At 44.8% G+C, this 230,762-nt stretch overlaps 8 protein-coding genes across 12 annotated transcripts; 5 read left to right on the forward strand and 3 right to left on the reverse strand.

Annotated features, from left to right (window-relative positions):
• Window positions 1-4,329: 4,329 nt before the first annotated feature.
• On the reverse strand, window positions 4,330-11,408 carry LOC309335223 (vomeronasal type-2 receptor 26-like; the record flags this gene model as incomplete). Its single annotated transcript, XM_081850097.1, has 4 exons — window positions 4,330-5,228; window positions 9,085-9,211; window positions 9,813-10,040; window positions 10,662-11,408. 4 exons carry the CDS (start codon window positions 11,406-11,408, stop codon window positions 4,330-4,332), a joined length of 2,001 nt encoding a protein of 666 aa, XP_081706223.1.
• Window positions 11,409-26,073: 14,665 nt separating this feature from the next.
• LOC309335224 (vomeronasal type-2 receptor 26-like) lies at window positions 26,074-208,568 on the forward strand (the record flags this gene model as incomplete). The annotated part of the gene is made up of 5 exons (XM_081850098.1): window positions 26,074-26,364; window positions 27,448-27,741; window positions 28,908-29,135; window positions 29,741-29,867; window positions 207,640-208,568. The coding sequence occupies 5 exons, from the start codon at window positions 26,074-26,076 to the stop codon at window positions 208,539-208,541; spliced, it is 1,842 nt and encodes a 613-aa protein (XP_081706224.1). The 3' UTR covers window positions 208,542-208,568.
• Window positions 45,459-52,191, forward strand: LOC309336557 (uncharacterized protein; the record flags this gene model as incomplete). The annotated part of the gene is made up of 6 exons (XM_081852499.1): window positions 45,459-47,063; window positions 47,848-47,974; window positions 48,094-48,194; window positions 48,291-48,417; window positions 49,673-49,762; window positions 50,639-52,191. The coding sequence occupies 6 exons, from the start codon at window positions 45,459-45,461 to the stop codon at window positions 51,211-51,213; spliced, it is 2,625 nt and encodes an 874-aa protein (XP_081708625.1). The 3' UTR covers window positions 51,214-52,191.
• LOC309336492 (alpha-2-macroglobulin-like) lies at window positions 72,291-137,385 on the forward strand. The gene is made up of 36 exons (XM_081852286.1): window positions 72,291-72,448; window positions 73,679-73,862; window positions 75,228-75,393; window positions 78,017-78,069; window positions 79,649-79,669; window positions 82,372-82,540; window positions 83,041-83,125; window positions 84,420-84,567; window positions 87,264-87,378; window positions 89,126-89,235; window positions 89,537-89,698; window positions 90,584-90,808; window positions 93,221-93,284; window positions 94,777-94,919; window positions 95,478-95,627; window positions 96,730-96,903; window positions 98,063-98,132; window positions 99,214-99,379; window positions 101,317-101,602; window positions 104,638-104,761; window positions 107,722-107,831; window positions 114,303-114,354; window positions 115,138-115,224; window positions 116,722-116,898; window positions 118,483-118,567; window positions 122,558-122,714; window positions 124,121-124,195; window positions 126,575-126,740; window positions 127,169-127,401; window positions 128,333-128,551; window positions 129,940-130,067; window positions 130,789-130,879; window positions 134,940-135,008; window positions 135,158-135,260; window positions 136,622-136,663; window positions 137,088-137,385. Exons 1-36 carry the CDS (start codon window positions 72,357-72,359, stop codon window positions 137,111-137,113), a joined length of 4,527 nt encoding a protein of 1,508 aa, XP_081708412.1. The 5' UTR covers window positions 72,291-72,356; the 3' UTR covers window positions 137,114-137,385.
• On the reverse strand, window positions 150,421-155,482 carry LOC309336916 (uncharacterized protein). The gene is made up of 3 exons (XM_081853424.1): window positions 155,466-155,482; window positions 153,751-153,914; window positions 150,421-151,992 (listed from the first exon to the last, which is right to left on the reverse strand). The coding sequence occupies exons 2-3, from the start codon at window positions 153,881-153,883 to the stop codon at window positions 150,656-150,658; spliced, it is 1,470 nt and encodes a 489-aa protein (XP_081709550.1). The 5' UTR covers window positions 153,884-153,914; window positions 155,466-155,482; the 3' UTR covers window positions 150,421-150,655.
• LOC309337024 (uncharacterized protein) lies at window positions 159,512-166,387 on the forward strand. 5 transcript variants are annotated; one of them, XM_081853655.1, is made up of 3 exons: window positions 159,512-159,628; window positions 162,455-162,575; window positions 164,026-166,387. In XM_081853655.1, exon 3 carries the CDS (start codon window positions 164,262-164,264, stop codon window positions 165,492-165,494), a length of 1,233 nt encoding a protein of 410 aa, XP_081709781.1. In that variant the 5' UTR covers window positions 159,512-159,628; window positions 162,455-162,575; window positions 164,026-164,261; the 3' UTR covers window positions 165,495-166,387. The 5 variants fall into 5 exon arrangements, with proteins under 5 accessions (XP_081709781.1, XP_081709785.1, XP_081709783.1 ...); XM_081853657.1 differs by having other exon boundaries at window positions 159,562-159,628; window positions 162,494-162,575; XM_081853656.1 differs by lacking the exon at window positions 159,512-159,628 and adding an exon at window positions 160,492-160,646.
• LOC309337015 (uncharacterized protein) lies at window positions 174,440-184,325 on the forward strand. The gene is made up of 4 exons (XM_081853636.1): window positions 174,440-174,522; window positions 176,658-176,821; window positions 178,764-178,826; window positions 181,840-184,325. The coding sequence occupies exons 2-4, from the start codon at window positions 176,722-176,724 to the stop codon at window positions 183,390-183,392; spliced, it is 1,716 nt and encodes a 571-aa protein (XP_081709762.1). The 5' UTR covers window positions 174,440-174,522; window positions 176,658-176,721; the 3' UTR covers window positions 183,393-184,325.
• A 5,761-nt stretch (window positions 208,569-214,329) lies between the features above and the next one.
• Window positions 214,330-228,540, reverse strand: LOC309336696 (uncharacterized protein). Its single transcript, XM_081852877.1, has 6 exons — window positions 228,494-228,540; window positions 223,303-223,885; window positions 220,828-220,933; window positions 220,245-220,327; window positions 219,318-219,444; window positions 214,330-216,010 (listed from the first exon to the last, which is right to left on the reverse strand). Exons 2-6 carry the CDS (start codon window positions 223,690-223,692, stop codon window positions 214,743-214,745), a joined length of 1,974 nt encoding a protein of 657 aa, XP_081709003.1. The 5' UTR covers window positions 223,693-223,885; window positions 228,494-228,540; the 3' UTR covers window positions 214,330-214,742.
• Between the last annotated feature and the right edge of the window lie 2,222 nt (window positions 228,541-230,762).

Below are 230,762 nucleotides of genomic sequence, written 5' to 3' on the forward strand. Positions count from 1 at the left end.
ATCGGAAGGTCGGAAAAGGTGCTCCCGACACCCAGCTCATACAGGCGCTGAAGACGTGGGCTGTACATGGGTGTAGGAAAGCTTCCTCCCTGAGTTGGGTTAGTTGTGAGGCTACAGACACCTGTATTTCCACATAATTTTCCTTGACCATTTGGCTACATGACATAAGTGCATACAGTCAGGATGGGGGGGGGGGCGCAAGATTTGACCAAAGAAAGCAAGCTTGTTTTACATGCTCCATCATACCCAAAGCTGAAGTTAAACATTCTGAATCTTGGAGAGTGTTTCTTGACCTAAGATCAGAGGCAAAAGGAGGATGCTGAGCAGCAACGTTCAAGTTTAGACGGCTAGAGATACTCCTGGTCCCTCAGAAGGAGAGGAAGGGATTTCACATCTTTCGGACACCAGGATGTATAGCATAGAACATAACCATGCACTGGTATGTGATTCAGTCACCGCCTGACCAGAGCAATATGGCCATCACCACACCTTCCTCCTCCTACTGTGGATGGTGGGGTGGGGTGGGCAAGTTGGGAGGCTTTAGACACCCAACTTGTCACTTCTTTCTAAGAAGGAGGATGTTGCAGGGACCTATGCTTGGCTGGAGAACCACATTGCAAATCTCAGATAAGGTTGAATTTTGAAAGATGGTGCATTTTGGTTCATGCATTACTTCTGAAAGACCATGTGATGATGATGATGATGATGACTAAGCTAAGTCTAGGTATTATTGCTACTGTATAAATCCAATGGACAAGTCAGCTGGTTGGGTTGTATCATAAACCTGAACTTCTACTAGCACATGTGAGTATCCTATGGCTTATCTCTGTGTTAGAGACTTTGAACAGAGGGGGCTCCTAAACAAGCAACAATCTATATATCCCAGGACTCTTTGGAGGGAGTTATGAATATTAAAGTGGTATACATTTATGGGACGCAGGTGGCGCTGTGGGTTAAAGCCTCAGCGCCTAGGACTTGCCGATCGAAAGGTCGGCGGTTCGAATCCCTGCGGCGGGGTGCGCTCCCGCTGCTCGGTCCCAGTGCCTGCCAACCTAGCAGTTCGAAAGCACCTCCGGGTGCAAGTAAATAAATAGGGACCGCTTACCAGCGGGAAGGTAAACGGCGTTTCCGTGTGTGGCTCTGGCTCACCAGAGCAGCGATGTCACACTGGCCACGTGACCCGGAAGTGTCTCCGGACAGCGCTGGCCCCTGGCCTCTTAAGTGAGATGGGTGCACAACCCCAGAGTCTGTCAAGACTGGCCCATACGGGCAGGGGTATCTTTACCTTTACCTTTATACATTTATGGAGTGGAGATGACCCCAGAAGATTGCTCCTTCCCTGGAAGAATTTCCATCATACAGAATTGGGCAGAGGAAGACAATTATTATATATGTTATTCATAGGGTCAAGTATATCAAGATTCATTAAACATTTAAGAAGAGTGTGTGCAACTGCAGCTGTTTGTGGACTTTGAAGCAAATTCTTGAAAATGCAGGACCTTCTGAAGGGACCCTCATTTCTTGCAAATGAGGTTTTAGCTGCTGAGGTTCTATTGCTCTTTGAACCACATTAAGCACTGAAAGACACACCAGTCCATGTCAGTGAAATGGAGATCTTCATTAACAAGTCCATCAAATTATAAGAGAGATATGGCTGTGTAGGGCTTCTCTGAAAGGCTATTCCAGCACCTTTATGCATTCACTTTCATCATTTATCAATACTTGCTTTTACAATTTTATCTTTTATTTATACTTATTTGATTCCATGCATTGTTATGGAATGCACAAGGTCTGAGCCCAAATTGAGATGGAACGTACAATGCGACGGTGCATCTGCGCGTGCGTGGGTCACGTTTTGCCACTTCTGCGCATGTGTGTGACATCATTTTGAGCGTCTGCGCATGCGCGAGCGGCAAAACCTGGAAGTAATACGCTCCGTTACTTCCGGGATGCCATGGAGCTCAACCTGAAAGCACTCAACCTGAAGAACATTCAACTCAAGGTATGACTGTATTAGGATGCTAAGTGAGAAGGCAGCACAAATTGTGTTTCTGGTTAGCAGAGGCCTAAAGGTCCTCATGAACCTCTCTCCATTGTTGATATCTGGAGCAACGAGGCCAATCCACGTCCAACTGAAATGCAGGAGCAGTTGGACTATCCCCAGATACTGATGTTTTTCTTTGGGGACCATTCGGTAGACAAAAGGGAACTGAGTTTTATCCTTAAAAGCATCAGAAACAAAACCATAACCGACCTACTAAAGAACAGAAGAGATTAGTGCCATTTCCCCCAACAAAATCCCAAATGCAAAACTTTGTACTTTCTTGAATGACAACTTTTCTGTTATATGGGAGAGAATAAATGGCCGTTTGATGAAGCTAGGCATCCTCACTCTACTGAGCTTAGCTGAATCTCAGTTAGCTGTTTGGTCGCAGTAACCTGTTTGTCGTGGGTTGTTTTTGTTTTGGGCTATGTAGTGTTGGCAATTTTGATTTTTCTGTTATACTGTGTTCTCATTGAAGTAGTTGTACTACTAGGTACATTACTTATATTATTATTTCCCCAGCCCCCAGCCCCATGGGACTATTTATTTATTTATTTATTTATAAAAGTTTTACTCCAGTTACAAAAGTACACTCATCGTTTTTCTTCATATCATACATTCCTTTCTATAGATCAGTTATATTTGATGAAGGTTTTAATGCTGTATATTGTATAAGGTTGGGGGAGAAGAGAGGTAGGGAGAGAGAGAAGGGAGGAGAGAAGTGGGGTAGTAAACTTTCATTCTTCTACATAGTGCATGTCTGAGGTTTGGTATCAGCATCACATGGGTACTACACAACACAGACCTTAACACCACCATATACTTACAACTGAGCTTTGCAAGGACATCTGCAATATTCAAGCAACTGGGCCTCACGTGTAGACACATCTGTGGCTGAGAGACCCTACTGTCCACTTCAGGCTAAATTATCCAGTTATTTTTCACGAAACGAATGATCTTTTGAATATTTATATAGCAAATAAGGATACATTAGGCATGTAAACCTCAAGTCTTGCCTTTACTGTAAATTTCACATACTCTTTTCTCTTGTTTCTTTATCCTGAGCTCCCAGAGTTTGTTTCAAAGCTTATGTCACTTCACTGCTCTATCATGTACCCTTTTAATTTCACCACTATAGTCTTTCATATTTACATTATATCTCATGTGGCACTAGCTTTTATCACTTCATTATTTGTAATTTCTGTTTGCATTCTCCTACATGAATGTTGACAAGTTCCTCAAAGACCCTTCTCCATGATCCACGCCATTTATACCTGTGGGATCTTGTAGAATTAGCTAAAGCTCATCCACACTTCTCCTTGTCTCACTGCTTTCCACTGGGGAACACCACAAATTGCTGTTTTTCCGATATAGAAGGAGAGAGAGAACAGGTTTTCTGTGGGAAAGGAGTAGGGCATGGGGGAAATGGTTCAGATCTGTGCCTTAAAAAGGTGGATCAAGTGAGAAACAGCTCCGACTCATGGACAAGCCCAGAATCTCCTGAATCAACTTTGTTAAGAGAAGGTTGAGGGCAAATGCTCGTTCTGTCTTAGAGGCAGGAATGACATTTTCACATCTCTCCAAAAGAAACTGCAAGAATATTCAGGATTTTTCCTTCCCTCCCGACATTCATACCTCTGGGGTTTTGTAGATGCTTGACATGGTTGAAATATCTTTGGTTTATTTCCAAATAATCTGGCAAAGCAAAATAAGGACTAGACAAATTGATTTGAAAGGTCAAATCTATTTTAATAACTTGCTAATATCTCCTTGCATATTTTGAAATTATCCAGTATATTTTGGGCATGACTCATGCCTATTGTATGTCAACTACTTTAAAAATATTTTGCACCTTGCATCACATGAAGAACACCCCTGGCACCAATAATCAATGTGACTCTCTTGATATGCACAACAGGAAATAAAGAGATACCAATGGAATGTGTTTGTTTCATGTTGAAAAAAAATGCAGAAGTAATTTATTTGTAATATTATCTAAGAATTTTTTATTTTCTTAATTAACAGATTCATTGTTATTGAATTGCGATAAGGATTTCTTATTAGGAAAAATATAAAACAGTCTTCAGAAAAGAATTCATCAATAAGGTTTAGCAGGAGAAAAATGAACAGTGGTAAGGCTGGAATATGATTCAAATGATAATTTTGTGTTCTGATTCCAAAAACAATAGCTTTTAAGGAGCTACATTCCCAACTCATGTGTCCTGCCTTTATGCTGGCTATCAATTGCAAAAACCAAAAACATATTTTAGGAATCAGGTGCCATATTAAGCCTTTGTAGTCAGGTGCTCCTTTGTATTCAGACTAGGCCTGAGTACAATAATGTAACATTTGGGAAGGAAGATGCAGCCCAGAAGCCCAGCACTGGAGGCCAACATAGAGAAGATCTGCACGGCTACCATGTACTTCCCCTTGGTGCTCAGGTAGGTGGGCACAAAGGACACCCAAACACTGCAGAAGACCAGCATGCTGAAGGTGATCAGCTTGGCTTCATTGAAGGCCCCAGGCAGCTTCCTGGCTAGGAAAGCCACCGTGAAGCAGATGGCAGCCAGGAAGCCCATGTAGCCAAGGACAGTGTAAAACATGGCAACAGATCCTTCGTTGCATCGCAGGATGATCTCTCCAGCCTGGGAGCGCATGTCAGAGTCTGGGAATGGGGGAGAGATGCCCAGCCAGATGACACAGATGAGAATTTGGATACTGGAACAGGACATGACAATGGAGTTGGCCAGACTCTTTCCCAGCCATCTCCTCACCCTGTTTCCTGGCTTAGTGGCCAGGAAGGCCAGCACAACGGTAATAGTTTTTGCCAACAAAGAAGAGACAGCAACTGAGAAGATGATGCCAAAGGCCGTCTGCCTTAGAAGGCAGGTCACTTTCCTTGGCCGGCCTATAAACAGAAAGGAGGACAAAAAGGAAAGGAGGAGGAAGACAAGGAGGATGTAGGAAAGGTCCCTGTTGTTGGCTTTGACTATGGGAGTGTCAAGATATTTAATGAATATTCCTAAAACAAGGCCTGTGATGAAGGCCAAAAACAGGGCAGTGGAAGCCAAGAGGGTCCCCAGATATTCATCATAGGACAGGAAGGTGATAATTTTGGGGATGCATTGATCTCTGTCCTTGTTAGGGTGTTGATCTTCTGGACATTTGGTGCAGTGGTCTGCATCTGGAAAAAGAAGAGTGTCTGCTTGAACATTTTCCTGTAGACTAGCAAAAAAAGCAGGTCAGTTTTGAATCCAGCCAACCCCCTTCAAACAGAAACAGTGATAGGGCTTGATGTTTCTGCTAATCAACACAGAGAGTTGGCCCTTTCCATGTAGGTCCCTAGTGCAGATACCCCCTTATTCATCTCCCAAGGAGGAGCTTGGAGTGTTCTAGAAGCTCCAAGTTCTTAATTGCAGCTACATCTGATCTCACCCCAACACCAGGTGTTGTCAGATGGGTGTAATTTACAAAAATAAATGTTCCTTGGAGGAGCATGGACTGGAACTCTGGTCTTCCCCGTACAAACCAAATACCCAGCTACTTTGCCACACTGACTGGTCAAGGGAGCCTATCAGATGCAGAGATCAGGAAATTATTAAGAAGGCCCCAAAATTATGAGAGACTATTTTGAGATAAATTTGAAGACTTCTGTGGAAAAAAGAGTAATTTGGGACGCTAGCAAAGCCGTAATGAGAGGATTCTTGATCCAGCAAAATGCAATAAAAAAGAGACCTCAAGAGGAGAAAAAAATATATATTTGGGGGAAAATAAGAGAAGGAGAGAGGAAACTTAGATCCAAACCGAAGTCACAAGAGATCCTAAGAGAAATTAAGTACAATATATGAAAATGATAAACCAAGAGATAGAATGGAAAATTAAACAGATGAGACAAAAGACTTTTGATTCAGCGAATAAATGTGGAAAGTTGCTAGCGTGGCAGTTGAAGAAGAGACAAAAATTAAACACTGTTACTAATCTTGAAGTTGATGGAAAGAGTATACAGAATCCACAGGAGATAAGAAATTGTTTTCAGAGATATTTTAAACAACTTTATACACAAGGGCCACAGAATGAGACTGAAATTGATCAATTTTTGAAAGTTAATGGACTGCAAAAAATCTCTCAAGAAAATAAATTGCTTTTGAATTACAAAATAACAGAACAAGAGTTTGAAGCTGCCATTCAAAATATGCAATTGGGCAAATCTCCAGGGCCTGATGGACTAACCTCCAAATATTATAGAACTTTGAAAGACTATTTAATTCAACCACTAAGGGAGGTTTGTAACGAAATTATGGAGGGGGGAAAAGCGCCAGAGTCGTGGCAAGAAGCATACATCACACTTATACCAAAAAATGAGACTGAGAAGACGCAACTTAAGAACTACCGTCCCATATCCCTTTTAAATGTGGATTATAAAATTTTTGCAGATATTTTGGCCAAGAGATTGAAAAAAGTATTAGCTGAAATGATACATAAAGATCAGGCTGGCTTTCTCCCTGGTAGACACTTATCTGATAATATGAGGAATATAATCAATATTCTAGAAAAGCTACAAGTGAATATCAATACAGAAGCAGTTTTGATATTTGTAGATGCGGAGAAAGCCTTTGACAACATCTCTTGGAGTTTTATGAAGAAAAATCTTCAGGGGATGGGGGTAGGACAAAACTTTGAAAATGGTATAGGTGCGATTTATTCTGAGCAAAAGGCTAAACTGATAGTTAATAATGTGGTGACAGAAGAGTTTAGGATTGAGAAAGGGACACGACAAGGCTGCCCAATTTCCCCATTACTTTTTATTTCAGTCCTGGAAGTTTTGCTTAACATGATAAGAAGGGACCGCTTGATACAGGGTATTCAGGTCGGAGTGAAACATTACAAACTTAAAGCTTTTGCAGATGACCTCGTTTTGACATTACAAGAGCCAATAGCTAGTACTAAGAGGGCATTAGAACTAATCCAGGATTTTGGTCAAGTGGCAGGATTTAAGTTAAACAAGACAAAAACTAAGGTTTTGGGGGGAAAATTGACCCCGATTGAAAGAGAAAGGTTTTAGAAGGAGACAGATTTAACATTGGTAAAAAAGGTAAAATACCTGGGGGTGAACATGACTTCTAAGAATGTGAATTTATTTAAAGATAATTATGAAAAATGCTGGTCAGAAGTGAAAAAAGATTTGGAAATTTGGACAAATTTGAAGCTTTCCTTGCTAGGCCGAATTGCTGTTATTAAGATGAATGTATTGCCGAGAATGTTGTTTTTGTTTCAATCGTTGCAAATCATTGATAAGATTGATTGTTTCAAGAGGTGGCAAAGAGACATTTCTAGATTCGTCTGGCAGGGCAAAAAGCCCAGAATAAAATTTAAGATACTTACGGATACTAAAGATAGAGGGGGATTTGCCCTGCCAGATTTGAAACTTTACTATGAATCAGCAGCCTTTTGCTGGTTGAAGGAATGGCTACTTCTTGAAAAACACAGACATCTTAGACCTTGAAGGTTATGATAATGCATTTGGATGGCATGCATATTTGTGGTATGGCAAGGTTAAAGTACATAAGGCTTTTAAAAACCATATTGTCAGGAAAGCATTGTTTAATGTATGGTCGAGATACAAAGATTTTTTGGAAAGTAAAACCCCAAGGTGGCTCTCACCTATGGAAGCGAAAGCGTTGAAAAAACTCAACATGGAGACTAAATGGCCAAAGTATTGGGAAATTTTGGAAGAGGAAGGTGACAAATTGAAATTGCAGAGTTATGAGAAACTTAAAGATAAGGTGCGAGACTGGCTACATTATTTTCAAATAAGAGAGGTTTATAACCAAGATAAGAAAGTGGGCTTCCAGGTGGAAAAATCAAAGTTAGAGACAGAATTGTTAGAACCCAATGCTAAGATATTGTCAAGAATGTATAATTTGCTGTTGAAATGGAACACTGAGGAAGAAATGGTAAAATCCGCTATGATAAAATGGGCACAAGATGTAGGATATAACATTATGTTTGCAGACTGGGAGAAGTTGTGGACCACCGGGATTAAATTTACGGCATGTAATGCCTTAAGAGAGAATATTATGAAAATGATGTATAGGTGGTACATGACCCCAGTCAAGCTTGCAAAAATCTATCATTTGCCCGATAATAAATGTTGGAAATGTAAAGAAACTGAAGGTACATTCTTTCACCTTTGGTGGACGTGCCCAAGGATTAAGGCTTTCTGGGAGATGATATATAATGAACTAAAAAAGGTACTTAAGTACACTTTCCCTAAGAAACCAGAGGCTTTTCTCCTGGGCATAGTCGGCCAATTGGTGCCAAAGAAGGATAGAACTTTTTTTATGTATGCTACAGCAGCAGCAAGAATTCTCATTGCAAAGCATTGGAAGACACAAGATCTACCCACTCTGGAAGACTGGCAGATGCAACTAATGGAGTACATGGAGATGGCGGAAATGACTGGCAGAATCCGAGACCAGGGAGAAGAGTTGGTGGAAGAAGATTGGAAGAAATTTAAAATTTATTTACAGAAACACTGCAAAATTTTCGAATGTGAATGACGTTGGAATGAAACGAAGTGGTTCTAGCAATATGATTAGAAGTTATAATATGTGAGGATAAATAATTAAGGGCAAAATAAGAGGGTATGAATTTGCTGAACAAATTTGTAAATGGAATACAAAAAAGGGAGATGTGAGGAAGTCATGAAAATAAGTTAATGAATGGTACGATATTTGAAAGAGTGATTTTTAATTTTTCTTTTTAAATTTTGGTTGTTTTTTTTTGTCTGTGTGTTTTTGTTTTGTAAACTTCTTTTTGTAAAAACTTAATAAATATTATTTAAAAAAAACAACAGATGCAGCAACACTGCCTAATTCTTACATACTCAAGGCTGTCTCAGTGGTACCTGGAAAGCTTTATTAAGACTGAGTAAATCACTGTTGAAACTTTATTAAATTCAAAATAAGATTGTACCGTAACTTCAACCAAGGACATATATTATTGTTCTTTTTGCTGCACATTCCTCTGAAGTCTCCTACCTTCCTGTGTGGAGATCATTCCTTCTGCACATGGAGCACAAGCATGGCAGCAAATGGGTTCCCCTTCCTGAACCTTTTTGGCATATCCAGGGCGACAGCTTTTGGTACACCTGGACTGAGGAAGGGTCTGACCAAAAAGAGAAAAAAGCATCAATGAAAGACTGTTAGCAAGTAACTTCTGGGCCAGTGTACAATCAGTCTATGTGGAATAAACACGGCTTTGTTGTGGGTGTTATTTTTGATCCATGGGACAAAACAGAGGGTCATAGTCCTTGGGACACAGTTGGGGCAGAAAGAGATAATCAAGAAGAAAGAATTACATGGAGACTGTATTGCCCTTAGATTTAGGAGTCAGAGCTGTCTGCCATCATTACAAAGGTCTAGTAAACACAGTACAAATCTGCAATGATGGAAACTGTTTACAAATATCAAAATCCAGAGAAAGAAACAAGCTGAAACAGAAAGGTATTGGGAGCAGCCGTGTTGTGCTCAATTCTGAAGTCTGGCATGCTTCCTGACTACTGCAAAAGTCATGCCCCAGTCATATTCTAACCTGCTTTTCCTTTTTCATGTTTCTTATTTTGACTTTCCTCCATTCATCTCCACCACTGTATAGTTTTAGCCCATTACTTGGATAGGTATAAGGTATATTATTGTTTCTCCCAACAGTTTCAGAGCTCAACATATCTCTAAAAGGGAATACAACTCAATGAATGGGTTTTCCAAACCTGGTTGAACAGTCTGGACCACACAAGAGCGTCTTGGTCAATGGTGAATTTTGGGCCTGAGGATCCCTGACTGCTTATGCTTCCAAATTTCACGGCACCAAAGGACTTGTTGGGAAATGGCACCCAGTTCACTACGTCAGATTCGACTGTCAATTGCCCCTTCTCATCCAAATAGACTCCTTCCATGGAAGTATTGTAAAACTGGGAACTTCCCAGGAAAGGGTGAAGCTAGAACAGGAAAGAAATCATGCACATTTAGAAAAGAATAAAATTATCTAGATAACATAGCCTAACTGCTGAAGATCTTTGTACAGACTGACACTGTGTGTGTGTTTGGGCAATGGATCTTTAGCCCATTGTTTCTGCTTCAGCCTTTTGGGACAGACTAAAGCCGTAAGATACATAAGCTTTACTCTGCACCCTTGGAAGAATTCTGCAAGGATTAGTTTCATTGGCTAGTAATAGCATGAAGCCTTGCTAAGGAATCAGGTGGTAAAGGGGAGGCAGATTGTCTTCTCAGCAGCAAATTAAAATGTGGGTACGGTGGTACCTCGGGTTACAGACACTTCAGGTTACAGACTCCGCTAACCCAGAAATAGTACCTCGGGTTAAGACCTTTTCTTCAGGATGAGAACAGAAATCGTGCGGTGGTAGCACGGCAGCAGCTGGAGGCCCCATTAGCTAAAGTGGTACGTCAGGTTAAGAGCAGTTTCAGGTGAAGAACGGACCTCCAAAATGAATTACGTTATTAACCAGAGATACCACTGTAAATGGAGGCAAAGTAAAGTCGAGCCTGAATGGAATTCACAGCACCGATGCCTGTTTAGCCTGTGAGGAAAACAGCAATACCTGCCAAGACTGTATCCTTTGATATTTCAGCCTCTTTTTACCCTTCGCCATCATCTGAATGGATTTGGAGGAAAGGGCAGCCCTTATGGCCTGTGCCAGAGCAAGGACAAGATTGTAAATACTGTAACTATCCAGAGACAGGATTTTCTCAATCACTTTGTCAGGCAGGGACTCCAGAGTGTCATCTTCCCTGCACCTTTTCCTTCCTTTTACAGATAACATGTGCTTTGAATATGAACACTTAAATGATTTATCCCCAAAGTTCCACATAGCATCGTAAAATGTTCGATAATCGTCATCATTTAACCTTCTTTTAATATGACTTAAGAAAGAGAAAAACCCATGGATGTGCAGGGGAGAAAGCAGATCATAAGACAAATTCAAGGTGAGATCCCACAAAGCTGTTGTGATCCAGACTTTTCCCACAATGGGACTTGAAAGTATTTCAACCATATTTTGCAAAAAATGTATTATACTAAAGAAGTAACGATTCTCCCCATAGTAGACTAATACATTGACTTCGTTCCACATGAAAAATGTTTCGAGAGGCACTCTTGCTCTCTTCTGTACTGAGGTACTAAGTGAGAAGGCAGCACAAATTGTGTTCCTGGTTAGCAGGGGCTTCAAGGTCCTCATGAACCTCTCTCCATTGTTGGTGTCTGGAGCAACGAGGCCAATCCAAGTCCAGTTGAAGTGCAGGAGCAGTTGGACTATCCCCAGATATTGATGTTCTTCTTTGGGGACCATTCGGTAGATAAAAGGGAACTGAGTTTTGTCATTAAGAGTGTCAGAAACAAAACCATAACTGACCTAGTAAAGAAGAGAAGAGATTAGTGTTGTCACTCCCAATAAAATCCCAAATGTAGTACTTTGTACTTGCCTAGATTATAACTTTTCTCTGACATGGAAAACAGAGAAAAGACACAGTTTCATGGGGGCCAAGGAGCTTTACCCCAGGGAGCTTAACAACACCCCATATTTTGTTGTTTGCTTTCAAAAAATGGTGACAGTCTTTGGAATGGTTTGCTTTTGCTTTATGTTATGGCCTGACTGCATTTTTTTACCCCTTTTAGAACATGTATTTTGTAGCAGTATTATTTAATTGTATATGATTTCATCCTTATTTATTCATTAAAGTGTCACATTTAAGAAAAAAGTACAGATTTTGTTATAAAGGAAAAAGCTCACACAAAATTACAATGAACATTTTTAGCTCACATTGGACTAATAATAATAAGAATAATTTATGATGGACTATTTGGACTATAACATGATCTTGATGGGAGATATGAATGGAGTGGTGTCCACTAATATGGATAAGGCCCAGAGACAGGTGGTTACAAAAGATGGCAGATTACCAAAGACGTTTTTTGACATGGCTGACAATATGGATCTTGCTGACATTTGGAGAACTAAGAATCCCTTGGGAAGAGAAGGAACTTTCTTCTCTGAAGCCAAAATGACATGGACAAGAATTCACCAAATTTGGGTAACTAGGGGGTTGGCCCCGAAGATTAAAAAAGTGGAAATTTGCCCCAAATCTTGCTCTGACCATAATGTGGTGAAGATGGAAATGAAACTAACACCAATTGGTTCCTTTAGATGGAGGATGAATGACACCTTGTTTAGGAATGAAGGAGTGATTAAAAAGGCCCAAAAAACCTTGAGAGACTATTTTGAGATAAACATGAATACCACCGTTGAAAAAAGAGTAATATGGGACACAAGTAAAGTAGTTATGAGAGATGAATGTATTGCCAAGGATGTTGTATTTGTTTCAAACATTGCAAATTTTTGACAAGATGGACTGTTTCAAGAAGTGGCAGAGAGACATTTCTAGATTTGTCTGGCAGGGCAAGAAGCCTCAAATAAAATTTAAGATTTTAACTGACGCTAAAGAAAGAGGGGGATTTGCCCTGCCAGACCTGAAACTTTATTATGAATCAGCCGCTTTTTGCTGGCTGAGAGAATGGCTGCTTCTTGAAAACACGGACATTTTGGATTTGGAAGGTTTTAACAATGTATTTGGGTGGCATGCATATCTGTGGTATGATAAGGTCAAAGCACATAAAGCATTTAAAAACCATATTGTCAGGAAAGCACTCTTTAATGTTTGGATAAGATATAAGGACTTGCTTGAAAATAAAACTCCAAGGTGGTTGTCACCAATGGAAGCTAAGGCTCAGAAAAAACTTAATATGGAGGTAAATTGGCCAAAATTTTGGAAAATTTTGGAACAAGAAGGAGACAGATTAAAACTGTAGTGTTTTGACAAATTAAAAAACAAAGTACGAGACTGGCTACATTATTACCAAATAAGGGAGGTTTATAATTTGGATTAAAAAAATGGCTTCCAGGTGGAAAAATCAAAACTGGAAACAGAATTGTTAGATCCTAAAACTAAGAATTTGTCAAGAATGTATAACTTGCTGTTGAAATGGAATACACAGGATGAAACGGTTAAGTCTGTTATGATTAAATGGGCACAAGATGTTGGACATAACATTATGATGGCTGACTGGGAACAGTTATGGACCACAGGTATGAAATTTACGGGATGTAATGCCTTAAGAGAGAATATAATGAAAATGATTTATAGGTGGTACATGACACCAGTCAAGCTTGCAAAAATTTACCACCTGCCCGATAATAAATGTTGGAAATGTAAAGGTACATTCTTTCACCTTTGGTGGACATGCCAAATTGAAGGACGAAACAACTAAAGAAGTAATGATAACGTGGGCAAAGGATTTTTGTCATACAATCCAATTGGAAAACTGGGAAAGGTTGTGGAAGGCTGATATCAATTTCACAACCTGTTATACAATAAAAGAGAACAGGATGAAAATGCTGTACCTCTGGTACCTCACTCCGGAAGAATTGGCAAAGATTTACAAAAAGTAGTCAAACCTATGCTGGAGATATTAGAAGGAGGTGGGAACCTTTTATCACTCATGGTGGGGATGTAAAATTGTAAGAAAATTTTAGAACGAGGTATATGAGGTGCTGAAAAAATCAATCAAGATTTTGTTTGCCAAAAAGCCAAAGGCATTTTTGTTAGGCCTAATATTAAACAACATTCCCAGAGATAAGCAAAATGTATTCCTTTACGCAACAGCAGCAGCTGCCAGAATACTGATCGCAAAGAACTGGAAGGGGAGAAAATACCATCATTATTAGAATGGCAAAGTAAACCCTGTGAGTTTTTGGAAATGGCAAAATTGACGGCAATTATTAGAGGCCATTCAAATCAGAGAATAATTAAAGAGTGGGAGGGAGTGAAGGCATATATGAAAAAATATGGTTCCAGAACTGGAATATTAATAGATAACGGGTAAAACGTGCAGGGGTAAGCAAGGAAATAGTAAAAGAATAAGCTGAACAATGATTAAATTACAACAATACAACAAGATGGAAGAAGTAAAATAAATAAATAAATTGAGATCACACATGGGTGAAGGGGAACGGGGAGTATAGGGGGTATAGGGGAATTTGAAATATTATTTATAATATAAAAGTTTTAATATAATATTACCAACTTTGTTGTATTTGTATATAGCAAAGAGAAGTTTAGAGTACCGTATTTTTCGCTCTATAAGACGCACCAGACCACAAGACGCACCTAATTTTTGGAGGAGGAAAACAAGAAAAAAAAGTATTCTGAATCTCAGAAGCCAGAACAGCAAGAGGGATCGCTGCGCAGCGAAAGCAGAGATCCCTCTTGCAGTTCTGGCTTCTGGGATAGCTGCGCAGCCTGCATTCGTTCCATAAGACGTACACACATTTCCCCTTACTTTTTAGGAGGGGAAAAGTGAGTCTTATAGAGCAAAAAATATGGTAATTAGGTATATCTTAATTTAGTTAATTATGTAATCGGTTTATGTTTAAAATGAATATGGATGTTGAATTTGATGTTTGTCATTTTTCCTTTTTTGGTTTTGGAATCTATCTATCATCTATCTATCTATCTATCTAACATTTTAAGCTCAGATGACTAATAATAATAATAATAATAATAATAATAATTTATTTATACCCCGCCCATTTGGCTGGGTTTCTCCAGCCACTCTGGGTGGCTAATAATAGCCATCAGTTCTTCTATATAAAATTAAATCCTAAAATTATTTGCTATAAACACTACATGGGTATCTATCTAAATGGGTATATATACTAGATTGCTGAGGTATTTGTAGTAGAAGAAAATTTCCTGTTGCTTGTCCATGAAAAAAGATATGCTTTGTGGCATAAACTCATATCTGGAAGATGAAATCCTCCTCTTGATACCATCAGCTCAATTTTCTTAAGATTTATCCCAAATAAATGTACAAAGTGTACTACTAATCTTTGGAGAATAAATACAGTTTGACAACAACACATTTCATTTTGGGTTTACAATGGCACAATGCAAAATCATAACCTTTTCCTGCCTTATTTATATGTTTCATTTTTAAATATTAGAATTCATTTGGGTTCTCATCCCAGTTGTTTCTCCTCTAGATGACACTGCATTGGGCTCCTGTGCAGGTAGACAACTCCTTCCTCCATTCTCTATCAAGAACTGATTACTGTGCTTTGAATATGAACATTTAAATGCTTTCCACAGAACCACGAAAGTGTGGTTCTGCATTTTTACACTGTATTTCCCCTGTATTTCATCAACACTAGATACACTACTAGTGAATCACAGAATCGTCAAATTGGAAGGGACCAGAAGGGCCCCATGCAGGAATCTTATGTGGCTAGAGTTCAGATTACGACTGAAAGCATGTAACAAGAATATATCATTTCAGGGTGTTTGTGGCCAGACAGAAAAGCTTAGAACAAAGCTCCCACTCCTGGATGCCAAAATTTGTGAAGATGTTTAAGAATTGCTCTCCTTCCTGTATTGCTCAAAACCTCATCTTCAGAAATGATTTTTTTAAAAAAGAAAATAAAAAAATCTAAGCACAACACAGATACTAGCTGTGAAAGAAGCACAAGCAAAACATAAGGAAGGGGATATTATAAAAGTCAGTTCATATGGGGGAGAAGCCACCTTTTTAAAAGATTTTTTTCTTACTTTTTAAATTCTATTTTTTATTGAAAATATTTCAGTTAAACCAAGAAAAACGAGGAAAGAAAGGTTCAAAAAAACAAAAAAACAAGGGGGAAACTATTATTCTATACATACCTATATAGTACAATGGCATATAAATGATGATTCTGATTTATATACAATTGTTTATAACATACTATATTATTTATGAATGCTTTCCAAACATCTTAATATATGTCCATAAACAGTCGAAGTCTATAAGCTATCTGTTCATATGTTGCATAGCGTCTAGATCAAGGGAAGTAATAGTCCCACTCTATTCTGCCTTGGTCAGACCACACCAGGAATACTGTGTCCAGTTCTGGGCACCACAGTTTAAGAAGCATTTTGATAAGCTGGAATGTGGGCAGAAGAGGTTCAACTAGGATGATCAAGGGTCTAGGAGCCAAGCCTTATGAGGAATGGTTGAAGGAGCTGGGTGTGTTTAGCCTGGAAAAGAGGAGACTGAGAGGAGATATGATAGCTACATTCAAATATCTTAAGGGCTGTCACATAGAAGAGGGAACATGTTTGTTTTCTCCTGCTCTGGAGGGTAGGACTCAAACCAATGGCTTCAAGTTGAAGGAAGGGAGAGTCCAATAAAACATACGCAAAATCTTTTTGACTGTAAGTGCTGTTTGACAGTGGAATGGTCTCTCTTGGAGGACTCTCCTTCCTTGGAGGATTTTAGGCAGAGGTTGGCTGGCCATCTGTCATGGATGCATTAGCTGAAATTCCTGCATTGCAGGGGGTTGGACTAGATGACCCTTGGTCGTCCCCCCCAACTCTAATATTCTATCATTCTGTGATTCTAAGAGTTGCCATGTCTTCTATACTTTGATTACAGGGGACCATAGAGAGGGGTCATAAAGGGGGCATAGAGAGACCCTACGATACCATTAAAGCTACGGTAAGTGATCTTGTTATTTTTCATGAACCTAATGATCTTTCATGAGTAACACATATAAATATGTAAATAATAAGCAGGACCACATTAGGAATGTAAATCTCAAGTCTTTCCTTTACTGTAAATTGTGCTTACCTTTACAGGTATATCTAAGGTTTGCTTAGCCTGAGCTCACAGAAATTGTTTCAAAGAATGACATTCCATTTTTTTGTATTTTGCCTCTTGTTTCTTTAATGTTTCCTTTTTGCATATTTCTTCTTTTATATCTCACATGGCACTAGCTTTCATTACCTATTCCATTCTTTTGCCTTAATTTTGACAATTTCCTCAAGGATCAATTGCCATAAAACACAGGGCTTTCCCTGGGAAAGGAGTAGGGTAAGGGAGAAATGGCTTGGACCCATGCCTACAAAGCACATGGGAAATGGAACGGTGCTCAGACCCCTGCTTTCTAGCCATGGGATGAGAGGAAGTATGGATGAGTCCAGAATCTCTTGAGTCATCTTTGCGAAGAGGGGTTTGAGGCCAAATGCTCCTTCTGCCTTAGAATCATGAACGACATTTTCACATCTTTCCAAAGAAATTGCAATAACTTTCTGGGATTTTTTCCTTCCTTCCTGACATTCATACCTGTGGGGTTTTGTAGATGCTTGACATGGTGGAAATATCTTTGGACGTGTCGGAGTCAGTCCCTTCAATAACGGCCAATGCTTTATTCCATGGTCCACAGTAATAGTTTGGGATGTTTGCCTGCCCAGGACAGAGCAGGTCCACCATGGCATCACAAGTCACTCTGGCATCGTAAAAGTTGTCATAGATGTCATAGCCCAGGGTGAGGTTGGGGAACAGTCTGTGGTTCCGGTTGACCTCCCGAACGGCAAACAAGAAGGAAAGGAAATGCCAGTATGTCAGGAATGCCATCCTGGGGAAAAACTGTATGTCAAATTGACATCCTTTTTCTTTCCACACAGAGACAATATTGTGTCGTCCTTACCTGTGATGGGGGGGGGCAGAAATCATGAAATGAATCTGCGCACCTGAGATCCATAGACCCCTTCCTTTCCAAATATTAGAAGAATGGGGTATTTATTCTAATGCAAACGTCATAATAGTGTGGGTGAAAGCACACAGTTTGCAGTAGATGAGTATCTAACATTCAGAATGAATCTGAACATTTTCCTCCAAAGAGAAGAAAATAGAAGACATGATTTACCAAACAAAAGTACCAGCAATGAGGAGACGTGTCTGGTAGCATGCCCTAGCCAAGGGGGGACAGGAAGGGTAGCTGCCCCCCCCCATCAATAAAAATAATTAACTATCTGAGCCTCAAACAAAAATCCTGGCTACGCTCATGCCTGGTAGACAAGGACTTTGGTCTCCATGAGGTCACATTCAGTTTGCATAAAGCTTTTACAGTAGTAGGCACATAAGGACTTACCCATGAACTCTGGTAAAGGGAGACTCATTGAAGATGTTTAGTTTCAATACAGGAGATGCTGCGGATATGACCCCACTAATATGGTAGTCTCCTCGCTTGTACCAATTCAAGGGTGCATTGGGATCCCTTATCAAAGTCAATGGACATTTTGAGCTCAGCATCTCTGGTGTTGCTTCAGGTAGTAGCAATAGCAACAGCAGAAGGTGAGTTATGATGCACTTGCCTTTAACCCCCACCTCCTTCTTGAGTGCTATCAGCAGCACAGCCAGCAGATTACCAGCAGCTAAAATCTGCTTGGAAGACCCAGGCTGCAGGAACTTAATCACAGAGAACATGCCTGGCGTACATGGCTTGAGAGCCAAAGAGGATTCAATCCAGCCCCACGTAGGCAGCATAGCCCCACCCCACCCTCAGTGGCACAGTGGAGAAGTATTTATGTACCAGTCTCTTCTGGCTGAGTCTGATGAAGTTGCATCATGTTGTTGTTCACTGTTGAACTCAAATATGATTGTATTCCTCTTGAGCTTTGGCAAGATGATGACAAAGAAATCACCACTGTTTTTAATAATTACATTTCCCTCACACCTTGCTGCCTTCATGGCTCCAGGTGTAGAGCTGAAGATAAGCATAATAGAGCCATAGAATCGTAGAACTGGAAGGCACCTCAAGCGTCAGCTAGTCTAACCCCCAGCAATTCAGGAATCTCAAGCATCCATGACTGGAAGCCATCCAACCTCTGCTTAAATACCTCCAAGAACGGAGAGTCCACAACATCCTGAGGGAATTCATTCCACTGTTGAACAGTTCTTACCATCAGAAAGTTCTTCCCAGTGTTTAGTCTGAATCATCTTTCCTGTATCTTGAATCCATTGTTTCAGGACGTACCCTCCACAAAGCTTTCTCCATCTTTAGATAGTTGAAGAATTCGCCACTGCAATGTGCTTCTACATTGTGGCATGGGTCAGAGAGAGGAAGGGGAGGTTGCCTTGACCTTACTAGCACTGCTCCCAACTTTTCCAGCTACAATCTAAGGTCACTGAATGTCCTTGTAGATGCTGACCTGAAGCAGACACCTTCTGGTTTTCAGAGCACCTACATACAACATCATCTTGGCCATATAGAATCATAGAATTGTAGAGTTGTTGGAAACCTCCAGGGTCATCTAGTCAAACTCCCTGCCATGTAGACATCTCAACTACAGTATCCCTGACAGATGGCCACCCAAGCTCTGCTTAAAACCCTCCAAGAAAGGACAGTCCACAGTCTCCTGAGGGAAATGGTTCCATTGTCGAACACCTCTTACTGCCAAAGTTTCCCCCGATGCTTAGTCAGAATCTCCTTTCTTGTACCTTGAAGTCATTGGTTCAAGTCCCAAGCTCTAGAGCAGGAGAAAACTAATTTGTTCCCTCTTCCATGTGAGAGCTCTTAAGATATTTGAAGATGACTATCGTATCTTCTCTCAGTCTCCTCTTTTCCTGGTTAAAGATACTCAACTCTCTCCACCATTCTTCATAAGGCTTGGTTTCCAGACCCATGATCACCTTGGTTGCCCTCCATTCCACAGGTTCCAACTTGTCAACATGCTTCTTAAATTGTGATGCTCAGAACTGGACACAGTATTCCAGGTGTGGTCTGACCAACGCAGCATAGAGTAGTACCTTTACTTCCCTTAATCTGGGCACTATACATCTGTTGATGCAGCCTACAATAGCATTAGCTTTTTCTTGCTGTTGCATCACACTGTTGACTCATGTTAAGCTTGTGGCCCACTAAGATCCCTAAATCCTTTTCACATGTACTGCTAGTAAGCCAGGTGTCCCCCATCCTATATTTGTGCATCTGGCCCTTCCTGCCGAAGTGCAGAACATTTCAGCACCTAAGTGCAGGTTCTCTAACACCCACCCTTGTCTACACACACACACACAAACAAACAAACAAACAAACACGGCGCTTCTAGTCTGCTTTTAACACACATACCCTTGTGTGTGCAAATTTTTTTGGTTGAAAGGGAATCTCAGTGTTGTAAAAATTCACCTCTACACCCCCTTGTTTGTTACCCAGGTGAGGAACAACCACCTTTTGAATAAAACACAGAACCAAGGAAACTATTTCCGAGTCCAGCATCTGGATTTGGGAACCCAGCGTTTATTATGGCTATTGCAATAGGACAGAGCTCACTCAACTCAACGTGCCAGTTGAGAACGTCTGCTTCTAGGCACTTCAGAAGAAAAGCTCTTATAGTAGTTCAAACATAGAAAATAATCATTAAAAAATCTTCACATATGTCAGGAAAGGTTACAGGTAATGAGAAGTAAAGCACACATGGCTCCATCCTGGTATCTTCACCCCCACATCACCTTGAAGTGGTCCTCATGTGCCCAGGCCATTGGACCATTTTATGTCTTGGGTGTCTGGCATTATCCTGGCAACCTAGCCTTCAGTGAGGAAAGAGCATGATAAAATCCTCTTCCTAGGTCTCAGATAGCTTCAGGGATAGCTGAGTTACACTCTGGTGCTAAAACATCCTGCCATTTGTACCACTTTCAGAGGTAGATCAGGAGAGAGGAGAGAGCAGAAGAGGAGGGAGACTCACAAGTGCAGAACACACAAAAATCAAGTCGAATACATTCTAAAAGGTTCCAAAATACATTCTGAAACTTTAGATGCAATTAAAGTGAAACATTGAAACATGATTAAAATAAGGTCGTAATGGGGTCTCTAATTTTTATAACATCAGGGAGATAGAGGGAGAGGAAGTGAGGGAAAGCAGGATGGAGAGTTTTGAAATTGCCCAGAGGGAAAGGAGAAGGAGATACACTGGCGGAGAAACGGGAGGGTGGGGGGGGGAGCGCACCACCCCCGGCACTATCGGGGAGGGGGGTACCATCACGCCTGCCCCCGGACACGTGCTGCGCATCCGCCACCGCAACGGGTGCCACGCCCCCGCGGGTGCTGCACAATGCCCCCAGGATGCACGCCATGCCCTGCGGCTGGTGCGCCATGTCCCCGGGATACATGCTGTGTTCCCCGGGATGCATGTAGTGGTTAGACTGTTGGACTAGGACCTGGTAGTAAAGGTAAAGGTACCCCTGCCCGTACGGGCCAGTCGTGACCGACTCTAGGGTTGTGCGCTCATCTCGCTCTAGAGGCCGGGAGCCGGCGCCGTCCGAAGACACTTCCGGGTCACGTGGCCAGTGTGACGAAGCTGCAGCTGGCGAGCCAGCACCAGCGCCACACACGGAAACGCCGTTTACCTTCCCGCTATAAAGCGGTACCTATTTATCTACTTGCACTTAGGGGTGCTTTCGAACTGCTAGGTGGGCAGGAGCTGGGACCAAACGACGGGAGCTCACCCCGCCACGGGGATTCGAACCGCCGACCTTACGATCAGCAAGTCCTAGGCACTGAGGTTTTACCCACAGCGCCACCCGCGTCCCCCAGGACCTGGTAGACCAGGGTTCAAATCCTGGCTTGGCCATGAAGCTAACTGAGTATCCTTGGGTGGTCACTGCCTCTCAGTGTAACAGGGTTGCCATGAAGCTGAACTGGGGAGGAGAAGAATCATGTCTGATTGAACCTGGGACCTTATCCATAAAAAAACCCTCTACCACTGACCTTTCCTAGATGTGTAAATGTTCAAGTGTACAGGTGTAACAAATCCATATTTTGTGACTGTTAATCCGAGTCCGACCCTCCCTAATATCAAAGTTGGTGATCTTAGGTTTACTGGTAGGGCAGAGAAGGTGGGGTCACCTACAAAAAAAGAAGAGGAGGATGGACAGCCCCCATCTGGTCATCCATGGTGTGCAGATATATTCAAATATATTCATTAATAAATGATATATCTATTGATCCTCTAAAAACTGTTTCTTTAGCAAGTTTTGTCAAATGTCAGGCTATGGGACACAGTGGTGATTTCTCACAAACATGTTTCCCCCCAGTTCTGCACCTGCTCCTTGATCAATCCAGGAGAATACAGGAGGAGATGTTTAATTATGTACCTAATTATGTAATTATAGTCTTCTCGCCAAATCTCCAGGGATTTCTCTGCAAAGATTGCCTTTGCAACCAATAATGTAAAGTCAGAAGCAAGGCCTAAATGAAAAAGTAACTTCTCAAGAACTCATCAGAGGTGCTCTGCTTCAAGGCCAAAGGCCAACGTGGTCCAGCATCCCATTTTCCACAGTGGCCAAATGGATAAAGCAAATTTATCTAGACCAGGCATGGGGCACCTGTGGCCCTCCACCTGGTTGCTGCACTACGGTTCCCATCATCCCCAGGCCATTGCTCATGCTTGCTGGGGATGATGGGAGTTGTAGTTCAGCAACACCTGAACATAAGAAGAGCCTGCTGGAGCCCATCAAGAACAGCATCCTGTTCTCACAGTGGCCAACCAGAAGCCTACGGGAAACGCACAAGCAGGGCTCAAGCACAAGGGGCCTCTCAACCTCCTGTGGTTTCCAGCAACTGGTATTCAGAGGCATTGCTGCCTCAACTGTGGAGACAGAGAAAGCCCACCAGCAGCCACCAACAGCTTCTTGCTGCTCCATGAAATTGTCTAATCTTCTTTTGAAGCCATCTTGGTCTGATGGCCATCACTGCCTCCTGTGGGAGCGGGTTCTATGGTTTAGCTAAGCAATGCCCGGATAAATATTTTCTCTTATCTATTCTGAATCTCCCAACATTCAGTTAGACTGGGAGTTCAAAGGTTCCCCATTCCCAGTCTGGACCCATTGCAGTCTGGCTTTAGGCCTGGATAGCAGATTGGGAAAAACCTGGTCACTTTGATTACCATTTTCTGGAGAGGGTTCTGCCCTGTTCATTCTCCAGGACCTATTGGTAGTTAATCATATGAAGGCTGTGTGGGTTGGGAGAAGAAGACACTGTGTTGCAATGGTCCTGTTAACTTTGTTGTTGTTGTTTAGTCGTTTAGTCGTGTCCGACTCTTCGTGACCCCCTGGACCAGAGAACGCCAGGCACTTCTGTCTTCCACAGCCTCCCGCAGTTTGGTCAAACTCATGCTGGTAGCTTTGAGAACACTATCCAACCATCTCATCCTCTGTCGTCCCCTTCTCCTTATGCCCTCCATTTTTCTGTTAACTATAGGGCTGCTATTGGCCTCCACAGTCACTTACGGACTCATTGTTAAAACTGTGTTTATGGAAGACAATCTTACTCGGCTACGAGGGATCGCCAAAGAAGAAGACCAGAGAGCTGTGCATACTATTATTATTATTATTATTATTATTATTATTATTATTATTATTACTATTCACTTTTCTCAGAGTTTTCCACAGAGTTAACCAAAGCAATTTACAGCTTAAAAACACAGCTATCCAATTAGAAGGTGGGAGTGAGAAATCCTGCCCAATAAAAGATGGCGCAGTACTGCCTTTCAAATCAAAGGCCAAAAGCCCAGGTAAAAAAATAGTCTTTTCCTGGTGCCTAAAGATAAATAAAGATGGCACCAGGTGAGACTCCCTGAGGAGAGCATTCCACAGCGCCAAAGGGAAAACTTGAAGAAGACCCTCTGGTGATGATCCGGGGCCTGGGTCTATTCAAGTGGGGAGAGGTAGTTCTTGAGGTGGTGGACTCCTGACCCTCATAAGGCTTTTAAAGTCAAAACTAGCACTTTGAATAGAGCCCGTCAACTAATCGGTAGCCATTGCAGTCATGACAGAATTGGTGTTACATGCCCAGATCACCCTGCCCTGGTCATCAGTCTGGCCAATGGATTCTGAAACAGCTGGTGGAGCTGTGGTCTAAACCACTGAGCCTCTTGGGCTTGTCGATCAGAACACTGGCAGTTCGAATCCACACGATGGGCTGAGCTCCCGTCGCCAGTGACAAAAAAGAATTCCTAAAATGCTCAACCCAAGAGCACAGTAATAATAATAAGAAATCCTGCCTCATCCCGTTAAAAGTTCAGCACCACGGTCAAGGCCGGCTTATTTACCAAAGGCATGTTTAGATGGAAGTGTCTTAACCTGCCACCTAAAATGGAGAATGATGGCAGCAAGAACATTTGGGGAGGGGGACCATTCCACAGCTTAGCTCCAGAAACAGTCGTCCTTCCTGACTTTCATGTAGGAGCCAAATCAAAGGGCTGAAACTTAATGAGGTCATAAAATGGCAGGTCTGCCGGAAGAGCCAGGGACAAAACTGTGGCAGATGAAGGCAGAGTCAAACAGCAATTAATGACTCAGGGACTAGTATTGTGACTCAGCCTCCCCAAGTTAAGCAGAATCTTTGCATTCAAAAGCACTAAGCGGAAAAGGCTTTTTATTTCATATCACCCAGCACTCCTCACATTTTACTTGTCTACTCTTGTTTTGTCTTCCCATTTCTTTTCACAGCTTGTATCATATTCCTCCAAAAACTGTCATCTTTCTTCCCTGCTCATTTTATATTCTTTTTCCTCCTTTCCCCCTCTCTTATTCCTTTACCCTCTTTTCCAAAATTGTAATTTTAGATATTAACCCTTTATCACTCATTCTAATTTCCCACAACACATTCTTTCGCCCTTTTTCCTCAGAGAAGAGAGATCTTCTTTCCTTCTTTAAACCCTTGCCCTCCTTCAGCCTCTCTGTCTCCTGGACATCTTATGCCCCTTTAAACTGTCAGTAATGCCCTTGGTCCAAACAAAGAGCTATGTGTGGCCCAGGGGCAGGACGGGTGAATTAGGAGGCACTGGGTGGGCTGTGGCACTGATGCCCACTGCGGGACCATGGTCCAGTCTTTCAGAAGTGCTAGGAAAGGTCATGCCAGCCTCTCGTGCCCCTCTCTGGCCCATGTCACAAGTAGAACCACAATGCAGTGGGAAGTTCTTCAAATATCTGAAGAATCGTCACATGAAAGATGAAGCAAGGTTGTTTTCTTCTGCTCTGGAGGGTGGGACCTGAAACAGTGGATCAAGTGACAAGAAAAGAGATTCAGACTAAACTTTAGGAAGAACTTTCTGACAGCTGCTCAACAATGTAGATCTCCTTCAGGGTCCTTTCTCATTCTGCAATTCTATAGCTTGATGGAACATGTATTCCTTCAGGTCTACACCTGGCGCTATAAAGGGAGTTCAACATGGTGCGAGGGCAAATGTAATTATTAAAAATAATGGTGATTTCTTTGTCATCGTCTTGCCAAAGCTCAAGAGGAATAAAATCATATTTGCGTTCAACATTGAACAAAATGATGTAACTTCATCAGACTCAGCCAGAAGAGACTGGTACATAAATACTTCTGTATTGTGCCACTGAGGGTGGGGTGGGGTTATGCTGCCCACATGGGGCTGAATTGAATCCTCTTTGGCTCTCAAGCCATGTACGCCAGGCATGTTCCCTGTGATTAAGTCAATACAGCCTGGGTCTTCCAAGCAGATTTTAGCTGCTGGTAATCTGCTGGCTGTGCTGCTGGTAGCACTCAAGAAGGAGATTGGAGTAAATGGCAGGTACATCATAACTCACCTTCTACTGTTGCTATTGCTACTACCTGAAGCAACACCAGAGATGCTGAACTCAAAATGCCCATTGACTTTGATAAGGGATCCCAATCAACCCTTGAATTGGTACAGGCGAGGAGACTACCATATTAGTGGCATCATATCCGCTACACCTGTTGTGTTCAATCCAAGCGTCTTCACTGAGCCTCCCTTTACCAGAGTTTCTGGGTAAGTCCTTATGTGCCTACTGTTGTAAAAGCTTTGTGCAAACTGAATGTGACCTCATGGAGACCAAATGTTGTTGTCTGCTATCCACATTTCTGGTACTTTTGCTTGGTCAATCATGTCTTCTATTTTCGTCCCTTTGGAGGGAAATGGTCGGATTTATTCTGAATGTCAGAAAGTCATCTACTGCAAACTGTGTGCTTTCACCCACACTAGTGAGACATGCTGCAGACGCATCTCATGATTTTTGCCCCCCGTCCATCACAGGTAAGGATGACACAATCTGGTCTTTGTGTGGAAAGAATGTCAAGGTAACACAAACTTTTTTCCAGGATGGGATTCCTGCCACCCTGGTATACCCTGTCCTTCTTGTTTGCTGTTCGGGAAGTCAACCGGAATCACATGCTTTTCCCCAACCTCACCCTGGGCTATGACGTCTATGACAACTTTTACGATGCCAGAATGACTTCTGGTGCCATGGTGGACCTGCTCTGCCCTGGGCAGGCAAACATCCCAAACTATTATTGTGGACCATGGAATAAAGCATTGGCCGTTATTGAAGGGGCTGATTCTGACAAATCGAAAGATATTTCCACCATGTCAAGCATCTACAAAACCCCACAGGTATGAAAATCAGGAGGGAAGGAAAAAATCCCAGAAAGTTATTGCAATTTCTTTGGAAAGATGTGAAAATGTCGTTCATGATTCTAAGGCAGAAGGAGAATTTGGCCTCAACCACCTCTTAGCAAAGATGACTAAGGGGATTCTGGGTTTGTCCACACTTCCTCCCATCCCATGGCTAGAAACATGGGTCTGAGTGGCTTTCCATTTCCCTTGTGCTATGTAGGCATGGACCCAGGCCATTTCTCCCTCACCCTACTCCTTTCCCACAGAAAACCCACTCTAAATTGGAAAAGCAACGGGATAAGGGAAGTGTCAATAAGCCCTTAGCTAAATCTACAAGATCCCACAGGTGCAAATGCTGTGTTTTATGGAGAAGGATATTTGAGGAAATTGTCAAAATTAAGGCAGAAGAATGGAATAAGTAATGAAAGCTAGTGCTGTGTGAGATACAAATGAACAAATATGCAAAAGGAAACATTAAAGAAACAAGAGGCAAAATACAAGAAAAAAGTGCATGACAAGGCAATGGAATGTCATCCTTTGAAACAAACTCTGTGAGCTCTGGCTAAGCAAACTCTAGACAAACCTGTAAAAGTAAGAGAAATTTACAGTAAAGGAAAAGCTTGAGACTTACATTCCTGATGTGGTCCTGCTTATTATTTACTTATTTATTTGCTACCTAGACTCATGAAAGAAAATTAGTTTCATGGAAAATAACTGGATCACTTAGCTTTAATGGCTTCTCTATGCTTCCCCTCTATGGCCCTCTTTAATCAAACACAGAAGACATGGCAACTCTTAGAATCACAGAATGATAGAATAAAAGTGGTTAAAAAAATGCAATCAGGGCATAACCTAAAGCAAACACAACCCATTCCAAAGACTCTGTCACTGTTTTTTTGAAAGCAAACAACGAAATATGGGGTGTTGTTAAGCTCCCTGGAGTAAAGCTTCTTAGCCCCGTGAAACTGTCTTTTCTCTGTTTCCCATGTCAGAGAAACGTTATAATTCAGGCAAGTACAAAGTACTAGATTTGGGATTTTGTTGGGGGTTACAACACTAATCTCTTCTGTTCTTTACTAGGTGAGTTATGGTTTTGTTTCTGATGCTCTTAATGATAAAACTCAGTTCCCTTTTGTTTACCGAATGGTCCCCAAAGAAGAACATCAGTATCTGGGGATAATCCAACTTCTCCTGCACTTCAAGTGGACTTGGATTGGCCTCGTTGCTCCAGACACCAACAATGGAGAGAGGTTCATGAGGATCTTGAAGCCCCTGCTAACCAGGAACACAATTTGTGCTGCCTTCTCACTAAGCATCCCAGTACAGAATATGGAAATACCGTCACCTTCCAAAACATTTTTCATGTGGAACAAAGTCAATGTATTAGTCTACTATGGAGAGATGCGCTACTTCTTTAGTATAATACGTGTTTTGCAAAAATTGGTTGAAAAGCATATAAGACCCATTGTGGGGAAAGTCTGGATCACAACAGCTTTGTGGGATCTCACCTTGACCTTGTCTTATGATATTCTTTCTTCCCTGCACATTCATGGCTTTTTTTCTTTCTTAACTCATATTAAAAGGCCAAACTATGACGATTTTGAAACATTTATAAATCCTACATTACGCTTTGGGGAGGAATCATTTAAATGTTCATATTCAAAGCACAGGTTGTCTATAAAAGGAAGGAAAAGGTGCAGGGAAGATGACACTCTGGAGTTCCCACCTGACAAAGTGATTGAGAAAACCCTGTCTCTGGATAGTTACAGTATTTACAATCTTGTCCTTGCTCTGGCACAGGCCATAAGGGCTGCACTTTCCTCCAAATCCATTCAGATGGTGGCGAAGGGTAAAAAGAGGCTGAAATATCAAAGGATACAGTCTTGGCAGGTATTGCTGTTTTCCTCACAGGCTGAACAGGCATCGGTGCTGTGAATTCCATTCAGGCTCGACTTTACTTTGCCTCCATTTATAGTGGTATCTCTGGTTAATAACTTAATTCATTTTGGAGGTCCGTTCTTCACCTGAAACTGCTCTTAACCTGACGTACCACTTTAGCTAATGGGGCCTCCAGCTGCTGCCGTGCTACCACCGCACGATTTCTGTTCTCATCCTGAAGAAAAGGTCTTAACACGAGCTACTATTTCTGGGTTAGCGGAGTCTGTAACCTGAAGCGTCTGTAACCCGAGGTACCACTGTACTGTACTGTTACCCATATCTTAATTTTGCTGCTGAGAAGATAATCTGCCTCCCCTTTACTACCTGATTCCTTAGCAAGGCTTCATGCTTCTTACTAGCCAATGAAACTAATCCTTGCAGAATTCTGCCAAGTGCTTATGTATCTTACGACTTTAGTCTGTCCCAAAAGGCTGAAGCAGAAACAATGGGCTAAAGATCCCAATGTCAGTCTGTACAAAGATCTCCAGCAATTAGGCTATGTTATCTAGATTCTTTTCTATTATTTTATTCTATTATTTCTTTTCTATTGTTTTCTTTTATCTATTCTTTTCTAAATGTGCATGCTTTCTTTCCTGTTCTAGCTTCACCCTTTCCTGGGAAGTTCCAAGTTTTACAATACTTCCATGGTAGGAGTCTATTTGGATGAGAATGGGCAGTTGACAGTTGAATCTGACGTTGTGAACTGGGTGCCTTTTCCCAACAAGTCCTTTCGTGCCGTGAAATTTGGGAGCATAAGCAAACAGGGATCCTCAGGCCCAAAATTCACCATTGACGAAAAGGCTCTTGTGTGGTCCAGACTGTTCAACCAGGTTTGGAAAACCCATTCATTGCATTGTATTCCCTTTTAGAGATATGTTGAGCTCTGATACTCTGTTGGGAGAAACAATAATATACCTTATACTTATCCAAGTAATGGGCTAAAACTATACAGCGGTGGAGATGAATGGAGGAAAGTCAAAATAAGAAACATGAAAAAGGAAAAGCAGGTTAGAATGTGACTGGGGCATGACTTTTGCAGTAGTCAGAAAGCATGCCAGACTTCAGAATTGAACACAACATGGCTGCTCCAAATACCTTTCTGTTTCTGGTTGTTTGTTTCTCTGGATTTTGATATTTTTAAACAGTTTCCATGATTGCAGATTTGTACTGTGTTTACTAGACCTTCGTAATAATGGCAGACAGCTCTGACTCCTAAATCCAAGGGCAATACAATCTCCATGTAATTCTTTCTTCTTGATTATCTCTTTCTGCCCCAACTGCGACCCAAGGTCTATGACCCTCTGTTTTGCCCCATGGATCAAAAAAAGCATCTACAACAAAGCCATGTCTATTCCACATAGACCGAGACTGTACACTGGCCCGGAAGTTACTTGCTAACAGTCTTTCATTGGTGCTTTTTTCTCTTTTTGGTCAGACCCTTCCTCAGTCCAGGTGTACCAAAAGCTGTCACCCTGGATATGCCAAAAAGGTTCAGGAAGGGGAACCCATTTGCTGCCATACTTGTGCTCCATGTGCAGAAGGGATGATCTCCACTCAGGAAGGTAGGAGACTTCAGAGGAATGTGCAGCAAAAAGTACAATAATTCATGTCTTTTGTTGATGAATATTCAAGTACAGTCTTATGGTTGAATTTAATAAATTTCAACAGTGATTTACTCAGTCTTAATAAAGCTTTTCAGGTACCATTGAGACAGACTTATGTAAGAATTAGGCACTGTTGCTGCATCTGGTAGGCTCCCTTGAACCAGTCAGTGTGGCAAAGTAGCTGGGTATTTGGTTTGTACGGGGAAGACCAGAGTTCCAGTCCATGCTCCTCCAAGGAACATTTTTTTTGTAAATTACACCCATCTGACAACACCTGGTGTTGGGGTGAGATCAGATGTAGCTGCAATTAAGAACTTGGAGCTTCTAGAACACTCCAAGCGCCTCCTTGGGAGATGAATAAGGGGGTATCTGCACTAGGGACCTACATGGAAAGGGACAACTCTCTGTGTAGATTAGCAGAAACATCAAGCCCTATCACTGTTTCCATTTGTGGGAGTTGGCTGGATTCAAAATTGACTTGCTTTTTTTGCTAGTCTGCAGGAAAATGTTCATGCAGACACTCTTCTTTTTCCAGATGCAGACCACTGCACCAAATGTCCAGAAGATCAATACTCCAACAAGGACAGAGATCAATGCATCCCCAAAATTATCACCTTCCTGTCCTATGATGAATATCTGGGGACCCTCTTGGCTTCCACTGCCCTGTTTTTGGCCTTCATCACAGGCCTTGTTTTAGGAATATTCATTAAATATCTTGACACTCCCATAGTCAAAGCCAACAACAGGGACCTTTCCTACATCCTCCTTGTCTCCCTCCTCCTTTCCTTTTTGTCCTCCTTTCTGTTTATAGGCCGGCCAAGGAAAGTGACCTGCCTTCTCAGGCAGACGGCCTTTGGCATCATCTTCTCAGTTGCTGTCTCTTCTTTGTTGGCAAAAACTATTACCGTTGTGCTGGCCTTCCTGGCCACTAAGCCAGGAAACAGGGTGAGGAGATGGCTGGGAAAGAGTCTGGCTAACTCCATTGTCATTTCCTGTTCCAGTATCCAAATTCTCATCTGTGTCATCTGGCTGGGTACCTCTCCTCCATTCTCAGACTCTGACATGCACTCCCAGGCTGGGGAGATCATGCTACAATGCAATGAAGGATCTGTTGCCATGTTTTACACTGTCCTTGGCTACATGGGCTTCCTGGCTGCCATCTGCTTCACGGTGGCTTTCCTAGCCAGGAAGCTACCTGGGGCCTTCAATGAGGCCAAGCTGATCACCTTCAGCATGCTGGTCTTCTGCAGTGTTTGGGTGTCCTTTGTGCCCACCTACCTGAGCACCAAGGGGAAATACATGGTAGCCGTGCAGATCTTCTCTATGTTGGCCTCCAGTGCTGGGCTTCTGGGCTGCATCTTCCTTCCCAAGTGCTACATTATTGTACTCAGGCCTAGTCTGAATACAAAGGAGCACCTGACTACAAAGGCTTAACATGACACCTCATTCCTTAACTATCTTTTTTTTGTGATAGCTAGCATGGTAGCAATAAAGCCAGGATACATGACTCTGGAAAGTAGTTCTTTAAAAACTATTGTTTTGGAAATTAGAACACCAAATTATAATTTAAAATATCTGCCATCCTTACCACTGTTCATTTTTCACCTGCTAAACCTTATTTATGAATCCTTTTGTGAGGACTAATAGGAAATCCTTATCACAATTCAATAATAATGAATTCTATTTAATAAAGAAAATAAAAATTTCTTAGTATTGCCAATTACTTACCCTTTGTTTTTTTCAAAAAAGAAAAAAAATCCCATTGGTATATTGGTTATTTCCTGATATGTTTATCAAGAGAATCAATTTGCATATTGATGCCACGGGTACTCTTTACATGGTACAAGGTGAAAAACATTGATATAGCAATTGATGGACAAGAGGTGCACAAGTCATGTCCTCAATTATTCTGGAAAATTTTACGCCTAAATTAATTCTCTTTTCCCCTCCTATAAAAACTATAAGAACTACGCAGGACACTCTCTGTTTAAAGTTTAAAGAACATTAAGTTTTAACCTGGAGAAGGACATATTATATAATAATCAAAAGACACTTTCAAAAATTTACAAACTATTTTAGAATTGGCAAAGAAAGGAGGAGGATATAAAAGAAATTACAGTAAAATGGGAGAGGGACCTGGGACATACGATCAAACCCATTATTTGAAATGAATTATGGACTATAAATGTAAAATTCATGGCTTGCTTCCTTATAAGGGAAAATCTTATGAAAATGTACTATAGATGGTACTGTAAAACTAGCAAAAATAAATAAATCATATAATAACAAGTGCTGGAGATGTAAGGAACAGATGGGAATATTACCATATGTGGTGGTCCTGTCTAGAAATACAAAGATTTTGGAATATGATTTCTGAAGAGATAAAGAAATTGATAAAAATTATATTTAGCAAGAAATCGGGAGAATTTTTTACTAGGAATTGTTTAAGATAATATTCCCCAAAACAAAACCAGGTTATTTATTTATGCAACATCAGCAGCAAGGGTTACAGAGGCAAAACACTGGAAAGATAAAAATGCACCCACTAAAGATGAATGGGTAGTCAAATTGTGCAAGTACTTGGAGCTCAATAAAGCTGATAGATGCAATAAGAGATAAACCTAAAAAGATGGTGAAAGAAGAATGGGAATATTTAAATAATTATCTAGGAGATAAGGGTTCATCAATAAAGACCTGGTTATGTTTAAAATGATACCGCCTAATGTTCCCTGATACCAAGGATGAGGGATTCTATGGAATGCAGATAGAGAGAATTGATAAGAATAATGACCTGTTGTGACCTTGACGGAAGCGTAAAATAGAGGAGCCTTCTTGTGTTTTGCCTCATTCCCCCCTTTCCCCCACCTCCCCACCTTTTTTCTTCTTCTTTCTTCTTTCTCCCTCTTCTTCCCTTTTTCTTTCCCATAATGGCTTATATTCTATGCCACATACTTTGATATTTTTAGTAGTTTTTTAGCCTTTTCCATTATTATTATTATTATGATTATTAAGGATTTTTTGTAATTTTGGTTGTTTATATTTATCTGTATTTGTTTAAAGCAAAATAAATGATTTGTATTTTGCTTTAAACAAATACAGATAAATATAAGCAACCAAAATTTTTAAAAAAGTTTTAACCTAGGTGGAATCTACACACATATAAAAACCAATCTGAAAATGCTTTTTAAAAAGCGTTCTTAAAAATACATTGAATTTTCCATAAGGCTCACCATCACCACCTAGTGTCACATTGTATATTGCATTTAAAACATTTTATTTGCAGCTGTATAGCTGAGTCCCTAATGTACTTGCAAATGCAGATTAAATATACAATATATATATATATCACGTTATTCAATTTTGCAAAGAAGTGGTGTAACATGAGGCCATTTCTTTGGACCATTAACACATAGAGGATTAAAGTGAGAGAAAATGATGACTTTGTGCACTCCCAGTCACCAGTCTAGCTGCCGCATACTGGATTAGTTGAAGTTTCTGGGTCACCTTGAAATGTAGCCCCACATAGAGCGCATTGCAGTAGTCCAAGCGGGAGATAACCAGAGCATGCACCACTCTGGCGAGACGGTCCACAATTAAAAAATTACCTTGTGGGGTATAAAGTATTGTTGTTGTTGTTGTTGTTGTTGTTGTTGTTGTTGTTGTTGTTGTTGTTGTTGTTATTACCTCACCCAACTGACTGGACCCACTCTGGACCCTCCCAACAGAATTAAAAGCACAATAAACCATCAAACATTAAAAACTTCCCTAAGCAGGGCTGCTTTCAGATGTCTTCTAAAAGTCAGATAGTTTTTTACTTCCTTGACATCTGATGGAAAGGCGTTCCACAGGGTGGGTGCCACTACCGAGAAGGCCCTCTGCCTGGTTTCCTGTGACCTCACTTCTTGCAGGGAGGGAACCACCAGAAGGCCCTCGGAGCTGGACCTCAGTGTCCGGGCAGAACAATGGAGGTGGAGATGCTTCTTCAGGTATACAGGACCGAGGCCATTTAGGGCTTTAAAGGTCAGCACCGACACTTTGAGTTGTGCTTGGAAATGTACTGGGAGCCAATGTAGGTCTTTCGGGACTGGTGTTATATGATCTTGGCAGCCACTCCCAGTCACCAGTCTAGTTGCCGCATTCTGGATTAATTGCAGTTTCTGGGTCACCTTCAAAGGTAGCCCTACGTACAGCGCATTGCAGTAGTCCAAGCAGGAGATAACCAGAGCATGTACCACTCTGGCGAGACGCTCCACAGGCTAGATTCTCTTGCAACACATTCTCTTGCCCTTCAGAAGAGAAGGACATTCCTTCCTTCTGTATCCCTTCCCCTTTGAGCTTCCTTATCTCCTGGAAACCTTGCCGTTGGTCTTCAGGATTCCCTCTTACCAACACTCCTACAACTCCAGTTGCTGGATCAAAACCATTTTAAATGTAATCACTCTGTTTTGGGGTTGTTGTTATTATATTTACTGCATTTGTCAGTCACTTTTTCTCAGTGGAAAAAAAGAGTCTCAAAGCAACCGAAGAAGATAAACTAAAACAGATAAAACCAGATAATTAAAAACACCTAAAATGCTCATCCATCAGCACCCATGCTTTCGTCTTGTATTTATAGTTTGCTTTTATTTTTATTTTATCCCAGAATTACCCTGTAATCTTTTGATGGGGGATGGCATATAAAACTAATTTAAAAATATAAAATATAAAAAAATATAAAAATATCAGCATCCATGCTTTTGTCTTGTATTTATAGTTTGCTTTTATTTTTATTTTATGCCAGAATTACCCTGTAATCTTTTGATGAGGGATGGCATATAAAACTAATTTAAAAATATAAAATATAAAAAATATAAAAATATAAAAATATAAAAATATCAGCATCCATGCTTTTGTCTTGTATTTATAGTTTGCTTTCATTTTTATTTTATCCCAGAATTACCCTGTAATCTTTTGATGAGGGATGGCATATAAAACTAATTTAAAAATATAAAATATAAAAATAGTTTAAAAAAAAAATCCTACCCCACCTGATTAAAAGATGAGCGACACCATAGAAGGCACTGGCTTGGGGGGGGGACTCATTTGGTGCCTAAAATACTTTCATCACATGATGAAAGGTTAGCTACTAGAGATAAAGCAATCAGTTAATCAGGGATTTAGAGGAAGAGAGGCCCTGGGCTGCTCCACTTGTGAGGCCCCTCCCCACCCTCACAACTAAAAGAAAATGCAAGAGTGTTATAAACAGAACTGAGTGAAGACAAGGATGCTGAAGGGTATTTAAAATTCTGCAATTCTCAAATTCTCCTCTAAAGGACATAAGAAGTTATTGTTAAACACCATGGTGATTTTTTAAAAAATGCACAAAATTAACACTGAAGAACTTTTGCAGTAACTGATCTTCGTAAACCTTTTGTGGAAGAAGCATTATTTTTTAGGAAAATGAAGTTGTAATGTTATTCTTAAAAAACAAACAAAAAACACCTTGAGTTTACAAATTATATTGCCTGGGAAGTGTAAATAATATGATCATGATTACCTGACAGTGTGGCACTTTTAGAATTTACTTTATGTTGTCATTAAAAAGTCAGTTTTAAAATACATATTAAGCAGTAAACTGCAACCATCAAATACAGTAAGGCTAAAATGTTTTCCTCTCCAAGCCTTCCTCATAGGAAAAACTTCATCAAAATTTGTTTGTCTAAGTTTGTCACTTTCAGTGTGCAGAATGCTCAGTGCGGACAACCTCTCTTGACACATTGTGGCCATTAATTCATTTTTAATTCTTTTGAGCCTTGAAAAAATCCTCTCTCTTGAGCAGTTAGTGACCATAGGGCTAGGAAATAGCTGCAAGATTACTTCCACATTAGGAAAGGATATCTGGTGTTTTCCCTTGTATATAATTTGATAAAGACGAGACAGAGACTGCTCTGCTGTTTACAATCCAGCGGTATATAAGATTTGTGAAATAAAGTTTCCTGCAATGCAGGAATCAGAACGCGACCCTTTGCAGCCCTTTCAACTCTGCAGTTCTATAATTCTGTGCGATAAATATATATATATATATATATATATATATATATATATATATATATAGGCATTGCATATATAAATGGCAATTTCAGCTGAATTTGGGGGAACCACTTGAAGCATCCCTTGTGGTGTTTTTTTTAAAAAATAATATTTATTAAAATTTCAATAAGAAAAAGGTTACAAAAATGATAAAAACAAAAAACAAAGAAATACAAATTACAGAAAAGATAAAAACAGTTAAAAAATAAATCCCTCTTTCTATATCTTAGAATTCATTTACTTATTTTCATGACTTCCTCACACCTCCCTTTTTCGTATTCCAGTTCAAATAGTTAATTCAGCAAATCCTTACCCTCTTTGTTTTATCTTAGTTCTTTGTCTTCACATATTATAACTTTATATTTTCATCTAATATCAATCCATTTTTACATATTCCTTTTAACCTTATTACTAAAACCGCTTCATTTCACTCCAACATCATTTTAACATTCATTAATTTTACAGTGTTTCTGTAAATAATCTATTCCGAATGGCATCTTCCACCTCCTGTTCTGTTATTTTATAGTTCAGCATTAACTTGTTTTCTTGAGAGATTTTTTGTAATCCATTAGTTTTCAAAAATTGGTCTATATCAATCTCTTTCTGTGGCCCTTGTGTATATAGTTGTTTAAAGTATCTCTGGAAACGCTTTCTGATCACCTGTGGATTCAGAAGCATCCCTTGTGTTGAGCCATTTCCATTGCATTTGTTTATTTGCTGAAAGTCTGTAAATGTTGATAATCAACTTGATTTTCAGTGGGTGGTTGAATAATTTCAATTGCTACTGTAGATACACGCATATAGATTGCATAGGTTTTGCCAGCCTTGGCTTCTTTCCTTTCCCCACCCCACGCCATTTACATTTGCAAATGAAGCCCATCAAGCCAGGTAATTGCCCAGGGCATTCCCCATTGTTAAGCAGATTAAAGTGAGGCTGGTGACCTACTTTTCTGCCCTCAAGACTTGTTGCCACCCAGACCCCCAGGGGTCAAGTTAGTGATTAATTGGATTAGTTCAGTTTCACAGCTACACCCTCGTAGCTTTTGACAACCTGGGATGTCCTTTTAAGTTTAATCAGGAGTGTGTCTGGATATAACTGAAGATTCTTTCTACCCTCTGCAAGGGAGGGTATGTTTGAAGTTTCAACACTCCAGGTGTTATTGGGCTACAGGTCATAAGAATATTATTTTATTCTTCTTGTAAAACACTCTGTGAGGTTTGTGTGTCAAACAAGCGGTATATAAATTTTGAGAAATGAATCATTTTGCCATTTCTGGGGCTTATAGACTCCCTTTCATACATCAGTGTAGAGGTATACGAATTAAAAATGAAATGAAATATTTCCTATTGGGAAATGATATATAATGAACTGATGAAAATATTGAAAATAACTTTTATTAACCCCCCCCCCCGAAGCTTTCTTACTAGGTATTTTTGGCCAAAACTTAGCAAAAGAAAAGAGGACTTTTTTATGTATGTTACTACAGTAGCAAGAATGTTGATTGCACAAAATTGGAAGACTGGAGAAATACCAACTAAAGAACAATGGCAAGAGAAGTTGATGAACTATGCAGAACTGGCAAAAATGACAGATAGATTAAGAGAAAAAGACAACAGAGACTTTGAAAAAGAATGGGAACCATTTATATTATACTTGCAGAAACAAAGAAAGATATAGACTTGATGGCAGGATTTAAATAAACATTCGCACTATTACTGTTAGAAAATGTTCAGAAGATAGAGAAATATTACGGTGTATTTACTTTTACTTTTATGTTTTTAGGTTTGATGTTATGTTATTAATAACTTTTTCTGTAAGGAGGGAGCAAAGTGGGTGAAAGGAGAAACAAACAAGAAACGGAAGTTGGGGGAAGCCCTGGAAGGGAGGGAGGGAGGAATACATAGTAAATGTAAAGAATTTGAGATGTATGTAATGAATGAAAAAGAAAAATGAACAAAAAAATTATATGAAAAAAAAGACGTTTCAACATTCCAGGTGTTATTGGGCTACAGGTCATAAGAACATTATTTTATTCTTCTTGTAAACCACTCTGTGAGGTTTTTGTGTCAAACAAGCGGTATATAAGTTTTGAGAAATGAATCAGTTTGCCATTTCTGGGGCTTACAGACTGCCTTTTATACATCAGTCTAGAGGTATACAAATTAAAAATGAAATGAAATATTTCCTTTTAAATTTGTAAAGGAACGTTAACAGAGAATATTTATTCAACACACACATTAAATAAACAATGGCATTTTTCACTGACCTGGCTGCATTTGGAAATATTTAATATAGAGGTCCATTTCATGTAGGTGCATATTTGGGCGCAGTGTTTCCCAACCTTTGGTCTCCAGCTGTTTTTGGACTACAATTCCCATCATCCCTGACCACTGGTCTTGCTAGCTAGGGATGATGGGAGTTGTAGTCCAAAAACAGCTGGAGACCAAAGGTTTGGAAACACTAGATTAGAGGGCTTGTATTTATGCTTACTGTATCCATAATGTGAACTGATGGTGACATTCCATTATTCATGTATTATTATTATTATTATTATTATTATTATTATTATTATTATTATTATTTCTTTGTGGAATTGGCAATTATTTATTTTTCATGCAAATAAATCACCTTCCTGAGAAATGTATGTATGAACAGAGGCAATAAATATACAAACAAACATCAGAAGCACAAACACACATAAGAAGGTAAGAAGAACCATAGAATTGTAGAGTTGGAAGAGACCCCAGAGGGTCATCTAGTCCAACCCCCTGCAATGCGGGAATGCCTGCTGGATCAGGCCAGTGGCTCATCTAGTTTTCACGGTGGAAGCCCACAACCAGGAACTAAGTTTGTCATTGGCATCCGTCTAACTCGAAAGACAATGGAGTGTGCTTGCAGGGGTGAAGTCAAACTGCTGCAATAGCAGCACGGAAGTTACCTCCCAAAGCAGCATCTGTGCACATGCGGGTTGATTTCGGTGCTTCTGTGCATGTGCAAAGTGCAATTTAGCACTTCTGCACATGTACAACAGCCGAAACCCGGAAGTAACCCATTCCGGTACTTCCAGGTTTCGGTGGTCTGCACCCCGAGAAAACGCAACTTGAAGCAGCTGTAACCCGAGGTTTGACTATAATAACAATATGATTCTGTGATTCTAAGGTTTGTCCACTGTGTGAGCTATTTTATGCTTAGTGACAGAGTCACTGTGCCTGAAGCTTCTGACTTAAACTTCAGCTTAGTTGGTAGAGCTTCAGGCGTCAGCAAACTTTTTCAGCAGGGGGCTGGTCCACTGTCCCTCAGACCTTGTGGGGGGGTCGGACTATATTTTGGAAAAAAAATATGAACATATTCCTATGCCCCACAAATAACCCAGAGATGCATTTTAAATAAAAGCACACATTCTACTCATGATTCCCAGGCCGGATTTAGAAGGCGATGGGGCCTGATCCAGCCCCCGGGCCTTAGTTAGCCTACCCATGCTCTAGACTCTTAATCTCAGGGTTTGGGGTTCAAGCTCCATCTTGGGCAAAAGATTCCTGCATTGCAGCGGGGTTGGACTAGATGACCCTCATGGTCCCTTCCAACTCTGCAATTCTTAGTAAGAGCAGTTCAACAGTGGAATACCTTGGAAGGTTGTGGATTGCTTCCATGGAGGTTTACAAGCAGAGGCTGGATGGCCCTCTGTTATGGATGCTTCAGCTGTAAAGGTAAAAGGTAAAGGGACCCCTGACCATTAGGTCCAGTCGTGACCGACTCTGGGGTTGTGGCGCTCATTTCGGTTTATTGGCCGAGGGAGCCAGCGTACAGCTTCCAGGTCATGTGGCCAGCATGACCAAGCCGCTTCTGGCGAACCAGAACGGCGCACGGAAACGCCGTTTACCTTCCCGGCAGAGCGGTACCGATTTATCTACTTGCACTTTGACGTGCTTTCGAACTGCTAGGTTGGCAGGAGCATGGACCGAGCAACGGGAGCTCACCCCGTCGCGGGGATTCGAACCGCCAACCTTCTGATCGGCAAGCCTTGGCCTCAGTGGTTTTTAGACCACAGCTGAGATTCCTACATTGCAGTGGGTTGGACTAGATGACCCTTGGTGACCCCTTAGAACTCTATGATTCTATGATTGAAAGAGCCAGGGGCTAGTGCAGGACCTGGGTTCAAATTCTCACTCTCAGCCCTACCTACTTCACAGGGTTGTTGTTGGAGGTTAAATGAGAAAAGCCAAAGAAGGACAGAACTTTTTTTATGTATGCCACAACAGCAGCAAGAATACTTATTGCAAAATACTGGAAGACACAAGATCTACCCACTCTGGAAGAATGGCAGATGAAGATGATGGACTATATGGGACTGGCAGAAATGACCGGCAGAATCCGAGACCAGGGAAAAAAGTCGGCGGAAGAAGACTGGAAGAAATTTAAAGACTACTTACAGAAATATTGTAAAATTAATGAATGTTAGAATGATGTTGGACAGAAATTAAGTGGTTTCCAGCTGTAATGCTTAAGAGATATGAAAAAAAGGTTTAGAAATAAGTAAAAACTAATGGTGAGGATTTGCTGAACTAACAATTTGAATTGGAATACAAGTAAGGGAGGTATGAGGAGGTCTGGAAAATAAGTTAAAAGAAAATAAGTAATGGAAATTCTATGTGTTTTTAGTTGTTTTTATTTTTGTATTTTTGTTGTTTTTTCTTTTTGTTCTACATTGTATTATTTTTGAAAACTTTTAATAAATATTCTATAATAAATATAATAAATATTCTATAAAAAAATAAATAAATGAGAAAAGCCCTGCATGCCAGCTCTTTTGCTTCTTGGAGGAAAAGGCAGGAAATACATACAATAAATAAATAAATAAATAAATAAATAAATAAATAAATAAACAAACAAACAAATAAAGACTCCCCCCCCCCCCCAGTGCGGTCTGCAAATGTTACCTGAGCCCAACCCCCCTCACCCCATCTGCAATTCCTGGCAACTGATATTCACAGAATCATCGGATTGCAGCGTTGGAACCAAAGGCTCATCTAATTCACCCCCCCCCTACAAGAAGCTCCTTGGATGGGAAAAAAAGGAGAAGTGAATTAGATAAATGCAATAAACAAACAGTACCCCTATTTTTCAAAAAGCATGCTTAGGATCTGAAAACCAGCCTGGGGCGTTACACGCTCTCAATTATCCTGCTTTGATCTGAACAAGGTCAAAGCTCTCCATTCTGTGGTTGGGTGGGGGTAGGAGAGGGGACGACGACTTGGGAGGTCGCCACGCCTCGTGCCCTGCACGACCCCACCCTTCTTTTCTGCAGCCGTGACTATTTATACCCTTAGTTTGCAAAGCTTTCTCACACGCGTTTGCAGGGTCGAGGAGAGATCGCTGTCTTTGCTTCTCTGCGGGACGATTACTGTACTGGAAATCAACTTTCGTCCAGCTTCCAGCAGCGCCCCTTTGGCTACAGAGAGTAGGATCGTCTGCCCAAAACACTGAGGTTGGTTCCTTTTTACAATTGCTATGAAGTCTTTTTTTTTTCCAAATCGCCCACGCAGCCAAATTTAGCTTAAACCTCTGGGTTGTGCTGGGTTTAAGCTAAACTCGGCTGCAGCGGCGATTTGAGAAACACAATTGCGCATTGTAAACACGTTAACGCATCGGCAGCATTTTAAGAACACTTGTAATTTTAGTAATAACAAATTTAGTTGGTCTCTAAGGTGCTACTACTGGAAGTAATTTTTTTTTATTTTGTTTCGACTGCTGTACACCAACACGGCTAAATACCTGCAACTTAAAAAAATTCCTTCCAGTAGCACCTTAAAGACCAACTAAGTTAGTTCTAGGTATGAGCTTTCGTGTGCATGCACACTTCTTCAGATACTTCTTCCTACTGGAAGGAATTTTTTTATTTTGTTTTGACTATGGCAGACCAACACGGCTACCTATCTGTACCTGCAACTTGTAATTTTAGGGACACTATAGAAAAAACGTAGGAAAAATAAGTTTGGAGTAAGATATGCAGTAGAAAAAAATATGGTAAAGGAACCAGGAGAGAGGGTGGAGGAAAGTCACGGGATTCGGGGAATGGGGGGGGCGGCGGTTTAATATTGCTTTAGTATTTTTTTGTATTTTTCATTTTTGTTACTGTGTGTTTTTATTCTTGTTATATTTGTTTAAAACCTAGTAAACTATTATATATTTTCGCATTACGAAAGGTGGTCCAAAACATCCAGAGGGCAAGCCGATGCACTTATTTGAAATTATGTTTTGCAAATAACTGCATCGGCTTGCCCTTTCGATGATTTGCGACTGCCTTTCGTAATGCGAAACCTGCAGAGGTCTAGCAACTTGGTGTGCGCTCCCGTGGAAGCAGGGATTTGCTCCAGGGAAAAGCGGAGTGTGTGTGGCTCTGTGCCAATTGATAGATCCGATCTTTAAAAATCAAATAGAGATGGGAGTAGCGGCATGGAGGGGGTGGGGGTCCAGAGCGGGCTTGGACAGAGAGGGGAGTTTTCTGAAAACTTTTGCCGGCAACCAGAAACCTCTTCTCTCTCTCTCCCGACACCGCCGTCTCCAAAAAGGGATTTTTTGCACGTTGGAGAATTAGGGGCGGACTGCATTGCAAGAAGGGTCAGTGGCGCAGCATATGCCGTCGCTGCCCAGGGCAGGCGTGTTCCTAAGGGGCGCGGAGAGTGCCCTCCCAGGCGTGGGATAGCCGCGCGCGGGGGCGCGCGCACCCACCGATCCGGCTTCCTTCTCGCTCGCCTGCCTCCTCCAGCCCTGAGCGCGGGGCAATTGCGCACCGCGCGCCCTGACTCCTGCGCCTACCACCAGCCGTCGGGGGAAGGGGAGAGCTGCCACTGCGCGCTCCCGGCTGGAGAAGGCAGGCGAGCAAGCAGGGGAAAGGACGGGAAGGAGACAGGCGTGTGGGAAGGGGAGAGGAAGGAACTGGCACAGAGGCACAGCAGCTGTAAAAATGTGTGTTTGGAAAGTAGGGAGGTTTTGTGCGTGCCTGCACGCACACAAATGCGAAAGCCCGGGGGGGGGGAAATTGCATGCAGTCATGAGCGTAGTCAGGATTTTTGTTTGCTGTGCATTTTTATTGTTTGGGTTCGGGCAGCTGCCGGCTGCGCCCATGCATGCAAATGCAACAGATTGTGAGGTTGAATAGGAAATGCTTCAGGGAAACCTCTGCGTAATGACAGTCCTTCGGTCCCCCTCGCTCATGCACGCGACCTATCTAGGCTCTGTTTCTCGCTCTTTGAAACCTTAAGCTGTTCTGCCCTTGAACACTGAGAAACCCCTTTTGCATCCCCTTGGGCAGCTTTCAATTAGTCGCAGGGAAAATCTCTGTTCCCCCCGCCCCCCTTTAGAGCTATTTCATAGTCGACTCCCCCTCTAAGTGGATCAAAGCCATGATCCCTTCTCATGATATTGTATATTCCTATCCTGACTTTTAAACGTGCTAGTGTCCATTTTTATTACTCCAGTTTGTATCCAACTAAGAACAAGCAGTTCATAGGTTTCTTAATTTCAGCAGGTCTCCTCGAAGTAAACCTGCTGAAATTAAGAAACCTATGAACTTCTGTGGGGCCTACTCTGAGTAGGACTAGCATTGGGAACAACATATTTTTATGCTAGTCGCAAATTGCTTTGGCACTATTATCATTTATTGTGTAATGGGAGGTTATATATATATGCACACACACACACACACACACACACACACACATATATATATGTGTGTGTGTGTGTGTGTGTGTGTGTATAAACACAACTTTTTTACACAGCTCAAGTGTGTAAAACAAACAAACCTATAAGTGGCTTACAAAATTTATGAAATAAAACGTTAAAATGGCTGAATAAAAAATACAGTGGTAGCTTGGTTTACAACCATAATCAGTTCCTGAGGTTCGTTTGTAAACCAAAACAGGTTGTGACCAAACGTGCACTTTTGCCAATGAGGCCTCCAAAACCATTTTTGTTCGTAATCCCCCCCAAAAAGGGTTGTAATCCAAAAAAAGGTTGCAAACCAGGACACACACTTCCGGGTTTGACGTGTTTATAATCCAAAACGTATGCAAACCAGACTGTTTGCAAACCCAGGTACCACTGTAGTTAGAAGCAAATATTTGAAAACATTCAGAAGATTAAAATCCAGGGCAGTTAGTAAGAAAGGAAACACTTTTACATGTCAATATTACATGGTGTGTTACAGAAGTAAATGGAAAATTTCTAAAAAATTGTTGGAGTTTTTTTCTGCTGAATACATTACACACAAAGTTAAGGGTGAAAAAAAGATGTTCAACAAATGGTTTTCCTCTGAGGTAAAGTTAAAGTAGATCTAGAAAAGTACTGCAAAAAAAACCCAGTCATTTTTATCTTTCTTTTCTTAAAAAAATAAATGTCTGGATAGGCTTGCCTAAACAAAAATGTTTTAAGTGGGTGCTGAAAATAATACAGCAAGGATGCCTGCGTGATGTCAGTGGGCAGGCAGTTCCAAAGTTTAGGTGCTACCACATGCAGCATCAATTTAGCACCTCTTTTTGCTCACCTGTATTTAAATTGTTCTATGTATATTTTTGGGAGGGGCCATTGGTCAGTTGCAGGGGGTGAGTGGGTGGTAGACCCATTACGTTTTGGGGAGCAGGGTCCCTAAGACAGCATCCTAGGAACCCCAGCTCCCCAAAAGTGACTTCTGCCTCACCACTGCAAAGTGCTGGTGCTATTTGCCCTCTTAGTAGCTAAATAGGTGCTTATACGCAGCCTCAGGCAGTTTTGCAATGATCATCGGTGAGGGAAGTGCAAAACATGCTCTGGAGCTCCATTAACTACAAACCCTGAAGTTTGGGGGGCCCTCCAAACTGGCGCCAAAGTTTTGCAGTCCTGTTGCCCTGCCCCTGAACCATGTAACTGACTTGGCCCTGTGTCACAGAAACACATCAAACTGGGATCCCTAGAACAGGAAAATCGGCCCTCCAGATGTTTTGGGACAACAGTTCCCATCATCCCTGACCACTGGTCCTGCGAGCTAGGGATCACGGGAGTTGTAGGCCAAAAACTTCTGGAGGGCCTATGCCTGCCCTAGAATTTGCAATTGAATAGTTTCAGATATGTTATAGGACTCCAGTTAGCAACAACAACAACTCATAAAATGATTGTTTATAAATGTCAGTTGCGAAACCAGCTTTTCAAACTATAATGTATTTATATATTCACACAGACATATAAATATGAAGCAGGCTCTGGCTGACTAATAATAATAATAATAATAATAATAATAATAATAATTTATTTATACCCTGCCCATCTGGCTGAGTTTCCACAGCCACTCTGGGCAGCTCCCAGCAGAATATTAAAATTATAATTAAACAGGTGCTTCTATTGAAAAGCAGTGATTGATTGATTTTCTCTCTCTTTCTCCTCCCCCTCACCCCCCCCCCCCAAACTAGACTCGGCTGGATTCCTTCACAGTGACTGCCTCTTACGCAATGGGCAACCTGCAGAATAAGATGGAGAGGACAAACGAAAGGAACTGGTTGGGACCACAGTTCAGCATACAAGGGGCATGGAGCAGTCCCCAAAACCCCACCGAAGAATCTCCACTGCAGCCTTCCCAAGAGCTGGAGGATGAGAATTTCGTTCTGGCACTGGAAAGCAGTATGGAGGAAGAGAAGGAACTGTCCAGTTCTGACACGCTGAACTTGCCACTTCCGGCGCAAGCACACTGTGGCCAGGTTCCCCTGAAGAGCACCCCAGGCGAGGTCCCAAAGCTGCGTAGAAGCAGGCGTCTCCTAAGGCAGTCCTCCTCCACATCCCTTGAGCCAGAGGACGCCACCGCTATGGAGCCACCAGCAAAAAGGCAGAGGATATCTTTCGTGTGGAGATACTTCACGACAACAAGCAAATTTGTGGTCCAGTGCCGTGTCTGCCATAGGGCCGTTCGCCTTGGGAGGCCTGATGGTTGCCAACTGGTGGGAACCACTGCAATGCACAGTCACATGATGAGAAAGCACAGAGACATCCTTGACAAGGAGTCGGAAAGCGGCAAGACTGCATCTTCCAGGCCTCGAACCCGGTCTGCCTCAGGCACTTTTGGATCTCACTCCGCTCTTAACAAGCCAGCAGGAAGTGGCCAGATGACACCCTCCAGGCCTCATACTCGGTCCATGTCAGGCGCTTCTAGATTGCAATCCACTCCGCTGACCTGTGTGGCATGCCAGCCAATGGAATTCACTTTGCTAGAGGGCAACAGCAGCCAAGATTTTGAGTCCAGGGATGGCAATGCTGTGCCGGTACAGCAGGACTATGCAAAGGAAAGGGCACTACCAGCACTCAAGGAAGGAGGAGCCTCTGGCTTCAAAAGGCCCCAAAAGAACCAACTTCAAAAGGTTGCAGCCAACATGGAACCATCAGCCCATCGTGGGAAAACGTCTTTTGTGTGGAAACTCTTCGCCAAGGATGCCAATAGCAAATTTGCGGTCCGTTGCAGTCAAACTGTTAGTCTTGGGAAGCCCAGCGGCTGCCAGCAGGTGGGAACCACCACAATGCACAGTCACCTCATGAAATGGCACAGAGATGTGGCTGACAAGGCCAAAAGGAGCAGCAATACAACACGCTCCTTCCCTCCTAGGCAGAAAGAAAAGGCAAATGACCGGGTCTGTGGAGGAAAGATGGAAGAGCTAGACTCTGTGGCAACTGACGCAGGGAAAAGAGCAGGGGTAGCTCCTCACACCGTCCATGCGAGGGGCAGTGTGACTGCCTCAAAGAGAACCGCACAGGAGATCCTGGGTGAGGAGGATGCCCTCAGCTCAGACGCTCGGCGCCAACGTTTCAGGCATTTCCGCTACCAGGAGGCCGAGGGACCCCGAGAGGTTTGCAGCCAATTCCACCGCCTTTGCCAACAGTGGCTGAAGCCGAAGAGACGCACCAAGGCTCAGATGCTGGACCTGGTGGTCCTGGAGCAGTACCTGGCTGCCCTCCCCCCGGAGATGCAGAGCTGGGTCAAAGATTGTGGGCCGGAGACCAGCGCCGAGGCAGTGGCCCTGGCTGAAGGTTTTCTCATGAGCCAAGCGGAAGACCAGAAGGAGGCTGAGGTGAGAGACTGTTTTGCTTTGGTAATTCCAAGGCCCCAATCCTTGGTTGTATTTGGATTCACTGCCTCAGGCAGTGCTGATCAATCTTCTAGCTGATAAATTAGACCCTCTCAGGTGCTGAGATCAGCAGATGGGGCCCTCTTGGTAGTTCCTGCACCCTCAGAGGTTTGGTGGGTGGCAGAAGGCCTTCTCTGTGGTGGCCCCTAAGCTGTGGCACTCCTTCCCCACAGAGGTACATCTGGTACCTACATTATACAGCTTCCAGCGAATGCTGATGACGCTCATTTTTACCCTGGCTTTTAGGACTCGCCTTACTTCTATGAATCCAAGTTTTGAATTGTTTTTAGTATTGTGTTTTAATGCTGCAACCTGCCCTGGGACCCTAGAGTGAAAGGGAGGGTACATAATAATTATTAATAATGATGATGATTATACCATATTGGCGCAAATATAAGCCGCTCCCTTCCTGGCCTTTGGGGAGAGGATGGGGGACTATGCATGGGACAGGCACCACTTTGCAATGCTCCTGGTGCTGTTTGCCCCGCGCTCCTGGCTGCATACTGGATAATTTTTGTAAGGTCGTGAATATAAGCTGCACTTTTCATGGTCGGAATTTTTTTTTTGGGCGGGGGGTGCGGCTTATATACGGGCCAATACGGTAATAATAACTTAATACTTGAACATTTATTCATCTTACGTTATTTAATGGCACCCCTGGCCTTTTCCTGACTTGTTTCCTGTCTCTCCCCCCCCCCCCATTTCCTTGCATGGGCTCCTATCTCAGGTGCAGGAGATGTCATCCAAAACAACCTCACGTTTCATGGAGGCAGAGGACCACCTGTTGGATGCCACCGAGAGGCCACTGTTCAGGGAGATCAAGCAGGAGGCTGGCATGGGCACCACCTGTCTGGGTAAGGACCATAATGGAGCAGGCTTCAACATGGTCTCTCCTTCTCTTGAATATGCCTGGATCCTGTGGTTAAATTACGGAGCCTAAAATGCCTCCCCGTTTTCTTTGTCTTCTCCGTAGGACGTCGAACAACGTTTGGAGACAGCAGGATGGCTCCAGAGGTTCCTTCTAGGCCTCCTCTTTGTGGTGGACTGGAAATGGCTTCTGCTCAGTTGGAACAGGTACGGGGTGGGTGGAATTGTTGGGGAGATGGGCAGGGGACCACCCAGGACCCTTTTTCAAGAGGTGCGGGATTTGATGGGACATCCTTCTTTCAGGCTCCCGTGTCCCTTGAGGAGGTGGCGGTGCATTTCAAAGAGGACGAATGGGCTCTGCTGGATCCGGACCAGAGAGCGCTGCACAAAGAAGTCATGGAGGAGAATTATGCGAGTCTGGTGTTTCTAGGTAAGGCTCCTCCTTGGTTTTGGCCGATAGATCCTGAAAGCAAGAATAGGTGCTGCTCTTTGTATGCAGCAGTGCATTGTGGGAAACTCCACAGCATGTGACAATGGCTGACAGGGCCTCCAGCCTGCGGAACTCCCTGCCTTCTTTCAGACATCTGCATAGCTGTCAACTTTTCCCTTTTCTTGCGAGGAATCCTATTCAGAATAAGGGAATTTCCCTTTAAAAAAGGGAAATGTTGACAGCTATGCGTCTCTAAAAACTTTACTTTTTAGTCACATCTTTACAATATGTATTTCCCCTCCCCTTCAGCCAGCTAGTATCTGTTGCTGTTTTACTGATGTTTGCAAACACGTTTTACAGATATTTATTTATATTATTTTAAAGTTTATTTATACTTTTCAAATCCATACATTTCATTAATTTCACAATCATTTTAACATTTCAAAGTCTGGCTTCCTCCGCCCCCCCCCTTTCTGCTGTTCCTTAAATTTATTTTTTAATATCTTCTGCATATCCAAACTCATTTAATTATCTCATTTAATTATCTACTTTAAATATAAACTTGAATGAAACTGCAGGTTATTGCAGTAATCCTGCCCATGTTTTTATCTGTTTGCAATTTATCTGTAAATATTCACTAAGCCATTCCCATTCTTTTATAAAAAGTTTATCTTGATTTCTTATTCTTCCGGTAAATTTCGCCATTTCTGCATATTCCATAAGTTTTTGCATCCTTGCTATTGTAGTCGCATACATATACATTTCTATACAATTTAGGTAGTTCTGTCGCTAAATTCCGAAAAGAGAAGCTTCTGGTTTTTTTTTTTTTTTACAAAGTTTATTTTGAACATCCTCTTCAATTCATTATATATCATTTCCCAGTAAGCTTACTGGCTTACCATTTTACAGATATTTATTGACTGATTTAATTGAATTTATGCCACGAGCTGCCTTGATATATGCTATGAAAGTGCAAATCAAAAAAATTCAAATAAATAAATATTCAGTTAAATAAGCTCTGGCCCCATCGAAGCTATACATTTAAGGCAGCATTATATACCCAGGCCTATGGGTATTAATTAATCTATGACCTGTAAAAGTGTGGGGACTATTATTATAATTAGGTTGTCTGTCAGTATGCTCTTTACTATGTTTTTGTCATTGATGCTGTGTAATGTGTTTTAACGTTGTACGGCGCCCTAATAAAGGGCAGTATAAAAATTTAATAAATAATATCTTCTTTCTCTGAAAAAAGGACTACCAGTTTCCAGATCTGACATCGCTTTGCAGAAAGAATGGGAAAATGCATTCCTTGAGGGCTCTGAAGAAGAAGAGACATTAGCAGGTAGGTGCTTAATTGACAGGGGACTCCTGCATTTTTGGCCTAGCAAGCTATGCAGACACCTGGCAGACATTTTGATTTCTGCGTGGCCAGACTCCCATGCCCTCCGTAATTAAACTCTGCACCAGAAGGAGGCAGGGCCTTTTTAGTAGTGTCTCCTGCGCTCTGGAATTCACTTCTGAAAGATATACAATGGGGGCTCCCCTCAGTTTAAGAAAGTCTTTATAAAAACTCACCTCTTTTTCCTTACCTGTAACCGAATGCTGGAGAGGTAGCTCTCTACCCTGGCCTTGAGACACGTTTTGAGAGCCTCCCCCTTTCCCAGGACTGCAATATTTTTATCCTTTTTAAAATTACGGATTATAGATTGTTGTAAACCACCCCAGGGCCCGTTGGCAGAGGGTGGGTAATAGATTTACTTTATGCTACTTATTTTACAAAAACATTATTTAGCGCTTGATGATAGAAAAACCTCAAAGCAAGGCACAAAGCAACTACAGCTATTCCCCTGCAGAAATCAAGGGCCAATTCAAATAATTTAAAATAGTAATAAACTACAAACACATCAGTATTCTAGGTATCTGGGTAGACTTGTCGGAGCAAAAACGTTTTTAGCAGGTGCCAAAAAGAGTAGAGTGAAGGCACTTATCTCATATCAGTATGCAGGGAGTTCAAAAGTATAGAGACTGCCATACTAAAATACCAATTTCCTACAAATGCGGAACACATGTGGCATGTGTAACAGTATCAGTTATTATATCCTTTTCACCATCAGAGTCTGTTTGATGGAATTGAAAGGAATCTGCCTCCCCACTTAATATTTTCTGCTTCCTTCCTGATTTGAGGACCTGTTCCTGATTTCTCTCTCGATTCTTTCAGGTGATGGGAGTGATAGTGATGAAGAAAACAGTCCTCAAAGAACGAAAACTGAACAAAAGCAGAAGTGCTTGACTTCTGTAGGGGCTGGCTTCCGCGAAGTTCCAGTACTGGCAGAACGTCATGCAGGAAACAAAAGGAATGTTGAGAATGGAGAGAGACTGTTGATGTGCTCCGAGTGTGGAAAGGGTTTCATTGGCTGGATGAACCTTACTAAGCATCAGAGAATCCACATGGGAGAAAAACCACATGAATATTCAGAGAAGAGGAAGCCATTCTCTCACAGCTCAGACCAGAGGTTCCATGTTGGCACAAAGCCCTACAAATGCTCAGAGTGTGGAAAGAGCTTTGTTCAGAGCACGTACCTGAGAGTGCATAAAAGAATTCACACAGGGGAAAAGCCCTACAAATGCTTCGAGTGCGGAAAGAGCTTCGGCTGGAGTGGAAACCTGAACAGGCACCACAGAATCCACACAGGGGAGAAGCCGTATCAATGTTCCCAGTGTCAGAAGAGTTTCCGTCACAGATCAAGCCTTAAACTTCACCAGAGAATTCACGGAGGTGAACGCACTTTATAAACATCAAGGTTTTTGTGGAATACATACGTTAATTCGCATTACAAAACTTGCACTTGGGAGAAACTCAACGGCTAAGAGCAGGCATAGGCAAACTCGGCCCTCCAGCTGTTTTGGGACTACACTTCCCATCATCCCTGACCACTGGTCCTGTTAACTAGGGATGATGGGAGTTGTAGTTCCAAAATACCTGGGGGGCCAAGTTTGCCTATGCCTGGATAGTGGAGCGTGGATATTCTCGTATCCCTTCAGGGGAAAGCACATGAATAATTACAGCAACCTTCACAATCTGGTGCCCTCCAAATGTTTTGGACTACAATTCTCATCACAGCCACTGGGTTCCCCCAAAGAACATGGGTGGTGTTTTGTATTTTGTAGCAAAAATCCACCTTCCCACCAAAATACAGAACAACCACATAGGATTTGCACCAGCCTGGAGCTACGATACTTTTGAATATTCATTTATCACTGTCCCGTTGTGTTTGAAAGGAACTATTGGACAGCACTTTGATTGACTTGTTTATTTCTAGAGTCACGTTTTCCCCTAATTATGACTTACTGGCATTGCATTGCAATAGGATGTGAGGTTTTTCATCGTTTCTGCGGCTCCTGGGCTGCCTCATGTGTAGCAGTGCAGAAGGGCGAGCCTACTAAACCACAAATGCAATGCAATGAGCTATTTCTGCTTAGTTTTGTACACAGCACACACATTTTGATAAATAACGACCTTTTGCATTGCCTTGGCGACATTTGAAAATAGGTCTTGGAGATGCCAGTTTTGTGTGGATGCCCTTTGGATATCTAGACTGGATTTGAACACATCAAAGAAGAGTTTCAGTTAAACGTGTTGTAAATTTAAACAGGGGAATCCGGGAGGGAAAGATGGGACTCCACAGCGCCATCTGGTGGCACAGTGTTATATTGCATACACAACACTTTATCAGCCTAGCAGAGTCCTTAATGTGAAGAGCACTATGTATATAATGTGTTGTGTGTATTCTTATTTTGTTACTATTTGTATTCGTTATATAAGGTTATTTTTTATCTGTTGAATTTGCAAATAAACGGTTTTTTTAAATGAAACAAATTTTTGGGGGGGAAATTGTGTGACCAGAGGCCTGGCTTTCTTTTAGCTAGTGATTTAAACTCCACAACTTAAAGCCTTTGAAAAGCACAGCAGCTTGAGGCAGCCGTAGTTCTGAATCTCAGTTTCTGGGATTCGTGGGTGTCGAGAGTTGTTGTTGCATTCAGGTTCTGCATTTGGGCTTCCAATTAAAGGGATAGCTCCCATTCACACCATACCTTTAAAGTTGGAAGGGACCCTAAGGAATCTCAGCTAAAGCATCCATGACAGCAACTCTTTGGTTCAGACTCCTTTACTTCACATTGCTTTAAACAAATGTGCAGGAATCAATGTAGGCTTATATGGTTCTCCTAGAGGACATAGGACCTTACTACAGTGGTACCTCAGGTAAAGTACTTAATTCGTTCTGGAGGTCCGTTCTTAACCTGAAAGGGTTCTTAACCTGAAGCACCACTTTAGCTAATGGAGCTTCCCGCTGCCGCCGCGCCGCCATTTCTCTTCTTATCCTGGGGCAAAGTTCTTGACCTGAGGTAATATTTCTGGGTTAGCGGAGTCTGTAACCTGAAGCATATGTAACCTGAAGCGTATGTAACCTGAGGTACCGCTGTACTTCTTTAAAAGTGAAAGCTGCTGCTGCTTTGGTGAGCACTCATAGTCGAGTAAGATTGTCTTCCATAAACACGGTTCTAACTGAGTCCGTAAGTGACTGTGGAGGCCGATTCTAGATCCACACATCTTCCACAGTGGGGACATTGGTTTTCGGGTGGGAGTTGATCATGGTGAGGGTTTGCCAAGCATGCCTTCCTCTTAGCAGGCTTCTCCCTTTCGTCCTGAGTTTGAGCATCTTCAAAGTCCAGGACACCTTTGGTAAAGGCTGTTCTCCAACTGGGGTGCTCGCAGGCAAGTGTTTCCCAGTTGTCAGTGTTTATACTACATTTTTTTAAAGATTTGCCTTGAGAGAGTCTTTACACCTCTTACAGTCATAGGAAATTGGTAGGGCTATGGATGTTCCTGGCCTGAAATCCTGGAGTAGATCTACACTTAAGGTTTTTAACGCTAAAAAGGAGTTAAGGAATTATTCTGACAATCATATAACCATACGACTTTTTAAAAAACCATTCATAATGCATTATTAAAATGTGACACCAGAGGGCGCTGCAGAGCAACCAGAAACCAGGGAGGGAAAACGAAACCAAAGGGGACTTTTGCTGCCTTGACGTTTTACAGTGATATTTCTAATATCGTTCTAATAACTTTTAAAAGGTGAGTGTAGTTCCAGCCCTAGACAGCCACTGCCAGTCAGTCCAGAGAATACTGAGCTGGATGGATGGATGGATAGATAGATAGATAGATAGATAGATAGATAGATAGATAGTATAAGGCACTTTGCTATTTTCCTATTGAAGCAGAGGGCCAAAGCTCAGTGCCTGGGCATCTGGTTTGGCTTGGTCCCCAGTTCTGCATAGCCAGACTTGGTTTGCCAGGCCTTCTCCTGTGGGCCACAAGTCCATTTTGGGCAAGTCACAAAACATCTGATGTGGGCAGGGCAGGGCAGGGCTTCAAAGAAACAACCAGGAGCTTAAATTGAGTCCCTGATTGTTGGATTGCTCCCACCACCCATCAGCTGAAACTGCTGCTAAAATAATAACAATAACAATTTATTATTTATACCCCACCCATTTGGCTCGGTTTCCCCAGCCACTCTGGCTGGCTCCCAACAGAATATTAAAAGCACGATAAAACAGCAAACGTTAAAAACTTCCCTGAACACACCTGCTTTCAGATGTCTTCTAAAAGTCAGATAGTTGTTTATTTCCTTGGCATCTGGTGGGAGGGCATTCCACAGGGCGAGCGCTACTACCGAAAAGGCCCTCTGTCTGGTTCCTTGTAACCTCACTTCTCGCAGGGAGGGAATCGCCAGAAGGCCCTCGGAGCTGGACCTCAGTGTCCAGGTTGAACGGTGGGAGTGAAGACGCTCCTTCAGGTATACTGGGCCGAGGGCGTTTAGGGCTTTAAAGGTCAGTACCAACACGTTGAATTGTGCTCAGAAACGTACTGGGAGAAAATGAATGTGTTTCAGGACCATTGTTATATGTTCTTGGCGGTCACTCCCAGTCAAACTGCTCAGAAGACTGATTTGACTTTCCCAGATAAGATCAGAGACCTACCCAGTGCTACTTTTCCAGAAGAAGAGGTAGAAGAAGAAGAAGAGTTTGGATTTGATATCCCGCTTTATCATTACCCAAAGGAGTCTCAAAGCGGCTAGCATTCTCCTTTCCCTTCCTCCCCCACAACAAACTCTGTGAGGTGAGTGGGGCTGAGAGACTTCAGAGAAGTGTGACTAGCCCAAGGTCACCCAGCAGCTGCATGTGGAGGAGCGGAGATGCGAACCCGGTTCACCAGATTATGAGTCTACTGCTCTTAACCACACTTAACCACAAACGCCTCCCTTTTTGTTTTAGAATGGCAATGGCACCCACATAAGAGGTGCTGGAAGTCACCTGAGAGGTTCCAGAACCTACCTGAGAGTTGCGGGAACTTACTTCTGGTGGGTTTCCCCCTGGAAAAAAAGCCCTGGACCTACCAACTCCACCTGGTACGCAGGATGAGACCCTACCTGCCCACGGACTGTCTCGCCAGAGTGGTGCATGCTCTAGTTATCTCCCGCTTGGACTACTGCAATGCGCTCTACGTGGGGCTACCTTTGAAGGTGACTCGGAAACTACAACTACCGTAATCCAGAATGCGGCAGCTAGACTGGTAACTGGGGGCGGCCGCCGAGACCACATAACACCGGTCTTGAAAGACCTACATTGGCTCCCAGTACGTTTCCGAGCACAATTCAAAGTGCTGGTGTTGACCTTTAAAGCCCTAAACGGCCTCGGCCCAGTATACCTGAAGGAGCATCTCCACCCCCATCGTTCTGCCCGGACGCTGAGGTCCAGCGCCGAGGGCCTTCTGGCGGTTCCCTCATTGCGAGACTTGATGTTACAGGGAACCAGGCAGAGGGCCTTCTCAGCAGTGGCGCCCGCCCTGTGGAACTCCCTCCCATCAGATGTCAAAGCGATAAATGACATTCAGAAGACATCTTAAGGCAGCCCTGTTCAGGGAAGTTTTTAATGTGTGATATTTTAGTGTATTTTTGGTTTCTATGGAAGCCGCCCAGAGTGGCTGGGGAAACCCAGCCAGACGGGCGGGGTACAAATAATAAATTCTTCTTCTTATTATACCCAACAACAACAGGCAGTATGGACCAGAGCACATTTTCCTATTGGCTGAATTATTTCTCCTTTCAGCCACTCCTGATCTGTCTTGGGTGGTTGCCAGGAGTAAATGCAGTGTAAGCCGTCAGTGGAGACTTAAGGAAGCTGGAGAGGCTCCAGCAGTAATTTGCATTTTCTCACCATGGATCATAGAGAGAAGTAGAGTTCGAATGTCCTCCATTCCCCGCTCCACCGTGGAGCACAGCAGGGACCCCTAGCTGACCCTAATCCTCTCTGACGCATGCACATCCTGTACACTTCCGGTGCCATTAGCCAATTTGCCTCTCTGGCTCATGGAGCCAGAGTTGTAGCAAAGTGCACACAGGCATGAACATTCTGAGCATCACAACACTGGCGATGGTAAGAGGACTTTGGTTGTTCCCAGCAATGTTATGTTAGCTCTCTGAAATTTGGAATGTCTCCAGGTAGAATGGTATAAAGATAACCCCAATGGCAGCTGAAGGGCAGAAATCACCCAAGCTGCTGTCTGTAGGCTAATTTTGCTCACACAACTGGACTTTTGTCGTTTTCTTACTCCTTTCTCCATGTAGTCCTGCCTACATGAACTCTGGGAAGTTGCAGGGAAACAGCATAACAGGGTGGGGTGCCTGATCTGACTGACTGCTGGGTCCAGTTCCGCCACAGCAGATTGGAATTATCTATCCAAAGTCCTGAAACCTCAGCATTGAGGAATAGTGAACGTCTAGTGTTTCCACTTTATTTTTTAAAAAAAAATTAATTGAAATTTTCAGATAAACAAAAGCATACATAATAACAGACGAGACACAGATAACAAAACCTGACCATGAACGTAATCCCAGTGCCAATTGTAAACACACAGAAAGAAGGGTGGGGGCACAAATAATAATGGAGAAGAGGTTGTTGTTGTTGTTTAGTCGCTTAGTTGTGTCCGACTCTTCATGACCCCATGGACCAGAGTACGCCAGGCACTCCTGTCTTCCACTGCCTCCCACAGTTTGGTCACACTCATGCTGGTAGCTTCGAGAACACTGTCTAACCATCTCGTCCTCTGTCGTCCCCTTCTCCTTGTGCCCTCCATCTTTCCCAACATCAGGGTCTTTTCCAGGGAGTCTTCTCTTCTCATGAGGTGGCCAAAGTCTTGGAGCCTCAGCTTCAGGAACTGTCCTTCCAGTGAGCACTCAGGGCTGATTTCCTTCAGAATGGAGAGGTTTGATCTTCTTGCAGTCCATGGGACTCTCAAGAGTCTCCTCCAGCACCATAGTTCAAAAGCATCAATTTTTTGGCGATCAGCCTTCTTTATGGTCCAGCTCTCACTTCCATACATCACTACTGGGAAAACCATAGCTTTAACAATGCGGACCTTTGTTGGCAAGAAGAGGTAGAAACACCAATGGGAAAGGCCAATAAATATAAATTATATATTTTTTTCTTTTTAAGAATGCATAAACCAGTTTAAGATGTAAATAATAATACAAATACTTCTTTTTGCATCCGAGATACCTTGCAGAAAATTAAATCGCAAGGACTCTGTGTGCAACCTTCACCCTAGTTTTTGCATTCAATAGCTAAAAACACCCACTAAATCATTTTACGTCTGCTAAAGGTTTTCAAACTTTGTCAGATAGAACTAATTTAGCAATAACTTTAAATGCTGAGAGTTAAATCTTAAGAGCAAAGCCTAGGAATAAAGAGGACAGCAGTGTATACTTTTAGAACCAGTAAATCACAATATGCAGGAAAACCAAGGCTAAATCAAGAGATTTTTAAAATTCTTATGCAATAACAAACCTAATAGATGTGTTTAGTTAACCATTACAATGCACATGTGGGTAGATTTACAGACTTGTGACTATAGTTACAGTTTCTTATAACCATTTGTCTCCAGATAATTTATACCTTTTCAAGCTAAATGCCAAAAATGATTAGGCATGATAGCAGTTCATAATGGAGGGTGGAGATTCAGGGTGGGGCAAGATAGGACAGCTCCCTGTTGTCACAAAACAAATTCAACAAACGAAAAACAAATAACTGAAAATGACACATTAGATCTAAGTTGTCTGTTATACTCCATGACTTTTACTGCTACTGGTCTAAACCACTGAGCCTAGGGCCAGTGGCGTAGCGTGGGTTGTCAGCACCCGGGGCAAGGCAAGTAATTTGCGCTCCCTAACCCGTGGATTTACACCCCCTAACCCTAACCCCCAGATGTTGCGCCCGATGCGGCTGGCCCCCCCTGCACCCCCACGCTACGCTACTGCCTAGGGCTTGCCGATCAGAAGGTCGGCGGTTCGAATCCCCGCAACGGAGCGAGCTCCCATTGTTCAGTCCCTGCTCCTGCCCACCTAGCAGTTTGAAATCATGTCAAAGTGCAAGTAGATAAATAGGTACCGCTCCAGCGGGAAGGTAAACAGCATTTCTGTGCGCTGCTCTGGTTTGTCAGAAGCGGCTTAGTCATGCTGGCCACATGACCCGGAAGCTGACTACGGAGAAACGCCGGCTCCCTCGGCCTATAGAGCGAGATGAATGTGTAACCCCAGAGTTGTCTGCGACTGGACCTAACGGTCAGGGGTCCTTTACCTTTACCTTTACACCTGCCATTCCTTATTCCACCATCCCTTTAGAGTGCAATGAATTATACATCCAGCGCTGGGCCCATTTCAGCCATGCAGCCGTTGCTAGGTGGATGATTTGATCCTTCTATCACCCATTTGGCAGGGTTTTAGTTTTTAATTTTTGTATCCCGACCTTTCATTTGCTTTCAATTCTACTACCCTTTTTCCTTTCTCCTTCCTTGCCCTTCTCTCTCACACACCCCACCTCTTAGCAAAAAAGCTGCATCTTCATCCTCTGGTGATGCCCAAGAAAAGGCTGACTCAGTGACCTTTCTCCACAAACGCCAGGAAGGCTGAAGTCAGAGCCGGTTAACTCCCTTGTATCTGTCACTAAGGCATTAAGCAGTTTATGTTTAAAGCATTTCTTGCCCTTCCCTTCCTCTGAGGCTGGTGAGGAGCTTTTGTAATAAGTCTAATATATGCATTTAAAATTGTTTTGCAAGACCTACTTAACCTTCAAATTCAACACAACCTAATCAAGTATTCTGCATAGGATTGCACTTGAAGAATTCAAGAATTTACAGAAAACGTAAGTTTCCAAAATCCATTATTATCAGGGCATCGACTTTTTCAAAGCGACTAGTCTTCTTTAAACGTATATTCTTCTTGTTCTCTTATTCTGTAAATTAAATCTGTGAGCTGCACATATTCCATCACTTTAAGTTGCCATTCTTCTTTAGCCGGGACCTCGCTCGTTTTCCATTTTGGGGCTAACGAAACACAGTCCACAGTAGTAGCATACATAAATAGTCTTATTTGAAACCTGGGAATTTCCCTCTGAATTATCCCTAACAAAAAAGACTCCTAACAAAAAGAAGACTGGAAAATGTTTCCTGAATATATGGGTGAAAATTGTGTTTATTTAAAAACGCTGGTAGCATTAAGATAAGTTCAACAGTGTAAATAACTTTTGATGGATGTAACCCAAAGTGTTACTAAAAAGTATGCAAGCTTTAGGTTGCACCAAATCTCTTCATCAGGTTAGAACCAGGCTGGAGTTTATTTACTTAAGAGATCGCCTTACCCCTTTCGTACCCACTTGATCACTTCAGTCTGCAGAACTTGCACCTCTATAATTGCCTGCCTTATCTCCATTCTGTGATTGAAGGGGGTTGGACTAGAATCATTGTACTGTTTCAGATGCCTCCTGAAAGCGTTTCTCCTTTGGCAGGTCTGTCCAGACACATGATTTGGTTACCCTGATGGAGAAAATAAGAATTTCACTGTACCATTTTGATCAAACTCATGCTGGTAGCTTCGAGAACACTGTCCAACCATCTCATCCTCTGCTGTCCCCTTCTCCTTGTGCCCTCCATCTTTCCCAACATCAGGGTCTTTTCCAGGGAGTCTTCTCTTCTCATGAGGTGGCCAAAGTCTTGGAGCCTCAGCTTCAGGATCTGTCCTTCCAGTGAGCACTCGGGGCTGATTTCCTTCAGAATGGAGAGGTTTGATCTTCTTGCAGTCCATGGGACTCTCAAGAGTCTCCTCCAGCACCATAATTCAAAAGCATCAATTCTTCGGCGATCAGCCTGGCGTGCTCTGGTCCATGGGGTCACGAAGAGTCGGACACGACTAAATGACTAAACAACAACAACCATTTTGATTATTCCATTTTCTTTTGAGCCTATGGCCTAGCTAAACTGAAAGGCCTGGCGCATTCCTGCCTGCTTTCAGAACTAGCTGCTTTTAGGTACTGCACGTAGCGAATGTCCGTTCCAGAACACTGAAAAGAACAATCTGTTGGGATCTATGGTGACCGCTGTGTGCATGGAAGGAGAATCGGTTAGGCATGGCAATTGCGATTCATCTTGAATTGTTTTGTAGACAGATGAAAGAGGATATTGGGAGGCATTTAATGAATAGGAAAATTAGTCAAAGAAAGAAAGAATAAATTGTTATATGTCATCGCATGATATTATCATAAGGGCTGATCTAAAGAGCCAGGTGATTTTGGTTGGTTCAAGGTGATGACATTGGGTTGCATCTGTTAAGAATCCTTTGGTTGGTGAATAGTAATCACGTGTGTATAAAAACATTGCTTTGAATGGGATTCTTTACAGCCTCCTCCTTATTTTTGAGGCTGTCTCTATGCACCTTTTGGGTTTCTGGGAAGGATACCCCCAGTCTAGGAACGCCCTTTTAATTTCTCCAACAACACCTGCTCTTAAATTTCATTTTTGTTGCTTGACTGTTTTTATAAAATGTAAAATGTGTTACATATGATGATGATGAATATATTTGTTTACTGCTTTGGGCTCCTTTGGGAGGAAGGGCAGGATATAAATTTAATTAATTAATTAGGTAATTAATTGAACAAAGCAGGGGCATACACAATGGCTACTTCTATTGAATTAATGCTGCGGAAATTATTTAGCCCCGTCAAATTTAGTCTATTGGTCACACAAGCATCCTCAACCAGAGGTGGCCATTGCCAGGAAATACTGATGGGGAATTTGTAAAACCTTGTGGTCAAAGGATGGGACATTTCTCTGGCAAAGTCAAGTCCCACAATCTCATAGAATCATAGAATCATAGAGTTGGAAGAGACCACAAGGGCCATCGAGTCCAACCCCCTGCCAAGCAGGAAACACCATCAGAGCACTCCTGACATATGGTTGTCAAGCCTCTGCTTAAAGACCTCCAAAGAAGGAGACTCCACCACACTCCTTGGCAGCAAATTCCACTGTCCAACAGCTCTTACTGTCAGGAAGTTCTTCCTAATGTTTAGGTGGAATCTTCTTTCTTGTAGTTTGGAACCATTGCTCCGTGTCCGCTTCTCTGGAGCAGCAGAAAACAACCTTTCTCCCTCCTCTATGTGACATCCTTTTATATATTTGAACATGGCTATCATATTACCCCTTAACCTCCTCTTCTCCAGGCTAAACATGCCCAGCTCCCTTAGCCGTTCCTCATAAGGCATCGTTTCCAGGCCTTTGACCATTTGGGTTGCCCTCCTCTGGACACGTTCCAGTTTGTCAGTGTTCTTCTTGAACTGTGGTGCCCAGAACTGGACACAGTACTCCAGGTGAGGTCTGACCAGGGCAGAATACAGTGGCACTATTACTTCCCTTGATCTAGATGCTATACTCCTATGGATGCAGCCCAGAATTGCATTGGCTTTTTTAGCTGCCGCGTCACACTGTTGGCTCATGTCAAGTTTGTGGTCAACCAAGACTCCTAGATCCTTTTCACATGTACTGCTCTCAAGCCAGGTGTCACCCATCTTGTATTTGTGCCTCTCATTTTTTTTTTGCCCTCAAGCTTGTTGGTTTCATCACTCAGGCTTGCATTCACACAGCAGCTAATTCTGTTTTCTCAACTTTTTGCTCACAGTTACCGGTAATTTCCATCCTATATTTGAACTTCCTCACGACGTAAAAAACCACCTCTGGAAATATAGGGGAATATAGCTCAAGTTCAGCGCTCAAATCCATGTTCTTTGTTTCCATGGCAGAAAAAAATCCATTGGCAAATAACGTAGAGATGAACATGCACATTTAACTTGTGTGATTTCAGCTATATGCAACTGTAGGTGGGCTAGCTGAAATTGCATGCGTTAAATGCAAGCAAGACGGAGAGCTAAAAAGCGCATTCTGCGCCAGATCCACCAGGTACGTAAAGAGCTTTTAAGCTCTCCACTTTCCTAGGCGGGCAAGGCCCACTCAGCACACTAACTCATGAGACATCGTGGCACAATCTCATACCCTTCAACATTTCTTGGATGAAAATAGGCACGACTATATACACAGGTCCCAAAAGATCTACTGTGGTTCCCTGTACATTTCCAAGCACAATTTGAAGTGTTGGTACTGACCTTTAAAGCCCCAAATGGCCCTGGCCCTGTATACCTGAAGAAGCATCTTTACTCCCATTGTTCAGCCCAGACACTGAGATCCAGCTCTGAGTGTCTTCTGCTGGTTCCCTCGAAGCCAGGTTACAGGGAACCAGGAACCAGCCCTGTGGAACATCTTCCTGTCAGATGTCAAGGAAACAAACACCTATCTGACTTTTAGATACCTGTATCTGAAGAAGTGTGCATGCACACGAAAGCTCATACCTACAACTAACTTAGTTGGTCTTTAAGGTGCTACTGGAAGGAATTTTTTGTTTTGACTTTTAGAAGACATCTGAAGGCAGCCCAGTACAGGGAAGTTATTACTGTTTAATGTTTTACTGTGTTTGATGTTTTAATTTGTTGGAAGCCACCCAGAGGCAATCCTGTCAGGTGGGTGGCATATAAATAACAATTTCTTCTTCTTCTTCTTCTTCTTCTTCTTCTTCTTCTTCTTCTTCTTCTTCTTCTCCTCCTCCTCCTCCTCCTCCTCCTCCTCCTCCTCCTCCTCCTCCCTTTGTGGCTTAGGGCCATCGTATTTATGGGACCGCCTCTCCTGGTATGCTCCGCAGAGGACTTTAAGGTCCATGAATAACCATAGTTTAGAGGTTCCGGGCCCTAAGGAAGTCAGATTATCCTCCACCAGGGCCAGGGCCTTCTCAGTGATGGCTCCGACCTGGTGGAATGCTCTGTCCCAGGAGACCAGGGCCCTGCAGGATTTAACCTCCTTCCGCAGGGCCTGTAAGACAGAGCTATTCCGCATGGCTTTCAATTTGAACTTAGCCTGATCTTTTATTCCCCTTCCTTCCCTCCCCCTCCCCTTTTTATGAAGATTACCCGCTCTGGGATCCCACAGCTAATTCTCCCCTGGTCTCCAGCTAGCCCTGGTGATCACCCAATGTTTATTGGATGGATTCCCTCCCCAAACTGATTTTTGAATTCTGAATTTATTGTTATTCACGTTTTATACTGCATTTTACGCTGTTTTTTTTTTTTTTGCATCAATTAAATGTTTTAAATTTGTTGTTAGCCACCCTGAAACCAGTTTTCTGAACTGGGAAGGGCGAGGCACAAATAAAACTTTATTATTTATTTATTTATTATTATTATTCTATTATTATTCTCCGCCTTGTGCAGGCTCTGGGGATGTTATGCTCCCAACCCCTTCCTGCTTAGCCATGGGGCAATTCCCAAAGTTTGGGTATATGGAATTTCCATGTATACAGTACATGATGCACAAAACCCATGGAAGCAAATCCCCATGTAAGACATGGCTGTGCCCTATTCCCAGGTCCCTGTCAGGATTGAACCTGGAACCTTCTGTGTGGAACTTCAACCAGCTGGCTGATATGGGTTGAGAGGCCATGATAAAGTTTGATGCAGGCCCAGAAAGAACACAGGTGTGTGTGAGAGAGGTTGTGAGGGTGGACTGGGGGGGGGGGGGAGAGAGAGAGAATGAGAATGAGAATAAGAAAGAAATTCAGAGGGACAGACGAGCGCTCCAAGTCCCTTTATCACTCTCAAGGACTGCCAGGGCTCAAGGCTACAGAAAGTCCAATGGATGTACAGTAAATACAGCCCACACAAGTTTGCTAAGACAATTTCGCAACTTCCACAGTTTTGGAAGCACAAGATGGTCACAAAGTCCAGTCATTTTGGATTTGGCTCTGTTGCAAGGGAGGGCTCTGTAGCACGTTCAGCTATTTTTTATTGCCTCATTCATTCCCGCCCCTCTCCCAGGATTTGTCAGATGAAAATTGCCCCTTTGCCCACATATGGTGGGACTGCCCAAAGGTGTTTAAATTCTGGACAGCAGTTTGGCAAGGAGTGACCCAAAACCGAAAATATCCTGTTACATATCCCCATAGGAGCCAGTGTGGTGTAGTGGTTAAGAGCGGTGGACTCGTAATCTGGTGAACCGGGTTCGCGGCTCCGCTCCTCCACATGCAGCTGCTGGGTGACCTTGGGCTAGTCACATTTCTCTGAAGTCTCTCAGCCCCACTCACCTCATAGAGTGTTTGTTGTGGGGGAGGAAGGGAAAGGAGATTGTTACCCGCTTTGAGACTCCTGAAGGGGGGTGAAAGGCGGGATATCAAATCCAAACTCTTCTTCTTCTTCTCTATTGTCCCAATTAAATCACGAGATCCTGTTTTGGGGCTCTGCGCTCTCACGAGGGTCACTTGACTCGCCTTGGACCGGATCATGGAAGATACACAGCCCAGTTTTTGGCCATTTTCTTGACATGGATGCTGGTGGCTGTCAGAATGTGCCATAGATTTGCATAGTGGCATTATGATAGCAGTTTTAATTCATTAAAGATCCCTAGCATAAAGGACCCCTGACCATTAGGTCCAGTCGTGACCGACTCTGGGGTTGCGGCACTCATCTCGGTTTATTGGCCAAGGGAGCCAGCGTACAGCTTCCGGGTCATGTGGCCAGCATGACTAAGCCGCTGCTAGCGAACCAGAGCAGCACACAGAAACGCCATTTACCTTCCCGCCGGAGCGGTACCTATTTATCTACTTGCACTTTGACGTGCTTTCAAACTGCCAGGTGGGCAGGAGCAGGGACCGAGCAATGGGAGCTCACCCCATCGCGGAGATTCGAACCGCCGACCTTCTGATCAGCAAGTCCTAGGCTTTGTGGTTTAACCCACAGCGCCACCCGCATCCCTATCCCTAGCATGGAATTTGCCTCTTTCACAGTGGCCACACACTGGGTCGACATCTTCATTGATCTATCCGCTATGACTCCAAGCTTTGTTCCTGGTCAGTCACAGCCAGTTCAAGCCCCATGAATGTATATGTGAAATTAAATTATTATTTTTGCACTGGCATGCATCTCTTTACACTTGCTTATACTGACAAACTGGAACGTGTCCAGAGGAGGGCAACCAAAATGGTCAAAGGCCTGGAAACGATGCCTTAGGAGGAACGGCTGAGGGAGCTGGGCATGTTTAGCCTGGAGAAGAGGAGGTTAAGGGGTGATATGATAGCCATGTTCAAATATATAAAAGGATGCCACATAGAGGAGGGAGAAAGGTTGTTTTCTGCTCCTCCAGAGAAGCGGACACGGAGCAATGGTTCCAAACTACAAGAAAGAAGATTCCACTTAAACATGAGGAAGAACTTCCTGACAGTAAGAGCTGTTCGACAGTGGAATTTGCTGCCAAGGAGTGTGGTGGAGTCTCCTTCTTTGGAGGTCTTTAAGCAGAGGCTTGACAACCATATGTCAGGAGTGCTCTAATGGTGTTTCCTGCTTGGCAGGGGGTTGGACTCGATGGCCCTTGTGGTCTCTTCCAACTCTATGATTCTATGATTCGATAAATTGCATTGGCCATTTTACTGCAGCTTGGAGAGGTCCTCCACAATCTTGTTTTCTTTTAATGACCCTCATCCGCAAACCTGGCCACCTCACTGCGCACACACCAATGTCCCTTTGGGTGCTGAGATGTTTACTCAACCTTCATGAGATGTACTTCACAAATGGAGCACAATGCAAATGAAAGTCCCTTAAGCTGCATGCTCCAAAGGGCATGTTAAAGCTACACAGCCTTATGCTTTGTTTGGCAAACAGCACCTGGCCAAACCCTGCAGAGGCGTCCAAACTGGAGAAATACGTACCTGGCACTTGCCATTTCCCCCAGTCCATCCTTTGTGGGAATGAGGAAATGTTCTCTTTTGATGGACACGTTCAACTGTTTGCATTCTTCTCTCAGCTGCACCAGGAAAGACAGATGGCAGATTTCTTTGATATCATGTTTCATTCATTTAACAACTGGCTTGAGATCAGTACATGTGAAAAGGATCTAGGAGTCCTGGTTGACCACAAACTTGACATGAGCCAACAGTGTGACGCGGCAGCTAAAAAAGCCAATGCAATTCTGGGCTGCATCAATAGGAGTATAGCATCTAGATCAAGGGAAGTAATAGTGCCACTGTATTCTGCTCTGGTCAGACCTCACCTGGAGTACTGTGTCCAGTTCTGGGCACCACAGTTCAAGAAGGACACTGACAAACTGGAACGTGTCCAGAGGAGGGCAACCAAAATGGTCAAAGGCCTGGAAACGATGCCTTATGAGGAACGGCTAAGGGAGCTGGGCATGTTTAGCCTGGAGAAGAGGAGGTTAAGGGGTGATATGATAGCCATGTTCTAATATATAAAAGGATGCCACATAGAGGAGGGAGAAAGGTTGTTTTCTGCTGCTCCAGAGAAGCGGACACGGAGCAATGATTCCAAACTACAAGAAAGAAGATTCCACCTAAACATTAGGAAGAACTTCCTGACAGTAAGAGCTGTTTGACAGTGGAATTTTCTGCCAAGGAGTGTGGTGGAGTCTCCTTCTTTGGAGGTCTTTAAGCAGAGGCTTGACAACCATATGTCAGGAGTGCTCTGATGGTGTTTCCTGCTTGGCAGGGGGTTGGACTCGATGGCCCTGGTGGTCTCTTCCAACTCTATGATTCTATGATTCTATGATTCTATGATTCTATGATTCTATGATTCTATGATTCTATTCAAAAACATCTTAAACCTCCATTTGGCCAAATTTCTTGCCCACCTGTAGATACACGTATTGAGACATCTGGATAGTTTATATTGAGTTATATGGGTGTGTTGATTATTTTTGTATCCTTCATGTGAGCTGTTGGTGTTCTTTTTTCTCCTTCACTTTCCCCCTCTTCCTCTACTTTCGTTGTTTCTTCTTTGATTCCATGAATCATCACCATCCCAGAACATTTGTTGTATAAAAAGCTGCAGGATTTCAGCAGAAAGTTATGGGATGCTCCCTAATTGGAAATGAAACTGTTAGCTCCGCCCTGACACTGTTAGCAGGTTCAATGATCCCCCCCATAAAAATGTCTAACCTTAGGAAAACGTATCACTTAGGATAGAGAAGTCAGACAGTGGGAGAGAATCACATGCCCACCTCATCTAGGCTGAGGGTGTGTGCAGAGGATGCCTTATTGGAGAGACCCCTTCCCCCCCAAAAACGGGTCGCTATGGCACTCCAGCTATTATTGGACTCTCCTCTGCCCCAGGCAACACGGCCAATGATCCAACTGCCTTCTGTGAGCTGCTCATGAGGCAGAAACAGCGACAAGCTGTCTTCTTCTTCTTTGGTGATCACTTGTGGCTGAGTAAGGTTGTCTTCCATAAATACGGTTTTAACAGTGGGCCTGTAAGTGATTGTGGAGGCCAATTCTAGATCCACACATCTTCCACAGTGGGGACATAGCTCTCCGGGCGGTAGTTGATCACAGTGAGGGTTTGCCACGTGTGCCTTCTTCTTAGCATGTTTCTCCCTTTTGTCCTGAATTCAAAGGTCCAGGACACCTTTGGTAAAGGCTGTTCTCCAACTGGAGCGCTCGCAGGCCAGTGTTTCCCAGTTGTCGGTGTTTATACTACATTTTTTTAGATTTGCCTTGAGGGAGTCTTTAAACCTATTTGTTGACCACCAGCATTATGCTTTCCATTTTTAAGTTCAGAATAGAGTACTTGCTTTGGAAGACGATCATCAGGCATCATCACTTCAACACTGGTGATCTTTTCTTCTTCCAGTACACTGGCATTAGCTCACCTGTCTTCTCAAGTGATGTAAAGAGCTCCTTAAAGACCTATCTATTTAGGCAGGCATTCCCAGGCTCACAAGATTCATCACATTGCTCTGTTTCGCTATTTATTGATATTTATCAAATGTTTTATTGATGGCCTCTCTGTTTTCACTTATGTATTCCTTTGTATTTTTTGGATTTGAGTGCTGCATTTTGTTTTTGTTTTCCCAAGTAGCTTTCTGCGATTTAGGCAAACTGCTTTGGGGTGCTACATACTTAGAGGTACATAATATGTATGGGAAGTCCAGAGGGTGGCAGCATGAGAACAAGCCTTTTCAGTAGGGGCTCCCCTGTTGTGAAATTGTGCTGGTCCCGGGGGAAAGGTTACTGTTGGCATAGTCAAAGTCCGGTCCTGGGTCACTAGCCTGGAAACAGTCCACAAGGAGCGGGGCGAGGTCCGAAGCAGGAAGCCGGCCGGGGACAGGAGCACTGGAGAGTCAGGTCTGGGTCCGGGCAGGAACAGGAAGTCAACAACGACGTTGCTCCCACAACCTGGGACCAGGCCGACTGGCCTTTATCTGTTCTGAGGCCAGGGGCGGTCCCAGCCCCCAGGAGACCAGCCTCTCTTGGCCTTAAGGTGAGCACTCCTCCTGGGAGAAACCAGTTCCCTTCGCCTCTCTGCCCTGAGCCTCTGCAGCTCAGGAGAGGCTGAAGGGTTACTGAGCCCAGGGGGAGACCCACCTGCAGGCACTGAGTCCTCAACCACGTCTGGAGCCAGAGTGGAATCACCTGGTGCCTGCTCCTGAGGATCCGGCACAGGTGCAGGTGCTTCAGAATCAAGGCCCTGCCCCAGTTCAGCCAGCCCTGGAGGCGGGGACTCCTGTGCAGGCTGGGATTCCTCTGGTTCAGCCTCTGAATCGGAATCCCACGCCTTCACAGAAATCCTCTCTTCAGGAAGGCTCACCTGGTGCCTACAGGATAAATATTGACCTCCTGTATCCAGAATGCTTAGCTCTAGTTAATGCATGATGGGGTTAAGACCACAGTTTTGCAGGTTTAACTTGGTCATGCCCCCTCACCTTGAGAGGAAGGGCTGCCAAAGCTTTTTATTCCCTCTCCTCCACCCTGTGAATCCTAAGCAGGAATGTGTGCATGCACGCTTCTTCATATACATAGGCTTCCATTTCATGCAGGTCAGTTCCATGATTCTAGATTCAGGTGGGTAGCTGTGCTTGTCTGACGCAGTCAAAATAAATAAATAAAAATTACAAAATTGTCCAGTAGCACCTTAGAGACCAACTAAGTTTGTTCTGGGTATAAGCTTTCGTGTGCAAGCATCTGAAAAAGTATCTGCAGAAGTTTACATGCACACGAAAGCTTATACCCAGAACAAACTTAGTTGGTCTCTAAGGTGCTACTCGAAATTTATTTATTTATTTATTTATTTATTTATTTATTTATTTATTTTGACTAAGCAAGAAAGTTAGTTTTCTTGCTGAGAAGGAGTGGGGTGCTCCCAGATCAAATCATCTGCAAATGCCAAAATGTAAGAAACTTGATTGGTTTTGCACTTGGTGTGCAAGGACTTGTCTGCATTTGACAAGGTGCCCCATGATATTCTCGTAAAGAAGCTGGTAAAATGCGGACTTGACTATGCTACCACTCAGTGGATTTGTAACTGGCTGACTGACCGAACCCAAAGGGTGCTCATCAATGGTTCCTCTTCATCCTGGAGAAGAGTGACTAGTGGGGTGCCACAGGGTTCTGTCTTGGGCCCGGTCTTATTCAACATCTTTATCAACGACTTGGATGATGGACTCAAGGGCATCCTGATCAAATTTGCAGATGACACCAAACTGGGAGGGGTGGCTAACACCCCAGAGGACAGGATCACACTTCAAAACGACCTTGACAGTTTAGAGAACTGGGCCCAAACAAACAAGATGAATTTTAACAGGGAGAAATGTAAAGTATTGCACTTGGGCAAAAAAAATGAGAGCACAAATACAAGATGGGTGACACCTGGCTTGAGAGCAGTACATGTGAAAAGGATCTAGGAGTCTTGGTTGACCACAAACTTGACATGAGCCAACAGTGTGATGCGGCAGCTAAAAAAGCCAATGCAATTCTGGGCTGCATCAATAGGAGTATAGCATCTAGATCAAGGGAAGTAATAGTGCCACTGTATTCTGCTCTGGTCAGACCTCACCTGGAGTACTGTGTCCAGTTCTGGGCACCACAGTTCAAGAAGGACACTGACAAACTGGAACGTGTCCAGAGGAGGGCAACCAAAATGGTCAAAGGCCTGGAAACGATGCCTTATGAGGAACGGCTAAGGGAGCTGGGCATGTTTAGCCTGGAGAAGAGGAGGTTAAGGGGTGATATGATAGCCATGTTCAAATATATAAAAGGATGTCACATAGAGGAGGGAGAAAGGTTGTTTTCTGCTGCTCCAGAGAAGCGGACACGGAGCAATGGATCCAAACTACAAGAAAGAAGATTCCACCTAAACATTAGGAAGAACTTCCTGACAGTAAGAGCTGTTCGACAGTGGAATTTGCTGCCAAGGAGTGTGGTGGAGTCTCCTTCTTTGGAGGTCTTTAAGCAGAGGCTTGACAACCATATGTCAGGAGTGCTCTGATGGTGTTTCCTGCTTGGCAGGGGGTTCGACTCGATGGCCCTTGTGGTCTCTTCCAACTCTATGATTCTATGATTCTATGCATGATTGTGTGTACCCCAGCTGTGTGAGCAGATTGTGTCGCTTCCCCCTCCTTGCTTTAACTGCTTGTTTTAATCCAGAAAGCCCCTTCTGAAGTCATAACCTCCAACATTTCTCTGATGAAAATAGGGGCAGCCTGGCTTGCATACTGTCTTTGGTTTGATGAAACCTTGGAGCTGTTTTGTATAGATCTCTTCCGAGATCTGCCCATACAAAAATGCCACTTTAATGTCTATGAGTTTCATTTGTTTAGAAGTCAATTCTCTCTCGGTGAGAGAGCCCCAGACCTGGATATAGGCATCCAGGGAATTCTTATTTTACTATTTTAAACCAAATTACCATTAAAACATCCACAGTGCCATCATCATGTATCTTTAGGCACCAGGCAAAAACTTTTCTCTTTAACCAGGCCTTTGGCTTTTAACTACTGTATTTTTCGCTCTATAAGACGCACCAGACCACAAGACGCACCTAGTTTTTGGAGGAGGAATACAAGAAAAAAAATATTCTGAATCTCAGAAGCCAGAACAGCAAGAGGGATCGCTGCACAGTGAAAGCAGCAATCCCTCTTGCTGTTCTGGCTTCTGGGATAGCTGCGCAGCCTGCATTCGCTCCATAAGACGCACACACATTTCCCCTTACTTTTTAGGAGGGAAAAAGTGAGTCTTATAGAGCAAAAAATACGGTATCTGTGGCCTTTTAGAGTGGGTGTGATTTGATTTGATCTGATTGTTTTACTCTATGTAGGGGTTTTGTTTCTTTTCGTTTGTTGGTTTGTTCCTTGCTTGTACGTCATCATGAGTTGAGCAAAAAAAGGAACTAATAAATTTAATAAATAATAATAGTTTATAAATATTAGTGATGATGACAACGGAAGCCGGATCACGTATAACTGCTCTGACACCATCACAAGAACAAATCGTCATGAATGCACAATAAGTTAAAGATGTCTGCTGTGGGGGGGGGGGGCAAGTCCTGTCCCTCAGGATAGCCTTGAGACAAGCTGGGAAAGAGGGGGAATTGGATTCCGTACCTCAGTGGCCTGCAGGGAATTTCAAGGCAGGAGTGTGATGGAAGGGGGGGCAGATTTTTCTCATTGAAGCCCACAGATATGCCTTTATGAAGGCAAGATTTAACGCCTTTCCTTCCAATGTCTTGAATAATAGATTTTCCAATGGTCAGATCTCAGCGGTGTGTGTATGTGATAATAGATCTATAGAATCCTTACAACATATACTATTCTGTTGTTCACTACATTCAGTTTCTCGGATCAGATTTTTGTCCCCTTTATTATTGGAAATCTCGGGTGACTCTTTGGAAACACAGCTAATACATTTACTGCAAGATTCTGATCCGAGTAGGTCTCTTTCTGTTGCCAGATTTCTGATAACAGTATTAGCTTATAAGAGGAAAAATGGATTACTCTATGATTATTGATTCTGCCTAAATAATATTGATTTATATTGATAATTTGATATTTTAAGCGCTATATTGTCCTTATTTTAATGGAATTTAGAAATTTGCGGTTTGAGATGTACTTGATTTAAACGTATTTTAACTTATTAATTTTACTTTGTTATACCTGTTTTGCTGTATGATCTATTGAATATGGGCCTATGGCCGTAATAAACTATCTATCTCTCTCATTGAAGCGGACCAGATGTTTGGAGCAAAGGCCAACGACTGAATAAAATGTGTGATGCTCTGCCAGCCAGTTTGTGCCAATTGGACAGCAATAGCGTTATGGAATGCCTGGGCCTGAAATAAATCTTTTCCCCAGCACCCAGGGTAGCTTCTTCCTCCTTCCCTTTCCTCTGGGTGAAAGACAGGACAGTGCCTTGCATAACAAACACTGCCAGTGACCTCTTTTCTCTCTCTCTCTGTCTCTCTCCCCTGTTTGCTTGCCAGGGGACATTCTGTGTGCTCTTTGTGACTCAGGAGCTGCCCACGCTTCCAGCACCTCCTCCCTGGGGGCTGTTTGTAGAGGACGAGAGTCAGTTATAAAGAGACTGGCTGGACTGGGGAAGGCAGGAGCAGCACTGGGTACAAAGGACCAGCCTCCACCTCCACCTCGCCTGCCCATCGCCTGTATCCTGAGCACCATGGGGAAGGGCCGGATCCTTGTGGGACCCAGCTGCTTTCTCCTGCTTCTGTTCCTCCTTCCTGGGGACACCTCGGCGTCCGCCACAGAACCGTAAGCTGCTTGCTGGAGGGGTTATCCCACCTCCCTCTCTCTCTCTCTCTCTCTCTCTCTCTCTCTCTCTCTCTCTCTCTCACACACACACACACACACACACTTCCTTGCCTTCTGCAAAGTCCACCTCTGCCTCTATCCCCCAGAGAGCAACTCTCTTAAATCCCCATGCACAGCTTCGCAAAGGCAGAAGGTAGGGAGGCCGACAGCAGGGGGTGCTAGAGCCAGCATTTACCTGATGGTTGAATGCTGGTTTTGCTGCAACTTACAGAGAGGGGAAGCGGCAAGGCAGTGGGGAGGTCAGCGCAGTGTGGGCGCCTCAGCAGGAGCATTGGAGTAGCAGCAAGGAGGTCGGCGCAGTGCAGACACACTCGCAGAAGCATTGGAGTAGCACTTTGGCTGCGTATGCTCTCTGCCAAACTCCCCACTGCGTCACCCGTCCCTCTGCATAAGTGGCAGTGATACAGGCACCTATAAAAATAGCACTGGCTCTTTCTATAGCTAGATAAAGGTAAAGGGAGCCCCTGACCATTAGGTCCAGTCGTGACCAACTCTGGGGTTGCGGCGCTCATCTTGCTTTATTGGCCGAGGGAGCCGGCGTACAGCTTCCGGGTCATGTGGCCAGCATGGCTAAGCCGCTTCTGGCGAACCAGAGCAGTGCACGGAAACACCATTTACCTTCCCGCCAGAGCGGTACCTATTTATCTACTTGCACTTTGACATGCTTTTGAACTGCTATTTTGGCAGGAGCAGGGACCGAGCAACGGGAGCTCACCCCGTCGCGGGAATTAGAACCGCCAACCTTCTGATCGGCAAGTCCTAGGCTCTGCAATTTAACCCACAGCGCCACCCACATCCCACTATAGCTAAATAGTCATAGTGTGACGCGGGTGGCGCTGTGGGTTAAACCAGAGAGCCTAGGACTTGCCGATAGCTAGATAGTCACGGGGAAAAACAACAGTTGGAAGGAATTTCACCAAGGCTTTTGATGGGCCATAACTATAGTTGGGGCTTTTTTCAGCCAGAACTTGCTGGAACTCAGTTCTGGCAACCTGTCAAGTGGGCTCCATTGCCATTCTAAGAGAACCAGGGAGGCGTTTATGGTGCTTTCCAGCACCTCGTTTTCTAGAAAAAATAGCCCTGGCGATAATGAGGAACCAAAAACAAAGAGCCCCCGGTGTCGTCCTCACTTCCCGGTCCCCCTGACCTTTCCTGCCCACCTCCTTCCAGGCAATACTTGGTTCTGGTGCCCTACTTGATCCACACAGAGACGCCCGAGAAGATCTGTATCCAGCTGAACCACCTGAATGAGTCGGTGACGTTGAGCATCACTCTGGAGCATGGAGGGCAGAACAGGACCCTGCTCACTGACTTGGTGACCAAGAAGGATATGTTTGGGTGCCTCCCATTCCAGGTGAGAAGAGGAGGTTAAGGGGTGATATGATAGCCATGTTCAAATATATAAAAGGATGTCACATAGAGGAGGGAGAAAGGTTGTTTTCTGCTGCTCCAGAGAAGCGGACACGGAGCAATGGATCCAAACTACAAGAAAGAAGATTCCACCTAAATATTAGGAAGAACTTCCTGACAGTGAGAGCTGTTCGACAGTGGAATTTGCTGCCAAGGAGTGTGGTGGAGTCTCCTTCTTTGGAGGTCTTTAAGCAGAGGCTTGACAACCATATGTCAGGAGTGCTCTGATGGTGTTTCCTGCTTGGCAGGGGGTTGGACTCGATGGCCCTTGTGGTCTCTTCCATCTCTATGATTCTAGGATTCTATGATTCTATCGCTTGCCATTTTGCTCTATGCGCCTAAATTGAGGTTGCCATGCTCTTCACATTGCAGCAGGCACCCTCATGCCAGCCGCTATTGTGCTCATATCCACGACTGTTGGTTCCTCTGCTGCCACGAGAGGAGCACTGGGCCATGCTGCGCTGGGGGGGGGGCACCTGCATGGGGGCTGAAGTGTAGGTGGGTTACCACGAGGCAAGACACAGTGATAACAGCAAGAACTAACAGAACTGGACAACGGGGCAAAGCAACTGCCTATATACATTTCCGAAGGCCTAGGCCACTCCCAACATGATTGGCTGTCTAAAGTTCCAAGCTGCCAATCATGACTCAGAGTTTAAGGGCCAATGGCAGAGGCCCAAATCCTGAAATGTTCTGTGATTGGATATCATGTATCGAATCAGAACGCAGGGTCTCATAATCCTTAGTCTAGACTCAAGCTCAGGCAAACACAGAGCACTGAATACCTAATAGGGGTGCCTGCTTCAAACCCCCTCAAAAATTCACACACAGAGCCATCGCCCCTCTAGCACCTCCTCTCCTCTCCATGAAAAAGATGCACCAAATACATCAAAATGCAGTATTTCCTACGCAGTCATTCCTCGGGGTGAGTAGCTTTGGGTTAAGCATTTTCGGGTGGCGCTCCGCGGCAACCCGGAAGTAAAAGAGTGCATTACTTCTGGGTTTTGCCTCTCGTGCATGCACAGATGCTCAAAATGACATCATGCACATGTGCGGAAGCAGCGAATCGTGACCCGCGCACGCGCTGACACAGGTTGTGTTCGCTTCAGGATGCGAACAGGGCTCCGGAACGGATCCCGTTCGCATCCAGAGGTACCACTGTATTAAGAAAAGGATAGGTGAGGATTAAGAATGTCACATGTGCACACTGCTTTCCAAACCAGCAGTGGGAGCCGCCTGGATTCCAGGTAAGTGGGAGTCTATACACAGACCAAGCCTGCTCCTCTATTCCTTTCCCTTCCTTCTCCAGGTTCCCAAATCCAGTGGTTTTTCTAGCCCCCCAGAGACATTCCTCACAGTGGAGGTAAAAGGGGATACGCTGCGCTTCAAGAGCCAGAAAGCTGTGCTGGTCAAAGATCTGGACACCCTACTCTTCATCCAGACAGACAAGCCCATCTACAAGCCAGGGGAGACTGGTAAGTGAGAAGCTGGGTTTACGGGAAGGGAGAACCGCTAGTTAAGCGTCCCCTTTGTAAGCAAGGCTCTCTACAGACCATGTTCAGCCTGTGAACGAGAAGCTAGAGAGAGGTGACATGATAGCCATCTTCAAATACCTGAAGGGCTGTCGTCACATGGAAGGGGGAGCAATCTTGCTCTCTGCTGCTGTTTCAGAGGGGTAAGGTGTGAACCAACGGGTTCAAAATGCAAAGAAGGAGATTCTGGAAAGAAGTCAGGGACAACTTTCTGTCGGCAAGAAACGCTCGACAGTGGAATGGGCTCTCTCAGAAGGTGGAGGACAGAAGTCTGTCCATAGTTTGGACAAAAACTGAGTATACATTACATCTGGGAAATGAGCCCAGTGGTGTAGCGTGGGGGCTGTGGCTCCGGGTGCCATTTTGTGCGGGGGTGCAAGCAGGCGCCCCCACAGCAGGCTCCTCCTTTGAGGCCTGGATCCGTGCAAGAAGGAGCTGCTCCTAGGCTGTGGTGCTTATGCCGGGCTACAGTTCCGCCGCCCACCTTCCTCAGCTGCGAGGTGCCTTGCGCCAGACTGCAGCAGCTCAGTCGCAGGGTCAGGCCTGACCTGGTGGTGGAGAGCAGGAGGAATGTGGGCAGCAGTTTCCCTCCTCCTCTTCTCCCCTGGACTGTACCACATGGGAGGGGTGCCCTCCATGCCCCTTGGGGGTGTGCCCTGCATGCCCACCCCGGACAGCATGGTCATATGCTCCGCTGCTGAATGAGTCACTAGAGGGCTGTGACAATTTGTGTCCTGGGTATGCCTGGACGATGTATTGACACATTGCCCAGGACCGGTTGGGGGGCCAGAGCATGACAGCGGCTTCACCTGGCAGTATATCGTAGGTGGGGCTTGCCTGCACCTGACTCCAGTGCCCAGTGATAGGGACAAGCTACCTCGGCCCCGGCCCCACAAGGGGCTGAGGCAGCTTGTTCCTCCCTCCACTTTTCAACATCACAATGTATTACCATATAGGGAGCTGGTGGGGCTGTGGTCTAAACCAGTGTTCCCCAACCTTGGGCCTCCAGCTGTTTTTGGACTACAATTCCCATCATCCTTGACCACTGGTCTTGCTAGCGAGGGATGATGGGAGTTGTAGTCCAAAAACAGCTGGAGGCCCAGACACAAGATCTACCCACCCGGGAAGAATGGCAGATGAAAGTGATGGCCTATATGGAACTAGCGGAAATGACTGGCAGAATCCGAAACCAAGGTGAAGAGTCGGTGGAAGAAGATTGGGAAAAAAATATCTTCAGAAACATTGCAAAATTAAGGAATGTTAGAAGGATGTTGGAATGAAGTAATGTGGTTTTAGCAGAAATGATATAAAGGATTAGGTAAAAATGGATTTGTTAATTGGTGAAAGACGAGAATGGAAAATTACAGTATATTAAGATAAATTAATAGGATAAAAACAAAGCTGGAAAGGATTTGCTGAAATATCTAATTGAACTAGAATACAAAAAAGGGAGGTGTGAGGAGGTCAAGGAAATAAGCAAAGGAAAGCAAGTTATGTAAAGGTTTGATCTGTGTTTTTCTTTTTTTAAAATTGCTTGTATTTTTTCTGTCTTTTTTATTTTTCTTTCTTTTTTCTTTTTTCTCTTTGTAATCTTTAAAAGTTGAATAAATATTATTTAAAAAACAAAAAACAAAAACAGCTGGAGGCCCAAGGTTGGGGAACACTGGTCTAAACCACTGATCCTCTTGGGCTTGCCAATCAGAAGGTCGGCAGTTCAGATCCCCATGGTGGTGTGAGCTCCCATTGCTCTGTCCCAGCTCCTGCCAACCTAGCAGTTTGAAAGCATGCCAGTGCAAGTAGATAAATAAGTACCACTCTGGCGGGAAGGTAAATGGCATTTCCATGCGCTCTGGTTTCCATCACGGTGTTCCGTTGTGCCAGAAGCGGTTTGTTCATGCTGGCCACATGACCTGGAAAGCTGTCTGTGGACAAATGCTGGCTCCCTCGGCCTGAAAGTGAGATGAACACCATAACCCCATAGTCACCTTTGACTGGACTTAACTAGCCCTGGGCTCTTTAGACTCGTCTGCCCATGCACTGTCTGAAACCCAAGGGGCGCAGTGGTTGTAAGATGCAAAATAAATTGGCATTATTTTCAGTTCTTGTAGCCCATTGCATCTCTATGTGGACACACCAGAGACTGAGCATGTCCTCTTCCACTGAATACTCTGTGCTTGTTAGGGGCAACAGAATGGGGCTTCAAAGGGCACTTACCAGATTATCACTATATTGGGGTTTGAATTGCACACCTGCAGGTTCAAGTTATGTAATGATAGTTGATTGGGAAGTCTTGCATAAGAAACCTGCTTTCTCCAAAGGTCTCACTTTGATGTCATCTGTTCTCCCTACAAACAAATCAGAACGAATGCACCTTGAGCAGTTTGAATGGGAACCCATGAAGAACGGGCCCCTTTTGTATTTGTGCTGAGTGATGCCTGCTGTTTGGGGATTCCTTTTATATACATATTTATCTGCACGCAGAGCACCCATGCTACAAATCAGCCACAAGTCATCAGGACACAACTGCAATTGAACTTGCTTTTTAAAAATCTTATTTCCTTTCCAGTTCATTTTCGTGTTGCCACCCTGGATGAAAGTTTCCGACCTGTTACTGGAAAAGTGAGTTTTTCTCAGTGCCAAAGTATGATATGCAGATGGGTGATCAGAGGGTAATACCCATTTATTTAATTATTTAATGTTAATTAAAGCATCAGTTCAGACCAAAAAGAGCACCACTAGGACACTTGATGCTAGGAGCTAAATCCTGTACTAACATAACCCTGGAGCTAAATTCTAAAGGTAGAAACTCTGTTTTTTTAAAACCAAACCAAACCAAACCAAACCAGTTTTCAGCTCTGTGGAAGGAGTAAATTATAGTTCCACACAGTACAGATCTGGTTAATGGAAAAGTCAGTTTAGATTTTATTTTTTAAAAATAAAGATAGGCTTCTTCTTTTTTTTCAAAAAGTTCATTTTGAATTTCAATCTTCCTAAGGTTAAAAGGGTTAGGTGGTTTGGTTTTTAAGGTGAAAAATGACTCAGCTGAAAGTTTCAGCTTTCAGCTCAGTTGAAAACCAGCTTAAAAAACTGATTCAGTTTATCAAAGTGAGATTATAAGTGGGAAAACTGTTAAAGTCGCAAACCAACTTTGCTGCCTCCTTAATATCACTGAGTAGCTGGCCAGCGGAGCTTTTCTCTGTGCTGAGGGGACTGCCGACACCTGTCCCTGAAAACAGGGACGATCAGGCACCTGTCGTGACACGTTTGTCAGGCAATTTGAGGAAAAGCTCTCTCCACTTCATGTTGAGTGGAATGCTGCCATTATTGCAGCGGCAGGTGAAGTATTTGACATACTACCTTGCCGATCCTGCAGAATTGGTTTCAGTCAAAGAGGCCTGAGGAGGTGGACAAGAATGGGCCCTGCTTTACTTGTTAGAATTGCTGTTTCATTTGCTTTCATATAGTTGTTTTACTGGATTTCGGTTTCATTTTTTTAAAAAAAAATAGTTTCAAAATAAGATTTGCAAATGCAATAAATGAAACATTGAACTAAAATACATCATAAAAGCAACCATAATGACAAGAGGAGTAAAAATGCATCATCATCAACATCAAGCTTTAAAAAGAATGAAGAGTGTGATGAATGAATGTTGGGATACAACATTCGTATTTATACAAAATATATCAGGTATTCATAAGTGTTGCCAGATAAAATTGTATTGAGTAGGAACATGCCAAACACGAGATTGTTTGGTCATATGAATCGCAAACAGCCTCAAAACAGATGTAAAGTCTGAAGGGGCCACATTGCCCCTGCCAGCACCTTATTCTATGGGTCAGTTTTTTAGAAATGGGAATAAACTCAACTTTTTCAAACCATAAGTTCCAAGAGTGAAAAAGATGAGTTCTTCTATCCTTGAGAGAGTGTTAGGTGAGCGGGGACCAGCAGATATCAAATTAATAGTTGACAGAGTTTTCTTCTTTTTCTTTAATGGATATTGCTTCTATGTTGCCCATAGTATACACCACTAGGGTCCCCCCCTCCATATTAAGCTGTTTAGAAAAGCTTTAAAAGGAATAAATAAGCATAAAAAACTGCTGGGGAGGTTGTGTGGTGGGATTTGCCTTTGAGGTAGTTTCTCATTCATTGTCATCTCTGATTTCTCTCCCTGCCCCCTTCTATCTTTTGCTTCCACAGGTCCCATTGATTTACCTCCAGGTAAGTGGCCAGTTCATTTTCACCTCTCATCATAAGAACCTATAGCTAGATTGGGGGCAGGGAAACAACGTGCAAAGCAGAATGCAGCTATCCTTTGACATTCACATTTATCAGAATTTTGCGATGCAGTTCTCCAGCCGATGTTACCTTGGATAATCTCGGGCAAATATTTGCTACAAACAGAAAAAAGGGGGTTTAGCTATTAACTGTGGCTACAATAATCCAAACTACCTGTCAGCAAGTTCTGTTTAACTCAACAGGGCTTGCTTTAGAGTTGCTTTAGAGTTAAAAAACTATATGTCTTTTTGTAAATAATAAATAATAATAATAAATTTCATTTATATCCCGCCCTCCCCAGCTGAAGCCAGGCTCAGGGTGGCTAACAACAATAAAACAATACAGCAGTCTAAAATCATTTCATTATAAAATTAATTCAAATCAAATTGATGGCAATCATTGGGCTAGAGTTCTGTGAAGATTGCCAAAGGAGGGAGGTCAGGCTGTGCCCTGGCCAAAGGCTTGGTGGAACAGCTCTGCCTTGCAGGCCCTGCGGAAAGATGTCAAGTCCCGCAGGGCCCTAGTCTCTTGTGACAGAGCGTTCCACCAGATTGGGGCCACAGCTGAAAAAGCCCTGGCTCTGGTTGAGGCCAGCCTAACCTCTCTGTGGCCCGGGACCTTCAAGATGTTTTTGTTTGAAGACCGTAAGTTCCTCTGTGGGACATACCAGGAGAGGTGGTCCCGTAGGTACGAGGGTCCTAGGCCTTCAACACCTGAAGGCAGCTTTTAATGTTTGGTGCATTCCACCCAGCACCCTGCTCTGTATTTTGTCAGAAACTGACCAGAGTGGCTAGGGTTTAAGAATTGTTGTTGCTGTTGTTGTTATTTAGAGTGCAGGTGCTTAGGAGGTTGTGCTGAATGTAAAAAGGACATGAAGAAGGATTTATCTTCTCCCTGGCCCCCTTGCAAAAATAAAAATCTATTAATCAGCTTGTTGTAAAATAAAGAAAAGTCAGGTCCTGGATAGAATCAACTCAGCTGAAAACTAGCTTAGCTCCATTGCTTTGGGTTCGAGATCCTCTGGAAGGAGAGGATCTGCAATTTATCTGCAATTTATTTAAATCAGTATATCCCAGGCATAGGCAAGCTCAGCCCTCCAGATGTTTTGGAACTACAACTCCCATCATCCCTAGCCAACAGAACCAGTGGTCAGGGGTGATGGGAGTTGTAGTCCCAAAACATCTGGAGGGCCGAGTTTGCCTATGCCTGGTATAAGGCGCACCTACTTTTTGGGGGGGAGAATTCAAGAAAAAAAATACCTCCAGCCCCATAGAGCAGGTCGGGAGCAGCGGGGCTGGTGGGGGAAGCCTGGGTCCCCCCCCCCAGCCCCAGGGACCACACATTAGCTCCATAAGACGCACAGACATTTCCCCTTAGATTTTAAGAGGGAAAAAGTGTGTCTTATGGAGCTGAAAATACGGTATATCCTATTACACATTCAGCTTCCAGACTTGGTAGGTGGCCTTGTTGTAACTTGTCCTGGCAAAGGGCAGGAAAGAAATGATGGTGATGATGGGGTGACGAGGAGGAGTCTAGCTTCAGCAGGCTGTGAGGTTCTCGTTGCCCGCCTGCCTCCCCTTCTCCCAGCCCCTCAGGAGTGAATTTGTTTGCATGGTTCCTCAAACAAACCCTCTGTCTGTTGAAATTGCTGGTTAATTGTCAACGAAGCCCCTCTTTGGAGGGTTTGAAGTAGGGCTGTGTGCAAGCCTGTTGAGCTGCCCCCGATTTGCAGCCCCTGGATCCGGCCAATGCTCCCTGTGGCTAGAAAACTCCCCTTCTGTGCCGACAGAGCAGCTCTGGGATCCTAGGAGCCAACTCCACGCCCAATAAAATATCTGTGGGGGCTGGGTTCCCCAAAGTTGATAGGCATTCAAATGGTGTGCGTGTGGCATGTCTTCTGGTCAGTTATGTGGGGCAGAGCTTACCTGGGCCTCCCCAATATTTATGCATTGGCACCCCTTTCTGAGCTGCTGCAGAATCCCTACTGCAAATATAATAGCAGCAGACCCTCCAAATGTCCCTACTTTCCAGGGACAGCCCTAATTTAGAGAAGCTGTCCCAGTTTCTGATTTCATCCTGGAATGTCCCTCTTTTCCTTAGGATGTCTCTGTTTTCATTGGAGAAATGTTGGAGGGTATGGAGTTATCCTACCCCTGACCTATATAAAGGCAATCCTGTATAGGGTAGTTTATTAAATGTTTAATGTTTATATATATATATATATTATATGTTGGAAGTTGCCCAGAGTGGCTGGGGCAACCCAGTAAGATTTGTGGGGTATAAATAGTAAAAATCATCATTATGGAATGGGACACCCCTATTTTCATCAGAGAAATGTTGGAGGGTATGTGGCAGGTGTTTGACCACCTGTGATCCTGAATGCTGGTGGCATCTCATAGTTTATGTACTGAAGTGTTGACCCCAATACTCCCCTTTCATGCCTATTGTGTGGTTCTAGAGCTCTAGAGACAGGGACCTTGCGTGGTCCCTGCTGCAGAAATAGCAATTGCTTTCCAACTCACCTACCCCAGATCATTACACCACTGGATATGTCCCAGCCTTGTCCTCTTCTGGAGCCAGAAACAGCAGTCCCTCCTTTTAACCTGTGTGATTCCCCACACCCTTAACTTTCTTGTGACTTCCAGGATCCCAAGAACAACCGCTTGATGCAGTGGACCGAAGTGGAGCTGAAAGGGGGCCTGGTTCAGCTCTCCTTCCCTCTCGGCTCTGAGCCCCCCCAAGGCACCTACCGACTGAAGGTGCAGAAAGTCACCAATGCATGGGAGGAGAGAGCCTTTGAAGTGTCGGAATATGGTGAGGAGGATGGAAAGGTCCCAATTGGGCTGCAGGGTATTGAGCACCCAGGACGCTGAGCAGAAGCGGGTTGGGGTTCGTGATGTATCTCTCCCTTCATTTATTTTTCCTGCTGCCTTGTGGAGTTTGCACCCAACAGGGGCAAATTATAATGAGAAGTGAGGTCACAGGGAACCAGGCAGAGGGCCTTCTCAGTGGTGGCACCCACCCTGTGGAACACCCTCCCATCAGATGTGAAGGAAATAAGCAACTATCTGACTTTTAGAAGACATCTGAAGGCAGCCCTGTTTAGGGAAGCCTTTAATGTTTGAAGTTTTATCGTGTTTTTAATATTCTGTTGGGAACCGCCCAGAATGGCTGGGTAATAATAATAATAATAATAATAATAATAATAATACAGTGGAGGAACAGCCGATAGGCTGTTTTGGAATCTTAGAGGTGAGGTTTGCAAGTCCAGCCAAAGCTTTCCTTCACCTCCCCTCTTCTCTCCCCTTCTGTAGTATTACCCAAATTCAAAGTTGTGGTGAAGGCACCTGAGGTCATCACAATTCTGGCCGAGGAACTGGAAGTGACTGTTTGTGGAGTGTAAGTGGGACTTCTCGGTGGGACGAGGGTAGTGGTTCCCAAAGTTAGCAGTACAGCCCCCTGGAGGGTGGTGGGGAGGCAACCTAGGGGAGATGCTGGGAGGCAACGGGGTGTTGGTGGTGGGTGCTGCAAGTGGTGAGTCAGGACTCCTGCTAAGTGACTTTAAACCAGAAGTTGAGAAACTGGCATCACTTCAAGTCCATCCATCACATTCAGAATTTACCTCATTGTGGTTACTAAATGTGGTATCTGTCAGGAGTTCAGCCTACACTCGAGGACGACCCTGGCAGAGACACATGTCCGACAGGCATGTTCCCTCCCTCCTGGTTGATTGTTTGGGAGTTTCAAAAGCTTTCTTCTCCCTGAACATCACAGCGACCGATGCCAACCGACACTGGCACATTTAGGGATCCGCAGAGTTTGCACACCTTGCATGACAGACCTCAGCAACTCAGCATTTGGGCTAATCTACTTTATTTACATATAAACATGCACGGAGCACTGCAACATGGCTCCCTCTCTCTCTAGCATCAGACAGCAAAGAGAAAAAGAACAAAGGACAATAGTCCCACTTCACGGAACACAGTAACACAAACATCCTGTCTCCGGTATATTTCCCAACATACACCGTCATGTGAAATCCTATGACTGCAATCATGGAGCAGGAATTCTAACAGTATCTAAGACCCTTTCTCTACCACAGACCCTGGAGAGAAGCTGCTGGAAGTCAGAGTAGACAATATTGGTCTAGAGGGATGGAAAGTCCAATCTAGTAACTTCTTCACCAAACTCCGGACAATAAGCACCCACGAAAAATATACATATAAATATTTTTTTAAAAAAGGCAGTCCTGTCCTGTCAATGTTCCCTATATCTCTGTATCCCTTCTGAGGTCTTCCCCACACTAACTTCCACACAACCAGGGCTGTCTTTAGCACATGTGGCACCAGGGTGCAAAAAACGGCCCAGCAACCGGGTGTCCCACACCCCTAGTGCCTATAGGTAAGCTGACCCTGCACACAACTCTGTGTCGGAGCAGTTTTTCTTACACCCCAGAGTTTCTCCCCACAAAAATCTGCTCTTTAAAGCTGAAATGCAACAAATATGGATTTTCCGTGGTTTGCCATTTGCTCCGATTCAGCGGTAGAGAGTGGGTTTTCACAGGGAAAGCTCTGGAGAAAAAATAACCCCCAAAATGAGCACTCAGAGATTTAAAGCATAGATCCTGACTGCAAAGCACAGAGGAAAAGTAAGTGTAAATAAGCCCTTGAACAATGACTGTTTCTGTCTCCAGGTACACCTATGGGATGCCCGTTCCTGGCCAGGTGAAGATACGTGTTTGCCGGAAATACAACGATGCCGCAAACCGACGGTACAGCAGTTACACAAGCTCATGTTCCTGGGCAGAGCTGAGGGGTGTATGTGAAGAGTTCAGTGGTGAGGTGAGTCTCCAAAATAAAACTTAGGCTCAATACAGATTTACAGTCTTAGCTGGAAAGGGTTGCAGCTCAGTAGAAGAACATCTCCTTTGCATGCAGGAGGTCTCAGGTCTGATTCTCAGCATCCCCAGTTAGGGCTAGGAGTTAAAAGAAGCTAAAGGAAGACTTGGACAGCCAAAGCTTTCTCAGTGGTGACAACATGCCCCAGCAGAGGACTTGATTTCTGCCAGAAGCTGGACTTTTAGTGCTGTAGCTCCAGCCATCTGAACTAAGTTACCAGTTGAAATTAGACCACTATCCAAACCATTTGGGCAGCTATTTCACACACACCCCAAACAACAACAACAACAACAACAACAAGAAGTCTTCTCCTGGAGTGAGAGTCAGCCATTCTACATATAGCATATAGATGACCCTTGGGGTCCATTCCAACTCTTCACTTCTATGATTCCATGTTCTTTGAATTCTATAAATGGCTTTATTGTTGTTGAGGCGTTCACAAAGTAAAGGAAGGATTGAACTCTGATTAATAAGAATACACACAGAGGCTTGAAGCAGCAAGACTCTGGGAAGGGTGCGTATGGTAGTCTCTCTCTGAGTCTCCAGCCCCCCTCGGCCCAGGTCGTTTTATGCACAAAAGAACTTTTTACAGAGTGTTCGTAAGAACCAATCAGATTTCCTCTGAGCATTTAAACAAACCCCAAGTGGGGACAAAGTTCAACTATAAACACTAGTTAGGCATGCATACTTTGGAGTAAATGAATGAAAACAACAAAGGGGTGCATGCAGCAACCCTGAAGGTCATAAACAATCAGTACACCTGATAAGAAGGATGGCCAGGAGGACAGTGACCATTATCACCTTAATGTGAAACCTGTTTCCTGGCCCTAAGATTAACATCCAAAGATTAATATATAAGAAAGCTACATCGACGAAACTGCCCATTATCTTTGAGGACCCAGGACGCCTGCCTGTCTAAGTGTGTACGTGACTTGTGAAGCAAGAGAGAAATGGGCAGTAGAGGAAATGGCCAGAGGTCCAGAGGGTTGTGGGATTTGATCAGAAATTATTGTCAATGAATCAAACCCAGTCAACACAATGCATTCATCATGGACACAAAGGCTTGATGCATATTTTATAATTCCTCATAGTAATCCCACCCAGTGGCGTAGCGTGGGTTGTCAGCACCCGGGGCAAGGCAAGTCATTTGCGCCCCCTAACCCGGGGCAAGGCAAGTAATTTGCGCCCCCTAACCCGGGGCAAGGCAAGTAATTTGCGCCCCCTAACCCGGGGCAAGGCAAGTCATTTGCGCCCCTAACCCCTAGCCTGCCGCCGCTGCCAGCTTCTTCTTGCTGCTGCCTGGGCTGGGGTATTTACGGTAAGGTAGCCACGGCGGCAGCAGTGGGTCCGTGTCAGGTGATCTGAGGCGAGTTGCCGCTGGCGCTGCCGCCCAAACGACACCGCTTGCCCGGAGGAGGGCAGAGAGGCGAGGAAAATGCAACATGGCCCAGCAGCTGCAGCAGCAGCAGCGGCGGCGGCGCTGTGAGGAGGGGCTGCCTGGCGCGCCCTCCGCGGCCCTGACGCACGGGGACCGCGGCGAGCGCTGAGAGCCGCTGCCTGCCGGACGCCTTCAGCCCGGACGCGCGCACAGCTTGTCGGTTCCGCGAGACATGGGGCTCTGCTACAGCCTGCGCCCGAGGCTCTTTGGCGACTCCGGAGGCAGCGAGCGCCCCCCCCCCGATGTTGCGTCCGGTGCGGCTGGCCCCCCCCTGCACCCCCCACGCTACGCCACTGATCCCACCTGACCCCACACTCTGGATATTTGCACTCCTACAGCTGTTTGTTGCTTTTGTTTTTAATTTGGGATGATGTTGTTTATTTATTTAAATGACTTTTACAGCTTGCTTTCGCCCCACAAAAACCTCAGAAGTGGCTTGCTGAAAAATAAAATTCACTAATAAAAATAACTATAGCATTTAAAATATAAAACACAGCAGCATTAATACCAACATTTAAAAATAATAATTTCACAGTGCTCTCTGAAACAAAATAAAAAGGGGGTGGGTGGGGAGGGAGAGAGACTTTCAGCATCTATCTAAAGATGGGAAGGGAAAGATTTGGATAAATTTCCCAGAGAAAATTCCAGAGTTACAGTGCCACTGTCAACCAGGCTCTGTTGCTAGGACCCATCTATCAAATATCTGCTAACAACGGGCTAGAGAGCAGGTCCTCTGATGCCAAGCTGAAGACCCAGGCAGGTTCATATATTTCAAGGTAGTCCTTTAAAAAATCTGGTTCTGGGTCATTAAAGGCTTTAAAGGCTTACAGCAGCACTTCCACACTGTGGTGTTGCGGAGAGAGCCAGTTGGCTTGGGCAGTTGCAGAATTAGACCCAGAATGTGTTTCTGTCATGATTCAAACATGGGCAGGGCTGGAATTCGGAGTCAGCTTTGTTGTTTTTAGAATTTGTAAAGATGGTTTTATTGTTTAGCTGTTTCCAGAGTTTGAAACACTGGCATGGTTTGCAGAGCTTACGTTCTTGTGTTTTATCCTACTCTTATCTCGTAAACAGCTTCAGTGGCTTCTATGGTTTATAATTTCGTTTAATAGTAGTATAGCAATAATAACACTAGGACAGAAAAAAAAAGAAAGAAATTGTCGTTGTTAACAACTTTGCAAATCTTTGGCTTCCCAAATAGGCCGATGCAAACGGCTGCTTCTCTCAGGTGGTGAAAACGAAGGTTTTTCAGATGAAGAGGGATTCGTCTGAGATGAAACTTGAAGTGGAGGGCAAGATCGTTGAGGAAGGCACCGGTGGGTTTTGTGGAACAGAAGGGCTGGGTGTGCCGATCAGAACTGGGTTGGGGGCAGCGTGGCCACAGAAAGTCCATGTTGGGGCATGTGCAGATTGCCCATTCAGCACAACAGCAGGTTGTGCTGACCAGTGGCTGAACATTCACTTTCCATTCAGAAGGACCCAGGTTCAAGCAGTCAGCCTCGGACAGCTTTTTTCCAATCCTGAAGGCTGGCTAGAGAATCCTTTCTGGAACTCTGGAGAGCCTCTTCCAGTCAGTGTAGAGTCTGACTCGGTGCAAGGCAACTTTCTACATTCCTGTTTAAATAGAGGGTCATAGCTCAGGGTTAGAGCATCAGCCTCGCATGCGAAAAGATCGCCAGCTCAACATCTCCAGGCAGAGCTGGGAAATGTCCCTTTCCAGAAGCACTGTTACCAGCCAGTGTTGACAAAACTGGGCTTGATGGACCATGAATCTGACTTATTGTATTTTTTTATTTTTTGAAACAGAAATTTATTTATTTGATTTTCCATATTATAATTTACATTCACACCACAACCGATTATATAAAAAGCAAGATTCCCAAGAATCTCCTGGACTTCCCTCCTCCCCTTTGTGGATCTCATTGTTAAACTTTTCCTACTGCATCTTTTATAACAGTCCAGATTTTTATATCTCCATTATATCCATTGTTGTCGTTATATTACAAGTGTTATTGCAATCCCGCTAATGGTTTTAACTGTTTGCAATGGTTTTTAAGATAAATTATAAATTTCCCCCATTCCTTATTAAAAATTTGGTCTTCCTGATTTCTGATTTTTTCGGTCGTTTTTGCCATTTCAGCATAGTCCATCAACTGGATCTGCCATTCTCTTGCGTGGCGAGTTCCTGCCTCCCCCCCAGTGGAAATAAAGACATATGACACAAATATTAAGGTTAATGGGCTAAATAAGGCCACAACTTTATTGGTTACAGGTGATGAGTGGTATTGGCTTAGGCATTGGTCCTAACCAACTACAGTGGTGCCCCACTGATGCACATCAACTAGGAACTCCCCCAGGGTCACTGATAGGGGGTGTGCCTTAGGCCCTCACCTCCATAGGCTTTGGACAGGGCCATCCCCCCCCGAATCCTTTATCGGACTACCCTTCAATATGTGGGGCAGGTGATGGCACTTCGTCCCCTCTTCCAACTACAGAACAATACCAATGCCTAACCGCCAATACCAAGAAAGTTGTGGTTTGCTATGAGGTAGGCGAAAACCAAGTGGCCGGTGCCAAATTGCCAAGTGGAAATTTCCTACCAGGCCCCTCAACGGTGACCAACCAAAGTCCATAGCAAGGTCAAGGAACGAAAACCTTATAGGGCGGGAGGGTGGGAAAAACTAGAACAGCTGGCAGGCGGCAAAAGAGGGAGATCCTCAGCCGCGTCCTGCCTTAAATAGGGCAGGCCACGCCCCCAGAGCCAGCCGATTGGCTGGCCAGGGGATGACGCTGCTGGGAATCCCCCAATCGCGCGAGGCTCGGCCCGCAACTCCACCTCCTTCGAAGGGTGGAAGTGGCTTTCTGGTAAGGATTTTGTCTTCTTTCCATCTCTGGGCAAATAGCATCCACACAGCTGTCATCGCATACATAAACAGTCTTTTCTGTTCCCTTGGAATCTCAGCACCTAAAAGAAAAGCTTCTGGCTTTTTTGTAAATGAATCTAACTTATTGTAAGGCACCTCCTCACCTTTCCCACTAAATTTGTTGTTTCATTTTTCGCAGGGGTGGAACTGACCGGAAATGCTTTCTCCACAATTACTGCAACTCTCAGCACAGTTACCTTTGAAAAGGTGGACACTTACTACAAGCCTGGTATCCCACTTTTTGGGCAGGTATTATTATTATTATTATTATTATTATTATTATTATTATTAATAATAAATTGAATTGGTATACTACCCTATACCCATAGATTTCAGGGTGGTTCACAAGATAAAATAGCAATATAAAAACCACAAAACACATAATAAAACTAAAGACAACCCAATAATCCCCCTGTACAATGGAATTTAATGGAAAATGCAACTTAAGCTATTCTGAAATAAGACACTGCAGTGCTCCCAAAGTATTTGCCAATGTAGTTCCCTGTCGGAAATAAAAGTCTTTGCTGTGTATTGGCCTCTGCCCACCCAGGCGAAGCTCGTGGACGGTGCCAGTGTTCCGATGGCCAACAAAACCGTAGAGATCCGTGTTGATCAATCAGGACACAGAATCAACTACACAACTGACCACCAGGGGATTTTCCAGTTTTCCGTCAACACGACCGGCCTCACAGATAGTTCTATCAGGATCCAGGTGAGTGTTCCTGGGGACTGGAGGGGAAACAAGGGAGAGCTTTCACATTAACCAAGCCTGATGAGGAACAACTGAGGGAGTCGGGTATGTTTAGCCTGGAGAAGAGGAGACCGAGAGGAGATGAAAGAGCCATCTTCAGATATCTGAAGGACCATTGGCACATGGAAGATGGAGCCAGTTTGTTTGCTGCTGCTGCTCCAGAGGGTAGTTAGAAAGGAGATTCTGGCTAAACATTAGGAAGAAGGATAAGAGCTGTTTGACAGTGGAAGAGAGGACCCTGGAATGTGGTGGACTTCCCTTCCTTGGAGGTTTTTAAGCAGAGATCGGATGGTCACCTCTGCTGATCTCTTTAGAATCTTTGGGCATGATTTATCTTTTATCTGCTTCTTTGTTGATTTTAATTATTTTCTTCCAATGTTTTTAAATAGGTGGTTTTGATTTTATTTTTACTGTTGATTTCATTATTTTATTCTTTTGCTAAACTGTTTTGAGTGTGGGTTTTGTTTTTGTATTTTTTACAGTCAAGCGGTATGTGAATTTTATGAAATAAAGAAAATTATTACTGTCGTACCTTGGTTGTCGAATGGAATCCGTTCCGGAAATCCATCCGACTTCTGAAAACATTTGACAACCAAGATGCGGCTTCTGATTGGCTGCAGGAGCTTCCTGCAGCCAATTGGAAGCCGCATTGGACATTCGGCTTCCAAAGAACGTTCACAACCCGGAACACTCGCTTCCGGGTTTGCGGTGTTCGGGAGCCAAAACGTTCGACTCACAAGACGTTTGGGATCCAACTATGACTGTATTGCATTTTGTTGTACGCTAACGTCATTGAGGCATCCGTGCCTTTCCTCTCCCCTCTTTTTGTTTTTGTTTTTAAACCAGGCAATTTATAATTCAGGCTTGGTGTGCCATGAATGGGGCTGGCTCAGTCCCCATCACCAGGGCGCCTCTCATTCAGCCTCACGCTTTTATTCACCAAGCGAAAGCTACCTCCACATTGAGCCCGTTCCTGGGACTTTAAGCTGCGGTCATACTCAGCCAGTTCGAGTGCATTACAGCCTGAAGCCTGGGCTGGTGGAAGATAAGAAGATTCACTTTCACTACCTGGTAAGCCCAAATGGAGAGATCTTTGTTTCAGTGCCTTGGGCTAGAACAGTGAGGGACCACCCAGGGGGGCTGAATCTTAGGTCGTACAGCAGGGAAGAACCTCTGCCATTGATTAGTGCCATCGCTGTGTGTTGGTTGCTTCACATGCAAATAGGTCAGAGAGGAAGCTGGGCATTGGTCTGATAACTGTTGATAAGACGGGGTTAGGTGGCTTGGAGCTGAAACGATTGATATTATAGCAGCCATATTTGCCTTAGACATATGAAGTCCCTGACATTGTCAGGTGGGGCACTATGGGCAACTTCTGAGATTTGGTTCGCCTCTGCCAGGGGCTGAACCTTAGGGTGGCAGAGACTAGGGCTGCCATACTTCCAAAATTTCCCAGACCCAGCTGGGATTTAGGCCCCGAAAACAGTCTCTGGGTGGGAAATTGCTGAAATGTCTGGGAAAATCCAGACATATAGCAACTCATGTCGGAAGTGTAGATGCTGGCGAATTTCCTTTAAAATAACTCAAAACTTCATGGGTTTTTTTGGCCAAAAAAGCTGGATGGTGTGCCTGGATTTTCACTTTTTGAAATATGTCCTGGCAAAGTCCTTGCCCACAGAGGTTCTGCTCTCTTTCAGACATCCTTTAAAAAACTGCATTGTTCAAGCAAGCCCTTAGAACATGACGTTTTTCTTCTTCTACCAGTTAGCTTCTGTCAAAGCTTTTACTGTTCTTATCGTACTACTACTGTGTTCCTTGTGTTGTACCTCACCTTACTATATTGCCTATGGAAAATACATATTCCCAGAGTGTTTTTAGCAATCAAGCCCTCTTCCCAGAGAACTCTGAGGATTGTATCTCTAAAATGGGAATGGGGCTTTATCTTAATAGCTTGCAGCATGTGTAAAACCACGAGTTTTGTTAGGGGGACAGACCTTTCGTTGGGGGGGCGGCAGAATCTCAGCTAGTTATTTTATATTGACTTTTATTGATTTGGGTGGGCAGTTGCCCCTCCTTGCCGCCCCGGCTATGCTCATGGCTTTCAGCACCCTTAACAAACCAGTTTCCAGAATTCTTCAGGGGAAGCCACAGCTGTTTAAAGTGGTATGGAAACTGCTTTAAAGGTAAAGTGCAGATGGGGTCTCTTGTAAAACACAGCAGAGAGATCCTGAAGGAGGGCATGCTCCTAGTGGGGCATGCTCTAGTTATCTCCCGCTTGGACTACTGCAATGCGCTCTACGGGGGGCTGCCTTTGAAGGTGACCTAGAATTACAACGAATCAGGAATGCAGCAGCTAGACTGGTGATTGGGAGCGGCCACTGAGACCATACAACACCAGTCCTGAAAGACCTACATTGGCTCCCAGTACGTTTCCGAGCATGATTCAAAGTGTTGGTGTTGACCTTGAAAGCCCTAAATGGCCTTGGCCCAGTATACCTGAAGGAGCGTCTCCACCTCCATCGTCTAGCCTGGACACTGAGGTCCAGCTCTGAGGGCCTTCCACCCTCAGAGGGCCTTCTCGGTAGTGGCGCCCACCCTGCGGAATGCCCTCCCATCAGATGTCAAGGAAATAAAACAGCTATCTGACTTTTAGAAGACATCTGAAGGCAGCCCTGTTTAGGAAAGTTTTTAATGTTTGATGTTTTGTTGTGTTGAAAGCTGCCCAGAGTGGCTGGGGAGACCTGGCCAGATGGGCAGGGTATAAGTCATCATAAATTATTATTTGCGTGGCGAGTTCCCGACACCCCCCCCCCAATGGAAATAAAGACACATAGCACAATTATTAAGGTTGATGGGCTAAATAAGGCCACAACTTTATTGGTTACAGCAGTTACAGCTGACAGGCGGGGAAAGAGGGAGATCCCCGGCCGTGTCCTGCATTAAATAGGGCAGGCCACGCGCCCAGAGCCATCCAATTGGCTGGCCAGAGTGTGACGCAGCTGGGAATCCCCCCAATCGCGTGGGGCTGGCCTCCAGCTGCTGTGTGTGTGGTGGGGCTGTGAAGCCCGCAACCCCACCTCCTCTGTAGGGCGGAAGTGGCCTATATTATTATTATTATTATTATTATTATTATTATTATTATTATTATTGCAGTTAATCCTGGTTAATCAATGGAGGCTGGCCCATTAGGGCAAAATGGACACAACCTCACTACCCTCAGCCAGACCCCATCTACCTACCTTCTTCCTTAGAACCAGTCCAGGGCTTGTCACTGCTTGTCGCCTTCCTTCTGCTTAGTTTCAGTGTTGCCCTTAGTCACAGCATGGTAGAGTATGGGACAGATTTACAACCAGCAGTTTTGATCTGCCATTGCCTCTGTCGCCCCCTACTGTTGGGCTCCCCACGTTCCACCCTGCCAGTTGCAAGGGCCACTAGACGTTCGCCTCTTCCGCCCTCATCAGGGGTCTTCCTCCTTCCTTGCAGGTGATGGCTAAAGGGGGTGTCGTACATTCGGGGATCCATGTTCAGCCTGTGGAACATAGTGAAGGTAAATGCCACCTCCTTTCCATTTCTCTACTTGAATGCCAACCTGGTGGGAGTCAGCCACCTGCCATTTCCGTTCCAATTGAAATGGTGCAGTCCCACCTGGAATGGTTTTGCTGCTTCTCCTTCTGTCTGTTTTTAAAAATGCGCATTGTGTTGTTGTAACCCCCACACTCCTATCGGGCCTCACAAATAAATAAATGGTGAAGATTTGATGTTTTCTCCCCCCCCCCCCCCGCAAACAGTTTTTGATCTGGTCTTCCACTGAAATGAGGCTGCATTTTAAGTTGTACTTTAATCCTGTTTTTAAGTTGTATTTTAATCAATTGTTTTTATACCTGATGTTAGCCGCCCCGAGCCCGGTCTTGGCCAGGGAGGGCATGGTTTCTTACCCCCATCACCAGAAGCTTAAAGGTTTTAATTTATTCCATGGAACCGACTTAGCATCAATATTACACTCAAATATTACTGCCATTTGTTTGTTTTGCCATATATGCATTATTGTACTAATACTGGTTATTGGTGTTTAATCTGGCATGCAAGACAGTAAAGGTAAAGGTAAAGGGACCCCTGACCATTAGGTCCAGTCGTGACCAACTCTGAGGTTGCGGCGCTCATCTTGCTTTATTGGCCGAGGGAGCCGGCGTACAGCTTCCGGGTCATGTGGCCAGCATGACTAAGCTGCTTCTGGTGAACCAGAGCAGCACACAGAAACGCCGTTTACCTTCCTGCCGGAGTGGTACCTATTTATCTACTTGCACTTTGACGTGCTTTCGAACTGCTAGGTTGGCAGGCGCAGGGAACGAGCAATGGGAGCTCACCCCGTCACGGGGATTCGAACTGCCGACCTTCTGATCGGCAAGTCCTAAGCTCTGTGGTTTAACCCACAGCGCCACCCCTGTCCCTTTATGCAAGCAGTAGCCATAGATAATGAATTATTTTGCATATTGAAGTGCAAGGGGAAGTTATTGGGTTGTTTTTATTTTGATTATGTATTTTGTGGTTTTATATTCTTATTTTATCCTGTGAACCGCCCTGAGACCTGCAGGTATAGGGTGGTATATAAATTTAATATAAAAATAAAAAATAAAATAAACATAAACATAAACATAAACATAAAAAATAAGATGGGCCAGTGGCCCATCTTGTCCAGCATCTTATTCTCACAGTGGCCAACCAGAGGACAGTTACGGGAAGCTCACAAACAGGATTTGAACTCAAGAGCCCTCTCCCCTCCTGCTGCTTCCAGCTACTAGCATTCAGGAGCATCACTGCCTCGTTACAAGAAAATAACATGCTATGCAAATGCCCTCTAGAGTGTTGCTAGAGTTATGAGTGCCACATGGAACTGAGGGCTTTTGACTTCTGGTTCTCATGCCAACCCCTTCAATGTTTCCTTGTCTTGAGAGCTGAAGCTCGGGCAAAGAGACCACATTGGAATTAATTCTCGTAACCTCTCTCTCCTCTGCCTGCTTTTGTGATTCTCTGCTTACCAGCCAAAGGGGTATTCTCTCTGGACCTCCCTGTGGACGCAGACATTGCTCCCTTGGCCCGCTTGCTTCTGTACACAGTCCTGCCCAGCGGAGAACTTGTTGCTCACTCGGCAGACTTCCCTGTTGAAAAATGCTTCAGAAACAAGGTAAGGCTGTGGGGACTTTCTGAGGCCTGTTGGTTTCTGTTTCCCTCACTGAGCAGCAGCTGCAAGTCACAGGTCTATGTTTATCATTCCACAGTCCAGATACTGTTGGATTCCCTCGGGAAAGGGAGACGGGATGTGACTTTTCCTGTTTCCTTTGTACTGTCGGTTCTTTGTTGGAGTTGCTCTCTGCTTCTCCCAGAGACAAGATGTATATTTGTATGCTCTCTGCATAGAGTAGTAATAAAGCTTCGCGATGTAGCCATACCTGCCTCATCCTTTCGTTGCAGACTCTGGGTGTTTATACTCTGCTGGGCTCAAGCCAAGATGAGCCGTATCAGCTCGGAGGCCAATAGCTAGTTCGTTCTCCAGGACATCACCGAAGATGTCATTTTGTTCACCCAATAGAGCATCGCCTTTACTGGTTGGACCAGTAAATATCAGCTCGTTGGCAGTGGCAGAGGGCAACCCAATGAAACAAAACAAAAACAAAGAGGGATTATTTCATGCTGTTATGTACAGGAACAAATTCAACAAAGGCTTTTTTTTTTATGTGTCCAGGTGGAATTGTGGTTCACTGAGCCCAAAGGGCTCCCTGGCAGCCAAACTCGACTCGTTCTTGCATCCGCCAAAGACTCCCTCTGTGGCATCCATGCTGTTGACAAGAGCGTCTATCTCTTGAAACCCGAAGCTGAGCTCTCCCCTCAGACCGTGAGTCTCGAGCTGCCTTTAAAACTGTCTTCAGGTAGAACATTTCCAGAGCTATTTTCTCTCCTGCTCCACTATCACCCATACTGCCTCTTTGGTGCCATTCTTTCTACTATCATTACTATTATAATAATTATTTCAATTCATTACTCATCCTTCTTCTTAAGGTCCCAGGGAGGGCTACAACAATTAAAACACATATTTGATATTAAAACAATATATAGTGGTACCTCGGTTTTTTGAACGTCTCTGTTGACAAACGTTTTGGAATTCAAACGCTGTAAACCCAGAAGTAAATGCTTCCATTTTCGAACGTACCTCAGAAGTCGAACTTCTGAGGTGGCTTCCTGTTTGAGTTTTCCATACGTTTTGAGGCTTCCATATTTCAAACATTTCGGAAGTCGAACGGTCTTCTTGAACAGATTACGTTCAAAAACCAAGGCACCACCGTATTGCACAATATTTTTAAAAGGTTAAAACAACTTAAAATTACAAAAGAAAATAAGGTAGCAGAGGCAGAAACATCTGGGAAGCCAAACAAACTTTGGAGAAACAAGCAGTGGTTGGTTTGGTCAAATGTGGAACAGCCTGTGGTTAACTTGTGGTTTGTTAAACACACCATGGCTTCAGCTCAAACCAGGCCAATATAAGTCAGGCAGTTTGAACACCCTAAGGTGCTCTTGTACATACTTTACGTGGGAGTAAGTCCCAATGAACTTAGTGTGACTGAAATCTGAATAGACGTGTCCAAGATTGCACTGTAGGCTCCATATAAAAAGGCAAAGCATTATTTTGATTATAAGATGAGCTGAGGGTGAGGGATGAGTAGAACCGAAGAGCATTTCCACTTTTGAAAATGTGTGGGAAAACATGGAGCAGATCTAGTTCCCTGTACCAAAAGTCAGCAATAGATGGTGGCACCTGGAATCAATTTGGCAATGGTGTAGAATTATGTATCTACACAATTTGGCAATTAGTGTAGAATTTTCCCCTCCCCTTCCTAGATAGGACAAGTGCTGGGTATAAAGGACTGGGGGATGAGCACCAGTATCGGAAGTATCGAAGCATTTTGGGTCATGCTGAATTGTGACTACATCATTTTCAGATTTATGACTTGCTTCCTGTGAAGAACCTCAAAGGCTATCCACATGATAACCCTCATTTGAACGAAATGGCCACTCGTCCCTGTGAGACAAGGAAAACAATTATTGTGGGTGGCATCCGCTACAGCCCTGATTCTTATACTTACGGTGAAGGGGACGCCTATGAAATTCTCAAGGTGAGCACTAAAGGTCACTGAAATACAGTGGTACCTCGGTTTCTGATCGTCTCCGTTGACAAACGTTTCGGAATTTGAACGCTGGAACATGACCTTGCCGACAAAGGTCCGTATAGTTAAAGCTATAGTTTTCCAAGTAGTGATGTATGGAAGTGAGAGCTGGACCATAAAGAAGGCTGATCGCCAAAGAATGGGTGCTTTTGAATTATGGTGGTGGAGGAGACTCTTGAGAGTCCTATGGACTGCAAGAAGATCAAACGCATCCATTCTTAAGGAAATCAGCCCTGAGTGCTCACTGGAAGGACAGATCGTGAAGCTGAGGCTCCAATACTTTGGTCACCTCATGAGAAGAGAAGACTCCCTGGAAAAGACCCTGATGTTGGGAAAGATGGAGGGCCCAAGGAGAAGGGGACGACAGAGGACAAGATGGTTGGATAGTGTTGTCGAAGCTACCAGCATGAGTTTGACCAAACTGTGGGAGGCAGTGGAAGACAGGAGTGCCTGGTGTGCTCTGGTCCATGGGGTCACGAAGAGTCGGACACGACTAAAAGACTAAACAACAACAACAATATATTGCCACTTCTGGGGTTGGGGTTTTTTCTACTCAAAACATTTCAATGACTGTGGCAAAGCACTGGACATTCTAGCTAGCTAGAAAGAGAGAAAGAGCGAGTCAGAATTCCACCTCACTACCATGCCTCTGAGGGACGTGGGTGGCGCTGTGGGTTGAACCACAGAGCCTAGGGCTTGCCGATCAGAAGGTCGGCAGTTCAAATCCCCGCAATAGGGTGAGCTCCCGTTGCTCGGTCCCTGCTCCTGCCTACCTAGCGGTTCGAATGCACGTCAAAGTGCAAGTAGATAAATAGGTACCGCTCTGGCGGAAAGGTAAACGGCGTTTCCGTGTGCTGCTCTGATTCACCAGAAGCGGCTTAGTCATGCTGGCCACATGACCTGGAAACTGTACGCCGGCTCCCTCGGCCAATAAAGCGAAATGAGCGCTGCAACCCCAGAGTCGGCCACGACTGGAGCTAACGATCAGCGGTTCCTTTACCTTTTCACCATGACTCCATATCAAACCTTTTGATGTACAAAATCCCCACCCCCACCCCGTCTATGCACTATAAAATGTTTCATAATGGCTCCTTGGCTTTTTTTACAGGACTTTGGCTTGAAAGTTTTCACGAGCACCAAGATACACAAGCCTCAGATATGCCAAGCCCAAAGACATAGTAAGAACTGGAACTGGGATGAGGGGGCCGAACTGCAATGATGATTAAAATACACTGGTCTTGCTATGTAAAGCCCTGCGCAGCTTGAGATCAGGCTCTCTGAACGATCACCTTGCCGTTTCTATCACTGTTTTCCAGATTTAAAGTTTTCACTGTATATATTTTAACTGTATCTTGTTAAGGGTGCAGAGAGGTGGCCCCTATTCCCCACGCAGACGTACAGTTCACAGGGAGGGGGGTGTAACAGTAAACCCCTCTTCACAGGGAACACTAGGAAGCTCTGCGAGGGGAATAAGGATCTCAGAATGCTTAACAAACTACACTTCCCAGGAGGCTGTGGGGTGGGGTGGAGGCACCATGGCTGTTTAAAGTGCTTCACGCATAAACTAACATGTTTTCATAACCTTCCGGGACCTTAGGGGTGAAGGGTAGGCAATAAATTAAATCAAAATAACAACATGCATCACAATCATTAAGCAGTATGAATTATAAATTAAATAATTGATCATTATCAGTAGTGGTACACTGGTACCTCGGTTTTCCAATGTAATCCATTCCGGAAGACCGTTCAGCTTCTGAAACGTTCGAAAACTGAGACGCAAAGGGCGTTCTGCAATTTCAATTGAGGAAATTGAGGAAAAAGCACTCAGCGGAATCCATTCGACTTCCAAGGCACGTTCAAAAATGGAAGCGTTTACTTCTTGGTTCTCGGCGTTCGAAAACTGAAACGTTAAGCTTCCGAGATGCTCGAAAATCAAGGTACCATTGCACTGATCGTTTTGTTAGTTATTATTATTTCTTAATTTTTATTTTAACACTGGGAGGTAGGCGCTAAGTAGTGGCACAGAGCTGAATCACACATTCATGTTCCATCTGACAGAAAAATGAAGGGATGGCCAACATGACTGCGTAGGAAGGATGCCTCCCGTGCTTTTTAGCGGCGATAAGCGTGCGCAAGTCACTGCGCAGTTCAGAAGTCGGAACAGAGCTTGAGTGGATAGCTGTGGGCAATTTCCCCCTGAAAGACTGGCAATGTGTTTTGACACCAATTAATAATGTAAATAATATCCTCTCCTCTTAGCTTCCTTTCAACCTCAAGCTGGCTATGAATCAAGATATGCCCAGCCGATGGCGTATGTTAGTAGTAGTGCTGGTGCTGGTGGTGTCTTCCTCGATTCCTCTGAAGCTACGAAGCCTGCCAGGAGTTTCTTCCCTGAGACGTGGCTGTGGCAACTGGTCGTATTGGAGTAAGTGGTATTAAGTAGTGGGTTGACAAAGCAGACGACACAGAGATTCCTCCAAGTGGTTCTTTATAAGTAAGCTGGAACTGAACTGAACAGCAAACAGCTCAGCCGGCCTGCTTTTATAGGCAGCCGGCTGTCAACATTGTAACAACAACACCCCAGGGTTTCCCGCCTAAATTAACTGATGTGGACCTGAGTGAAAACTATCTACAGTATCCCCCTGCTGGCCCAGGGTGAAACTTCACTACATAACACCCCTCCCCACCGAGATAAGGCATTAGTTACAATCATAGTGGTTCCGTTATATACAGCAATACCCTTATTGGTTTCAGTAAGGCACATAAACATATTAATTGACCCTATTCACCATACAGCTTTACATGTGCAGTTCGTCCGGTGAACATAGTCTTTTAAATCAGCCGGGCACTTGGAAACCCTGCCAGTCCGCCAAGGGCCAGTACCAGAGTCCGGGTGGCCGCCCGATTCTGGCTGCGACCAAATGTGGCTTTGAGCCCGAGTTCCCTGGCTCCGCTACTGTCGAAGGAACCGCCGCGAGCGGACTCAGCGGACGGTCAGGCACGGCGGTGGTCCGAGTCTGTGGAGAGCCAGGCAGACCCACCGAAACGGCTCGGCTTGGCTCCATGCCCTCAGTTTGTGAGGAAGATGTAGGTGGAGCCTCGCCTTCCATTTGCAACCGCTCTTTGAGCCTTGGGGAGAGATGGGGACAAATGATGTGGCAGAGGCCGTAGGAAAGAGGTTTTCAGGCCCTGTACCCGCAGGCCTCAGGAAGGTTCACAACATAAAAATCGAAATACAGAAACCCCCTCCCCAACACCTTTTAAAAGGGCATTGGATGTCAATCAGCTATTAGGCTAGTTCTTTAGCTACTAAGACACCATCAATATGTCAATCAGCCAAGAGGAATGCTTTTGCCTGGCTCTTGAAGGTGCATAATGAAGGTGCCAGCCGAATCTCCCTGGGGAGAGCATTCCGCAGACAGGGGGCCACTGCAGAACAGGCCCATTCCCATGTTGCCACCCTAGGGCATGCCTATTTTCACTGCAGGGTCATACCGCCCAACGTACTCGGGCTACCGCCTCCTTCCCCGAGCCCGGGAAGCGTTTGCCCAGCTTAGGGAAGGAGGGGTGATGCTCTGTCGGGGTCTGAGAGCCTCCTTCCCAAAGAAAAGGTGGTGGAACTGTGTTCTGGCAAATTCCACCAGAAAACCCCCCACTTCATATAGGTTCTCCATCAAAGCATATACAGTGGTATCTCTGGATGCAAATGGGATCCGTTCCAGAACCCCGTTCGCATCCTGAGCAGAACGCAACCCGCGTCGGCGGGTCGTGATTTGCCACTTCTGCGCATGCGCATGACGTCATTTTGAGCGTCTGCGCATGCGTGAGTGGTGAAACCCGGAAGTAACCCATTCCATTACTTCCGGGTCGCCACGGAACGCAACCTGAAAATGCTCAACCTGAAGCTACTTTAACCCAAGGTATGACTGTACAGTGGTGGCTCGCAAGACGAAATTAATCCGTTCCGCGAGTCTCTTCGTCTTGTGGTTTTCTCGTCTTGCGAAGCACAGCTATTAGCGGCTTAGCGGCTTAGCAGCTATTAACGGCTTAACGGCTTAGCGGCTTTAGCGAAGCAAGCCCATAGAGAAATTCGTCTTGCAGAATGACTCAAAAAAAGGAAAACTCTTTCGTCTTGCGCGTTTTTCGTCTTGCGAGGCATTCATCTTGCGGGGCACCACTGTACTATAATTCCCACTACATTAGTCTGACACGGTACCCCCAACAGCACCCTGGGTCTCTTGCAGCAGTAAACCCCTCCAGGGAGGCTACTGAGGGCTCCCACTCACCCCAACTGCTTGCTGAAAGGTGCTGTGGTGATCCACACTAACTCCCCCTTCTCTTTTGTTCACCTGTGTCCTTCAGCGGCGATTACTCAGGCACAGGGGACTTCTTTGGTCGCTCAGAGAAAGAAGGTGGCATCGTTCCAGGAGAAGTGATTATGCCTGTGACCATACCGGACACCATCACGGAATGGCAAGTGGGAGCTTTCTGCTTGTCGTCAGACCACGGCATTGGCATTGCCCCGGCCGCCACCGTCAACGCCTTCCAGTTGTTCTTCACTGAGGTCACCCTGCCCTACTCTGTGGTGAGGGGTGAAGCATTCATGATGAAGGCCACTGCCTTCTCCTACCAGAAAAACATGATGAAGGTGAGGAATGCCCAAACTTGTCTCCTGATTTCGGGGGGGGGGACCCTCTTTCCTCTCTCCTTGACATAGGATTGGGATCTTGTGGGCATAGAATATATAATAATAATTGTGGTTGTTGTAATCTGGGGGTTTTTTTTTGTAAAAAATATACATTTATTTAATTTTTCTAACAACAACAACCACAATTATTATTATTTATGTATACCCCACCCATCTGGCTGGGCTTCCCCAGCCACTCTGGGCGGCTTCCAACAAAATATTAAAATACAGTAGTCTGTTAAACATTAAAAGCTTCCCTAAAGAGGGCTGCCTTCAGATGTCTTCTAAAAGTCTGGTAGTTGTTGTTCTCTTTGACATCTGGTGGGAGGGCGTTCCACAGGGAGGGCGTCACTACCAAGAAGGCCCTCTGCCTGGTTCCCTGTAACTTGGCTTTTCACAGCGAGGAATCCGCCAGAAGGCCCTCGGCTCTGGACCTCAGTGTCCGGGCAGAACGATGGGGGTGGAGACGCTCCTTTACAAACAATCAACACGCAAACTAATAAAACAATTTCCATAAGTTCCCTTGGACTCACCCCTCCCCTTTGTGGGTCCTTATGTTAACTTTTTCTCTTGCATCTTCCCTGTTAATCCAGTTCTATTAAATCTCCGATAAAACCATAGTCCAGCGTTTGAGTGCAAATGTCATTCCAGTCCTCCTAATAATTTTGATTGCTTATAATGATTTTTTAGGTAAATTACGTATTTTCCCCTTTCCTTTTTGAAATTTTCATCTTCCTGATTCCTAATTCTTCCAATCAGTTTTGCCATTTCTGCATAGTCCATCAGTTTAATCTGCCATTCTTCTCTAGTAGGGACTGTGTCTTCTTTCCATCTCTGGGCTAATAGCGTCCAGGCAGGAGCATGAAAAGTCTCTTCCAGTCACTTGGAATATCGGCACCTACGATTCCTAAAAGAAAAGCTTCTGGTTTTTTAGGGAATGCTATTTTAAACATTTATTTTTTTAAAAAATCATTGTATATCATCCCCCAAAATTCTTTTACTACTTTACAAGTCCACCACATATGCTAGAAGGTGCCTTCTTTTTCCTTACATTTCCAGCACATAGGAATTAAATACCATCAGTACATCATTTTCATATAATTTTCTTTCAAAGAATAGCATGCTGTAAACTTTAAATCCCAATTCCATAACCTCTTCCATGCTGCTAATTGTATAGGTAAAGGTAAAGGTACCCCTGACCGTTAGGTCCAGTTGTGAATTACTCTGGGGTTGCGTACTTATCTCACTCTATAGGCTGAGGGAGCCGGCATTTGTCCGCAGACAGCTTCCAGGTCATGTGGCCAGCATGACTAAGCCGCTTCTGGTGAACCAGAGCAGCGCACAGAAACGCCTTTACCTTCCCGCCAGAGCAGTACCTATTTATCTACTTGCACTTTGACGTGCTTTTGAACTGTTAGGTTGGCAGGAGCTGGGACCAAGCAACGGGAGCTCACCCCGTCACTGGGATTTGAACTGCCGACCTTCTGATCGGCAAGCCCCAAGCTCTGTGGTTTAGACCACAGCGCCAACCACATCCCTAATTGTATATTATATCCAAAATCCCTCACCCAGTGTATCATTACTGATTTGACCTGTTCACCTTTCGTATGCCATTCTAATAATAATTTATACATTTTTGAAAGTAATTTAGTCTTATTTTCTATCAGCTCCTTTTTAAATTTAGAGGTTTCACTAAAGAAACCTTTCTTTTTGTCCATCTTAAATATATCATTAAGTTGATGGTATTGTAACCAATCAGGTAGTAATCCCCTCTTATATCTTCAAACCTCTTTTTAGTTTCAACTCATGATCTGCTTCCATTAATAGTTCTTTAAAAGATGCCCAGTCATTTCTCATGTTTATTTTCCACCCAGAGATATCGCCTTCAGTGGGGAAACCACCATGGTCTTTTTTGTTCTAATAATTTTTTTTTATTTCCCCATTACTTCATAAACCACTTTCTTTACTACATGGTTTAGTAAATCTCTATGTACTTTAACCTTCTCGTACCACAGATACGCATGCCAGCCAAATCTGTTATATTGGGCTAGTCTGGTGTGAGAGAGTGAGAGAATTTGTTAAGAGGAGTCAGTCAAACAGTTGAGATACAGTGGTGCCCCGCAAGACGAATGCTTCGCAAGCCGGAAAACTCGCTAGACGAAAGAGTTTTCCGTTTTGGAGGTGCTTTGCAAAACGAATTTCCTATGGGCTTGCTTCGCAAGACGAAAATGTCTTGCGAGTTCCTACGGGGTTTTTCCCCTTCCCCCCCTTTTTCTAAGCCGCTAAGCCGCTTATCTGCTTATCCGCTAAGCCGATAAGCTGCTAAAAGCCGCTAATAGCGCTAATCCACTAAGCCATCAATGGGCTTGCTTCGCAAGACAAAAAAACCGCTAGACGAAGAGACTCGCGGAACGGATTCTTTTCGTCTTGCGAGGCACCACTGTAATCAGTCAGAAGGTATTAGGAAGGTATAGGCCGGTAAAGAAACAAAAGTTAAGATACTATCTGAGAAACCATAAACTTGTTAATGTTTGTAAAATAAACTTGTTTTTTGGTTCACTTTCAACAACTGACTGGACTCAGTGTTTTACCAGAGAGTAACTGGTTGGTGGCAGCGGGGAAGCGAACACAGTGGTGACACAGGGATCAATAGACCATTAAACGTCCAGGGACCCTATGTGATCGCCACAATGACCTTCAAGATCTAAAACACAGAGGTGTGTCTGCCTCCTTCATTGTACAGCTTTTGAAGTACAGCGAAGATGCAGGCTCCTGGGCAGCTTTTAGGACCCACCTTGTTTTTATGGCTCTAAGTGGTTTCAAATTGTTTCCTAATATCATTTTTAATGCTGTAATCCACTCTGAGACCTTATGGGTCATCTGACACCTCTCATGGCTTTCCGAGTGTCAACTTGATCTCTTCCTGCTCCTCCTTTGAATTCTGTTTGTGGTGTTCTGCTTCCTTCCCACTGTAACGTCTCTCTGTCCATGGACAGGTCACTATGTCTCTGGCTCCATCCCCTGACTTTGAGGCCATCCCTGTGGAGGAAGAGGCACCTTCTTGTCTGCCTGAAAATGGGAGGAAAACCATCTCCTGGTTGGTGACGCCCAAGTCTCTGGGTAAGCAGCAACACTTCACATCTTGGATTTGGTGGATGGGGTGATGGGGTGGTGGTGATGAGGGTGAGGGCGAGAGGAAGAGGAGCAAGCCTGTCCCATCCTCATCTGGTAGGAAGACCATCTTCTTGTCGGGATATCAAGCCCTTTATCAGACGAACTGGCAACAATCCTAGGCACCTGGCTTGATTCCCTGTTGACCTCCCTGGCTGCATTCCCCAGCAGGCGCAGGCAAGGTCTCGATCGGTGATTCTTCTCAAACGTGAGAAGAACACACCCCTCTTTCCTGCCCCCCCCCAGGCAGGGGAAAGAGATAGACAGAAACGTATTTACATGCCTTTATTTCTGTCTTTGCAGTGTTACAAAAAACATGACTGCTCTCTTCAAGCTCCAGCAGTCTAGTGACAAAAACTTCCTGGACAGGAACAAACGGAAGAGCTCATATTACACTCTGAGCTAATTCCGGTGCTTCGCACCGTGAATAGACTGCCCCTCTGATTCCCACGGGCAGTTCCAACATTCCCATCATGTTTACTTTTCAAGCTAGCACTTTGCAGCTTCATTGCATCCATATCGTAACACTTCCTTCACCTTGGATCAGGGATATAGGTGGATGGAGGGGACGTTATGCCTAAAGCAGAGTACAGTGGTACCTCGGGTGAAGAACTTAATTTGTTCCAGAGGTCCGTTCTTAACCTGAAAAAGTTCTTAACACTGAGGTCCAGTGCCAAGGGCCTTCTGGTGGTTCCCTCGCTGCGAGAAGTGAGGTTACAAAGAACCAGGCAGAGAGCCTTCTCAGTAGTGGTGCCCGCCCTGTGGAACGCCCTCCCAGAAGATGTCAAGGAAATAAACAAATATTTTACTTTTAAAAGACAACTGAAGGTGGCCCTGTTTAGGGAAGTTTTTAATGTCTGATGCTGTATTGTTTTTAACATTCAGTTGGAATCTGCCCAGAGTCAGTGGGGAAGCACAGCCAGATGGGTGGGGTATAAACAGATTATTATTATTATTATTATTATTATTATTATTATTATTATTACTACTACTACTACTACTACTACCACTACCTGAGGCGTGCTTTCACTAATGAGTTTGTAACCCAAAGCATCTGTATCCCAAAGCGTCTGTAACCCAAGGTCCCACTGTAATAATAATAATAATTTATTTATTTATACATACATACATACATACATACCCCGCCCATCTGGCTGAGTTTCCCCAGTCACTCTGGGCTGCCTTCAAATGTCTTCTAAAATTCAGATAGTTGTTTATTTCCTTGACATCTGACAGGAGGGCTTTCCACAGGGCGGGTGCCACCACTGAGAAGGCCCTCTGCCTGGTCCCTGTAACCTCACATCTCGCAGGGAGAGAACCGCCAGAAGGCCCTCGGCGCTGGACCTCAGTGTCCGGGCTGGACGATGGGGATATACTGGGTCAAGGCTGCTTAGGGCTTTAAAGGTCATCACCAACACTTTGAATTGTGCTCAGAAACATACTGGGAGCCAATGTAGGTCTTTCAGGACCGGTGTTATGTGGTCTCGGCAGCCACTCCTAGTCGCCAATCTAGCTGTTGCATTCTGGATTATTTGTAGTTTTTGAGTCACCTTCAAAGGTAGCCCCACGTAGAGTGCATTGCAGTGGTCCAAGCGGGATATAACCAGAATATGCACCACTCTGGCGAGACAGTCTGCAGGCAGGTAGGGTCTCAGCCTGTGTATCAGATGGAGCTGGTAGACAGCTGCCCTGGGCACAGAATGGACCTGTGCCTCCATGGCTAGCTGTGAGTCCAAAATGACTCCCAGGCTGCACACCTGCTCCTTCAGGGACACAGTTGCCCCATTCAGGACCAGGTAGTCCTCCACATCCACCCGCCCCCTGTCCCCCCAAAACAGTACTTCTGTCTTGTCAGGATTAATCCTCAAAATGTTAGCTGCCATCCATCCTTGAGGTATAATCCACAAGCCACACAGTGTTCTCAGGCCACTCTTATGCAAGGGGACAGGGCTTAGGGACACCCTGGAGGCTGCCTGGTTGGTGGTGACCCATAACAGGGTCTTTTCAGGGGTTGCCCTCCACAACTGGTGCTCCTGTCGCCATCATTATTAACTTTCAGGAGACATTTGAAAACATTCATGTTTACCCAAGCATTTGATGGTTGATGAATACTGTTGAAAGCTGATTTAGGATTGTAATATTATTATTATTATTATTATTATTATTATTATTATTATGCCTTTTCCCCTGACAGGGACTCAAGGAGACATACAGATAAAACAGAAACAGCTAAAAAATAGGAGAAAAATCCAATAATTAAAAAACAATTAAACATTAATGGAATTAAAACACTATTACATATATAAAAGGTAAAGGTACCCCTGACCATTAGGTCCAGTCGTGGCCGACTCTGGGGTTGCGGCGCTCATCTCGCTTTATTGGCCGAGGGAGCCGGCGTACAGCTTCCAGGTCATGTGGCCAGCATGACTAAGCATCTTCTGGCAAACCAGAGCAGTGCACGGAAACACCATTTACCTTCCCGCCAGAGTGGTACCTATTTATTTACTTGCACTTTGACGTGCTTTTGAACTGCTAGGTTGGCAGGAGCAGGGACTGAAGAATGGGAGCTCACCCCGTCGTGGGAATTCGAACCGCCAACCTTCTGATCGGCAAGTCCTAGGCTCTGTGGTTTAACCCACAGTGCCACCCACGTCCCTCATTACATATATAAAACATTCATAATACATATGGATAATAACAATTAAAAAAACACAAGTCCAGCCCATTCGTTAAAAACAGTGTTGGTATCAGGAAGTCTTCAATAGTTGCGTAGGAATATTTTAAGACAGCTGATGCTAAATAGCTCCATAAATGGCTTGAGGAGAAGAAAAGGCGAGAGAGAGAGAGAGAGAGAGAGAGAGAGAGAGAGAGAAATGGGCAGGATGACAAGATGTACATTTTCGTTCTAGGGGAAGTGAACTTCACAGTCAGTGCCAAGGCCCAGCCCTGTGGGAATGCAATAGAGGTGGCGAATATCCAAGAACAGCAGGACACTGTGATCAAATCCGTTTTAGTGGAGGTAGGAGAGTTGCTTTAATCTCGGTGATGGTGGGGGCTTGCATGCATGTAATTGCACATATTTATGCTGGGAAAACGACACCTTAAAGATGGCAAAGTCCTGCCTCAGGAGGTTACCCTCCATGTCTTCCATGAGCACATGTGGGCTTTCCCTGGAGGTTTTTAAACAGAGGATGGATGGCCATCTGCCATGGATGCTTGCTGGGGGTTGGACTAGAAGAAGTCAGTGCTATTTTTCCAGAAAAAGAGGTAGAAGAAGAAGAAGAGTTTGGATTTGATATCCCGCTTTATCACTACCTGAAGGAGTCTCAAAGCGGCTAACATTCTCCTTTCCCTTCCTCTCCCACAACAAAAACTCTGTGAGGTGAGTGGGGCTGAGAGACTTCAAAGAAGCATGACTGGCCCAAGGTCACCCAGCAGCTGCATGTGGAGGAGCGGAGACGCGAACCCGGTTCCCCAGATTACGAGTCCACCGCTCTTAACCACTACACCACACTGGTTCTGAGGACTAGATCAGCCTCAGAGTCCCTTCCAACTCTACAATTCTGTGATTGTATGATCGTACAGCCAAGGACTTGAGCAATGATGGTTGCAACCTCCTTTTGAAGCTTAAGGCAGTACAGTGTTCAACTAAAGAGTTGCACAGGTGCAATGGGAATGTCATTAGTGCAATGAGATTCTCCCTTCCCCTCTTCTGCTCCATCCCCAAATCTGCTCTGGGGGGATTTAGCAGGCACACTGGGAGAGGAGAGGGGAAGAATATTATATCGCACAAAGAGAAATCCTTGTGCAGATGGATCATTGAAAATAACCCTTAAGTTGAATGGATTATACCCAACTAACTCCTAATTAGAGAAAACCTATTACAGTTAATGAACACAGGTTTGGTCATGTCCATTAACTTCAGTGGGCCCTGGCCACATTCACACCATACATTTAAAATGCTACGATGCCACTTTATACAGCTCCAAATAATTAGAAGAGCTGTAGCTGGTTAGGCTGAGAGAATGCTGAGACCCCTATCCCCTTTGCAGAGCTACAATTCCCATTGTGGTTTAATAATCAATTCCTTTTCCTAGGAGAGTCTGGGAATTGTAACTTTGTAAGGGGAGTACGGTGGTGCCTCGCAAGACGAAATTAATCCGTTCCGCGAGTCTCTTTGTCTAGCGGTTTTTTCGTCTTGCGAAGCACGCCTATTAGCGGCTTAGCGGCTAAGTGGCTATTAGCGGCTTAGCGGCTTAGAAAAAGGGGGGGAAAGGGAAAAAACTCGCAAGACTCGCAAGACGTTTTCGTCTTGTGAAGCAAGCCCATAGGGAAATTCGTCTTGCGAAGCACCTCAAAAGAGGGAAAACTCTTTCGTCTAGCGAGTTTTTTGTCTTGCGAGGCATTCGTCTTGCGGGGCAACACTGTAGTCTTTGTCCATGGAGTTTTCTTGGCAGGGATACTGGAGTGGCTTGCCGGTTCCTGCTCCAGCTGGATCACGTTTGGTCAAAACTCTCCACTATGACCTGTCCATCTTGGGTGACCCTGCACGGCATAGCTCATAGCTTCTCTGAATTATTCAAGCTCCTTCGCCACGGCAAGGCAGTGATCCATGAAGCAGGATATTAAAAAGCAGAGACATCACCTTGACAACAAAGGTCTGTATAGTTAAAGCCATGGTTTTCCCAGTAGTAATGTATGGAAGTGAGAGCTGGACCATAAAGAAGGCTGATCGCCGATGAATTGATGCTTTTGACTGAATAAGATACCACCCCCTGAAAAATAACCAGATTTATTCAGGATGTCTCTGCAACTTTTGAGCTGGAACATTAATGGCTGCAACATCCCGGAAAAAAGGAGGAAAATTTTTCATATATTAAAAAAAGAACAATTGGATATTATCTGCTTACAAGAAACACATGTGACTAGGCTCCATAGAAAGGTGTTAATAAACAAAAGACTTGGTCAAGAATTCATATCTTCGGACAGAGTAAAGAAGCGAGGAGTGGTGATATATGCAAAAGAGAGCCTGTCACCTAAATTCTTATTCAAAGACGAACATGGAAGAATATTAGGAATTGAGATACAATATCAAGGAGAAAAGATTTTGATATTAGGAATTTATGCACCAAATGACGGGAAATCGGAATTTTACAAGAAGTTGCATGAGATTATGCTGGACTATCTGGACTACAACAACATCATTATGATGGGAGATATGAATGGGGTCGTATCGACAAACATGGATAAGTCACAAAATCAAAATGTTACAAAAGACGGCAGACTGCCAAAGACCTTTTTTGAAATGGCAGACAATATGGACTGGATTGACATTTGGAGAACTAAGAACCCCCTGGGAAGAGAGGGAACATTCTTCTCTGAAGCCCAACTGACTTGGACAAGAATCGACCAAATATGGATATCTAGAGGTCTGGCACCCAAGGTCAGAAAAGTGGAAATCTGCCCAAAGACCTGCTCCGACCATAATGCGCTGAAGATGGATATGACATTTTTGCCAACCGGTTCCTTTAGATGGAAGATGAATGATAGCTTGTTTAGAGATCAGGAGATTGTCAAGAAGGCCCAAAAAACTCTAAAGGATTATTTTGAAATAAATATGAACACTACGGTGGAAAAAAGAACTATCTGGGACGCAAGCAAAGCTGTCATGAGGGGGTTCTTGATACAACAGAACACTGTAAAGAAAAGAACACAAAATGAAAGGAAGGATAAGATTTTGCAGAAAATCAAAGAATTGGAGAAGAAATTAAGATCAAATCCGAAGTCACAGCCGATTCTGAGAGAAATTAAACTGTATCAAGCTCAATACTCCAAATTGATAAACCAAGAAATAGAATGGAAGATTAAATTAATGAAACAAAAAACTTTTGAATCGGCAAACAAATGTGGGAAACTGCTAGCCTGGCAGTTGAAGAAGAGACAGAAACTAAATACAGTTACAAACCTAGAAATTGAAGGAAGAAATATCCAGAACCCCATGGAAATTAGAAAGTGCTTCCAGAGATACTTTAAAAAATTATACACTCAAGGGCCGCAAGATGAGGTTGAGATTAAACAATTTTTGGAAAGAAATGGACTAACAAAGTTGTCACAAAAAAACAGATTAATCCTGAACAACAAAATAACACAGCAAGAGATTGAACAAGCTATCCAGAACATGCAATTGGGCAAATCTCCAGGGCCAGACGGTCTGACCTCCAAGTATTATAAGACACTAAAAGACTATCTGATCCAACCATTGATGGAGGTCTGTAATGAAATTATGGAAGGGAAGAAGGCGCCGGAATCGTGGAAGGAAGCTTTTATCACATTGATACCAAAATCTGAAGCTGAAAAGACACAACTTAAAAACTACCGTCCCATCTCCCTTCTGAATGTGGATTACAAAATATTTGCAGACATTTTGGCAAGTAGATTTAAAAGAGTTCTTAATGAAGTAATTCATAAAGACCAGGCAGGCTTTCTCCCAGGCAGACATATGTTTGCAAATACTAGGAACATTATTGACGTTTTGGAACTTTTGCAAACAGATATAAATACAAAAGCAGTGTTAATTTTCATAGACGCGGAGAAGGCCTTTGACAATATTTCTTGGAAATTTATGAAGGGAAATTTGAATGAAATGGGAGTGGGACGGGGGTTTGAGAATGGGATTGACGCAATATATTCAGAACAAAAGGCTAAACTAATAGTTAACAATGTGGTCACAGAAGAGTTCAAAATTGAAAAAGGAACACGACAAGGCTGCCCGATTTCCCCTTTGTTATTTATTTCGGTTCTGGAGGTGCTCTTGAACTTGATCAGAGGGGACCGGTTGGTGGAAGGGATTCAGGTCGGAGCGAAACAATACAAATTGAAAGCTTTTGCAGATGACCTAGTTTTGACTCTGCAGGAGCCAGAATCTAGTACGAAAAGAGTATTACAACTGATACAGGATTTTGGTCGGGTGGCAGGATTTAAATTAAATAAACAGAAAACTAAAGTGTTGGGAAAAAATTTGACAGATACAGAGTCGGAAAGGTTTCAGAGAGAAACAGAACTAACTATGGTTAAAAAAGTAAAATACCTAGGGGTAAACATAACAGCAAAAAACCTGAGTCTATTTAAGGATAATTATGAAAAATGTTGGTCTGAAATTAAGAGAGACTTGGATAGTTGGACAAAATTGAAGCTTTCTTTGTTAGGCCGAATTGCTGCTATCAAGATGAATGTATTGCCAAAAATGTTGTTTTTGTTTCAAACATTACAGATCGTGGACAAAACGGAGTGCTTCCGGAAGTGGCAGAAAGATATATCCAGATTTGTCTGGCAGGGCAAAAAGCCCAGAATTAAGTTTAAGATATTAACAGATGCGAAAGAAAGAGGGGGCTTTGCCCTGCCAGACTTAAAGTTGTATTATGAAGCCGCAGCTTTTTGCTGGCTAAAAGACTGGCTACTTCTCGAAGACACTGACGTGTTGGACTTGGAAGGTTTTAACAATGCTTTTGGTTGGCATGCATACCTATGGTATGACAAAGTTAAGATCAATAAGGCCTTTAAGAACCATATTGTCAGGAAAGCAGTGTTTAATGTCTGGACAAAATACAAAGACTTACTGGAAAATAAAACTCCAAGGTGGCTCTCACCTCTGGAGGCTAAGGCCCTAAAAAGACCCAATATGGAGGCTAAATGGCCAAAATATTGGGAAATATTAGAAAAAGATGGAGACAATTGGAAATTGCAGAGTTTAGAGAAAATGAAGGATAAGGTGCGAGACTGGTTACATTATGCTCAGATTAAAGAAGTTTTTAAAAATGATAAAAAGTTAGGGTTCCAGGTGGAGAAATCGAAGTTAGAAACTGAATTGTTAGAACCAAAGACTAAGGTATTATCTAGAATGTATAACTTGCTGTTAAAATGGAATACACAAGACGAAATGGTCAAATCGGTTATGATAAAATGGGCACAGGACATTGGGCATAACATTATGTTTGAGGACTGGGAAAGGTTGTGGACCACTGGGCTGAACTTCACCGCATGTAATGCTCTGAAGGAAAATGTAATGAAAATGATATATAGATGGTACATGACCCCAGTTAAACTTGCCAAAATATACCATTCGTCTGATAATAAATGTTGGAAATGTAAAGAAAACGAAGGAACATTCTTTCACCTCTGGTGGACATGCCCTAAGGTGAAGGTCTTCTGGGAAATGATATATAATGAGCTGAAAAAGGTATTTAAGTATACCTTCACTAAGAAACCAGAGGCCTTCCTTCTGGGTATTGTCGGCCAGAAGGTGTTAAAGAAGGACCGAACATTCTTTATGTATGCAACAACGGCAGCAAGGATACTCATCGCAAAAAACTGGAAAACTCAAGATCTACCCACACTGGAAGAGTGGCAGATGCAACTGATGGACTATATGCAACTGGCCGAGATGACAGGCAGAATCCGTAACCTGGGAGAAGAGAAGATGGAGGAAGACTGGGAGAAATTCAAGAAGTATCTACAAAAACATTGTAATTTGGTTGAATGCTAAGAAGGATGCTAGATTATAAAAAACTGGCCACCACTAAATTAGATTTGAAATTTGATGATAAGTGAGACTAAAGAAAATATAAAATTTTTTGGAAGAAGTGCTAGATTATATTTGAATGAGTGGACATGAGATTGTAAACAAGTTGATAATTTGTTTGGAAAAAACTTTTAACGATGTAAATGGGAGCGGGAGACGTGAGGAAGTCCAAAGAAGTGATGAAATTATGTCTGTGATAGAAGTAAGACTGTTTATTATTTGTGCATTTATATTTAAAAACTTTAATAAATATTTATAAAAAAAAAAAAAGAATTGATGCTTTTGAATTATGGTGCTGGAGGAGACTCTTGAGAGTCCCATGGACTGCAAGAAGATTAAACGTATCCATTCTTAAGGAAATCAGCCCTGGGTGCTCACTGGAAGGACAGATCGTGAAGCTGAGGCTCCAATACTTTGGCCACCTCATCAGAAGAGAAGACTCCCTGGAAAAGACCCTGATGTTAGGAAAGATGGAGGGCACAAGGAGAAGGGGACGACAGAGGACAAGATGGTTGGACAGTGTTCTCAAAGCTACCAGCATGAGTTTGACCAAACTGCGGGAGGCAGTGGAAGACAGGAGTGCCTGGTGTGCTCTGGTCCATGGGGTCACGAAGAGTCGGACACGACTAAACGACTTAACAACAACAAGGGGAGTAGAACTCCTCACAACTCTCAGCAGAGTCCCTAACAACCTATAGTTTCTGGTATCCTTTGGGTGAAGCCATGACTCTTTAAAGGTTCATGATGTATGGTGTAGATGGGGCCTGTCCCCTACCCCCCTCACACAATGCATTCATTTATTCTTCAAATTTAGATCTTATTTCCTTCTCAAGGTAGGCATTAACTATTTTTGTTATCTCCTCAGAGTCTCTCGTTCTAACCTTTCCCCTTTCCCATTCTGTCTCCACAAAGCCTGAAGGGATTGAGAAAGACGTGGTCTTCAGTAGCCTCTTGTGTCCAGCTGGTAAGTACCTGGTGGTAGGGCCTTCTGCAGAAAGCTCACACTATTGGTGAGATGACAATGGCAAAGCTGTTGCAGATATTAATACTGTGACTCCTTTTGGAAGAAATCAGAGTCCAGGCCCATAAGAACATTTTTAAATTTTTTACTTTCCGAAATCTTCAGAAACAGATCATAAGCATAAAAAAATACAACCCAAATATCCATACAATGTCTTGTGCTGTCCAGCACAGGTTCTGCATCTTACAAAATATACAATAATTCAAACAGACCTAGAAGCAGAGGTCTTTCTCTTCCCACAGCATCCATTTTTTGCCTGGAGCTGTTTTTCTCTGTCAGAGAGGGATTTTTACACATCCTTACTTCACAAAGCCTTGAGAGAAAAGACACAAAGGAAACTCCCTTCAAAACGGAGGTTTGCAATCCAATACCTTCATCACATGATCTAAGGTTACAACACACACATGTTAGCTACCAGAGAACAACAATCAGTTAGCTAATTATCTACTCAGCAAGAGCTCAGAGTGCTCTCCTTGGCTTTAATAGAGCCCTATGGAAAATCTCCATGTTAAACCTTCAGCGATATACATTTAGCCATTTTTCATTTCTGTGTCAATTAAACCAATTATACTCCACACGGCCTTCTATCCCAATCAGCTGGATACTTCATTGAAGAGGAAGGAGCTGGAGCATTTGTAAGGAGCATTTCATGGTCTTTCAGAAGCTGCCCATGAGATTGATGGGCAAAGGCATGATCAAGACTCTCTCTTTCTCTCCTGCTTGCAGAAAAGTCACAATCATCAGCACCTATAGCTTTAGCGCTGCCAGCCAATGTGGTGGAGGGCTCAGCCAGGGCTTCAGTCTGTGCACTGGGTAAGTGGGGCAACCTTGGAGGGGCCCATGCTAGGGCTCCAGTTACTCTTGTAACCCCCCCCCCCAAAAAAAACAGGCCCAAGGAGGACTGAGCATGCTCAAAGGCTGTGTTACACTGAGGGTGCCTCTGTACTATTTTCTGGTGGGATTCAAACACTTACCTTCAGATTCAGGTTGCAGTGCAAATATAGGTGATTGGTAGGTCTCATGTGCAGCAAACCTAGTTCCCCAAAAGATCAGACTTATTTGCGATAAATAAAAGTGACGCACTGGAAAGCACGGGTTGACAACTGCTATGATGCAGCATAATCTAACCTCCCCGAAAACAAATCAGAACAAATGCTCGTTCAATGGCCAAGATCACCTAACCTCCCTGAAATCAAATCAACACCAACATGTTCAATGAAGAGACAGACTGGAGGCACCCTGAGTGTCTGTTAGGGTGGGTAGGCGGGTGGGAGAAATGGGGGGGGGGAGTGGTGGATGGTAAATGGAGTGGAGTGTCTTGAAAAGGGGCTTGCTGGAAGCCTGGATGGGAGCTCTCTCCACAATTCCACTTGCTAGTCAACAACAACAACAGCAACAATTTATTATTTGTACCCCGCCCATTTGGCTGGGTTTCGCCAGCCACTCTGGGTGGCTTCCAACAAAGATTAAAAATACATTAAAATGTCGCACATTAAAAACTTCCCTGAGCTGGTCTGCCTTCAGATGTCTTCTAAATGTCAGGTAGTTGTTTATCTTTCTGATGGGAGAGCGTTCCACAGGGCAGGTGCCCCTACTGAAAAGGCCCTCTGCCTGGTTCCCTGTAGCTTTGCTTCTTGCAAGTGAGGGAACCGCCAGAAGGCCCTTGGTGCTGGACCTCAGCGTCCGGGCAGAACGATGGGGGTGGAGACACTCCTTCAGGTAGACTGGGCTGAGGCCGTTTAGGGCTTTAAAGGTCAACACCAACACTTTGAATTGTGCTCAGAAACGTAGCTTTCTTCCCAATTCCAAACGGTGCCTGGATCTTCTGTCTCCTCTCCTTGCACGCCCAAGCACACCCCTGCCCTATGGACTGCCTGAATTCAATGAATAACGAGACACGGCAGTCAAATCAGGGCACAATTTTATTGACTACAGGTGTAAGAGGTTTGGTATAGGCACCCACTTCTGACCAGCCTACTGGAAGGACTTAAATTTGGGATGAACCATAAGTGAGGGAGTTCCTGACCTACATCGAGGAATAACCCTAGCCCCTGGGTTGCACCTGGGGAGTGCTGTGGCCCTAGTCCCCTTCTGGATGTCAAGAAAGAAGCATCTCTGGACGTCAAGAAAGAAGCATTTTTCAGAGGGGCAGGCAGAGGCTACAACCTCCAATCTGACCAAGACTTTGCCTACCCAATGCCTAAACTGCCACTCAAGCAAATGCTCACCAAAGCTCCAAAATGTGGCCTGATCTTTTTCTCTCTCTATCCCCCCCCCCTCTCTTTCTCTCCTTCTCGTACTGCATCCCAGGAGACATCATGGGAACAGCCATAGAGAACCTCCACCAGCTTCTCCAGCTGCCCTACGGCTGTGGGGAACAGAACATGGCCCGCTTTGTCCCCAACATCTACATCCTGCAGTACCTGAATAACACAGGGCAGCTGACGGAAGAGGTCAAGTCCAAGGCCATCGGATACTTAGTGGCTGGTGAGGAAGACTCGTAGCTCTGCGGGGAAAATTCTACTCTTGTCTTCATTTTGAGCTTTGGGGTGGGCAGGGAATGAAGTATCTGGCAGCTTCTGTCACTTTCTCATTTTCCCAATCTAAAATTCAGTTCTGTATGTTTTGCAACAATTTGCACTCTCTCGCTCTCGCTCATCCTTAAAAATTTGTCAGCGTTTTCATGTGGATGCCTCTAAATCAGCCTTTCTCAACCTGTGGGTCCCCAGATGTTGTTGAACTACAACTCCCATCTAGCAAGGCCAAAGCTCAGGGATGATGGGAGTTGTAGTCCAACAACATCTGGGGACCCACAGGTTGAGAACCGCTGCTCTAAATAATATACCTATAGGCAGTTTTGACTACTGCATGCATTTTTTTGCAAGCAATTTCCCTGAATACAATGCATTTTTTGTATGATGCTTTCACTAATAGCTTATTTTTATGCGCTCTCTCTCTCTCTCTCTCTCTCTCTCTCTCTGTCTTTCCCTGGCAGGACTCAAGGCAGCATTTTTATAATTAATTATATGATTAACAATTATATAGTAATTCTAGGAATTAAAATATAATGCATTTCTGCAAACATTGATTGGTGAACTGCATTCCAAAATTCAGATAAGTGCTAACTTTGAAGGGTTATTCATTCATTTATTTGAAGGGTTATTGTCAGGTGCAGGGAACTGGCTTTCTACCAGCTTTGGCAGCAGATAAGCAGAACAAAGGGAAAGGAGTCTTTTTACCAGTTAGAACTTTACTGATCACAGCGAGAGAACAAAAAATCCATTTCTTAGGAATGAAGGTGCTCCCAATTAAGGTTTCCACTCACTTCCTCCTTAGTCACCCATGTCACTACCACGTCTTGTAACCTGATCCCGCAACCACTGTGCTTTCTGTGCTGACACCTTATCTGCTCTTCTTGACCTTGGGCTGAGCAGATGAATGCTTTCCAGTGACAGTGAGTCTGTTAACTCCCTCCCTCCTGATTCTCCTCCTCCTAGCTGTTCCCCAGCCAGTACTTCCCAGCTTCTGCCTTCTGAAGTATGTCCCTCTGCAAACCACTGTTCCAAATCTATGCAGCCCTCCTCAGCACGGTCCCTGACAGTTATTCATTTATTTTTATATCCCACCTTTCCTCAAAGGAGCTCAAGGTGGTGTGCTTCCTCTTTCCTGCTTTGCCCTCCCAATAACCTTGCGAGGCAGGTGACTTAAAGAAAATGCAATCCATTGTGAAAATGTAGAGTACTGAAGATAATAAGACTGGAAGAAGAAAAAAGAAAAAACCCAAAACTAACAGCACCCATCCATTTTCAACTACAGCATTAGTTGTTTCATTTCTAGGGGCCAGATTCATCACGGGGGCTGTGAATTCAGGGCATCATTTGAAGTCAAATAAACGTAAAGGGGAATGAAAAAGAAAACCATGAAACCTGACCTTTCAAACAGTGTGCAAGACCTTTATTAAGCAATATGTTGCCTTGCCACTTCCTTCCCAACGAGACACCTCCGTTGAAGTTAGGGTGAGATGCAAAGGTATTCCGACAGATGAAATTAAAATTTCGCCTTCCATTTTAGGCTACCAGCAGCAGCTGAACTACAAGCACTCTGATGGCTCCTTCAGCACCTTTGGACAAAATAACTGGGAGCCAGGAAACACCTGGTGAGATTGACAGTGCCAGAGTCATAATTTCAGCGGTGTGTGTGTGTGTGTGTGTGTGTGTGTGTGGTGAGATTTGGCAGGATGTCTGAAAAGTTGCAGACCTGAAGGAGCGTCTCCACCCCCATCGTTCTGCCCGGACACTGAGGTCCAGCGCCGAGGGCCTTCTGGCGGTTCCCTCATTACGAGAAGCAAAGCTACAGGGAACCAGGCAGAGGGCCTTCTCGGTAGTGGCACCCGCCTTGTGGAACGCCCTCCCATCAGATGTCAAAGCGATAAATAACTACCTGACATTCAGAAGACATCTTAAGGCAGCCCTGTTCAGGGAAGTTTTTATTCTGTGATATTTTGGGGATTTCTGGTTTTTATGGAAGCCGTCCAGAGTGGCTGGGGAAACCCAGCCAGATGGGCGGGGTACAAATAATAAATTATTATTATTATTATTATAGTGAGGTAGGAAAGCTGTGGAAGGGGGAATCACATCCGGCAACCTTGGGTTTCAGATAGTACATGGGTAGACAAGTGTAAAAAGCCCTGGACACAAATATTCATGGCCCTCTAGTGGTTCATTTACCAGAGGTAGAGTCAGAACTTGTGTTGCATCCGCTTCATGTTGCATCTTTTTGGGTTACGAACGTGTCAAACCCAGAACTGTTTACTTCCGGGTTTGCTGTGTGCTCACGCGCAGAAGCGGCGCTCTAGTTGTGGACTTTTTGGGGTGCAAACAGCACCCCAGAACAGATCAAGTCTGCAACTTGAGGTACCACTGTAATGTATTTTGAGTTAACTCTGGAAGTGTGCATTCGATTCTGATCAAAGAGCGCAACATACCATATTTTTCGCTCCATAAGACACACCTGTCCATAAGATGCACCTAGTTTTTAGAGGAGGAAAACAAGAAAAAAATATTCTGAACGAAACAGTGGGTGTATGATTTTTGTGGTTCATGCTGTGGCCACAGACATGTGATTTGATGGTGAATTTGGGATGACCCAATGCAAAAATCCTGAGGATCCATGTGGATCTGTGCTTTGTAACCACATTTTTGCGCCATTGTGGCCCCACGCAACAGTGGGTGAGTGATTTTTTTGGTGCAGGCTGTAGCCATGGACATGCTGTGCAATCTGATGGTGAATTTGGGGTCACCCAATGCAAAAATCCTGTGGATCCATGGGCTTTTACCTCCCCCCTCCTAGGCAGCACCCTTTATTGCTAGCCTCCCTTATCTCTCTCTCGATCCCTTACCGATCAGCTGCTTCCTTTCAACACTCCCTTCCCTCTTGTTTGCCTTAGTGTCTTTTCCTTAGCTGGAGCAGTTTTTTGCTCCTCCTTTTCTTCTAATTTCTCTCCTCATTGCTTTAGTCTTCCTGTCTCCTCTCCTTACCAGTTTGCTGTCTTTACCTCCCCGCTCCCAGGCAGCCTCCTTTATTGCTAGCGACTCTTATCTCCCTCCCTGATCGCTTGCTGATCAGCAGCTTTGTTTCAACACCCAATTTCCTCTTTCAAAGCATTATCTGCCTTTCGCCCCTGGGCAATTCAGCTCCAGGGACCACACATTCGCTCCATAAGACGCATAGACATTTCCCCTTACATTTTGTTGGGATTTTTATCTCCCCAGCTGCTCAGCAAGTAGCACTATGGTTGTTTATATCATGTGAGTGTCTGAGAGCGTGAGACAGGAAGTCTCAGTGCTGTTGGAGGATTGTTGGAAGTTAGTTTCACTTCTGATTGTGATGTCTGTTCTGTACTGCTGCTGAGAGAGAGCAGACATGCTGGTGGATTCTCTGTATAAATGGACTGGAAATAAAGTAGTTTATAGCTACTTGTTAAAGGTATCGGGTGGTTGCTCGAGAGCAATCAGGCAAGATGCCTCACTGGTTTGTTCTAAAGCTTTATTATTGGTGCTAAAAACCTTTACAATGCAGAGCGCTTCTATTCCGTGTCTTGCTCATTCACTGGCAGAATCTGAGAGTGGGCGGTCCTTAAATCTTCCCCAGCAGAGCAGTCTCTTGACCCCCAGTCTGCGCCTCCCCTCTCTGCGCGCAAGCCTACTGCGCAAGGAAGGCTTGGGTAACGGGGGACCTCCCTCCTCCCCGCTTTGCTCAGGCAAGGTGTCCTGGCACCGCCTTGCCTCCTCCAAGCCCTGCATCTCCTCCTCACTAGAGGCGTGGCTTCCTTCCTCCACTGAGGAAGTGCTGCTTCCCACGATCTTTGGGGGCTCTCTGTAATCCACCCACCCTTTCCCCTCTTGTCCCCGAGCCGATGGCAGTTCCCTGACACTACTGATTGTCTCTTTCTTCTGCAATGAGATGCCAGAAGATGAGTGTGCTCCTCTCAGGAGGGAAGGGTCACTTATCACTGGTCTCTCTGGACTGAGGAAGATTTACAGCCAGAGGGTGACCACTAGAGAGACACCCCGGTGTCTTGGGAAGCTGGTGGCCTTCCTGTGCCATTTTTTCCAACACTTTTTAGGGAGAAAATGTGTGTCTTGTGGAGCGAAAAATACGGTATACCAGGAGACTTAGTTTGGTCAGGCAGAGCTCCTGAGAAGGGTGACCAAGAGGATAAAGCAAACCAGAAACCAACCCTTATGAGGAACGCTTGAGGAAGTTTGGTATGTTTAGCCTGGAAAAAAGAGACTGAGAGAAGATAGGATAGCCGTCTTCAAATATCTCAAGGGCTGTCACATGGAAGATGGAGCAAGCTCGTTTTATTGTGCTCTGGAGGGTAGGACTCAAACCAAGGGCTTCAAGTCCCAAGAAACACTGACTAAACACTAGGTGAAACTTCGGTAAGAGCTGTTGGGCAGCGGAATAGACTCCCTCTAAATGTGGTGGGCGCTCTTTCATAGGCGGTTTTAAAGCAGAGGTTAGATGGCTACCTGCCAGGGATGCTTTAATTGAGATTGCTGCATTGCAGGCGGTTGAAATAGAGGACCCTCAGGGGTCCCTTCCAATTCTATGCTTCTTGAAAGCGATATGCATCTACATTGGCTCCCAGTATGTTTCTGAGTACAATTCAAAGTGTTGGTGCTGACCTTTAAAGCCCTAAACGGCCTCAGCCCAGTATACCTGAAGGAGTGTCTCCACCCCATCGTTCAGTCCTTGTCAGTGTTTGTAAAAAGCAAACAAAGGAGGAAAAGGTTCTGACCACCCTTTGTCTCCTCAGCCTGGTCCTCGGACCCTTGTCGGCACAAAAAGAGTCCACGAGAATATCCTTGCAGAGTTTTATTTTTAAAAGTCTTTGTGCAAAACACGACTGAATAACTATACACACCAGCACTAACCAACCAAACCAACCCAAACACCAGCCACAGCACAAACTAACATTTCTCACTTATATATACAACTTGGTGCAGACCGCTGAGTCATGCTGACCCAGCTTTATTCTCATTAAGGAAACAGCGACCATTTTAGCCGTGACAGCCCGGACTCTGAGGTTCAGCTCTGAGGGCCTTCTGGCCGTTCCCTCACTGCGAGAAATGAGGTTACAGGGAACCAGGCAGAGGGCCTTCTCGGTGGTGGCACCCGCCCTGTGGAACGCCCTCCCACCAGATGTCAAAGAGAAGAACAACTACCAGACTTTTAAAAGACATCTGAAGGCAGCCCTGTTTAGGAAAGCTTTTAATGTTTAACAGAACACTGTACAGTGGATGCTCGGGTTGCAAATGTGATCTGTGTGGGATGCACGTTCGCAACCCACAGCGTTCGCAACCTGCGTCTGTGTGTCTGCTCACACACGGGTTGCGATTCAGCACATGCGCGATTGCTGAAACCCGGAAGTAACCCGTTCCATTACTTCCTGAAGCATCTGTAACCCGAGGTATGACTGTATTTTAATACTTTGTTGGAAACCGCCCAGAGTGGCTGGGGAAACCCAGACAGATGGGTGGGGTATAAATAATAAATTGCTGTTGTTGTTGTATAATCAAGAACAAAAAAGCATACTGCAGTTTGTTTGCTTTCATCGACTCTGCTCTGGGCTCACTTTCAGGCTGACAGCATTTACACTTGTATCCTTTGCCCGGACCAAGTCCATCATCTTCGTGGAAGAGAAGCACATCAGCGGTGCTCAGGCCTTTCTGGCTTCCAGGCAGAAAGAGAACGGCTGCTTCCATAGCACCGGGACCCTCCTCAACAACGCCCTGAAGGTACAGAGGGTTGGAGGGAGACTCTATGGTGAAACATCATATTGCAAAATCATAATGCAAAACTTCTCAGCTTGTTTGGGTTAGCCTATGGGACTTGGGGTTAAGTTGGAGAAACTTGTTCTGTTTTGCTGAGTTTTACTTCCATTTTTGGTCCTGAGCCTTCAGGGTGGGGATTGCTCTAGATACTGCTGGAGCGACAATCTTGCAATTTAGCATTCCAACAGTTCTGGTGCAGCTTAGCTGCTGCCACAGCAAATAATAATAATAATAATAATAATAATAATAATAATAATAATATCAGTGCCCAGTGCAATACACTGTGCCTTCTGATGAAAGTGGGCTATTCCTCCTTTCCCCTTCTTCTTCTCACAAGCGTATCTTTTAAAAAGCCTTTCTCAGTATCAACCACCTGTGGCCCTGAGATTTGCAGTTGAGGCCTTCAATTACCAGGAGGTGTTCAGAGGGTGCTGACCCATGGCAGGGCCTTTTCAGTGGTGGTACCCTGTTTATGGAATTTATTTCATAAAGTGTATATACTGCTTGCTGTTGCTGGGAACCGTCTTGTCTTGGGAGGCAATGGAAGAATGTGACTTCACAATGGGGTGAAGTCAAAATGCTGGATTGTAAGAAAGAAAGAAAAAACATTTCAAAGTGGTTTACAAAAAGAATGGTTTGTGCCTTCCTTCCTCTTTACTGAGTTTCATGAGCGGTTGGAAAATATCCCTGTTTATTCTTGCATTTGATGGCTGAATGACACTGTTCCTGGCAACTCTCTTTCTTTCTTTCTTTCTTTCTTTCTTTCTTTCTTTCTTTCTTTCTTTCTTTCATGTTTTTGCCATACTGGGCTCCTTTAGGAGGAAGGGCAGGATATAAAAATCAGCAATCAATAATGAATAATATTTAGAGAGCAGTAGATTGATCTCGCCGAAGAAATGATGCTTTTGAATTATGGTGCTGGAGGAGACTCTTGAGAGTCCCATGGACTACAAGAAGATCAAACCTCTCCATTCTTAAGGAAATCAGCCCTGAGTGCTCACTGAAAGGACAGATCGTGAAGCTGAGGCTCCAACACTTAGGCCACCTCACGAGAAGAGAAGATTCCCTGGAAAAGACCCTGATGTTGGGAAAGATGGAGGGCACAAGGAGAAGGGGACGACAGAGGACGAGATGGTTGGACAGTGTTCTCGAAGCTACCAGCATGAGTCTGACCAAACTGCAGGAGGCAGTGGAAGACAGGAGTGCCTTGTGTGCTCTGGTCCATGGGGTCACGAAGAGTCGGACACGACTAAACGACTAAACAACGACAACAACAGATTGATCTTGGGGTGGGGGGAGTTCCCTGGAGATGGCAAAGGGCTTTCCTGTACCACATGGGGGCTGAGCAATTCCCATCTTTTTTCTTACAGGGCGGGGTTGATGATGAGGTCACTCTGTCTGCCTATATCACCATCGCCTTGCTGGAGATTCCTCTGCCTGTCACTGTAAGTACCCATCTTTCCCCTTCTGCAAGACATCAGGGACAACCATTCAGGATGGGTAGAGGGTATTATAGCCTGAGATAACTTCCCATGAAGCTAAACACTCTAGCAAAGAACCAATAACCAATCAAGCTCTTATTGGGCCAAAGTCTTTTTTATTATTATTATTTTTTAAATAATATTTTATCAAGTTTTAACAGTAAAAAGGTTATAAGACAGTAGATAGAAGAAAAAACACAAGAAAAATACAAAAACACAAAAATACATGAGTACAAAAATACAAACATTTAACAAAGAAAAAAACAAAAAACAAAAAAACAAAAATCCCTCTTTTTTAATTTCTCATCTTTGATTAACTTATTTTCCTGACTTCCTCACGCCTCCCTTTTTTGTATTCCATTTAAAGGTTGGTTCAGCAAATTCATATCCTGTTAGTTTGTCCTTAATTATTTTCCCTCACATATTATAGCTTCAAGTTTTCATCTAATGTCAATCCATTCTTACATATTCTTATTTTGCCTTATTACTAGAACCCCTTCATTTCATTTCAATGTCATCAACATTCAAAAATTTTACAATGTTTCTGTAAATAGATTTTAAATTTCTTCCAATCTTCTTCCACCGTCTCTTCTCCCTGGTCTCGGATTCTGCCAGTCATTTCCGCCATTTCCATGTAGTCCTTATTGGGCCAAAGTCTTGAATCCATTTAGGCTAATTCAGAAAAGATTTTTCCAAAATAATTAGTTGATGGACTCTGCTTTTAAATGTTACCTTTTTAAAAATAGATAGATAGATAGATAGATAGATAGATAGATAGATAGATGTAGATGTTGCTGTTAACCTATTTGGGATTTTAAAAAACAATATATTGTCATACCTTGGATCCTGAATGCCGTGCGACTTGAACATTTTGGCTACCGATCGCCGCAAACCTGGAAGTGAGTGTTCCGGTTTGTGTCCAGCGTGGCTTCCGAGGCTTCTGGTTGTGTGCAGGAAGCTCCTGCAGCTAATCAGAAGCTGCGCCTTGGTTGTCCAACGTTTTCAGAAGTCAAATGGAGTTCCAGAATCGGATTCCGTTCGACAACCAAGGTACAACTATATATATTTAAAACCAAACAGGATGCTGGGCAAGATGGGCTCTGCCCTGGCCCAGCATGCTCTTACGAGCCCTTTTGAGGGGGATGTTACTGAAACTGAGCCCAATTCCCTGTTCGAGCTCCTTGGCGTGCTGAGAGTACAGTATATATGGCTTGTGAATTTGGCCAGAAAAGTAGATTTCCCCCAGTTCCAGTCATACACAGAGAGATGCTTCTAGAGGAGTGTCTCCACCCCCATCGTTCTGCCCGGACACTGAGGTCCAGCTCCGAGGGCCTTCTGGCGGTTCCCTCCCTGTGAGAAGCAAAGTTACAGGCAACCAGGCAGAGGGCCTTCTCAGCAGTGGTGCCTGCCCTGTGGAATGCCCTCCCATCAGATGTCAAGGAGATAAACAACACTCTGACTTTTAGAAGACATCAGAAGACAGCACTGTTTAGGGAAGTTTTTAATGCTTGATGTTTTATCGTGTTTTTAATACAGTGGTGCCCCGCAAGACGAATGCCTCGCAAGATGAAAAACCCGCTAGACGAAAGGGTTTTCCATTTTTTGAGGCGCTTCGCAAGACGAATTTCTCTATGGGCTTGCTTTGCAAGACGAAAACGTCTTGCGAGTTGCAATTTTTTTCGCTCCCCCCCTTTTTCTAAGCCGCTAATAGCCGCTTAGCCGCTAATAGCGCTAAGCCGCTAAGCCGCTAATAGCTGTGCTTCGCAAGACAAAAAAACTGTAAGACAAAGAGACTCGCGGAACGGATTCTTTTCGTCAGATGGGTGGGGTATAAATAATAAATGATGATGATGATGATGATGATGATGAAAGTAATAAAGTGGCTTATTATACACACCTTGGGTAGAAAAGGTTTCCAGTTCTAACCTAACTAATGCAGAGAAGACAAAGACAGCCATGCTTTCTAACTGGGAACATAGATCCCTCTCACCTTTAGGTCCAAAGAGAAGTGAGATGAGGAGGAGGAAGCTGCAAACAGGATGCAACTTAAAACATTTCAGTATAAACATCAAAGCGTCAGGGAGGTCAGCAGAGAGGTTGAAGTTATAGGGATAGTCTGGGAATCTGGAGGTCTCGTTTCTTTTACCCCACACAAACCCATCTCAATGAACTGAGTTGCACCCAAACTTCCAGTGGTTGTGCTGAGACTTTGCTTTCCCCAGCAATATGTGGCCAGAAGGCCTGATCCTGCCACTCAAGCCACCTCCAGTAGCCTCCTGTCAGGAGGTCTCTGGAAATGGCTGCAGTGGCTTGAGAGAAGCTTCTCCTTCCTTCTCTCCCCAGCACTCTGTGGTGCGCAATGCCCTGTTCTGTTTGGAGACGGCGACGCAGGCGAAGGAGATCACCACTTACACCAAAGCCCTGCTGGCCTTCGCCTTTGCCTTGGCGGGGAAAGAGGACAAGAAGCAGGAGATGCTGCGTTTGCTTGATGGGGAAGCTGTGGCAGAAGGTGAGAGGCAACATCTTTGCCTAACAACAACAACAACAACAACAACAACAATAATAATATATTATTTATACCCCGCCCATCTGGCTGGGCCTCCCCAGCCACTCTGGGCGGCTTCCAAAAAAATATTAAAATACTGTAATACATCAAACATTAAAAGCTTCCCTAAACAGGGCTGCCTTCAGATGTCTTCTAAAAGTCTGGTAGTTGTTCTTCTCTTTGACATCTGGTGGGAGGGCGTTCCACAGGGAGGGCGCCACTACCGAGAAGGCCCTCTGCCTGGTTATCTGAAGGAGTGCAGCCTTATATAAGTTTGATACCTGTTTTAGAAAATGCTTTTGGAGCCACTGGTAAGCCTCATTTATTAAAATGCCTGTAGTGGTGCCAGGATTGTTTGACTCGCATGCTAATTCACCTCTCCCTTTTTGAAGCTGATGGCTCTCTTCACTGGCAGCGGCCTGGAAAGCAAGATGTTGACGCTGACCTTCCATTCCATCGCTTGCCCCGTGCACCTTCCGCAGAGGTGGAGATGACAGCCTACGTCCTCCTAGCGTACCTGACCAAGCAGCCGGGGCCATCGCAGGAAGAGCAGGCGAAATGTGCCCGCATTGTCAAGTGGCTGGTCAAGCAACAGAACCCCACTGGCGGATTCTCTTCTACTCAGGTAAAGTTCCTCCCTCCTTTCCGGGGACCCAGGAGTGGAGGATGTTGGAAGGGACACAATCAGGCTGTTTTGGTTCATTAGATTCAAGGAGTCCCATCAGGGCAAAAACTCCTCGGAAAGACGTAGGCCTAGAGAAAAATAAAGGTCAGAGAAAGTTGAAAATGTTGCTGAAGTTTAGGTTCCTTGGCTCTAGATACAAGCTACTCAGACTCCATATTCTCACCATAATTCCCCATCTTACCGTAGTCACATGTTAATTTATCATTAATAGCTATATCCCATGAGGGACGCGGGTGGCGCTGTGGGTTAAACCACAGAGCCTAGGACTTGCCAATCAGAAGGTCGGCAGTTCGAATCCCCACGGTGGGATGAGCTCCCATTGCTCAGTCCCGGCTCCTGCCTACCTAGCAGTTCAAAAGCATGTCAAAGTGCAAGTAGATAAATAGGTACCACTCCGGCGTGAAGGTAAACGGTGTTTCCATCCACTGCTCTGGTTGGCCAGAAGTGGCTTAGTCAGGCTGGCCACATGACCCGGAAGCTGTACACCGGCTCCCTCAGCCAATAAAGCGAGATGAGCGCCGCAACCCCAGAGTCGGTCATGACTGGACCTATTGGTCAGCGGTCCCTTTACCCTTTACCTTTAGCTATTTCCCACACCTCTTTATACCATTCTTCCATTTTATATTCTGCTTGCCCCTTCCACTTCCTAGCTATCACAATGCGTGTAGCTGTCAATAAATTGGTGAGCAAGTCCTTGGATGTTTTTTTTAAGGAAAGGGAGTTTAACCATGCTGTACTGTTTATATAAGTACAGCTGGAGAATGTTGAATCGGCCAATATCTTGGACCAGGAAGCCCTTCAAAGGGAGGGCTGTCCTCTTCCAGAGAAGGACATATGGCTCACACGCCCCTCCCCGTGGTCTCTGTTGCAGGACACTGTGGTGGCGCTCCAGGCCCTCTCTCTGTATGGGGCTTTAACCTATTCCAGAAGTAGCACAGGCACAGACTTGTCTGTGCACTCTGGAGCGAATGCCCTGGGAACTTTCCATGTGGACAACACCAACCGCCTGCTTCTCCAGTGCCGATCTCTGCCCCAAGTGCCAGGAGACTACAATGTTGAAGCGACAGGAGATCGCTGTGTCTATATCCAGGTGGGTAAGTGCCCAGGAAGGGTACCTGGGAGAGACAAAACGTGTGATGGTGTCAGGCTTCGAGGAATCAGCTTCCTTCCCTGTGGCTGTAAATAAGATCAGACGAAAGGAACGTCTTACCAGTTAGATTCTTTAATAATCACAGTGAGAGACAAACATTGTGTCTCGATAGAATGGTGGTGCTCCCAATTAAGGCTCACTCCCCCCCTCCGTCCCAATTAATCTATGTCACTCCTACCTCTTGTAATCTGAGCTTATACCCTCTGTGCTTTCTGTTCTGAGACTGTCTGAGCTGTTCTCGACCTTGGGGAGGGTGGTGGAGGAATGCTGTCCAACAACTGTGAATCTGTTGGCCCTCTCCCCCCCTGGTGTTTCTTCTTCTTCTAGCTGTTCCCCATTCAGTATTTCTCAGCTTCTGCCTTCCGAACTGTGCCCCTCTGCAAACCACTGTTCCAAATCTACGTTGTCCTCCTATTCCTGGGAAGATTCAGGATCAGGGCGAGGGGGTGGCTCCCACCATTCCTCCTCAGTGCAGCCCACCACAGCACTGTCACTGATAGATGGTTTCCAAGCCAGCATGTAGTCCCAATTCATACGAGGGGAGAGAGTTCCTGGCTAAAGCAGAGCGTACCCTCTCTGCTTAGCTCACCCTCCTACTTTTTTTTTTTTAAATCATTTTTATTGATTTTCCAATAAAAAACATCCAATTAATATATCCAATCATAATAACTCCAATTAAAATAAAAAACTAAAATAAAAAAGACCAAATTATAGTCCAGATTATAATTATTAATTTTTCGGAGTTCCCTACGGTCTGGATCTCTGAAGCATATCTCCAAATCTCAGTCCTACCTCTCCTTGTTGTTTCCATATTTTCCACATCTCGATTTTGACGCTTTATAATTCTCTGTCCCTGAGTCCAGGATTCTCGATCATGTCAAACATCATATACTTTCATCCCTCAAATACAGCCTTATTAGTATATATTTTTCCAACTGTCTTTTTATCAGCGCAGCTTCCTCTGGCTCCATTCCAATCCGTGATGTTGTCCAAATCTGTTAGCAATTCTGGCGCAGCAATTCCCAATCATTTGCTCACCCTTCTACTTTTGGGAACTTTCTGCCACCAGATCATAGAATTGTAGAGTTGCAAGAGATCCCAAGGGTTCTCTGGTCCAACCCTCTGCAATGCAGGAATCTCAACTAAAGCACCTTCAGCATTTAGCCGAGTTTCCTGCATTGCAGGGGTTGAATTAGATGACCCTTGCGGTCCCTTCCCACTCTACAATTCTATGATCCATGACAGATGACCACCCAACTGTTTAAAAACCTCCAGGGTGTCCTGCTGCCAGAAACGTCTCACATACATGAGTGCTGTTTCCCTTCCAGACCACCTTGAAGTATAACGTGCATCCGCGCCCAGAGGACTCGCCTTTCAAGCTGGACGTGTACACAGTCCCTGAGTCTTGTGTTGGACCCAAAGCTCACAAAACGTTTGACGTTGCTGTAAATGTCAGGTAATCCCTTCACAAAGCCCAGGCTGGTTAGCTAGCTGTATCTGTCAAGGAGCACAGCATCTCTGGTCCTTGGTTCGGTTGATACTTTGCTCTGTTTCTTGAACTGTCTTGCAAATTGTTTGATAATCGAGTTGTGTTGTTGTACTATGTTCTGGGGTAGCTAGTGGAGTCCTAGCCATTACACAAGGCCAGTTATTCATAAGGATGAAGCGTAGTTAAAAAATATCCTTAATAATAAACCAGCCATTTGGAACAGGCTCCATCTAAGCCCCTACAAACACTGTGGGGCAAACCATGGTGGAAATCTATAGATCTATATCTGTACAGTATATATGCTGTTTGATCATAACTCCCCCCCCCAAATGAAATCTCAAAGCCATTTACAAAAATGATAAAATTATCAATTAGAGGGAAAGAATGCAACCTGCGTCCGTGAGTCTGCGCATGCGAGGGTCGGGATTCACTGCTTCTGTGCATGCACGTGACGTCATTTTGCACGTCTGCGCATGCGCAAGAGGTGAAACCCAGAAGTAACCCATTCCGTTACTTCCGGGTCGCCTTGGGATGCAACCTGAAAACGCGCAACCTGAAGCAAACATAACATGAGGTATGACAGTATTATAAGCCAAATTGGGTGGCTGTGGGAGGTCTGGTGGTCAGGGATGCCAAGCATTGGAGTTCTGGTGTGAGAATTCTTTCCTTTCCCTCTTTGATTTCTCAGTTACATTGGCAAGTGGCCGACCTCTAACATGGTGATCCTTGATGTGAAGATGCTGTCAGGATTCATCCCGGTAAAATCATCTGTAAGACAGGTAATGGCTGTTTGTGTGGCAGTGCCCCCCACCCCCACCACCAACACTCCCTTGGCTATGTTGTTGTTGGCACCCTTCTAACTTGAGAGAGAATGCAGTGCGCCTCCGAGGATCAAGTCAAACAGTTGCATTAGCACAGGGGTCCCCAAACTAAGGTCCCCGGGCTGGATAAGGCCCGAGAGACTCGTTTATCCAGCCTGCAGCGACCCCTGCCGCCCGCTGCCACCACCCGCTCTTACCTGCGCTGCACTGCGCTGCTGCCCACTTCCGGGTCAGAGGAGCACCGGAAATAGCTTGTGCGCATGCGCAAGCATTATTTGCACATGCACAAGCGTTATTTGTGGTCCACATCCGGGTCGAAGGAGGCTGGTGCACATGTGCACAAGCTATTTCCGGTGCTCCTCCAACCCGGAAGTGCGCCAGAAATAGCGTGTGTGCAAGCGTATGGGCACGTGCTCCCCCGCCCTCCGGCCTGCTACGCGATCGGCACTGGAGACACCGGCCTGAGGCGCGGTAAGTTTGCTGATCCCTGCATTAGCAGCACCAAAGTGATCTTACTGAGGCGCAAGCCTGGGCAGTGAGTATAGAGCTCCTGGGCTGCCCAGAAGACAAGAACCTCCCTTGGCCTCGCTGATGTGGTTCAGTGGAAAGCAGAGCAATACATTTGGCACCAGCTTGGCCGCAGGAGTTGACTAAAGGGAATTTAATCTTAATTATTTACAATTTTTGTTTAACCCGCAAGAAAGAAGGGCCTTTTCGCTGGCTAGGTTCAATTCTAATCCTAACCTCCTTTGGGGTAGGTTTGTGGGTTTGGCAGAAGGAGATAGGATCTGCCCATGCGATGCCCACCTGGTGGAAACTCTAGCTCACATGGCCTTAACTGTAAAATGTATGATGACCATTTCTAGACCATCTATATATTCCAACATGGAAACCAGCGACGGAGGTCATGCGCTTCTTATTACAGGGGAGAGAGCAGGAGCTCACCAAGACAGTAGCTAAGTTCCTCTATCTTAAGGCAGCCCTGTTCAGGGATGTTTTTAATATGTAATGCTGTATTGTTTTTAATACTGATTGGGAGCCGCCCAGAGTGGCTGGGGAAACTCAGCCAGATGGGCGGGGTATAAATAATAAATTATTATTATTATTATTATTATTATTTGATTTTTTGTCACCAAAGTATGCTACAGGATCCTGCCCTTAGAATCATAGAATAGAATCATAGAATCATAGAGTTGGAAGAGACCACAAGGGCCATTGAGTCCAACCCCCTGCCAAGCAGGAAACACCATCAGAGCACTCCTGACATATGGTTGTCAAGCCTCTGCTTAAAGACCTCCAAAGAAGGAGACTCCACCACACTCCTGGGCAGCAAATTCCACTGTCGAACAGCTCTTACTGTCAGGAAGCTCTTCCGAATGTTTAGGTGGAATCTTCTTTCTTGTAGTTTGGAACCATTGCTCCGTGTCCGCTTCTCTGGAGCAGCAGAAAACAAACTTTCTCCCTCCTCTATGTGACATCCTTTGATATATTTGAACATGGCTATCATATCACCCCTTAACCTCCTCTTCTCCAGGCTAAACATGCCCAGCTCCCTTAGCCGTTCCCTTGCTGGAAACCCTCAGAGATGAGGTGGATTGCTTGCCCCTTCTGCCCTTTGGCGGGTGACTGTGCCGTTGGGGTGGTGACGAGATTGCACTGGCTTATCTATTCTGAATGTATTCTGAATGTTCTTATGTGATGCCAGTAAAGGGTACTTGGGTTGCCTGAAGGAGGTGTACTGTTCACTGCCCTCGCAGTGGCCAACCAGATGTCTGTGGGAAATCTGCAAGCAGGACCCAACCACAAGAACACCCTCCTCTGATGTAGCTTCCAGCAACTGGTATTCAGAAACATTTTGCCCAAAGCCATGGACACAAAGCATAGCCGTCCTGGCTGGAAGCACTAACAGTAATCCTTGCACTGACAGGCACCTGATTTCTTTCTTCTTTGGTGATCACTTGTAGCCGAGTAAGATTGTCTTCCATAAACACGGTTTTAAAAGTGAGTCCGTAAGTGACTGTGGAGGCCAATTCTGGATCCACACGTCCTTCCACAGTGGGGACATAGGTTTCTGAACAGGAATTGATTATGGTGGGGGTTTGCTAAACATGCCTTCCTCTTAACACGTTTCTTCCCTTCGTCCTGACTTCGAGCGTCTTCAAAACCTATGATACCTTTGGTAAAGGCTGTTCTCCAACTGGAGCGCTCACAGGCCAGTGTTTCCCAGTTGTCAGTGTTTATATGACTTTTTTTAGATTTGCTTTGAGTCTTTGAACCTCTTTTGTTGACCACCAACATTACGCTTTCCATTTTTAAGTTCAGAATAGAGTAGTTGCTTTGGAAGATAATAATAATAATAATAATAATAATAATAATAATAATAATAATAATAATAATTTATTATTTGTACCCCGCCCATCTGGCTGGGTTTCCCCAGCCACTCTGGGTGGCTTCCATAGAAACCAAAAATACACTAAAATATCACAGATTAAAAACTACTCTGAACAGGGCTGCCTTAAGATGTCTTCTGAATGTCAGGTAGTTATTTATCGCTTTGACATCTGATGGGAGGGCGTTCCACAGGGCAGGCGCCACTACCGAGAAGGCCCTCTGCCTGGTTCCCTGTAGCTTTGCTTCTCGCAATGAGGGAACCACCAGAAGACCCTCGGCGCTGGACCTCAGCGTCCGGGCAGAACGATGGGGGTGGAGACGCTCCTTCAGGTATACTGGGCCGAGGCCGTTTAGGGCTTTAAAGGTCAACACCAGCACTTTGAATTGTGCTCGGAAACGTACTGGGAGCCAATGTAGGTCTTTCAAGACCGGTGTGATGTGGTCTCGGCGGCCACCCCCAGTCACTAGTCTAGCTGCTGCATTCTAGATTAGTTGTAGTTTCCGAGTCACATTCAAAGGTAGCCCCACGTAGAGCGCATTGCAGTACTCCAAGCGAAGTTGATGTTGAAGAATCATTGCTTCGGCAATGGTGATCTTTGCTTCATCCAGTACACTGGCATTAGTTCACCTGTCTTCCCAAGTGATGTAAACACCTCCTTAAAGACCACATTGCTCTGTTTCGTTATTTATTGATATTTATCAAATGTTTTATTGATGGCCTCTCTGTTTTTACTTATGCATTCCTTTGTATTTTTTGGATTTGAGTGCTGCATTTTGTTGGTGATGTTGATGATATTGGCATGATGATGTTGATGATGTTGGCACCTGTCTTCCCAGGTGATGTGTAAAATTGTTTGGAGACACTGTTGATGGAATCTTTCGAGAAGCTGGAGATTGATTTAGCACTATGTTGAATACAATATTTACACTCCTTGGGGCTTCAGGCAGAAGCAAGGCTGGTGGCTTGTCACAATTACAGTGGTGCCTCGCAAGACGAAATTAATTCATTCCGCAAGTTTTTTCTTCTTGCGAGTTTTCATCTTGCGAAGCACGGTTTCCCATAGGAATGCATTGAAAATCAATTAATGTGTTCCTATGGAGACCGCTTGCCAGGCTGGCGGTGCGGAGAAGGGCTTTTCTCCCCACCGCAAGCCTTCAGGACAGGTACGGGAACAGAGGGGAAGGCGCGCAGCGCTTCTCCTCTGTTCCCGGGGCTTGCGGTGGGAGGAGGGTTTTTCCTCGCCACGCCAACATTCAGAACAGCATTCTGAAAGTTGGCGGTGGGAAGGAAAACCCTCCTCCCACCGCAAGTCTTCAGGACAGCCATCCCAAGGCTGGCGGCGGGAGGAGATCTCTCCGCCCCACCGGCAGCCTTCGGAGGAGGTCCGAGGACAGTGGGGAAGATGCGCTGCGCTTCCCCGCCGTCCTGGAGATTTCCCTATGGGCTTTCGTCTTGCGAAGGAAGCCCGTAGGGAAATTCGTTTTGCGAAGCGCCTCCAAAACGGAAAACCCTTTTGTCTAGCGGGTTTTCCATCTTGCGAGGCGTTCGTCTTGCGGGGCACCACTGTACTCAATAATAATAAATCTCTCTCTTCTCTCTCTCTCTCCCCCCAATCCCCACCTCCAGCTAATGGGTAGAGCACAGGTCAAGCGGACAGAAGTGAGCACCAGCCACGTCCTTTTGTATTTGGAAAAGGTGAGTGGGGAGATGGGAAAGCAAGAAATGCATCCTTTGGGGAACGCCAACAACTAGAACCGTCTGCCTGCCTGATGACACATTCTTGCGAGGTCTTGCTTTGCTGGGTGTGTGGCTTATAACAGCTTATCCAACCGGCTTGCCCACAGGTGGACAATGTGACCCAGAGTCTATCCTTCACAGTGGAGCAGGATGTCCCCGTCCAGCACCTGAAGCCTGCCCTGGTGAAAGTCTACGATTACTATGAAACAGGTAAGAATGGGCTCTGGTACTGCAGAACTGCTCAGTATATAGTAGCATTACAAGCCACCCAAACTCTGAGCAGTGAGAGAGGTACAGGGGTTCCAACCACTTCTCCAGGGTTCAGTTACCTTGGAATGAAGGCCAGCACAGGCTGTGGTTTCTTTAGAATCATAGAATCATAGAAGAGTTGGAAGAGACCACAAGGGCCATCGAGTCCAACCCCCTGCCAAGCAGGAAACACCATCAGAGCACTCCTGACATATGGTTGTCAAGCCTCTGCTTAAAGACCTCCAAAGAAGGAGACTCCACCACACTCCTGGGCAGCAAATTCCACTGTCAAACAGCTCTTACTGTCAGGAAGTTCTTCCTAATGTTTAGGTGGAATCTTCTTTCTTGTAGTTTGGAACCATTGCTCCGTGTCCGCTTCTCTGAAGCAGCAGAAAACAACCTTTCTCCCTCCTCTATGTGACATCCTTTGATATATTTGAACATGGCTATCATATCACCCCTTAACCTCCTCTTCTCCAGGCTAAACATGCCCAGCTCCCTTAGCCGTTCCTCATAAGGCATCGTTTCCAGGCCTTTGACCATTTTGGTTGCCCTCCTCTGGACACGTTCCAGTTTGTCCGTGTCCTTCTTGAACTGTGGTGCCCAGAACTGAATATGTTTAGGATATGTTGTTTTCCTTACACACATATATACAACCTAAGCCTAAGATGGAGGGGCTCACAACATTAATCCCCCCACCCCCCACCCCCCCAAAAAATCCTTCTCCATCACTCATAGCTTGGGATCCAGCACAGAGCAAGCATGTCTCTGTTTCTCCATCTTCCAGCCCAGTTCACAAACACCACATTGGCTACTGTTCTCTTACCTAGGTGAAGTCCATCCAGAGGGCACGATCAGTTAGTTGTATCTCTCACAACCTGCCTCATTTTTTTGGGATGCTGAGGAGGACACTTAAGTGGCCAGCTAAGTCATTGTTTTACCAACAGACTTGTCTGACTAGTTCAGCAATAGAATCCTCTATTAGAGTCTAACTCCCACTGGGTATAGGACCCCAACATTTGGAAAAGACTCAGACTGACCTTCCGAACCCACAACAGTATTGTCGTTAAGGTTCATCTCACGCTTCTTAGTTAGCTCTCAAAAAACCCTGTAAATCCGCCATGTTGTTGTTGTTGTTTCGTCGTTTAGTCGTGTCCGACTCTTCGTGATCCCATGGCCATACAAAAGTAATAGTTGTAAATGTTCTAAAGCCAACCCACCGAAAAAAATCCACTAGACCAAAAATCTGGTGGCAGTTGGCACTGATGCAGGAAGTTGGAGGAACCAGAGTCTTTCCTGACCATCTTTCATTGTATTTCCAGGTGACAGTGCCATTGCAAAGTACAGCTCCCCCTGCAGTACAGGTAAAGTATGAACAGAGATTGCCTCTCACCAACCCTACATGTGAAGCAGATTGAAACCACAAAAGGCCTCTCTAGACCAGCACCCATATTTCTTCTGTGTCCAACCCAGATGCCATTGTGCAGACCCATAGTCAGGACATGATTTAGGGTCCTGCACCAAAGTCTGTAACACTGGCAGCTGCATCAAACAAAACAGCTAGCGGAATGGAGGACTGGACTCCCAATCAGCAGGATGATGGGTCCCCAACCTGGGCTGAAAGAGTTGGGAGAAGGACATGAAAGGGGGACAAACTGTAAATTCTCTGGCTTATGGGGTGGCTGGTCACCATATGGATGTTCTGTCTCTGGCCCCTAAAACATCTTGGGCCATTTCTGGTTGAATGCTTGGCCAAAGGAGATTCTTGTGCTTTTCCTTCCACTGCAGATGACATTAAACAGGGGAATGCGTGAGGAATGAAGCCCATCAGTCCCAGTACACTATGTTGGCATCTTCCTTCCACCATCAGACACGTGGACAGAGCAACCAGGACAGCAATACAGAGAGGGAAGCATTTATCCCAATACAGCCAACAAAAATCTTCTCTGCTTTGCTTGCTTATTCCACCATTTGAATAAGCCCTGTACCGACCTTTTCTCATTTTGAGATCCATTTCTACACCTGCTACTACTTCCCTCTATTGGATCAAAAAGAAAATAAAAGGAATCCATTCATTTCTTTTTAACCTGTCTGGCCTCATATTTTCTTCTGGCCCAAATCCAATACAGAATTAGGGCTTGAGTTACATGTTTAGCAGCAAACTCATGTCTTAAAATGATGCTGAATGGCTGCAAAGTGTGTGTGGGGGGGCATAGAAGGATCTGTCAATTTTGTTTCTCTCAGGTTCTCATTTTTTCAATCCTAAATCCAGTTCTCCAAATTTCTGCAGCAATTCACAAATTTTCTTTTATAAAAAAAATCATCATGAAGGTGTTGGAATGCCAATAAAATAAAGAGGTGCTCTTGAATGAGCTGTCAAGATGGTATGCATCTAAACCAACTTTCCAGGATGCAATCCCTATGGGGTGAAGGGGGGTCATGTCTCTTGAGGAGACAGGGGTCAGCTGAAATTCCCCTGTACCTAGAATGACCCACAGAGTCTCAGTCAACTCCTTTACTGCCTCCAGCTGAATGAAACCAGCTGTCCAGATAACTCCTGCCATCCGAAGGCACAGCTTCTCCAATGTCCCCCATACACAGCAGAATCTCATGACACAGATGCCTTGAAACACAGACTTCCTGACCTAGATGTTCTGATCATTAGTTCCCAAAACTGGGTATTTGTAAGTCCAGATTGCAGAGTGTAGCACAGGAGAGTTTGGGTCTCAGGTTTACAGAATCCAAAATTCCCAAGTCCATTTGACTCCTTCCCACCCCCTGCCCCCACTCCAGTCATATCCACAATCCCATATTCAAGATAGTGGTGCAACTCTTCTTCTCCATGAAAGGGGTTGCCTGAGAACAGTCTCCAGGGTCTGGGCAGACATCCAGCTCAGGATCAGCTCCAGCACTTCCTCTGGCACAGAGTCCCACAGAACAAGACTGGTATGCAATAAAGAGAATTATCAGGTATCGTAAAGGTACTATTGCTTATAAGCTAAAATTATCAGCACAAGGTTCAGGTGAACGGATGCAGACTAGGCACCAGATCTTAGTGATTGTAAATCTACTTATGACACTCTATTTCTTTACTAGTTACAGGAAGGAAGCCATGTTGGTCTGCTGTTGTTGAAACAAAATAATAAAATTTCTTTCAGTAGCACCTTAGTAAAGGTAAAGGGACCCCTGACCATTAGGTCCAGTCGTGACATAACATACATTTTGAAATCCGACTTCATAAAACTTAAGGAAGTGCTGGGTGAGATCCCATGGACAATAATACTAAAAGGAAAGGGAGTTCATGATGGCTGGGAGTTTGTTAAGAGGGAGATAGTAAAAGCACAACTTCAGGCAATACCAATGAGACGGAAACGTGGAAGGTGCCTAAAGAAGCCAGGGTGGCTATCTAAAGAACTTTTAACTGAGTTAAGATTAAAAAAAGGATGTGTACAAAAAATGGAAAAGGGGGGAAACCACCAAAGAGGAATTCAAACAAATAGCCAGCACATGTAGACACAAAGTCAGAAAAGCTAAAGCACAGAATGAACTCAGGCTTGCTAAAGAGGTTAAAAGCAACAAAAAAAGGCTTTTATGGGTATGTTCGTAGCAAAAGGAAGAAGAAAGAAACAGTGGGGTCACTCAGAGGAGAAGATGGTGAAATGCAAACAGGGGACACAGAAAGGGCTGAACTCCTCAATGCCTTCTTTGCCTCAGTCTTCTCCGCTAAAGAAAACAATGCCCGACCTGAAGAATTTGGAGCAAATGATTCAGCAGAGGAAACACAGCCCAGAATAACTAAGGAGATAGTACAAGAATACTTGGCTAGTTTAGATGTATTCAAGTCTCCAGGGCCAGATGAACTGCATCCAAGAGTATTAAAAGAACTGGCAGATGTGATCTCAGAACCACTGGCAACGACTTGGATGATGGACTCAAGGGCATCCTGATCAAATTTGCAGATGACACCAAACTGGGAGGGGTGGCTAACACCCCAGAGGACAGGATCACACTTCAAAACGACCTTGACAGATTAGAGAACTGGGCCAAAACAAACAAGATGAATTTTAACAGGGAGAAATGTAAAGTATTGCACTTGGGCAAAAAAAATGAGAGGCACAAATACAAGATGGGTGACACCTGGCTTGAGAGCAGTACATGTGAAAAGGATCTAGGAGTCTTCTTGGTTGACCACAAACTTGACATGAGCCAACAGTGTGACGCGGCAACTAAAAAAGCCAATGCAATTCTGGGCTGCATCAATAGGAGTATCTAGATCAAGGGAAATAATAGTGCCACTGTATTCTGCTCTGGTCAGACCTCACCTGGAGTACTGTGTCCAGTTCTGGGCACCACTGTTCAAGAAGGACACTGACAAACTGGAACGTGTCCAGAGGAGGGCAACCAAAATGGTCCAAGGCCTGGAAACGATGCCTTATGAGGAACGGCTAAGGGAGCTGGGCATGTTTAGCCTGGAGAAGAGGAGGTTAAGGGGTGATATGATAGCCATGTTCAAATATATAAAAGAATGTCACATAGAGGAGGGAGAAAGGTTGTTTTCTGCTGCTCCAGAGAAGCGGACACGGAGCAATGGTTCCAAACTACAAGAAAGAAGATTCCACCTAAACATTAGGAAGAACTTCCTGACAGTAAGAGCTGTTCGACAGTGGAATTTGCTGCCAAGGAGTGTGGTGGAGTCTCCTTCTTTGGGGGTCTTTAAGCAGAGGCTTGACAACCATATGTCAGGAGTGCTCTGATGGTGTTTCCTGCTTGGCAGAGGGTTGGACTCGATGGCCCTTGTGGTCTCTTCCAACTCTATGATTCTATGAGGTCCACACTCTATAGTGGAATTTGACAGGACTTTACCACCCAGGAGTCCTTTATGTAAGCACCCTATGTAACGTACCCTAATAATAGCCTTAGATGTACTTAAGGTTTTTAAAATTGTATTGCTGCTTTGTTGTTTGCTGTCCTGGGCTCCTTTCGGAGGTCGGAGAGGAGAGAACTATACTACTACTACCAATATAATGTCTAGAATCACAACATGGAAGAACAGGCAGGCAGGGTAGATGAGAAGATGGGTGTCCCACAGCTTATTTGGGTATTGGGTAGAGGTATATACTGTCCAAGCATCCTGATTTTCCAGGGACAATCCCAAAATTACAGAAGCTGTCCCAGTTTCTCATTTGATCCCAGAATTTCCTGGCTTTCCTCAGGAGCTGTTGGTGACCAACTTGTGGAACTGTACTAGTCCCCAGCGTTACCATGGAGATGTTCTAGGCTACATTCATGTCGTCACAAGCTGGACAAGCTGAAAAGCCTCAGGGTTCATCCACACGTCTGCTTGTCCCACTCACTTATTGTCCCCTGGGAAAACCACTCTTTAGCACTCTATCCCAGCAAATGGCATTTTGGGTTTTTCTCTGGATTGACATTTGCTCCAGTTTAGCACCAAAGAGGAGATGTTCCTTGGAAAAGCATCAGGACAAGGGGAGAACGGCTCAGACCTGTGCTTTCTAGACACAGGACAAGCTGAAGTGTGCGCGAGCCCTCAGCAAATAGAGAGACAGTTAAATGTCAAAGCCGGGCCTGAATGCCCTCATGGTGAATCCTCAATACAGGCAATAGAAGGTTTTTTTATTAAAAAAAATAGTGGCTGTGCTAACTTTTACAGTAGGGGGAAGTTTGGAACAATTTGCAGAGGGGTTTTGTGTGTATTGGTGTATCTGTTTAGGGAAGCTTTTAATGTTTAATAGGTTATTGTATTTTAGTGTTTTCTTGGAAGCCACCCAGCATGAGTTTGACCAAACTGCGGGAGGCAGTAGAAGACAGAAGTGCCTGGCATGCTCTGGTCCATGGGGTCACGAAGAGTCAGACACGACTAAACGACTAAACAACAACAACCACCACCAGTTATATATCATACCTTTTGGTGCTTTTGAATACCTTTCTTCCTGAACCAGCCACTTAAGCAGAGAACTTTTTCACAGTCTGTATTTGTATTGGATTTGAAATTGGTTTTATATATTGGATTGTTTTTGATTGTTTTCAGATATGAAAGACTTTTATTTATTTCTTATTGTTGTTTCGTAGGAAGAAATTCGTAAGTGAAATGAACAAATAAGAGGAAGTTTCTTGTGTGCATACTCTTCAGAAATGACCGCACCATGCTGAGTGTGTAATTGAAGTCCATCCTGGTTATCATGACCCTTTGGACAGTGAGTTCTCACAGATTTAGGGGGCACACTAAATGAGGAGGGGGGGGAGTTCCATCACATGAGGGACTGTTGCATCCATGTATGCAACAAGTTCATTGAATCCTACCCAATGAACCAAAGTTAATCATACATATTCATTTCAATGGGTCTACTCTGAGTAGGGCAAACTTTGGTAACACCCTAAAATAATACCTCACTCTGATGAAAGTGTTTTGTCAGGAAAGGCCAGGCCAAGCTCACATGTCCCTCCCCACCCTCCCAAACTGACCCATGTCGAGACCAGAGAGCCACCTTCTGCAAGTTCTCATAAACATGTTTTTCTCCAACTTTGCACTTGGGCCTTAAGCCCCACAGAGACTCCAGGATGTTGCCAAGGTGATGCTTCTCCCCCTTATAATTCTTCTTCTTCCTGCCAAAGCTCTGGGGATTTAACTAGAGATCACCTTTGAAAACAATCAACTAAACATCAGACTCAAGAGCAATATGAGGTAACTTCTTGCACTGGACCTGAATGGTTTCCTGCCTAAACATTTGTGCTCTTGAGAGCCTGTCTTCCAGATTCCCAAGTGCCATAACTTCCATGAGCACCTGAGGTCTTTCCTAGTCCTAGGATTTCAGTAATAGTAGTCATAGCTATTTACCAGAGTTCCAATTTCCTTGGCAACCATTGTCAAGAATGCCTAAAACTATTCTGACTAGATGACTTCCCTCCACCATTCCCTGAGTTCCATATTTGTCCTTTTCTACTGTGTAATTTATATCAATCAGATATTCCATTTGTTCATTATATCCCAAGTCTTTGTTACCTTCAAGTGCTAGATAAGCCCTGTTAAAGGGTTCAGTTGTTTAGAGTGGTCTTCCAAATACACTATAAATTCCCCCCACTCTTTATTAAAGTCTTGATCTTCCTGGTTTCTGATTTTCCCAGTCATTTTTTGACATTTCAGCCTAGTCCATCAATTTAATTTGCCATTCCTCTATGGTAGGGACCTTGTTGTCTTTCCATCTCTGGGCCACAAGCATTCTAGCAGCTGCCATTGGGTACATAAACAGCCTTTTTCTGCTGCTTTTTCAGTATTTCTGCACCTATAATTCCTAATAAGAAAGCTTCTGGTTTTTTAACAAACATTATCTTAAACATTTTTTTTCCAATTCATTATAAATCATTTCCCAGAGTTCTTTCATTATTGTACAATTCCACCACATATGATAAAAGGTAGGGAAGGCCAATTTCTAAGTCCTGTGTCTGGTTGGGGGATAATTTTGCTTTGCTCTGTGCTCATAAAGGAGCCCTGAGCTGTGATAAAGCAATATGTTTTAGACACAACTATGTGTGTTTGAGTTCTGTAGTACTGGATATAATCAATTTTGAATATTTTAAAATATAAATGGCATCTTAATCTTTTGTTGTCAGGTGCTCCTTTGTATTCAGATCAGGCCTCAGAAAAATAATGTAGCATTTGGGAATGAAGATGCAGCCTAGAAGTTCAGCACTGGAGGCCAACATAGAGAAAACCTGAACGGCTACCATGTATTTCCCCTTGGTGCTCAGGTAGGTGGGCACAAAGGACACCCAAACACTGCAGAAGACCAGCATGCTGAAGGTGATCAGCTTGGCTTCATTGAAGGCCCCAGGCAGCTTCCTGGCTAGGAAAGCCACCGTGAAGCAGATGGCCGCCAAGAAGCCCATGTAGCCAAGGGCACCATAGAACATGGCAACAGATCCTTCATTACACTGCAGGATGATCTCTCGGGGCTGGGAGTGCATGTCAGACTCCGGGAAAGGGGGAGACATGGCCAGCCAGATGGTGCAGATGACAACTTGGGACACCGGATCAGGAAATGACAATGGAGTTGGCCAGACCCCAACCATCTCCTCACCCTGCTTCTGGGCTTGGTGGCCAGGAAGGCCAGCACCACAGTGATATTTTTTGCTAACACAGAAGAAACAGCAGCTGAGAAGATAAGGCTGAAGACTGTTTGTCTGAGAAGGCTGGTCACTTTCCTTGGCCAGCGTATGAAGAGACAAGAGGATAAAAAGGAAAGCAGGAGGAAGACTAAGAGGATGTAGGAGAGATCCCAGTTGTTGGCTTTGACTATTGGAGTTTCCTTGTATTTAATGAAGATTCCTAACACAATGTCTGGCATTACAGACAGGAATAGGGCAATGAAAGCTAAGTTGATCCCCAGATGTTCTACATAAGCCAGGAAGCTGATAATCTTGAGAACACATTGATCTTGGTCCTTATTTGGATGCTGATCTTCTGGGCATTTTGTGCAATGTTCGCCATCTGAAGAGGACCAATTTGGAATGCCTTCACCCATTATTATGCGAAGGGTCCAAATTGCACCGCTTTAGATGCATCTGTAGATCTTGGTCTTGGTGGCTCCATGTTCTGACACAGAAGGTGCTGATGTACGCAACCGTATCTGCTATCACTTTGGTGCCTATTTAATTATTTTTTTAAAAATAATATTTATTCAAATTTTAAAAATTACAAAGAGAAAAAAGAAAAAAGAAAAAAAGAAAGGACAGAAAAAATACAAACAATTGAAAAAAAACAACCAAATCAATGAAACATGCTTTCATTCACTTACTTCCTTGACCTCCTCACACCTCCCATTTTTGTATTCTAATTCATTTGAATATTCCAGCAAATCCTTTCCAGCTTTGTTTTTATCTTAATAGTTTATCTTAATATATTGTGATTTTGCATTCTCTTCTTTCACCAAATTATTTTTACTTAATCCTTTATATCTTTTCTGCTAAAACCACATAATTCTATTCCAACATCTTTCTAACATTCCTTAATTTTACAATATTTCTGAAGATAAACTTTAAATTTTTTCCAATCTTCTTCCACCGACTCTTCTCCTTGGTCTCGGATTCTGCCAGTCATCTCAGCCAGTTCCATATAGTCCATCACCTTTGTCTGCCATTCTTCCCAGGTGGGTCACTTTGGTGCCTATTTAAAACCTTACTTTCTGAACATGGGTTGTAAGTAGAGACAGCGCTGGGTCAAGACATTTTGATGACTGAGCTGAAGGACAACTAAGCCCTCTCACAAGGCACATGCAGAAGCCAATCAGAATGGCAATTGAATCTTATTCCCAATACTGGTGAACGTAGTGTATCTTCCACTGCACTTGCGGGCAGCCAGCTAGTGTAGGGAGTACAGGGCAGGGCAGCTGGCTCTCACAGCTCTGTCCTGTCTCTGCCCCATGGCATCTGCCACCTTAGGCAGCTGCATTTTTGTGGTGACCTTGAGTGGAGATCTTTCAAACAGTCTGCATATGTATTGAATGCGAAATAGCTTTTCTATATGGAATTGTTTTAATATAGGAAATGGTCCTACTATATATTTATTATTGTTTCATAGGAAGAGTTCACAAATGAAAGGAAGTGAATAAATGAAAGGACGTTTCATGTGCTCGTGATGTTCAGAAGTAACTACCCCATGTTGTGTTTATATTCAGATACAGCCCAGATATTGTAAAAGTGAGTTTTCACAGATTTAGGATGCGTGTTCGTGGGGGAGAGGCAGAAGGTCCTGTCATGAGTATACTTTGCTTCACGCATGCAACAAGTTATGTTCTCGTGTTCTCAAGTTAGTAGAATCCCACCCAATGAACCCAAGTTACTCATATCTATTAATATCAGTGGGTCTACTCTGAGTAGAAATAAGGTTGGTTACAACCCTAACACTCCATATTGTGCATGTATATTCATATATGCTCTAAAACAGTGTTTCCCAACCTTTTTTGGGCAAAGGCACACTTGTTTGATGAAAAAAATCTCGAGGCACACCACCATTACAGCCCCATGACGTCAGCGCGCAGCGTCGCGCCGGGAGGGACGCACGAAAGTGTAAGTTTCAATTTTTTCCCCTCCCCTCCTGTGTAAAGGGGAATGCACTCTGCTAAGTAAAGGCACTTGCCACAGCAGCGTCAACGTCACAGCACCCACCGGCACCCAAGAGAGAAGGGGTCTCAGCAGCCCTTTTGCCAGGAAGAGGAGCAAGAACGAGAGGAGGAGGAGGAAGAGGAAGAGAGTCCCCCCCAAAAAAACATTCTCCTTTTGATCTTCCTTATTTGCAATTCCTCATTGCAAAACAGCGGTTGATATAGAGCTGATTTTTTTGTTATTACAGTCCCCACCCCCTCACCTAGAAAAACACCCCCTGTCAATTTTATTATTATCATTATTATTATTATTCCCCGCCACTCTGGGAGGCTGAAGCCCTTTAAGGCTTCCTTCTGTCCACTCTCTGTGAATTACCTGCCCGGAGCAGGTTTCTGGGGGGGGGGCGCTGCTGCCGGTGTCCTCCCCGTCGAGTCTCGCCTTGCCCTGCGCGTGGCGGCCGCCCTTTCCCACACTCTGCCGGCTGCGCTGCCAAGCGGCTCGGCCTGTCAGCGTTACCGGGCTCGGCGGGCGGTAATTCCCGAAGAAAGCCGGCGGCGCTTGAAGAGCTGGCAAGCCCCCATTTGCATGTCTGTTTTCCGCAGCCCTTGGAGAGGATTAAGTTCCCTCCTTCCTGCCGGGGAACCTCCAAGCTTTGGGGGTGGGGGGGGGAGGAGGCAGCAAAGCGAGGCAGGAAGGAGAGCGCGGCTTGGCTGGGTGAGCTTTGGCAGGGGCAGGGAATGAGAGCCGCGAGGCGGGCGCTGCGGGCGGAAGCGCTGCCCGCCGAGCTCGCAGGCAGCCAGGCAGGCAGACGGCGAGAGCCCCGCGCTGGGCGACCTCTCCTCGCCGCCGCCGCCGCCCCGCCTCTCGCCGCCCGACTCGCCCGCCTCCCTCCCACGGAGGTAGGCTGGTGTGCCGTGGGAGGGAGGCGGGCGAGTCGGGCGGCGAGCACACGCGGGGCGGCGAGCGAGCTCCCTCCCACATCCCATCGCCGCTCGCTTCGGCCGGCCTACTGGGCTGTCGCAGGCGGAAGGCCTGCGCATGCGCGAGGTTTTCGCGCCTTCCTCCAGTAGGCCGGCCGAAGCGAGCAGCGATGGGATGTGGGAGGGAGCTCGCTCGCCGCCCCGCGTGTGCTCGCCGCCGCCGCCCCGCCTCCCTCCCACGGCACACCAACCACGGAACACAAGGCAACGTTCCGCGGCACACTAGTGTGCCGCGGAACAGCGGTTGGGAAACACTGCTCTAAAATAATACAGTGGTACCTTGGGTTAAGAACATAATTCGTTCCGGAGGTCCGTTCTTAACCTGAAACTGTTCTTAACCTGAGGTACCACTTTAGCTAATGGGGACTCCCGCTGCCACCGTGTGATTTCTGGTCTCATCCTTAAGTAAAGTTCTTAACCCAAGGTACTACTTCCAGGTTAGATGAGTCTGTAACCTGAAGCGTTTGTAACCCGAAGTGTTTGTAACCCGAGGTACCACTGTATATTGGTCCTCTTGAGTATTATGAAGCTGTTTTGTCAGTAAAGGCCAGTCGAAGTTCACCTTTCCCCTCACACTGACCCATGTCAAGATCAGAGAGATACTTCTGCAAGTTCTCGTAAACATGTTTTCCTCCAGCACTGCACCTGCTCCTCAAACCCACAGAGACTCCAGGACTCAGCTGCCTAGCCAATGCTACTCCCCCTTATAATTTTTCTTCTACTCAGTGATTTAATCAAAGATGGACTGTGGGAAAAAATCAACTAAACAGCATTTCAAAGTGCAAGGTGATGTAACTTCTCCTTGCGCTGGGCCTGAAATGTTTGCCATTCAGAGTCTATGTTTTGCATTCCCCAGTGCAATAACTTCCATATTGTTTGAGCACCCGAGGTTTGAGCTGCTAAAGTTCATGTCACTTTTTGTCTGTTTTTTTCCATGTACAATGACGCTGAACAACTTCCTATTCCCAGGATTTTGGTCATAGCAGTCTTAGCTTTTTTCATGCTATTTTTCTGACGTGCCCTCACAACTTCAACTAGTTGGCAAACCTAAGAAGGCATCTCCCATCCTTCTTCACTAGCCCTCCATCCCTTTTTTTATCTGCCCCTGAAAAACTGCCCCCTTCCCCAGCATTCAGATTCTTGGCAACAATTACCAAGGCTGCCCAAAACCATCTAGCCTTGGTTAGATGATTATGTTTCTATTTAATTTAAGATATAAAGGCCACTGAAGAGTATGTCATGAGTTGCCTTCTTCATTCAGTGAGAAAGAACACAGAACTCTTAAAGCAGCCTTTCTCAACCTGTAGGTCCCCAGATGTTGTTGAACTACAACTCCCATCACCCCTGGCTAGCAAGGCCAGACCTCGGGGATGATGGGAGTTGTAATCCAACAACATCTGGGGACCCACAGGTTGAGAAGCGCGGTCTTAAAGTAACCAAAGGTCTTGTGGCAAACTTTCATTGACTATAGTATGGCTCTTCAGTTCTACAAAATGTTGAACTGGTTCCCTGTTTGCGGGTGGGGGGTAGTTCTCATTTACTCTTTAAAATTATATTTTAATTCTTGTTTGGTATAGAGGCAGCCCTTCTCCCACATGTTGCTGTCTGCCTTGCACTGCCCTTTTAGATCTACATAGCTGCCTTGGATAACACAGCTCTAGATGAGCAAAAAGAACAAGCGTGCCCACCTCTACCTTCATTTAATGAACACCTTCAGACTGGTGTTTTATTGAGGGTCTATTCTGCAACATGTTCTTGACACAGTATTAGGGGGAAGGTGCATTAGTTTGTCCTGTGGTGCTTACCCAATGGTTCCCCAACTGCTTGAGAAGGCTATAGCAGGAGAAAAATATACTATCCACTGAATACATTGCAAGCACATCTAGATCTCTCTAAGAGTCTCTAAGAGGCTATAGCAAGAGAAAAATATACTATCCACTGAATACAGTGGTGCCTCGCAAGACGAAATTAATCTGTTCCGCGAGTCTCTTCGTCTTGCGGTTTTTTCGTCTTGCGAAGCACAGCTATTAGCGGCTTAGTGGCTATTAGCGGCTTAGCGGCTATTAACAGCTTAGCGGCTTTAAGTAAAAGGAAGCAAACTCGCAAGAACTCGCAAGACGTTTCGTCTTGCGAAGCAAGCCCATAGGGAAATTCGTCTTGCGGAATGACTCAAAAAACGGAAAACTCTTTTGTCTTGCGTGTTTTTCGTCTTGCGAGGCATTTGTCTTGTGAGGTACCACTGTACATTGCAAGCACATCTAAATCTCTCTAAGAGTCTCTAAGAGGCTATAGCAGGAGAAAAATATACCATCCACTGAATACATTGCAAGCACATCTAAATCTCTCTAAGAGTCACAGCTTCAAATAAACCTGGATACTGTAGTTTATACTCCAGAGAGCTGTGAGTCTGGCCAACTCCATTGTCATTTCCTGCTCCAGTGTCCAAGCTGTCACCTGCACCATCTGGCAGGCAATTTCGTCCTCATTCCCAGAGTCTGATATCATCATCATCAAACCTTTTGTTGGCATCACATACAAAATCCAAAACAAATCAATACAGAATTACCACTTCCCCAGTGGCACAAAACATTTGCTAAAAGAAAGGAGGCAGTGTATTTCGACTACAAAAAACCTTGCCTGGACTAATCACTCTGCAGTGCAATGAAGGGTCTGTTGTCATGTTTCATTTTGCTCTTGGTTACATGGGCTTCCTGGCAGCCATCTGATTAAACAGTGGTTTTCCTAGCCAGCGCCCTTTCCTAGTCTGTGCCCATCAATGAAGCCAAGCTGATCACCTTCAGCATGCTGGTCTTCTGCATTGTTTGGGTGTCCTTTGTTCCCACCTACCTGAGCACAAAGGGGAAGTACATGGTAACTGTGCAAGTCTTTTCTATCTTGGCCTCCGATGCTAAGCTCCTGGGCTGCATCATTATTAACCAAATGATTGAGGCCTGATCTGAGTACATTTGCCTGAGTTCCTGTCATCTTTACCGGTGATTGGAGGTTAGATTAGCACCACCACCACCCCATCCCGCTGACCATTTGTACTAGCAATAAATTCAACAGACAATAATAATAATAATAATAATAATAATAATAATAATAATAATAATAATATTTATACCCCGCCCTCCCCAGCCAAGGCTGGGCTCAGGGCAGCTAACAAGCAATAATAAAAACAAGTTGAACGAATACAACTTAAAAACAAGAATTAAAATACAACATTAAAATATTAAAATGCAGCCTCATTACAAGAGGAGAAAGGAAAATGAAAAAAGATCTGTGACGTGAATGTTGTTCCTTAAAACTAGCATTGTAATGCATTTCTTGTTTTCCCACATAAATAAGGAGAGAAATCACTCCTTAATAATAAACTGTGAGAAACTGAATTTTCAGTGGTTTCATTTCTTTGGGGTTGGGATGCATGCAAAGAATTTTTTCCTCTTCTGGAAAAAAGCCAAATAAAGATTATGGGAATCTGAGATCCTCGAGAGATCCAGCAGAACTAGGAAACAGCTCTCACCTTTGTTCCTAGTCCACTGGAGATAATCGACCAGCGCGACCAAGGCAGTTTCTGTCCCATGACGAGGCCTGAATCCCGACTGGCATTCCTGCCAAGGAAAAACCAGACCAAGTGTTGAGAGGATCCCGATCCTGCACAGAAGCGCCAGATTTGGGGGCTCGGTTAAAATACAGCCTTGCTTGAGGATAGGTGCTCTCATGGAACCCCCCTGTGGTGTTAAAAGGGTTAAAATGGGTAAGATGTGATTGGCCAGTGAGAATGCAAGGGGGGAGTAAAAGTTAGAGTGGGAGGTTTTGAAAGTCAGTTGAGGTTTGGGAGTTGAGAGTTGAGTTCAGTTGGGTTGAGGTTTGGGAGCTGAAGAAGGAAGAGGGAGGACTAGGTGTGGGTTGGTAGAGTTGTATTGTGAGAGAGTGAGAAGAATTGTTAGGTGGAGTCAGATAGTTGGAATAATCAGTTTGGAGTTGTTAGAAACTAAGAATAAGAAACTGACAAGTAAAACTAACTGAAACCATAAGCTTGTTCCTGCATTTAAAAATAAACTTGAATATTTGTTTATGTTAACACTGACTGGACTCCGTGTGTCCCCGTAAGATACGGGATGGTGGCAACGGAAAAAGCAATGGCAGAGGTGTGATTACTAGCTGAATCACTACACACATTTAAATGCTTTTTCATCCTGTGTGAGTTTGTTGATGTTTTCTAAGTCTTCCTCCTTGACTGAAGATCTTCCCACACTACATACATTTAAATGATTTCTCCCCTGTGTGAATTTGTAGATGGTTTTTAAGGTTTCCACTGTGACTGAAGCAGTTTCCGCACTCCGTACATGTAAATGGTTTTTCTCCTGTGTGAATTCGTAGATGATTTATGTGGGATCCTTTATCTGCGGACGTCTTCCCGCACTCCATACATTTAAATGGTTTATCCCTTGTGTGAATTTGTAGGTGTTTTTTAAGGTTTCCACCTTGATTGAAGCACCTTCCACACTCATTACATTTAAATGGTTTTTCTCCTGTGTGAATTCGTAGATGTTGTGTATGGGATACACTATCTGAGGAAGTCTTCCCACACTCCATACACTTAAATGGCTTCTCCCCTGTGTGAATTCGTAGATGTTTGGCATAAGATCCACTATCTGCGAAAGTCTTTCCACACTCCATGCATTTAAATGGCTTCTCCCCTGTGTGAATTCGCTGGTGTGTAGTAAGGTCTTGCTTCCACCTGAAACATTTTCCACACTCCATACATTCATATGGTTTCTCCCCTGTGTGAATTTGCTGGTGTGTAGTAAGGCGTTGTTTCCACCTGAAACATTTTCCGCACTCCATACATTCAAATAGCTTCTCCCCTGTGTGAGTTCGTTTGTGTTTTGCACGGGTTCCACTATCTGCGAAAGTCTTTCCACACTCCATACATTCATAGGGTTTCTCCCCTGTGTGAGTTCGCTGGTGTGTAGTAAGGTATTGCTTCAACCTGAAACACTTTCCACACTCCATACATTCATATGGTTTCTCCACTGTGTGAGTTCGCTGGTGTGTAGTAAGGTAATACTTCCACCTGAAACATTTTCCGCACTCCATACATTTGAATGGCTTCTCCCCTGTGTGAATTCTTTGATGTGAACTAAAGAATGCACGATCAATGAAGCACTTTCCGCACTCCAAACATTTAAAAGGTTTCTCCCCTGTGTGAGTGAGTTGGTGTTTTGCAAAGTTTCCACTAACACTGAAGCACTTTCCGCACTCCATACATTTAAATGGTTTTTCTCCTGTGTGAATCCGTTGATGCGTTCTACGGCTTCCAGAATTAGCAAATGTTTTTCCACACTCCATACATTTAAATGGTTTTTCTCCTGTGTGAATCCGTTGATGTGTTCTATGGCTTCTAGAGTTAGCAAATGTTTTTCCACACTCCGTACATTTAAATGGTTTTTCTTCTGTGTGAATCCGTTGATGTGTTCTGTGGCTTCTAGAATTAGTAAATGTTTTTCCACACTTCGTACATTTAAATGATTTCTTCAATGAAATTCCAGGTGAATTCTTGGTATTCTGACAATTGTTTCCATCAGCTGCTTGGGGAGGAAAGAAAATCCAGTTAGGCTTCCAAGGAAGAGAAATAAGTAACATAACACACATCTGGCAAAAATAGCACCTCTTATTTCTCTTATGTTCTCCCTTTTCATGTTCCAATTTTTTAAGAATACACCTAATATAATGCCAAAATATAGTAATGCCAGGTGTTACAATATGGGAAGCAAATGAAAACTTCTTTCCACGAGCACCTCCTTCCCCGTTCTATCTCAGTTTTCCTCGCTCAGCAAAGCCCACATCAGAAGAGCCCGTCCGAGCACAGTGGACTCTCCCGGCTGGACTCCAACTCTCCTCCCCGGACACTCAGGCTGTCACCCTTGAGACCATGGTGCCAGCCTGGTGAGCCGCGCCAGTTGCACCACCAGGTAGAGACGGGCCTGCACATCTAGTGAAAATAGCACCTCTTATTTCAATATATCTTACGTTCTCCCTTTTCCAATTTTTTTTAGGAATGCAGCTATAATAATGTCAAATTATTATAATGCCAGGTGTTCCTTTTTAGGCAGAAAATAAAAACTTTCCTCTTTTCCCAGGCCTTTGCCTAATTAAATCGTCTCTTTAAATTGGGGGAGGGGTTCTGTTTCGGTTGTTACAATGTTTCGTATTTTTCCATTTTCTGTGATGCTTAGATGAAGGGTGGTATATGAACAATTCTATGTACACTTGGAAGAGACCACAAGGGTCATCTTGTCCAATCTTCTGCAGTGCAGCAATCTCGACTTTGCATTCAACCTCTGCTTAAAAACCTCCGAGGAAGGAGAGTCCACCACCTTCAGAGGGTGTCTACTGTCAAACAACTTTTACCATCAGAAAATTCTTTCCGACGTTTACAGTGGTGCCTCGCAAGACGAAAAGAATCCGTTCCACGAGTCTCTTCGTCTTGCGGTTTTTTCGTCTTGCGAAGCAAGCCCATTAGCGGATTAGCGCTACTAGCGGCTTAGCAGGCTTAGCAGATCAGCTGATAAGCGGCTTAGTGGATCAGCTGTTAAGCGGCTTAGCGGATCAGCTGATAAGCGGCTTAGCGGATCAGCTGTTAAGCGGCTTAGTGGATCAGCTGATAAGCGGCTTAGCGGCTTGGGAAAAAGGGTGGAAAAAGGGGGGGAAACTGCAGGAACTCGTAATACATTTTCGTCTTGCAAAGCAAGCCCATAGGAAATTCGTTTTGCGAAGCACCTCCAAAACGGAAAACTCTTTCGTCTAGTGGGTTTTCCATCTTGCGAGGCGTTCGTCTTGCGGGGCACCACAGTAATTGGATTCACATTTCTTGTAATCTGAATCCATTGCTTCAGGTCCTACTCTCCAGAAATAAAGACAACAAGCTTGCTCCATCTTCACATGACAGCACTTTAGATATGTGAAGATATATCTCTGAAGATGGCATATCTCTTCTCAGTCTCCTTTTATCCAGACTAAACATACCCAGCTTCCTCAGCCATTCCTCATAAGGCTTGGTTTCCTGACCCTTGACCATGTTAAGTTTGTGGTCTACTAAAGCCCTGAGACATGTACTACTGGCAAGCCAGATTTTCTGTTTTTATATTGCAAGCTGTGCAGTGAAGCTTAGATGAAGGGGAGTATATGAGCAATTCTATGTAAATTTGGAAGAGACCCTGCAGGCCCTCTTGTGCAATCCCCTGCAGTGGAAATAGCACCTAAAATTCAAAAGCCTGGGGAAAGGTTTTCCTCTTCACCATCTATTGACCCATCTATATTCCCATCTCCATTGCCCTGGAACTCACCAGATGTCTCTGCGGGCCCTGGGAGAAAATGCCCAGAGGTTTTGGGGAGGGATGCAGGAGACAGTCTGACAAGGTCATCTGCCCATCTTCCTCCTTCCATCCTTGCTAGGTTGGCAGGTTCAGCTGCTTTCATCCTTCCTGAGGAGCTCAGAAGATGCAGGTTTCTGGGAGGGAGGAAGAAGCAAAGGGAGCCTCAGAGGCCCTGAAGGGATTCTCCTGCCCAAAATATTCTGCAGCCTCTGGAGAAGGAGAAGGGGGAGAAGGAGAAGAAGAGGAGGAGGAAGAGTTTGGACTTGATATCCTGCTTTATCACTACCTGAAGGAGTCTCAAAGCGGCTAACATTCTCCTTTCCCCTCCTCCCCCACAACAAACACTCTGTGAGGTGAGTGGGGCTGAGAGACTTCAGAGAAGTGTGACTAGCCCAAGGTCACCCAGCAGCTGCATGTGGAGGAGCAGAGATGCGAACCCGGTTCCCCAGATTACGAGTCCACCGCTCTTAACCACTACACCACACAGACTCTCCAAATGGGGAACCCCCGTCCCAACAACAGCCCCATTTTTAAAGTTTCTTTGGTGACACCAATTCAATCTGTGCTCTCCCCGCCAGGGCTTGCTTGTGAGTAAATCTGCACAGGGCTGCTCTGCATATTCCTCCTCTTTGGGTACCCAAAACATGCACCAGGTGAGAGACTTTGGAGAAGACTGCTCCCCTCCATTCCTCCAGCCAGGGCTTTCTTGGCTTGAATGATAGCCATGTTCAAATATATAAAAGGATGTCATATAGAGGAGGGAGAAAGGTTGTTTTCTGCTGCTCCAGAGAAGCGGACACGGGGCAATGGATCCAAACTACAAGAAAGAAGATTCCACCTAAACTTTAGGAAGAACTTCCTGACAGTAAAAGCTGTTCGACAGTGGAATTTGCTGCCAAGGAGTTTGGTGGAGTCTCCTTCTTTGGAGGTCTTTAAGCAGAGGCTTGACAACCATATGTCAGGAGTGCTCTGATGGTGTTTCCTGCTTGGCAGGGGGTTGGACTCGATGGCCCTTGTGGTCTCTTCCAACTCTATGATTCTATGATTCTCTCCCAGTCTCGGATAGTGATAATGAAGATTTCTGGATTGCAGATCCAGCCTCTTTTAAACTATCACGCAGAGCCCAAAATTTAAACAAGTTGTGATGTTCTGGGAGGGGGGGGGAGAAGCCAAGGCAGCCCCAAACCCCTGCAGAGATTTCTTTCCCTAAGTGGCACCCCAGCAACTCCTCCTACAGGAAAATAAGGGTGACTTCCCCCTGAACCCCAGCAGGCTCATGCCTGAAAGAGGATCTTCTTCACTCCACCATTAAAAAACACTCCTTTCCTTTCCGGACTACCTTTTCTCTCTGCCATCTTGGAACTCTGGCAATGCAGTCTCCCTCCCTCCTTCTCCCCCTACCCGTTTAGGGGAAGGGGATGGAACTCTGAAGAACATCACCAGAGTCCTCCTGGATCAGGCCAAGGACCCACCTAGTCCAACCTCCTGTTCTCAGGGTGACCAACCAGATTAAGGTGGGAAGCTTCTTTGCATGCCTAAAATTCCCAGGATCAATCCCCAGGCAGTTAGGGAGGAGAGGAACTCCCTGCCTGCGAAACCCCAAAGAAACATTGATGCCAGTCAAGAGTCAGCAACACAGACCCAGATGGACCAATGGTCTACTTTGGTGTCATGAAGCATCCGACCTTGGGAGCCCCAGTCCTAGAGGGAGATGCAATTTCCGTGTAGGAACGGGGAGAAAGGGAATTGGGACGCCCCCCTTCCCCCCGTTTTTGGTTGTGACTTTAAGGAGACTTCTGGGCAGGAGAGAGAAACCAAGGCAGCCCCTCCAGAGATTTCCTCCTCCAAGATGGAGCCCTTTCTCTCAAGCCCCGCCCCACATAACTGAGCGCGTGACACAGGTGTGTATGCATGTGTGTATACACACACACACATATACACAAACACAAAAGCCCCCTCAAGTGTTTTATTGTGGTAGCCAAAGCCCTCCCGGCCCCATGGATTTGGCTCCAATGCTCCACCCCCCCAGAACCCGAGAACTGTGGAACTGGAAGGGACCCCTAGAGCCCCTTCTCTCAAGCCCCGCCCCACATATCTGATCACGTGACACAAACCCCCTCAAGCGTTTCATTGTGGTGGCCAAAGCCCTCATGGCCCCATGGACTTGGCTCCTATGCTCCACCCCCCAAACTGTGGAGCTGGAGGGGACCCCGAGGGTCATCTAGACCAGTGTTTCCCAACCTTATGCCTCCAGCTGTTTTTGGACTACAATTCCCATCATCCCTTGCCACTGGTCTTGCTAGTCAGGGATGATGGGAGTTGTAGTCCAAAAACAGCTGGAGGCACAAGGTTGGGAAACACTGATCTAGACCAGTGTTTCCCAAACTTGGGTCTCCAGCTGTTTTTGGACTACAATTCCCATCATCGCTTGCCACTGGTCTTGCTAGTCAGGGATGATGGGAGTTGTAGTTCAAAAACAGCTGGAGGCCCAAGGTTGGGAAACACTGATCTAGTCCAACCTCCCTGCAACGCAGGAATATGCAGCTGCCCTATATGGGAATCAAACCTGCAACCTTGGTGTTATCAACACTACGCTCTGACCCTGAGAGCAGATAAAGGCAAAGGTAAAGGGACCCCTGACCATTAGGTCCAGTCGCGGATGACTCTGGGGTTGCGGCGCTCATCTCGTTTTACTGGCCGAGGGAGCCGGCGTACAGCTTCCAGGTCATGTAGCCACCATGACTAAGCCACTTCTGGCGAACCAGAGCAGCGCACAGAAACGCCGTTTACCTTCCCACCGGAGCGGTACCTACTTATCTACTTGCACTTTGACATGCTTTCAAACTGCTAGGTTGGCAGGAGCAGGGACCAAGGAATGGGAGCTCACCCCGTCGTGGGGATTCAAACCACCTAACTTCCAATTGGGAAGTCCTAGGCTCTGTGGTTCAACCCAGAGCATCACCCGCGTCCCTACCACTGAACAAAGCAGAGGTGAAGTTTCAAGGGGAAGGAGTCCTGTTTTATATACTTTTGCTGAATCACAAGTTTCTAAGGAGCGGTTAACAATGACCACGGAGTCTTATGATGGACCTCCTCCCCTCCCCACCCCCCCCTCTCTCTCTCTCTCACACACACACACACCTGGTCCTGCTAGTTAGGGATGATGGGAGTTGTAGTCCAACAACAGCCGGAGACCCAAGTTTGGGAAACACTGGTCTAGTGTTTCCCAACCTTGTGCCTCCAACTGTTTTTGGACTACAATTCCCATCATCCCTTGCCACTGGTCTTGCTAGGCAGGGATGATGGGAGTTGTAGTTCAAAAACAGCTGGAGGCACAAGGTTGGGAAACACCCCCGTGCAATGCAGGGGTCGCAAGGAAAGCGTCTGCCACAGATGGAGCCCACCCTCTTTCCCCACTTGGAGCCCCCTCTTCTCAAGGGGTGCCCACCCCCAGAACCAGAGAACTGTGGAACTGGAAGGGACTCCTAGAGCCCCTTCTCTCAAGCGCCGCCCCACATATCTGATCACTGACACAAACCCCTCAAGTGTTTCATTGTGGTGGCCAAAGCCCCCCCGGCCCCATGGATTTGGCTCCAATGCTCCACCCCCCCAGAACCAGAGAAATGTGGAGCTGGAAGGGACCCCTAGAGCCCCTTCTCTCAAGCCCCGCCCCACATATCTGATCACGTGACACAGTGTGTATGCATGTGTGTACACACACACACATATAAACAAACACAAAAGCCCCCTCAAGTGATTTATTGTGGTAGCCAAAGCCCTCCTGGCCCCATGGATTTGGCCCCAATGCTCCACCCCCCCAGAACCAGAGAAATGTGGAGCTGGAAGGGACCCCTAGAGCCCCTTCTCTCAAGCCCCGCCCCACATATCTGATCACGTGACACAGTGTGTATGCATGTGTGTACACACACACACATATAAACAAACACAAAAGCCCCCTCAAGTGATTTATTGTGGTAGCCAAAGCCCCCCCGGCCCCATGGATTTGGCCCCAATGCTCCACCCCCCCAGAACCAGAGAAATGTGGAGCTGGAAGGGACCCCTAGAGCCCCTTCTCTCAAGCCCCGCCCCACATATCTGATCACGTGACACAGTGTGTATGCATGTGTGTACACACACACACACACATATAAACAAACACAAAAGCCCCCTCAAGTGATTTATTGTGGTAGCCAAAGCCCTCCTGGCCCCATGGATTTGGCCCCAATGCTCCACCCCCCCAGAACCAGAGAACTGTGGAACTGGAAAGGACCCCTAGAGCCCCTTCTCTCAAGCCCCGCCCCACATACCTGATCACGTGGCACAAACCCCCTCAAGTGTTCCATTGTGGTGGCCAAAGCCCCCCCGGCCCCATGGATTTGGCCCCAATGCTCCACCCCCCCAGAACCAGAGAAATGTGGAGCTGGAAGGGACCCCTAGAGCCCCTTCTCTCAAGCCCCGCCCCACATACCTGATCACGTGTCACAAACCCCCTCAAGTGTTCCATTGTGGTGGCCAAAGCCCTCCCGGCCCCATGGATTTGGCCCCAATGCTCCACCCCCCCAGAACTGTGGAACTGGAAGGGACCCCCAAGGGTCATCTAGACCAACCCCCAGCAATGCAGGGGTCGCAAAGAAAGCATCGCCCAAGATGGATGCCCACCCTCTTTCCCCACTTGGAGCCCCTCCTTCTCAAGGGGCGCCCACTTCCGAGCCCCCCCAAACAACCCACTCCCCCCCCCGGGTCATGGGTGGGTGGGGTGTGCTGGGACCTCAGAGGCCTCGGGTCCCATGGCTCCCCTTCCCCCCCCCCCCACCCAGGGGATCCTCCCATTCATCTCTCAGCCCCCCAACAGCCTCCTCTGCACCCCACCCCCCGTCGCCCCACGGCCTCCCCTTCGCCCAAAGGACTCACCGCCCCAGAGGCCTCCGAAGACAAGCGGAAAGAGGAGGCGAGGCGGAAGGAGGGAGAGAGAGAGGGGCCTTTCCCAGGCCGCTCTAGGCAACCGGGCTCTCTCGCTCTCCTTAACCCTTGCGTGGCCGCCCCTTCTGATCTCGCCACTCCCTAGCTTTTGCAGAGTGCGCTTCTTCGGGAGGTTTTTGCGCGCAGACGAATGCAGCAGATCCGGCAAGAAGGGAACAGGCTACACTTCCCAGAAACCTCTTTTTTAAAAAAATAATATTTATTACTTTTAAAACTCACAAAAAAAAAGAAGAGAAAGAAAACAAAAAAGAAAAAGAACAATATATAAACAATACAAAACATAACCTAAACACAATAAACAAAACAAAACAAAACAAAAACAATTTAAAAACATATCAACCTTTTCCATATTCTATCTTTCATTCCCTTGTTTCATCGACCTCCTCTCACCTCCCTCTTTGTATTCCCCTTCCATTAATTATTTCAGCAATCCCTTTCCATCTTTCTCTATTTTCTATCATATAAATGTCTTAACATATTTTAATCTTATTTCCATTAAAATTAAGACACTTATTTAAACTTAACTTTAATATACTTATTTAAACTTTAAACTTAATATACTTATTTAAACTTATAGCACTTATAGCATTATAAACACTTATTATAGCACTTATAAACTTATAGCATTTCTACTAAGGCCATAAAATTTCATTCCAACATTTTTCTATCACTCATTAATTTTACAATATTTCTCTCTCTCTCTCTTTTTTTTATGCAACAAGAGACTACAATTCCCAGCAGCTCTTTATCTCCCAGGCTTCCTTGCAACTGCAATTCGGCTGCCTCTGTTGGATGGGCAAGAAGGATTTGCAAGGTTTGCAGCGTGGTCGGTGCGCGAAAGCCTCTGGTGTCCACTTTGCAAAAGCTGGTAAGGGTGGGATCAGAAGGGATCCCCTTTATTTCTGGGGGGGGGGCGCGTTGACCTTGGATCATGAAGACGGGGAGCCCCTTCTCGAGTGATCCGAGTTCTTGCTTTCGCTTCTCTCTTGCCTGATTTGGCAGCCGCAATGAAGGGGAAGGGGCCTTGCAGCCCTGCTTTGGGCTCCTGGAAGGCGACCAAGAGAATCATAGAATCCTAGAGTTGGAAGAGACCCCAAGGGCCATCGAGTCCAACCCCCTGCCAAGCAGGAAACACCATCAGAGCACTCCTGACATATGGTTGTCAAGCCTCTGCTTAAAGACCTCCAAAGAAGGAGACTCCACCACACTCCTTGGCAGCAAATTCCACTGTCAAACAGCTCTTACTGTCAGGAAGTTCTTCCTAATGTTTAGGTGGAATCTTCTTTCTTGTAGTTTGGATCCATTGCTCCGTGTCCGCTTCTCTGGAGCAGCAGAAAACAACCTTTCTCCCTCCTCTATGTGACATCCTTTTATATATTTGAACATGGCTACCATATCACCCCTTAACCTCCTCTTCTCCAGGCTAAACATGCCAAGCTCCCTTAGCCGTTCCTCATAAGGCATCGTTTCCAGGCCTTTGACCATTTGGGTTGCCCTCCTCTGGACACGTTCCAGTTTGTCAGTGTCCTTCTTGAACTGTGGTGCCCAGAACTGGACACAGTACTCCAGGTGAGGTCTGACCAGAGCAGAATACAGTGGCACTATTACTTCCCTTGATCTAGATGCTATACTCCTATTGATGCAGCCCAGAATTGCATTGGCTTTTTTAGCTGCCGCGTCACATTGTTGGCTCATGTCAAGTTTGTGGTCAACCAAACTTGACATGAAAGGATAGGGTCTTTACGAATTATCAATTATGTAGGGAGGTGGGGCTCGACGGAGGGAGATTCGCTTCTTGCTAAGGTAGTAGAGGCAGGAAGTGAACGGGGGTGAGCTGCAAGGCGTTTTGCATTTTCTGATCTAGCAAACTTTTTGAAATGTTTAAGGTAATGGTTTTGTTTAACTTTGCTGCGTCAAATGTGCAGTCTGTATTTGACCTCCTTTGTAATGTGTTCTTTTGGAAAAGAATAAGATAATATACGTTGCTTTGAATGTGTATTTCATATACAGTAGTAATGTTTTATTCTGAACTTAATGTGTTGCAAACCGCTCTGAGATTTTTTTTTCTTTTTAAAATATATAAATCAGTATGACAATGACATGAATTACAGTAATAATTCTATACAGAAAATTATTTTGCAGGGTGCAAAGGGCCCCACTTTTCTCTTTATTGATTGTGTGATTTTGCAGAAGCGTGCGTTGCCCATATTTTTAAGAAAGATCCTTAGGGCCTCTCCAAATAATTTTATATACACTTGCAATCGAAATTATTCAATCCCCATTGCAAATCAGGTTTATTATCAAGGTTTACAGACTTTCAGCTGTTTGCAATGAGCAAATCAAACAAAAGCAGTTGAAATAACTCGATGCAACTACGGTTGTAACTTGGAAGTCGAACGGAATCCATTCCAGAAGTCCATTTGACTTCCAAAACATTCGGAAAGCAAAGCGCGACTTCCGATTGGCTGTGCGTAGCTTTTAGAAGACATCTGAAGGCAGCCCTGTATCAGGAGGTTTGTAACGTTTGCTGTTTTTGTTATATTGTTTATAACATTGTTTATATATTGTAAGGTATCCAGAGTGGCCGGGGAAATCCAGCCAGATGGTTGGGGTATAATAATAAGAATAATAACAACAACTAATTATTATTATTTAAGTACTTTATTGCATTTATGATCCTATTTTTCCCTCCAAGGACTTCAAGGTGTGATACATGGTTCTCCCTCTCCACATTTCTTCCTCACAATGTTCCTGTGAGGTACGGTTAGGCTGAGAGAGAGTGGATTTAGTCTAGCACTGTCGCAGGAACCCCCCCCCCCCCCCGGTCATTCAGTTTGTACAAACTTCACTCACACTCACACACTACATACGCTATGCTTCTGTTATAAATTCATAGAAAATCAACCCTACATCGGATTTGCACTGTTCCACTTTTATTTTACTCCATGAAGGAAGGACTACAAAATGGGGAAGGTTTGATACAGGCCAGCCATAATCCCTTGAGCATACCAGCACATCCACAGGAGCCCTGCCCAGTTGCTATGCCAACCCTGATGGTCCTAGACAGAAGACCATCAAGATCACAAAGAACTTGCATATGGGAGTGGATTCAGCATGGACTGGAACAAAGGACAATAATCAGCTCTTCCCTCTGGGGGCAGGAAACTGCAAACTCCCCTCTGTCACCTGGAAAGTACTCATGGGGAGGGGGAAAGGGGGAACCAGCCAGGTGACAGGACACTCAGGTTACCACCACAACTCCTCCCTCAACCCCTCCTTTCTGTGATGTAGGTATGATGTATCTGAGGGGTGGTCTTGATCTACAGGGTGGCAATTTCAAATGTCTTTATAAGACCTTACACACCATTTTTCCGGGGTCCTTCCTCTCTCCTGCAAGTGAGGGGAGCACCCTGTTGCAACAGATCAATAAAGGCCAAGCCTACAGGCTGCTGTTTTGCTCCAAGTTATCCTGGTTGGTGTCTTAGTTTTTGTCCAAGGGAGCCCTCGGATTTTCCCGTTAACAGCACTCTTACAACTACCCTGACACTGGTAATCTGCACCCCCCCCCAGGCCTTAAATCTGAAGATAATGTACTCCAAACTCCACCTTCTTCCTGATTACTGGCTTTGAGCTATTTATTCGGGGGAATATGGGGATTCAGCAAGTTCTCTCTTTCTGTTTCCTTCTTTCCTAGCGTCCAATGACCTTGCAAGATGTTGATTGGCTTTTTCAGAGATGAGGAGGGATTGCTGCTGCAAAACTAACCTTGCATGGGTGCGTCATGGAGGAAAACGACGAGAACATAAGCTGCCTAGGTAATACATATATATATATATATATATAACAAAAATGGCACAACAGGGAAAAGGAAAAAGCAAACTCAGTTCTTAGCAAACTCAGTTCTTAAAGAATGACGAGTTGCTATAAAAACAGCCCACGGCAATAACACATTTTGGGTCTTTCAGTTGAGTGGATGGAATGAGTCATGGCTTCCCATATCTATCTGCCATGGGGGCAACCACAAGGATCATCATAATGGAGTGAATTAACAAGGACACATTGTGCCTGTCTCTCCCCTGACACAGGTCATCATACAGGGTGACAAAAGCAGTTTTGTTCCCAAGCCGGACCTAAACCCTTATTGAAATGAATCTAGGAAAACCAGTTTAGTCCAAGAGCACCTGGATCTAGTCAAAGATATATATCGTATTTTCCTCAAATTCATTTTGTCCTTAAGGCAGCATACATTTTTGGGGAAAAAACTAAGTGCTGTGCTGATGCAGTCGTGATACAATAAAAATTTAGTTACCATATTTTTCTGTGAAAAAGACAGTGTTTTTTTAAGGGGTTGTCTTATACACAGATCACATGATTGGTGGCAGTTGCAAGCAGGAGATTGTCAGCAGCAATTAGGCATGTAATTGGTGGCTGCGGCAAGGCCTCCTGGCGATTGGCTGGTGCAGCAATTTGGTGGGTGATTAGTGGCTGCTGGCTGCGAGTGTGCTTGGGATTGGTGGCTTCGGAGAGGCGTACAATTGGCAGAGGCGGTCAGGTGGATGAGCGATTGTCGGGAATCCCCCTCCCCCAAAATAGCTTAACAACTCTGGGCAATCTCTCCCCCCCCACTTCCTTTATTTGTGGTCCCTAAAAATAGGGGTTGTCTTATGCACTGAAAAATACGGTATCTCCCTGTGTTACACTAAATATCTAATCTGAAGAAGTGTGCATGCACACGAAAGCTCATACCTAGAACTAACTCAGTTGGTCTTTAAGGTGCTACTGGAAGGAATTTTTTTATTTTGTTTTGACCATGGCAGACCAACACGGCTACCTATCTGTAACTAAATATCTAATGATTAACAGTTCATTTAATATATATATCAGACTTTAAGTCAGGTAAGTGCAGTTTTTCTAGAGCTCACAATGAACACCTCCCTTGTTCTCTTAGAATGGCAATGGCACCCACCTGAAAGGTGCTGGAACTGAATTCTGACTGGGAAAAGGCCAATACATTAGTGCATGGGAGCTCCGCCCTTCCTTAAAATAAGATGTTTTATACTTCTCAGTTCTTTTGGCCGTAGCTCTTAAAGGCCCCCTCTTAAAGGTTCAGAGAACTGGGGGTTGGGCAAGTCAGGTGATTCCAGCCCTTACATACACACACCCTTTCTTATCTTTGTGCAGCATTGAGTTCCATAGATGAATGACACAAATATTCATTGTTTCCAAAGTTCACGTTCTCATTTTCCTGTTTACCATTTGTCCTAGGAAATGGCATCGGGGAGAAGAACATTTGTAGTTCTTCTGGGAAGTGTTTTACTGGGAAACTTGATCTTGTCAAACACCAGAGAGACCATGATTGACACAAACCGCACAAATGCCTGCAATGTGAGAAACAGTTTGCTCTACGGTGTCAACTAGTGAGACACAAGAGGATCCACAAAGGGGAGAAGGCCTACAAATGCCCTGAGTGCAAGAAGACTTTTACCTGCTCAGAAAACCTTATGATCCACCAGAGAGTCCACACTGAGGAGAAACCTTATGAATGCAGGGAGTGTGGCAAATACTTTCCCCAAAAATATAACCTTGTGATCCACCAGAGATCCCACAATGGAGAGAAACCTTATGGGTGTGGTGAGTGTGGCAAATGTTTTTCTCAACAATCTCACCTTGTGATCCACCAGAGATCCCACACTGGGGAGAAACCTTATGAATGTGGGGAGTGTGGCAAATGTTTTTCTCTAAAAGCTCTCCTTGTGATCCACCAGAGATCCCACACTGGAGAGAAACCTTACGAGTGCATCGAGTGTGGGAAGTGGTTTGCTGAACCATCTACTTTCAGGCGCCACCAGAAAGACCACACTGGAGAGAAACCTTACAAGTGCATAGAGTGTGGCAAATGTTTTTCTCGTAAAGTTCACCTTGTGAGGCATCAGAGATCCCACACTGGAGAGAAACCTTATGAGTGCACCGTGTGTGGAAAATGGTTTGCCGAACAATATCCTCTCAGGCGCCACCAGAAAGTCCACACAGGGGAGAAACCTTACGAGTGCATAGAGTGTGGCAAATGTTTTTCTCAAAACACTAACCTCGTGTCTCACCACCGGAGAGTCCACATGGGCGAAAAACCTTACAAATGTATGGACTGTGGGAAGGGCTTTGCTGAAAAAGGTGATTTGATGAACCACCAGAGAGTCCACACAAGAGAGAAACCATACAAATGCATGGAATGTGGGAAAAGTTATGCTTTCCACTCAGCCGCTTTGTTACACAATAAAATCCACACTGGAGAGAAACCCTATAAATGCACAGCGTGTGGGAAATGGTTTGCCAACCAATCTTCCCTCAGGCAACACCAGAAATTCCACACTGGAGAGAAACCTTACGAGTGCATGGACTGTGGGAAGTGTTTTGTTGCCAACTCTACATTGGTGATCCACCAGAGATCCCACACTGGGGAGAAACCCTATAAATGCACTGAGTGTGGAAAATGTTTTCAACGCGACTCACACCTCGCGAAACATCGGTTAATCCATACAGAGGAGAGAAATCATAAGTGCCCTGAGTGTGGGAAATGTTTTCCTGACAAGTCTACCTTGGTCGTCCACCAGAGAGCCCACACGGGGGAGAAGCCATATAAATGCACCGTGTGTGGGAAATGTTTTACTTACAGTGCGAGTTATAGAAAGCACCAGATAATTCACACTGGAAAGAAATGTGAGAACACCGTCTCTTGAGAATGGGGCATACACTATCTGGCATAAGGTCCAGTGTTCTCTCCCACCAGCCATAACAGTAAATTTTAGAAAGTACCAGGGATTAAGGTGGGGGTTAATTTTCTCACTGATAACACCATTTTTAACAAAGGGATATAGAGTGGATCCAGGAGATTATTGGTGGGTTCCCAGAGTGTCTGTACATGGAAAACTGCTGGTAAGTTTTAAAAATAAAACAACTTTGCATACAGTAAGAGAGCTCAAGAGACTCTTTTGAGGCTCAAGTTTTATTTCTTGACGAGCATGGGCCACACAGACTTTTCTTTTTAATGCATTACAAACACACCTTGCAGGATGGGGCACCTTGAAAGAAGTTACTGCTATTCCCACCTTGTATGTTACTCAGATGTAGATCCCATGGAGTTTAATGGAGCTTTTCCCCTGAGAGCTGTAGAAATGATGGAGAAAATAATAATTTCATAAAACTATCATTTTGATTATTGCATTTTCTTTTGAGTCATTGCCCAGCCACATTGAAAAGGCCCATTGCTAGGCATGATGATTGTGATTCATCTTGAATTGTTATTTAGGTACATGAAAGAAAATATTGGGAGACATTTAATGAATAGGAAAATCAGTGTCTCAACAAACGAAGACATATTATGAGGAGGGCTGAAGAGCTATGAAGAGCTATGTCATATTTGATTGGTTCAGGATGGTGACAGTGGGTTGCTGTAACAGTGGGTTGGTGACTACTCAGATTGCTGCAATCCTTTGATGGTCAAATGAAATCACATATGTAATCTAGAAGTGTATATTGAACATAGCTTTCAATGTGTTTCTTCACATCCTCATTTTTGAGGCTGTCCCTTTGTGCATTTGTAGTTCAATAAAGGCCTGTCTTTTCACTTGGAGCCTGCACTCTTTTCTTTTTATTTTCTGGGTGGGAGACCTTCATTCGTGGAACCCCTTTTAAATTTCTCCAGGACAGCAATCCTGAGATCTACGCTGCATCCAGACACATCAAAAAAGTTTCAGGAAAACGTGTTGTAAAATGTTCGTAATGGGAAATCACGTTGGCGAAAGATGGAACTCCACAGCGCCCTCTGGTGTCACAGTGTTATAACACATTTAACACACTTAAAAAAGCCCTATTGTACCTAAGTCCCAGGTATAGTGCTTCATTTGTCTAGGGGCAAGAGCAGCATTTGAACGGTTCTAAAGACTAGGTGCATTTTGCAACTTGCCATGATCCAATTGCTACCGGTTTTGGATACGTGGGAACATGTATTGCGACTGAGCCCCGCCACCATTTGGCATATGGTATTAAAGCATATACCTAAGAATGCATAAAGGTAAAGGGTAAAGGGACCCCTGACCATTAGGTCCAGTCGTGGTCGACTCTGGGGTTGCGGCACTCATCTCGGTTTATTGGCCAAGGGAGCCGGCGTACAGCTTCCAGGTCATGTGGCCAGCATGACTAAGCCACTTCTGGCGAACCAGAGCTGCGCATGGAAACTCCGTTTACCTTCCCGCCAGAGGGGTACCTATTTATCTACTTGCACTTTGACGTGCTTTCGAACTGCTAGGTTGGCTTGGGCAGGGACTAAGCAACAGGAGCTAAGCCCGCCGCGGGGATTCGAACCGCCGACCTTCTGATCGGCAAGTCCTAGGCTCTGTGGTTTAACCCACAGCGCCTTACAGACCCACAAATCCTCCTTGGCCTCGGAATCACTACTGCCCTTTCCTGTCAGAGTATTCCCTCTGAGGACCCTTTTTCCTTTAAACACCGTGTGGGACTGTGTCTTTTCTGTTTTAACAGTGTTCTGTGATTCAGACCCTGAGAGCATATATACTGAAAGTCCTCAGCTCTCCCTCCTGTCAGAACGAACCCCTCGCAGACTAGATACGAATCTCTCACCCAGTCTCTCACTCCACTCCAACTGTCTCCCTTGGAGCTCTAGCCAACCAGGAGCTCTTGCTAGTTACCTGTTTGCTAGCAGTGACTCAACCTGCTCAGTAAACAAACTTCCATCACATGTCCCACACCTGAAAATTATTGCGTAGGCAAGGTTGCATATGCCAGCCTCGATGCAGCGATGGGCAGGAATTGTAAAAAGGTATTCTGGGGTTCCTGTTTCAGTACGCAAATATACGTGTATCGTACACACAGAACCTTATATACTTCGTAATGCGATTAAGCTATAAACACTATAAAGTTCTAAACATAACTATATAGCATAACACTTGACTATATTCTTTTACATCTTTAGATAAGCATTGCACTTTAAAAACACAGGATCTAATAACCACTTTTAAATTTGCATTTTAACTAATTGCATTTCAAGCAATGACATCTCATCAAATAAACATATATACAGCATGATTGCCCCTGTACTTATCTAAATGTTTCATCGTGACAGGGCATCTGCAATCACATTATCCTTCCCTCTGATGTGGAAGACATCAAAATTGTAGTCTTGCAGTTGCAGACTCCACCTTATTAGTTCGCTATTGGTACCTTTCATTTGGTTTAACCATTTCAGAGGGGAGTGGTCAGTACAAAGGGTAAATGTTCTTCCCCACAATATGGCTTTAACTTACCAATAGCTCATACAAAGGTCCGTATAGCCAACAAAGGTCCGTATAGTTAAAACAATGGTTTTCCCAGTAGTGATGTATGGAAGTGAGAGCTGGACCATCAAGAAGGCTGATCGCTGAAGAATTGATGCTTTTGAATTAAGGTGCTGGAGGAGACTCTTGAGAGTCCCATGGAGTGCAAGAAGATCAAACCGATCCATTCTTAAGGAAATCAGCTCTGAGTGCTCACTGGAAGGACAGATCGTGAAGTTGAGGCTCCAGTACTTTGGCCACCTCATGAGAAGAGAAGACTCCCTGGAAAAGACCCTAATGTTGGGAAAGATGGAGGGCACAAGGAGAAGGGACGACGGATGACAAGATGGTTGGACAGTGTTCTTGAAGCGACCAGCATGAGTTTGACCAAACTGCGGGAGGCAGTGGAAGACAGGAGTGCCTGGCGTGTTCTGGTCCATGGGGTCACGAAGAGTCGGACACGACTAAACAACAACAACAAGTCCATACAATGACTAAACATTAACTGAAAGGTGTTCCCTCTCCAAGAGTTTCCTACTTAAGTATAGGATGGGGTGCAGATGTCCCTCCTCCCCATTTTGGGAAATAATTGCCCCAACTCCTATATTGGAGGCATCCATGCATGGGGGCGGGGAGAAGTGTGTCAATCTTTCACAAGACCATTTGATGACAACCTGTCAACAAACTTTTTTTTCCTTGAGGGCCAAGAGTTCCTCATCTGCATTCTTTGAGAACAGCTTGAAGACCTGGAGAGGCAACAGTGAGCGATCAAATGAAGTGCATTCTTGTGATCTGTTATGCAGGGTGGGGCTTACCTGGACCCTGCAAAATTTTATTCAGGTTGGCACCCCAGGGCACCTGTGGTGAGACTGCATGGGTCCCTTTTGTTTTGTTTTTTTCCAAATAATATTTATTATTTTCAGTAAATAAACATAGTAAAGAAAGAAAAGATTAACAATAATAAAGACAAAAAAAGAAAAGAAATAGAAAAAAGAAAAAAGATACATACAACATATTACCACTTAATTAATTAAAATTAAGTACCATCCAATTTCATAAAAATAGTATTTGACTTCCTCGAATCTCTTTATCCGAATTTCTTAGTAATTATATGTAGCAGTTTCCAATATCAGTGTTTCAGAAGATCATATCACAGTCTTAATCATATTACATAGCTTTCCTTATCGTACATTTTCTTATTTATAAATTTAATTCCATTTTAATCCTAGGTCTAATTGTTTCTTTCAAGTGATTACATATCTTTAATATTACAATATTTATTCAAGTAGTCTTTAAATTTCTTCCAGTCTTCTTGATGTTCCTCTTCTTTCTGGTCGCGGATTCTCCCGGTGAGATCAGCCAACTCCATAAATTCCATCATCTTCATCTGCCATTCTTCTACCGTTGGTAGTTCTTGTGTTTTCCATTTTTTGGCTAATAAAATCCGTGCAGCAGTTGTGGCATACAAAAATAATTTTACATCTTTTGGGGGCAGTTCAGAACCTGTTATTCCAAGGAGAAGGGCTTCTGGTTTCTTCATAAATGTATATTTCATCATTTTTTTAAATTCATTATAATTTTTCCTCCAGTGCATGGGTCTCTTTTGGAGGGAGAGGGAGAGTGGGGACGCCATGTAAAGTTGAAATAAAACAAGAGAGCCTGGCTGCCTAGAGAGATCGGGAAAGGGACCCTCCCTCTGTTCCCTCAACTCTGTCCCCTTCCCCTCAGTGTTACAGTCACAGCTTCTCTTAACCTCTCTTCATTCAAAAAAACAGCTGTTATACTTCAGTTTTTGTTAGTTATGGCAGGTGGTTCAGTTAAACAATACAACACAGCTTCCTACCCCAATCAATACCCTGGTTCATGAGTGAGGGACACTTTTCCTCAGCCCCCCTCTCTCTAAGCAACCTCACTCCTGAGGAAATTCCAAAATGGTGTAACAGACCCAGGGGATCCCCTCCCCCCTTGTGACTGGCTTGGGGTCATAGAATCCTAGAGTTGGAAGAGACCACAAGGGCCATCGAGTCCAACCCCCTGCCAAGCAGGAAACACCATCAGAGCACTCCTGACATATGGTTGTCAAGCCTCTGCTTAAAGACCTCCAAAGAAGGAGACTCCACCACACTCCTTGGCAGCAAATTCCACTGTCCAACAGCTCTTACTGTCAGGAAGTTCTTCCTAATGTTTAGGTGGAATCTTCTTTCTTGTAGTTTGGAGCCATTGCTCCGTGTCCGCTTCTCTGGAGCAGCAGAAAACAACCTTTCTCCCTCCTTTATGTGACATCCTTTTATATATTTGAACATGGCTATCATATCACCCCTTCACCTCCTCTTCTCCAGGCTAAACATGCCCAGCTCCCTTAGCCGTTCCTCATAAGGCATCGTTTCCAGGCCTTTGACCATTTGGGTTGCCCTCCTCTGGACACGTTCCAGTTTGTCAGTGTCCCTCTTGAACTGTGGTGCCCAGAACTGGACACAGTACTCCAGGTGAGGTCTGACCAGAGCAGAATACAGTGGCACTATTACTTCCCTTGATCTAGATGCCATACTCCTATTGATGCAGCCCAGAATCACATTGGCTTTTTTAGCTGCCGCGTCACACTGTTGGCTCATGTCAAGTTTGTGGTCAACCAAGACTCCTAGATCCTTTTCACATGTACTGCTCTCAAGCCAGGTGTCACCCATCTTGTATTTGTGCCTCTCATTTTTTTTTGCCCAAGTGCAATACTTTACATTTCTCCCTGTTAAAATTCATCTTGTTTGTTTTGGCCCAGTTCTCTAATCTGTCAAGGTCGTTTTGAAGTGTGATCCTGTCCTCTGGGGTGTTAGCCACCCCTCCCAGTTTGGTGTCATCTGCAAATTTGATCAGGATGCCCTTGAGTCCATCATCCAAGTCGTTGATAAAGATGTTGAATAAGACCGGGCCCAAGACAGAACCCTGTGGCACCCCACTATTCACTCTTCTCCAGGATGAAGAGGAACCATTGATGAGCACCCTTTGGGTTCGGTCAGCCAGCCAGTTACAAATCCACTGAGTCTTCTGTCCCTAGAAGAACTGCCCCCTCCTGACTGGAAGGTGAGCCTAAATTCCCCCTAGATCTGCTTCTTCTGCCTCACACTCCTGTCTGTAGACCTTCCTCAGACCCCCAACCGGCTCTCCCTATCCAAGCTGGGAGGTTCTTTCCTCACACCAATGGACAGTCTCCTCAGGGTGGGTGTTCGACCCAAATCAGAACCAGTTCTCCTCCTGTCAAATCCTATCCTCCTCCCCAACTCCCATCTCCAAACAATCCCTCTCCCTCTTCTCAAATCCAGTCCTGTCTCTCCTCTCAAATCAAGCTCTTTCCCTCAACCTGAGCCCCGTTTGACTTCTCAAGTCAAGCTCTATTCCAACTCTCTGCCTCAGAAACGGCTCCGGTTATTTTCCCTCCAAAAGTTCTGGCTCCGCCCCCTCTTGTCTGTCTGTCTGTCTGTCTTGGGAGCCAATCAGAGAGAGGCCCCAGCCCTCTGGTGGAATTTCAGCGGAACTGCATCACCAGGCTCTGCTGTCCATTCCATCATGGCATTTCGATATTAATTTTTTTATTATTACTTTTGCGTAGATCCAATGGCAAAAGTAGTAAATAATGGCTAATTTGTGAGGGCGTCAGTTTGCCCGGACTCCACTTCATTTCGCCATCACAACGTGCATCTGATCAACTAAGTCGATGGTGTCAGAAATGCATTATTCTTTGCTGATAGAACACACTTTTCTCGTCGCCTGTCCATGCTTTTCCCAGTCCTCCCCCCATGTTATGTACTGAGTTGAATAGGATCAAAAATGCTGCAGTCTGATTGGTCCTAGAACAATAGGATCCAAAACGCAGTCATCTGATTGGTCCTAGAACAATAGGATCCAAAATGCAGTCGTCTGATTGGTCCTAGAACCATAGGATCCAGAATGCAGAAGTCTGTTTGGTCCACAGGAGCCACCCAATCCAGCTCCAGGTGGAAGTGAATCTGCAACCTGATTGGCCTACAGGAGAATCCCAAAATTAGCCAATCACGTGGGGCCCATTGTGTAAATAATGTACCGTATTTTTTGCACCATGTCTGTGCGTGTTATGGAGGGAATGCCTGTGGGTGGCGGGGGAATCTGCTGCAGTCGTGAGCAGAGGATCCATGGTTCCCCTTCTTTCCCTCCTCCATGGTTACAAAGCATGGATCCACATGGATCCTCAGGATTTTTGCATTGGGCTACTCCAAACTCACTGTCAGATCACATGTCTGTGGCCACAGCATGAACCACAAAAATCATATATCCACTGTTTCGTTTAGAATATTTTTTTTCTTGTTTTCCTCCTCTGAAAACGACATGCGTGTTATGGTCTGGTGCGTGTTATAGAGCGAAAAATACGGTATATAAAGCAGATACTTTGGGGGAACTTGCATTCCTTACTTCTCTGAGCTGAATAAAGAACATGAAATCCACACACGACTCTGAGTATATTTCACCCCAAGATATAGGAATAAAAGCGCACATTCCCCTCGGAGAGAAAGGAGCGGGCTTTGGCTGAGCGTCTGTTGAAAGGGAAGGAGGGCAGAACAGACAGGTGTTTCCACCCACTACACCACACAGCCCCTTCTTCAGGACGCAGCTGGCTTCTGCATCTCACCTTGTTGGGTCTTTTTTGGAGAGCCTACCTCCAGTCTGGAGGCCTGGGCATAGCCAGGATTTATTTGAGGGGGGCAGGATTTATGTTGGGGGGGGGGGTATAACAGAGCTATCCACAACGCCATAGATCAGTTTGTTAAGTCTTTCTTTATTTACTTACAGTGGTGCCTCGCAAGACGAAAAGAATCCGTTCTACGAGTCTCTTCGTCTTGCGGTTTTTTCGTCTTGCGAAGCAAGCCCATTAGTGGCTTAGCGGATTAGCGCTATTAGCGGCTTAGGGGCTTAGCGGATCAGCTGATAAGCGGCTTAGCGGATCAGCTGTTAAGCGGCTTAGCGGCTTAGCGGATCAGCTGATAAGCGGCTTAGCGGCTTAGAAAAAGGGGGGGAGGAGGAAGAAAAACCCGCAGGAACTCGCAAGACATTTTCGTCTTGCAAAGCAAGCCCTTAGGAAATTCGTTTTGCGAAGCACCTCCAAAACGGAAAACCCTTTCGTCTAGCGGATTTTCCGTCTTACGAGGCATTCGTCTTGCGGGACACCACTGTATTCCCTTTCCTTCCGCAGAGTTGCATCGACTTCCTCCATCCCACCTGCTCCCCGCAGGGAGAGAACCTCTTGCTTTGAACAGGGGCCAGGCATGGCATCCTCCCTGGACCAGGTGGGTGCAGACTGGCAGGTGGAGGCCGTCTCTTGTGGATGCTTCCGTGGAGAGTCCAGCACCGCAGCGGGTTGGGCTGGATGACCTCGGAGGTCCCTTTCAAACTCTCCCATTCCCCGATTCTGTTCTTGTAAGCCAACCTGCCCCCTATTGGGCCCGAGGTCCTGCAGCCTAGCCCTGTCCCCCCCCCACCCCACACCCCTGAACAACTCTTTGGCGGCGCCCCTGAGAATGATAGAATCAGACACAAGATTTACCCACCCGGGAAGAATGGCAGATGAAGGTGATGGACTACATGGAACTGGCGGAAATGACTGGCAGAATCCGAGACCAGGGAGAAGAGTCGGTGGAAGAAGATTGGAAAAAACTTAAAGCTTATTTACAGGAACATTGTAAAATTAAGGAATGTTAGAAGGATGTTGGAATGAAACTATGTGGTTTCAGCAGAAATGTTATAAAGGATTAAGTAAAAATGGATTGTTAATTAGCGAAAGAGGAGAATGTAAAATTATAGTATATCAAGATAAATGTTTAGGATAAAAACAAAGATGGAAAGGATTTGCTGAAATATCTAATTGAACTAGAATACAAAAAAGGGAGGTGTGAGGAGGTCAAGGAAATAAGCAAAGGAAAGAAAGTCATGTAAAGGTTTGATTTGTTTTTAATTGTCTGTATTTTTTGGTCATTTTTTCTGTTTTTGGTGTTGTGTTTGTTTAACTTTTTCTATTTTTCTTTCTGTAACCTTAAAAACCTTAATAAAAATCTATTATATATAAAAAAGAGAATCATAGAATCGTAGAGTTGGAAGGGGAGCCGAGGGTCATCTAGCCCAACCCTCGGCAATGCAGGGCTCTTTTGCCCAACATGGGTCTGGAACCCACAACCCTGCGAGGAAGAACCCCCAGGCTGTACCCACTGAGCCATCCCACCTTTCCCAGCGTGGGAGCCCAGGATCCGGATGCCTCCCACTTTCTCCCTGGGTAGTGATCACTGAGCGACGAGGCCACGTAAGGGTTAAGGAGAGCGAGAGAGCCCGGTTGCCTAGAGCGGCCTGGGAAAGGCCCCTCTCTCTCTCCGTCCTTCCGCCTCGCCGCCTCTTTCCGCTTGTCTTGGAGGCCTCTGGGGCGGTGAGTCCTTTGGGCGAAGGGGAGGCTGTGGGGCGACGGGGGGTGGGGTGCAGAGGAGGCTGTTGGGGGGCTGAGAGATGAATGGGAGGATCCCCTGGGTGGGTGGGGGGAAGGGGAGCCATGGGACCCGAGGCCTCTGAGGTCCCAGCACCCGCCTACCTACGACCCCCGTGGAGGGGAGTGGGTTGTTTGGGGGGGCTCGGAAGTGGGCGCCCCTTGAGAAGAGGGGGCTCCAAGTGGGGAAAGAGGGTGGGCCTCCATCTTGGGCGATGCTTTCCTTGCGACCCCTGCATTGCTGGGGGTTGGTCTAGATGACCCTTGGGGGTCCCTTCCAGTTCCACAGTTCTGGGGGGTGGGGCATAGGAGCCAAATCCATGGGGCCGGGAGGGCTTTGGCCACCACAATAAAACACTTGAGGGGGCTTTTGTGTTTGTTTGTTTATATGTGTGTGTGTGTGTGTACACACATGCATACACACTGTCACGTGATCAGATATGTGGGGCGGGGCTTGAGAGAAGGGGCTCTAGGGGTCCCTTGCAGTTCCACAGTTCTCGGGTTCTGGGGGGTGGAGCATTGGGGCCAAATCCATGGGGCCGGGAGGGCTTTGGCCACCACAATAAAACACTTGAGGGGGCTTTTGTGTTTGTGTATATGTGTTTGTGTATACACACATGCATACACACAGTGTCACGCGCTCAGTTATGTGGGGCGGGGCTTGAGAGAAAGGGCTCCATCTTGGAGGAGGAAATCTCCGGAGGGGCTGCCTTGGTTTCTCCCTCCTGCCCAGAAGTCTCCTTAAAGTCACATCCATAAAGGGGGGGGGGGTCCGAATTCCTTTCTCCCCCTTCCCACTTGGAAACTGCTTCTCCCCCAGTGCCTGGGGGCTCCCAAGGTAGGATGCTGCAGGACACCGAATTAGACCAAAGGCCCACCTGGGTCAATCTCTTCAGGGGTCTGGGGCTACCCATGCCCTCCAAGGCCTGGAAACGATGCCTTATGAGGAACGGCTAAGGGAGCTGGGCATGTTTAGCCTGGAGAAGAGGAGGTTAAGGGGTGATATGATAGCCATGTTCAAATATATAAAAGGATGTCACATAGAGGAGGGAGAAAGGTTGTTTTCTGCTGCTCCAGAGAAGCGGACACGGAGCAATGGATCCAAACTACAAGAAAGAAGATTCCACCTAAACATTAGGAAGAACTTCCTGACAGTAAGAGCTGTTTGACAGTGGAATTTGCTGCCACAGAGTGTGGTGGAGTCTCCTTCTTTGGAGGTCTTGAAGCAGAGGCTTGACAACCACATGTCAGGAGTGCTCTGATGGTGTTTCCTGCTTGGCAGGGGGTTGGACTCCATGGCCCTTGTGGTCTCTTCCAACTCTAGGATTCTATGATTTTATAAGACGCCACAACTTGTTTAAACTTTGAGATGTGCAAAATAGTTTAAAAGAGGCTGGATCATCACCATCACTATCCGAGGCTGGGAGTGGTGTGCTGAGTTCCAGGGGGTTGTGGGAAGAGAAGGAGAAATTGTTGGGTGGGGGCTGGAGCGGAACCCTCCCCCCCCACCCAAAGTAAGCAGAAAAGTCAAGAAAGACCTGGCTACAGGGAGGGAGGGGAGCAGTCTTCTCCAAAGTCTCTCATCTGGTGCATGTTTCTGGATGTCAGAAAGCAGCCCTGTGAAGATTTACTCATAAGTAAGCCCCGGTGGGTTGCTCGGTCCCTGCTCCTGCCAACCTAGCGGTTTGAAAGCACGTCAAAGTGCAAGTAGATAAATAGGTACCGCTCCAGCGGGAAGGTAAATGGTGTTTCCGTGCGCTGCTCTGGTTCACCAGAAGCGGCTTCGTCATGCTGGCCACATGACCCGGAAGCTGTACGCCGGCTCCCTCGGCCAGTAAAGCGAGATGAGTGCCGCAACCCCAGAGTCAGCCACGACTGGACCTAATGGTCAGGGGTCCCTTTACCTTAAGCCCTGGGGGGGGGGCAGATTAAACTGGTATAACCAAAAAAACCTTTAAAAATGGGGCTCCTCTTGGGAAGGTGGTACCCCATTTGAGCTTCTCTAGAGGCTGCAGAATGTTTTGGGCAGGAGAATCCCTGCAGGGCCTCTGAGTCTCCCTTTGCTTCTTCCTCCCTCCCAGGAACCTGCAGCTTCTGAGCTCCTCAGGAAGGACCAAAGTGCCTGAACCTACAAACCTAGTAAGGATGGAAGGAGGAAGATGGACAGTTGACCTTATCAGACTGCCTCCTGCATCCCTCCCCAAAACCTCTGGGCATTTTCTCCCAGGGCCCGCAGAGACATCTGGTGAGTCCCAGGGGAATGGAGATGGGGACATAGATGGATGAAGAGGAAAACCTTTTCCCAGGCATTTGAATTTTAGGTGCTATTTCCTCCGCAGGACTCCTGGCTAGTTGCTGATCTCCCCTTCTTGGGCAAGGTTCTTGACCGTGTGGTTGCAGACATAATCCTGGTGGTTTTGGAGGATGCTGATTTTCTAGATCCATTTTAATTGGGTTTTGGCCCAGAAACTGCTTTGGTTGCCCTGTAGGATGACCTCTGTTGGGAAAGAGACAGCAGAACCGTGTCCCTACTAATTCTTGACCTTTCAGCGGCTTTCGATTCCATCTACCATGGTATCCTTGTAGAGCAGCTGTTTGCGTTAGGGGGTGGGTGACCCCGCTTTGCCGTGGTTTTGATCTTACTTGGATAGTTGTTTCCAGAGAGTGTTGCTTGGAGATTATCCTTCAGCCCTGTGGAACCTTCAATGTGGGATTTCTCAGGTGTCATTTTTATCCCCTGTGCTGTATAACATCTATATGATACCACTAAGTGGAGTTACCCAGAGGTTTGGAGTATGTTGTCAGCAATATGCTGATGACACTCGGCTCTATTGCTCAGTTACATCTACAGGTGAGGCAGCAGGTGTGCTAGACCATTGTCTTGCCTCGGTAATAGACTGGATGAGAGGCAACAAACTGAAGCTGAATCCAGATATGACAAAGGCCCAGTTAATGGGTGGTTCCCTAGATTGGATGGCTGGGAGGTTGACTGCTCTTGATGGGATTACACGCCCTCTGAAAGAGGAGGCATGTTGCTTGGTGGGACTTCTGCATCCATTGCTGGCTCAGGTGGCCATAGTGGCATGGCTTCAGTTGGCAGCCCCAGCTGCACCCCTATCCTATTCCAACAAGAGAGACAAGTGGGAGGTACATAAAGAATCACATGTGGCTGCATAAGGAGCTTTCGGATGAGCTGAAATTTAAGAAAGGCGGGCTTAAGAAATGGAAGAAAGGGGAAATCATGAAGGAAGAGTATAAATGAGTAGCCAGCAGTAACAAGGATAAGATCATGCAGACGAAAGATAAGAATGAGCTTGGGCGTACAAGAGGGGTAAAAAACAATAAAAGTCCTGAGTCTGTTGTTGTTCAACAATCTTTATAAACAACTTAGATGAAGGAATTGAGGGGATGGCTACTCATCCAATGTGCAGATTATGCCAAAGCGGGAGATTCAATATTACCATAACAGATTGGCGTACTGGGCAAAAATGAATTTCAGTGGGGACTGAATATCAGATTCTACAATGAGGCCAGAAGAACCAACTGCACATATATAAGATGGAGGACACCTGGGTTGCCAGTAGTACCTGTCTCACCACAAACTTAACATGATCAAAGGACTGGAAACCAAGCCTTATGAAGAATAGCTGAGGAAGCTGGGTTTGCTAAGCCTGAATAAAAGGAAACTAGGAAGAGATATGCCATCTTCCTCGTACACCTCTTACCTACGGGACCGCATCTCCCAGAATGCCCCACAGAGACCCTCAAGGTCCATAAATAGCAACACCCTAGTGGTCCCGGGCCCTAAGGAAGTTAGATTGGCTTCAACCAGAGCCAGGGCCTTTTCAACACTGGCTCCGGCCTGGTGGAACGCTCTGCCTCATGAGACCAGGGCCCTGCAGGATCTGATTTCTTTCCGCAGGGCCTGTAAGACAGAGTTGTTCCGCCTGGCCTTTGGCTTGGAGCCAATTTGATTCCCTCCCCCTCTTTCTTTTCCTTTCTCCACCTGCGATGAGGCTACATCTTAATATTTTAATGTTTTCAATGTTTTAATGTTGTATTTTAATTTTGTTTTTAAGTTGTATTCATTCAACTTATTTTTATTATTGCTTGTTAGCCGCCCTGAGCCCGGCCTTGGCTGGGGAGGGCGGGGTATAAATAAAAATTATTATTATTATTATCTTCAGATATCTTATCTAAAGTGCTGTCAGGTGAAAATGGAGCAAGCTTGTTATCTTCATCTCTGGAGGGTAGGACCCGATCCAATGGATTCAGATTACAGTGGTGCCCCGCAAGACGAAATTAATTCGTTCCGCAATTTTTGTCGTCTAGCGAATTTTTCGTCTTGCGAAGCACGAAATCCCATAGGAATGCATTGAAAATCAATTAATGCGTTCCTATGGTCAAAAAAAGTCCAAACAAAGCCAAATTTGGTACAACAACAGTTTATTAACTGCTCTTTAAAGTCACACATACTGTAAAGAGCAGTTCAAAAATTGAAGAGAAAATAAATTAACTTTATAAACATGACAGAAAAACATTTAAAAATCAACAAAGTGTACAGTACATTTTCTAAGACTCTGGGGGACCACTCGAAGAAGGCTCCTCTTCCACTCTTTGCTTCTTGGTCAAGAACCTGTCCATAGTCTGCTGCTTTATCCGCCTTTTCAGCAGCTCCCTGAAAGACGACATGACCCTCGTATCATAAAAGTTCCCAGCGTCATGTGCCACGTGCTTCTCATGGTGGTGTAGATCTGCAAAAGTCTGCACCTCCTTCCACTTCTGGCAAATGTCCCTCAGTCTTTCGGAGGACAGCCGTTCCTCAGTTGCTTCCTCCTCTTCCAGTGAGGCCTGCTCCTGCGCAGCCTCTGCCTGCAGTTCGACCAGCTCCACGGTGGTCAGCTCGTCGTCGTGCCCCTCCACCAGCTCGCAGACGTCCTCCTCCGTGACCTCCAGGCCCATGGTCCTCCCCAAGGCAACAATGTCCTGCACCACTGTTGAACTGGCAGCCTCTCCATGCCTGACCACGCTGTGGATGCCAGATCTTGTCTTGAACCGGTCAAACCAACCTCTGCTAGCCTTGAAGACTTCTGGCTCGGCTGAGGTTCCTGGCTGTTCCCGGATGAGGTCAGCGTGCAAGGCCTTGGCCTTCTCACAAATGACGGCCTCAGACACTGTGTCCCCTGCACGCTGCTTCTCTTCTATCCAGATGAGCAGCAACTTCTCGACCTCCTCCAGGACAGCTGGGCGGTTCTTCACGATCCTGGTGACTCCCTTGGCTGCATCAGTCGCCAGGATCTTCTCCCTCATCTTCAGGATGGTCCCGATGGTCGATGGGTTCCTGCCGTACTCCCTGGCGATGTCCGTCACACGCATTCCGCCGTCGTGCTTCCAGATGATCTCCTTCTTCATTTCCAGCGTCACCTTCTCCTTCTTCCTCTCGCCAGCCACCGCAGCAGCAGTCTTCTTGGGTCCCATGGCAGCACAGCTCCTACCTTCGTAAACTCAGAAACAGAAAAAAAATCAGTGATGTGCTTCAAACCCAAAAAATACAAAAGCAGCCAGCCACCCACCACACAGAAATTAAAACCCAGAACCAAGGCCTTGAATCCCAAGCACCCCAACCCCAAATCCAAAACCCAAAAACCCCCAAAAAAGTTTTAAAAGTTTAGCTTACCAAATGGATGAAAGAGAAGTTCTGGAAAAGCTTCAACAATCAACCACCGAAGTCCTCAGAAACCTCAAATGGCTGCAAAATAAGTTTAGGAAAAGCTTCAAAAATCACCAAAGTCTTCAAAAACCTCAACTGCTCCCACAGACACGCACCAACCCACCCACAACACAGAAATTGCAAACCCCTCCCCAACTGCTTCCCCACCCAGACAAAAAAAAAATTCAAAAAATAACAACATAGCCAGCACTCAGAAATTCAAACTCAGAAATTTTTTTCAAAAATAAACAACCTGGCCCAATGGTCACAGAAAATCATAAAAATTCCCCAAAAAACCCCACATGGTCCCAGATTTCTGCAGAAACCTCCCCAACTGTTCCCCTAGCCAGCCAGCACTCAGAAATTCAAACTCAGAAAAAAAAAATTGAAAATAAACAACCATGCCTAGTGGTCACAGAAAATCATAAAAATTTCCCAAAAAACCCCACATGGTCCCAGATTTCTGCAGAAACCTCCCCAACTGTTCCCCTAGCCAGCCAGCACTCAGAAATTCAAACTCAGAAAAATTTTCAAAAAAAAACAACCTGGCCCAGTGGTCACAGAAAATCATAAAAATTCCCAAAAAAGGCCCACAAGCCCCCAGATTATCGCAAACCCCTTCCCAACACCAAGTCCTTGAATCCCAAACACCCCAACCCAAAATCCAAAACCCCCCAAAAAAGTTTTAAAAGTTTAACTTACCAAATGGATGAAAGAGAAGTTCTGGAAAAGTTCTGGAAAAGTTTTGGAAAATCTTCAAAAGTGAGCAAAGTCTGAGAAAAGGCTACCAAACCACGTGCTAACAGTTGCTCCTCGAAGTCAAGTCGCAACTGCAGCTGCTCAAGCTAAGCACCCTTGGTTTTAACGGTTTTTACACAAAGGAAACAAAGTCGCGAGACGTTTTCGTTTTGCGAAGCAAGCCCATAGGGGAATTCGTCTTGCGAGGCAAATCGCGGACAAAAAAACCTTTCGTCTAGCGAGTTTTTTGTCTTGCGAGGCATTCGTCTTGCGGGGCACTACTGTACAAGAAATGTGAATCCAGCTAAACAGTAGAACAGACACTCTCTGAAGGTGGTGGACTCTCCTTCCTTGAAGCCTGTTAAGCAGAGGTTGGATGCTTAAGTCGAGATTGCTGCATTGCAGAAGTTTGGACAAGAGGACCCTCGGGGTCTCTTCCAAGTCTAGATAGAATTGTTCATATACCACCCTTCATCTAAGCATCACTGCACGGTTTACAATATTAATGAAGAAAAATACGTAACATCGTAACAACCAAAACAGTACAACCACACACACAAATTAAAGAGGCAGAGATGATTTAATTAGGCACAGGCAAGGGAAAAGAGGAAGGTTTTCATTTGCTGCCCAGATTGTAACGCCTGGCTTTACTATATTTTGACATTATGTTAGTTGTATTCTTAAAAAAATGGAACATGAAAAGGGAGAACGTAAGAGATATTGAAATAAGAGGTGCTATTTGCACCAGATGTGTGTTATGTTACTTCTTCCTCTTCCTTGGAAGCCTAACAGGATTTTCTTTCCTCCCCAAGCAGGTGATGGAAACAATAGTCAGAATTCACCTGGAATTTCATTGAAGAAACCATTTAAATGCATGGTGTGCGGAAAGTGCTTCATCCAGAAGACAAAGTTTACTTTACACCAGCGAACTCACACAGGGGAGAAACCGTATGAATGTATGGAGTGTGGAAAGTCGTTCAGCCGGAAGGAAAACCTTACTTTACACCAGCGAACTCACACAGGGGAGAAGCCATTTCAGTGCATGGAGTGCGGAAAGACGTTTGCTGATCGTGCAAGCCATGCAAGACATCAACGGATTCACACAGGAGAAAAACCATTTAAATGTTTGGAGTGTGGAAAGTGCTTCAGTGTAAGTGGAAACTGTACAAAACATCAACTCACTCACACAGGGGAGAAACCTTTTAAATGTTTGGAGTGCGGAAAGTGCTTCATTGATCATACATCCCTTAGTTCACATCAAAGAATTCACACAGGGGAGAAGCCATTCAAATGTATGGAGTGCGGGAAATGTTTCAGGTGGAAGAAATACCTTACTACACACCAGCAAACTCACACAGTGGAGAAACCATATGAATGTATGGAGTGTGGAAAGTATTTGAAGTGGAAGCAATACCTTACTGCACACCAGCGAACTCACACAGGGGAGAAACCATTTGAATGTATGGAGTGTGGGAAGAGTTTCAGATGGAAGCATTCCCTTACTAGACACCAGCAAACTCACACAGTGGAGAAACCATATGAATGTTTGGAGTGTGGAAAGAGCTTCAGATGGAAGTATTACCTTACTACACACCAGCAAACTCACACAGTGGAGAAACCATATGAATGTATGGAGTGTGGAAAGAGTTTCAGATGGAAGTATTCCCTTACTACACACCAGCAAACTCACACAGGGGAGAAACCATATGAATGTATGGAGTGTGGAAAGTGTTTCAGCAGGAAGCATTCCCTTACTACACACCAGCGAACTCACACAGGGGAGAAACCATTTAAATGTATGGAGTGTGGGAAGACTTCCGTAGATAGAGGATCCCATATAAAACATCTACGAATTCACACAGGAGAAAAACCATTTAAATGTATGGAGTGTGGAAAGACTTCTGTAGATAGAGGATCCCATATAAAACATCTACGAATTCACACAGGAGAAAAACCATTTAAATGTAACGAGTGTGGAAGCTGCTTCAATCAAAGTGGAAACCTTAAAAACCATCTACGAATTCACACAGGGGAGAAACCCTTTAAATGCACAGAGTGTGGAAAGTGCTTCAGTATGAGGCAAAATCTTAATATTCATCAACGGTCTCACACAGGGGAGAAACCATTTGAATGTAAAGATTGTGGGAAGACTTCCGCTGATCGTTCAACCCATGCAAAACATCTACGAATTCATACAGGAGTGAAACCATTTAAATGTATGGAGTGTGGGAAGAGCTTCACACGGAAGACAACCCTTACTTTACACCAGAGAACTCACACGGAGAAACGATTTAAATGTATGGAGTGTGGGAAGAGCTTCAGTCAAAGAGGAAGACTTAGAAAACATCAACAAACTCACACAGGATGAAAAAGCATTTAAATGTGTGCAGCGTGGAAAGTGGTTCAGCTAGTAATCACACCTTCACATCAACAAATTCACACTGGGAAGAAACCACTTAAATGCTCGGAGTGTGGAAAGAGCTTCAGTCAAAGTGGAATGTTCATATTCACATAAGAGAAACAATTTAAATCTATGGAATGTGGAACAATTTTCACTCACATTTCACTCTTATCACACAAAATATAGAGCCATAAAATTGTAGAATGGGAAGGGCCCTAAGGGACATCTAGTCCAACCTCCTGCAATACTAAAATCTCAACGGAAGAATCCATGACAGATGGCCTTTGGAGAATTTTAATCAGTGAAGGGGAGTCCACAACCCACCAAAGGAGTTTGTTCCCCAACTGAAAAGCTCTTATTGTCAGAAAGTTCTTCCTGGTGTTTAGTCAGAATCCACACTTTAATCAATTTGCTAACCCCCGTCTTCTTAAAATAAGAGCTAATCCGATCATGTGTCGCTTTGCATTATGAACTTAGTAAGTTTCACGATCAATAATACTGGCTGATGTAGAGTATTAAATATATGTGCTTAGGAAGTTTGCATTAGACAGGATAGGTTTGTCTGCAACAAATTGTGGGATGTTTCTGTTTTGAGGGTTTCGGCTAAATCAGGGTTTCCCAGACTTGGGTCTCCAGTTGTTTTTTGGACTACAGTTCCCATCATTCCTGACCACTGGTCCTGCTAGCTAGGGATGATGGGAGTTGTAGTCCATAAACAGCTGGAGAACCAAGTTTGGGAAACCCTGGGCTAAATGATGACTCATTGCTGGAAACCCGAGTGGTCTCTTTTGGCAGAAAATAGAACCCGAGAACTCAGGGGAGCAATGTATTGCTTTGTATCTTTGTAAGCTTTATTTTCAACTCTTTTAAAACTCTTCTGCAATAAAGCTTTGAAACTCATCCTTTGTAGTGGAGACTAATTGTTTTCTATTCTACACACGGTCTGTATCAGAGCAGCTGTCACCATTTCTCAGTCCAAACCACCTCACAGGGTTGTTGCAGTGATAAAATGGAGAGGCTGGAGACGTGTGTCAATCTTTCACAAGAGCATTTGATGACTGTCAAGATACTCAGATCTGGTCTTCTGTGAGGGATCGGGATCCTCTCCACACCTAATCTGTTTTTTTCTTGGCAGGAATTCCAGTTGGGATTCAGGCCTCATCATGGGACAGAAACTGCCTTGGTTGCGCTGGTCAGCCACATAACACCGGTCTAGAAAGAGCTACATTGGCTCCCAGTACAATTCCAAGCAGAATTCAAAGTGTTGGTGCTGACCTTTCAAGACTTAAATGGCCTCAGCCCAGTTTACCTGAAGGAGCGTCTCCACCCCCATCATTCAGCCCAAACACTGTGGTTCAGCTCCAGGGGCCTTCTGGCGGTTCCCTCCCTGCGAGAAATGAGGTTTCAGGGAACCAGGCAGAGGGCCTTCTTGGTAGTGGCGCCCACCCTGTGGAACGCCTTTCCATTAGATGTCAAGGAAGTAAAAAACTATCTGACTTTTAGAAGACACCTGAAAGCAGCCCTGTTTAGGGAAGTTTTTAATGACTGATGTTTTAATGTACAGTGGTGCCTCGCAAGACGAGAAGAATCCGTTCCGCGAGTCTCTTCGTCTAGCGGTTTTTTCGTCTTGCGAAGCAAGCCCATTTACGGCTTAGCGGATTAGCGCTATTAGCGGTTTAGCGGCTTTTAGTGGATAAGCGGCTTAGCGGCTTAGAAAAAGGGGGGAAAGGCGGGGAAACCCGCAGGAACTCACAAGACATTTTCGTCTTGCGAAGCAAGCCCATAGGAAATTCGTTTTGTGAAGCACCTCCAAAACGGAAAACTCTTTCGTCTAGCGAGTTTTCCGTCTTGTAAGGCATTCGTCTTGCGGGGCACCACTGTACAGTGGTACCTCGGGTTACATACGCTTCAAGTTACATACGCTTCAGGTTACACACTCCGCTAACCCAGAAATAGTGCTTCAGGTTAAGAACTTTGCTTCAGGATAAGAACAGAAATCGGGCTCCGGCAGCGCGGCAGCAGCAGGAAGCCCCATTAGCTAAAGTGGTGCTTCAGGTTAAGAACAGTTTCAGGTTAAGTAAGGACCTCCGGAACGAATTAAGTACTTACCCTGAGGTACCACTGTACTTTTAATCTTTTGTTGGAAGCTGCCCAGAGTGGCTGGGGAAACCCAGCCAGATGGGCGGGGGTATAAATAATTTATTATTATTATTAATGTGTTTGTCAGGGTTTGTGGGGGGGATGTTGGGTGAGTGGGAAGTCACTAGTTTTGTGGAATTGGAATGTAACTGTTGAGTAACAAATGTAGCTTTTTCTAGGGAAAAAAAGAATAGAATATTAGTACCTTCCAAAAAAAAAGTTTCCCTCACAGAGGAGTTGCTCCACCCAATTGGTCATTCTGGTGGTCCTCCATTGAACTTTCCCATCTCTACAATATCCTTTCTGAAGTGAGACAACCATAGGGTTGCCCTATATGTCAAAAAGTTACAAGCTGAAAGAAGTTTAGCTTTGGGGGGGGGCAAAGTTGTTGAGCTTTCTCTGCAGGATCAATAAGAAATTTTTTTCGAGGTGGTTTTTTTAAATCCACCAAAATCCACACATCTGACAAGGATTGCCATACGTCTAGATTCTTCCAGACATTTAAGCGATTTTCTATTTCCTCCGTTGAAATCCCTGCAATGTCTGGGAAATTCTGGACGTATGACTTGAAACGATGCCTTATGAGGAACGACTAAGGGAGCTGGGCATGTTTAGCCTGGAGAAGAGGAGGTTAAGGGGTGATATGATAGCCATGTTCAAATATATAAAAGGATGTCACATAGAGGAGGGAGAAAGGTTGTTTTCTGCTGCTCCAGAGAAGCGGACACGGAGCAATGGTTCCAAACTACAAGAAAGAAGATTCCACCTAAACATTAGGAAGAACTTCCTGACAGTAAGAGCTGTTCGACAGTGGAATTTGCTGCCACAGAGTGTGGTGGAGTCTCCTTCTTTGGAGGTCTTGAAGCAGAGGCTTGACAACCATATGTCAGGAGTGCTCTGATGGTGTTTCCTGCTTGGCAGGGGGTTGGACTCGATGGCCCTTGTGGTCTCTTCCAACTCTTCTATGATTCTATGAAAGCAATCCATGGCAACCTATTGCAACCTAACCGGATGTCCTCTCTGGAATTTGCCACATGCAGGCGCATGCACATGAATTTGTACATCTGTCTTTTTTTTTTTTTAATACTTTTTTATTCGAGCTTTAAATAATACACATGTCTATATAAATATACATTGTACAAATCATCATATCACTGAACGTATAAACATACATATAAATAAATTATTGTTAATTTTTTCTTTTTTACAAAAGAGGAAAGAAAAAAAAAGGATCAAAAAACAAAAATTTCTTATCATCAAAACAAAAACAAAAACAAAAAACCCTTTGGACTTTATTTAGTCCTGGACTTCCCTCCACCCTATTGGTAAGTATCAAATAATCCTGCATTCACGTATTTACTCTTAATCTTAAATATTAGACATTCTCTGTTAGAGTTAATCCAGGCCCACCAGTGTCTTCTACTATTTATTTTCAATATATTTCCAGTATTTGAATTTGTACATCTGTCTGTGCTTTGCTACCCCGAGCTGAAATACATGGTCCTTTCACACGTATGCAGTACTGTACAGAAATACATGCATCCCAAGGTAAAAATAGAAAAATAAAATAGGCATTTTCTGATGAGCGGATGACCTTTGTTCCGCATGTTAAGTTTCTGAGAGAAAAAAATATTAGGGAGCAAGGCTATTTCTCTCCCACCCTCCTCTCTCAAATATCATGGAAGAAGAAGAAGAAGAGTTTGAATTTCATTATTTATTTATTCATTCATTCATTCATTCATTTATACCCCACCCTCTGGCTGGGTTTCCCCAGCCACTCTGGGGAAACAATACAGCATTAAATATTAAATATTGTATTATTATATTATATTATATTATATTATATTATATTATATTATATTATATTATATTATATTATTATTAAATAAATATTAAATATTAAAAACTTCCCTAAACAGGGCTGCCTTCAGATATCTTTTAAAGATAGGATAGCTGCTTATTTCCTTCACATCTGAAGGGAGGGCGTTCCACAGGGCGGGTGCCACTACTGAGAAGGCCCTCTGTCTGGTTCCCTGTAACCTCACTTCTCGCAATGAGGGAACCACCAGAAGGCTGTGGGGGTGGAGACGCTCCTTCAGGTATACTGGACCAAGGCCGTTTAGGACTTTAAAGGTCAGCACCAACACTTTGAATTGTGCTCGGAAACGTACTGGGAGCCAATTCAGATCTCCCACTTTACCACTACCCTAAGGAGTCTCAAAGTGGCTAACATTCTCCTTTCCCTTCCTCCCCCACAACAAACACTCAGAGAGGTGAGTGGGGCTGAGAGAATTCAGAGAAGTGTGACTAGCCCAAGGTCACCCAGCAGCTGCATGTGGAGGAGCAGGGAAGCGAACCCGGTTCACCAGATTATGAGTCCACCACTCTTAACCACTACCCCACACTGGCTCATAGTTGGAGACAACTATGTTCAGGATTGGGGCTTCCGCTTGTTTCTAGAGACTCAGACCCCCATTGTCCTCTGAGGGACAGGGCCCAGGCAGATGGCCGCCTAAACCTGAGAAGAAGCAAGGGGGGGGGGGAGGAAAGAAGCAAGAGGCACTTTCTCCAGCCAAGCTGGCAGTGGCTTCCCCCTAGAAAGGGGGGGAGGGCATTGGGGAAGGATCCTTAACTTGGCCGAGAGAAAGCCAATGCAATTCTGGGCTGCATCCATAGGAGTCTAGCAACTAGATCAAGGGAAGTAATAGTGCCACTGTATTCTGCTCTGGTCAGACCTCACCTGGAGTACTGTGTCCAGTTCTGGGCACCACAGTTCAAGAAGGACACTGACAAACTGGAACGTGTCCAGAGGAGGGCAACCAAAATGGTCAAAGGCCTGGAAACGATGCCTTATGAGTGTGGTGGAGGCTCCTTCTTTGGAGGTCTTTAAGCAAAGGCTTGACAACCATATGTCAGGAGTGCTCTGATGGTGTTTCCTGCTTGGCACGGGGTTGGACTCGATGGCCCTTGTGGTCTCTTCCAACTCTAGGATTCTATGATTCTAAGACAACTGAACAGATAGATGAGTGTCTTTTGGTGTCACCAAAGCAAGCTAAATGGTTGACCTGCAGCAGGAGACGTACAAACTGAATTTGCCTCAGCAATGAGAAAACTTTTTGCTAGGGCTGCCATATCTCCAGGTTTTCCCTGACACGTCTGGGAATCACTCAGAAAAATGGTGGATTTTTTTTTCTGAATCAGCAAAATGTCTGGGCAAAAACCTGGACATATGGCAAGTTAAAAAAAACAAAATCTGAAAAAAATCAAAGGAAACCTCCAAAATGATTTTTTTTGGGGGGGGGAGGGGGAAATGTTCCTTCAAAAAGCTGAACTACTCTGGGCTGGAGAAGATGAGGTTAAGGGGTGTTATGATAGCCATGTTCAAATATATAAAAGGATGTCACATAGAGGAGGGAGAAAGGTTGTTTTCTGCTGCTCCAGAGAAGCAGACACGGAGCATTGGTTCCAAACTACAAGAAAGAAGATTCCACCTAAACATTAGGAGGAACTTCCTGACAGTAAGAGCTGTTGGACAGTGGAATTTGCTGCCAAGGAGTGTGGTGGAGTCTCCTTCTTTGGAGGTCTTTAAGCAGAGGCTTGACAACCATATGTCAGGAGTGCTCTGATGGTGTTTCCTGCTTGGCAGGGGGTTGGACTCGATGGCCCTGGTGGTCTCTTCCAACTCTATGATTCTATGATTCTATGAAAGAGTTTACAGGAGCAGAGCGGAAATAGGGGAAATACAGGACAAACTGTCCTGTATTGAATCAATACAGGACACAACATTTTACATAAAAATAACATAAAAATGGGACACGGGTGGCGCTGTGGGTTAAACCACAGAGCCTAGGACTTGCTGATCATAAGGTCGGCGGTTCGAATCTCCGCACTCTCTCTACTTGGGACTTGTCTTCCGGGATGTCCTTCCAGAGAAGGCTGAATGAAGTATCTGGTCAGGGATGCTTTATGTCCCCAGACCTAAATTCCCTTGCGTGGTGCCTTCCGAGGTAGAAATTCTGCTGGACCCATTATCAGTAAGTACTGTGAGACTCACAGTATGTGAGTCTCGCATACTCAAGGGTACGGCTTGACTGCAAAGCTTGCAGGAACTAGTTTAAGAGGAACCTAACAATGTTATGGGACGTGGGTGGCGCTGGTGGTCTAAACCACAGAGCCTAGGGCTTGCTGATCAGAAGGTCGGTGGTTCAAATCTCCGTAACGGAGTGAGCTCCCGTTTTTTTAAAAAAATATAATATTTATTACAGTTTCAAAAACGTTACAAAGCTGAAAAAGAAAAAGAAAAAGAAATACAAAATACAAAAGAAAAAGAAAAAGAAAAACTATTAAAAACATTTCAATCTTTCCATGTCATGTCTTTCATTTACTTGTTTCCCAGACCTCCTCACACCTCCCTTTTTTGTATTCTAATTCAATTAGCAATTTCAGCAAATCCTTTCCATTTTTGCTTTTATCTTAGTAATTTATCTTAATATATTGTAACTTTACATTCCCACTTATTCATAATCCAATTTTACCTAATTCTATAACATTACTGCTAAAACCACATAACTTCATTCCCGCATCCTTCTAACATTCCTTAATTTTACAGTGTTTCCGTAAATAGTCTTTAAATTTTTTCCAATCTTCTTCTACCAACTCTTCTCCCTGGTCTCAGATTCTGCCAGTAATTTCCGCCAGTTCCATGTACTCCATCACCTTCATCTGCCATTCTTCCTGGGTGGGTAGGTCTTGTGTCTTCCAATGCTTTGCAATGAGTATTCTTGCTACTGTTGTTGCATACATAAAGAAAGTTCTGTCCTTCTTTAGCACCAATTGGCCGACCATGCCCAGGAGAAAGGCCTCTGGTTTCTTCAGGAAGGTATATTTAAATACCTTTTTCATTTCATTATAGATCATTATAGATCATCTCCCAGAAAGCCTTAATCCTTGGGCACGTCCACCAAAGGTGAAAGAATGTACCTTCAGTCTCTTTACATTTCCAACATTTATTGTCAGGCAAATGATATATTTTTGCAAGCTTGACCTGTATATCATTTTCGTAATATTCTCTCTTAAGGCATTACATGCCGTGAACTTCATACCAGTGGTCCATAACTGTTCCCAGTCAGCCAGCATAATGTTGTGACCCACATCTTGTGCCCATTTAATCATAGCAGATTTCACCGTTTCATCCTGAGTATTCCATTTCAACAGCAAGTTATACATTCTTGACAGAATCTTAGTTTTAGGATCTAACAGTTCTGTTTCCAATTTTGATTTTTCCACCTGGAAGCCAATTTCTTGTCCAAGTTGTATGCCTCCATTATTTGATAATAATGAAGCCAATCTCGCACTTTGTTTCTTAATTTTTCAAATCTCTGCAATTTTAGTTTATCTCCCTCTTGTTCTAAAATTTCCCAATGTTTCGGCTGGAGTGAGTTCCCGTTGCTCAGTCCCAGCTCCTGCCAACATAGCAGTTTGAAAGCACGTCAAAGTAGATAAATAGGTACTGCTCCGGCAGGAAGGTAAATGGCATTTCCGTGCGCTGCTCTGGTTCGCCAGAAGCGGCTTAGCCATGCTGGCCACATGACCCGGAAGCTGGACGCCAGCTCCCTCAGCCAATAAAGCGAGATGAGCGCCGCAACCCTAGAGTCAGCCACAACTGGACCTAATGGTCAGGGGTTCCTTTAACTTTAAGGGACAATCCTGTTTTATACAAGATGGATGGCAGCCCTACACCTGACCCTTTTAAGCTTTGCTTTATTATGGGTCCGATCAGCGCTTTTTCCTAGGGAAAAAGGTGCCAGAAATTCCCCCTCCCCACAAGTTTTCAGAACTTTGGACTTTCCACAAGGATACCGCTCAATGAGAACACATGAAGACTGTTGAAATTAGGGGTGCACAAGTTATCAATGAAAAAATATATATACGGCTGCTTTTCCCAGCGCTTCTAATATTGGAAACCTGCATCTCATTGCCTCTCTGTGTCTGTCTGAGACCAGCTTCCCCTGCCTTTTGCACCACGGCGAAGCAGTCAACCAGCATTTTAATAATAATTATTATATTATTATTTTTATTCTTTAAAAATCTTTCACAGGTGGGTTAGTTTTTCGTATTCCCCCCCCCATTCAGTTCCAGTAAACTCTTGCTAAATTTCCCTATGCTCCCCACCCCACCCCAAAATTGTCCCGTGGAAAAGTTTAGAGCTCATTGCTGAGTTTTCCCAAACATGTTTTCCTCCAGTCAGGCACCTGTGTATGGAGCCGCAGAGATTTGGCACAGGTAATTCTTCCAGTTCGTAATTACGGAAATCACGGTGATTTATTCCTCTTCCTGCCAAAGCCCAAGGGTCACATTTGTTGCTGGTAACAGAAACATCAGAATTGGAAGCAATTTTCTTGCACCAAAATGGCAGAGAATGGTGCATAAATATATCCTGTACCTCCAAGAACTTAGGCTGGGGTTTGAGGCAGGCAGGGATGCAGTTTAATATCAGATTTAATATCAGAAGCACTGGTTAGACGCCATCTCAATTAGCACTGGCCACAACTTTGGTCTTGTGAGCCTGTTTTGACTTCTTCGTAGAGAACAGGAGAAAGGGAGGTGGGCGATTGTAGCAGACATGCCCACCCCAATACTGCTTCTGCTCCCCTGTGTAGCTTGTGGGGTGCTGCAGGTAAAATGCCCATTGAATTTAGTGACAGATCAATACGACCCTTTGAATTATTACAGAGCAGGTGACCACCTCATCGGCGGGATCACATCTACGGTCAACCCTGTTATCCAGCCAAGCAATTTCTCCCAGACTCCTCTGATCCACATTAAAATGTAAGTAACAATGCAGTGATGAAAGGGAACATGGCTATTTTCTGACAGGTGTCCCTGATAAATCCAAGTTTCTCCTGATGTTCCCCCTGATTTGCCAACCAGATATGATTCTAAACACTCACAGACATCATCATCTACTTCCAACCATGCTTTTTTCACCAGCTGGTAAAGGTAAAGGGACCCCTGACCATTAGGTCCAGTCGTGGCCGACTCTGGGGTTGCGGCGCTCATCTCGCTTTATTGGCTGAGGGAGCCGGCATACAGCTTCCGGGTTACGTGGGCCAGCATGACTAAGCCGCTTCTGGAGAACCAGAGCAGTGCATGGAAACATTGTTTACCTTCCCGCAGGAGCGGTACCTATTTATCTACTTGCACTTTGACATGCTTTCGAACTGCTAGGTTGGCAGGAGCAGGGACCGAGCAATGGGAGCTCACCCCGTCGTGGGGATTCGAACTACCGACCTTCTGATCGGCAAGTCCTAGGCTCCGTGGTTTAACCCACAGCGCCACCCGCGTCCCCTGTCACCAGCTGGTAAGGTTTATTTAAACAGTGTACAGTGGTACCTCGGGTTACATACGCTTAAGGTTACATACGCTTTAGGTTACAGACTCTGCTAACCCAGAAATAGTGCTTCAGGTTAAGAACTTTGCTTCAGGATGAAAACAGAAATTGTGCTCCGGCGGCACGGTGGCAGCAGGAGGCCCCATTAGCTAAAGTGGTGCTGTTGCAAGGATTTTTAAGGTACCAGTGACCAACTCAAATAGAGTCCAAGAATTGACAGACGCAGCAGTGGAGAAAAAGAAAGTGAGGTTTATTGCTGAGCAATAATTGACCCAGTGGAATCCTTTCCAAGACTGGGCCCCGAGCCCTATCGCCCAGGGGCTTTTATACCTGAGCACATACATCACAGATCATGACATAATAGGATACAATTGCGAACGGCAGCAAAATCAGCTAATGAGCACATAAGCCTTGCTCCTGACCATACAAAGAGTTCTCTCCCAACTTCTGCTTTTTGGTTTGAACACCAGTCCGACCTTTCCCCCAGATTTTATGGTAAGAAATAGAAACTTAAGGCTAAAAGGAACTTTAACCGTTTCTCCCATGCGGCCATCTGTTACTGGGACTTTCTGCGGTTAGCACCTTCCTGTTTCACTGCTCAATCCTTGTCTGGACAAGGGGGGAAACGTGCCAGCACATCAGATTTATCGCTTCCCTTCTTGTTCAGTGAGATAGAGAGAGAACAAGGAGGTACTGGGACAAAGTTCACCTTGCAGATTTAAGCAATTTGCCTTTAAGCTAAGCAGAAGCTTTCATGATTCAAACATGGATTATAAAATCATTGTAAAAATATCTGGTTATATCTGGATATATATGAATATATGGATAACTGATAACTGATTATATGGATAACTGATTATATGAAGAGCATAAGGGTAAAATTCCTCCAGGTCCTGCTTCAGTGCTTCAGGTTAAGAACAGTTTCAGGCTAAGAACGGACCTCCGGAATGAATTAAGTACTTAACCTGAGGTACCACTGTACTATGATAACAGATTAAAAAAAGAACTAGGCTATTCCCCGTCCCCAGCATAATTTTAATATAAAGGGGCAAAAAACGTCAACAACGCTTCTGGCTTTCAAACAATGTAATCCAAGACAGGCTAAAGTGGTTTGTCTTTAGTTAAACTGCATGTAACTGCCTAGTAAAATATTCCTGAGTCTGTTTTGATTGCAGCTGTAGGGACTGCCTTCTACCAGGTAAGAGCCCTCGGTCTATATCACCTGTGACAGTCTACTCTCACTGGCAGAAACTGTTTGGGGTCTCCCACAGTTGTAATCTTTTACATCTCCTTCCACCCAGTTCTTATTAAGTGGAAGTGCTGTCGATGCAGCCTGACACCTTCTGCATGAAAAACTCGTGCTTTGCCACTGAGGGTCCCTCCAAATGGGTGCATTCTCCAACATGTCACTGATACAGTATTAGTGCTTCTCTAATGATGCTGCGTGGGACGCGGGTGGCGCTGTGGGTTAAACCACAGAGTGTAGGGCTTGCCGATCAGAAGGTCGGCAGTTCGAATCCCCGCGACATGGTGAGCTCCCATTGCTCGGTCCCTGCTCCTGCCAACCTAGCAGTTCAAAAGCACATCAGAGTGCAAGTAGATAAATAGGTACCACTCCGGTGGGAAGGTAAACAGCGTTTCTGTGCGCTGCTCTGGTTCGCCAGAAGCGGCTTAGTCATGCTGGCCACATGACCCGGAAGCTGTACGCCGGCTCCCTTGGCCAGTAAAGTGAGATGAGCGCTGCAAACCCAGAATTGTCCGTGACTGGACCTAACGGTCAGAGGTCCCTTTACTTTTAATGATGTTGCATTATTGCCATCATACCTGAAGGAGCGTCTCCACGTCCACTGAGGTCCAGCTCCAAGGGCCTTATGGCAGTTCCCTCATTGCGAGAAGTGATGTTACAGGGAACCAGGCAGCGGGCCTTGTGGAATGTCCTCCCATCAGATATCAAGGAAATAAACAACTATCTGACTTTTAGAAGACATCTGAAGCCAGCCCTGTTTAGGGAAATTTTTAATGTTTGATGTATTTATCGTGTTTTTAATATTCTATTGGGAGCCACCCAGAGCGGCTGGGGAAACCCAGCTAGATGGGCGGGGTAAAGGTAAAGGTAAAGGTACCCCTGCCCGTACGGGCCAGTTGTGTCCGACTCTAGGGTTGTGCGCCCATCTCACTTAAGAGGCCGGGGGCCAGCGCTGTCCGGAGACACTTCCGGGTCACGTGGCCAGCGTGACATCGCTGCATCTGGCGAGCCAGCACCAGTGCAGTACACGGAAACGCCATTTACCTTCCCGCTATAAAGCGGTACCTATTTATCTACTTGCACTTAAGGGTGGTTTCGAACTGCTAGATGGGCAGGAGCTGGGACCGAAAGACAGGAGCTCACCCCGCCACGGGGATTCGAACCGCCAACCATGCGATCGGCAAGTCCTAGGCACTGATGTTTTACCCACAGCGCCACCCGCGTCCCACAGATGGGCAGGGTATGTATGTATGTATGTATGTATTATTATTAATAATAATAATAATAATAATAATAATTTATTATTTATACCCCGCTCATCTGGCTGTTTCCCCAGCCACTCTGGGCGGCTCCCAATCAAGTATTAAAAACAATACAGTGTTAAATGTTAAAAACTTCCCTGAACAGGGCTGCCTTCAGATGTCTTTTAAGGATAGGATAGCTACTTATTTCCTTCACATTTGAAGGGAGGGCGTTCCACAGGGCGGGCGCCACTACCGAGAAGGCCCTCTGTCTGGTTCCCTGTAACCTTACTTCTCGCAATGAGGGAACTGCCAGAAGGCCCTCGGCGCTGGATCTCAGTGTCCGGGCTATTATTATTATTATCATTATCTCGATGGGACCCTTGCACTATATAGCACATCAAATGTGAGATTAAATAATAACACACACACACACGATTTGTGGCAAGCACATTACAGGGTTTCAGCAGGAAGTGACAGGAAATGCAGCGATTGGAATGCAAGCAGTATGTGTACCCCCAAAACGTTACCAGTCACAAGCAGTATTGCAGGGCATTACGTACCAATATTCTGACCAAACTGTGGGAGGCAGTGGAAGACAGAAGTGCCTGGCGTGCTCTCCATGGGGTCACAAAGAGCCGGACACAACTAAACGACTAAACAACAACAACACGTACCAATATAAAGGTATAGGGCTTCTAACTCTGACTCTAACTCTAACTCTGATGGAGCATGAGTATCATTCTAAGATTAATCTCAAGAGGTTTCCAATCGCCTGGAAATACCCTTCAAGTTGCAGAATAAGGAATCGTTTTGTTAAATAGAGGGTGATACTATGATGCCGTGTATTCATAGAATCATAGAATCATAGAGTTGGAAGAGACCACAAGGGCCATCGAGTCCAACCCCCTGCCAAGCAGGAAACACCACCAGAGCACTCCTGACATATGGTTGTCAAGCCTCTGCTTAAAGACCTCCAAAGAAGGAGACTCCACCACACTCCTTGGCAGCAAATTCCACTGTCGAACAGCTCTCACTGTCAGGAAGTTCTTCCTAATGTTTAGGTGGAATCTTCTTTCTTGTAGTTTGGAACCATTGCTCCGTGTTCGCTTCTCTGGAGCAGCAGAAAACAACCTTTCTCCCTCTTCTATGTGACATCCTTTTATATATTTGAACATGGCTATTCTTCCTTGCAGAAGACGGGAAACAAATTTACTCGACAATCTGGCATTCCTTTTTGCCATTCATGAGATCAACCAGGATCCCAGGATCTTGCCCAACATCACCCTGGGTTACAACATCTTTGAGAACTATTACAATGCAAGAATCACATATGATGCCATGGCAGACCTATTATCTACCGGGAATGCAAATATTCCAAACTACAGGTGTGGAAGGCAGAATGACCTGCTGGCTGTCCTTGAAGGGGCTGATTCTGAGCTATCTGTCCATATTTCAAACATGCTGGGCATCTACAAAATTCCACAGGTGTGAGTTGTGTTTCATTTTGCTTTAAAAAGCTCTTGGCTGTAAAGGAGATAAAACTTCTGCTAACCTCTCTCTCGCGCTCTCTCTCTCTCTCTCTCTCTCTCTCTCTCTCTCTGTGTGTGTGTGTTTTAAAGTATTCTACCAGTTTATAGGTTGTGTTGAATTTCCCTCCCCTCACAGTACTGAGGTACAGGAGCTGCTAAGTTTTCATTATCAACTCAAATATGCACCAGTGTGGACTAATGAGAGTAAATTCAAAATGATAATATGTGGACAAGGGAGAAAACAGCCACACTTTGTCTGATGTGATGATCTTGCCTTCTATCCTTGCAGTGTAATAATAATAATAATAATAATAATAATAATAATAATAATAATAATAGAAGAGTATTATTTATACCCCTCCCATCTGGCTGGGTTTCCCCAGCCACTCTGGGCGGCTTCCAACAGAACACTAAAAAACAATAACCTATTAAACATTAAAAGCTTCCCTAAACAGGGCTGCCTTCAGATGTCTTCTAAAAGTCTGGTAGTTATTTTTCTCTTTGCCATCTGATGGGAGGGCATTCCACAGGGCGGGTGCCACTACTGAGAAGGCCCTCTTCCAAGTTCCCTGTAACTTGGCTTCTTATAGCGAGGGAACCGCCAGAAGGCCCTCGGCGCTGGACCTCAGTGTCTGGGCAGAACGATGGAGGTGGAGACGCTCCTTGAGGTATACTTCAGGTATATGAATATTAAGTATTCATTCATCCTAATCACATGCACTCTTCAGTTTATTAGTAAGCTTAGGTCAACAGGTTTCTGAGCTTTGCCCTGAAAACAAAGCGAAACATTCATCTCTTACCTTCCTTACCAGGTTAGTTACAGTTTTGTCTCCCATGACCGCAATGATAAAACTCAATTCCCTTTTTTCTACCGGATGCTCCCAAAAGATGAATACCAATACACAGGGATTGTCAAGTTGCTCCTGCATTTCAGATGGACGTGGGTCAGTCTCTTTGCCCCAGAAAATGACAACGGAGAAAAGTTCCTGAGTGCCTTGACACCTATACTTGCCTCAAATGATATTTGTGTTGCCGTCTCACAGAGATTCCCAGAACTGATTGTGCCTGACTTGTCAATGACCCTCGATTCAGCTCTCCCATGGAAAGAAGTCAACGTATTTGTTTACTATGCAGAAATCCGCTCTTTCTACAATGGGATATACCTCATAAATATAATACTCAAACTGTTTATACAGCCTATTGACGGAAAGGTTTGGATCACAACAGCTTTGTGGGACCTCACCTCAACATTGTCTGACAGCAAGTTTCTCTTCCAGCACAGCCACTGGTTTTTTTCCTTCTTAATCCAGACGAAGTATATTCCAAAACATGACAATTTGAAGCTGAGTCACGTCACTCCTTACTTGAAGAAGGCCTTCCATTGTTTCTTTAAGAAGCATGTGTTGTCTGGGAAAGAACGGGAAAGATGTGAACAGAAATTGCCCCTGGATATGCTCGCACCAGCTCTCTCCCAAGACAACTACAATGCTTACAGGAGTGTCCACGCCCTGGCGCATGCCTTAAATGCTGCATACTCGTCCAGATTCAAGTGGGTGATGTTGGTTGAAGGAAGCAAGGTGGGACTTCAGAAGCTGCAAGCATGGCAGGTATGCCCTTTTATCTCCACTGAAGGTGATAAAATAGCTCCAGTATGGAACTATGGAACCATAAGTGTTGGGAGGAGGTTGCAGGCCTCTTGCACTTTGGAGGAAACTCAGATTGAGAGCATTCCCTATAGATGGTGGTCCAGTCTCAGTTTGAAGACCTCTAGCAAGAGAGAGCCAGCAGTTGTAATATACAATTACTGGCTCACACTTGTGTACATGACAGGGCTAACCTGGGCCCTCAGCCCATTAGCAGAGTGAGTGTGGCTTTTCAGGCTCTCAGCAGACTCTGCTTCCCCCTTTCTCAGTCTCTTTTGTCTTTGTGCTTCCTGGATCAAGAAGGAGCCATGTGGACATGGCTACCTGTAAATGGACGGAATCTCTCTAAAATGAGATTTTATAGCCTGCATCTTTGCTAACCCAAGTATTGCATGATCCGTTTGTAAGGAATAATAATGAGTAATAAATTTATTATTTATACCCCACCCATCTGGCAGGAAACAACGTGCTTGCCTTTTAGTTGTTTGGAACCTTTCTCATCTTCATTTTACTGCCAGTAGTCATTTCTTGCAGCTTCAAGAAACCCTAGGAGTAAAATATCCACCTAATTGCAAAGCTAAGTCTCTGTGATTTATTCTAGCCTAGGTTTTTGTGTGGGGATTTGTTTAAAGGTGGGTGGGGGCAGATGTAAATCTAACCATGTTTCAATATGCTCACAGCTATCACCACTGTGCTAACTCTGCTATGAGAGAGTAATAATCTTTCATACCTCTCTCTTAAGCTCCTCTTAATGTTCAACAAACCTCCCTCTGTGTAACTATGTTGTTGTTGTTTAGTCATTTAGTCGTGTCCGACTCTTCGTGACCCCATGGACCAGAGCATGCCAGGCACTCCTGTCTTCCACTGTGCAACTATAGCCCTGCCCTTTGGGTATGCCCTATCAAGTACCTCATCATTGTGGAGAAAGATACCTATGTCATATCACCAGCATGCCTACTCATAGGCAAAGGCTCTTTATACCTCTCCTCTGTTCATAATATAAGGGAAGCTGGGTGTCTGTCAGGCTTCAGGGAATTTGCTTCCTCCCCACTTTCGCAGTAGATAAGCAGAACAAAGGGAGAGGAGTCTTCTTACCAGTTAGAAGCTTTAACGATCACAGCGAGAGAACAAAGAATCCATTTCCTAGGAATGAAGGTGCTCCCAATTAAGGTTTCCACCCACTTCCTCCCTAGTCACCCATGTCACTACCGTGCCTTGTAACCTGATCCCGCAACCACTGTGCTTTCTGTGTTGCCACCTTATCTTTTTTTTTTTAAAAAAAAGAATTTTTATTAACTGGCCAATCAAATCAAATCAAATCACATCACATAAATTCCAAATTACAAAGCCGAATTTTAAATTTTGTTGAGGGAACCCATATTTCAAGATCCGAAGGGGGATTCTGATCATCTTCTTGCCACTGCGTTAATGTCCAAATCAATCCAAACAAAGTTCATAATTCTATCCAGTCTTATCTTGCTGTTTCCACATCACATCTTGTTCATATATTTTCTCTTTTTTCTTTATGATCTCTTCTGATAGTCTCCTTAAGCCGATAAACACCAATAATAATCCTGTGTGAATTCTTCCAATCCTCAAATCAAGATGGTTTCCATATATCATTGCCTTCATAGATAACATCGCTCTTTCCATCATTAATTACAGAACTGTCGTTCTTAAGTCCCACTGAGGAGTTTCACCCACAATATAAAAACAGCTCTATTTCTCTATTTCTCCTCTCAGACTTAAGTCCTCCGACAGAACTTCCCAATATGGCGACGGAATTTTTAACTGCGTCATTCCAAAGCCCTTATACATTCCATGCTCTTCTTAAAACATGCTTTGGTTCAAAAGTTTATCTCCACACAGCCTTAAATCCACAGCTTAAGTCCTTAAAACGACATTTCTGACTTGTGAAGGGGGGGGGGATTCTTGTTTCTGTGCTGCCAACCTTATCTGCTCTTCTTGACCTTGGGCTGAGTGGATGAACGCTTTCTAGAGAAAGTGAGTCTGTTAACTCTCTCTCTCCCCCAATGCTTCTCCTTCTAGCTGTTCCCCATCCAGTACTTCCCAGCTTCTGCCTTCTGAACTATGTCCCTCTGTAAACCACTCTTTCAAATCTATACTGTCCTCCTGCTTCTGGGAAGATTTGGGATCCTGATCAGGAGCAGGGGGAAGGAGAGGCTCCCACCATTCCTCAGTGCAGCCCTCCTCAGCACGGTTCCTGACAGTGCCCACTTTTGGCACCCAATGAAATGTTGGCAAGTTTAAGCATTAATGTTCTGCAAAAGAGAGGCTTGGCCTGTACAAACAGGAAGAGTCTTGTGCAAACTTTTGTGGGGATATTTACAGAGATATTTAATGAGGTATCATAGGGAGTATTAGTAAACATCCATGGGTGCCAATGATTTGAATGTCAGCCTTTCCCAAAATGCCAAAGCAGAATGTAGGGATCCAAAAATGGACTGCTGGCTGTTGTTTTAATAGGTGCATATAAGCAAAACTAAAGATGGAGTACAATTCCAGAAGGATAGGACACCCACTTCTTCTTTTCTCTCTGTCATTTCTAGTTTCACCATTTTCTGAGAAGCTTTGGATCTTACAATACTTCCCTGGATGGAGTGTATTTGGATGGAGACGGGGAACCGTCAGCCAATTTCGATATTTTGAACTGGGTTGTGTGGCCCAACACTTCAGTAGCTTCACGGAGAATTGGGGGTCTAGAGCGACAGGCATTCCCAGACAAAAGTTTCAGCGTTGATGAAGATGCTGCCATGTGGCTGAGGGGGCTTAACCGGGTGAGGAAAGCCATACAATTTAGAAATATAGATTACAGTGGTACCTCGGGTTACTTAATTCGTTCTGGAGGTCCGTTCTTAACCTGAAACTGTTCTTAACTTGAAGCACCACTTTAGCTAATGGCGCCTCCTGTTGCCGCCGCGATCCTGGAGCCCGATTTCTGTTCTTATCCTGAAGCAAAGTTCTTAACCTGAAGCACTATTTCTGGGTTAGTGGAGTGTGTAACCTGAAGTGTATGTTACTTGAAGCGTATGTAACCTGAGGTACCACTGTACTGTATAAAATATGTTTGGGAAGGTTTCTTTGCCCCATAACCACACTGTTTCTTATTTGCAAGGACACCTTGTGATGCTCTCACTCTACAGAAGTGAAGATCAGGGCTCGTCTCATCCTTAGACACATTATAGGTATTTTGATGCTACTGACACCCTCCACCAATGTTCTACAAAATACTTGGTTTTAAGCCCTGCTGCAGGGTGGATTTGATTTAAATCAAATTGATCTAAATCGTGATTTAAATCACTAGTCAGTAAGACTTGATTTAAATATTATTATTTTTACAGAAAAATCATTCTTGCTGGTATAATCTTAATATTTACAACCAGATGAAGGTTTCATTTTTGGAATAATAAATTTTCAGAGTAGTTTTTACAGTTATATCAAAAATTACTGATTTGGTTATACTACTAGAAATACATAGACAGTTATTGTGGTTTAATAAGTTAACTGTTTGTATTTGGACAACATTGTTCTCTAATTTATTGGAAGGAGGAAAAATAATCATTTCCTTAATAACAATTTATTTAACTAAAACAATAACATTATAGCATATGTATCCATGTTTGTTAACAATAAAAAAACACAACTTAGACAGTTTTAGCTAAAAGGCGCAAGGAGATAGGATAATAATATATTAAGGATGGCATAACAAATACAGTGGTACCTCAGGTTAATTCAGTACTTAATTTGTTCCGGAGGTCCGTTCTTAACCTGAAACTGTTCTTAACCTGAAGCACCACTTTAGCTAATGGGGCCTCCCGCTGCTGCCGGGCCACCGGAGCATGATTTCTGTTCTCATCCTGAAGCAAAGTTCTTAACCTGAAGCACCATTTCTGGGTTAGCGGAGTGTGTAACCTGAAGCGCATGTAACCTGAAGCGTATGTAACCCGAGGTACCACTATAAAGTGAATAACGCAGCAGTAACAAAAATAATAGTAGGTAAAGAAGATTGCACACGGGTGGAGGGAAGTACTGGGCTGTGGGGGAGGGAGGTGAAGGGATTAATTGAAATTGTTAAAGACTGGTACAGGATTTAAGAGATTTAATTTTTTTTATAGATTCTATAAGGAAAGGAGAAAGCAGCAATAAATACACTGGTGCCTCGCAAGACGAAATTAATCCGTTCCGTGAGGCTCTTCGTATAGCAGTTTTTTCGTCTTGCGAAGCAAGCCCATTGACAGCTTAGCGGATTAGCGCTATTAGCGGTTTAGCGGCTTTTAGCGATCAGCTGTTAAGCGGCTTATCAGCAGATCAGCTGATAAGCAGCTTAGTGGTTTAGGAAAAGGTGGGGGAGCGAAAAAAACCCACAGGAACTCGCAAGACATTTCCGTCTTGCAAAGCAAGCCCATAAGGAAATTCATTTTGCGAAGCGCCTCCAAAACGGAAAACCCTTTCGTTTAGCGGGTTTTCCGTCTTGCGAGGCGTATCAAGTAAAGGTATCGGAGTGGAGATCAGTGTAAATGAAAACACGAGACTTATGGTTTTGTTGCATATGCTTTTCTTTTGGACTTGTCTGTTTATTTTTGAGTTGTTTGTTGTAAAGAATGTATATTATGTGAATAAAATAATATAGAATTAAGGAAGAAGAAGAAAAGAACCCCAAAACAAACCATAGGGCTAAATGTTACCCATCAACGATTCTGGGGGTGGTGCTAAATAGACATGGTTAAAGAAGGGACGAGTCACCGCCATTTGCTCACGAAAGCAGGCCTGGAAGCAGAGGGGTGACTGTTTGGTTTCCAAGTCTCCGACTCAGTTTTGTAGCTTTCCAACACACCCCAAACATTTCCCCCTCGATGTTCCTTCTCTTTATGGTCAGCCACTGCCAGCTTCAAGGTGCACCAGAAGCTGCCCTCCTGGGTACGTCAAAGTGATTCAAGAAGGGAAGCCACTTTGCTGCTATGCATGTGCTCTGTGTCCTGAAGGGACCATCTCCGCTCAGGAAGGTAAGGGGGAATTATTTACAGATTGTTCTCTTTTGAAAGAAAACTACATGAAAATGATGTATAGATGGTATGTAACACCAGTACAGATAGCAAAAATGTATAAAACTGGGTCAAATATACCGTATTTTTCGCTCTATAGGACGCACCTGGCCATAGGACGCACCTTGTTTTAGAGGGGGAGAACAAGGGAAAAAAATTCTCCCCCTCTCTGCTCAGCGCCCCTTCAGCGAAGCGGCAGGGGAATCGGGGCCCCTTCCATCAGCGGCGTAGCGTGGGTTGTCTGCACCCGGGGCAAGGCAAGTAATTTGTGCCCCTAACCCCTAACCTGCCGCCGCTGCCAGCTTCTTCTTGCTGCTGCCTGGGCTGGGGTATTTACGGTAAGGTAGCCACAGCGGCGGCGGCAGGTCCGTGTCAGGTGATCTGAGGCGAGTTGCCGCTGGCGCTGCCGCCCAAACGACGCCGCTTGCCTGGAGGAGGAGGAGGAGGGCAGAGAGGCGAGGAAAATGCAACATGGCCCAGCAGCTGCAGCAGCAGCGGCGGCGGCGGGGCTGTGCGGAGGGGCTGCCTGGCGCGCCTCCGCGGCCCTGACGTGTGGGGACCGCGGCGAGCGCTGAGAGCCGCTGCCTGCCGGACGCCTTCAGCCCGGACGCGCGCACAGCTCGCGAGACATGGGGCTCTGCTACAGCCTGCGCCCGAGGCTCTTCGGCGACTCCGGAGGTGGCGAGCGCGCCCCCCCAGATGTTGCGCCCGGTGCAGCCGGCCCCCCCTGCACCCCCACGCTACGCCACTGCCTTCCATTTCTCCTCCCACTTCGCTGAAGGGGCGCTGCGCAGCTCTCCCTCTCTGCTGAAGCCATGAGAGTCTTGCTCTCCTGGCTTCAGCAAAAGGAACCTGAAGCCTCCGGAGCACAGCAGGAGCTCCCGCTGCACTCCGGAGGCTTCAGGCGGCTATTCCTGAAGCCCAGAGAGTGAGAGGGGTCGGTGCGCACCGACCCCTCTCGCTCTCCAGCCTTCAGCGAAAGCAACGCAAAGCCTCCGGAGCGTGGAGGGAGCGCTCCCTCTGTGCTTCAGAGGCTTCATGTTGCTATCGCTGAAGCCAAGGAGCCTGCATTCGCTCCATAGGACGCACACACATTTCCCCTTAATTTTTGGAGGGGAAAAAGTGCGTCCTATAGAGCAAAAAATACGGTATGTTGGAAATGTAAAGAAAAGGAAGGGACCTTTCATCATATGTGGTGGGAAAGCAGAGAATTTTTTTAAAAAATGGGAAATGATATATAATGAGTTGAAGAAAATGTTTAAAATGGCATTTGTAAAAAACAACAACAACCAGAAGCATTTTTGTTAAGGATTGTAGGACAAGATCTGCCAAGGAAAATAAAGAACTTATTTATGTATGCTACAACAGCGGCAAGAGTCTTGATAGCACAAGAATGGAAGAATGACGTAACCCCAACAAAAGAACAGTGGCAAGAGAAATTGATGAACTATGCAGAACTAGTTAAATTGACATACAAATTGTGAGATAAGGACATCTGTGCCTTCAAAGAAGAATGGGAACTTTTTACAAATTACTTAAAAAGACAACAAAATGAACTGGACTCCTTGGCAGGTTTTGAATAAACATACACAAATTTAGTGAGGGTCAACATAGTAGATAGATAATACAAGGATGTATACAATTTTACAATATGCAGAGAACAACATGAGTTGAGAAATCAGAGAGAGGAGCTGAGGTAAGTCTTGTGGGGTAGGGAGGGTTTGTTGGGGAGGTGGGAGAGAAAAAGGGGGAAAATAATGAAGGTGGGGAGGTGGGAGAGAAAAAGGGGGAAAATAATGAAGGTGGGGAGGTGGGAGAGAAAAAGGGGGAAAATAATGAAGATGATTTGTTTTGAAAATTTGTTATGTTGAAATTGTTTATATATATATATATATATATATATATATATATATATATATATATATATATGAAGGTAAGGGGGGATTGTAGAGGGAAAGGTATGTAAGTGAAATATACTCAGAGTCGCAAAGTGATTTCATGCTCTTTATTCAGCTCATAGTGGTGAGGAGGAATGAATGAAAGTCCCCTCAAAGTATCTGCTTTATATACATTATTTACACAATGGGCTGCACATGATTGGCTAAGTCTGGAATTCTATTGTAAGCCAATCAGGTTGTGGATTCACTTATATCTGGAGCATGATTGGGTGGTTCCTGCCAACCAATCATACTGCTGCATTGTTCTAGGACCAATCAGACGGCTGCATTCTGAATCCTATTGTTCTAGGACCAATCAGACTGCTGCAATTTGGATCCTATTGTTCTAGGACCAATCAGACTGCTGCAGTTTGGATCCTATTCAACTCAGTACATAACAATAAGAAACTGCCTTCCACTATATCAGATCATTGGCCCATCTTGCTGCGTGTTGACTGACAGCTGCTCTCCAGGCGACGTGTGGAGATGCTGAGGACTGAATTGGGGCCTTTCTTCATGCAGAGTGGATACTATGGCCCTCACTCCCCAAATAAGCAGCACCAGCCTGTGCTAACTGTCAGTGTCGTCTAAAAACAGACTTGAAAGGATCCTTGTGTAGTTTTTATTATTTTATTATTTAATTTCTACACTGCCCTATACCCGAAGGTCTCAGGGTGTTTCACACAAAAGACCACACACATCAAATCAAATCAAAACAGCAACCCAACAACCCAACAACCGCCCCCCCAAAAAAGGGAATAATAATAATAATAATAATAAATTTTATTTATACCCTGCCCTCCCCGACCAGAGCCGGACTCAGGGTGGCTAACACCAGTAAAATTACAGTAAAAACATAATGCTGGGAGGGAACAATTTAAAATACAGGTTAAAATGCAATTTAAAATGCAGCATCATTTTAAAAGTGGCCCCTAGATCAAAACCATAAGGGGAGGGAAACATAAGGGTGAGACTGAGGCCAAACCGAAGGCCAGGTGGAACAGCTCTGTCTTGCAGGCCCTGCAGAAAGATGTCAAGTCCTGCAGGGCCCTAGTCTCTTGTGAGAGAGCGTTCCACCAAGTCGGGGCCAGTACTGAAAAGGCCCTGGCCCTAGTTCAGACCACCTTGCGACTTGGGATCTCCAAAATGTTGTCATTTGTGGACCTTAAGGTCCTCCGCGGGGCGTACCAGGAGAGGCGGTCCCATAGGTACGTGGGTAGGTAGATCGGGTCAGGCAAAGGCCTGGTTAAAGAGGAATGTTTTTGCCTGGTCACTAAAGGTGTATCATGAAGGCACCAGGCGAATCTCCCTGGGAAGAGCATTCCACAGATTGGGAGCCACTGCAGAGAAGGCCCTGTTCGTGTGTTGCCACCCTCCGGGCCTCTCGTGGAGGCACACGAAGAAGGGCCTCAGATGATGATAGGGTAGGTTCATATGGAAAGAGGCCGTCCTTGAAGTATTGTGTTCCTGAGCCATTTAAGGCTTTAGAGGTCAAAACTAGCACTTTGAATGGAGCCTGGGAAATAATTGGTAGCCAGTGTTCCCTTCCCAAATAGCAGCACCAGCACGTGCTGTTAGGGTTGTCTAAAAATAGACTTGAAATGATCATAGAATCATAGAATCATAGAGTTGGAAGAGACCACAAGGGCCATCAAGTCCAACTCCCTGCCAAGCAGGAAACACCATCAGAGCACTCCTGACATATGGTTGTCAAGCCTCTGCTTAAAGACCTCCAAAGAAGGAGACTCCACCACACTCCTTGGCAGCAAATTCCACTGTCAAACAGCTCTTACTGTCAGGAAGTTCTTCCTAATGTTTAGGTGGAATCTTCTTTCTTGTAGTTTGATCCTTGTATAATTTTGCACCTAGCAACAAGCTTTGTCCCAGAAAAAGGTCTTCCCCAGCAAGTTTCCTTAGCAACAGACTTCTTTATTAGACGTGCTCTGAAAGATAGAGATATCAATAACTGATGTGTACATAAAATATGTATTGGGGATATTGAAGTCACTCTTGCTCTTTTCAGATGCAAACCACTGCACTGAATGTTCAGAAGATCACTATCCAAACAAGGATCAAGATCAATGTGTGCCCAAGATTATCACTTTCCTATCCTTTAACAAATATTTGGGGATTCTCTTGGCTTCTGTTGCAATATACTTGACCTTTACCACAGGATTTATTTTGGGAATCTTCATTAAGTACAAAGAAACTCCTATTGTCAAAGCCAACAACCGGGACCTCTCTTTCATCCTCCTCATCTCTCTCCTGCTTTCCTTTTTGTCCTCCTTCCTCTTCATCGGCCGGCCAAGAAGAGCAACCTGCCTTCTCCGACAAACAGCCTTCAGCATCATCTTCTCTGTTGCCGTCTCTTCTGTGTTGGCTAAAACCATCACTGTGGTGCTGGCCTTTCTGGCCACGAAGCCAGGGAACAAGGTGAGGAGATGGCTGGGGAAGAGTCTCACCAACTCCATTGTCATTTCCTGCTCTGGTGTCCAAGTTGTCATCTGCACCATCTGGCTGGGAATCTCTCCCCCATTCCCAGACTCTGACATGCACTCCCAAGCTGCAGAGATCATCCTTCTATGCAATGAAGGATCTGTTGCCATGTTTTACACTGCCCTCAGCTACATGGGCTTCCTGGCTGCCATCTGCTTCACAGTGGCTTTCCTAGCCAGGAAGCTTCCAGGGTCCTTCAATGAAGCCAAGCTGATCACCTTCAGCATGCTGGTCTTCTGCAGTGTTTGGGTGTCCTTTGTGCCCACCTACCTGAGCACCAAAGGGAAGTACATGGTAGCCGTGCAGGTCTTCTCCATCTTGGCCTCCAGTGCTGGGCTCCTGGGCTGCATCTTCATCCCAAAGTGCTACATTATTGTGCTGAGGCCTGATCTGAACACGAAGGAGCATCTGACCACAAAAATAAAATAAGGCATCTGATTTTGAATTTTTTTAAAAAAATGAGCTGTCAAAGAATTTTTCATAATAAAGTTAATTGTAATTGCATGGAATCTTTGTTTCAAGAAAGATAAACAGATAAAGATGCCAAAATTATATCCACATTGAGAACCAGCATGGGTAGTCAGACATACTGCTTCTGTAGAACATAGTTATCATGGCCAGCAGTGACTATTTGCTTAATTTCTTTCTGAAGCCATACCATCCATCTATCTATCTATCTATCTATCTATCTATCTATCTATCTATCTATCATCTATCTCTATCATCTATCTATCATCTATCTATCTATATCTATCTATCTATCTATCTATCTATCTATCTATCTATCTATCTATCTATCTATCTATCATCTATCTATCTATCTATCATCTATCTATCTATCATCTATCTATCTATCTATCTATCTATCTATCTATCTATCTATCATCTATCCATCTATCATCTATCTATCTATCTATCTATCGATCTAATCTATCATCTATCTATCTATCTATCATCTATCATATCTCTCTCTCTCTCTCATCTATCTATCTATCTATCTATCTATCTATCTATCATCTATCTATCTCTATCTCTATCTCTCTATCTATCTATCTATCTCTCATCATCTATCTATCTCTATCATCTATGTATCTATCTAAATGTATAGCAAAAAGAAGAGAGATTATCTGGTGATATTCAATTAAGTTTCACTCAGAGCTTACTCATTGAAATTAACAGATGTAACTTAGTCACACTCATTAATTTCAATGAGTTGCACATCAGCTTAAAACACCTGAAATTTCAGATATACCAAATAAACAGGGAGCATATTGCTTTATCTGTATCCTGTTTCTTTTTATCTTAAACAATAATTTAACCTCTCAAATTTTGATGACTAATATCCAGCCCAGTAGCAACCCCCCCACCCCAACCCACTTGCCTTGTGAGCGAAGGCAATGGGCAATGGGAGTGAAGTCAAACCATTGAAGAGTTACATCGCCTGCTGTGGCTGTAGAGACCAATACAGGAGAGACGTGTTTTGTTGCAGCTGGGGCAGAAGCAGGCATCAGGTTGCGCTGCTGCCCAGATCACATGAGAACAGAGAAACCTTGTAAGATGCTGGATGCTGCTGGAGTTGGTTGGCCAAATGCAGGCGACAAAAAACAAAACACCCCTCGTGACAAGCAAATGAAAGTGATTATTGGGACATGAACAACTCTGCTTGCAAACATATATAAAAATTACAAGTTGTCCAAGGTTGTGGCCAGTGAAAGAAAAATAAACCATACTGAGGCCCTATCTATGCTCTAAGTTTATAGCACCATTTAGCCATCCAGCTTTCTGTCTGGCTAGAACCCAGAAAACTGCAGCATTCTGTTGACCACCAGTCAAATTACCTATATGAATTGCGAATAATCATTCCACCCCAATATTTGTGAGGCCTTCACTGGTGACGCTCATCGGATGTCGCAATCCTCTCTTCATGGTCTGGATTACTTGCACCTACCAGGACCTTTCAGTAGTTGCATGAGGCTGTCCTTCAGTTGCTTCTGCTGAGGGAGGTTTGCGACAAACCACAGGGTCTTTTCGGTTGTGGCTCCCCACTTGCAGAATGCTACCAGTGAAGTCCACCTGGCACCATTTTAGTGCCTGGCAAGACTTTTCTGTATTTGGCATTTGATGGATTACTTATGGTATTTTTTTGTTGCCCTTTCACTGGTATTGATTTGTCTACTTATGGTATTTTTTTGTTGCCCTTTCACTGGGCTAAATGTAACTTTTTTATTGCAATGCTTTTCAAATCTTATGCTTTCAAATTCTGGAAGTCACTTGGATTTTTTTTTTTTTTAATGTGTCAGGTGATCTGATCAGTACATTGAGTGGATAATAAAAAATGAATACCCCCCCCCCCCCGATTGTTTGATTTTTTTTCCCTTCCCAATGCATCTTAGCTTTGGCCTCCTGTATTTGCTCTTCAACAGGGGCACCACTGACACCCCAAGCTTGACTAACATATTAATTCTAGAGTCAGGGAAGCAGCAAATAGGAAGTGGCAGAAAGGACGCACCAGGGAGTCAAGAAGGAAATGTTAATTTAGGCTTCTTTGTTTTGCTGTCTGTATAATTTTCTTAAGTCAATAATAATAAAAAAAATTGGTAACTAGTATTTCTTTATTTTCATACAGCCACACCTGCACACATCAGGCAGTGGAACCCATAGATCCAGATACACAGCAAAAAGACATGAACTTGCCTTGTGAGTAGGGGCGGAGACAGCTTTATTTGTTCCTCTGGGCTTCTTCTGTCAACAACCTTCACCCCTTCCTGGGCCAGTTTCTACAGTTTGTTGCAACGTCTAGCTGCCCAAATCAGGCTAACCTCATTTATTAGAACCCCAAACTGCAGTCACATCCATAGTGAAGATTTAAAGCACAGAACTTTGTCCCCAAAGAATCCTGGGTAGTTTAGTTTGTTATAGGTACCGGGAATTGTAGCTCTGGGAGGGGACGACGACACTAGCCAAGATTCTTGGGGGGAGAACATGGCTGTTGAAGTGGAATAAATGTGCTTTAAATGTATCTTTATTTCATTAACATCTAAAAAGAACCCCTCATACGAAAATAATAAAACCACGATAATACCATTTTTAAACAAGTTGAAAACAACAGTTCAAACCCTTCAAGAATAATTGAGATCATGTATAGTGTATATCTGTGGTTCCCAATTGCTGGTCTGTGTAACCAACCCAAAATCGTGTGCCCCCCCCCAAAAAAAATCCAAGTTCAGGTCGGCCTGGTTGGAATATGTACACCCCAGTTTTGCATGGGGAAATATTGGAGGGTATGGTGGCACCATTCACATAACAAAAACTACCACAAAAATACCAACATTTTAAAAAGCAGGAGGTCCGTGGCTTGGCTTTTGAAAAACAGGGGGTCCACCGCACTTCTCTAATTGGGAACCACTACTGCATAGTTAAAGGTAAAGGGACCCCTGACCATTAGGTCCAGTCGTGGTTGACTCTGGGGTTGCAGCACTCATCTCGCTTTACTGGCCAAGGAAGCCGTCGTACAGCTTCCGGGTCATGTGGCCAGCATGACTAAGCCACTTCTGGTGAACCAGAGCAGCGCACGGAAATGCTGTTTACCTTCCTGCTGGAGAGATACCTATTCATCTACTTGCACTTTGAAGTGCTTTCGAACTGCTAGGTTGGCAGGAGCAGGGACCGAGCAACGGGAGCTCACCCCGTCGCGGGGATTCGAACCGCCAACCTTCTGATCGGCAAGTCCTAGGCTCTGTGGTTTAACCCACAGCGCCACCCACGTATATATCATGTGTATATACCACCAGCGTATATCATGTGCCAATATATGGTGTTGATGCGACCTTGGGCTCAGACCAAAACGTTCCCCCACCCCCAGAAGTGGTTCTAGAATTTGCCTTCCATGTTGCAAGCCCTATTGCCCCAATACCTTTTCAAGCTTGGGTCCCGAGATGCTGTTCTGCAACTCCCACCATCCCCAGCTATCTTGGTCAGAGATGATGGGAGTTGTCATCAAAGGCTGAAGAGCACTGCTTACTGATGCGAGAGGTTTCAGTAACTTATTTCCTTATTCCGTTTCCACAGTGAGGATCTCTAGGTATACAGATGGATACAAAGGATTGTATCCAGCGAACGAGATGAGCACTCGATTTATAAATACATATATATATATGATGGAAGGCAGCACCAAAATTTGCTACGTGGCCCTGGATTTAAAGTACTGGCCTCAACTGTTACCTTCTAAGTAAAATCTTCAACTTTCCTATATACACAGTATGAGCATATACCAATTTTAAGCATTTGGCCCCATCTCCAAAAATGCATACATACATGAGAGTCAAACTATGACCCACTATTATGTTTAAACTAGGAGATCTGTGAGACCGATGGGGTGATCGCTGTACCATGAGTCAAAATAGGCTGAGAGATCACACTCACTTCCATTATCTTGGGCTGATTCTAAGATCTTGGGATGCATCCCCCAAAACTTCTGATGTCCTCTTGGAGATACAAGGACCAGAAATGTATATGGTTCTCCAAAGTATGCATTTTGCAGGGGCCTGTTTCTCCATGTACAATTGGAGGGCTCACCAATAACAGCTGCAGTCCCTAAAACTCACTGAAGATGCTTGCTCAGTAAGCTTTCAACAGCTGAAAGAATCTTCGCCAAGCCAAAACATAGCTGGAGGCTAGAACACAAAACAGTGTCCTACAAGTGGAGGAGCTTTGCTGGGTCTGGTGTTGTGGCAATTGTCCATTGGACCAGATGCCCATCTGATCTCTCTCCACGCTCTGTATTTATCTGCAAACAGGTACACAAAAAATGCCAGGAGTCCCCCGAGCAAAACAATATGATAGAAGTTCAAACACTGTTGGGTGTCAATGACAGTCTGTAGATTGACAAAGTTTCTTTTCTTTGCCCAGGACGGATTATCCTTGTGGTATGGCTCCATCCACCACAGGTGATTAAATTTATTCAGAAGAGGTAACCTTGAGAGAGCCTGTCCACAAAATTATTATTTATTCAATTTCAATCCTGCTCTTCTTCTCTGCGTAAACTGCCCTTCGCTTACCACCCAGATGCATTCCGTCCACTAATAAACTTTGATGCTACGACGAAATATTCCAACATTTTAGGGAATTTGCACGTGTAGATTCTTTGTCGCTTAGCAGGGCCTGTTTAGTTAGGGAAAAGCTCTAGTCTAATTCACTTATTACTACAGTTATTTATACGCCATATCTCTCTGTATGCAAGGCAGCTTACAAATAACATCAGAATGCATTTTAAAAAAGAAAACCCAAGCAAACAATATACAGTGGTACCTCGGGTTACAGACGCTTCAGGTTACAGACGCTTCAGGTTACAGACTCCGCTAACCCAGAAATAGTACCTTGGGTTAAGAACTTTGCTTCAGGATGAGAACAGAAATCGCGCTCCGGCGGCCCGGCAGCAGCAGGAGGCCCCATTAGCTAAAGTGGTGCTTCAGGTTGAGAACAGTTTCAGGTTAAGAATGGACCTCCAGAATGAATTACCATATTTTTCGCACCATAGGACGCACCGGACAATAGGACGCATCTTGTTTTAGAGGGAGGAGAACAAGAAAAAAAAATTCTCTCCCTCTCTGTCCAGCACCCCTTCAGCGAAGTGGCAGGAGGTGCTGCGCAGAGAGGGGGAGAATTTCCCCCCTCTTGTTTCCCCCCTCTAAAACAAGGTGCCGTTTAAGGTGTGTTCAGACGCCTTCAGGCGGCTACCTTGGAAGCCTGGAGAGCGATAGGGGTCCGTGCGCACCGACCCCTCTCGCTCTCCAGGCTTCAGGTTCCTTTCGACCTGCTCTTTGGGGCTGGTGGAGGGAAGCCCACCACCAGCCCCAAAGAGCAGGTTGGGAAGCAGCGCAAAGGCGCGGCTATAGAGGCTCCTGCCATAGCCGCATGTCACCTCTCCAGCCGGGAGAGGGTCGCGGGGGGCTTCTTTAGCCCCATGCGTGCTCTCCCGGCTGGAGAGGTGGCGCGTGGCTATAGAGAGGGTCGCGGGGCTATGCTGTCTTCGCTCCATAGATCTGAAGAAGTGTGCATGCACACGAAAGCTCATACCTAGAACTAACTCAGTTGGTCTTTAAGGTGCTACTGGAAGGAATTTTTTTATTTTGTTTCGCTCCATAGGACGCACACACATTCCCCCTTCATTTTTGAAGGGGAAAAAGTGCGTCCTATGGTGCGAAAAATACGGTAAGTTCTTAACCTGAGATACCACTGTAAACATATCGTAAGTCACCAGGATCCTTCCCTGCGGTCCATCAAATGCAGAAGCTGGTCCTGAGGTCTTCTCCTCCCTCCCTCTCCCTCTCTCTTGGGACTCTTCTAGAGGGAAGAAGATGGTAGAGGATGATGGGATATTTATATATATATGTATATGATGTTGTTCGGATGTGAATCATCTGAAATGAAATTTGGGCAACCCCTCTCAAGTCCCTTCTCAACTGCAAACATTTCTAGCATCCAAAGCATCCTTCTGTAGTGAATTCCTTACTTTGGGAAATAACCATTTCCACCCGGTTTTCAAATGGCTTCTACACCTCAGTGGATTCTATGGTACAAGAAACCGGTGCTCTCAAGTGGAGATCTTTCCACACGTTTTGAACATTTGTGTCAAGGGTGGGACATGTTTCCCAGCCAGAGGGTTATATCCCCTCCAGGGCAGCCTTCCGGCAGGGGTGTCATAGGGCCTGAGGCAAAAGCAACCAGAGCAACAGACGGTTTCACTTCGTTGTGGGTTCTCTGATGATAAGTAAGGCTATTGCTGTGACTGAAGGTCCTTTCGCACTCTGAGCATTTGTAGGGTTTCTCCCCTGTGTGTATTCTTTCATGTCTAGTAAGGGTTGTCCACTGACTGAAACTCTTGCCACACTTGGAACATTCATATGGCTTCTCTCCCGTGTGGGTTCTTTGGTGGCTCGTCACGTGAATCTTCTGGCTGAAGCTTTTCCCGCACTCCGGACATTTGTACGGCTTTTCTCCGGTGTGGATTCTGAGGTGTATAGCGAGGGTTTGGCTACAACTGAAGCTTTTCCCGCACTCAGAGCATTTATAGGGTCTCTCGCCTGTGTGGGTTCTCTGATGGTGGGTAAGACCGGTGCTGTAGGTGAAGCTCTTTCCACACTCGGAGCATGTAAACGGTTTTTCGCCTGTGTGGGTCCTTTGATGGTTTATCACGTGTATCTTCTGGCTGAAGCTCTTCCCGCACTCGGGACATTTGTATGGTTTCTCCCCTGTGTGGATTCTGTGGTGCAAAGCAAGAGTTTGGCTACAGTTGAAGTTCTTCCCACACTCCGAGCATTTGTACGGTTTCTCGCCCGTGTGGGTTCTTCGGTGATAAGTAAGGCCGGTGCTATGACTGAAGCTCTTCCCGCACTCAGAGCATGAAAACGGTTTTTCTCCCGTGTGGGTCCTCTGATGGTCTGTGACGTGCGTCTTCCGCTTGAAGCTCTTTCCACACTCCAAACATCTATATGGCTTCTCGTCAGTTTGGAATGTTTGATGATAAAGAAGGTCATCGCTGTCGCAGAAACCCTTTTCAGGGGAGAAACATTTGAATGGTTTCTCCCCTGTGTGTATTCTCTGGTGATCAGTAAGGCTGCTGCTCTGACTGAAGCTCTTCCCACACACTGAGCATTTGTACGGCTGCTCTGCTATTTGCACTCTTTGAGATGCACTAAGACTCAATATTTCGCTTGCAATCGTTGCATGCTGAGGGGAGGTGTTCCTTGTGTTTTTCGCTGTGCTGCATTCATCTTTTAGCTTTGGGATTTCACACACGTCTGTGTCTTCAGAAATGGAAGATTTCTCCCTCAGCTTCTGTCTTGTCTCGGGTTTCCTCCTCTGTTGTTCAGGCTCCTTCTCGCTCCAACTTCCATAACCTGAAATAACAAAGAAGGGGGCCTGATCAGGGTGGATCTCAGATCAGAGAATACAAGAACCAATATATTAAGTAAATACAAGAACCATATACAGTGGTACGTTGGTTCTCGAACTTAATCCGTTCCGGGAGTCTGTTCGACTCCCGAAACCATTCAAAAAGCAAGGCGCGGCTTCCGATTGGTTGCAGGAGCTTCCTGCACTCAAACGGAAGCTGTGTCAGAAGTTTGGCTTCCGAAAAACGTTGGCAACCAGAACACTTACTTCCGGGTTTGGGGTGTTCGGTAGCAGATTTGTTTGGGAGCTAAGCTGTTCAAGTACCAAGGTATGAGTGTATTAAGCTTTCTGCTGTCCATCAGGCAATGGTTTCCCCCCCACTGCCTTGCCCCCACCCTCAAGCCCTAGGCCATGACTTTGAGCACAGCAGAAGCACCTGACAAGAGAAGAAGAAGAAGAGTTTGGATTTGATATCCTGCCTTTCACTCCCCTTCAGGAGTCTCAAAGCAGCTAACATTCTCCTTTCCCTTTCTCCCCCACAACAAACACTCTGTGAAGTGAGTGGGGCTGAGAGACTTCAAAGAAGTGTGACTGGCCCAAGGTCACTCAGCAGCTGCATGTGGAGGAGCGGAGACGCGAACCTGGTTCCCCAGATTACGAGACTACCACTCTTAACCAGTACACCACACTGGCGTAGTGTGGAGAGGAGTTCAGGGATATTAAAAAAATAATTTTATAAGTTGTGTGTCCTTGTTTCTCAATTTTATCTTTTTACATGGTGTTGTATATTTTGAGGTATTTTATGCACTGACCTGCCATTATTTTCATTGATTATAGTTTATTGTGATTGTTATTACAGGTAGGTAGCCGTGTTGGTCTGCCGTAGTCAAAACAAAATGAAAAAAAATTAGTTCCAGTAGCAGCTACTGGAAGGAATTTTTATTTTATTGTAACTGATAAGTGTAAACTGTTTAATTATTATTTGCTGATACAGTGGTACCTCGGGTTACATACGCTTCAGGTTACAGACGCTTCAGGTTACAGACTCCGCTAACCCAGAAATAGTACCTCAGGTTAAGAACTTTGCTTCAGGATGAGAACAGAAATTGCGCAGCAGCGGCACGGCAGCAGCAGGAGGCCCCATTAGCTAAAGTGGTGCTTCAGGTTAAGAACAGTTTCAGGTTAAGATCGGACCTCTGGAACGATTTAAGTACTTAACCCGAGGTACCACTGTATTTAACTTCACTGTTTACTGTGACATTCTAATGGATGATTGAATATTGCTTTATTCAATATAAGTTGTTCATTTCAAGGTTATTGAAATGATTTTTTTTGTATCGGATCAGATTGTTATTACATGTGCGATCTTCGATGTCTGTTTGGTTGTTTGCTTGTAAGCCACTTTGGATATAGTAATATAGAAAAGCAGTGCACAAATTAAAAGTGAAATGAAATGAACTATTAAGTAGCTCCTGTTGACTAGCATTCCAGTCATACCTCGGGTTACAGACGCTTCAAGTTGTGTTTTTTTGGGTTACGGACCTGCCGAAACCCGGAAGTACCTGAACGGCTTACTTCTGGGTTTCGGTGGTTGTGCATGCACAGAACAGCTAAATCGGGCTTTGCACAAAAGTGCTGAATCGCAACCTGCGCGTGCACAGATGCGCAGCTGCGGGTTGCGAACGTGCATCCCGCACGGATCACGTTCGCAACCCGAGTGTCCACTGTATAGAAAAGCAGTGCACAAATTAAAAATGAAATGAAATGAACTATTAAGTGGCTCCTGTTGACTAGCAATGACTGGAAATTGATGTGATGAAGTGCATAGAGAAGGCATGAGGAACACTGCTGGGTATTCTCACACCTACTTTGAGATAGTCATAGAATCATGGAGTTGGAAGGGAACCTTAGGATCATCTAGTCCAACCCCCCTGCAACCTGCAACGCAGGAATATGCAGCTGCCCTATATGGGAATCAAACCTGCAACCTTGGTGTTATCAGCACCACACTCTGACCAACTGAGCTATCCAGGCTTGATGCTGGGGATCTAAACAAGGACCCTGAGAGCAGGTACTTTCCCACTGAGCTAGAAAAGCTACCTTATTTATGCACACCTGGTCAGACGATCCAATACGATCCAATAATCTTTATTGTCATTGTCCCATACAGAACAACGAAATTGAAAAAATCTACACCAGACATTCAAAAACCAACAAGCCTGCTATCCCAGCCTGTTTAGCCCCCTAAAACTCTGATACCCCATAATTAAATACGATATACTCCCATAAGTAAAGGGTAAAGGGACCCCTGACCTTTAGGTCCAGTCATGACTGACTCTGGGGTTGCGGCGCTCATCTCGCTTTATTGGCCGAGGGAGCCGGCATACAGCTTCCGGGTCATGTGGCCAGCAGGACTAAGCCGCTTCTGGCAAACCAGAGCAGTGCATGGAAACGCCGTTTGCCTTCCCACCAGAGTGGTACCTATTTATCTACTTGCACTTTGACGTGCTTTCGAACTGCTAGGTTGGCAGGAGCAGGGACCGAGCAACTGGAGCTCACCCCGTCGCGGGAATTCGAACCGCCGACCTTCTGATTGGCAAGTCCTAGGCTCTGTGGTTTAGACCACAGCACCACCTGCGTCCCTCTGAGAGCAGATACTTTCCCACTAATAATAATAATAATAATAATAATAATAATAATAATAATAATAAATTTTATTTATACTCTGCCCTCCCCAGGGCGGCTAACACCAAATATAAAAACAATTGATTGAAATACAACTTAAAAAACAAGATTAAAATACAACATTAAAACATTAAAATGCAGCCTCATTTCAGTGGAAACTCAATCAAAAACTTTTTTGGGGATAAAAGCGTCAAGTCTTCACCAAGGCCAACTATCCAGACTGGTCCTACATGGGCCAGAAAAAAGCCAGGGAAGTCCCCAAATAGGAGTTCCAACACAGAAAGAGAAAGGAAAAAAGAAAAAAAGAGGGGGAGGGAATCAAATTGACTCCAAGTCAAAGGCCAGGCGGAACAACTCTGTCTTACAGGCCCTGCGGAAAGAAATCAGATCCTGCAGGGCCCTGGTCTCATGAGACAGCTACTTTTCCACTGAGCTAGGAAAGCTACCTCATTTATGCACACCTGGTCAGACCACTGGTCAGTCCAGCTCAGTGCTCTCTAAACTGACTGGGAATGGCTACTACTGAGCTATGAGCTGTCCTGGACAGATGGGCACGAATATAGATAAAGAGCTGCAGCAATTCCCGCGTCCCAGACCTATCAGCCAAGGCCAAAGAGGGAACCTTACCCAGAGATGCCAGGTTCCAGTAGTTCTCCTCCATGACTTCTCTGTGCAGAGCCCTCTGGCTTGGATCCAAGAGAGCCCACTCCTCCTCTGTGAAGTGCACAGCCACTGCCTCAAAGGGCACTGGGTCCTGGAATAATAATAATAATAATAATAATAATAATAATAATAATTTTTATTTATACCCCGCCCTTCCTGGTTCCGAAAACCAGGCTCAGGGCGGCTAACAATAAATTTAAAACACCTTAATTGATGCAACAAAAAACCAGAATAAAATACAGTATGAAACGTGAATAACAATAAATTCAGAATTCAAATTTAGGGGGAAATCCATCCAATAATCATTAGATGATCACCAGGGCTAGCTGGCTAAATTAGCCCCATTTGGGCCAGCGAGGAGACCAGGGGAGAATTCGCTGTGGGATCCCAGAGCGGCTAATCTTCACAAAGAGGGGAGAGTGAGGGAAGGAAGGGGAATAAAAGATCAGGCTAAGTTCAAATTGAAAGCCAGGCAGAATAACTCTGTCTTACAGGCCCGGCGGAAGGAGTTTAAATCCTGCAGGGCCCTGGTCTCATGGGACAGAGCATTCCACCAGGTTGGAGCCATCACTGAGAAGGCCCTGGCGGAGGATAGTCTGACTTCCTTAGGGCCCGGGACCTCTAAACTATGATTATTCATGGACCTTAAAAACAGTTACTATGCATAGCTAAGGCAGCAATCCGAAAAAAAGAGAAGAAAAAAGACTGCAGAGACTAGAGGCTCTGCTGCAAAACCCAGAGCTTTCCTTGTGGTGTTCAGAGCCTTCAAGATGGGGGGGCATCTTAAACACAAGTGATGGGGGAAGGCAGGTTCTTTCAGGACCACGGAGAGCTGCAAAGGAGTCGCCTGGGTTGTGCCTGTCTCAGTTCTCCGGTGATTCTATCTCGTACCTGATCAAGTGACTGTGAAGTAACTGTTTCCACTCCATCACAATAAGAAGGCCTAATTGACATCTCCATGGTGGTTCTGCCACCTGTGAGGGAGACAAAAGAAGCAAGGAGGCAAGGTGAATAAAAATCAATGATTTTTTAAAAAATAAATTTTAAAAATCAGAATTTTAATTTTTTTTAATTCGTCCTTATTGATTTAAACTATCATCTTACATATACATTACAAATAGTTACAGCAAAATTAAACACAAAAATATAAAAGAGAAAAGATAAAGAAAATAAAAATAACAAAGCAAAGAAGAATTAATAATAAGAGATGAACATTGGGTATAACAGCCTGTAAATAGGATTTTTAAAAAATAAACTGCTTTGTGAGGAAAAATCTTTCCAAAGATAGGTTTCTATTTAAGTTATGTTATAGCACAAAAGCTATTCATCAGGAAATAAGGATTTGCTTTTAATTATGTGGAACGAGGCTTTATATGCAATGTTTTTTTGGTAAATGAATTACATCAATCCACTCACAATTCCAGAGGGACTAAAGAGCGACCAAGTGGAAATAATATTTTGCATTTGTTCTTACCCAGTAAGGTTTCAGCGACTGGCGGTGAGCTGTTAAATGGTAACAGCCCAAGTCTGGTGCCCATTTCAGCTCCCTCTCCCTCCATGGCTCCTCCTGCTAACAGCTCCTGCATCCGAAATAACAACAACAACAACAACATTACTATATTATTTATACCCCGCCCATCTGGCTGGGTTTCCCGAGCCACTTTGGGCGGCTTCCAACAAAATATTAAAATACAATAGTCCCTCAAACATTAAAAGCTTCACTAAACAGCTGCCTTCAGGTGAAACAACAAAGAAGTAGCAACGGAAGTAGAGGACAATGGAGCAGGGGAAAGGGGTGAATTCCTAAAAATACAAGAGGCTGCTGGATCAGGCCAGCCTCCTGGTCTCACAATGCACAGATGACCCAAGAGCAACAGCACTCTCTCTACTTGGGACTGGTCTTCCGAGATGTCCTTCCAGAGAAGGCTGAATGAATTATCTGGTCAGAGATGCTTTATGTCCCCAGACCTAAATTCCCTTGTGTGGGGCCTTCTGAGGTAGAAATTCTGCTGGACCCACTATCAGTAAGGTGAGTCTCATGTACGCAAGGGTACAGCTTGACCGCAAAGCTTGCAGGAACCAGTTTAAGAGGAACCTAACAATATTATGGGACGCGGGTGGTGCTGGTGGGCTAAACCACTGAGCCTAGGGCTTGCCAATCAGAAGGTCGGCGGTTTGAATCCCCGTGACGGGGTGAGCTCCCGTTGCTCGGTCCCAGCTCCTGCCAACCTAGCAGTTCGAAAGCACGTCAAAGTGCAAGTAGATAAATAGGTACCACTCCGGCGGGAAGGTAAACGGTGTTTCCGTGCGCTGCTCTGGTTCGCCAGAAGCGGCTTAGTCATGCTGGCCACATGACCCGGAAGCTGTATGCTGGGCTCCCTCGGCCAGTAAAGTGAGATGAGCGCCGCAATCCCAGAGTCGTCCACGATGGGACCTAACTGTCAGGGGTCCCTTTACCTTTAACAATGTTAAGAGTGAAAACCAATTCCAGATAAGGTGCGAGGAGGCCTCTGCACATATAGGAGGGGAGCCCCAACTCATGGATTGAGCAAGAGTTTCCAAGGAGTTCAAGAAGTTCGTTGGGGAGAATGAACAGCTAAGGCAACATATATTTCCTACACGGGAGTGAAGGCAAATGGCTATTCTCCCACAGACTCTTGTCTGGTAAGGCATTGAAGTTTGAATAATTGGGAATCTGGTTTGAGCCTGCATACTGAACCCCCAAAGGGAATTTTCTCCAATACTACCCTCCCTCCTTGCATTTCCACCCCCATCGTCCAGCCCTGTCACTGAGGTCCAGATCCGAGGGTCTTCTGGGGGTTCCCTGACTGCAAAAAGTTGAAATTACAGGGAACCAGGCAGAGGACCTTCTCGGTGGTGGTGCTTGCCCTGTGGAACGCCCTCCCGTCAGATGTCAAGGAGATAAACAATTATATGACTTTTAGAAGACATCTGAAGGCAGCCCTGTTTTTTATGTTTGGTGTTTTATTGTGTAATAATAATAATAATAATAATAATAATAATAATAATAATAATGTATTATTTATACCCCACCCATCTGGCTGGGCTTCCCCAGCCACTCTGGACGGCTTCCAACAAAATATTAAAATACCGTAATACATCAAACATTAAAAGCTTTCCTAAACAGGGCTGCCTTCAGATGCCTTCTAAAAGTCTGGCAGTTGTTGTTCTCTTTGACATCTGGTGGGAGGGCTTTCCACAGGGCAGGTGCCACTACCGAGAAGGCCCTCTGCCTGGTTCCCAGGCCCTTGGAGCTGGACCTCAGTGTCCAGGCTGAACGATGGGGGTGGAGACGCTCCCTCAGGTATACTGGACTGAGGCCGTTTAGGGCTTTAAAGGTCAGCACCAATACTTTGAATTGTGCTCGGAAACGTACTGCGAGCCAATATAGGTTTTTCAAGACCGGTGTTATATGGTCTTGGCGGCCACTCCCAGTCACCAGTCTAGCTGCCGCATTCTGGATTAATTGCAGTTTCCGAGTCACCTTCAAAGGTAGCCCCATGTAGAGCGCATTGCAGTAGTCCAAGGAAGAGATAACTAGAGCATGCACCACTCTGGCGAGGCAGTCCACGGGCAGATAGGGTCTCAACCTGTGTACCAGGTGGAACTGGTAAACAGCTGCCCTGGACACAGATTTGACTTGCTCCTCCATGGACAGTTGTGAGTCCAAAATGACTCCCAGGCTGCGCACCTGGTCCTTCAGGGGCACAGTTACCCCATTCAGGACCAGGTAGTCCTCCACATCCACCTGCCCCTGTCCCCCCAAAACAGTACTTCTGTCTTGTCAGGATTCAACCTCAACCTGTTAGCCGCCATCCATCCTCCAACCGCCTCCAGACATATATTTGGCCGGAAGCCGCCCAGAGTGACTGTGGCAACCCAGTCGGATGGGCAGTACCTAAATAATAAAATTCTTGCTGTGGCTCACCCGTTGCTCTGCCTCCTGGCTCATGAGGAAACCTTCCACCAGGGCCACCGCCTGGGAGCAAGTCTCCGCTCCACACTCCCTCACCCAGCTCTCCATCTCCGGGGGGAGGACAGCCAAGAACTGCTCCAGGACCACCAGGTCCAGCATCTGAGCCTTGCTGTGCTTTTCTGGCTTCAGCCACTGATGGCAAAGATGGTGGAGTCGGCTGCAAACTTCCCGGGGCCCTTTGGCTTCCTGGTAGCAGAACTGGTGAAAGCGCCATTGCTGTTTGTCTGAGCTGCTGTCGGCCTTGCTCAGGAGCTTGCACACTGTTTTTTCCCAGAAGGCTCCACTTCCCCCAGCCTGGCGGTCTCTTTGGGCTTTGGTCCCAGCTGAATCATCCTCTTCCATCTCCAATTTGTACTCAAAGGAAGGGTCTCTCTGCTCCGAGTTGGTCTAAGGCCACTTTTGTCCGCAGGTGCTCTTGAATTGAGTGGCGGCCGCCCTGCTTAGCCCCGCAAAGGCTAATAACGTCTTCCTTGTTTCAAGAAGAGGCTTTCGGAGCAAAAAACTGGGCGTTCCCTGCAATCTGCCAGAGCTTCTCCTGTGGGGAAAAGTGAAATGAGATGAGACCATAAGAATCAGAGACAGCCTAGAAAAGATGGCCAATCTGAGTTGGTTTCAACCAAGTCCCACTCAAAGGCAGACACACTGAAATCAATAAACAAAAGTTTGTCGTGTCCCTTGACTTCAACAGGCCTACTATGAAAGCTTGTTGTTCTAAAACAGCTTCTGATATGGATGGTAGCTGCAGCTAGGATTTGAATAGCTGAAGAGTGGAAAACCCTGGAAAATCTACTTTTCTCTTTATAGATATCTCTGGACTTCAGGTACCGTAGAAAATGCTATACAGTGGTACCTTGGGTTACATACGCTTCAGGTTACAGACTCCGCTAACCCAGAAATAGTATCTCAGGTTAAGAACTTTGCTTCAGGATGAGATCAGAAATTGTGCTCCAGCAGCAGCAGGAGGTCCCATTAGCTAAAGTGGTGCTTCAGGTTAAGAACAGTTTCAGGTTAAGAACGGACCTCTGGAAAAAATTAAGTACTTAACCCGAGATACCACTGTACTTCTGGTTAACCTTTTCTGAACCTCTTCAATACCCACCCCCTTTTTTTGCGGTGAGGAACATACACAGTATTCCAAATATTGCCACACCATAGGTTTGTATAATGGGCATTATGATATGGGCAGTTTTATTTTCAATTTCTTTCCTAATGATCCCCAGCACCAAATTCACCATTTTCACAGCTGCTGCACACTTCCACGGGACCCCCTTAAAATGTCTGTTCACTTCAGTCAAGGATAGATTGTTACTGCTGCGTAAAATCCAGATATTTATACACTGGTGCCCCGCAAGACGAATGCCTTGCAAGACGAAAAGCCCGCTAGACGAAAGGGTTTTCCGTTTTCCAAGGCGCTTCGCAAGACGAATTTCCCCATGGGCTTGCTTTGCAAGACGAAAACGTCTTGCGAGTCTTGCGATTTTTTTCGCTTCCCCCCCTTTTTCTAAGCCGCAAATAGCCTCTTAGCCGCTAAGCCGCTAAGCCTTTAATAGCCGCTAAGCCGCTAAGCTGCTAATAGGGTTGCTTCGCAAGACGAAAAAACCGCTAGACGAAGAGACTCACGGAACCGATTATTTTCGTCTTGCGAGGCACCACTGTATAAACTTCAAAACCTGTACGCTGCAGCTTGGAAGCCTACCCAAAGACCAAATGCAACGAGGGAAATCTCAGAGTAGTTAAAGGTAATTAAACAACTATGTTAACGAGGGAGCAAAAATATATATAAAAAAACTCAGTAAGAATTGATGTTAAAAAAAAAAAAGGAATTAGAAATATCTGGGGACATGCAAATGATGTTACAGAAGTGTACTAAGAATACAGTAAAGTCTACAGCCCTGTGGCTGCGTGACCGTAGTTTATTCCTCACAGCACTACAAGTCACAGCACATTTAACAAACTATAGTTCCCAGTGTAGATGCAGATGAAGGTTGCACAGGCTGACGAATCCTCTGCAAAGTGCTAGAAGCGTCAGGTCGCACACCTGGGGTTCTGGGGCAAAGAAGAAATGGCCTCTCCTGATATTGAAAAGCCATAAATCCCAGCTGATGCCCATCCCAAGCCTTAAGCCTGGTGGGCTCAATTTGTTAAAGTGTGGTGGTGAAAATGCCCAGGCTGCAGGTTCAATCCCTGTAGGATAGCTACAACTAATCCAGAATAGCTAGACTGGTGACTGGGAATGGTCGCTGAGACCATATCACACTGGCCCTGAAAGACCTACACTGGCTCCCAGTACGTTTCCGAGCACAATTCAAAGTGTTGGTGCTGACCTTTAAAGTAAGGTTACCAGATGTCACCGGATTTACAAATCAGTCCCCATACAAAATCCACTGAAGTTGAAAAGTGTCCCCAGATTCTTTGAAAAAAATCTGGTAACCTTACTTTAAAGCCCTAAATGGACTCAGCCCCCACCCCCATCATTCAGCCCGGACACTGAGGTCCAGATCCGAGGGCCCTCTCTGCGACAACTGAGGTTACAGGGAACCAGGCAGAGGGCCTTCTTGGTGGTGGTGCCCACCCTCTCATCAGATGTCAAGGAAATAAACAACTATCTGACTTTTAGAAGACATCTGAAGACAGCCCTCTTTAGGGTGTTGAACTAGACGATACTCAGGGTCCCTTCAAACCTCTGATTCTATGGCGCAGGTTCCTCCTTGGCAGAAATAAAATATAAAGACGGCAAACCTAGGAACACCGGATGTGACCTTATGCCAAGTCAGACCATTGGTCCATCAAGCTCAATATGACTGACTCTGACTTGTAGTGGCTCTGCAGAGTTTCAGACAGGTAGGGGGCATTTGCAGACCTACCGAAATTAAAAGACGCCTGCTTCTTGGGAGAAAAGCAATAGCAAACCTAGACAGCATCTTAAAAAGCAGAGACATCACCTTGCCAACAAAGGTCTGTATAGTTAAAGCTATGGTTTTCCCGGTAAGTGATGTATGGAAGTGAGAGCTGGACCATAAAGAAGGCTGATCGCCAAAGAATGGATGCTTTTGAATTATGGTGCTGGAGGAGACTCTTGAGAGTCCCATGGACTGCAAGAAGATCAAACCTATCCATTCCATTCTGAAGGAAATCAGCCCTGAGTGCTCACTGGAAGGACAGATCGTGAAGCTGAGGCTCCAATACTTTGGCCACCTCATGAGAAGAGAAGACTCCCTGGAAAAGACCCTGATGTTGGGAAAGATGGCGGGCACAAGGAGAAGGGGACGACAGAGGACGAGATGGTTGGACAGTGTTCTCGAAGCTACCAGCATGAGTTTGACCAAACTGCAGGAGGCAGTGGAAGACAGGAGTGCCTGGCGTGCTCTGGTCCAGGGGGTCATGAAGAGTCGGACACGACTCTTCTTCATCCTGGAGAAGAGTGACTAGTGGGGTGCCACAGGGTTCTGTCTTGGGCCCGGTCTTATTCAACATCTTTATCAACGACTTGGATGATGGGCTCAAGGGCATCCTGATCAAATTTGCAGATGACATCAAACTGGGAGGGGTGGCTAACACCCCAGAGAACAGGATCACACTTCAAAACGACCTTGACAGATTAGTGAACTGGGCCAAAACAAACAAGATGAATTTTAACAGGGAGAAATGTAAAGTATTGCACTTGGGCAAAAAAAAATATGAGAGGCACAAATACAAGATGGGTGACACCTGGCTTGAGAGCAGTACATGTGAAAAGGATCTAGGAGTCTTGGTTGACCACAAACTTGACATGAGCCAACAGTGTGACACGGCAGCTAAAAAAGCCAATGCAATTCTGGGCTGCATGAATAGGAGTCTAGCATCTAGATCAAGGGAAGTAATAGTGCCACTGTATTCTGCTCTGGTCAGACCTCACCTGGAGTACTGTGTCCAGTTCTGGGCACCACAGTTCAAGAAGGACACTGACAAACTGGAACGTGTCCAGAGGAGGGCAACCAAAATGGTCAAAGGCCTGGAAATGATGCCTTATGAGGAATGGCTAAGGGAGCTGGGCATGTTTAGACTGGAGAAGAGGAGGTTAAGGGGGGATATGATAGCCATGTTCAAATATATAAGAGGATGTCACATAGAGGGTGGAGAAAGGTTGTTTTCTGCTGCTCCAGAGAAGCGGACACGGAGCAATGGATCCAAACTACAAGAAAGAAGATTCCACCTAAACATTAGGAAGAACTTCCTGACAGTAAGAGCTGTTGGACAGTGGAATTTGCTGCCCAGGAGTGTGGTGGAGTCTCCTTCTTTGGAGGTCTTTAAGCAGAGGCTTGACAACCATATGTCAGGAGTGCTCTGATGGTGTTTCCTGCTTGGCAGGGGGTTGGACTCGATGGCCCTTGTTGTCTCTTCCAACTCTAGGATTCTAAACGACTAAACAACAACAACTGGAGAAGTCGGGGATTGAACCAGGGACCTTGTGCATTCAAAACAAGATGCTCTGGCTTCTCAGATGACACAGGGACATATTCCTTGTTCAAAGCAAACCACCGGCCTGTTTAGCTTAAGATTCAAGGTGGGCAAAATTATTCCACTTCCAACAGTACCAGCCATGATGACTATGCTCTGACTGCACAGCTGGAAGCAGAAATGCTTCTGAGTTGCTGGAAACTGCAGGAGTCGAGCTGCTCTCTTGTGCTTGAATCCTGCTTGCGGGTTTCCCATCATAACGGTCAGAACAGGATGCGGGACTTAGGTGGGCCATTGGCCCGATCCGGCAGCCTCGTCTTACGTGGCTGGGAGGCAGGCAGTGCAACCCAGCAGGATCGCCGTGGGGAAGGAATCGGGGGTCTTCAACAACCAAAGGAGCCCCTCCCTGGCATTTCTCGACGTACCTAAAAGCAAAATTCGCTCTCTTTCTCCCCGGATTCTGGTGCACCGCTGTCTCCCCCATGCACCCCCCCCCCGAATCCCCGGAGCTTCTAATTTTTGCAAAAACTGAGATGCCTCCCCCTGCAGACCCCGGCCTGGCTTGCAATTGCAAAGGGTCGTGCAATGCAAAGAATGCAACCCCGGGGGTAGTATTCTCGCCCCCGCACCCCCCCATTCCCTATTCCATTTTTGCAAACCCGAATTCTCTCCAGCTCCTCACCTGGGCGGGGGGCGGGGGACTTACGAGAAGGCCCTTTCCCCACGTGCATTCGTTACGGGGTCGTAGAGATAGGAAATGGGCAGCGAGTTCACTTCCGGTTCCCATTCAAACGCCCGACCTCCACAGCCCCCCCTCCAAGTGTGGGTGAATTGGGGGGGGGGGAGGGAGATCTGCTGTATTTGCAGCCGTAGCTCTATGGCCGCGTTCGAAAGGGAACCTGAAGTGTCGCTGCAGGTGGTTTGCATTTTGCAGCAATGCAAAATTTTGCAGCTTAATTGAAGGCAATTTTGCAAGAAAAAGGGGGGCACTCGGTGGTCCTCCAGTGGACTTGAGCTTAGTTTCCTAGAGAGGAAGGATATTCAAAAAGCTGGGGGGGGGGCTGAGGGGGAAATCACAGAATAGATCATAGAATTGTAATATTTGGGGGTTGGTTCTGAGGATCAGCTAGGATCAACGCGGCTGCCCCATACAGGGATCGAACCTGCAACCTTGGCATTATCAGCACCATAGTGCTCGGTCTCGTGGGATCGCCTGGCCAAAAAGCGTGGGCGGTTGAGGCTGGTGCAATATTGGGGAGGAGCAATATTGCTAGGAGGAGATAGGGATTTGCTTTTGGGGCATAGCTGTCAACTTTTTCCTTTTTTTTAAAGGGAATTTCCCTTATTCCGAATAGGATTCCTTGCAAGAAAAGGGAAAAGCTGACAGCTATGTTTTGGGGTAACAAAAGAGTAAAGAGGCACACACGCACACCTTGGTTCCCTGTCAGATATTTTGCAAAAGGCAAGGTTTCCATCGAACCATGGGTGGAGTTCAAATGATCTGAGCTCAGGTTCTTAAGAGAAAGGGATAACATTTTTTAATAAAAAAAAGTGGGAAGGGGGATACTGTTTTAAACAAAATCTCCCCCTTTTCCCTAATGGGGTGTCCAAGAGCCCGTATAGAGTCCTTACGTGGGTTCCCTATTGGTAGGAGAAAATAACAAGCCAGCCAGCCAGAAAATACTGAGAAGCAAAGCAGCTAGCAAGCCTGATCTTTATTGATCTGTTGCAACAGGGTGCTCCCCTCACATGCAGGAGAAGGAGGAGGACCCAGAACAAAGGTGTGCCTGTCCTTATATAGACATTTTAAATTCTCCATCCTGGAGCTCCAGACCACCCCTCCATACATCATACATACACCACAAAAGGGGTGTAACCCAAGTCCACCCGCACAAACATCATACCTACAGCACAGAAAAGATGGTCTACAACAGAAATTTGAATGTTGTTGTTTTTCCTGTTACAGATAGGTAGCCGTGTTGGTCTGCCATACTTATCTGAAGAAGTGTGCATGCACACGAAAGCTCATACCAAGAACTGACTTAGTTGGTCTTAAGGTGCTACTGGAAGGAATTTGTCTTGTTTTTCCCGTCTGCCAGGTTATCTCATAATGCCTTATCTGATTGCCTTTCCTGGTAGTCTGGCCATTCCATTGAGATGGTGATTACCCAATTCCTGAGACAATGGGAAGATTCCCTCACCCCCTCCCTCCTCACAGAGAAAACATTTGGTCAGTTTGGGAGTCAAAATGGTTTCAGGACTGTATTCCTGTGCTGCTCCAGACATGTGGTTTATATGTTTATGTACGTGTTTGGTTGGTACATTTATGAACATTTATTTTACACACACACACACACATGACCTTAATTTTATTATTACAATACAAAATAGATAGAAGAGCCTTCTCCTATATTCCTGCATTGCAGGGGGTTACCCTGACTAGATGACTCTTCCAACTCTACAATTCTGCGATACTGTGATACAAATGTAACAAATAAATGCAAATAACTTTTGGGGTTTGGGTTTGGGATGGGTTTTTGGAAGACGCCTCTGTGCGTGAATTAACTTTATGTGTGTAGATCAGTGCACGCTGACCAACGCACAGTCTTTGCAGTAAAGCTCTGTTCCAATCACATGAGTAATCACGACGACCAGTAGATTCTTATCTGCTGTAGCCTTCATCCAGCCACAGCCGTTGACACTTGTTGACACATGACACTTGTTGTCTTCCACCTGTTCTGCTGTTCAGGACTTCTTGGATCATTCTTTGTCTAGCTCCTCCCCTTTGGCCTTACTACCTTGGGTGACTGCTGGGAGTACAGACCTCACCTGGAGTACTGTGTCCAGTTCTGGGCACCACAGTTCAAGAAGGACACTGACAAACTGGAACATGTCCAGAGGAGGGCAACCAAAATGGTCAAAGGCCTGGGAACGATGCCTTATGAGGAACGGCTAAGGGAGCTGGGCATGTTTAG

This window comes from Podarcis erhardii, assembly GCF_964252035.2.
Source record: "Podarcis erhardii genome assembly, chromosome: 2".
NCBI classification, from domain to species: Eukaryota; Metazoa; Chordata; class Lepidosauria; order Squamata; family Lacertidae; genus Podarcis; species Podarcis erhardii.

Coding starts and splice junctions, on each gene's coding strand:
- LOC309336492 (XM_081852286.1), top strand. CDS start 72,357: ATGGGGAAGGGCCGGATCCTTGTGGGACCCAGCTGCTTTCTCCTGCTT. Junction 115,225..116,721: donor GGCTTCAGTCTGTGCACTGG/GTAAGTGGGGCA, acceptor ACTGCATCCCAG/GAGACATCATGGGAACAGCC. Junction 136,664..137,087: donor CAGCTCCCCCTGCAGTACAG/GTAAAGTATGAA, acceptor CTTCCACTGCAG/ATGACATTAAACAGGGGAAT.
- LOC309336916 (XM_081853424.1), bottom strand. CDS start 153,883: ATGAAAGCAGCTGAACCTGCCAACCTAGCAAGGATGGAAGGAGGAAGA. Junction 151,993..153,750: donor AGGGCCCGCAGAGACATCTG/GTGAGTTCCAGG, acceptor TTCCTCCCCAAG/CAGCTGATGGAAACAATTGT.
- LOC309337024 (XM_081853655.1), top strand. CDS start 164,262: ATGATCCACCAGAGAGTCCACACTGAGGAGAAACCTTATGAATGCAGG.
- LOC309337015 (XM_081853636.1), top strand. CDS start 176,722: ATGGAAGGAGGAAGATGGACAGTTGACCTTATCAGACTGCCTCCTGCA. Junction 176,822..178,763: donor AGGGCCCGCAGAGACATCTG/GTGAGTCCCAGG, acceptor TATTATCTTCAG/ATATCTTATCTAAAGTGCTG. Junction 178,827..181,839: donor GTTATCTTCATCTCTGGAGG/GTAGGACCCGAT, acceptor CTCCCCAAGCAG/GTGATGGAAACAATAGTCAG.
- LOC309336696 (XM_081852877.1), bottom strand. CDS start 223,692: ATGGAAGAGGATGATTCAGCTGGGACCAAAGCCCAAAGAGACCGCCAG. Junction 220,328..220,827: donor AGTCGCTGAAACCTTACTGG/GTAAGAACAAAT, acceptor TCTCCCTCACAG/GTGGCAGAACCACCATGGAG. Junction 219,445..220,244: donor CTTCACAGTCACTTGATCAG/GTACGAGATAGA, acceptor TTATTATTCCAG/GACCCAGTGCCCTTTGAGGC.